At 44.3% G+C, this 268050-nt stretch overlaps 2 protein-coding genes, 1 non-coding gene and 2 pseudogenes across 6 annotated transcripts; 3 read left to right on the top strand and 2 right to left on the bottom strand.

Annotated features, from left to right (window-relative positions):
- Positions 1 to 1583: 1583 nt before the first annotated feature.
- Positions 1584 to 5708, top strand: CCL26 (C-C motif chemokine ligand 26). Its single transcript, XM_053556627.1, is given in 4 exon segments — positions 1584 to 1653; positions 1742 to 1804; positions 1807 to 1855; positions 5584 to 5708. Coding segments are annotated over 4 exon segments (279 nt in total). The 3' UTR covers positions 5681 to 5708.
- A 2899-nt stretch (positions 5709 to 8607) lies between these two features.
- On the top strand, positions 8608 to 10745 carry LOC128561743 (protein Dr1-like; annotated as a pseudogene).
- A 20903-nt stretch (positions 10746 to 31648) lies between these two features.
- On the bottom strand, positions 31649 to 32531 carry LOC128562460 (60S ribosomal protein L6-like; annotated as a pseudogene). The gene has a single exon (XR_008373427.1). The product of XR_008373427.1 is annotated as a 60S ribosomal protein L6-like (transcript).
- Positions 32532 to 44182: 11651 nt separating this feature from the next.
- On the top strand, positions 44183 to 219326 carry HIP1 (huntingtin interacting protein 1). 3 transcript variants are annotated; one of them, XM_053556196.1, is made up of 32 exons: positions 44183 to 44367; positions 158868 to 158931; positions 162772 to 162914; positions 163116 to 163172; positions 175723 to 175803; positions 182503 to 182579; positions 183072 to 183133; positions 188727 to 188867; positions 191608 to 191665; positions 195113 to 195188; positions 195292 to 195432; positions 195659 to 195756; positions 196105 to 196177; positions 197087 to 197270; positions 198333 to 198421; positions 198749 to 198865; positions 200231 to 200332; positions 200529 to 200672; positions 201100 to 201235; positions 203140 to 203226; positions 203398 to 203505; positions 203587 to 203723; positions 206090 to 206200; positions 207036 to 207094; positions 207510 to 207603; positions 208822 to 208922; positions 209203 to 209308; positions 210334 to 210457; positions 210881 to 210942; positions 214710 to 214818; positions 215552 to 215632; positions 216004 to 216141. In XM_053556196.1, the coding sequence occupies exons 1-31, from the start codon at positions 44248 to 44250 to the stop codon at positions 215602 to 215604; spliced, it is 3114 nt and encodes a 1037-aa protein (XP_053412171.1). In that variant the 5' UTR covers positions 44183 to 44247; the 3' UTR covers positions 215605 to 215632; positions 216004 to 216141. The 3 variants fall into 3 exon arrangements, with proteins under 3 accessions (XP_053412171.1, XP_053412170.1, XP_053412172.1); XM_053556195.1 differs by having other exon boundaries at positions 215552 to 219326; XM_053556197.1 differs by lacking the exon at positions 44183 to 44367 and adding an exon at positions 127096 to 127299 and having other exon boundaries at positions 215552 to 216187.
- On the bottom strand, positions 124265 to 124364 carry LOC128563042 (small nucleolar RNA U13). Its single transcript, XR_008373709.1, has one exon. It is a non-coding gene; the product is annotated as a small nucleolar RNA U13 (small nucleolar RNA).
- Positions 219327 to 268050: the final 48724 nt, after the last annotated feature.

Raw genomic sequence — 268050 nt, forward strand, 5'->3', positions numbered from 1 at the left:
GACATGGGGGTGAGAGAGAGTGACCCCCACTTCCTGACTCCCTGGTTGGGCCACCTCTGAGGCTTGTTCTGCACAGTCTCCCAGAACTTCCCAGTGGAGCTGAGCTGCCCACGGCAGTGACCTCTTGATAACTCACCTTGGGTTGGCGCCTTCCCTTCCCTGCCTCAATTTCCCCTCCTCTACTGGTATCTCTGGAATCACCTCCCACGTAAATGACTTGCACTAGAATCTCCGAGTTAGAACCTGCTTCTAGAGGAACTAAAACTAAAACAATAGTCTTCACACTTGCCTACCCCTCAGTTGCCTCGTTTTCAGAAGGAAAGAGAAATTGGGCATTTTTGTACTGACCTTGCTCAATAGATAGAAGCAACGGGAATATAGATTTCAGGCACATTTTTAAAAGAACTTCGTCACAGTCAGAGCTGGCTTGGGTTGGGTGAGGTTAGACGGTGTTTTTAAAGGGTTGGGCTAAATGATATTTAAGATCTCATCCCACCCTGAAAAATTCTATGGTTCTATATGGCCAGTGGCTTTTTTTTTTTTGTTCGTTTGTTTTGAGAGAGTCACTGCGTCACCCTCGGTAGAGTGCTATGGCGTCACGGCTCACAGCAACCTCTAACTCTTGGGCTTAAGCAATTCTCTTGCCTCAGCCTCCCAAATAGCTGGGGACTACAGGTGCCCACCACAACACCTGGCTATTTTTTTGTTGCAGTAGTGTATGTGGCTTGCACCCTAATCACTGAGCTGTAGGTGCTGAGCTGCCAGTGACTTTTAAAAAAAAAAAACCTTACACACAGATTTTTAAAGCCCTGGGGCACATCAAGGGAGTAGAAATAACCGAGCACAGGGTCAGGAACTGGGCTTGAAAGTTCTGGTTTGCCCCTCCCTCAGAGTCTCCTCTAGAGGGCAGACACACTGGTTTTCTAGAACTCTCTTTCTCCATTTGAGCCAAATATGGCTAACAGAGAGAATTTGGGTGACCCTGGTAAAAAGCCTGGCCCAGGAGGTCTAGGGCAAGCCAAGGAGTATGTACACACAGAGTTTAAATCTCCAGGGGATGATCTATCAGGCTCTAAACCAGATGAGATATGTCAAGTGCCTCCAGCCACCTCTGGCACGGTGGGTCGAGGCATCCCGGGGCCCCAGGAAGACAGGAATGGCACATGCCTGGGGCACTGTTGTCATGGCTAGGTTGCTTTATGGTCACGTCCTGGCTCTGTTCAGATGTCACCAATCAGTAAGCAAGAGCCAGGAACAACCAACTGTTTTACAAAGCAATGCAATTCGGTTCACTGGAATATTACTTCTTTTCCTCTGTTTTTGTTTTTCAAACAAGAAAGTTTTGACTCAGCCAAGAGAGCTGGGCCAGAGGCTCCTGGGGTGTGCCTTCCCAGGCCCCCTCCTTCCTGTCTAATCTCCCCGTGGGTGTCAGTTTGCTCTTCCACTGTTGGGTCAAAAGAGCGTGTTTCCTTCTCAACCACAAAATTCTTTGGAATTATCTTCAGGGACTTCTATGCCTCATAAAAGGGGGCCAGATCAGCGGAATTTGAGAGAAGTCCATGAAGAGCCTATTTTGTTGCACCATGAACTTCTCCGTGGCCCCTCCTATTCTCCTGGCCTTCATCCTGAGCATCCACCTGGGAGCTGCCACACGTACAAAGCCACCCATTCTCTTCCCTGGGCTGACTGAGAGTGAATGGAAAGGGATGACTCCAAGGTCCTGCCTCTCCTTGTTTTTTAGGTGGCAGCGATGTGTCCAAATTCTGCTGTTTCCAACATAGCCGCAAAATGCTTCCCTGGATCTGGTGCAAAAGTATGCATACACTGGTAACAGCTGTCCCCAGCGGGCTGTGATGTGAGTATATCCTGGATGTGCTTTCAGGCTCTCTACCAGCCATGGAATGGGATGGGTGCTGGGCAGTCCTCCATAGTGGCAGGGTGAGCTTCAGGAGGGGAACCTGGGAACCTGGGAAGCCCTGCCTCTGCTCTAGCAAGTAGGACTCTGGGCTTCACTTAGAACCTGACTTTAATACTACGTGCTGGGAGCTGAGCTACGACTGGGTACAAAAGAAAGAACTAGATAACCTGTATAGACTTTGAGGTACAGCATAAGAAAAGGGACATTATAAGACATTTGCACAAAGTAGTTCCTCATAATTGAGTTGAGTGATTGAAGGAGATGGCAGGAGAGAGAAAGAGCAGGAAGGAGCTTGTCAAGGTTGCAGGAGGGCCTAACTTGGCAACCAGAAACTCTCCCTGAGGAAGTGTTGTTTAGACTGAGACCCCCAAGGGTGGTGGGAGTGGCCCGGGTGAATGGGGTACAGAGGACAATGGGTAAGTGGGATAAACGGGACACACTTGTCCCTGACAAGGCAGGAAGTAGACAGCAGTCGGGTCAGGTAGGGTTCATCAGTAACAGGAGAGAGATGACACACAGCTGTCCTGGCAGGATGAAATGAGATCATACATGCAAATCATTTAGCCCTGTACCTCTACGGAGTTTGTGTTCAAAAAATTGGAAGCTGCTTTTAACTGCAAATACATACAAGGAGTCTGGCTCCCACAGATGTGGAGCTCCTGGACTACAGAGAAGGATGCAGAGGAGGAGAGAAGGGGCTCCAAAGACCAACCTGAATGCCATCATTTTGAGACAGATTTAAGGAGAAAAGAGAGCACTAAAGTACCAATATGAGAGGGGAGCTCCAGGGCTCAGATTGCCTTGGATCTTCTCTTTTGGGTCTTTGTAAAAAAAAAAAAGGTTTTTAATTTCAAAAAAATAACCGGGCATTGTGGTGGGCGCCTGTAGCCCCAGGTACTTGGGAGGCTGAGGCAAGAGAATCGCTTAAGCCCAGGAGTTGGAGGTTGCTGTGAGCTGTGTGAGTCCACGGCACTCTACCGAGGGCCATAAAGTGAGACTCCGTCTCTACAAAAAAAAAAAAAAAAAAGTTTTTATTTTCATAAGTTTTTTGGCCAAGGGTGGTGACTTGCTCCTGTAATCCTAGCACTCTGGGAGGCTGAGGCAGGAAGATGGCTTGAGGTCAGATGCTCGAGATAAGCCTGAGCAAAGTGAGAATCCATCTCCATTAAAAACAGAAAAAAATAGCTAGTGGTGGTGGTGGGCACCTGTAGTCCCAGGTACTGGGAGTCTAACGCAGGAAGATCACTTCAACTCAGGAGTTTGAGGTTGCTGTGAGCTAGGCTGATGCAATGGCACTCTACCCTGGACAACAGAGTGAGACTCTGACTCAAAAAAAGTTTACTTTCAATTAGATGAATCATTGATGCATTACTAGCTGGGTGTGCTATAATTATGCAATTGTTACAAAATATATAACTAAGTCTTTTTTAAAGAACAAAAATCTCTCATTTTAAGAAACTATGAAAATCAACATATTGATTGCATTTAGAAAAAACAGTTTAGTAAATTCTAAAGAAAATTTCTGATATTCTGAAATATCCACTTAAGGACGGGCACGGTGGCTCACACCTGTAATCCTACAACTTTGGGAGGCCAAGATAGGACTGCTTAAGGCCAGGAATTTGAGACCAGCCTGAACAAGAGCAGAGACCCTGCATCTACAAAAAAATAGAAAAATTAGCTGAGTGTAGTGGCTGTAGTCCCAGCTACTTGGGAGGCTGAGGCAGGAAGACTGCTTGAGCCCAGGAGTTTGTGGTTGCAGTGAGCTATGAAGATAATACCGCTCACTGTTCTCTAGCCCAGGCAACAGAGTGAGACCATGACTCAAAAACAAACAAACAACAAAAAAAAACACTTAAACAAAGAAAAAGATGGGAAAGTTTAGCACTATAAACATCTTAACACATCTGATGAGTCTCAGAAGTCACCATACATAGGGAAAATGAGAAATTGTAGCTAAATGTACCTTTATAAAATATTCATTATGAAATTTCACAAAATATTTTATAGGTATTGGCCACCTCTTTGTAAAATTCTGTAATGAATATTTTGTAAATAAAGGTACATTTAGCTATAATTTCCCATTTTTCCTATGTACGGCGACTTTTGGGAGACTCTGTCTACACTTTCTGCCTATTACTATTGGATTAGAGACCTTCTTTTGATCTAGATTGGCTTTTGCTTTCTAGAGCTTTAAAGGCATCAATGTTTAACCAACAAAGAGCCCTGAACCTGGGATCAAAGCAGAGGCTCTGTCGTTTATAAGCTGTATAACCTTGGGCAAGTGAAGTTTCTTCATTTGTAAAAGGAAGGTTAAAGGCCCACATTAGTTATCTATATATATTACAAACCACTTCAAAATATGATGGCTTGGTACAATGCAAATGATTTTCCTGTCTCTCATGATTTCTGTGAGTCAGGAATTCCAGTAGGCTTGGCTGGATGGTTCTGGTTTGGTGTCTCTCATGTGACTGAAGGAAGATGGTGCGAGGTGTTGCAGAGCTGTGGGCTGCTACGTCTTTGTCTGTTCAAGACCTCCTCCTTGTGTGGTCTCTCTGTTGGGTTTGTTGGGCTTCCTTATAGTGTGGCACGCTGGCAGTGGTAGGACTTCTTAGAAGGAGGTTTAGGGTTTCAATGTAAATGCTTTACTGTCTGTCTTCTATGACTTACCCTTGGAAATCTCATAGCTTCACTTCCACCAGTGGTATTGGTAGACCAGTCTCTAAGGTTGGTCTAAATTCAAGGAATGATGTCAAAGAACTTTGCAGTCATGCTTTGGAACTACCACACAGCTGTTCTCCTTCATTATTTCTCATGTTTTTGGCTTTTCTTTCTTGCACGTGCCAGGGCACGTCTGAGAGCCCTGTAGACACTAGTGGGCCCAAGTCCCAGGCTAGAGTGCCCCTGACCAAGGTTCTCATCACTTCTGAATGCTTTAATAAGCTCACAGCATGGTAAGGGATTGCTGGAATCACATAAGCAGCTATGGAAAACAACCCACAATAACTTGGTTAAGAATTAAGTGACATCATGACTATGGGGTTCCTTTCTGGGGTAATGTGAATGTTCTAAAATTGATGTGGTGGTGGTTGTATAATCTATGAATATACTAAAAACCTTTGAATTATATAATAATTCTACCCCAATGGATGAATTATAGTCATCCCCCATTATCCCTGGGGAAGTGGGCTCAGGAAACCTAATATATAATCCCCACATTCAGCCCTAAGAAATTCTTATACAAGAAAAGTTGGTCCTTTGTATATGCAAATTTTGCAGCCCTCGAATACTATATTTTTGATCTGTGTTTGGTCGGGGAAAAAAGCCACATATAAGTGGACCCATGCAGTTCAAACCTGTGTTGTTCAAGGGTCTACTGTACATGGCGTGTGAGTTATACCTTAATAAACCTGTTACATTAAATTGGAAGAGTTAACTGGCATGGTGCATGTTACATGCTTTGGGCTAGAGCTGGTGGAAAATGGTAAATGGTTTCCAGTGGAAATAAGGTAGCTCAAAGGAGGGAGGCAGGGCTCTGAAGAAGAGGTGGTAGGGGCAGAGGGATGTGGCGAGGTCACAGGACAGGTCAGGAAGCTGTCCCTCACTCCCCTTTGCCAGGAGCCAAAGGGTTTCAGTGTTCACTTATCAATGTCTCTTTTTCACAGATTCACTACCCAAAAAGGCAAGAAAGTGTGTGCCCAAGTACAGAAAAAATGGGTGCAAAGATACATTTCTTTACTGAGAACTCAGAAACAATTGTGACTTTGCTGAATTTTCAGCCCAAGGACACCTGGACGCTGCTCTTAGTTCTGCCTGGAGAATAGCTTAGGCTGGAGAATCTTCTCAGAAGGTCCTGTGGGCCAGGAGAGGTATTTTTGATCAGAGTTTAATAAAAACTAGGTTTTTCATGAAGATTTGACTTGCTTATAACATTCTTGGCCAATAAAACCTGAGTTTTCTTCAAGGAAAAGAAACTGAATCAATATGTGTGACTGGCTGCTTGGCTGGCCCCAACCCTGAGCTGACTCTAGTATTGAATGCTGCTTGGCTTTTTGTACAAAAAAAGCAAGGACAATCTTAATACATTTTGGCAGAATGCTAAATAAGTGTTTTAACATTATTTAGAGACAAGTTTAGGTTATTTGGAAAAATAAATTCTATGCAACATCTCATAGCCTGTTAGTGCTCATTAAATGAAACACCCCTATATTTGGCAATGTTTTCTTTTAAAAGAACAAGATACTAATTAATAAACATGAATAATAGCTACCTACCAATCTCAGGATGCCAATATCTATATTGCCTAAATAAGCTTTTTTCTTTTCTTTTCTTTTTTTTTTTTAAATCTTATAGGTCAGGCATGGTGGCTTAGGCCTATAATCCTAACACTCTGGGAGGCTGAAGTGGGAGGATACCTTGAGCTCAGGAGTTGGAGACGAGCTTGAGAAACAGTGACCCCATCTCTACTAAAAATAGAAAAATTAGCCAGGTTTTATAGTGGGACCTATATTTGGGAGGGTGAGGCAGGAGGATCACATGAGCCCAGGAATTTGAGGCTATTGTGAGCTATGATACTACCACTGCACTCTAATCCAGGCAAGAGAGAGAGACTGTCTTCATAAAAAAGATAAATAAATAATTATAGATTCATAGGATGTTATAAGAATAGGATGAAGAGGTCAAGTGTATGCTTCGCTCAGTTTCCCCCTGTAGTTACATCTTACATAATACAATGATCACACCTAGGAAATTGACTTTAGTGTAAAGTGTGTGTGTGGTTCTATCATTCTGTCATTTTTATCACATGTGTAGATTTGTGTAACCACCATGACAATCAATAGCCAGAACTATTCCAATATAGCAAAGATCTCCCTTCAGTTAGTCCCTCCTTCACCATCCTTAACTCCTGGCAACCAGCATTCTACTCTCTATTACTACTAGTTTGACTTTTGTAGATTCTACATGTAAAGTGAGACCATGCTGCATTTGTCTTTTTGTGCCTAACTTATTTCACTTAACCTAATAACCTCCGTGTTGCTGCAAATTACAGGATCTCATTCTTTTTTATGGCTGAATAGTATTCAGTGTATACCAAACATTTATGCCCAAGGGTTGAAGGTGCCAGTATTTCTTATAAGGTTATAGGTGTGGCAAAGAACTGTGTGAAACAGCCAACCAGAGTGTCCTTTAAAAGGGGCAGCCTGGGCAACATAGAAAGACCCTGTTTCTACAAAAAGTTTTTTAAAAAATTAGCTGGACATGGTGGCAAACTCTTGTAGTCCCAGCTACTCCAGATGCTGAGATAGGAGAATCACTTGAGCCCAGGATTTTGAGGTTACAGTGAGCTATGATGATGCCATTGCACTCCAGGTCGGGCAATAGGGCAAGACCCTGTCTTAAAACAAACAAACAAAAGGGGGGGGCGCATATTCCAATGTATTGGTATGTGGAATGTCTTGGCCTGGTTCCCTACAGGATCAATGGAGATAACTTTAGTTGGTTGGGAAATTCCTTACTCTCTGGCAAGAAAATCCTATTCAATGTGGGGGAAGTTGCCCGTTCATCCCCATTCAAATGTGCTGCCTCTGCCTCAAGGTCTTGGTGAGTCCTAAATAACATTTGCCATTGGCCTTTTACCAGCTCTGATACTGTGTCGGGTTGGAGTTTCTTTATAACTATGGTTAATGAACCCTCCTTTACGGTGGACCTGAGTAGCCGATATGTTGTCAACTCATTCTTTCAACCAAATTAAGATTTCTAATGGCTTGAAACAAAAACCTTTGTCCACCCACGAACAGTATTGGATGATGGAGAGCCTGAAGTTATACCTTTAAAATGCCATTTTTCCTTTCAATCAATCCTGATCTTTGAGGATTATATGCACATACAGTAAATGAAATTTCCAGTCTACATGTGCTCAGTCTTGGGCATCACGTCCAGTGAAATGCACGCCTTAGTCGCTACCAATGTGTCCAGGTTATCCACACATGACACTGACTTGCTCCAAGCCTTGATGGTGGCTGTTTGTACAAGGAATAGTCTGTAACAATCCCATGTTAGTGCACACTTCTGTCCCAAGCTTGGGATGCAGTGGAGGTGTAGATGGAAGCAAACTAAGCCGTCTGTTACTGGCACTACTAAATGTGCACCATAGAGGGGCAATCTTACACCCTTTTCTACCTGCCAGCCCACTTGCGCACTTTAGTGCCCACTGTATGTATGTATCCAAGCAGCTAGCTCAAAGGGCTGCAAGTGGGCCAGTGTTCTAATTTTTGCTGGGGTATCCACCTCCCTGTTACAGGGTGAGTCTAACACAGCTCATAGTGTATTCTTGCAGCCTCTCCCAAATGTCTTTTCACAAGGCAGCTCCCCATAAGGGTTCTTAAAGCATTTATCAATTATTTTAGGCCCACTAGGCAAGCCAAGTTGGAAGACCCTTAAACACTCCCCATGTCGAAATCTTCCTTGGCCTCTGGAGGGACCACCGTTGCCGCCGCTTCGACTTCAACGGTCTGCGTTCGGGCTCAACGGTCACGGCGACGGGCACGTCGACTCTCCCTGTGCCTAGTTCTATCCTTATTCGCTCCCAGGCGGCCACGGCCGTGCCAGCAGCGGCCGCGGCCTGTGACATGTTGTGAGGCGGCGGCGCGGGTGTCTGAGGATGGTTTGGCCGAGGCGGCGGCGGCGGCGGGGGTTCCGGCGCTGCAGAGCCGGCCCGCTGGTTGTCCGCCCTGTACCGCGGAGAGGCCAGTGCCCCTGTGCCTTGCCTGCGCTCCGACGCCTTTGGGGACCAGTTAGGCGACAGCATCCACCCTCTGAGGAGACAAGCAGGTGGTTTCCCAGCTGCTCAAATTTCCGGACCACCTTGTTCTCCCTTCCCCAAACTGGGCAGTGTTCTCCCCGGAATCCTCAGGCCCCTGCCTTTTCTCCCAACTCACCCTGAATCTCTCACACACTCGGATATTCCCCGCTCTCTCGAGCCCTCTCCCTCCCCCTTCCTCAATTTCTGCACCCTCTTCCCAGAGCACCCTTCACCCCCATCACTCTCCTAGGGCAGCCTTGTGAGAAATCTCTGTGGGCTAGTGGACCAGCGCCTGGGAGCTTTTAAAATTGGGCCACGAGAGGCAGGAAGGTACTATGGCTTCCTCGTCCGGCAACGATGATGATCTCACAACCCCCAGAGCTGCTATCAATAAAATGATTAAAGAGACTCTCCCCAATGTCCGAGTGGCCAACGATGCTCGAGAGCTGGTGGTGAACTGCTGCACTGAATTCATTCACCTTATGTCTTCTGAAGCCAATGAGATTTGCAACAAGTCGGAAAAGAAGACCATTTCACCACAGCATGTCATACAAGCACTAGAAAGTTTGGGCTTTGGTTCTTACATCACTGAAGTAAAAGAGGTCTTACAAGAATGCAAGACAGTAGCGTTAAAAAAAAGAAAGGCCAGTTCTTGTTTGGAAAACCTTGGCATTCCTGAAGAAGAATTGCTGAGACAGCAGCAAGAATTATTTGCAAAAGCTAGACAACAACAAGCAGAATTGGCCCAACAGGAATGACTTCAAGTGCAGCAAGCTGCCCAACAAGCCCAGCTTGCTGCTGCCTCAGCCAGTGCATCCAATCAGGCAGGATCTTCTCAGGATGAAGAAAATGATGATGATATCTGAAATTACCAGCTAGGTTTCTATTTCCTCTATAGATGTTTTTCTCTGTACAACAAACAGTGAAAGAAATGCTTATCTGAAATTTTGTATGTATCTTGGTGGACTTGCCACTGGTATTCTAGGAATGTCTGCTGTTAAATTTCATCTATTGTGTGCTGTACATGTAAAATCTGTCTCTTTGAACTGTTGAAAACTTAAGTTCAGTATAATATCAGTTTTGAATTTGTAATGGTGTTTATGAAATTTTAGATAGCAGTGAGTCCTTTATTTGATCAATAAACAGTGTTACAGAAAACTTCAAGTTTATAAAAATACAGCGAAATTTATACAGAAGCTCTAAATCTGTATTTGCATTTCCTCTTTAGTTTTTCTTTTAACTAAACTAAAAATTGGGAATTTAAATTATTTGGGGAGGGTGCTAGGTGACTCAGTAGACTTTGGATTAAGTTGGTGAAAAGAGTTTAATCCTAAAATATTTGACCCTTGTCTATATACAGGCAATAAATATATAGGCTCAGATAAATGCACTTGTTTAGAAAATTTCAGAACAAGACATTAAAAACTAGGAAGCAGTATGTTCAGTACTAGTTATATAAATTTGGTGGGCTTTTTTTTTTGTATAAAGGTAAAAACTAAATTTTTATGGCATAATTCATCTTGAGCTACACTATGGGCATTTCAGAGACTGCCCAGTTTTGAGGACTGTCAGGATTCTTATGGTTTCACTCCAGTTGAGTAATTGTTAATAGTATTACTTGCTTAGTCCATCCATGCTTATGTAGGTGGGACTTGTAAAACAATTGCTTGGGTTCTGTTGGTTTAACTGAAGTTCATGAATTAAACTGAAGTTCATGAAGTTACATCTTTGCTGGGGAAAAGAAATGAAAGTTAATGAGCATGCTTGCTATGAGAGAGGGATTTTTTTTTTTTAATTTAACTTGTGGTAATTGTTTGTTTATCACATTGCTTTTACATTTTCTTGACTAGATGGCCTTTTGAAATGGCAGCATTGTCTCTCCTTCGTCATAATTGAGTGATAGCTTTAAAAAAGATTGGTTTTGTTTAAGAAAGTGTCATAACTGATCAGCCCTGTATGAAACATAAATATTTTGAACCTGCTTTTTAAAAGAGAGAAGCTTTAATTTGGTTCCAGTAAATAAAAGTATAGTAGTGATTATAGGACTCCAGCGTGTTGAAGAAATGGCATAGTATTTATATTTTGGAAACAAAGGAAAAGGCATTTAAAATAGTATGAAGTTATGAAGTAAATACATTCTATGTCAATTACCAAATAATTTAAATTTCTATATTCGCCAGGCCCCAAAATAGATTGTGGTTGCCAGGATTCCAATTTTAATTGGAGAGCTAAATAAGTAAAGTTTTCTAAGTATTATATTTCTTATAGTCATATTTTGCAGTTTTAGAAAAAGTCAAATATATGTTTATTATTTCCATGTAACAGAAAGGTTAATTTTGCTGAATGTTTTAAGTTGAAGTTACTTCATGGATGTCATATTCCTGAAGTGCATTTAGACAAGATAGAAAGAATTGTTTCTTAAGAACTTTAAGTACCAAAGGTAGTCTAGTCTAGAAAAATAATAAGTTAATAAGTGTTGGCTTTTCTAATTTGTACTGTAACATCCTTATACTTTCAATTTTAAGTATATCTGTTTCTCAAGTAAACAACTTAGATATTTTTCCATACCTTTTTTTTCGATGCAGTGTTTAGGTTAATTAATATTTTACTGCATCTGATAATGTATTATATGTTTGAAGCCTAGTGACTTTTCATTTTGACATTCTATTTCACATGCTGTATTCTTCAAGCAATAAAATTCTGATGTGTTTTATTAAAAAAAAACAAAAACACTTCCCATGTCTTCATGGAGAGGTATAGGTCATGGCTCCTGAGTATAAACCAACCATGCACCCCAGAATTTTGTCTATTCACTGCTTTGTTGCAATACCGACTCAAACCAGATGGTATCTGTCTGCAGTTGAAGGGCCTTCGTTACCCATACTCATGACGATCGTGGCTTGACCCCTCTCAGCACCAAGCCTTGTCAGGAATGGGGGCGAGCCTTCATGCACTGTTGAAGGCATCTCTTGTGGGAGCTCCACAACAGGGGCACCCTGGGTCTCCTGGTGTACCAGCTCCAACGCAGCATGCGGCTCCTCTCTAAGGAACTCGTGGAGCGGGCACTATGTTGTCACAGGGGTCCATTCCACTTTTGTAAGATGGAGGCTTGAGCAATGGTTGATAGTTGATACAGGCCTGAAAAACCACTTTTCTCTCCAGACTTTAATAGGGAGAACTGGTCTCATGGCTACAGACAAAGCAGCAGTTACGCGTTCAACTTGCTTTAAGGCCTTGTACACCCTCAGGATGTGTAGTTCAATCAGGAAATTTCAGGTCTTAGCACCTGTTGATAGCTGTAACCAGAATTCTAGGAGAACTGCTTTCCCATGCTGGACATGCCAGAGGGCCCAACTAGCCCCCTCAGGGCTTACGGTCACACCTAAAGAGATGATACCCTGGGAAGGGGACAGCCTAAGGCTTGTTCCTGGGCCACTAGCATTTTAGCCTTTGCACATGCTTCCTCTTGTTCTTCATCCCAGCACTAACTAGACCCCATCTTCGCTAGTGAGTATAAAGGGCACAAACACTGAGCTAAATGCAGGATGAAAGCCTGTCGCTATCCCAAAAGACCAAGAAAACTCTGTAAATTTTTTTTTGCAATTAATTTTAATAATATATTTTATTTAATCTGAAGATATCCAAAACTATATCATTTTAATGTGTAACTATTATGAAACAATATCAGCTGTTTTACATTTTTTTCATAGGAAGTCTTTAATATCTGGTGTGTATTTTACACCCACAGTCCATATGGATAAATGAAACACCTATTATGATGCTGGGCGATTAGTGCACATAGCAATATTCAGTTTCCTCTGTCAAAACTCTGTAAACGTTAACTATTTAGGCCTGGAAAACTGTATTTTGTCAATAACAGTGCTTGGGATGAGATGCATCTTACCCAGACCAGTGACCCCCTAGGACGGACCTTCAGCCAGTCCTGGGCCTCGCATCTTTTGCAGATGGTTGGCCCATCTTCTGGATTGGAGAAGGGTGCCCAGGGAGTCTAGGTTTTGCTGTCACGTTGACAACTCTTCAGAAGTCAGCACAATGTAGTCAATGTAATAAAAAACATTTGACAGCAGGCGGCAGTAGACATAAAGTTTAATCTCTAGCAATCATTCCATGACAAATCGTATGCTTGTGTAGCTAACACTAGGGCAATGCTTGGAATGTCCACTGTGGGTCACTCCAAGTAAAAGCAAATTGCTCCTGCAAGTCAGGGTGTAAAGATATACTAAGGAAGCCACCGGCTGAATGCAGCATGGAAAGTGCCTATAGTTTGTATTAGCTGTTCTATCACTTGCGTTACGTTGAGTACAGCTGCATATTATCTCAGGAACTACCTTATCTGACTCCTGGTAGTCTACTGTCATGAGCCAGACATCATATAGGACTGTCGAAGAGACTCTGGACTGGCTGAATAATATTAACTCTGGCTAGTCAGCAGAGTGGCTGTAATGTCTTCTATCCCACTAGGAAGATGGTATTGTTCCACATTAGCAATTTGATGTGGGAGAGGAAGGCATAAAGTTTCCCATTTTGCTTCCCCGCTTGAAATAGCTTTTACCACCTGAATCAGTAGGCAGAATTCTCCCACAGATGTTTGTGAAATGCATCCTCAAAGAACATCCAAACCCACAATGTTTTCTGGAATAGGCTAGATAACGACATTATAATAGGCTGGGTGCAGTGGCTCATGCTTGTAATCCTAGCACTCTGGGAGACCAAGGCAGGTGGATTGACTGAGCTCACAGGTTCTAGTCCATCCTGAGCAAGTGTGAGACTCTGTCTCTAAAAAATAGCCAGGCGTTGTGGCAGACACTTCTAGTCCCAGTTACTTGGGAGGCTGAGACAAGAGAATCCTTGAGCCCAAATATTTGAAGTTGCTGTGAGCTATGACACCATGACACTCTACCAAGGGTGGCAAAGTGAGACTCTGTCCCAAAAAAGAAAGTGTAATAAGCAGTGGGTTCTGCCCAAAAACAAGGAGAAGTCTGTTTCTGTCAGATTATTCCTCCCCCATAACCATCTATAGCTGCCCACCTACCAGTCTGTCTGTCTGGGTTTTCATGAATTAAGATGTGCTCATCTGTGTCCACTAAAGCTAAGGTCCTCTGCTTGTTTTTTGGACTCCAGTGGTTATAAGTTCTACATGGGTCACCTTCCATTGCTTGTACATGGAGGCAATTTTGACCCTACCCCTCTGGGTCCCTCTTCCCTTTTATTTATTGGTGTTCTTGTTGTATTTGCTTTTGAAATTTTAGTCATAAATTCTTTGCCTAGACCAATGTTCAGAAAAGTTTATCATAGGTCTTCTTCCAGAATTGTTATGGTGTCAAGCTTTACACGTAAGTATTTAATCCATCTCAAGTTAATTTTTGTATATGATGAAAGATAGGGATTCAACTTCATTCCTCTGCATGAGGCTGTCCAGTTTTCCCAGCACCATTTATTGAATAGGGCATCCTTTCTCCAGTGTATGTTTTTGTCTGCTTTGTCAAAGATCAGTTGCTTGTAGGGGCATAGTTTTATTTCTGGGTTCTCTATTCCATTCCCCTGACTATGTGTCCTCTTTTATATCAGTACCAAGATGTTCTGATTACTATAGGCTTAGAGTGTAATTTGAAGTCAGGTAATATGATGCAACCAGATTGGGATTTTTTACTTCAGATTGCTCTGATTATTCAGGCTTATTTTAAATTCCATGTAAAATTTAGGAATGTTTTTTCTAATTCTGTGAAGAATGATGTTGGTATTTTCATGGGAATTACATTGAATCTGTAAATCATATTAGGCAGAACAGACATTTTAACAATATTGATTCTTCCAATCCATGAGTATGGGATGCTTCTCCATTTGTTTGTATCATTAACAATTCAATTCACGAGTGTTTTGTAGTTCTCCTTGTAGAGATCTTTCACCTCCTGGTTAAGTATATTCTCAGGTGTTTTGTTTTGTTTTGTTTTTGCAGCTATTACAAATGGAATTGAATTCTTGATTTGATCAGTATATAGAAATGCTACTGATTTGTAGCATTAATTTGTAACCTGAGACTTCACTGAATTTGTTTATTTATTTTAGTAGTCCTTTGGAGGAGTCTTTAGGGTTTTCCAGATATAAGATCACATCACTGGCAAACAGGTATAGTTTGATGCCCTCTCTTCCAACTTGGATGCCATTTATTTCTTTCTCTTGCCTGATTGCTCTGGCTAAAACTTTCAATACTGTGTTGAATACAAGTGGTGATAGTGGGCATCATTGTCCTGTTCCAATTCTTAGGGAGAATGCTTTGAACTTTATCCCATTCAGTATGATGTTGGCTTGGGGGAGTGTCCTACGTGGCTTTTATTATTTTAAGGTAAATTACTTCTATGCCAAATTTGTTAAGGGTTTTTATCATGAGGGGTGCTGGATTTTATCAATGCTTTTGCAACATCTATTGAGATGATTGTATGGTTTTTGTTTTTAATTCTGTTTGTGCAGTGAATCATATTTATCGATTTGCATATATTGAAGCATCTTTGCATCCCTGGGGTGAAACCCACTTGATCATGTTGAATTATTTTTTTTGACGTGCTGTGGATTCTATTTGCTAGTATTTTGTTGAAGATTTTTGCATCTATGTTCGTGAAAGATATTGGTGTGCCATTTTCTTTTATTGTTGGATTCTGTCCTGGCTTTGGTATCAGAGTGATACTGGTTTTATCGCATGATTAGGGAGGATTCACTCCTTCTCAATGCTATGCAACAGTTTCAGCAGGCTGGGTACATGTTCTTTGTAGGTCTGGTAAAATTCAGCTGCAAATCCGTCTGGTCCTGAGGTTTTTGGAAGGAGAGATTTTTTATTATTGATTCAATCTCACTAATCATTATTGGTCTGTTCAAGATTTCTATTTCTTCCTGATTCAAGCTTGGGCGGTTGTGTCTTTCCAAAAATTTGTCCATTAGATTTTCTAGTTTGTGTGCATGGATGTCTCAGATGGTCTTTTGTATTTCTGTGGTATCAATTGTAATATCTCCTTTTTAATTTTTGATTGAACTTATTTTGAATCCTCTCTCTTCTTTTTTTTGGTTAGCCTAGCTAGTGTTGTCAATTATTTTATCTTTTCAAATAACCCACTTTTCATTCTGCTTATCTTTTGCATTGTCTTTTTGGTTTCAATTTTATCTAGTTCCACTCTGACTTTTGTTAGTTCTTGTCTTCCCGGAGCTTGGGGTTTGTTTTGTTCTTGTTTTTCTAGCTCCCTGAGTTGTGATATTAGATTGTTAATAGGTCATCTTTCTGTCTTTTTGATATAAGCATTTCGTGCTAGAAAATCCCCTCTTTTCACTGCTTTTGCCACATCCCAGAGATTTTGGTAGCTTGTATCACCATTGTCATTCAATTAAAAAAAATTTTAAATTTCCACCTTGATTTTGTTTTTGACACAAAGATTATTTAGCAGTAGGTTTTTCTTTTCTTTTTTTTTTTTGGAGACAGAGTCTCACTGTTGCCCTCGGTAGAGTGCCATGGCGTCACAGCTCACAGCAATGTCAAACTCTTGGGCTTAAGCAATTCTCTTGCCTCAGCCTCCCAAGTAGCTGGGACTACAGGTGCCCGCCACAATGCCCGGCTGTTTTTTAGTTGCAGCCATCATTGTTTGGCGGGCCGGGGCTGGATTCGAACCCGCCAGCTCAGGTGTATGTGGCTGGCGCCTTAGCCGCTTGAGCCACAGGCACCAAGCCTTCATGTTTAATGATGGGGTGCATGGGAGCTTATTTGGAGTTCTTTGGGCTTTAAGGATCTAGATGTTTGTTTCCCTCTCCAAATACAGGAAGTTTTCTGTTATTACTCTTTAAAATAAGCATTTTGTCCCCTTTTCTCTGTTCCTTCTGAGATTCACACAATTAGTTTGTTTGATGGTGTTCCATTAGTCCTGTACACTTTCTTCATTTAAATTTTATTTTTTTTACTTTCTTCATTTTAAAATTATTTTGTGTTCCTCTGATAGTATGGTTTCAAATGACCTGTCTTTTAAGTGCTCTGATTCCTTCTTCTATTTGTTTAGGTCCACTATTGAAGCTCTCTATGGAATTTTTTAGTTCAATCATTGTCCTCATCAGCTCCCTTACTCTCTTTTTTGTGTATAATTGTCCTCTTTTCACTTAGTTGTCTATCTGTATACCCTTATAGTTTATTGACTTTAAGACATTTATTTTGAAATCTTTGTTAGGCTGTTTGTTTCCATTTCTTTAGGGTCAATTAGTGGTGGTTTTTTTTGTTCCTTTCATGGTGATACTGATTGTTCATGATTTTTGTGATCTTGGGTGGTGCCTGTGCACTTGAAGAAATAGGCATCTCTTCTAGTTTTGAAGACTGGATTCAGCAGGAAAAGCCCTTCAACAGTCAGTCCATCCAGAGATTCTAGCAGAGTTTTGGGGCTAGAATCCTCATCAGGCTTATCTGGTGTCCATGTCACCAAATAAGCAAGAAAGCAGGCCTAGTGCATAATTCCACTGAAGAGGGTCTGGAGGTTGGGTCAATGTGGATAGGCCTTGTATCTGGATCTACAGTAGTGAGCCTGGAGTGTAGGTCCACAAGTGCCAAGCTGATAGTGGGGTCCTTGGGAGTTGCCCAGGTGACTGAGTCCATGGGCCCGGAGTCTTGATTCACAGGGTCCAGCCTGGCACTGGGGTGGATCTTGAGCCCAAATCTGCAGAGGCTACCCTGTGCTGAGTCTATGGGGTTGCCATGGCACTGAGGTTCACTGGGACATGTATGGTGCCTGGAATCATGTGGGCAAGCCTTTAGCCTGAGTCTGAGGGAGCAGAGATATAGCTTGGGGCTGCAGGATCCAGCCTGGCACTGGAGGAAGACTGGAGCCTGAGTCTGTGAAGGCAAGCCTATATCCTTCATCCACAGGGACACACCTGGTATCCAGCATCATTATTGAAAAGACTATTCTTCCTCCATTGAATTGCTTTTGCACCTCTGTTAGCCATACGTTTTTGAGACTATTTCTGGGCCCTATATTCTGTGTTGTCTTTTCTATAAATACAATTAATTAAAAAAAATTTATGTTTTATTGATATATAATTCACATTCCACATCCAAACCTGCAAAACTGAGATCGACTTTTATCTGTAGTTCTAGATACTTACCAACAGATGGCAACAGTCCCCTGACATCTTTTAAGCGTTTTCCTACTCTGCTAACTAACTAGCAAATTTACATTCTCTGAGTCTTTACTGAGGATCAATCTGAGATCGAGGGTCATGTGCAACCACTAGGGGAGGAGAGCAAGGGAACCATGTGAAGAAAGGAAAACTGAGCTCAATCTTCAGAGGGCACAATTCCCTGGATAACAAAGAAATACACACAAAGATCCCCTAAAGATAACACACCTGTGTGAGTTTAACTGGGACACTATCTCCTTGGTTCCTTCATTTGTAAAACAAGGAGGCTGAAATTAAATGTTCAGAGTTCCCTAGAGTTCCTAAATTCTCTTAGTATGCCAAAGCATGCACATGAGCCATTCAACAGTGAGATCAGCTTGAGCATATAGGGCCATGAAAGGCATCAGGAGGGAGATGGGGGCTGAGCACAGAAAGAAAAGCAGACTTTGGTAAGGGAAAGGCAATTGCAGTAACAGAGATTTTGTCCAGACTAAGCCTGGTTCTTCCCATTCATTCTTTTCTTCTTTTCATCCATTGAACAACCATTCATTTTCACACCCTCTCTGCTAGACACTCTGCAAGGTCGTGGAAGGAACAAATGGCAAATACTCCCTGATTCCTAGCAAGTCATGGTCCAAGGCAGCAGTCCCCAATCCCCAGGATGTGAACTAGTACTGATCTGTGGCCTATTAGGAATCAAGCCACACAGCAGGAGGTGAGTGGCAAGTAAGTGAAGCTTCATCTGTATTTACAGCCACTCCACATCACTGGCATCACTGCCTGAGCTCCACCTCCTGTCACGTCAGCAGTGGCATTAGATTCTAATAGGAGTGAAAACCCTACTATAAACTGTGCATGTGAGGGATCTAGGTTGCATGCTCCTTATGAGAATCTAATGCCCTTCCCCAACCTCCCAATCTATGGAAAAATTATCTTCTGTGTAAGTGGTCCCTGGTGCTAAAAAGATCGGGGGCTGCTGGTCTAAGGGGAAAGCAAGTAATTAAAGTATAATGTGTACAATAAAAGAGAATAAAGTTTATTAAAATAATTAACATTTAAGGTGGCACCTGTAGCTCAGTGGGTAGGGTGCCAGTCACATGTACCAGGGCTGGTGGGTTTGAACCCAGCCCAGGCCTGCTAAAAAAAAAAAAAATACCTGGGCATTGTGGCAGGCTCCTGTAGTCCCAGCTACTCAGGAGGCTGAGGGAAGAGTACCGCTTGAGCCCAGGAGTTTGAGGTTGCTGTGAACTGCAACGACCTGGCACTCTACCAAGGGCAACATAGTGAGACTCAGTCTCAATTAAAAAAAAAAGAACACAAGAAAACCTAACGTTTGGCTCAGTGCCTGTAGCACAGTGGTTACGGCACCAGCCATATACATTTGAACCCAGCCTGGGCCAGCTAAACAATAATGACAACTGCAACCAAAAATAGCCAGGTGCTGTGGTGAGCGTCTTTAGTCCCAGCTACTTGGGAGGCTGAGGCAAAAGAATTGCTTAAGCCCAAGAGTTGGAGGTTGCTGTGCGCTGTGACACCATGGCACTCTACCAAGGGCGAAATAGTGAGCCTCTGTCTCAAAAACAAACAAACCAAAAAAACCCTAACATTTATATATTGTCTTACCACTTACACAACACATTTATCTTGTGAGGTAAGACAAGAATTATTCCTATTTTCAAGGAAACAGAGTGCATGGGCTGAGGTCACTCATGTGTGAGCAGTAGAATGCAGGGTCTAACAAACTTCTATCCACATCCTGTGTTTTGTCCACTTCCTTATAACAACATGACCCCAATGGTCAGTTACAAAATTGAAAATCCTCGCTTTCAAACCAGAGTACCAGAAAAATCCTCCTTCACTCATTGCTAGTTATGAAAGAAACAGATTTTTTAGTCTCCTAGAGGGAAATCCTGAGCTAATTGGGTAGTATATGCCTCATGAGGTGAGAGCCAGGGCTAGTGTCCTTGTTCTGTCTCAGAGAGACTCTCCAGACCTCTCAGATGCATCCCAGGCTGTTGGGAATCTCAAGAGACACTTATGTACACCTGCTGAATCACTGAACATCAACTATGAGTCACTCACTCCCAGATCTCATCAGAGGTTTGCCTAACAAAGGAGCTATACACAGATGTAGGACCCTGGAGATACACATAGTTGGTGCCCCAAGGAGACTTCCCGAAGGGTCTATCAGGTCTCCTTTAACTCTCAAAACCTCCAAGTTTTAGTCTGGTTTAAGCTCAGTCACTCCAATTGGTGGTGGGGTGTCCGTGGTTTTCTTTGTTTCTTACATGTGTACACAATTTTAAAATTAATTAAGTATTTCTATGTTGTCTTGGCCTATTTGTGCTTCTATAACAGAATATCACAGACTGGGTGATTTATAAAAAACAGAAACTTATCTCTGGGGTCTGGGCAGTCCAAGGCCAAGGTGCTTGCATGTGGTGTGGGTCTTCTTCTTGTATCCTTACACGACAGAAGGCAGGAGAGCAGAGAGCATACCCGCTTCTGCCCCTTTAGAGCAGCATTAATCACTCATGAAGGTGGAGCCCTCATGGCCCAAAACTTCCCGAAAGGCTCCAATTCCCAACACTGTTGCATTAGGAATTAAGTTTCCAACACGTGAATTTTGGAAAACATATCCAGACCATGGCACACGTCTCTATGAATTTTTTTTCATTTCTTACAATTCCACAGGAATTTTTTTCCTTCAATGTATAGATAAAAAAAAAAAAAAATCTAAGGTTCCAAAAATGTAAAACTAGCTCAAATGATAGAATCCCATTTCTTTTTCTTTCTTTCTTTTTTTTTTGAGACAGAGCCTCAAGCTGTCGTCCTGGCATCATAGTGCCATGGCATCACAGCTCACAGCAACCTCCAACTCCTGGCTCAAGGGATTTTCCTGCCTTCGCCTCCCAAGTAGCTGGGACTACAGGCTCCCGCTGCAATGCCCGGCTATTTTTTGGTTGCAGCCGTCATTGTTGTTTGGCGGGCCTGGGCTGCACTCGAACCTGCCAGCTCAGGTGTATGTGGCTGGCGCCTTAGCCGCTTGAGCCACAGGCGCCGAGCCTAGAATCCCATTTCAATAAATACTTGATATATTTACGTAGTACACATTTAAGAACCACTAAAAGGTCAGATGCTACTTGAGAATACAAAGGTCCATGAATCATAGCCCCTAGTCTTGTGACACATTCTAGCAAGACGTGTAAACAGAGTAACATTATTGGATGCAATGTTAAAATGCCATATTAAAATGTAAGGGAAGGACGGGACAGCGATCAAGCAACTTCTACATTCCAGGTCCTGCATAAAGAACATTTGTCACAACATCCTTTGAGATCAGTCAGGATAAGGTAAGTTGTGCTACAGACCAAAAAACCCCCAAATCTCAATGTGTGTTCCACTCACATTGCATGTCCAACGTGGGTGGTCAGGAAGCTTTGTTGACATAGTCACTCAGGAACCCAAATGAATAGAGGTCCCATCTCAACCATGCTTTTATGATTGCAGTGACAATCATAAATTCTAAACCAACAAACACGTTAGGTCCATAAATAGCCCTTGCTAATTTCATGCACAAATTACACAGATTCAACTACAAGATCTCATTCAACCACAAGGGAGCCTGCAAGTGCAGTGTTCCTTGTTCCCAGAAAGAAAGAAAACAGGGATAAATATTGGTAAGAGGACTAGGGACAGGTAGAGAAATACCTATACTTCGATAAAGAGCCGTAAACTGTCTTTAGCACACTATTCCATCGTATCAGATTCTGGTTCAGTTGAGTCCACTCTTTTGCTTGTGGAAAAACCAATTTTGCCTCTATCTGCATACTCATTTCAAATATCCCTGACCTATAAAGACGTCTATTTTTCAGATTCTTTCTTGAACTGGGTGTAACCTCTTGCCTAGCTCCCTCATAATGAGCAAAATAAAATTTTTAACATGTGTTCATTTTTATGTCTGTATGAGAGCCATAATTTTGCCTTTTTCTAAAAATTATCTTTCAGCACACCGTAGAAATGAGAAAAGAGGTTCAGAAAGGATAAGAAACTTGCCCAAAGTCTACTGAGCGGCAGGGGTAGGAAATCCAATCCATTTCGGGTGAACTTGAGGTCCATGTTCATTTTCCTGCACAGCTTGCAAACACTCAGATGTGGCAGAGGGAAGGGTTCATTCACTGTCAGGGTCCTGGAAGGCTGGATACTTCAGATGCAGGGTCTTGCCAGAACAGCAGCACACTGCAAGCAAAGATGGTCCACACAGAGGCAAGAGCATGCTCCAGAAGCATCAGACACCTGGAAGAGCAGGGTGTGTTTGGAGAACCACAAGGAGTATAGCAGGAAAAAGACTGGAAGAAGCTGAAAGCAAGAACAAGAACTTTGGAAAGCCTTACACATTGTGCCAAGGTATCTGGACTCAACTGTTGTTGAGTGTGCAACAGGCAGCCCTTTGTGGATTTTTTTTTTTTTTGTAGAGACAGAGTTTCACTTTATTGCCCTCGGTAGAGTGCTGTGGCGTCATACGGCTCACAGCAACCTCCAACTCCTGGGCTTAGGCGATTCTCCTGCCTCAGTCTCCCGAGCAGCTGGGACTACAGGCGCCCGCCACAATGCCTGGCTATTTTTTTTTTTGTTGCAGTTTGGCCGGGGCTGGGTTTGAACCCGCCACCTCAGCATATGGGGCCGGCGCCCTACTCACTGAGCCACAGGCACCGCCCTGCCCTTTGTGGATTTTAAGCAATCCATGAAGACTAAACAATCAACTCTGTGTTTTAGGGAAACATGTCTGATACTTCTATGGAGGACAGGTTAGGGGCACCATCAAAAGCAGGGATACCCCAATGTTCACTGCAGTATTATTTACAACAGCCAGAGGTGGAAACAACCCAAACATCTATCAACTAATGAATGAATAACCAAAATGTGGTATAGACATCCAATGGAATATTAGTTGGCCTTAGAAAAGGACACATGCTGATACACACTACAGCACGGATGAAGCTTAAAGGCATTATGCTAAGTGAAACAAGCCAGACCCAAAAGAACAAATGTACGATAGCATTTACGTGAGTTATCTAGAATAGACAAATTCATAGAGACAGAAAGTAAAATAGAGATTACCAGGAGTCAGGGCGAGAGAGTGGGATAGGGATGTAGGGAGTTATTTGGTATTGGTGGTATTCATGGGTGAAGAGTTTCTGTTTGGGATGATGAAAAAGTTCCAGAAATGGATAGGGATAATGGCTGTACAATATTCTGAATGTACTTAATGCCACTTAAAAATGGTCAAAGTGATAAATGCTATGCATGTTTTAGCTTAATAAAAGTTTTTTTTTTTTTTAAGGACAAGGAGACCACTCTACAAATCCACATGAGAAATGGGGAGGGCCCCAAGCTGGCAAGGATGCTGCAGGGAACGGGATAGTCAGAGGTGTCAAAGAGAGATTTCCTGAGTCACCCAGGGCTCAAATCCAGAAGCTGCTCTTGCTACCACGCCTGTCTCTGGGACCCACACACTTTGGTTCTATTCTAACATTCTCTGCATCTATCATGCTACCCTATGAATTACCTGATAACATCTTTGATACAGTGCCTGGGCCAATGTCTGACCTAGTAAATTCTTAATACCAATGCATTAGATGAAGAAAGGAAAGAATTAAACAAACAAACAAACAAACAGAACTCCACATGAGACAGCAGCATCTGAGAAACACTGGGAAGCCTTTCCTGAATAAACTTGCTCCTGCTCTTCAACTAGCCTTCTCCATCCCCCATGCCAAAGTTCCAGGATGTTCTGAGGTAGGAGGGAAGTTGGAGGATGAGGAACCCAGCTGAGGTGGGCCCCTGGTAGGTGAGAAACCCAAGCACATGGAGGAACTTTGGCCTAAGTAGACCTGGGGCCACCTGCAGAACTTTTGGCCTAAGTAGACCTGGGGCCACCACCAGCAGAGAGGTGATATCAAGGACATGAGAGCTGGAAGGTGGCTGGCTCCTTAGAAACCACTTTTTTTTTTTTTCCGTCCTCTAACTCCCTGCTCTGTTTGGTAATGACCTTGTCTCTTCCATTAGGCATCCACTGTTTCAGCTGAGACCGTGACTCTGTGGTCCATTAAGGCTCTCCAGGGGCAGTCAGGCATCCACCGAGTGCATTAGAGCCCAGACGGAGCAGGCTGGGGGCACCAGGGGCTGGCTCAGCCTCCAGGAGGAGCTGGGCTGCTGCCTTGAAAACTCTCCCTTCTCACCATTAGCAACCCCAGCAAACCCATGGTGTGTGATTAAGGGTGTCTGCACTAAGCAGGTCACTGCCCCTTTTTAGGCCCCAGTGTCCTATGCAGTGATGATTCCTTCCACATACAAGCAGTTTTCTTTTCTTTTTCTTTTTTTTTCTTTTTACAGTAGCCTTTTATTTTTGATACCTATCATGCTATGAATTTATGGGAAATAGGTTCCAGCACCTTATGAACCAAGGTTCTCTTGGTTCTCCTGTGTATGCTATATGCTTATCACACCTTGAATTAATAGACAATAGATTCTAGCACTTCATGCTCTTGTTCCATTGGTTCTCTTGGTTATCCTGTGTGCTATGCTGTGTGCCTATTATGCCATGAATTCATAAGGAATGGGTTCCAGGAGCTCAGGCTCCTTTCCATTGGTCCTCACAAAGTGTACTTCTCTGGGTGGAGCAGGCTGGTGCTTCAGGTGAACCCAGGTACCTTTCTCTTTGGCTTCCTTCTTTTTCTGATCATTTTCCTTCACAAATTTCAGAAAGCTATCTCAGCTCATAAGAGTGCTGAATGTGCTCAACATGAACATGAATCCTCTTCGCAAGAATCTTGCTCTTAACTTGTTTATAATAATGTCAAAAGCATGCTGGATAACACTGTAAACCCCTCCAGTTTTGCCACGGTAACATTTGTGTGGCGTACCTTTTTGAATAGTACACATTCCCTTGATGTCTACAATAGCTCCTTTCTTTTTTTTTTTTTTTTTTGTGGTTTTTGGCTGGGGCTGGGTTTGAATCTGCCACCTCCAGCATATGGGACCGGCGTCCTACTCCTTGAGCCACAGGGGCCACCCAATATCTCCTTTCTGGTAGATTCGCATATATGTGGCCAAAAGAACAACTCCACGTTTTCTAAAAGGCCCAGAGAAGAAGAACATATGTCGGGTGCCCTTCCTCTTTCCCTTTGTGTTCATCATTTTGGTGAATTACTGGAAGATGTCGTCTGCGGCTGAAAGGTGAAATCAGAAGTATTTAAATGTCTCCCCAAAAATGTCAAGATCTGCTGGGTCCATGGTTTCCTTTCACTATCTGCAAGAGCAGAAGGCATGGTGTTTTGAGAAAGGTGAGAAAATGAAGTGGAAAGAGGAGGGCAGTACAGAGTGAGCAAAGGCCTCAGCTGTGGAGTTGAACTCAGACTCCATCACTTACTGGGTGGTCAAGTAACATCCGGAACTTAGTTTTCAGTCTGAAAAATGGGAGCTAAAGACACCAACTTTCACAGGGTTGGGGTGAGGAGTAAATGAAATAAAGTTATATGTGATATATAGGTGGTAGTAAATAAATCACGGGTGAAAATAAGAGCCAAGGAAATACAAGTAATAACTATCCATAAGCATGACACTTGGAAATTCAAGAAGGCCACCACGGAGACATTGCTGGTGGACTGGCAACAACAAAGGCTCCCTCGAATCCACACAGAAAAGCCCTGATACCTTGACTTGGCAGCTTCCACATTCCAGCCCAGTCTCATTCCTCACCTTCATGCTTACTTTGCTCCACTAACAACTCGAGCTGCTGACACGCCTTTATACTTGACCTGCTCTTGAACATCTTCCTCCCTTTGCTTTTCCTGCAGCCACAAGCAGTTTTCTTACAGAAGGCCGTCCACACATAAGATCCAAGTGTACACAGGCAATGCTGCTGGGGGCTGGGAGCGTGGCTTGGATCCACCCCTTATCAAATGTGTGATCTGAGATAAGTTCCTGAACCTGACCCCTCCATTAATCCCCATTTCCTTGCCAGTAGAATGGAGATTGTAATGATACTAAGCTCATCAGGTTGCTATGAAGGTGATGGGAGATAACCTCAGAGAAGCTCACAGCACTGTGACTGGTGTTCAGTGAGGGGTTAGGGAAAGCTGTGGCTGTTAATGCCAGGGTTGTTTTTATTATCATCACAATGCGAGGAGTCAAACAGGATGATCTCTAGAATCCCCTTAAGTCCTAATATTTGGTTTATTTATTAAGATAAATATGTTGGCTTGGTGCCTGTGGCTCAAGAAGCTAAGGCGCCAGCCACATACCCCTGAGCTGGCAGGTTCGAATCCAGCCTCGGCCCGCCAGACAACAATGATGGCTACAACCAAAAAATAGCCGGGCACTGTGGTGGGCTCCTGTAGTCCCAGCTACTTGGGAGGTGAAGGCAGGAGAATCGTTTGAGCCCAGGAGTTGGAGGTTGCTATGAGCTGTGATGCCACAGCACTCTACCCAGGGTGACAGCTTGAGGCTCTGTCTCAAGAAGAAGAAGAAAAAAAAAAGATAAAGATGTAATGAGCACTTATTATATGCAAAGCACTTTTCTAGATATTGAGGATGTAGATGTGAATTAAAAAAATCAGCCCAGGGCAGCGCCTGTGGTTCAGTGAGTAGGGCGCCGGCCCCATATACTGAGGGTGGTAGGTTCAAACCCAGCCCCGGCCAAACTGCAATCAAAAAGTAGCCGGGCGTAATCCCAGCTGCTCGGGAGGCTGAGGCAAGAGAATCGCGTAAGCCCAAGAGCTAGAGGTTACTGTGAGTCCTGTGACGTCATGGCACTCTACCAAGGGTGGTAAAGTGAGACTCTGTCTGTAAAAAAAAAAAAAATCAGGCCAGGTGCAGTGGCTCATGTCTGTAATCCCAGCACTTTGGGAGGCCGAAGTGGGAGGATTTCTTGAGGAAAGGAGTTTGAGAACAGCCTGATCAACAAGGCAAGGCCCCATCTCTGAAAAAATTTGAAAATTAGCCAGGCATGGCTAGGGGCACCTGTAGTCCCAGCTACTTGGGAGGCTAAGACAGGAGGTCTGATTGAATACAGGAGTTTGAGGTTGCTGTGAGCTATGATGACTCAACTGCACTCTACCTCAGGTAATAGCGTGAGACTCTGTCTCAAAAAATTAAATAAAAATTTTTAAAAAGGGAAAAATCTCTGTTTTGGCTAAGATCTCATGTGGGTGGGGAAGACAGATGTTAAGTAATAAACACAAGGAACAAGTAAATGATACAATGTGTCAGAAGGTGGTGAGAGCCATGAGACAAGGGCAGCAAGCCCAAGGCCTTGAGAGTGGTGGGGTGGTTTGCTGTCTGAATGGGTGGCCAGGAAAAGCCTTGCTGGAAAGGTGACATCTGAGGAAAGACTTAAAGGAGGTGACAGCATGAAATTCATGGGTATCTGGGGCAAAGGCACTAGCCAGAGCAAACGGCCTGGGGTGGGAGTGTGTGTGGCTCTGTTAGAGGAGGAGGGGAACCACAGGGGCCTGAGTGAGGTGAAGAGGAGCAGGTGACATCAGAGAGAGAACAGGGCCAAAGCCTGTGGGGCCCTGTGGCTTACTGTAAGGACTCAGAAATGAAGAGGTGATAGGATCAAAGGATCGCTGTCCTTGTTGGCCTAAAGTCAGGGTTCTAGAGAAGGAAGATGGAAACACAGGAGGTGAGAGTCAAAGAGAGAAAAGCAGGAAAATGAGTGACTGGTAACTATGAGGTCAAGGGTGTAAACTTGGGAATGCATGGATGAGACTGAGTGGAGGATGCAGAACCTAGAGGGCAGATGTGTGAAGATCACCTGTGTGCCCATGAAAATCACCAGCAATCAAGTTGGGAGTAATGTTGGCAAGAGTGGCTGTGAGCAAGTGCTTTAAAACATAGGCTTTATTGTTATTTAGATATTGCAAGGCCAACAGATCAGGAGGTGACTGGCATCAAAATATGGTCTGTTACACTCACAGATCCTAAAAGGAGGGGGCACACCATGACATGGGGAACCTCATAGGGCCCACCAGGGTCAGTCAGAGGACAGAGTAGGGGGAAGCTTGGGCAAGGTCTTTATTGTGGTTTTTCAAAAAGGAGTAAGTAAGGCAAGGTAAGCAGGTTTAGGGCTAAATAATAATCTTAGTGGGCTCCAGGACATAGGAGCTATCCCCATTTGTCCAATACCTAGCCCTGGGGTGATTAGGGCAAGTGGAAAGTGCTTGAGCTTAAAAGCCTAACAAAAGAGGTGGTTAGGGCTGTGGGCTCTAGACTGGTTGGTTTGCAGTGAAAGGCAGGGGGGCTGTCTGCTATCTCTAGGAATTCGCTTACTCCTGGAGCGGTAATCCCTCCAGGGTCAGCAAAACCCCAAGATGGCGAAGGTATTGTTCCCAGGAAATGAGGGAAGGTAATTCAGGTCAGTAAATGGCATCAGCGAGGATGCTGGACTGGCTGATGTGAGAAGGAAGGAGGCAGGAAGAATAGTATGGAGACAGCTCCAAGGACCTAGGACAGTGGTTCTCAACCTTCCTAATGCCCCCTGATGCGGCAACCCTTTAATATAGTTCCTCATGTTGTTGATCCCCAACCATAAAATTAGTTTTGTTGCAACTTCATAACTGTAATTTTACTACTGTTATGGATTATAAATATCTGATATGCTGGATGTATTTTCATTGTTACAAAGGGATTGACACCCACAGGTTGAGAACCGCTGACCTAGGAGGATACCTCCCCCGGGAAGTAGGAGAAAGGGACCACCCCTCCTGAGCACAGGGAGAGTCAGGTTTCCCTTAGCAAGAAGGTGAAGGGAGGGTTCGGAGGAAAAGGCTGAACATATGAAGATGTTTGCTGTTGATGGATAAGAGTGTATGCAGTGAAGGCTTTCTAGAATGGGGACAGGTAGGCTGTGGGGACAAGGCAGGCCTGGGAAGAGCCCTGTGGGGACAAGCGTGAGAGAGAAGGCGTGCAACCTTCGACTATGGGCTTCTTGGGTCTCCTGACAGGGGCCAGAAACCTAATGAGATGAATCCTGTTGTGCTCAGGCAGCAAGTGGTGGCAAAGTCTGTTGGGGGGAGGTGGGTGGTTGGTTTACGCAGAGACATAAGCTCTTCTGCTGTCCCCTGGATGGAGAGCAGGAGGCCCTGGGAGGTGTGGTCTTGGTCCCCATGTGCAGGTCTCACTCCCAATCTCTGCCAGGAAGAGTGGATCTGTTCCTGCTATGCAGGGTTCTGCTTCTTCTTCTTCTTCTTTTTTTTTTTTGCAGTTTTGGCCAGGGCTGGGTTTGAACCCGACACCTCCAGCATATGGGGCTGGCGCCCTACTCCTTTGAGCCACAGGCACTCCCCTATGCAGGGTTCTTTTTTGGACCCTTTTGATAAAGGCAGAGCAAGGCAGTGGGTTTCCCTTGGGTGGCAAGACCGACCCCTCTGACCCTGGAGGGGGTTGAGGTTGCCCAGAGAAGCCAAAACCTGCTCAGAGAAGATCAGTTCCCTGTTGGCCTCTATAGATGCAGAGTAACAGGCCTGGTGGTGGGGTGGGGCAGGAAGCCCTGGGATGAGAGGTCTTGGATTCTAGGATTTGGCTGGTGCAACTGAATTCCAACTGGGAAACAAGACTGGGATTGCACTAGGTCAGAGGTCCCCAGGGTCTGTGCCTTGCTTTTCAGGAAAGTGCTTTTGCTGCCTGCGGGGATGCCGCTTGCTTTTCTGTATGTCAGGAATATCCTCTTTCCATTGAGTAGCATATAAAGCAGTTTCAAAACCATTATCTCAGTGGTTTAAACTCTTTTTTTAATCAAGGAAATCATTTTTCAAAATAAAGTCTGATATGGTAACAAACAAAATAGAAATTTATATTATAATTTCAAATGTATGAGTGTATAAATTCAATCAATGATCTCGCTTATGCCAAATTTGGGTATATAACATATTTTGCTGAAAACCAGATACTTGCTCCCAAGCTTTTGGACATTGCTTTGTAAAGAGTTAAAAATATGTCAAAATTTCAAATAAAATGTTTCTGGAATTGCTGGGACTTCTCTGGGAAGAAGAGAGGGGACAGAGAGGATGAGGGAAAGAGAAAGAAGCCACTTTTATTTTGCTGTCATTAGACTTTGGGAACTATTTGATATTTTAAAACTCTACACAGTATAATTTTGATAAAATGAGAAAAGAGAAGAAAAGAAAAAAGAAAGACAATTATGACATTTTTCTTTGAATCCAACAGTTTAGTGAGGTAGGAATTAGTTAAATCCCCATTTTACAGATGAGGAAGTTGAGGGTCAGAGAGGTTAAGTAATTAGCACATAGTTAGCAAATGGGTCTGGCACTTGGCCCCAGGTTGGCTGATTCCAGAGTCTGTGCTTTCCTCAGCTGTATAGCCTCACTCATCAGAGGAGGAAATGGCCAGCAGTCTGGTGCACTTGGCTTTGGGAAAATTCCAAACCCAACAGCTCTTCCCTTGTTTCTGCTACTATTGCCTGAAATCTTTTAAGAGAGGACAGAACCCACGCAGAAGCCATATGGGAATGGGTTCTATAACTAGTGAAATATGCCCCCACTCCACATATAGTTTGGATCTGATGTAGCATTTAGTTTTGTGAGGACATATAAACTGATTACACTATTCCTACAGTTTCCTGGAGCCCAAATACACATGTTGCATAGTTTTATGAGAAATAACTGATTTGTAGTTGTACCCTCTTAACCAAGGGGCACATACACGTTCCAAGACTCCCCAGCGAATCCCTGAAAATGCAGATAGTACTGAACTCTATATACAGAGGGTGCCAAAAAAAAATACATGCACATTTTAAGAAAGGAAAAGACTGTATTAAATTTGTAATGCTCAAGTCACATTTGACTTTTGCAATTCTCAAAGTGATTTATATTTATCTTTTGGCATCAGTATATATATTATTACAAATTTAATACGCCATTCAAATACTGGTTAGGGCTGGCCCAAGTATAGTAGTGTTTACAAATAATTGATCACAGTTACAGATGCCTTTGTTCCTTCTCTGCTCCCACTGTTTCTCTTGACTAGCCTTAAAAAAAAAAAAAAATAGAAAAAAAATACAGTACCTATAGGCACGTCTTCCCCTCCCCTCCACCTGAATTTCATTGAGTTTCCTATGAGGACGTAGGTGTTGATCAACTTGTTCCAATTTATTTATTTTTATTTTTGTAGAGACAGAGTCTCACTTTATGGCCCTCGGTAGAGTGCCATGGCCTCACACAGCTCACAGCAACCTCCAACTCCTGGGCTTCAGCGATTCTCTTGCCTCAGCCTCCCGAGTAGCTGGGACTACAGGCGCCCGCCACAACGCCCGGCTATTTTTTGGTTGCAGTTTGGCCGGGGCTGGGTTCGAACCCGTCACCTGCGGTATATGGGGCTGGCGCCCTACCAACTGAGCCACAGGCGCCGCCCAACTTGTTCCAATTCAATATTGAGTAAATGTGGAGTTTCTTTTTCCATTTTTGCAATACTTCACTTAGGAGAATGGTCTCCAATTTCATCCAGGTTGTTATTAAAAAAGATTAGGTCGCCATCTTTTTTTATAGCTGAGTAGTATTTTTAGTATATATTATATATATATGTATAAAATACAGTGTGTGTGTGTGTGTGTATATACATATCACATCTTATTACTCCATTCATGTATTGATGGGCACTTGGGTTGGTTCCATGTCCTTGTGATTGTGAATTGTGCTGCTATGAACATTCCAGTGCATATGTCTTTTTTTTTTTTTAAATCTATTAGCCGTTTAATTAGGTTCTCTTTAAGAAATTTAAAACACCATTTTATGAGGGTAAGCTCCATTTGTCAGGGCAAACACGCATCGCAGGTAGCCCTGGAGCTGAGGAATAGCCTTGATCTTCGGTAAAATTTGCGAGTCCACAGCTTTTTGATCAACCTTGCGCTGTTCTGTTATCTCATATTTCTCTTTTTCCGTGGTGAAGATCTCACCTTCCTGGTGTCTGGGCTTCCGGAGCTGCTTCTTCTTGAAAAAAGCATCAGTAAGATGCTTTGGGATTTTAACATTACTGATGTCAATTTTTGTGGTGGTGGCGATGACAAATTTCTGGTGTGTCCTTCGTAGAGGAACTCTATTAAGGGACAGAGGTCCAGTCACAAGTAGCAAGCCACTGCCCTGTTGCTTTAGGAAAACCACTCTCTTGCCTCTGTGGCGTCCAGTGAGGATAATTAGAATGGTCCCGGGTGTGATGCTAGATCGCAGTTTTCTCACATGCTGACTGAATGGTTTTTTGCCCTGGCTCAATAGCTTTCGAGGCACATCTTCAGTGGGATAGTATCTAGGCATTTTGCGAAGTTTAACGACCTGAGTACCACCATTCTTGTCCCCACCAACTGGTTTTGTAACAGTGGCAAGGACCTTCGCCTTCTTTTTCTTTTCAATCTTGGATTTAGCTGCTGAGTATTTCCTCTTATACATAGCCTTTCTCGAATACATGGCAGATCGGGAATATCTGCCTATTCCTCTGACAAGAACAGGATTTCTGCTGCAGTGGGGCTTCCCCTTCTTGGCCTTAGGCCTCTTCTCTTTATTAACAGGTTTCTTCTCTTTAGAAACTGGCTTCTCAACTTTTTCACCCGCCATCTTGCAAGACGGGAAAGAGAACTAAAGTCGCATATGTCTTTTTTATAAAATATCTTTTTTTACTTTGGGTAAATCCCTAGCAGAGGGATTGCAGGATCAAATGGTAGTCTATTTTAAGTTCTTTGAGGAATCTCCATAGAGGTTGAACTAGTTTGCAGTCCCACCAACAGTACACGCATGTTCCTTTCTCTCTACATCCGTGCCAACATCTGTTGTTTTGGGACTTGATATGTGTCATTCTCACCGGAGTTAGGTAGTATCTCAATGTGGTTTTGGTTTGCTCTTCCCTGATGATTAGAGATTTTGAGCATTTTTTCATGTGTTTGTTGGCCATCAGTCTATCTTCTTTAGAAAAGTTCCTGTTTTTGTCTCTTGGCCAATTTTTTTTTTTTTTTTGAGACAGATCTCACTATGTTGCCCTCGGTATAGTGCTGTGGCATCACAGCTCACAGCAACCTCAAACTCTTCTCTTGCCTCAGCCTCCCAAGTAGCTGGGACTACAGGTGCCTGTCACAATGCCTGGCTATTTTTTGTTAGGTTGTTATCATTGTTGTTTAGTTTGGCCCGGGCCGGGTTCGAACCTATCAGCCTCAGTGTATGTGGCTGGCACCCTAACCACTGTGCTATGAGCGCTAAGCCTTTTTGTTTTTTTTTTTGAGATAGAGTCTCCCTATGTTGCCTTTGGGTGGAGTGCTGTGGCATCACAGCTCACAGCAACCTCAAACTCTTGGGCTTAAGCGATTCTCTCACCTCACCTTCCCAGGTAGCTGGGACTATACATGCGCTCACTACAACATCTGGCTATTTTTGTTGCAGTTGCCATTGTTGTTAGCTGGCCCCAGGTCAGGTTCAAACCCGCCATCCTCAGTGTATGTGGCTGGCACTGTAACTACTGTGCTGCTGTGGGGGCATAGCCTCTCTTGCCCAATTTTTAATGGGGTCATTTGATCTTTTCTTGTTGATTTGCTTGAGTTCTTTATAGATTCTGGTTATCAGTCCTCTACCAGATGTGTAGCATACAAATATCTTTTTTTTTTTTGCATACAAATATCTTTTCCCATTCTGTCTTGTTTGCTTGTGTCTTTGGTTGTGCTGAAGCTTTTTAACTTGATCAGGTCCCACTTTATTTATTTATTTATTTATTTATTTATTTATTTATTTATTGAGACAGAGTCTCAAGCTGTCACCCTAGGTACAGTGCCGTGGCATTGTAGCCACTTATTTATTTTTGATGTTGCTGTGAATGCCACTGGGGTCTTCATCATAATTCTTTCCCTAGGCGGATATCTATTTTCAGGCTATACTACAAGGCTATAGTAATCAAAACAGTATGGTGTTGGTATAAAAATAAAGACATAAATGTATGGATCAGAACAGAGACTACAGATATGAAACCATCCTCATATTGCCATCTGCTCTTTGACAAAGCAAACAAAAACATACAATGGGGGGAAGAATTCCTATTCAACAAATGGTGCTGAAAGAACTGGATAACCATATGTAGAAGAACAGAACAAGACCCACATTACTCACCACTCACAAAAATCAACCCATAATGATAAAAGACTTAAACCTAATTCATGAAACTATAAGAATTCTAGAAGAAGGCGTTCAAAGCCTTTCTTTCTCCTTTTCTGCTGTATCTCTGGGTAATAGACAAAGGAAAAAAGAATGGTAGGGGGACAGTGGAAAGAGTTGAAAAGGACCTCAGGGAAATATCTCAAAAGACTATCCTGCCATATTTGTATTCACAGATTTCTCTCTGTGGGGAACTTTGCCCTGGGAAATTTCACATCCAGTTTTGATGGCCCCATCAACACTCTGACCACAGAACTCCTTGCTTCTTCCTCTCAAGAAGTGACATCCCATCCCACTTCCAAACCTCACGGCCAGATGTTGAGCTCCACCTTCGCTCTCCCAAATCAACCCCACCCTGGATACACTACACATTCTTCTACCTCGTCTTCTCTCTTGTGGTCCTGGATTCTATGCTTGGTTTTCCCCACAACCTACATCCCTTTAGCCCTCTCTCATCGTTCCATTATCTGCCCCTCCATATTTGTCTATAGACCATTTTACTTCCTTTTTTCTCTTACATGTTTTGGAGAAGTGACATAGTGACACGGACAGTCATTCCTCTTCTGAGAGCTAATTCATGTCTCAACTCCTCACTGCAATATAGCATCTGTGTAGTAAAGAATTAATTTTACCCAAAGAGAGGTCTTGCCTTTGCCTTTGGGTCTTGGGAGGTGATTGCTAAACCCTTCGAATATCCTACTTGCTAAGAGTGACTTTGTTTAGCTGGGGCTTTGGACCATGCTGGACAGTCTAATGATATGATTTATGATGGAGGCTTTGGACCAGGCAGTATTAGCTCAACTTCAGTAGAGACTGGAAACTGAAAATCAGTCACTCAGGCAGCCACCATGCCCACATGATAGAACCCCAATAAAAACTCTGCACAACAAAGCTCAGGTGAGTTCACTGGTGGGCACTACTCCATGTATGTTGTTACATATTAATCCCATTAAAAAGCTAGCTCTGCCTACAGCTCCAAGCAGAGGACACCTGGAAGCTGCACGTGTGGACCCTCCTAGACTTTGCCTCTTGAGTCTCTTCTGTTGGCTGATTTTAATCTGTGCCCTTTTGCTGTAATAAACTATAACTGTGAGCACAACACCTTTCAGTGAATTTTGTCAGTGCTTCCAGTGAATTGTCAAGCCTGAAGATGGTCTTGGGGACCCCTAAACTTTGCAGCATCCACACATTTACGCAAACTGGTCTTTCAAAGGCACAGACTTCCACTTTATAAGTCCTCCCCTCAGCTGCACTTCCCTGACCTCTCTGTGGCCTTTCATACTGTTTAACTCACATTGTTCTCCTGGGTGCCCCAGTTTGAATATTTGTCCCCTCCAAAAATCATGTTGAAATTTAACCCCCAATTTGGCAGGACTGAGACATGGAGCCTTTAAGAGATGATTGGTTAAGGGGAACTCTTCCTTCATGAATTGATTAATCCATTTGTGGATTAATGAGTTATCAAGGGAGTGGGACTGGTGGCTTTATAAGAAAAGGAAGAGCGATGAACTTGTATAGCCCCCTCACCATGTGATGCACTTGCACAGCCGTGGGACTCTACAGAGTTCCCACCAGCAAGCAAGACAGCCCTCATCAGATGTACACCTTCAATTGTGAGACTTCTCAGCCTCCAGAACTATAAGAAATAAATTTCTTTTTTTTTTTTTTGAGACATAAGTTTCACTATGTCGCCCTCAGTAGAGTGCTGTGGCATCACAGCTCAAAGCAACCTCAAACTATTGGGCTTAAGTGATTCTCTCGTGTCAGCCTCCCAAGTAGCTGGGACTACAAGGGCCACAACGCCTGGCTATATTTTGTTGTAGTTGTCATTGTTGTTTTGGCAGGCCCAAAACAAACCAGTTTGGCAGGTGGTAGGGTTCGAACCCGCCACCTCTGGTGTATGTGGCTGGCACCCCAGATGCTGAGCCACAGGTACCAAGCCGAAATAAATTTGTTTCTTATAAATTACCTTGTTTCAGGTATTCTGTTATAAGCGATAGAAAACAAACTAAGACTCTACACTTTAACAGCATGGAAATCTACTGGCCTCCCTCTACTTCTCTGATTTCATTTTCTATGTCACCTTTAACTTCTCCATGACCACTTTTTGTATGTTTTTGATCACCACACACGTAAAACCTAAACACTATGGAGCTGAGCCTCAGACTCAGACTCCTGTCATTGTAAACCCCCAATGTGGTCCCCAATATCATGCTTCTGTGCTTTAGTCATCTTGGCCTGTATGCATAATTTAAAACCAGGTAGACTTTAAACACCTATACTTGGCAAATTCTAGACATACATCTTTTGTTGGATAAATGTCTTGCAAATCATTCTTCTTGGTCTGTGGCTTGCTCTAACACTCTGTCCTGGGTCTCTTCTCTAACCCAGGCCCACAATTCCACCTACCGTATCTATGAAGGTTACACTCAGCTGACATCTCTAGTTCTATCAGTCCATCTGAAGTTCTGACTGCCTGATGGACATCTCTGTGTGGCATTTGAAACTCAGCATGTCCACAAATGAACTCGTTATCTTTCCCTGAAAGTATTCCTCCTCCTAGGCAATGGCATTATTTTGTGAGTAGAGGATGAGATCAACTTGCTTTGCAGTCACTTGACCCAGATCCACAACCTGGGTCAATTTAGTCCTATCAGCCCCACCGGCTGAGGGGCTGCTCGTTTGGCTTTGGCTTGTGTTCCCATTTGGCTCAGTTCCTGCTGCTTTGGCTCCTGACTTGGTGTAGTGCCTGGATCCAGTTTCCGGTCCTGCCCTAGCTCCTGATTCAATCAGTATGAGTTCCATTACAATTTGCCCTTTTAAAGGTTTTAAAAATGGGCACCCCAGACAGTGGCAAGTCCCTGACAAGGCTTCGTTAGTCCCCTTGCTGGTCATCACCCTGCTCTCCAATTCTACTCCAACTCCATCTACACACACACACACACAAGAAATACACACGTGCATGCACACATATACAATTAACACTTGGAGTACTAACATGATCATTTCAAGATATGGCAAAGACTTTAGATAATACAGTTTTCTGTCCTCGAGCTCATTTTATGTACTAGCTAGTAATAAGCTAAAAGTACATTTTAACCAACATACAAAGCACTTCTTTAGGTATGTTTTTGCTATTTCTGTGGCTATCAGTTATGCTTACATTTTCTTACTTTTTTTTTTTTGAGACAGAGTCTCACTCAGTCACCCTGGGTTGAGTGCCATGGCATCATAACTCACAGCAACCTCAAACTCTTAGGCTCAAGTGGTCCTCTTGCCTCAGCCTCCTGAGTAGCTGGGACTACAGGCACTCAGTTTTTTTTAGAGACAGGCTGGTCTCAAACTCCTGAGCTTAGGCAATGCATCCACCTCAGCCTCCCAGAGTGCTAGGATTACAGGCCTGAGCCACCATGCCTAGCCTTTAACCTTATTTTTAAAATTAAAAGATAAAGAAAAACAATAGTCTCTTTAATTATAACCCTATCCTGTAATCAGTATTAGTATCCTGAATTATATCTTTTCATGCTTTTTTCTATGTTCATTCACATATAAAAGCATACACACAATTATATGAGATTTTTTTTTTTGCTTGTTTTTACCAAAGTAGAATCATTCTATACACAATACTTTACAACTTGCTTCTTTTCCACTTGACAATTTTTAAGGACATCACTACCAGTCAATAAATATACATCTAACTCTATCCTTTTTTTCTTACTTATTCATACACACAGAGATATAATTTTGCATAAATGGTATCCTATTCTTATTTATTCCCTCAAACATGTTGAAAAACATGATAGTCTCATTGCTCTATCCTAGCACTTTTCCTTGTGTAGAATATGCTTTTCTTTTCTTTTTGAGACAGAGTCCTACTATGTCGCCCTTAGTAGAGTGCCACAGCGTCACAGCTCACAGCAACCTCAAACTCTTGGGCTTAAGCGATTCCCTTGCCTCAGCCTCCCAAGTGCTGGGAATCACAGGCACCCACCACAACGCCCGGCTATTTTTTGTTACAGTTGACATTGTTGGTTTTCAGCTGGCCCGGGCTGGGTTGGAACCCACCAACTTTGGTGTATGTGGCTGGCGCTGTAACCACTGTGCTATGGGTGCTGAGCCAGGATCTGCTTTTCCTAAAACCATGTATACCATGCCCAACAAGTAAACTTACAACCTTATTAGTCCTGTGTCTTATCTAGAGTAAGAGCCCAAATACTATCTGCTGAAGGAATGAAAGTTTGTACTGTTCTTATGATTCTTACTTTGCAGTCAGAAAAGGGGCTCAGAGCATTAAGCAACTGTCCAACAATTCACAACTAAAATACTCATTAGTTCAATAAGAAGACCAATAATGCAATTAAAAAATGGGCAAAAAAAAAGTAAGGAGACAGAATATTTGCATAGTCTCAAAGTATCTCCCCCCAATTTTTCTATTAATTACAATGGGGAAAATAGTAATTTTATAGAGAAGAAAAATGATCTTGATGAGTTTGGGTACCTGTGGCCTTGGGAGCACATGTGGCCTTCTTCATCCTTGAGTGTGGCCTTTTGACTAAATCCAAACTTTATAGAAGGGATTTATTCTCCACCTCTTCCTAAACCAAGTGACTGAGGTTGACATCATCAGTGATAAAATGTGACAGTGTGTACCCACTGGTAGACTATGCTAAGAAGGACACATCACTTCTGTGGCATTTTATAAGAAAGATTGTAACATCATGAGAAAATACAGTATAAGCCCAAATGGAGGGACATGATATAAAATACTCAAAAGTGATAAGGTCACAAAAGAGAAGAAAAGACTGAGGAACTATCAATAGTTAAATACAATGTGGAGTCCTGGATTGGACCCTGATAGAACAAGGGCATAAGTACAAATAAAGTCTTTAGTTTAACTGATATGATTGTACCAGTGTTAATTCCTTAGGTTTAATAATTACACCATGGTTATGTAAGATGTTAACATTTGAAGAAACTAAGTAAAAATTATATAAGAATTCTTTGTACTATCTTGCAGCTCTTCTATAGGTATATATTATTTCAAGATGTAAAGATTATTTATTTATTTTTTGAGACAGAGTCTTATTATGTCGCCCTTGGTAGAGTGCCATGGCGTCACAGCTCACAGTAACCTCAAACTCTTGGGCTTAGTGATTCCCTTGCCTCAGCCTCCCAAGTAGTTGGGACTACAGGCGCCCACCACAAGGCCCGGCTATTTTTTGGTTGTAGTTGTCCTTGTTGTTTGGCAGGCATGGCCTGGGCTTGAACCTGCACCTTCAGTGTATGTGGTTGGCGCCCTAGCCACTGACCTACAGGCACCGAGCCCAAAATGTAAAGATTTTTTAAATAGGTAAAAGATTTAAATAAACACTTTCCCAAAGAGAATACACACATGTCAAATAAGCATATGAAAAAATACTCAACATCATTAATTACTGGGAAATTTAAACACAAATGAGATACTACTATGTACTTACTAGAATGGTTAAATTAAAAAGACTGACCACGCCAAGTGTTGATGAAGATGTGAAGCAATAGAACTCTCATACACGGGCAGTGGGAATATAAAATGGTACAACCATTTTGGTAAATAATTTGTCAATTTCTTGAAAAATTAAACATACATCTACCATATAACCCAGACTTTACAATTTTAGGTATTTACCCTAGAGAAGTGAAAGAATACGTTCATACAAAGACTTGTACATGACTATTCACAGCAGCTTTTTTTTTATTGGTAATAGTCATAAACTGAGAGCAACTCAAATCTCCATTAGCAGGTTAATGAATAAACAAATCGTGGAATATCCATGCATAAAATACTTCTCAGCAATAAAAAGGAATAAAGTATGGAATTCATATTAATAGATAAATTTCAAAATACTTATCCTTAGCAAAACAAGTCAGAAACAAATGATTATATAAATATGATTTCATTTATGTAAAATTTTAGAAAATGTAAACTAACCTATATTGGCATAAAACAGATCACTAGTTGCCTAGGCACTGGAACTGTAGGGAGGTTGGAATGAAATATGAAGAACCAAGAGGAAACCTTTCAGGATGATGAATATGTTCATTATCTTGACTGTGGTGATGGTTTCGTGGGTATATACAGTGAACCCTTGTTATATGCAGAGGATTGGTTCCAGGACTCCTGAGTATACCAAAATCTCATACTCAAGTCCCATGGAACCCACGTATAGGAAAAATTGACCCTTCATACTTGGCTTTCACATGCCAAGAATACGGACTACTTTTAATCTGAGTTTGTTTAAAAAAAAGATCCATGTAAAACTGAACCCACCCAATTCAAATTCATGTTATTCAAGGGTCAATTGTACATATGAATGTCAAAATTCATCAAAATGTCTACTTTAAATATATGCAGTTTAATGTACAGTAGTTCCCTCTTCTCAAAGGTTTCGCTTTCTGCAGTTACCAGCTGTCAACCTTGGTCCCAAAATAGGTGAGTACAGTAAGTACAGTAGTACAATAACATATTTCAAGAGACAGACCCCATTTACATAACTCATATTACAGTGTTATAACTGTTCTATTTTAGCATTAGCTACTGCTAACCTTATTATGCCTAATTTATACATTAAACTTTATTATAGGTGTTTATGTATACGAAAAAACAGAGGGTGCCATAAACAGAGGTGTTTATGTATAGTATACAGAGGGTGCCAAAAAATGTATTCACATTTTAAAAAAGTAAAAACTGTATTAAACTTGTAATACTCAATATATACTGACAGCAAAAGATAAATACAAATCACTTTGAGAATTGCAAAAGTCAAATGTGACTTGAGTATTACAAATTTAATACAGTTTTTTCCTTTCTTAAAATGTGCATGTATTTTTTTGGTATCCTCTGTATATAGGGTTCAATACAATCTGCATTTTCAGGCATCCACTGGGGAATCTTGGAAGGTGTGCCCCTTGGTTAAGAGGGTACAACTACAAATCAGTTATATCTCATTAAAACTATGCAACATGTGTATTTGGGCTCCAGGAACCTGTAGGAACAGTGTGATCAGTTTATATGTCCTCACAGAACTAAATGGTAAATCAGATCCAAACTATATGTGGAGTGCGGGCATATTTCACTAGTTATAGAGAGGCAGGTGATAGAACACTTACCATTCCCCTATGGGTTTCCCAAAGATTAGGACTTTATGTCTGGAAATTCACATCCCCCAAAAGTATGAGAGAAGTGAATCCCAAACAGCTTGGGGAGAAGAACGGAAGAGCTAACTGTACCTAGCAGAGTCCTGTAGTTTATACCCTGGGGGAGGGTTCCCCCAAACTCTTGACAAAGGGTTTTGCTGCAAACAAGATCCTTATTTTTGATTTGCTCTGAGTTTCACAGAGGAAGGTAACTCATTTGAGTCTTTTCCCACAGGGTGCCTCCAAACCACAAATTTCTGATTCCTACTCAGGTTTATTCTAATAAGAACTAAGCTGATCCCTTAATCCCCATTTAAAGGGTCCATATTTATTGAAGCCATAAACTCTGGGCAAAGGGTCATAAATCACTCTTTAGCTGGATCCAGAGCATGAGGTGGTTGCAAGCCTAGGAATGGGTACATAGAGGTAATGTCATTAGGACTCTTGTCTATTTCTCTGGTGTTTTTCCATCCCTGTGGGTCAACCCTTGTCTTGGGAATCTCCCAATGCCCCTCCAAACCCCTGCCCTCCACTTTCCACCAGGCTCCATGCCCAGAAGGAGGGGTGGAGGCAGCACTGATGGCTTCTGGCTAGGTTTGCACAATGGGCAGCACTAGCAGGAAATCAGAGGAGCAGAAAGATATAGAGAGATTGGAGTATTCATCTCCCTGCTCCCTCCCTGTTAGGTGACTGTGGTTTTCTACCTGAGACCACAATTCTGGGCAGCCTCCTCCCCTGGTCCCTTCAGGTCTAGAGATGGTAACAACTTCCCAATAATCCCTGCTGCTTTACCTTCCCTGGACCATTCCCTTCATCCTGATCACACCTTTGCACTAGTTTAGTTCCTCTCCTGCTGCAATTCTGACCCTACACCTTTACAGCCCCCAACAACCACCCTCATCCATAGTCTTTATCTCCCAGCAGTGCACAGGTTACCAAATGTACATCCCACAGGTCCCCAGCTCTGCCCTCTTCTCCAGGCCTTGGTGCTCCTTTTGCTTCTCTTATTCTGCCTCCCCAGCTCCTGTTTCCATCCACCCACCTGTCCATCCCCCACGTCTATGTTGATAATGTTCTATCTAAATTTCAGGTCATTTCCACTTTCTTTTTCTTTTGTTTTTGAGACAGAGTCTCACTATGTTGCCCTGGGTAGAGGGCCATGGCATTACAGCTCACAGCAACCTCAAACTCAATGGGCTTGAGTGATTCTCTTGCCTCAGTCTCCCAAGTAGCTGGGACTACAGGTGCCCGCCACAATGCTCTGCTATTTTTTTTTTGTTGCAGTTATCATTACTGTTTAACAGGTCAGGCCAGGTTCGAACCTGCCTGCGTTGGTGTATGTGGCTGGCACCCTACTCACTGAGTTACAGGGCACCCTCCGTTTCTACTTTCTTAATCAGCACTCCTACAGTGCTCCTGTTCTCATTTAATGTCATCTCCCTTTTCCCAGACATAAAAGCTAGGAAATTAGGTTACATCTAATCTCTCCCAGAGGAACCCAAGGGAGGGGCACTCCCAAAGCCTCCCACATAAATACAATTCAAGTAAGGTTGAAACCAGTCCCCTTCCTTGCTGTACATACATAGGCTCAAGGCAATTTTTCCCTCTGATCACACTGCCACCCCTTAGATCCTCCCTCTACAGAAATTCTGGCACTGCCATTCCCTTTGTCCAACCCTTATTCATATAACCTCCCAAGGGAAGCACTTACTCCTTTCCCTCTTCTTCTAGGCCCTCACTGTCTCTCACCTACTGCTGGAGTCTCCCCAGCAGTTCCCTCCTTCCATCTCGCCCCCATAGTCTGTGCCCACAGTGCCAGCTCAGTGAAGCACATGTTTCAGCAAAAGCCGTCGGTGGTTCCCTAGAGCTTGCGGTGCCCGCCCCCTCTTTCACTTCTCTATTGAACGTGTGAGTTTTTGCCAAAAGATCTAATTTTAAAAAATAAGAATACATTTGAATTACCAAATTGTTTAATGCTTAAAGGTGCCATTCATTACTTTTGAGTTTCAAAGAATTTTTTTTTAAGAAACACCTGAATTGAAGTTTAACAGGAAAGTAACTTTCTTCAGCGTCTCCGCTAAAGATCCCACCTCCCTCTGCCTACGAGTACCTTGGCTGACGTCTAGCAGGACCGGAGGCTCAGCCCAAAGCGGTGGATGAACAGAAGGGTCTACAGGGCTTTCTACCAACACATAAGCCCTGGCCGGGTGCAGACCTTCAGGGGTGTGGGAAGCAAGTCCAGGTGACCCAGCCCAGCGCTCCGAGCCCTCGGTTCTGCGGTCATCCCGGTGGGCACCGGATGGCAGGAAGCCTGAAAGAGCGGTCTAGGAGCGGCGTGGGGGAGCTGGGCCCGCAAGACCCAGACGCTAGGTCTTCCCGGGCGGCGGGGCCGCCGGGCCTCGGGCAGCCCGTTTGGTCCCTCCACGCTCTCCCATCCCAGGCCCGAAAGAAGTTAAAAGACTACCCCCGGGCAGGCCAGGACTCCCCGGGGAAGGCCGACGCCCCCGGTCGCAAGCCGTCGCACACTACCCGGAGACCTAGCAGTTCAAGTCCACCAGGGAGTGGGAAGTGGGGTGACGAAACTCAACCACGCAAGGACAACCGCTGGGAAAGAGGAGGGTGGTGCGCCGGGAGTGGGGGCGGGGCGAGCGAGGGCAGGTCGGGGCAGCCCGCCCAGGCTCCGCCCCCTCCCCGCCCCCGTTGCCAGACGGCGGGATCGTGGTGACTGACAGCCCTTCGGGCCAGTCACAGTGCGCCTCGCGACCTTGAGGGGCCTGCCGGGCCAAGCGAGCTGAGGGGGCGGAGGCGGGCGGGGAAGCCTTCTGGGGAGGGGCGGGGCATCTGGGAGACTGGCAGCGCTCCCAGCCAGTGGGAGGCGGGAGCCGTCCCGTTAGCGCCGGATCCCCGCGGGTAGGGCTGGGCTGCCTGGCGGCGCGGTGGGTATCCCGGGGCCGACTAGGGCCCCTGACTCGGTTTCGCGCGGCGACATGGACCGGATGGCCAGTTCCATGAAGCAGGTACCCAACCCGCTGCCCAAGGTGCTGAGCCGGCGCGGGGTCGGCACGGGATTGGAGGCAGCTGAGCGCGAGAGCTTCGAGCGGACTCAGGTGAGAACGCGGGACCCTCGGGCATCGCTGGGGCACTCTGAGAGACGCAGTGTCTGGGAGGGGCTCAGAAAGGAGTAGGGTCTTGCAGACCCAGGAGAGGATGGGCAAGGTGGCTGTGAGCAGGGGCATCTGGTGTGCAGAGCTAGGTGATCCCCGAAAGGTTGGGAACCCCGGGCCAGCGGGGCAGGAGGGGCAGAGGAGGGCTCCAAGGAGCGGTCGGGATCCGGGCGGCGCGGCCGGTAGCAGCCAGAGCGGGCGGGACTAGGCAGGGGTCACAAGGGAAGGCGAATGCAAGGAACCGAAAAGGGGCCGAATGGAAGAGGTGTTTCTAAGCAGCGGGAGCGCGCTGGGCGCCACTTAGAGACGCGAGTGTGGGAGCAGAAATTGGGGGCGTTGGGCTAGGAATTTGAAGGGTAGGGGGAGTTTCCTTCACCTCCTGACCTCTTCTTGATTGCTCTCATCACTCTATCCGCCTCCCCTTAGCATCCTTCGGTGCCTCTCGCTTGACTCTCACCAGCCCAAGCCCTCTGCTGAGGCCGCGGTGTAGGGGTCGTAGAGGAGAGGCAGAATGTAGAAAATGCGAAGTATGGCCGAGTTTGGAAAATGACTCAGGCAGCTGGATGGGGTGCCAGTCAGGGGCAGGATTGGGGATGCTTGGCCTGACTGCTAGCTGCTGGTCAGGATGAGCTCCTTAGTGGTGCCCAGAGCCCTGACTGGGGGTGGGGGTGAGGAAGTCTTGATTTCATCCACCAAGATGTGCCTGACAGCTCATAGGCAGGCTGTCCTATTTGTCCAGCATGACCAGGGCTTGGGGCCAAAATTCCTCAGTGTCATCAACAAAAAGCCACAATCCATTTTTACCTCAGAGTTTTTGATGTTTGGTGTATTGATTGGACTGAATAAAGCTGACGTGTTTATGGTGTTCCTGGGTTCATTTGTATGTAAAATCCATTTCAAAGAGTGCAACATTTTATAAAATCTCACTGCCAAAGTTGTATAGGCAGATTTGTTCTCCACTCTAGCTCTCAGAGTGGAACCTTTAAGATCATGTTGGGTCTCTGCTGCTAGAGGTTGGTCCTCTGTTGTGTTTGTCCTGCAAGTATGTGTCACCATTTCTTTCTCCCAAACACAGTATACTTTGAGGGAAGGGGCTTTGGGGATCAAGGTAGAAAAGTTTGTAGGGATCTGAGGGTTCTATATATGGAATCATGCAAAGAATAAAGCTTTCCACCCCAGAAGATTTCATGTGTTTTTTATTTCAAAAATCTCTGGCTCCATGAAGGTCTCTGGATGGTTTGAAATAGGGAATCTACTTTCCCCAGGTCATCCTACCCCGGGAGGAAAGGGATAGATTTCCATTCACTTCTATCTATCTTTATGGACTAGACCCCTGAAAGAAAGGACGTTTTCTGTCAGTTTCAGGTGTTACTGCCTCTGCTTGTTGGCTAGTCATGTGAAACTTCTTGTTCCATGAAATAACGTGCATATTCTTTTTTTTTATGGAAGAAAAAAATAGATGGACGTTATTTTATAACAACCCATTGTAGAGTCTCAGATAAGTAAAAACTGGGGCAACAGAGAAATACACATAAGACTTTGACCCATTATTGTGATAGAAATTAGGTTTGTGAAAGTTTCCACCCATGACTGGCATGTCCACTAACTATCCAGGTACGGCCCAATAAGGAGAGTCAATGTTTTCTAGTGTCATACGTTCTATGGAACACTTGTGATGGGCCACATTAGACCTGATGGGAAGGAGAGTGAGCAGGTAAAGTGGAGCTGGAAAAGAGAATTTTTCTCTTATTGAAACTCTTTAGGGGAAACGGAGAGTAAAGAAAAAGAAAAGGGAATAGTCTTGGGCAGTGCCTGTGGCTCAGTGAGTAGGGCCCAGGCTCCATATACCAAGGGTGGCGGGTTCGAACCTAGCCCTGGCCAAACTGCAACAAAAAAATAGCCGGGCATTGTGGCGAGCGCCTGTAGTCCCAGCTACTTGGGAGGCTGAGGCAAGACAATTAGCCCAGGAGTTGGAGGTTGCTGTGAGCTGTGACAGCACAGCACTCTACCGAGGGCAATAAAGTGAGACTCTGTCTCTTAAAAAAAAAAAAAAAAAAGGGAATAGTCCTAAAACCCAGCATTAGTCAATTTGCAAAAGTTTACTTTGTTTAATGCCTACCTATCAAATATATTATGAAATATAAAATTGAGTTATAAGAAAATGTTAGTGTGTTTAGAGATTGTGACAATAAGCCAAGGTATAATAATTATAACAAATTCTCATGTTCTGTACCATTCTAAGTACTTTATTATATTACTTTTTAAATCTAGACAAGAACTGATGAGGTAGGTATCAGCCACATTTTACTTTGAGGAAATTTGGGCACAGAAAGATTAAGTTACTATCAGAAGTCACATAGCTAGAAGTGGCCCCGACTTTTAATCACTGCCATGTGCTGCCTCTGAGTACTGAGCAAATCCCCTTGGAGCTAGAAGATGCTGGAGTTTCCTGGGTGGTATACATATGGGCTGTGTGGCCTCAGGCAAGTAGTCTAACCTTTCTAAGCCTCTGTTTCCTTATTGTAAAATAAACATAATGCTTACCTCACAGGTTTATTGTGGGATTAAATTAAATAATATACATGAAGGCATTTTGTAAACTACAGAGCGCGATTTCAGTGATTACTATTATAATATGACTGGGAAGACGAGACATAAGAAAACAGAAGTGTAAGCAGTTGTGCAGGCTGTGATTAACCCTTCCTCAGAGGGGCTGAAGTGTTACCAGGGAATAGGATAATTACCAGGAGTGCATGGATAAAGTAAAGGTTATGAGGGTGGGGAAAGATGAGGAGCCCTCCTGGAGGACTGAACACACTTTTTAGCATGAGTTAGCATTTGCTTGGTGGAAGAGGGGATGGGGCATTCCAGTAATGGGGGATGGCAGTAAAGAGGAACATCTAGGTGGGTACAGAGGAGACTATAACTGGCTGAGAAGAAGAGAGGGGCAGAAGTGGCCACTCCCTCCTCTGAACACCTATAGAAGAATTTGTAAAGCTCTCCTAGTTCCCATTACCTTGTACTGTTGTCATTTCTGTCTGTGTGGCCCTCAGTAAACTGGGAGCTTCTTGAGGGCAAGACTGTGTCTTGCTCTTGCCTGTATCCTTAAGTGCCTGAAGCTCATGATAAGTGGTGAATGGGGCATAGTCCAGGGTAGAAGATGACTGATCAGCATTAGCAGGGAAGCCCTGGCCTGGGTAGACATTACAGCCCTGGTCCATGGGAGATTATCTGTAATTACTTGATTTTTTTTTTCTGGTGCTCCCAAGTTTCCTCCTTGTCTCCCCACACATCTGACAAGGAACTCTGATTACTTTGTCTGCCTTTCTGTGTCCTAGTGCCTATATCCTGAGAACATCCTTGTCTCCTCATTCCTGCCAGCCTCTTCCAAGAAGCCTTGCCTCCTCAACTCTCCTGACACCATCCTTGCACTTCACCTGGCCACCATCCCTGCCAGAGTGGGCACCACAGACCCCGAGGGCCCAGCCAGTGCCAGAGCCCCATCTGTAGCCAGACCCTGATGTGTTTCCCACCCAGTGGACTGCAAACAACCTTCAGGCTTTAGGGAAATGAAAAGTACTTCTTGCCCTCAAAAAAATTGCTGGATTAATGGTACCTTATCTGGAGTACTTTACAGTTTATAAAGCATGTCTTTAGCCATCATTGGGGCCGTGTGATGGTTAGGTATTATAATCTTTATTTTATGGATGAGGACATCATGACTCAGAGCTTGGTAACTTGCCCAGGGTCATCCCATTGGTGAATGAAAAGTTCAGGATTCAAAGCCAGGATTCCAGGATTCCAGGATTCTAAGTCTCAGACCCATTCTACCATACTGTCCTCATGTCAGCCAAGAGGATGATTCTGGAAGGAACCAGGAGGGCTGCTAATCACAGACAAGCCAAATGCTCTGTTTTTAGTTAGCCAGAAAATGGTTTTCTCTATGGTTTGTTTATTCTTGCAACATCCATTTAGTGAGCACATACCATGGAGGGGCACAGAGATGAGCAAGATAAAGAGACCAGCCCTAGGGGAGCTCATGAATCAGTGGGGAAGTGGACTGGCCACTGCGAGGCTTCTCGACAAGCATCGCTGCTTCTGTGTGGTCAGAGGCTTGGCAACACCAGACCGTTAGGATCTCAGGCTCCACCCTGGATCTAATGAATCAGAGACTGCATTTTAACCGGAACCTTGGTAGTCTGTACACACCGAAGTTTGAGCTTTGTAGTAGGCACATTCTGGGATTAGAGGAAAGGATGAGTCTATAGGAATAGACTCTTAGAGAGTGACTCTCAAACTCTCAGAGAGTCACTCTCTCTTTTGGAGGAGCTTATCACAGAGTAAAGGATCTTAACAAATCATGCCTTAGATTCTAGAGAGAAAGGGATAGAAACAAATATTTAGTGAGGGCCTGCTAGGTACTAGAAACATGTTAGGTGATTTATATCTATTATGCCATTTAACAGCTCAGGCTCAGAGAAGCTAAGTGACTTGTCCAAGATCACACAGCTAGTAAATAAGCCAGGGCTTCAAAAAATCATAATCCAAAGTCCCTTTATCCATTTTAAGTTAGGAGTGTTTCTACCATCTTGCTCACAATCTTCTGCTGATGCTTAGCTTTCAATTCACTAGCAGAAAAAATGGTGGCTCATGCCTGTAATACTAGCACTTTGGGAGGCTGAGGTGGGAAGATCACTTGAGACCAAGTGTTCAAGACCAGCCTGAGCAAGAGTAAGACCCCATCTCTATAAAACATAGAAAAATTAGTTGGGCATGATGATGTATGCCTATACGCCCAGCTACTTGGGAGGCTGAGGCAGGAGGATTGCTGGAGCCCAGGCATTTGATGTTGCAGTGAGCTATGATGATGCCACAGAGCAAGACCCTGTTTCCAAAAAACAAAGCAAAACAAAACAAACAAAAAAACCCCAAAGCACTTAGAATTGGACTAGAAGGATCAGTAGTTCTCAATCTTGCTTACATGTTAGAATCATCTGCAGAGCTCCTTTTTAAAAATACTGTTTTCCTGGGCTCCACTGAGGAAGGACTCTGTCCTGCACAGTAGGGCCCTGGCACCCTGTGGGCTCTGGGATGTCTCGGCCAGTTCACGTTATACCCAGAAAACCCAAGATGGTCCAGGGTCTGCTTCCGGCAGGCAAGGCTGTATCTTAGGTTTGTTCTTTGTAAATGCAAATGCCCAGAACCAGGTTGGGTGTTACCCTGAGCCTCGTACCTGGCACTCCTTCCTCTATTGCTCACTGACCAAGCACACATGTTGCCTGAGGTATGAGCAGGTACCTATTGCAGGGAGAGCTATAAGTGCACCCCATTTCCCCATTTACTCCACAGTCAGGGATGGCTTCTTCTTTTTTTTTTTTGTAGAGACAGAGTCTTACTTTATGGCCCTCGGTAGAGTGCCGTGGCCTCACACAGCTCACAGCAACCTCCAACTCCTGGGTTTAAGCGATTCTCTTGCCTCAGCCTCCCAAATAGCTGGGACTACAGGTGCCCGCCACAACGCCTGGCTATTTTTTTGGTTGCAGTTTGGCCAGGGCCGGGTTTGAACCCGCCACCCTCGGTATATGGGGCCGGCGCCTTACTGACTGAGCCACAGGCACCGTCCAGGGATGGCTTCTTATATAAAAGGTTCCATGCTCTTCTGTGTCTTCCTTACTCCCTTAGTGGGTAATGAAAATGTAGGAAGGAAGTTGAGAGCTTTCTTTGGGTCCTTGGTTTTCACCCTTCCGGGTTTCCTCCCACTGATGGTAATAATAGTAGCCAACATCCCTGCCTGCTCACTCTGCACCAGAGGGAAAGGCCTTACCCAAGCCAGTCTTTTTTGATTCTAGTAACAAATTGATGAATTATAATCCCTGTTTCACAAAGGAGGAAATTGAGGCTTACAGGGCTTAATAGCTAGTTCATGGCTCTGAAGTAGGTAAGTGACAGAGCAAAAACTCAAATTCTGGAGAACCAGCCCCTGAGCCTGGCTTTCTAGACAGGTTGCTGTCTGTCTGTCCTTCTGTCACAGCCTGGTCTCCACGGGGTCCTCCACGGCACTGTCCTCACCCTACTTCTCTTTTACCTCCTGTCCACTTCCTCTGCCCTTACCTCCATTTGATGGTTTCTTATTTTATTTATATTTATTTATTTAGGAGACAGAGTCTCACTTTGTCACTCTTAGTAGAGTGCCATGGCTTCATAGCTCATAGCAACCTTAAACTCCTGGGTTTACATGATTCTTTTGCCTCAGCCTCCCAAGTAGCTAGGACTACAGGTGCCCACCACAATGCCCAGCTATTTTTAGAGACGAGGTCTCGCTCTGGCTCAGGCTGGTCTGCAACCTGTGAGCTCAGGCAATCCACCCGCCTCGGCCTCCCAAGTGCTCGGATTACAGGCGTGAGCCACCATGCCTAGCCCTCATCTGATGGTTTCTGTTCTAGCCTCTGTGATGCTGACTCTCCCTCCTGACTTCCCAGCCTATGTGATCACTTCCCACTGGACATCGCCATTGCCTAGAATCCCTGTACCTGGGTATCACGCCTCTTTTCTCTTGTGTTAGTTCTGAGTTCCTCCCACCCACTTTCTCCAACAGTCAGGTTCTGTTGACTCTGTCTTTGGGAGGTTTCTCTTGTCTGTCTGTCCTTTGTTTTTTGCTGTTTCTGCCCTATTACCTCTTGCCTGGATTGTTGTCTTCCTATTCTCCCTGCCCCTAAGTAGCTTGTACCAGACAGAGGGTCCCTGAAGTCCAGCATTTTTGTGTGATTCCTTTTTTTAAGAATCTTTGCTGGCTCCTCCGAGACCCTGCATGATGTGCCACCATCAGGGTCCCTGGTTCCTGTCTTTTTCCAGCCTTAACTTACCCTGCATCCTTCCACTAGACAGCCCCTACATCTGGCTATAGCCCAATCATGTATTCAAGTGAGCTGAGGCCCTTAACTTCATGTACTCTCACATGCATCCAAGCCCACATCTTGGCTTCCCTTCCAGGCTGTAACATAAGCTCTCAGGGGCAGGATCATGGTCCCAGTGTCCAGCATAGGCCCTGCATGAGGCAGGCACCAGTGCGTGTTTGCTGAATATGTGCACATAAAACAGTTGGAGGATTTCAGTGCTGTGGGCAGGCCTCTGCTTGCAGAGTACTTTTCCTTTATGTATTTTGGAGATTCTCCCTCTGTCTCCTTTGATTTTTCCAATGAGTAATACTTACTAACTCCTGCTTTGTGCACCAAGCCTGTGCACCCAGGATTGTGGAAGCCCCCTCCTAGCTCCAGGAGAGTTAGGCTGTAGAGCCTGCTCAGTAGAGTCCCTAGAGCCCTGAAACTGAATTAGGGCTCAAGGTTGACTATCTTGAGTTTCTACCAAGTTGAGAACACTTTATAAACATTCCTAAAACATGGTCTTGGCCTTCTCAGGGCTTCTTTTTGATTAAGATAGGATCTTTCTGAGCTAGAACATATCCTCAAGAAGGGAGAGGGACTGTTTTTTTTTTTTTTTTTTTTTTTTGAGACAGAGCCTCAAGCTGTCACCCTGGGTAGAGTGCCATAGCCTCACAGCTCACAGCATCCTCCAACTCCTGGTCTCAAGGGAGTCTCCTATCTCCACCTTCCAAGTAGCTGGGACCACAGGCGCCCGCCACAATGCCTGGCTATTTTTTGGTTGCAGCCGTCATTGTTGTTAGGAGGGCCGGGGCTGGATTCGAACCTGCCAGCTCAGGTGTATGCAGCTGGCGCCTTAGCTGCTTGAGCCACAGGTGCTGAGCTGAGGGACTGGTCTTGTGCCTCAGGCACCTTAATGTGGTTGACCATGACAGCAGTGGCCTGTGTGCAGGTGCTAGAGTTTGCAGCTGTGGGGATATGGGATGTTAGGGTGAGTACAAAGTAATATGGAGAGTACTCCCCGGAGAGTGAGAAAATCTGGTTCTGCTATACAATTGCTTGTTTCAAAATGAGGTTGGAAAAAATTTCGGAGGCTTTTTCCAACTTTCAGATATTTTAGCTTATAAAATATCTGTAAGCCACTTTCACACTGTGAAGTAAGGACATGCATTTCTACTGTGCTTTCAACCGCTCTCTTGAAAAGAGTTTCCGTTGTTCCTATATGTGGAATGAGGACTGGGTACCAGGGTCAAGGCCCTCTTGAAAGGCTGTACCTTAAGAAAGGATGGGGAGTGTCTCCGTGGCCCAGGTATGCAGATTCCTTGGCCTGCTTAGGTGCTGAAAAGGGTCCCTGTCTGGCACATCTGGAAGGTCCAATGAGGAGCATATTTTGTACTCACCATCCCTTGGCCCAATTATTTACACTTCTAGGACCAAGGGTGCAGGAGATCTGGGTGTGGCGGCAGGTACAGTGGCATAGTAGCCAGCCTTTCTGCTGCATCTAGGAGGGCTGGCTGGAGAGATGCCCACCTGGGAAAGGGAACGTGTCAGCCCCACCTCCCATTAGGGTGGAGACTGCTTCCTGTTTTCCTGCCTGGGCAGGCAGGGAGGAGCCCTACTTTCAGCTTGTGGGCAGGAGAGTCTGACACTTGTGAGGGGAGAAGAACTGTGATTGAAGGTGTTCTCTGGCTCAGACAGAAGAGAAAACAGCGTATTTTCTTGGATGGGAAAGGTTGCTGACGCTGCCTTTGCTGATAGCATGAGACAGCCCAGGAAGCCTGTCTGCACTGTTTAGAAAGCCAGTGTGGCCTATGGCTTCTGTTTAAGAACAGTTCACACTGCTTATAGTTTAAAAGTATTTATACATAATCTCTTCTGAGCCACAGAACAACCATGCAATAGGTGATTATGGTCAGTTTTCAAATATGGACACTGAGGCTCAGAGAGATGAAGTGACTCACCTGAGCGTGAATGGCAGAACCAAGGTTTGAACGTGGCATGTCTGTCCCAAATTTTATACTTTCTTTCTGTATCTCTCTTTAAAGGTGAAGTCTGGTCTGTGGCTGGTAACTTAGAAAAGGTACAAAGATTTCTTTTTCCTAAGTCTTTTCCAGTTGACTTATTAGGACATTGAAAATTCCTACCAGGAAAAAATTTTTGCAACACACATAACCATCAAAGGACCTGTATACAGGATATGTGAAAAAACTTAAGAGAAATAACCCTTTAAAAAAAAAGGCAACCTACTAGAAAAACAGGAGGTACTTCATGAAAGGATAAATACGTGGCCAGTAGATCTATGAAAAGGTGTGCAACTTTATTAGTAATCAGCTAGTTAACATTACAGTGAAGCCAGGCCATGGCAGCTCACGCCTGTAATCCCAGCAACTCAAGAGGGTAAGGCAGGAGGATTGCTTGAGGCCAAGAGTTTGAGACCAGCTTGGGCAACATAGAGAGGCCTTGTCTCTACAAAAAATGAAAAAAAAAAAAAAAAAATCAGCCAGGCTGATTTTGTGTGTGTTTGTAGTCCCAGCTACCTGGGAGGTTAAGGTAGAAGGGTCATTACAGCCCAAATTCTTAGGCTGTAATGAGCTATGATTATACCACTACACTCAAGCCTGGACAACAGAGCAAGACCTCATCTCTTAATAGTGAGATACCACTACGTGCCCAGCATACTAGCATTTCAGAATGGCTAAAATAAAAATGAAAAAATAAAAACAATGAAAATGCTTATGTACTGAAGGCAGAACTGAAAACACAGAGGAGGTTGTAGCCTCAGTGGCTAGGGTGCTGGCCACATACACGAGAGCTGGCAGGTTCGAGCCCAGCCAAGGGCCTGCCAAACAACAATGACAGCTATGACAACGACAAAAAATAGCCGGGTGTTGTGGCAGGCACCTGTAGTCTCAGCTATTCGGGAGGCTGAGGCAAGAGAATCGCTGAAGCCCAAGAGTTAGAGCTTGCTGTGAGCTGTGATGCCACAGCACTCTACTGAGTGCGATATAATGAGACTCTGTCTCAAAAAACAAAAGAAAAAAAAAAGAAAGAAAAAAAACACAGTGGAAAACAGTCTGGTATTACCCTAAAATTGCAGATATGCATACTCCATAACTCAGCAGTTCCACTGCTAATTATATACCTAAGAGAAATGCACATATATGCATGAAAAGACATTTAGAAGAATATTTATAATCATATTTTATAATAGTATCAACCTGGAAACAACCCAAAAGTCCATCAGCAGAAGATGGTTATATAAATTGTTAAAATCTTTTACTGGAATACTACACATCCATGAAAATGAGTAAACTCTAGTTATGTTCATCAACATAGATCAATCTTACAAATATAATGTTGAGAGTGAAGAAAAAGCAGACACAAAAGGAAACTTTCTGTATGCTTCCATTTATATTAGTTTCAAAAAACTGGTGAAACAAAGCCAGGATGTAGGGGTTAGATACCGTCTTGCTTAGATGGTAAATTTGTAAAGAAAAAAGGAAGTAATTGCTATAAAAGTCCAATAAAAGTTATCCTTGGGTGCAGGGGAGGTTAGTGATTTGGAAGGTGTGCAAGGAAACTTTCTGAGGTCCTACTAGCAATCTTTTAGTCTGAGTAGTGGTTTATGATAATTCTTAAAGGAGTATGGTTTTGTTTTGTGTACATTTCTGCGTTTGTACTTAAAAATATGAACTTTAAAAAAAAAAAAAAAACTCCTACCAGGAGATAGGAAATGGTGTCCATACTTCATTTGACATCTCTCTCAAATACCAACCCCCCAAAGCATTCCTAATGCTGATATAGAACTGGGGAGCTTTTGGCTTATGAACCATGCATACGAAGCAGTATCTCCCCAGCACTGCTGCAGCTTGTAGTGGGGAAACAGAGACGGTTCATCAGCCCACACCTGGTGTGTTGCCAGAGCATGCTCAAGTCGCAGCTTCCATTTATTAGTGTCTTATGTCTACCTTGCTTAGTGGCAGGCAAGCCCTAAATTTCTCTTCCATTAGCATGTTACCTCAGTACCCAGCAGAGGGATTTTCCCCCAGCTGAGGCTCAGTTTGTCTATTAAATACAAAATAGATTAGGTGGTGAAAAGTTTTCACAGGGGAGTATGAGAGAAAAAAGTGTATCTTCAGGCTTAAAAGAAGCATGTTTTGGGCGGCGCCTGTGGCTCAACGTGTAGGGCGCCAGTCCCATATGCCGGAGGTGGCGGGTTCAAGCCCAGCCCCGGCCAAAAAAAAAAAAAAAAAGAAGCATGTTTTAAATAAAATCCAAGACCTGGATGGTAGACTTCTGGAGCATGTAACCTCAGGCTTGGTTTGTATTCCAAAGATTTAGATCAAGTGGGGAACATTGGAGCCACGATGAGTCCCTTTGAAGATCTGGGAGCTTAAGGAATGTCATCCAAGATCCTGGGAGAAATGCTGACCTTCCAGCAGTGGTTTTATGAGATCTCTGGTTGGTTGCATGGTCCCTGGGGCCAGCTCACAATGGAAAGTTCTTAGACTTGGAGGTTGCTGTATGTGAGTTACTGTGTCTCACTCACCTGCCATATGTCTCTTCTCCCATGTTGGGCTGAAAGCACATGTCTTCTCTATTTGATTTTCCTTGAGTATGTCTTGACAGATGCTATATTCTTCCTTTCTATTTTCCATAATTCCTCAGAATGAGAGACCCAGTCATGAGCTATATGGTCCTTTCTCTGAGCCACATCCAGAGAAACTTCCCTTGGAATAACAGGTCAGCCCAGGGACTGGCCACCTCTCTGGGCTTGACATTTAAAAAAATACATGTTAAATGCCTTATTCATCTTTGTAACTTCAGTTTCCTGCCTTAGAGTCTGGCTCTAAGAAGTGCTTGATAAGGATTTCTGGAATGGAGGATAAAGTGTTTTGAATAAAGAACTGAATGAACATCAGCCATTTTTTGTCCCAGTTCTGAACTGTGAACCCTGAAACAGGAAGTGAATTTATACAATTGGAGCCACCAAGGAAGCCCCTGTCTTAAGAGACCAACTCTTTAACCTAACTATGGGTGATTCTCAGGGGACTTCCTGTTGGATGGCAGCTCCCTGACTCCAGCTCCCTGGAGATCACTGTTTCCTTTGACAACCCTTTTCTAGGATGAGACCTCCGTGTGCTGTCTAGTGTAGGCCTGCTGCTGCTGGTAAGAAAAACCCAACACACCAGTACCTGAGTTCTATCTCTTTCTCCTCTGTTCTTGGTTTTGGGGAGTCTCACTTTATAAACCATTCCTGATTATTAAAGCAGAAATTCTCTCAGTTGCCTCTGACACCTTCTATTTTGTACCCTTCCAGTTAGTCCCTGAGTGCTAGTGTTTTCAGTGTCCCCGCTCTCCACATAACTTCTTCATTCCTCTGCCTTGGCCTCAGGCGGGCCTTCTTCTCTAGCCTGAACTGTTAACTGTCTGTCCCAGCCCCTCCTGCCTGCCAGGCCCTACCCTCATGAGAGTCACTCTCTTTCTAGCTGTCAGAGTTTTCTCTTTTAAAAGGTCAACTCTTTTAAAAGGTCAACTGCTGGTATCACCCTGCATTAAAAAAAAAAAAACCCTCTGTTTGTTCTGTACCTTTACCGAATCCAAACTTTACAGAACAAATCCCTTTATTAAAAGGATTTATGCTGTGAAATTTGGATTCTGTGAAAAGGCTGCACTCAAGCATCCAGAAAGCCACATATGGCCCTGAGGCCCAGGTTCTCCATCCCAAAGTTCTCTGGCCAGGCACAGAGCCCCACCTCACTAGACCAGACCTCCCACTTCCTTGCCCAGTGGCCCAGCCCTACTGAGCCCTCAGGGCCCGGCCCACGCAGGCTGCTGTTCTCTGCTGTGTGGTTTTACAGGTGGCACTATTTTTTTCTCCTGCCTAGAACACCTGTCCCACTTCGTCCACTTGCCAAACTCTTCTTCGTATTTTAAGTCCCATCCCAGATTCCTCTCCTCTTCAGAAGTTTCCCCTATTCTTCCAGGGAGGTTTATTTGACTGATTCATTTGTTTCTGTGTATTGGGACAGTATCTTAAGTCAGGCCATGTCACTGTGTCTATCTGGATCTCTGTCCTACACTGAACTGGGAGTTTTTCCATGGCCTAGTCTTCTCCCACTGCGCACCCACCCCCACTCCAACACTTGGCACACAGTGGGACCTCAGTAAACATTTGTTGAATGAACTAATGATGCCTGTGAAGGACCTGATTGCGTTTAATTGTTGCTATAACAGATAATGGAATAGGCTCAGTTCCCACTCCAAGGTAGGTGGTGTCCAGTAACTACGTGAACGTATTCAATCCATTTCACATTGGACTGAAACAAAAGTTTTAGCAGCACTAGTAGCATAAAGGTGAGTGCATCAAAAGAATGGAGAATTCTCTGGGAGGGGCAGAGTGGGAGGATTTTGTGTCTAGAGCCGATGGACTGGGAGCAAGTATTCCTGATTTATATTCCACAGGGCTCATGGTGTCCTTCAGTACTTTAAAGTGTGAAACAAGATGTGCTAGGCAGAACAGTGCCCACCCCACAACATGTCCATGCCCTAAGGCGAGCACCTGTGAATGTGTTATGTTACATGGCAGAAGGGACTTTGAAGTTGTAAGTAAGGACTTTAAGACAGGGAGAGTAGCTTGGATTATCCAGATGATCCCAACATAACCACATAGGCCCTTAAAAGTAGGGAACCTTCGCCAGCTATCAGCACAAGAAAGATTCCAAGCATGAGATGGATTTGATGTACCTCTGCTGACTCTGAGATATGGTAGGGCCAGTGGGTGGCCTGTAAGAGTTAAAGGGGGGCCGCTGGCTGAGAGCCAGCCAGGAGATGGGGACCTTGGGCCTGGAGCTGCAAGGAACTGGATTCTACCAACAACCTGAATCATCTTAGAAGCAGATTCTTCCTGGGGCCTCCAGTACGGGAGACAGTCTTTCTGACACCTTGGTTTTAGCTGAGGGAGACCCCTTTTGGCCTTATAATCTCACAGAACTGTGAGATAACATATGTCTTTTTATTTTTTTTTATTTTTTGGGAGATAACATATGTTTTAAGCAGCTGAATTTGTGGTAATTTGTGACAAGAGTGATAGAAAACTAATACAGAAGAATAGGTAACTCATGCTTTAGGTGGCAGGCCTAAGGGATGCTGCCTTGCTGCACAGACAGACTCCCTTTTAGACCTAAAAGAATATTTGTTGTTTCTTTGGTGCTTGTCGTAGCTACAGATCAAACATTGGATTTCCATACTTGGCGCTCATTCATAGAAGTTTTATCCTGGAAAAACAATTCAGCAGCCTGTCCAAAACATTTTTCCTGCTGGGCTCTGGAATTCTTTGGTGCAGTTCCAAGTTTGAGGATCACACATGTAATTTACTTAACCTTAAAAAATTTTTTTCATCAAGTGCTGTGCTGTCTGTTAAACAAGGCGAGTGGGAAATCCCAGTGTAGCCATAGGATCATGATGGCATCTCTGCTGGAAAGAGCACTGACTTACAGGCAGGAAGCAGAGGGAATAAATAAGTGCCTTCCCCCAGGGTGGGCCTGCCTGTCTGGATACTTACTCAGGCTCATGGTGGTGGTCTGAAATGTGCCAGCATCCCAGGGCTTAGCCGCAGAGCAGCTGGGAGCTCCTAGAACACTGAGTTAGGAATTGGGAAGCCTTGCTTCTCCAAGCTGTGGCCCTCTCTGTTCTGCCCTGATTTTTACCCTGTGTGTCTTCAGTCTGGGTCTGGGAAATGAGGGCTATTGGATGAGGTTCCCCAAGAGGCTTAGAGAATTTGTGGATCTGTGAAAGCACAGTTATTGAAGCAGTAACACTACTGTGGTGGCAGCCTTGTCAGAACCCACTACCTACTGAGAACACCTGGGCCTTTTTTTTTTAATTTTTTTTTTTTTTTTTTTTTTTTTTTGTAGAGACAGAGTCTCACTTTATGGCCCTCTGTAGAGTGCCGTGGCCTCATACAGCTCACAGCAACCTCCAACTCCTGGGCTTAAGCGATTCTCCTGCCTCAGCCTCCCAAGCAGCTGGGACTACAGGCGCCCGCCACAACGCCCGGCTAAACACCTGGGCCTTTTGACACCAGCATTGCTGTGCTGATGTTCAGCTTGGAAATTCTATCTGGGTCTCTCCTCTCTCTGAGTTTCTTCCTCCTGGGTAACCTTAGCAGCACATGGGTAACTTCTGCATTGGTTATATGGGCCTTTGTCCCACAAAAAACCAGCCCCCCCAAAGTTTCTCACTCAGAGAACTTACTAAGTGAAGAAGCCTTTTGCAATCCCAGTTACCTGGGACCTTTATTCACATTTATCTCTGCTTGGGACTGCCAGGTACAGTTGTGCAGGCTGAGCCCTGTCTTGAGGGTGTCTTTGGATCCTGACCTTCCCAGTGTTCACCTGTTAGGCCTAGCTTGTAGCATATAACAATAAAACCTTTTGACACCAAATCACAGGTCACATGGAATGTCTGAATATAATGCCATTGCAATAAACCTGTGGCCCAAACTACTAAACCTGTTTAACCTAGAGAATGTTAGAGCTAGAAGGGATAAGAGGGAGTCTTTAGTAAGTAATTGTTTGCTGGCAGCCACAGACATGTTTCTTCAAATTTTTAAAAATAAACTTGAAACCCGTCGCCAGAGCATAAATACTTTGGGTCCCCAGAGTCTCTACCACTGCATTTTGTCTTCCATCACTTCATGCATTGACCTTACCTCCCCAGTTGTCAGTATTATCTGAAATGAGGCCTTTGATTGAATCTGGTTTCATAGAGGAAACTGAGGATTAAAAAAGAAAAATAACTTGCCTAGGGTGTATTAGTCAGTGCCCAGATCTGAGGGAGTCCCAGCCTTATGTCTGTATCTAAGTGTCCCAAGACTGTGTAGAGCAGTGGTTCTCAACTTCCTAATGACATGGCCCTTTAATACAGTTCCTGTGGGTCGTGACCCACAGGTTGAGAACCGCTGGTGTAGAGGTTCTGAGCCTAGATTTGGAGGCAGACAGTTCACCTGCTGTGAGTACCAGGCAGACGTACAGAGAGGGTGGCAGGTGAATTCAAGTCCATTAAGTAGAGATCTCCTGTTGAAAGAACATCAACAATAATAAAAGTACCTATCTTGTAGAGTTATTGAAAGGATTAAATGAAGTGAATGCATGAAAAGTGCTCAACACAATACCTTATGAGTATTCAGAAATATCAGCTCTTATTCTCTGACTAGTACTCAGTAACACCTAAGTTTTGGGGGCTAGTATACTCTTTGGCAGAGAGTAGGTGTACAGGTGTTGGGCTAATAAATGAATAGGTCCCAGTTTCCTAGTTTTTTTGCTTCCTAGTTAGGCCTGAGTTGAGGGATATCTAGTGAGGACATGCACTGTGAAGTCCCTGATTTGCAGGTGCAGTGATTCAGAGGGTGGCGAACAAAACCACGGGGAAATCACAGGATGTGTTTACCTCGCATGACCTGAACACTTGCCCACCTTTGTACAGGGCCTTGGGAGAACTACATGCTTGGAGGAATCTGTGCATTTCTGGTTCTACAAGCCTCAGGAAAGACATTGTGACACAGAGTTGGCTGGGATGTAGCAACTGTCACGATGGAGGGATGCAGAAAGAATTACCTACTATAGAAAGACTAAGGCAAGGATGCAGATGGCTGGGAGGAACATTGGCTCCAAGTCAGAAGACTGGGTTTTGAGTCATAACTCTGCATGTTACTAATTGTTTCATCTTTATTTTCTGTTTTGCATTTTATTTTCATTAAAGTTATACACTTACATAGTTACAAGAGTCAGGTAGTTAGTTACACAGGCTTGGTACCAAAACAACTGCATCCTCCCAACCTCACTCTTCTCTTTTCTTCAACTATTTCCTGATTCCCAGAAGCAACCAGCTAATTCTTTAAACTGTTTTAGTTTGTAGCCATTATAAAGGCCCAGCATTCATTTACAAATGTTCCTCTACTTTTCTTAACAAACACTTTCCCTCCCTTGTTCCCTAAGAGTCTGAACTCTATATTCAGTGTCAACTTCATCATGACCCTATAAATGCTCTAGGAAGCTGAGCTCCTTTCTTTCCTGCAGGAAAGAAAAAAGATATATTTTCCTTTCCTGCATAAATTTCTGTAATTCCTGGAGTAATTGATTGTCTTTGTTGGTTTGCTTGGGTTTCTGTGTATTTATCACTAATTGACCCACAACTCTTTCTCCAATGTCTAAATTCCCACTTAATACAATAGCTACTCCATCAATTTCATCATCGTAGGGTCATGTGAAAATGCATATGGACAGGGGCTTTGTAAGAAGTTGAATTGTGACCAGAGCACAGATTGGTAATGTTTCTTGGTTTCTGGAACTTTCTGCTCCAAATCTCCAAACTGGAAGGTAATTGCAGGACAAATGAAAGGATGCTTCACCTCCCACAGTGGGGAGTAAGACACATCCAGCCTAAAAGACAGAGCAGGAGAAGAATGTTTATAGGGCCGTAGGAATTTGATCAGTTCATAGATGATTTAGCTATGATATATTATGAAGGGAAGTCTGAGCTGTTGAGGGTGTCCTATGTCATGGAAGAGGCCTAGTTAGAGGCAGAACTTGGGGCTGGAACAGACTGATCCTGATGGCATTAATGACATTTATGCAGGAGAAAAAATATTCTCTAATTCCTAGAAACACAGTGATCACATCATAGGGATAATGGTGAGGGTGTGGCCGTCTCTTTTGTGCCCTGTAGCAAAGGCATCTTAGGGCTTGGGAGTTTTGAAAATTTCTTTCTTTCTTTCTTTTTATTTTGAGACAGAGCCTCAAGCTGTTGCCCTGGGTAGAGTGCTATGGTGTCATAGCTCACAGTAACCTCCAACTCTTGGGCTCAAATGATCCTCTTGCCTCAGTTTTTCTATTTTTAGTAGAGATGGGGTCTTGCTTTTGCTCAGCCTGGTTTTGAACTCGTGGACTCAAGCAATCCACCCGCCTTGGCCTCCCAGAGTGCTAGGATTGTAGGCATGAGCCACCGCACCAGGCCATAAATTTATTTATTTCTATTTATTCCTAGTACCAGCTGAATATATTTAGAATGTCTTTTGTCATGGGAAATGGGAAATAAAAACAAATGCCAAGAGAGAGTCTTAAATGCCTGGGGTAGATTACCAAACACTGTTCTGCTTGGGGCAGGCCTTATTCTATAGTGGGCTGTGAGACCCTCTGAGCCTTGTTTCCTCTTCTGAAAATGACAATACATACCAGTACAGGACCACGATCTTTCATCTGCAATTCTGAAATCCCTGAATCTCTGGAATCCAAAAGTTTTCTTCAATGTTTGGGACCAGACTTGCACTTGTCTGGTTCTTATTTATAATCTTTAGCACGTGACTGTTCTAATATGCATATTCTTAGACTCTGCACAAAAATATTACTGTGCTTGAGTAGGGAGTGTTGCCCAGATCCCCAGATTCTAAATTCTCAAACAATCCTTGGCCAAGAATTTGGAAGAAGGAATTGAGCCCCTGTGCTATCTACTCTGTTGAATTGTTAGAAGAGTTTGAATGAGATACCTTATATATCATGAGATGAAGCACTGTGACAAGCAAATAGCATTTGCTCCACAAATGTTAGCTGTTACCCTTATTATACATTGATTTTAAAATCTCACTCGTAGAACTAGGAATGATTAAAGCAGTTAACCATCTATATCCAACTCCATGTTCAGTCAAGGTCATGGTGAAATTACTTTAAACTAGAAAGAACCGAAGTAGTAGCTTGCTGTATAATATAGATCCATGGACAAAACTCTATTCAGATTCTGTCTCTGCCACTTACCACCACTGTAACATTGGGCAAATGCCTTAACTTCTTTGCCTCAGTATCCCCATCTGTATGATGGAGATAACAGTACTTGTCTCATGGGATTGCCTTGAGAATCCAGTGAAACTCAAGAAGGCAGTGTGTTAAAAGAAATGGTCCGGTATTATGGACTGAATTAGGCATGTCACCTCTTTAGTTTTCTTGCCCAAAGTATGTAACCTTAATTTTATCATGACAAAACATCAGACAAACCCATATTGAGGTATGTTCTACAAAGTACCTGACCAGTACTCTTCAAAATTATCAAGGTCATGAAAGACCAGGAAAGGCTAAGAAACTGTCCCAGATGGGAGAAGTCCAAGGAAACATGACTGTTAATGCAATACGGAATCTTGCGTTGAATCCTGGGACAAGAGGAGAACAGTAATGGGGAAACTGATGAAATCCAAGTTAGTTCTGTAGTATAGCTAATAGTATTGTATCACAGTGAATTTCTTAGTTTTGAGGACTCTTCTGTGGTTTTATATAAGATGTTAGTTAATATAACGGGAAGCTGGGCAAAGGGTGTATGGGAACTATTTTTTGCGACTCTTCTTAAGATCTAAAATTATCTCAAACTAAAATGTTAAAGAAAAAAAGGCATATCATTTGGCAAACCTTTAGTCAGGACTAAATGTGAATGTTGAATTGTTAGGAGAGTTTGAATGAGATACCTTATATATCATGAGATGAAGATTTGGAATCCCTTGTCCCCATGGGGCTTTTCATCTTTGGGGACACCAGAGACTCATAATGCAGAGGGACAGCATAGGATGGTTTCTGAGGAGGGAAATGAGGGTAGTCCAGGCTGTATCAGAGGATAGAGAAGGTCCAGGGTATGCTCCAAAAAGGAACTGCTCTGTGTGCCCTAGGTCTTGGAGGCAGAAATGGAGTAGAACCTTTATGCAGTCTAGAATAAACTTTTCTGGCAGCCTCTGCTAGTTGTGGTGGGCCCAGCACAGGGTCGCAGTAAGACTTTGCAGTCAGACCATCTTAGTTCTGGCTTCAGGTTTGTTTCTTATTATCGTGTGACATGGGATGTTATGCTGACATCTGGGCTTGCTGAGTACCTTGTATGAGAGGGTTTAGAGCAGCAGCCAGTGCTGACTGTTGTTTCTCCTTCCTGAAGCCTTCCCTGATACCTCCAGCAGAAGTGCCACCACCCTCCAGGCTCCTTATGGCATTCACTTTGTGGGCCTCCTCCCGTGCGAGGGCCCTTCCTAGGAGTGATCTTCTAGTCCTGTGGTGTGTGCATCTTGCCTGCCCTAGCACCTAGAGCTCCTACAGACCAGGGCTTTGCACACAGGGACCACCGAGGAAATGTGTTGAATGAGTGAGTGAGTGAATGAATGAGTGAGTGACAGAATGAGTGAGTGACTGAATGAGTGAATGCATGAATGAGTGAATGTAAGTGAATTAATGATTGAATTAGTAAGTGAGTGATTGAGAAAGCAAGTTAATGACTGAAGGAGTGAATGAGGGAGTGATTATATAGATGCCCCTTTCACCAGTCTGAAAGAGGGTTGGCTGTCTACATACCATATATGATTATGTCCCAAATAGTCGCCCGATGTCAAGCTGTCCTCCAGGTGACTTTTGGAAATGTTCGACCAAACACACCCTTTTGTTATTTTCCACCCACTATCTTGGATGCTAGTCACCTATCCAGAAAAAACAATTAGCTCCTTTTTTAAAAACACTGTTTGAACATCTCAAGCTTTAAAGCTGTTTGTCAGTGCCTTGGAATTCTCCTGGCCTCTCTCCTTGTTGCTGAGAACTTTTTGCCACAGGAAATCAGGCTTATTTTGAGGGCCAAATAGTGGCTAAATATAGCCTTCCAGCACAGATATTTAAAGAGCTATGTTAATGATGTTATGTCTGAACAGAGAAGTAGGGGAACAAAATAACTTATTTTTTCTGAAAAGAAGAGCAAAGTTGGGCGGCGCCTGTGGCTCAGTGAGTAGGGCGCCGGCCCCATATGCCGAGGGTGGCGGGTTCAAACCCAGCCCCGGCCAAACTGCAACAAAAAAAAATAGCCGGGCGTTGTGGCGGGCGCCTGTAGTCCCAGCTGCTCTGGAGGCTGAGGCAAGAGAATCGCGTAAGCCCAGGAGCTGGAGGTTGCTGTGAGCTGTGTGACGCCACGGCACTCTACCGAGGGCGGTACAGTGAGACTCTGTCTCTACAAAAAAAAAAAAAAAAAAAAAAAAGAAGAGCAAAGTTACACCAGGTTTTCTGTGGGGCTACAGGGAGTGAAGTGGTAGTGTGCTGTTGATGTTCTAATTATGAAATTACCAGGTATTCATCCTAGGACTGTCATCAGCCTGAGGCTTGGGGTTTAGATTTCTGTTACCAGGCAGTTATCTCTTGATAATTCCTTCTTGTCTCCATTTAAAAATACCTCCTCCTTGGAAAGTGACCAAGTATGACCTCCCTCCTTGCCAACCAGGAGAGCTGCACATAGGGGAGGCACTAATGAGAGCTACTCTGTCCCCTCACCCCAGGACCTGCAGGGGGCTGGGTGGAGGAGCCCACCCTGTGAGAGATTCCCCCATTCTGCTCTTTCATAGCATCATTCTCTCTCCCAAGTGCTGGTTGATAAGCAGCAAGTGACAAGGGATAGGCACTGTGATCTTTACTGGTGAGAACCAGCTGCGGTACAGAAGTCAGGAAACAGTTTATGTCTCAAAGAGAGGTCTGGACTGAAATTTTGCTCATGCTGATCCTGATGGCATGCTGGGGTCTTCTGTGGGAACACACAGCTTTCCACCTACTCTCTTTCTGGTCTTCCTCTTGGACTCATTGGGTGGTTAGGATAACGTCAAGAGAGTATAATCCTTTGGGATGACGTTGTTTTGGATCTCAAATGTTCCCTTCCAGACTATAAATAGGACTATTCTAGGAGTTTTTATGAACATTCTTTGGGACTGAACTTATATTTGTTTTGGGAGAGAAACTAGATAGTTTCTTAAAGAAGCCCCATGCAGGGCGGCACCTGTGGCTCAGTGAGTAGGGCGCCGGCCCCATATGCCGAGGGTGGCGGGTTCAAACCCAGCCCCGGACAAACTGCAACAAAAAAATAGCTGGGTGTTGTGGCGGGCACCTGTAGTCCCAGCTGCTCGGGAGGCTGAGGCAAGAGAATCGCGTAAGCCCAAGAGTTAGAGGTTGCTGTGAGCCGTGTGATGCCACGGCACTCTACCCGAGGGCGGTACAGTGAGACTCTGTCTCTACAAAAAAAAAAAAAAAAGAAGCTCCATGCAACTAACTCTCTTAGTCTTTATATGCCCGTAGCTGTCTACGTTTCACCATCTTTTTTCTCTCCTCTGTTATAACCAAGATTTTATTGGTACCTGTTTGTCGATTAAAACAAAAGCATCATGAATTATTACTACTAATATTTAAAAGTCTAAACATCCTGATGTGGTAGTATGCATCTGTTATCCTACCTACTTGGGAGTCTGAGGTGGGAGGATCACTTGAGCTGAGGAGTTTAATACCAGCCTGGGCAACATAGCAAGACCCCATCTGTACAATTTTTAAAAAGCCTAAGCAATGAAACTGTAATACTTTGCCAAAGAGTTACTCAAGTGATGTTCCAACTTAAAATTTGGAGACTATTTATCCACAAAAGGAAGACATTAGAACTCAGAATCTTAAAGTTTTGCTAACTTGCCAATCTTTTGTGAGGCATGTCCTGTAACATAGGATGTACTATATTACACATTATACCCTCAGCACAACAGTTGTGGGGAAATTCTGGACCTTCTCAAGCATAGTGTTTCCACAGATAATGTCCAATTCTAATAGACAAAAGACCATATATTACATAGAAGACACAGACAACAATAGGGGAAAACCACAAATATGAATATTGGATAATTTAAAGTGTTTGATGAGTGAGTGAGTGGGGTTATGTGTCATTTCAGAGGATTTTTAAAAATAATGCCCTTTACAGTTTATGAAATGTTAATTTTACATTGAACACAGCCTCCTTTAATCAAGCCTTTCACTAATCTGGTCTTACTGAAATTAACTAGCTCATGATTTCACCTCTTAAAAAGGCATTTAGAGGCTAGATGTGGTGGTTCCCACCTATAATACTAGCACTTAGTAAGGCTAAAGCAGGAGGATTGTTTGAGGTCAGGAGTTTGAGACTAGTACCAAAAATAGAAAAATCAGCCAGGCATCATGGCAGGTGCTTATAGTCCCAGCTACTCAGGAGGCTGAGGCAGGAGGATTGCTTGAACCCAGGAGTCTGAGGTTGATGTGAACTAGGCTGATGCCACTGCAGTGTAGTCCACGTGATAGAGAAAGACTCTGACTCAGAAGAAAACAAAGAAAGGCATTTAGAACTTAATCTTTCTTAAACTTTTCCAAAAAATGGAAGGAGGGAATATTTTTCTTTTCTTTTCTTTTTTTTTTTGAGACAGAATCTCACTATGTCACCCTTGGTAGAGTGCCATGGCGTCATAGCTCACAGCAACCTCCAACTCTTGGGCTTAAGCGATTCTCTTGCCTCGGCCTCCCAAGTAGCTGGGACTACAGGCGCCTGCCAGAATGCCCAGCTATTTTTGTTGTTGTTGTTGCAATTATCATTGTTGTTTAGCAGTCCTGGGCCGGGCTCAAACCCGCCAGCCTCAGTGTATGTGGCTAGCGCCATCACCATTGTGCTACGAGCCAAGGGAACATATCTTAACTCATCCTATGAGTCTAGCATTACTCTGATACCAAAACCAGACAAAGACCCTGTGAGAACTATAGACCAATATTCCTCTAGAACATTGGTACAAAAATCCTCGACAAATTCAGCAACATATTAAAAGCATTATACACCACAACCAAGTAGGATTTATTACTAGAATGGAAGGATGGTAATATACCATGTTAACAGAATGAAGAAAAACTCACGTCATCATCTCAATTGATGCAAAATTTTACATTGAACACAGCCATGTGTTCATGGATTTTTAACAAAATCCATACCTTTTCATGATAAAAGCACTCAACAAACCAGGAATAGAAGGAAACTGTCTCAACATAATAAAAGTTACATGCAAAAAACCCACTGCAGACATCATAGTCAATGGTAAAAGACTGCTTTTCCTCTAAGGTCAGGAAACAAGACAAGGAGGCCCAATTTTTCCACTTCTTTTGAACATATTCCTGGAAGTCCTAGCCAGAGCAATTAGGTAAGAATGAGAAATAAAAAGTATCAAAATTGGAAAAGAAGAGGTAAATTATCTGCTGATGAGGTCTTCTTAATCTAAATGCTGTGATCCTAAGGGTTCCACAAAATGTCTTTTAAAACACAGAAATTCAGCAAACTAACAAGATACAAAGTTAACACATAAAAATTAGTTGTGTTGGCTTGGTGCCTGTAGCTCAGGCAGCTTGGGCACCAGCCACATACACCAGAGCTGGCGGGTTCGAATCCAGCCTGGGCCTGCCAAACAACAATGACAACTACAACCAAAAAATAGCTGGGCACTATGGCGGGCGCCTGTAGTCCCAGCTCCTTGGGAGGCCGAGGCAAAAGAATCGCTTAAGCCCAGGAGCTGGAGGTTGCTGTGAGCTGTGATGCCACAGCACTCTACCCAGGGCAACAGCTTGAGGCTCTGTCTTGAAAAAAAAATTAGTTGTGTTTTTATATATTAACAATGACCAATCTAACAAAAAAATTAAGAAAACAATTCCATGTGCAATAGCATCAAAAAGAATAAAATATTGGCTCGGCTCCTGTGGCTCAAGCAGCTAAGGTACCAGCCACATGCACCTGAGCTGGCAGATTTGAATCCAGCCCAGGCCCACCAAAACAACAATGATGGCTGCAACCAAAAAATAGCCAAGCGTTGTGGCAGGCGCCTGTAATCCCAGCTACTTGGGAGGCAGAGGCAGGAGAATCGCTTGAGCCCAGGAGTTGGAGCTGTGATGCCACGATACTCTACCCAGGGTGACAGCTTGAGGCTCTGTCTCAAAAAAAAAAAAAAAAGAATAAAATATTTAGGAATTAACCAAGGAGGTGCAAGACTTGTACAGTGAAAACTACAAAAATTTCTGAAAGAAATTAAAGAAGAGATTAAAAATGGAAACAGGTCCCATGTTCATGGATTTAAAGATTTAATACTAAGATGACAACATTACCCAAAGTGATCTACAGATTTAATGCAATCCCTATCAAAAACCCCCATTTTTTTTTTTTTTTTTTGCTGAAATAGAAAACAACCCATCTTAAAATTCATATGGATTCTTGTGCGGTGCCTGTAGCTCAGTGAGTAGGGTGCCGGCCCCATATATTGAGGGTGGCTGGTTCTAACCCTCTCCTGGCCAAACTGCAACAAAAAATAGCTGGGCGTTGTGGTGGGCGCCTATAGGCCCAGCTACCCAGGATGCTGAGGCAAGAGAATTGCCTAAGTCCAGGAGTTGAAGGTTGCTGTGAGCTGTAATGTCACAGCACTCTACTGAGGGCAACAAAGTGAAACTCTGTCTCTAAAAAAAAACAAATTCATATGGATTCTCAAGGGACCCTAAATAGCCAAAATAATCCTCATAAAGAAGAACAAAGCTTTAGGACTCACATTTCGTAATTTCAAAACTTACTACTACAAAGCCATAGCATCAAAAAGAATAGGTGGTATTGGTATAAAGACAGAAAGTCCACAAATAAACCCTCACATATATGATCAAATTATTTTTATAGGGTGTCAAGACCATCCAATGAGGAAATGATCTTTTTACCAAATAATGTGGGTAAACTGGATATCCATATGAAAAACAATAAAGTTTGACACTTGTCAAACACCATATACAAAAATTAACTTAATATCAATCCATGACATAGGGCAAAAGCTTCATGACACTTGATTTGGCATTGATTTCCTAGATATGGCATAAGAAACAACCAAAAAATTAGATAAAGTTGACTTCATGAAAATTAACAAATGTGCATCAAGAGACTATCAACAGACTGGGCCTGGTGACTCACACCTATAATCTCAGCACTTTGGAAGGCCAAGGCAAGAGTATCACTTGAAGCCAGGAGTTTGAGACCAACCAGGGCAATATAGTGAGTCCCTGCTTCTACAAAAAAAGGAAAAAGAAAGAGACTATCAATAGACTAAAAAGGCAATCCACAGAATTGGAGAAAATATTTACAAATTATATATCTGATAAAGGATTAAATTCAGAATATATAAATAACTTCTAAAGCTCACAACAACAACAAAAATAACCCGATTAAGAAATGAATAAAGGGGCGGCGCCTGTGGCTCAAGGGACTAGGGCACCGGCCCCATATGCCGAAGCTGGTGGGTTCAGGCCCAGCCCTGGCCAAAAACTGCAAAAAAAAAAAAAAAAAAAAAAAATGAAATGAATAAAGGAGTTGAATTAACATTTCTCAATAGGATATAGACATGTATACAAATGGTTGGTCAATAAGCACATAGAAAAGTGCTCAAAATCACTGATCGTTAGGAAAATGCACATCAAAACTATAGTGAGATACAACCTCATACCCTTTAGGACAGCTACTATAAAAAAAAAAAAAGGAAATAACAAGTATTGGCAAAGATGTGGAGAAATTAGAATTCTTGTGCCATGTTGGTGGGAATGTAAAATGGTACAGCTACTATGGAAAACAGGAAGGTGCTTCCTCAAAATATAAAAATAGAATTACCATATGATCCAGCAATTCTACTTCTGGATATATACTCAAAAGAATTGAAGACAAGTTCTTAAAGTGAAATTTATATTCCCATATTCATAGCAGCATTATTCACATTAACTTAAGTGCAGAAGCAACCTCAAGTTTCTATCCATGGAAGAATAGATAAGCAAAATGTGGTATATTTGTACAACAATATTTTTCAGTCTTAAAAAGGAAGATTACCCTGTCACATGGCACAACATGGCTGAATCTTGAGGATATTTTGCTAAAAATAGTAAGTCAGTCACAAAAAGGTAAATACTACATGAATTCACTTATAGAAGGTCCTTAGAGTAGTCAATAATCAAAGACAGAAAGTAGACTGGTGATTGCTAGGGGCTGGGGGCAAAGGAGATAGGGAGTTTTTGTTTAATAGGATAGAATTTCAGTTTTGTAAAATGAGTTCTGGAGATAGATAGTGATGATAGCTGTGCAACAATACATAATGTACTTAATACCACTGCACTGTACATTTAAAGATGGTTAAGATGATAAATTTTAATGTTATATGCATTTTGCCACAACTTCAATATTGGAAAAGAAAGAAATGAAAAGTCTTCTGTACTATTTAAAGATGTATTAAGATGTATTAAAACACCGGATAAGGTAGAATTCGATGCTTCTAAAAAATCTGTTTCTGGAACTCCAGAACTTTTGCATTACCAAAATAGTTGATTAAGCTGTTTCGTAGAAAGAACTACCACTAGGAATGGTGTAAGACTTTTGTTTTCTGCTGCTTTCAAGCTTGAAATAATCTCTTTTTAGGTTTTGTTTCTGTGGTTAAGTGTTTCTGCTTGGTGATCTTCTGCTCATTTTCATTTGCTTCTTGTTCTCCTTTTGTTGAGACATTTTTCATCAGAAGATTTTATCCTTTCCCATTTCCTTTTTTGGCTAAGATTTTATTTTTTCAAGGCCAAGTTAGATGACTATTGACTGATCTTTTGCGGGGTGGGTCTTAATGCCTATTTGGCACAATTCACTTTTCTCCTTGTCATCCTGGCTGCAAGAAGTGACCATGAAGACAGCAGGGGATGGTGCCAGGTGCTTGTGTGTTAGTTACCATGGTGAGAGCTCGCGCCACAGCCAGGACACTCGCCCTCCTACTGCCTGAACTGCTGGCTTGCAAGCTGGAGGTGGGATAGCAGATGGAACAGGATTTGGATCCTGTGCCTTCTCACCACACACTAAGCTCTTTTTCTTCAGCAGTTTGGAGTTATTATTCTGTTGTTTTCAGGTACTTAATTTGTCTAATTGATGATCCCTGTGGAATTTTGACTTTTTCTCTTTGATAGATCTCAAGATTCTTTCTTTTTGTTTAGTATGGTATATTGTGTGTCCTGAGTTTTAAGAATTTTCACTCTTAGAACTTGTTCTAGCTTTTACTTTAATTATGGAAAATTATTACCCACTAGCTCTTTATTAGTGCCTCTGATTTTTTCTTTATTCTCCCTTTCACAACTCCTATAATAATGTTTTATAGTATTTTATGTAACTTCTCATTCTACTCTCCATTTTATTTAAAATTTCTTTTATATTTCCTGTCTATTTTTCTTTCTCTGTTTTCATTCTAGGTGATTTCTTTAGAATCATCTTCCTATTCACTAATTTTCTCTTTGGTTGTGTCTAAAACCAATTTGCTCTTTTTCTATGGTATCTTATTTTTGCTTTATGGTTTCTATTCCTTCCTCTATCTCCAGTAAACATTCTTAACGTTAATGTCTCTTTCAGAATACAATTATTTACAGTTCATAGAGTATGATTTCCCTCTCTGTTAAATCCGCTCTTGCATGATGTTTGATTTTTCCCAGTATCTTTTGTCTTTTTTATCTGATAAAGATTATTCGTCTATAGAGTCCTGCATGTGTTTTGTATTATGTGGGTATCTCTTGAGATATTTTTATGCATGTTTTTGCTAGATCCTATTGGGCTCACTCGTTCCAGGTTAATTTTTTTTAATTTTTTTTTTTTTATTTATTTTTGATTTCAGCTTGCTTGTTCATTCTTCTTTGTTTGAAGTACTCTTTTTTATTGTTCATTTTCTTTTTGTTGTTGTTGTTTTTTGTGGTTTTTGGCCGGGGCTGGGTTTGAACCCGCCACCTCCGGCATATGGGACCAGCGCCCTACTCCTTGAGCCACAGGTGCTGCCCTGTTGTTCATTTTCTTTCTTCTTTTTTTAACTGTTCTTCCTCTGGCGATCTCTGTCCCGTTGCCTCCCCAGTAGCTGGGATTACAGACACCCACCGCAACGTCTGGCTGTTTTTGATGTTAGTAGAGATGGGGTCTTACTCTGGCTCACTGCTGCTCATACTGGTCTTGAACCTCTGAGCTCAGGCAATCCACCCGCCTCGGCCTCCCTCAGCACTGGGATTACAGGCGTGAGCCACCATGCCCGGCCTCCAGGTCAATTTTTATTGGTTTTCCAAGACAAACTTCCATGCTGTGTGAATAGTGGGGAACCTTGGCACACCTATGTAGCCCCGGCCAGCGGCTCAGGATTCTCCCTAAACTACTAGCAGCTTTGACCAGGAATTCAGTTCCAGAACCCTGACATACACATATTAATGGTAGCCTTAACTTTAGTCTCTTATATCTTATATCTGGTTTATTCCATGGCATGTGGTTTTGAATCTCATTTGCTGCAATGGCTTTCTAGGGTTTGGAGATGCTTCTAAGCTCATGTGCATGTTGATGTTTTAAATGTTTTCTTTTCCTCTACCAGAAGTCTTAGTCCCTGCTGTAGTTTGGTTGTTTTACCCCTACAGACCCTATTGTGAAATTTGATCCAAATATGGGAATGGGGCCTGATGGGAGGTGTTCAGATTATGGGGGCAGATTGCTTATGAGTAATGCCCCCACCACCCAAGGATAGGGAGTGAGGGAGTTCTTGCTTTATTAGTTCCTTGAAAGCTAGTTGTTAAAAAGAGCCTGACTGGCTCAGTGCCTGTAGCTCAGTGGCTAGGGCGCCAACCACATACACTGGGGCTGAAGGGTTTGAACCTGGCCCGGGCCTGCCAAACAACAATGGCAACTACAACAAAAAATAGCTGGGCATTGTGGCAGGCACCTGTAGTCCCAACTACTTGAGAGGCTGAGGCAAGAGAATCGCTTGAGCCCAAGAGTTGGAGGTTGCTGTGAGCTTGTGATGCCATGGCACTCTGCCGAGGACAACATAGTAAGATTGTCTCAAAAAAAAAAAAAAAAACCTGACAACTCCCACTGCTCTTGCTTCGTTTCTCACCATGTGATCTCTGCACACTCCAGCTCTGCATTGCCTTCCACCATGAGTGAAGCAGCCTGAGGCCCACATCAGATGCAGCTGCCCAATCTTGAATTTTCTAGCCATCAGAACTATGAGGCGAACAAGCGTTTTTTTCTTTAGAAATCACCCAGGCTCAGGTGTTCCTTTAGTGCAGAGTTTCTCAACCTGTGGGTTGCGACTCCTTTGTAACAATGAAAATACATCCTGCATATCAAATATTTATATTACGATTCATAACAGTAGCAAAATTACAGTTATGAAGTAGCAACAAAAATAATTTTATGGTTGGGGGTCACCACAACATGAGGAACTATATTAAAGGGTCCCGGCATTAGGAGGCGTTAGGAAGGTTGAGAACCACTGCCTTAGAGCAACACAAAACAGACTAAGGCAATCCCCTGCTATTCATCACAAAGTAAAGGGAGAGATCTTTAAAAAACAAAAACATCACTTAGATTAGTTCGTTACTCTGCTTAAAACCTTCCAGTGGCTTTCTAATTGCTAGAATAAGATCCACCTATACTAAGTGAAATAGGAGTTCCTCTCCAAGTTGCCCCTGCCACCCTTGCCAGCCTCATTCTGCCCACTCTGAGTTTCAGCCTCCCCTGCCTTTCTGCTTTTCTTGCCCCCGTCCTAGAACCTTTGCATCCTGCTGTTTGCTCACAGCCTCTTTAAAGGAGTTTCCTCCAACTCCCCCAAAAGGCTACTCATCCATTCTCTCTCTCTCTCTTCACAGCTCATGATATTTACTTCATTCCACTTGCCACTGGGTAGGACTACTTGCCATTTATTTGTTTTCTGGTTTCATCATCTGTCTCTCTCCCACCACCAATGCCAGGACAGGGGCTCCATGAATGCCGTAAAAATCTGTCTTATTTTCCCTTTTGTCCTCAGCCTCAGCCACAGTATAATGGGACAGAAATTAACCCTTGGGCTTCTGTGTAGGTTAGATCATTCAATTCCTTGCCTCCTCTCTTCAGCATTCCTACTCATCATCTCAGGAAAAAACACTGGACTTAGAATCAAAGATCAATGTCTCACTTCTGGCTGCAAAGCATAGTCCCTGTGTGATCTTGAGCAAGTTATTTACCATCTCCCAAGTTCCATTTTATCATCTCTAAAATGAGGACAAGCATACGTGGTGGAACTTTTATGACAATAAATGTAAATATTCTCATTCCATTAGGAGAGGCTAGAGCAATTACTCTTATTTAAGGGCAAAAGCATTCTTGTCTTCAGTGAGAGGTGAGGAGTTCTCCTTACTGGGGTTGCTATAGCCCCAGGAGACTTTCTTCTATCCCTTCTTGTTGGTTTTCCTCTTGTGTTACCTTTCATCTTTGCTGTGGCTGTGTTTGGGGTGACTGGATAGTAAGTTCCATGTTCGTCAACCAACAAGTATGTTTTTGAGGGCTTGTTATAAATTTCATGTGTGACAAACAGATTCTGCCCTAGTGGAGACTCTGCCTAGTCTCTCTCTTTTTTATTTTTGAAATGTGAGAATTTATTTATTTTTATTTTTTTTTTTTTTGCAGTTTTTAGCCGGGGCTGGGTTTGAACCCACCACCTCTGGCATATGGGGCCGGCGCCCTACTCCTTTGAGCCACAGGCACCACTCTCTGCCTAGTCTCTTGAGGACAGGTGACCTGTCACCTTCTTTAGCTTGTTCTGCAAAGGCTTATCAGGGTTCTGGGTAAGTGGGTTAGTTGGAAGGTTCATCTGTACTCAACAGTGTTCATCACTCAGCAGATAAGGTTTCCCACATGCCTGCAGTGTTAGGCGCTATGAGTCAGAGATGAATCAGACTTAATTGCTGAGTTTAAGTTGCTCCTAGACTCCAGGAAGACCAGATGGGCTAAATGGTCACTGTAGTCCACTCTGCTAACCACAGTAGTAGAGAAAGCCAAAAAGGGTGGTGAGAGCCACCACAGGCAGAATGAACCATCTCAGTTGCTTATTAAAGAACTCAGTGCTGGGCAGCACCTGTGGCTCAGTGAGTAGGGCGCCGGCCCCATATAACGAGAGTGGCAGGTTCAAACCCGGCCCCGGCCAAACTGCAACCAAAAAATAGCCGGGTGTTGTGGCGGGCACCTGTAGTTCCAGCTACTTGGGAGGCTGAGACAAGAGAATTGTGTGGGCCCAGGAGTTTGAGGTTGCTGTGAGCTGTGATGCCATGGCACTTTACCAAGGGTGACATAGTGAGACTCTGTCTCAAAAAAAAAAAAAATAAGGGCAGTGCCTGTGGCTCAAAGGAGTAGGGCACCGGCCCCATATGCTGGAGGTGGTGGGTTCAAACCCAGCCCCAGCAAAAAACTGCAAAAAAAAAAGGGTGGTGCCCGTAGCTCAGTGGGTAATGCGCTGGTCACATACACCAAGGCTGGTGGGTTCAAACCTGGCCCAGGCCCAACTAAAAAACAGCAATGACAACAGTGTAACAACAACAACAACAACAAAAATAGCCAGGTGTTGTGGCGGGCGCCTGTAGTCCCAGCTACTTAGGAGGCTGAGGTAAGAGAATCACCTGAACCCCAGAGCTGGAAGTTGCTGTGAGGTGTGACACCACGGCACTCTACGGAGGGCTGCGAAGTGAGACTCTGTCTAGGCTCAGCACCAGCCACATACACCTGAGCTGGCGGATTCAGATCCAGCCCAGGCCTGCCAAACAACAATGACAGCTGCAAAAAATAGTCGGGCGTTGTGGCGGGTGCCTGTAGTCCCAGCTACTTGGGAGGCGGAGGCAGGAGAATCGCTTGAGCCCAAGATTTGGAGGTTGCTGTGAACTATGATGCCACAGCACTCTACCCAGGGTGAAAGCTTGAGGCTCTGTCTCAAAAAAGAAAAAAAAGAACTCAGTGCTACACCGTGTCTCATGGTCATCTAATCCTGGAGAAGAGAAGCTCAGAGGGGCCAGAGAAAGAGGAGCAAGTGGGCCTGAAGGAAGGCCTTGGAGGCCTGGGGGTGTAGCCAAAGGGAAGAGAGGGGTCAGTGTGAGTAAGCAGAGACCACTTCATAGCAGAGGTCACAGACTGGAGTCCTGAGGGCTGTGGTGTCCCAAGGGCTGGATTCTTTTGTGGGCTTGTTTATGTTTGGCCCATGCCAACTTTAACTTTAATGTCTTTATATGGAGAACTCACTCTTTCCTTCCCTATAATCCTCACCATCCCCATATTCAGCCCCAACCTCTGAAACACATTTATGGTCTAGCTTAGACTCCTGCTTTATCCACTGAAAATCCAGGAGAATCAATGGAAAAAAAAAGTCTTAGAATTAAGAAGCAAGTTCAGGGCTAAGCACCTGTGGCTCAAGCGGCTAAGGTGCCAGCTACATACGCCTGAGCTGGAGGGTTCGAATCTAGCCTGGGCCCACCAAACAACAATGAGGCTGCAGCAAAAAAATAGCTGGGCGTTGTGGCGGGCACCTGTAGTCCCAGCTACTTGGGAGGCGGAGGCGGGAGAATCGCTTGAACCCAGGAGTTGGAGGTTGCTGTGAGCTGTGATGCCACAGCACTCTACCCAGGGCAACAGTTTGAGGCTCTGTCTCAAAAAAAAAGAAAAAGAAGAAGCAAGTTCAGTATAAGGAATAAGAGTGCTGGGAGTGAGATATATAAAAATCAGGGTATATTTTCTTATATATTAACAGCCAGCTTGACAGTATAATAGAAAACAGACCCTTTTCACCAAAGCAGAAGAGATCATAAAATGCCTTTATAAGAATCTGTGAAATCTCTAATCATTCATTCAAATCTAAGTCACTGACTATCTACTATGTAGTTTCTTTTAATTTTTAAAAAATTGTAATGTCTTTAGTTTTTTAAGTAGGTAATATAGTCATTTGGTCCTGGGGGGTGGGTGATAAAAAGGCTTCCTTCTACTCCTTAATCATTACTGCCTGGTTTCTACTCAGTCAGAAGGGACAGAACCACTAATTCACTAATTTTTTGTTGTGTCCATCCAAGTATGTTATTTTTATACACAGGCAAATACAAATATATTGGAATAGTACCCACTCTACTGCTTTTTTAATATAATCATAATTGGACATCTTGCTTTTTCACTTAATCAAATATCTTGGCCTCAAGTTTCTTCACCTGTAAGTAGATATAATGTTATAAGAATTTGGTGAGATGATGCTTATAAAATGGCATAGAATAGTGCCTGGCATCTAATAAGCCCTCTAAATATTAACTGCTTTCTGATTCTCTATATAATGATGAGTACTATAAATATAAAATAGGATAAAAGGATAAAGAGCAACTTGAGGGGATATTTTAAATAGAATGGATCTGATGAAAATTATAAAACTTTACTAAGAAATATAAAGTAGATGAATTAATAGAGAGACATACTTTGTTTCTGGATAGAAACTACAGAATTTAGAAAGATGTCACCACTTTCTGGTATAATTTATACTTATACTATTTGTGACCAAAACTCCAATAGGGTTTCTTTTCGATCTTCTAAGTTGTAAAATGTGTCTGGAAGAATAAATGAAAATAATGTTAAAACGTTGAAAAAGATTGCAGCAAGAAGAAATGTCCTCTATTAAATAGCAAAACACATTTTTATTTATATATTTATTTTTTTAAGATAGAGTCTCACTATGTGGTCCTCGGTAGAGTGCTATAGCGTCATAGCTCACAGCAACCTCAAACTCTTGGGCTTAAGCAATTCTCTTGCCTCAGCCTCCCCAGTAGCTGGGACTACAATCGCCCACCACAATGCCAGGCTATTTTTTTTTTTGTTGCAGTTGTCATTGTTGTTTAGTTGGCCCAGACCAGATTCGAACCACCAGCCTCTGTGCATGTGGCTGGTGCTGTAACCCCTGTGCTACGGACGCCCAGGCAAAAAGCACATTTTTTTTTTGCAGTTTTTGGCTGGGGCTAGATTTGAACCCGCCACCTCCGGCATATGCGGCCGGCACCCTACCCCTTTGAGCCATAGATGCCGCCCCTAAAAAACACATTTTTAATAATTAAAACAGTGACTTATTTAATGGCTTAAACACAAACAGATCGATAGAATGAATAGCCCAGAAATGTACCTTTATGGACATGCAAATTAATTATACAATGAAAATGACCTTGCAAGTCAAGAGGAATAGAGAGATCATTTGATAAATTAGGCAAGGATAATTTGGTCAGCTGTTTGTGAGAAGAGAGTGTTTTAATTCTCACTTCAGGTTGCAGGCCTACATAAATTCCAGATAGATTAAAAAGTTAAATTCCAGAGGGTAGGAGGTGGAATCAAATCATTTTTTTTTAATCTCGAAGGTCAGGCATAGTGGCTCACAACTGTAATCCCAGCAACTTGAGGAGTTTAGGCAGGAGGATCTCTTAAAGCCAGGAGTTCAAGACCAGCCTGGGTAAGATACAGAGAACCCATCACTAAAAAAATAAGAAAAATTTGCTGGACATTAGTGGCATGTGCCTGTAGACACAGCTACTTAGGAGGCTGGGGCAGGAGGATCTCTGGACTGTAAGAGTTTGAGGCTACAGTGAGCTATGACTGCTCCAGTGTACTCCAGCTTGGGTAAGAGAGTGATTCCTCTGTCTCAAAAAAGGAAGCATTTTGAGGTCAGAGAGGATCTCTGAGTTTTAAAGCAGTCAAAAATATCAAAGTGAAAGAAACAATGATTTATGTGATCACAAAAAGTTAAGGGCTCTGTATGAATTTCCTGGCTGCTATAACAAGGTACCAGAAACTGTGTGTCTTAAAACTATTCCACAGTTCTGGAGGCTACAAGTTCAGAAACCTGTAGAGGAGAATTCTCCCTTGTAGCTTCTAGCTGGTGTTTGCTTGCATTCCACCACGCCTGTCCCCTCTTTTTTTCTATAAAGACATCAGTCTACTCTAGCATGACCTCATCTAAACTCATTTCATCTGTACCAACCTATTTCCAAATAAAATCATGCTGTAAGATACTGGGGACTAGGGCTTCAGCATATCCTTTTGTGGGGACACAATATGTCAGCATGTACAAAGGAGCTTCAGCTAAAGTAGCAGAAAGGCCACACACCTTCACTTCCAGTATTAAGCTAGACAGATAATAATAAAGAAATAAGAATGATAAAGGCCAGGCATGGCTCATGCCTGTAATCTTAGCACTTTGTGGGGAGGCTGAGGTGGGATAGGTGGGAGGATTGCTTGAGATCAGAAGGTTGAGACCATCCTGAGCAAGAGTGAGACCCCGTCTGTACCAAAAATAGAAAAAATTCTCTGGGCATTGTAGTAAATGCTCTGTAGTCCCAGCTGTTCAGGAGGTTGAGGCAGGAGGATTTCTTGAGCCCAGGAGTTTGAGGTTACTGTGAACTAGGCAACAGAGTGAGACTTTGTTTAAAAAAAAAAAAAGGGCTCTTACAAGGGTATATGTGAGGCTTGGTAAATGTGGAATGTAAATGTCTTAGCAAAGTAACTAAGAAAATGCCAGGAGGGCTATGTCAACTAATGTGATGAAAATGTGTCAAATGGTCTATGAACCAAGTGTATGGTGCCCCATGATCATATTGATGTACACAGCTATGATTTAATAAAAAAGAAAGAAAAAGGCGGGGGTGGTGGCACCTGTGGCTCAGTGAGCAGGGCGCCGGCCCCATATACCGAGGGTGGAGGGTTCAAACCTGGCCCCGGCCAAACAGCAACAACTACAACAACAAAAAAACCAAATAGCCAGGCATTGTGGCGGGTGCCTCTAGTCCCAGCTACTCGGGAGGCTGAGGCAAGAGAATTGCCTAAGTCCAAAGGCTGGAGGTTGCTGTGAGCTGTGACTTCACGGTACTCTACTGAGGGTGACAAAATGAGACCTCTGTCTCTAAAAAAATAAAAAAGGCTCGGTGCCCGTAGCTCAGTGGCTAGGGTGTTGGCCACATACACTGGAGGTTTCTTGCCGGTTTGAACCTGACCTGGGCCTGCTAAACAATGACAGCTTCAACAAAAAAATAGCCACACATTGTGGTGGGTGCCTGCAGTCCTAGCTATTTGGGAGGCTGAGGCAAGAGAATCGCTTAAGCCAGTGGTTCTCAACCTTCCTAATGCTGCAATATATTTTCATTGTTAAAAAGGGGTCGTGACCCACAGGTTGAAAGCTGCTGGCTTAAGCCCAAGAGTTTGAGGTTGCTGTGAGCTGTGATGCCATAGCACTCTGCCAAGGGCGACATAGTAAGACTCTATCGCAAAAAAAAAAAGAGAGAGAAAGAAAAAAAGAATAAGAATGAAAGGGCCTACAAGGACAAAGAGATAGAGAGGGATCATTGTCAATAAGATACCTCACATTTTGGACAAAAGGAGACTAATGGCCCAAGATGCTTGACCTGGGAGGCATCACGTTGTTGGGGTCAGGACTGAGGTCAGGTGGACAGGATGTCTATAAGAACTGGTGCAATCCCAGCCTCTACTGAATTTCAGCAGTCGAGTATTTATCCTGTAGCTGGAGCAGTGAACTAGGCTGGAGACACTGACTCAGAGGAGCTCCTAATTTAGAGAGACTTGTGTGACAGAGGGTCAGGCATAGCTGGTGTTCAGAATAAGGAGATTAAATGTAAATCTGGGACCTTCTTCCCATCCAGATGAGCTAAGTGCAGGTGACCTAGCATCCATCACCCATGCAAGTGATCAGAGGTTTCTTTTATGGAGAAACCCAAAGTTCTAGGGAAAAACCCTGCATCACCTGACATTCAGGAGCCCCCACTAGTGAGGCTGGCTCTCTGCCCACTCTCAAATTTGGCAGTTGATGAGCCACACCGTGCTCACAGAATTTCCAATTAACTTTTTAGAGCCTCACTGCTCACATAAACCAGCTGATCAGGGATTAGCTGATGTATAAGGAAAGTCTAAAATCCATATGAACAGGGCGGTGCCTGTGGCTCAGTCGGTAGGGTGCCGGCCCCATATACCGAGGGTGGCGGGTTCAAACCCGGCCCCGGCCAAACTGCAACCAAAAAATAGCTGGGCGTTGTGGTGGGCGCCTGTAGTCCCAGCTACTCGGGAGGCTGAGGCAAGAGAATCGCTTACGCCCAGGAGTTGGAGGTTGCTGTGAGCTGTGTGAGGCCACGGCACTCTACCGAGGGCCATAAAGTGAGACTCTGTCTCTAGAAAAAAAAAAAAAAAAATCCATATGAACAAAAGAACTAAAATGATGAGGAGAAAGCAATCTGTAAGAAACAAAAACAATGCAAGTTCAGAATAAAATTTCATAACTTTTAAATAGTATTCTCAGAGTTCAAGAGGACTGGGCATCATAACTCAAAAATAGAATGCCAGGGAAAGAACTCAGAATTTTCATCAGAATGTGGAAGAAGCCAAGGAATCACTTATAAAGTAACAAAAAAGGAGAAGAATTGGAAAGTGGCAGAGAATAGACAAGAGAGATGGAGAATCAATCCAGAAAGCTCAAAATGAAAATATTGAGTTCCAGAAAGAGAAAATAGAACCGAGAACAGAGACAACAGAGGTGAGGAAATGAAGATGAAGATTTCCAGGAAACACATCTGCAGATCACAAATGCCAACCACAATAAATGATAAAAGACATACTATGATGCAATATTGTGAAATTCAAGGACACCAGGGTTAACGAGGGAATTCTTCAAGCTTCCAGCGAGGAAAAACAGGTGAAGGAATGAGAATTGGATGGTTCTGAACTTTTTTTTTTTTTTTTTTGAGACAGTCTCATTATGTCACCCTCAGTAGAGTGCTGTGATGTCACAGCTCACCGCAACCTCAAACTCTTGGGGTTAAGCAGTTCCCTTGCCTCAGCATCCTGAGTAGCTGGGATTACAGGTGCCTCCCACAACACCTGGCTGTTTTTTTGTTGTAGTTGTCGTTATTTAGCAGGCCCTCACTGGTTTTGAACCCACCAGCCTCAGTGTACGTGGCTGGTGCCGTAATCACTGTGCTATGGGCACCAAGCCCTTTTTTTTTGAGACAGAGTCTCATTATGTTGCCCTGGGTGGAGTGCCATGGTGTCACAGCTCACAGCAACCTCAAACTCTTGGGCTTAAGCAATTCTCTTGCCCTCAGCCTCCCAAGTAGCTGGGACTACAGGCGCTGACCCCAACACCCAGCTATTTTGTTTGTTGTAGTTGTCATTGTTTTTTTTTTTTTTTTTTTTTTGTAGAGACAGAGTCTCACTGTACCGCCCTCGGTAGAGTGCCGTGGAGTCACACGGCTCACAGCAACCTCTAACTCTTGGGCTTACGCAATTCTCTTGCCTCAGCCTCCCGAGCAGCTGGGACTACAGGCGCCCGCCACAACGCCCGGCTATTTTTTGGTTGCAGTTCGTCCGGGGCCGGGTTTGAACCCGCCACCCTCGGCATATGGGGCTGGCGCCCTACTCACTGAGCCACAGGCGCCGTCGTAGTTGTCATTGTTTTTAGTAGGCCTGGGCTGGGTATGAACCCGCTAGCCCCAGTGTATGTGGCTGGCGCCCTAGCCACTGAGCTACAGGCATGAGCCTGGTTCTGAACTTTTTGAGAGCAACGCTGGACACTGGGTATTGCATGCCTGGAGCCTTCTTGGGTAAAATGACTTTCAGTCAATACCTCAGACTCAGGCAACTAGTAAACAGACACAAAGGTATTTTCAGAGAATCTAGGTTGCAAAATAATACATCTCCATGAACCCTTTTCACTGAAGTATGCACTTGAGCAAGACAAGAGGATGGGGAGAGCATGAGATCCAGGGAAAAGTGGATCTAGAACCGGCAAGGGGCCAAGGGTGCTGATGTCGGGGGTGCCTTCTGGAAACAAGGCACTTCACAGAATAGTTGATACAATAGAATATTTGGAAGAAGGATGTGTGTCACACAAAGAAAATTGTGCAAATAAAAACAACAAAGGAGTTATTCACGCTAAGAAAAACAAAATGATTGAAAAAGAATGGAAATGTAATCAGAGTTTGCCACTTGACTCTGTGCTGAATGATGATTATATAGTCATAATTTAAACACTGATTTCTTACTAAAATATTTGTGTAACTCTGTTGAGAAGATGGGAAAGGAGAGATGGTAAGATAGCTAAGACAATTCTATCTTGTCTGTCATGATAGGAAGTCATAATGTAGTGTTTAACTTTAGTAAAGAAATAGTTGTGCAAGTATATTAATTGGAAATAATGAGTTTATTATTACTGGCTAGAAGTGAAAAGAGGTTAAAAAGCAAGACTGCCTTTGGGGAGTGGAATCGGGAGGATGGAAAGGCAGCACATAGAATTGCTGGTTGCTGTTAGTAGATGTCCTTGGCCAGGTGTGGCAGCTAACGCCTGTAATCCCAGCACTTTGGGAGGCTGAGGTGGGAGGATCACTTGATGTTGGTTTGAGGCCAGCCTAGGCAAAGTAGCGAGACCCTGTCTTTAAAAAAAAATTTAGTTGAGCATGGTAGCACACACCTTACACCTGTAGTTCCAGTTACTCAGCAGGCTAAGCCAGGAGGATCACGTGAGCCCAGGAATACCAGGTAATGTACTCTAGCCTAGGCAACAGACTGAGATCCTATCTTTAAAAAATAAAAGAAGCTGCTCTTACCACTTTTTATTTTGCAGTTTTTGGCCGGGGCTGGGTTTGAATCCGCCACTTCCAATATATAGGGCTGGCGCCCTACTCCTTTGAGCCACAGGCACCGCCCACCACTTATATTTTTTGAAGGAAAATTTGTACATTTGTAACCATTAACCATTTAAAAGGTACAGTCCAGTAGCATTTAGTACCTTCACGTTGTTACACAGCTACCACCTCTATCTAGTTCCTAGACATTTTCACATCCCCAGAGGAAACCACCTAGCCAACAGGCAGTCACTCTCCATCCTCCTGTGTCCCCCAAACCAGTCCCTCGCAACCACTAGTCTGCTGTCTCTATGGATTTGCCTATTCTGAAACTTCTATGTAAATGGAGTCATACACTATGTGGCCTGTTTGTGTCACTTAGCATTTTTCAAGATACGTCCACATTGTAGTATGTATTGGAACTTCCTTCCTTTTGATGGCTGAATGGCATTCCATTGCATGGATTATTCCATCTTTGTTCATTAATTCCAGTTTATGGCCAGGGCCGGGTTTGAACCCGCCACCTCTGGCATATGGGGCTGGCGCCCTAGTCTTTGAGCCACAGGTGCCGCCCCTTTGTTCATTAATTAATGGACGTTTTGTTATGTGTATTTCTACTTTTGGTTATTGTCAAAAGTGCCACTGTGAACATTCCTCTACACATATTTGTTTGAACACCTGTTTTTAGTTCTGTTGGGAACCTAAGAGCGAAATTTTTGGGTCATATGGTAATTCTGTTTAACTTTTTAAGAAATTACCAAACTCCTTTCCACTGTGGCTGTGCCCTTTTACATTCCTACCAACAATGTACAAGGGTTTCAATTTCTCTGCATCATTGCCAATACCTATTGTTTTCTTTTTTTTTTTTTAATTATAGCCATTCTATCCCTAATCATCAGAGAAATGCAAATCAAAACCACCCTGAGATAAATATATCACCTAACCACAGTGAGAATAGCCCATATCACAAAGTCCCAAAGCTGCAGGTGCTGGGGCAGATATGGAGATAAGGGAACACTTTTACATGGTTGGTGGGATTACAAACTAATACAGCCTCTTTAGAAAGAAGTATAGAGAATCCTCGAAGACCTCAAAATAGACCTTCCATTTGATCCCACAACCCCATTACTAGGTATTTACCCAGAAGGAAAAAAATCATTTTATTGGCTCGGCGCCCGTAGCACAATGGTTATGGTGCCGGCCACATGCACCAAGGCTGGTAGGTTTGAGCCCGGCCTGGGCCAGCTGAACAACAGTGACAACTACAACAAAAAATAGCTGGGTGTTGTGGTGGGTTCCTGTAGTCCCAGCTACTTGGGAGGCTGAAGCAAGAGAATCGCTTGAGCCCAAGAGTTTAAGGTTGCTGTGAGCTGTGTTGCCATGGCACTGTACTGAGGGCGACATAGTGAGACTCTGTCTCAAAAAAAAAAAAAAGTTTCAAAAATAAAGTTCAAATCTTATCTGGAACGTGGTCTGATCACCTTTCTTTAAAGGTTTTATTAATGATAAAAATAAAGAAAACAAGAAAAAGAGGGAAATAAATTAAAATGTTATAATTACGTCTGGGTGGTAGAATATTAAATAATCAAACATATCCTGTCTCCTTTGCTGTTGCACATTTACTGCTTCAGCTAGGACAGTTTTCCCATGTCTTTATCAGCTGGGAGAGGACAGTCAGCAAGTGGAGGCCACAGCTTCTGCTGCCCTGGTTTTTTCCCTGCCGGATTATTTAAGTCAAGGCCTCTAGCTTCATTATGGCCAGGGGCATCTGTCTCTCTTTGGGGAGCATGCTGGGAAATGAAAAATATATGAAATTTATTTTCAAGCTTTTACTTCTTAGCACCTATTTTGCTCCAGGGACCAAGGACAAAAAGTTCAAGGAACGTTTCTGTGGCCCTAGAGCTTCCCTCTAGGAGTCCAGAGCATCTCCCCTGAAGCAAGAGGCCATGCTATGGCTGCCTGCATCCCCTTGTCCACCCTAGTACCATTCTCCTCTCTAGACTTTTTACAATAACTTCCCAGCTAGTCTCCTTGCCTATGTTTCCTGCCATTTTCTCCATGTAATGCCTTTAAAGCCTCTGATGATAAACACACAGCTGGGCCCAAGCTTCCCTCCCAGCTTCATATCCCTTGGTTCTTACTCTCTCACCAGCCTTATCCCCAAACCCTCCTTGTTCCCAGAACCCAGTTCTCTTCATGCTTCTGGGCCTTTCCACGTGAAGTTTTGCCCCTTTTATTAGCTTATCCTCTCCACCTAGACAGAGTCCTCCCATCCCCTACACACTACAGGCAGGACACAGTCTCTAGCTGTTCACGAGTCTCTCTCTTCTGCTAAACTGTGGGCAAAGACCGGGGTCTTTCCCACATCCTGGACCCAATATAGTACTTGCCCACGTCACTTATGTCCTGCTGTGTGGCATAATCTGGGAGGTGAGCCACCTCTGTGAAGCCACCATAGTCTCTTTCGGGAGATGACAACCAAAGCTGTGCAGCCCCAGGGCATGTGGAGTCTAGGGGCCAAAGGGGAGCCCACCACACGGTGTCTGAAGGGGTGAGGGGACAGGCTCCATGTGGAGCTCCTCCAGGCTGCAGCACTGGAAGGCAGCCAGTGTGGCCCGGATAAGAGGGAACCGCCCCTCCGGCTGAGGGCCCCCAGGACACAAAACCCCACCTGTCAGGCCCTCCATGCAAAGTTTCTGCCCGTTGTCCCGGTTCTGGCCCTGTGCCTGTTACCAGCAGCTGCCTCCCCTCTTTCCCTCTGTGGCCTTTGGTCCTCTCCCAGGACAGCTGTACCAAACCAGCAGGTGGGAGATGGTTCATCACAGACTTCCCAGCTCTGGCTCCCAACAGCAACCTCCATATCACCAGAGTCTCCCTGGAAGCCAGCAGCAGAGAGTGGCCCCATGGCACCTGGGTGTCCCTGACTTGGGTGACAAGCAGAGAACCAGTGCTTCCTGCTAACCAGCTGACCAAGGCTCTCTTCCAGGACCTCTTTGTCCTCTGAGCCCTGGCTCAGCTCCACACTGTGGCCATGCCTAGGACCCCTGCTCTCTGCAGAGCCTTCTGAGCAGCCGGCAGTCAGCAAGACATGAAAGCAAACAAGCAGAGCAAATGCCTAAAGAGAAACACAGGGAGACTTCTATTTTTGCCTTATTATAAAGGTAATACTAACTCACTGCAAAAAATTATTTATATATATATACATGCATGCATACATGCACACATATATAAATATGTCTAAATATAAATACAAATTTTGTCTGTGCCTTGGCAGTCAAGGGCAGTCAGTTTCCTTGGAGTATAATTGATGATTGTGGCTGTGTTTTAGCAAGGAAGCCATGAGAACAGAGGGTGAGGGCTGTCACTAAAATAAGCACTTGGAGGGGGGAGGTGGCTTATGCCTGTCATACCAGCGCTTTGGGAGGCTGAGGTGGGAGGATCACTTGAGGCCAGGAGTTCAAGATCAGCCCAAGCATCATAGCTAGACCTTGTCTCTATAAAAAAGAAAAAGTGAGCATCGTGGTGCATGCCTGTTGCAGCTACTTGGGATGCTGAGGTGGGCTGAGCACTTGAGCCCGGGCATTAGAGGCTGCAGTGAGCTATGCTGAAAGAATTTGTCTCAAAAACAAAAACAATAATAAAAATAAAAACAACACCCAGGTATGCTAGGACTGGCTGTCAGTTGAAGGAACCTGGTGGGTTGTGGTGGGTGTACTGAGGGCACTGTCAGAAAACTCATAAATAGTGTCATCCTTTGCCAAAAACACAGGGATCTGCTTGGTCCAGGTCTGGAGCCCTGATAAATTTTTTCTGATCCTGTATGTGAACTCACTGGGGTGAGAGAGTCCTGGGACAGCCCCACAACCACCCAGACAACCTGAAAACCCTGTTGTCACAAACAGAAATGAGAGAGAAAGATAACAAATATCCCTTCAGATGCACAGACACGCTCATCAGATAAAAGACAAATCCCTATCTTACCTTCCAGAGCCCCTTTCAGGGTTTCCCCAGACCCCTCCCAAATCCCCTGTGGGACCAAGCTAGGAGAAATTCTTCAGTAGATGAAGCTAAAGTGTGACTGGTTCTCACTAGGAAAAATTAAATTAAATTAGAATGTTTCTTTATGCCTTAACTAAAAATTAAGTTTTGAGTGTATTAAAGGCCTAACTGTGAAAACCCAAACTTTAAATTTTTAGAAAAAAATATAAATGTTTTTATGATCTTAGAGTAGGGAAACAATTCTTAAGACACCAAAAGCACAAAAATAAAGGAAAATATTGATGAAATTGTCAACTTTGTCAACAAAAGATGCCATTGTAAATAAAAAGATGGGGCACAGGCAGAAGTTATTCGTGGTATAGAAAGCTGGAAAAAAATGGTAATGGAAATAGGAGTTGGGCATAGTGGCTCATAACTGTAATTCCAATGCCTTGGGAAGCTAAGGTGGGAGGGTGGCCTGAGGCTAGGAGTTTAAGACCAGCCTAAACAACATAGCAAGATCCTGTTTTTTTTCTTTATTTTATTTTTTTAGATTGTGGTTTTTTTTTTTTTTAAGCATGAAAAAATTAGCTGGACCAGGTAATGTGTGCCTGTAGTCCCAGATACTCAAGGCTGAGCTGATGACTTGAGCTAAAGATATGGAGGCTGTGGTAAATTGTGAGACCAGTCTTTTAACTCTGAGAGGATGGGTTAGAGGGAGTGAGGGTAAGGATGGAGGAAGACTTACAGAACTAGCACAAATCTATAAGAAGAAGATAGGCAAGCCAGTATAAAAGTGGACAAAGTCATTAATAGGCATTTTACAGAATAGAAAATGCCAGTGGCCAACCAACATGAAATATCATTTCACACCAATTGGTGAAAATTTAAAAGTCTGACAGAACAAACGTGTGTCATGTAGCTGGAGCACTGGGGTTCCTGTTCCTTGGTGCTGGGAGTGTACATTGTCATTACTACTATGGAGATCAGTTTGGAAATAGAGTTTAAAATGTGTGTACCCCAAGTTCCGGTTATTTCATTTCTAGGCACCTGTATGTGAAGACATGTAAACAGGATTATTCACTGAAGCACTGAGTAATTTGTTTTGATCAGTTTATATCATACCAAACAAATTGCTGTGATATAAGCTGATCGGTGGTTTATATTTCATTAATGTGAAAAACTCTGAAAAAAACTCTACATGCTGGGCACAAGAAAAGCAAATGGGAGTTCAGCTTCTACTCAGGATGTCAGAAAAAACAAGAAGAGCAAGTAGCAGAAATGGCCCTACCACTTATATACCATTTGTGTGTAGTTTGGAAACATGAAAACAACTGCATGTTGCTTTGGATACACACATACTAGTAAAACTAGTAAATGTTATGAAAATGTTCAGGAGACTGATCAGCACCAAATTCAGGATCATGGTTGCGTTTGGGGAGTGATGGAACAGGACAGAGTCAGAGAAGGACACTCAGGGAGCTGAGCTCCACCAAATGTGAATATTGAGAAAATTAAGATTTGACAGTGCCAAGCACTAGGTACACTGGTGTCATTGGCATTTTTCTTTACTTTTCTATATGGTTGAAATTAAAGGGAAGAAAGATAAGCTCTGAGCAAGGAGAAGTAATGGTGAGTGTGAAGAATTAGGGGAGTGACCAGCATACAAGCCAAGAGCAGATTCCTGGGGAGCACCCACATGTAAGTGGGCGGTCAGTGAGGAAAGGCTTAGGAAAGGGCTGGGAGGAAAGAGAGAGGCTGAGGCAGGCGGATATGAAGCAGAGGCTTCAGGGAGGTGTGAGTGAGCAGCTTGGCAGTGGAAAGGGAGCAGGCAGAGGCAGTGCATGTTGGTGGTGGGAGCTTGGAGAAACCATACTGAAAGAACAAGATGGGGAACAGTGGCCGTAGGTGGGGCAGGTCTGGGGGCAGCTGGGGTTTGCAAGTCCAGAAGTGCAGACCCAAGAGAGCATAGAGCCAGCCAACTCCGATCTCCTTCTTCCATGCTCAAGTCAGAACCCCATCTGTGTGTGTCGCCCATCACAGCCTACCCAGAGGCAAGGCCTGGCTCAAGGGACCAGGCCACCCATAGTCATCTGTCTTGTCCACACTTTGCCCAGGCTGGGGAGGCTAGTGGGTCAGCACCATCACTCCACAGGGCAGCCCTGTTAGGAAGGCAGCCTTGAGTCTGAAGTCAGGCTCCAGACTGATGGCCCCTGGAAACAGCTTGCCTGTGGGCTTCCACCCTTTAACTCTGACCTGCACCAGCTAATAGGAAATCTCTGAAGCTCTCACAGCTGTAACATCACTGGGGTACTCTACAAAGATGACTGAGCTACATCATGGCATCGAGCTGTGACACTCCCGGTCACCTAACCTCTCGTGCCTTTGTTTCCTCAGTAGAATATGAGAGAATACCTTTTGGCCAAGTTGTTATGAGGACTAAATAACAATTAGCAAGTGTAGAGTGCCTCTGGGAACCAGACACTGTGCAATGCTTTTCTGCATTTAATCAGCATTCCACGAGCTAATGAGAGGTATCCCTAACCCTGACTTAGAGATGAGGAATTAAATTCAGATTATTACATAGTTTGCTAAAGTTCACAAAGCTGGTTGGCTGCAGAGGTAGGGACCCTGTCTCTATAAAAAGTAGCCAGGTGCTGTGGCAGGAGCCTGTAGTCCCAGCTACTCGGGAGATTGAGGCAAGAGGATTGCTTGAGCTGAAGAGTTTAAGGTTTCTGTGAGCTATGATGCCACAGCACTCTACTGCGGGCAACCAAATAAGACTGTGTCTAAAAAACAATAACCACCACAAAAAAGCCCCCCCCCCACCTTCCTCACTCTGTTGCCCAGCCCAGTCCCTGCCCAGGAACCCCCATAGGAGAGTCCTCTGGGGTTAGAAGGGACCATACAGCTCATTTGGTCAAATAGCTCCATCTGAGGCAGCTTGGGCTCTCTTTCCCTATAGTGCACTATTCAGCATCTCAAAGACCCTTTGTAAATCTCAAATGAATGATGAACACTGAGCGGTTCTCAACCTGTGGGTCGCAACCCCTTGGGGGGGGGGTCAAACGACCCTTTCACAGGGGTCACGTAACATCAGATATTTACATTACGATTCATAACAGTAACAAAAATTACAGTTATGAAGTAGCAATGAAAATAATCTTATGGTTGGGGGTCACCACAACATGAGGAACTGTATTGAAGGGTCACGGCATTAGGAAGGTTGAGAACTACTGCTCTAGATGTTTGCCTCTCACAGATGATTTAAATCCTCCAGCTTCACTCCAAAAGTCCTTAAATAGAATACCCCATCCCAGAGCACCATGTCCTTGCCTGACCAGCAGAGCGGGAACAGATTAGCAGCAAAATGCCTCCAGGGCAGCAATGTGGGGACACATTAGCAAAGAGGAGGCCGTGACATGGTCAGAATAGTTTGTTCTTATTCCTGAGTTTTGTAGCAGGTGTGCCTTGGAGAGTGTGTATGTGTGTGCGTGTCTCTGTCTATCTGTCAATGCTGCCGTAAGCTTTCCAAGGGCAAAGACCTACATGTACAAGTAAAACTCATCTCCTGGGAAATAACAATGTTAATTCCCCCTGGGCTACAGTGTTTTGTTTTTGATTTTTGTCTGTATAGAGAGAATGTTGGTTTACATAAACATCTTTCAAACCTTTTAAATTTATTTATTTAAAAGGCATTAGTGAACCTCCTTTTCCTGAGCACTACGCCAGCCCTGGGGAGATGGTAGGTGGACAGGATCAGGATCTGGTGGGTGGATAGATGTTGGACATGTGATGACAAGCATGATGTGTCCATAAAGAGTGAGTGCTGTTGGGCGGCGCCCGTAGCTCAGCGGGTAGGGCGCCAGCCCCATATGCTGAGGATGGCAGGTTTGAACCTGGCCCGAGCCAAACTGCAACAACAAAATGGCTGGAACTAAGAAAATGCCATGAAGGCTACGTTGAACAGTTTGATGAGAATATTTCAGATTGTATATGAAACCAGCACATTGTACCCCTTGATTGCACTAATGTACACAGCTATGATTTAACAATAATAAATAAATAAATAAATAACAAAATAGCTGGGTGTGCTGGGGGGTGCCTGTAGTTCCAGCTACTGGGGAGGCTGAGCCAAGAGAATCACCTAAGCCCAGGAGTTGGAGGTTGCTGTGAGCTGTGACGCCACTGCACTCTACCGAGGGTGATAAAGTGAGACTGTCTCAAGGAAAGAAAAAAAAAGAATAAAAGAGTAAGTGCTATGAGGTGAATAATGGGAGAACAATGCTAGTCTGGGGACAGCAGGAAAGAAAGTTCAGGCTGTGGCCCAAAGGGAAAGTAGGAATTACCTACTTTCCCTAAGAGTAGGGCAGGAAGGCCAGAATGTGGGGAAGATGATGCTCATTCCAGAATGGAGCACAGCACTTGCAGGGTGGTCAAGGAGGAGATTAGGGGCTTAAGGTAGGGCTAAGGGGACCACAGGGCAGATTGCAAAAGGCCTTGAGACCTTGCAGAGAATGATATATGTGTTTGTGTGTGTGTGTGTGTACATGTATACAGAGGATGCCAAAAAGGTATATGAATTTTAAGAAAGGAAAAAAACTGTATTGAAATTGTAATGCTCAATATATACCAGTAACGAAAGATGAATACAAGTCATGTTAGTACCTCCTGTAATTGGAGAAGTCAAATGTGACTTGAGTATTTTGTATATATTTTTTAGATAGGGTCTGGCTCTGTCACCCTATCTGAAGTGCACTGACACTATCATAGCTCACTGCATGAATGATCATCCTGCCTCAGCTTCCCTAACTGCTGGGATTATAAATGTGAGCCACCACACCTGGCTGAGAATGTTATGTTTGTACTAAGGACAGTGGAAAATCTTCAAAGGATTTGAAGCAGAGGAATGTCATGATTGCATCCGCAGTTTTAAAAAATCCTTCCAGTATATGGTGGCAACTCCAGAAATATTTGATAATATTGATGGATGAGAGGGAGGCTTAAGTGTGAAGAGTGGCTTGGAGGGGGATGAGGATGGAGAGCAAAGAGGCAGGGTGAAGTGGATGGAGTTATTTAAAAGATGGACTTGTGAAGACTTGGCCTTTGATTAGATGTGAGAGGGAAGATAATAACGGATTCTGGCTTTGGCCACAACAAAAACCAGGGTGATAGCATCAGATTTGCAGGGTTAGTCAGGGCTCTATTTGGGGCATCTTAAGTCTGAGGTCACTGTGAGACCTTGCTAAGCAGATCTGGAGGTCAGAGAGATAGAAGGTACACTGGGCCATGAGTGGTGATTGGAGGTATGGGCTGGAGGAGACCACTGAAGGAGAATGTAGAGGTCAGAGGGAATCTACATCAAGAGAGTGCATGGGCTGGGCAAGGTGGCTCATGCTTGTATTTTTTTTTTTTTTTGCAACAGAGTCTCCAGTTGTTGTCCTGGTTAGAGTGCCATGACGTCAGAGCTCACAGCAATCTCAAACTCCTGGGCTTAAGTGATTCTCTTGCTTCAGCCTCCCAAGTAGCTGGGACTACAGGCGCCTGCCACAGTGTCCTGCTATTTTTGTTGTTGTTGCAGTTGTCGTCATTGTTGTTGCAGTTTTCATTGTTGTTTTAGCTGGCCCTGGCTGGGTTCGAACCGCCAGCCTCGGTGTATGTGGCCGATGCCCTACTCACTGAGCTACAGGCGCCGCCTCATGCTTGTATTCTTAGCACTCTGGGAGGCCAAGGCAGGTGGATTGCCTGAGCTCAGGAGTTCAGGCAATCCACCTGCCTCTCACTCACAAGAGCAAGACTCCGGCTCGAAAAATAGCTGGACATTGTGGCAGTTCCTGTAGTCCCAGCTACTTGGGAGGCTGAGGCAAGAGAATTGCTTGTGCCCAAGAGTTTGAGGTTGCTGTAAGCTGTGAGCCACAGCACTCTACTGAGGGTAACAAAGTGAGACTCTGTTTCAAAAAAAAAAGAGAGAGAGAGCATGCAGAGGGGTCTGGCTGTGGTGGCTGACGTTTGTATTCCAAGCACTTTGGGAGGCTGAGGCAGGAGGATCACTTGAGGCCAGGAGTTGGAGACCAGCCAGCAATATATTGAAACCTGATCTCTACAAAAAATAGAAACATTAGCTAGATGTGGTGGTACATGCCTATATCCCAACTACTCAGGAAGCTGAGGCAGAAGGATGGCTTAAGCCTGAGAATTCCAGGCTGCAGTGAACTGTGATTGTGCCGCTGCACTCTAGTCTGGGCAATAGAGCACAACCCCATACAGAGGGCAGGGCCAAGACAGGGTCTGTATCTTCCCTGAGGACCCCAACATTTAGCACACAGGTTGAAGAGAAGCTAGCCAAAGAAATGAAAATGAAGAAGGAAAGAAAGGAAACCAGGAAAGCCTGATCCATGGAGGTCATGGGAAAGGAGCAGTTTCCAACTGCTGCAAACACAAGCACTCATTAGATCTAGGGAACTAGAAAAATAATTGTTCTTTGGATTTTGCAAATGGAGATTTATTGTTGACCTAGCAAGAGCAGAAACCATGAAATGAAGGCAGTAAAGACAAGCATTTCAGGAAGTTTAGGGGGAAAGGGGGCTGTAGCCAGAAGAGTATGTGAGGTCATGGAGGTATTCTTCTGGCTAAGTTTGATACCCCTATTTAAAAGCAGGTGGGAAAAGGCCAGGCACAGTGGCTCACACCTGTAATCCTAGCACTCTGGGAGGTCAAGGCAGGTGGATTGCTTGAGCTCAGGAGTTTGAGACCCCATCTCTAAAAAATAGCCAGGCATTGTCGCGAATGCCTATAGTCCCAACTACTTGGAAAGCTGAGGCAAGAGGATCGCTTGAGCCTAAGAGTTAGAGGTTGCTGTGAACTATGACTCCACAGCACTCTACCCCGGGTGACAAAGTTAGACTCTGTCTTCAAAAAAAAAAAGTAGATGGGGATAAACTAATGGAGAATGACAGTAGAAGGGAGGGAGTATATCAGGTTACATTAGAGAAGGTAGTTGGAAAATGCCTTTGATGAAGTACCATTTAATCAGAGACAGTGATGAAGCGTCTAAGCAGAGATCTTGGGAAAGAGTTTCTCAGGCGGAGGACAGTTTGTGCAAAGGCTCTGAGGCAGGAGTAAGCTTGAGCTTATTCAAGAAACTATAAGAATACCAGAGAAGCTGGAGCAGTGAGAGGCCGAGAAGGGTAGGAGAGGACTCTGGAGAATTAGGCAGCAGCAGAGAACAGTCTAGTGATTCACTTAAAGACCTTACTTGAACATCTTGTCGTTTTTGACCTTACTCAATCTCTCCCAGTGCTAAAATACTCTCCCCAGGGACATTTGTTGAATATCTTAACATCACAGCTGCCTGAGTCAGTGGATAGCAGTTGGGGTAAACAATAGACTTAACTAAAGCTTAAAAGGAAAGGTTAAGGAATGAGATGTCCATAGGGGGCTTTTAAAAGCTCCGCCCTATTCCTGGAATCAGAAGGCCATGTACATGTGTCAGCTGTATGCATGCTCAGGAAAGACTGGGGAAGACAAAAATTTCTCACCTCTGACTAACCTTGAGGCTCGTGCAAGCAGGATGTGAAAGCTGAGGCAGAGTTATAAACGGCCTGGCTAAGTGTTGAAAATATATCCCAACATGTGTACAGAGCCTCCCAGCAAAGTGTGGTAGATTTATTGGTTTAGGACATTAAGGCAATCTCTATCTAATCATTAGCTGACAACCAAGTTAACTGAGCAAAGACTTCAGTGGCCATACATGACATAGAATACAAACTTTCAAAAATTATCTAGAAATCACTAAACAAAGAGCAACTGTGATCAGCAGCAACAACAAACCCTACAGATCCATATGTAGAATCTGATTTCCAGAGTTTCGAAGAGAGATGATCAATAAGGAGATAGAAATTATAAAAAGGAACCAAAAAGAAAATTGTGGAAGTGAAGAGTGTAATAACTGAAATAAAAATTCACTGGAGTGGCTCATCAGCAGATTTAAGGAGGCAAAAGAAGGTTGGTCAATTGAGATTATCCAGTTTGAGGAACAGAAAGAGAAAGAATGAAGATACCTGAGTAGAGTGTCAGAGACCTTGGGACACCGGCAAGCATAGCAACGTATGGGAAGAAGAAAGAAAAACCATTTCAAGAAATAATGACTGAAAACATGCAAAATTTAAAGAAAAAGCATTAGTCTACACATCCAAGAAGCTCAATGAACTCCAAGTAGGATAACTTCAAAGAGATCCACACCAAGACACATCATAATCACACTGTAAAAAGACAAAGACCATATACAGAGAAGTGACTCTCATATACAAGAGAGTTTAATAAGATTAACAACTGAGTTCTCCTAAATAACCATGGAGGTCAAAAAGCAGTAGGTAACATATTTAAAGTAATGAAGAAAGAAAACAAATTGCCAGCCAAGAATTTTTTATTTGGCAAAACCATCCTTCAGAAATGAGTGAGAAAGTAAGACTTTCCTTAGACAAATAAAGGACATCTACAAAACCCCCACAGCTCACATCATACTTAAGTGGAAGACTGAAAGTTTTCCCCCTAAGATTAGGAAGAAAATAAGATGTCTTCTCTCACAACCTCTGTTCAAGACTGTACTAGAGGTTCTAATAAGGGCAGTTAGGTAAGAAAAAGGAATAAGAGCCATCCGTATTGGAAAGGAAGAGGTGAAGCTATTTCTATTTTTGATGACATTATCTTAAATACAGTAGAACCTCCATAGTTAACCACTTCCCTACATTGACCACTTCTTTAAGTTGACCTGATTTGTATAGACTGGACGTGTACCACATGTACTGTCAGTACAATAGACCTAGTTCCTTATAGTGACCACCTCTGTATGTTGACAATTTGTTACAGTCTCTTGGGTGGTAAACTTACAAAGGTCCTAATGTGTATAGAAAATCCTAAAAAGTCCAACAACAAACTATTAGAACTAATGAATCAAGCAAGGCTATAGGATATAATATCAATATTTTAAAAATTAGTTTCATTTCTATACATTAGCTATGAAAAACCCCAAAAATGAAATTAAGATAACAGATTAAAAAAAAGAATAAGATACATAGGAATAAATTTAACCAAAAATGAGCAATGTTGAAAACTAGAAAATATTGTTGGAAGAAATTAAAGAAGATCTAAATAAATGGAAAGACATTCCATGTTGTAGGTCAGAAGACATATTGTTAGCATGACAATTACCTTTGCTTTCTTAATTGAGCTATAGATTCAATGCAATCTATCAACATTTCAAATGCCTTTTTGCAGAAATAGATAAATTGATACCGAAATTCCTATGGAAATTCATGGTACCCCAAATAGCCAAAACAATCTATAAAAAGAAGGACAAAGTAGGAGGATTGATATTTTCCAATTTAAAACTTACTACAAAGATACAGTAGCCAAAATAGTGTTGTACTGGCATAAAGATAGAAATATAGATCAGTGGAATAGAACTGAATGTCCAGAAATAAACTCATTTGTCTTTGGTCAATTGATACTCAATAAGAATGCCAAGACCATTGAATGGGAAAATAATAGTCTTTTTAACAAATGGTGCTGGAACAACTGGATATCCATATGCAAAAGAATGAATTTAGACCCCTGTCTCATACTGTATATAAAAATTAATTACAAATGTATCAAATACCTAAATGTAAGAGCCAAATCTGTAAAACTCCTCAAGGAGAACATTTGTGTAAATCTTCATGACCTTGAATTAGCAATGGCTTCTTCTTTTTTTTTTTGAGACAGATGTCACCCTGGGTAGAGTGCCGTGGCATCACAGCTCATAGCAACCAACTACTGGGATCCAGTGATTCTCCTGCCTCCGCCTCCCAAGTAGCTGGGACTACAGGCACCCACCACAATGCCCGGCCATTTTTTGGTTGCAGCCATCATTGTTCAGTTTGACTGGCCCAGGCTGGATTCCTCCAACTCAGGTGTATGTGGCTGGCGCCTTAGCTGCTTGAGCCACAGGCACCGAGCCAGCAATGGCTTCTTAAATGTGACATCAAAAGCATTAATAATCACAGGAAAATAGATGCACTGTGATTCATCAAAATTAAAAATGTTTGTGCTTCAACGGACATTCTCAAGAATATAAAAAGACATCTTACAGAATGGGAGAAATATTTCCAAATCATGTTATCTGACAAGGAATTGATATCCAGAATATATAGTGAACTCCTAAAATTCCGTACCAAAAGAATCCCCAATTAAAAAATGAGCAAATGATTTAAATAGATATTTCTTCAAAGGAGATATATAGATGGCCAAGAAGCACATGAAAAGATCCTTAACATCATTAATCATTAGGAAAATGTAAACCAGACCTACAGTGAGATACCACCTTATACCTATTAGGGTGGCTACCATAAAAAAAAAAGAAAGAAGAAGTGTTAGGTGGGCGGTGCCTGTGGCTCAGTGAGTAGAGTGCCGGCCCCATATACTGAGGGTGGTGGGTTCAAACCCGGCCCCGGCCAAACTGCAACAAAAAAATAGCCAGGTGTTGTGGCAGGCACCTATAGTCCCAGCTACTAAGGCGGCTGAGGCAAGAGAATTGCCTAAGCCCAGGAGTTGGAGGTTGCTGTGAGCTGTGTGACCATAGCACTCTACTGAGGGCGATAAAGTGAGACTCTGTCTCTACAAAAAAAAAAAAAAAAAAAGAAGAAGTGTTAGGATGTGGAGAAATTTAAATCCTTGTACATTATTGATGGGAGTGTAAAATGCTATGGCCATTATGGAAAACAGTATAGCAATTCCACAAAAAAATTAAAACTAGAATTACCATGTGAGGCAGCAATTCCATTTCTGGTTATATACTCAAAAGAACTGAAAGGAGATGTCCAAGTGATGTTTTTACACCCATGTTCATAGAAGCATTATTCACATTAGCTAAAACATGGAAGCGACCTAAATGTTTGTTGATAGATGAATGGGTAATCAAAATGTGGTATATGCATGCAATGCAATATTATTCAACTTTAAAAAGGAAGGAAATTCAGATGTATGCTGCAATATAGATGAACCATGAAAATGCTATGCTAAGTGAAATAAATCAGTCACAAAAAGAGATATAAAATATTGCATGATTCCACTTATATGAAGTATTTAGAGTAGTCACAATCACAGAGACAGAATGTAGACTGGTAATCACCAGTCTGGGGAGAGGTGCGGTTGGGGAGCTGTTGTTTAATTAATGGGTTTTAGTTTTACAAGTTACTGTTTAACAGAGTTTCAGTTTTGCAAGAGGAAAAGAATTCTGGAGATGGATGGTGGTCATGGTTGTACAAATCATGAATATATTTGACACCACTATATTTTATCAAAATAAAAAATAGCATTAGTAGGTATTCACCCAGAAGAAAAAAAAATCATTTTACCATAAGGACATATGTCCAAGAATGTTTATCACAGCTCAATTCACAATCTCCAAGATGTGAAATCAACCCAGATGCCTATCAACCCATAAATGGATTAATAAACTATAGTATATTTATACCATGGAGTACTATTCAGCCATAAAAAGATGGAGACTTTACATCTTTTGCATTAACCTTGGATGGAGTTGGAGAATGTTCTACTTAGTGAAGTATCACAAAAATGGAAAAGCAAGAATCCATTATACTCAATACTAATATGAAACCAGTAGATGAACAAACACACACCCACATAAGAGAAAAACACAAACCCCAAAGGTGGTGCCTATGGCTCAGTGGGTAAGGCGCTGGCCCCATATACTGAGGGTGTCGGGTTTGAACCCAGCCCCCACCAGCTAAAACAACAATAACAACTGCAACAACAACAATAAAAAGCCAGGTGTTGTGGTGGATGCCTATAGTCCCATCTACTCTGGAGGCTGAGGGAAGAGAATCACTTAAGCCCAAGAGTTGGAGGTTGCTGTGAGCTGTGCTGCCACGCCACTCTACCGAGGACAACAAAGTGAGACTCTGTCTTAAAAAAAAAAACAAACTCAAATAGGGGGAAGAGGGAGGGTGCTCTCCTAACAGGCACACTGTAAGGGTATATGGCACACCTCCCGGGTGAGGGGCACAACTACAACTTGCACTGTACCTAACAAATGCAAACATTGTAACCTAATCATTTCTATCCCCATATTAATCTGAAATTAAAAAATAACAAACTATTAAAAGGAATGGTGTACTCATACATACTACAACATGGATGAACATTGTTAACATTATACTAAGTGAAAGAAGCCAGACACAAATGGTCACATACTGTGTGATTCCAACACATGAAGTGTCTAGCTAGAATAGCCAAAAAGTAGATGAACAGTTGTCAGGGGATAGAGGAAGGATGAATATAGAGTGACTACTAACAGATACAGGTTTTCTTTCTGGAATTAGTGTGGTGTTGGTTATACAAACTGGTGAATAAGCCACTGAAGTGTACCCTTTAAAATGAATACAATGGAGAGGCCAACCTCAGAAGGAAGAGGGGCACCTCCCAACATGGAGGCAAGATAGAGTTTGGGTACAGGGGTAGGCATTGTAGAAAACTGGCCTGACGTTTCGCTTGGCACTCAAAGGGTTATGAGCCATTATGGGCAGAGGCTGAAAGCTTCACATAGCTGGGGGTAAGCAGAGATCATGGCCTTTGCTTCTGGGAAGATCCTGGAATCCTGGAACAGGTATGCAGGGAAGCAGTCATCTGGAAGTGTACCTGACAGTGATTTTTGAGTTGAAGTATGGGAAGATTTAAGATATTTGTCACAGTTATCACAGCTCAGTAATATAATCCATAGCTTGATTTTGGATTTGGAAATGTCTGACTTATGAAATAAAAGTGCCTGATTAATCAACAACTGGAATTGTATTTTATAGTCACAGTTTAATTTTGAATTGTGTAATATGCCAATGTATCCGTAAAGCAGTAGAATAGAGAACTAATAATACTAAACTATAATAACACAGTTTATTTATAGAATTTTTTCATTTGCAGTGTCTTACTTGGTCTCTACAACAACAACCCTGTGAAGCAAATTTTACTATTTTTGTTCCTATATTTATATAAGGAAATGAAGGCTTAGGGAGTTAACACTTTTCTAAGTAGCCTGAATCCAGGTCTTCTAAATCTTGTGCTCCTTCCACAGTTGCTTCATGAATCAAATAAAATGCTTTCGTTTATTCAAATTCTTAGGGTATGTTGCCAAGGTGCCTTTTTCCAGAAAATCTATTTTTACAGAACATCTTTGATACTTGCCTATTCCAGTGACTATTTTAAATAACATTTTTTCCTGTTAATTATGTTAATGCTAATTTTAGAAAGTCTAGAAAAACAGTTTTAAAAATCACCAATTATAACCACTGTTAACGTTTCAGTGTATCTTTCCAATGTCTGCCTATAAATATACTCCCTATAAATATATATATATACACTATATATATGGTGATAATATTTTTATGAAATTGTGCTCATACTATAGACATGGTTTTGTATCCTGCTTTTCACTTAGTGTGATTTTGAGACACAGCATAGCACAGCAGTGAAGGTTAATTAGGCCCTGGAGACTGAGCACAACACCCTGTTAGCTGCGTGCCCTTGTGAATTACTTAACCTTTTAGAACCTGAGTTTCTCTCCTCTGGTCCCAGGTGAACTCTGTTCTTGAGGTCAGGAACTGCACTGTGTCTGCTGTTTCTCCCACTGGCCAGAAGGGTCCTTGCCTTAAATCCATCTTGCTTGTATCCCCCAGGTCCTTGTCCTGCGGCTTCAATAACATCCACTCTAACCCTGGGGTCCACCAAGCCCAGGTTCCTGAATGCTCCAGGAACAGAATATTGACACGTGGCTTTCTTGTCTTTTATTTCTTTCTTTGTTAGATTATATTTATTTTCTAAAATATGTGTTATCCATGAGAATAATTTTTTAAAAACCTTCCACACATACAAGAGGATAACCAGTGCATCCCACATCCCCCACCTCTGGCCCCCACCACGGAGGCAGCCCCCTCGACCACCTGTGCATCTGCCAGCATGTGGACATGAGCTGAACAGTATGCATCTTGGATGGTGTTTAGATCAGCATATATGGGCCTGCCTGGTGGTATTGCTTTGTTTGTTTTAAACTGCCGTATGGGGCCATCCTAGAGCACGCCATGACACCTAGGAGCTATAAAAGAAAAGTTGATAAATTTGACTATGGAAAAATGAAAAGAAATCATTAGCAAAGTCAAAAGACAAAATGGCCTTTATGTTGCACTGGGCCTTCACCACTGCTTGGTGATCCTTTTATGTGCCCCCTACACCCACACCTTGCTTCATGGTGAATGTTTCAGACCTTCTCCCTTCTCCAAGCTCCAACTCCACCCTCCTTCCATTGCACAAGAAAACAAAGTCTTCAGATGGAAATGCCCTCTGTTTCCTGCCACCAGACCTTTAAATGTATCTGAACTCAAACTCATCAGTTCCTTCTCCCACCTGTTAAAATGGAAAATATCTCCCTTCCAGGGCGGCACCTGTAGCTCAACGGAGTAGGGCTCTGGCCCCATGTGCCAGAAGTGGCGGGTTCAAACCCAGCCCTAGCCAAAAACTGCAACAAAAAAAAAGAAAGAAAATATCTCCCTTCCATCAAAGCTTACGCCTCTCCCATTCTCTGATCCCATCCTATCTTGCCTGAATAGGACCATTGCTCTACTGATTACCTTAGTCAGAAAGCTGGAAGTCACGTACCCCTCGTGCTACCTTCCCTACTCGTATGCACTCACACCCCTCCATTACCAAGTCCCTCTGGAGTTTACCTCCTAAATATTCCCCAGTTCTGTTCTCCCCTCCCTTTCCTACATCCTCTGCTCAGGGTTGGGCCTGGACCCCCCCAAGGAGCCTTCTCCCTGATCCCTGTTCTTCTACCTGTGCATCCTCAGAGCTGTCCCCTACACAGTGGCCTGTGATGTATCAAAAACTCAGATCTGCTCATTTTCCCTGCCAGACACCTTGAACCAGCCTTCTGCCTCATGCATTGGCCTGTCTCATTGGTAGGAGCAGTGTGTAAGGAATCTTCTGGTTGGGGAGGAAGCAGCTAGAAGTTGTAAAAGCTTCTCCACCCCATCTAAGACAGACCTTTAGGATGATCCTATCAACTAAGGCTGTCTCTTCCATGACTCTAGATTTTCTTGCCCTTCAGACTCACCTGCCAGCCTTCCTTGCCTTGGACTTTATATCCTAGTGATGCCAACCTGCTGCACACCTACCCCACTTCTTCCAAGAACATGCTTGTTGTTTACACAGTGGCTGCTGTTTATCTTTCAAAACTCAGCTCAGGTATCACTGCCACTGAGCCCTCTGCAGAGTATGGCTTTTCTCCTCCTCTGGGCAATCCTAGCATTCTGCCCATACCCAAGTGGTTGCCTGAGCAGACTGGTGGTCTGGCTGCCTCCTAGGAAGCAGACTGGAAGCTGACTAACTTTCTTTATAATGTGGAACACATATCACCAATCAGTCCCTGGCTTGGGTCCCAGCAGCCAATTCTGGGACAATAGAAAAAGTCTTGCATCCTCCTTTCTAGCACTTGCTATGATATTGAAACTGTATTGAAAGGATTTGTCTTTGAGGTTGCTTCCCCCACTACACTGTAGACATCTTGAGAGCACCTTCAAGTGCTTCAGTACCTTCTTACACAGTCTGGCACATACCTGGTACGCAGCTGAACTGAAAAGGAAATTGGCAAACCCCTACCTACTGAGCTTAGTGCTTTCTTGGTCATTGTACCAGAACAGATGATCATAAAGACAGTTTATGAAATGTAATCAGGATAAGTGTAAATCCTTGTAGTTACATTCAGAAATCACAGGCATGCAAATACCAGATAGTAACTGTGGCATGCAGCAAGTTCATGTGGAAAAATGTGGGGATTTTCATAGAGGAAGTCTGGGTGTGGTGAGTCTGCAGACACTGCTGGGATCTTAGTACTACTGATGTTCTCTGAGACCTTGCTCTGTCACCGTCCTTATTCTGTCTTGTATCTTCAGTAGTCATCCCTTCTCTCAGCCTATAAACATGCCCCTGGGTCCTCTAACCTTTCTTTCCTACTCTGCCTTTTCCTAGGGCACTTCTGTCCATCCTTCCCTTTTATATGGCTTCCACCTTCTCACCATCCACTCCTTATGCTCCAAAAACCTTTTCCCACTTTAGTTTTCAGGACACTACTTTCTCCTGGTTCTTCCTTCCTCCTTCTTTCTACCTCCTTCTTAGCAGGTAACTTAGTCATATTTTTTTGTTTGATTTTGGGGGTTTTCTTGTGGGGGGGGGAACAGTCTCTGTCACCCAGGCTAGAGTACAGTGGTGTAATCATAGCTCACTGCAGCCTCAAACTGCTGGGCTCAAGCGATCCTCCTGTCTCAGCGTCCCAAGTAGCTGGGACTATAGGCAAACACCCCATGCCTAGCTAATTTTTAAAAAATATTTTTGTAGGATAGGGATCTTGCTATGTTGTCCAAGATGGTCACAAACTCCTGGCCTCAAGCTATCCTCGCATCTTGGCCTCCCAAAGTGTTTGGATTACAGGTATTAGTCATCATGCCTGATTCACTTAGTCATATTAAAAAGTGAAGGCTCACCAGTGTGATCTTCCTCTCCATCTCTGATTTCATCCACCATGACCTCATCATTAGCTACATAGCTCCACTTCCCCTTCTCCCCTCCCTGGCTCACCCACCCACTGATTCTCTGAGCCCATCCCCTGCTCGGAGACCTTGTTCAGTCACCTTCTTCTAATTGCAGCTCCTTACTCATTCCATGCCTCCCGCCTGCCATCATGTGCCAATCTTCCCCATCTGTAAAAACCCTGCTGCCTCCTCTGGATTTTTCCATGCCCTCAGACCTTCCTGTGATTCTCTGCCCTCCAACACCATGCTTTTTCAAAGAGAAGTCTGCCTCACGACCTCCCCCAGTCATTCCATGTCACACATTCAGACTCTGCTGTGGCTGCTCCCTCACATGGCATGGATACCCACTGGCATTCTTCGGACTTTTCCTCCCTCTTTCCCTTACCTCTCACCCTTGGGATCTCTGCGGTACTGACCCAGCTCCTCCTTCTTTTAGGGCCTGCCACGGTCCTTATCTCTCCTACTGGTGTCTTTGGTTCTTTATTCAGCTCCTGCAGTGGCTGTTTCCCCAGTCCCTATGCTCTGTCCTTGGTCTTTTTTCCTCTGTACACTTTCCCCATTGTCTATAATAATAAACAAAGAGATGGAGAGAGGGTGCTGAGAAGACTTTGAGGATAAAATGGAGTTTTTTGTGTTAGTTTGCTGGGGTTGTTGGTTTTCAGTATTGTTTGTTTTTCTTTTTTCTTTCTTTCTTTTTTAATGGCATAAGGGATTCCTTAGGGCACATGGAAAGAGCTGGCAGAAGACCAACAAACCACATGCTTTTACTATTTTCTGGACATGCCCCAAACATGATTGGACTTTATGGTCTTTCACTGATCCTCTCTCCTTGTCACATCCTCTCCCTTCTCTGAACCTCTGCAACATTCTGGTAATGCTTCTCTCACCAAGTAGGATGCTGTTCTTTGTTTTACCATGTGCTATGTCCTAAATACTTTGCCATAGACTCTGGCTGTCCTAAGATCAGGATTTGGCTTATTTTACATCCCTGGAGTGCTTAACAGAGATCCTAGCATATAGTGGATGCTCAATAAATGCTTTCCCAGCAGCACCAGCTAATGTGAAGATCTTGAATTTTTTGTCTGATCCTCTTGGCCTTAATCCTCATTAGTTGTCACATAGTTTACCTTGGTCACATAGCTTACCTTTCTAATGACAGGAATTGACACAAAGCATTGTGAAGATTAAAGATGATGATAGATGTTGAGAGATAGGGGTCTCCTCCCCTTACTGCTCTGGGAAGGTGTTAGAAGTAAAGTGTGGTGGCACCCATATGGGGGACACTAGACACCCAGTGAGGCCAAAGCCAAACACTTTTGCAGGTTTCAGAAATCCGCAGGATTGACCTGGTTCACCATAACACAGGATCCTCTGAGGGGTCTAGTTTCAGCCCAGGGACTGGCCAGAAGTAGAATGAGACAAAATGACCCAAAGCAGTATCGGAGGACATGTTGACATCACCTGATGCCTCTCCACCTAGTAAATGACTGGCCATTTCTCACTGTACTTGGTAGGGCCCCTCAGGCCTTAGCAGAGCCTTGCCTTAGCTTGCTTTCCTGCTGTTTTTAGTGGTTTCCCTTGCCTCCTTCCCTCCCTCAGCCCCCATTTCATGCAAACCAGTACCCAAACCCAGCTGTATCTATGTTTCCTTTCCTGCCCCCAAAATGTAGCTGCTAGTAGGACATTCCAAACCCTTGTCTCCATCTGGCAGCTCTTCAAATGGCATCATGCAAACCTATTGTGGAAGTACATGGGCAGATGTGTTCTCCATCCTCCAGAATTATTTGAAAAATGAGAGAGTACCTGGCAAAGCCAGCCAATAGATCCTTTAGAACTATCCTAGGGTGTAGAGGGGGTTTTTGTTCATTTGTTTGTTTTTGAGATTTTTCTCTGTCAGCATTTTTAGATCAACCACATTATTTTTCATTACCACATAGTATTTCTAATATGAACATGCCCTAGTTTGTTTCAACTTTCTGTAACATTCAAGTTGTTTTGCTTTTTCCTTGGGTACAGTGCTTCAGAGAATGCTCATTGTGCACCTGTTGGGGCATTTCTCTTAGACAGATTCCAAGGGTCAGGCTCTACAGGAATCTGAAATTTTATTAGAGCCTGCCAGATTGTCCCATTCAAAAACTGCACCACCACAGGGTAAATGTTTTCCTTTATGCTTTCATTATTTACTATCTTAAGATGATGTTCTCAGTTATAGTTGTAAACAGATTTTCTACATTTTCTTCTGAGGTTTATAGTTTTGCTTTTTAGATTTGGCTCCTTAAGTTAGCTAGAATATTTTTTCCTTCAGGGTGAGAACCTTTCCTCTCTATATTGGTACCACTTGAATAGTCTGAAATGCCACCTTTATCATAAACTAAATTCCCATAAACACATAGATTTATTCCATTCATTAACTCACATGTCTGCTTCAACTGCTGTCATGTTGTGTGTTTGTGTGCTTGTGTTTGTGCTTTAAAAAAATTGTGGGCCAAGTGTGTTGGCTCACACCTAATCTTAGCACTTTGGGAGGCCAAGCAGGAGTATCACTTGAGCCCAGGAATTCAAGACCAGCCTGGGCAATATAGTGAGACCGCAACTCTTTAAAATATTTTTTAAAAATTAGCTGAGTACAGTAGTATGCACCCGTAGTCTCAGGTACTTTGGAGGCTGAGGCAGGGGAGTCTCCTGAAACCAGAATTTTGAGGCTACAGTGGGCTATGATCCCACTAATGCATTCTAGCCTGGGCTGCAGAGTGAGACCCTGTCTAAAAACAAACAAACAAACAAAAAAAAAAACTGGGGTAAAATGCATACTATATGACATAAAATTTTCCATTGTAACCATTTGTAAGCCTACAATTCAGTGGCTTTAATTACATTTACAATGTTGTACGACAATCACCACTCTTTCCCAAATTCCTCATTACCTCGAACAGAAAGCCTATACTCATTAAACAATAACCCCCACCTCTCCACTACTCCCATCCCCGAGTAACATCTAATCCATTTTGTGTCGCTGTAACTTCGCCTATTCTAGATCCTCAGGTAAGTGGACTCAGACAATATTTATCCCTTTGTGTGTGAGTTATTTTACTTAGCATGTTTTCAAGATTTATTCATATGTTATCATGTATCAGAACTTCATTCCTTTTTATGTCTGAATAATTGTTCATTGTATGGATAGACCATGTTTTGGTTATCCATTCTTCTGTTGATGGATGCTTAGGTTATTTCCACCTTTTAGCTATTGTGAATAATGCTGCTATGAACATGAGAGTAAAGGGGAAAGTTCCCTTTAGCCCTCTGAAGTTTTGCTGAAAAAATCAACTCACTGGGAGACACCTGTGGCTCAAAGGAGTAGGGCGCCGGCCCCATATGCTGGAGGTGGTGGGTTCAAACCCAGCCTTGGCCAAAAACTGCAAAAAAAAAAAAAAATCAACTCACAAAAGGCAGATTAATTGGAGAAAGGGCATATAAATTTATTTAATGTGTATACACAGGATCCTTCAGAACAAAGACCCAACTCCTCAGTCGGGTTTGAAAGCTCATATGCCTTCTTGAGGTTACAGAAGGAACAGGGGTTTGGATGCTGGCAAAGAAGGTTGTGAGAAGCAGGGCGCGGTGGCTCACTCCTGTAATCCCAGCACTGTGGGAGGCTGAGGAGGGAGAATTGCTCGAGCTCAGGAGTTTGAGACTCGTCTGAGTGAGAGTGAGACCCCGACTCCTAAAAAAAAAAAAAATGGAAAACCCCAGCTGGGCACGCGGCGAGCGCCTGTAATCCCAGCGGCTTCTGGAGGCTGAGGCAGCGGGGTGCCCGCAGCCCGAGTCTGAGGTTGCGGTGAGCTACCACGCCCACTGCACTCTGCTCAGGGGCATAGGGTGGGACCCTGTCTCAACCAAAAAAAAAAGCAAAGAAATAAAAATAAAAAATAAGCAAGAAAATAAAAAAAAGAAGGTTGTGAGAAGAAGAGAAATTCTGTTGAGGGGTAATACTGATTCCTGGGGAGAATTCAATGGGCTTCAAGAACATATAGTGGTCTGGAGCAAAATTGTTGGGCCTGCAGAGCAGACAACGGTTTGTGACAAAAGTCTGCCCAAATTTGTTGACAGACTTTAGTGTCTGTATGGGTTCAGTTATTGAAAACTCAGAGAATGGACCAAAGGTAATTGTTTTTCTTCTTTGGGCAGATAAGGAACTTCAGAGAACAACTTTATTTTATGCTGTGGAAGAGACCATGGTGGTGGCTGGGTGGTAGTAGGGGAGGGACCTTGAAGCTTCTTCAGTTCAGCATCTCAAATGCCATGATTGGGGGTATTGGTTTCTGAGCCCCAACAGTATGTAGGAATGGCATTGCTGGGTCACATGGTAATTCTGTTTAACTTGCTGAGGAACTCCCAAACTGTTTTCCACAGTGGAGATGTTTTAAGGAGGAAAGAGCCAAGCCTGTTCATAGCCCAGTTTTGCATTCACCTCCCCACATTCCTCTCAGCCTGGCACCAAGCACAGAAACTGACATCTGGTGGTACTGAGGGAGGGTTGGCTTGGTTGGGTGGGTGGATGGACCGATGAACTCTGGACCACTAGACTGTATAACAGAACAGCAAGAAGCAACATAGAGCTATGGAAAGAGCCTACAGCCATAATATTTGATGAGTATATCAGACAAGTGATATGAGTTTTGTTTCTTAGATGAGCCTTTACCTTCCCTATGTCTCCTTTGGCTTATCTATAAATGCTGTTGCACTTCTGCTGCAAAAGGTAGTGAGACATGTGACCTGGCTGTAAAAGCCCTTTGCTAACGCCAGAGTCTGAGGGCTAGGACACACAGGGGATGGCAGGGTCCCTGTGTGGCCTAGCTGCCAGCATAAGGCCTGGAACAGTGAAATGATTTCTTGCATGAATTCATTCATACATTCAGCAAGTATTAACTGAGTACACTGCTCTGTGCCAGCCGCCGTCCTGGAGGCTGGGGTTCAGCCACGAAGGAAGGCAATAAAGTCCTGCCTCATTGATCACTACATGGTCTAAGAACAGGTCCCGAGAGTTCTAACTCCCTTCCCATTCTTTTGACACCATACTCTAGACTTTTCATCCTGACTTGTAAAACACAGCAAGAAATGCTGGTGGAGAGTTTGCATTTTAAGGAGGCATCTCTCACTTTAAGGAGGTGAATGGATTGTAAAATGAACAAAAAATAGGCCAGCAGTTTGAAACCCCATGCCCGGATGGGGTGTCATGCAGGGATGACACCATCGCTCCACTCTTTGCTTACTGGGAAACAGAGGTCTGTGAAGCAGTGGTGGCCTGCTTATCTGATTTGTTTGCTGAGCACTGCCCCCCGCGGACCCTCAGAGGTGGCCCAGGAGCTCATGACCACTGAGCACATGACCTATGCCAGTGGCTAGGTGGAGCACTGGGTATTAATCATCTCTCTGAATCCTCTACACAGCCCTGGATCACCTCTGGAAAACAGGCGCAGGAAGGGTGGGACCTCAGTCTAGGCAATGCAGCCATGCCTGGTAGAGCCAGCATCTAACAAGACACTAGTGGAGCCAGATCCTAGGATCTGTGAGGGGGAGGATCAGGTAGGTTGATAGGCCAAGAACTGGCAAGAGACTCCATGTAATAAAACCTGGTATTCCTACAAGGCAGGTTTTAGTATTTACTAAGAGCAATAAAGGGATTTTTGTGCAGGTCAGAAAAATATATGGGCATTAATAGTTTCCTACGTATATTCCATGTTATTTTTCATTTGATCCTTATAACAACCTCTTTCAAGAGCAGTGTCTTTTATACCCATTTTATGAATAGGCTCAGAGTAAGATGCCTCAGATTACACAAATTGTGTGTGTGTGTGTGTGTGAAGTGTGACACGGGTAGCGTCTGACAGTTGTGGACAACAGCCCTATTAGGTACTTCATTGCAGTGGCGTTCCCAGGGCAGAGGTGACCCCCAGCCTGGGGAAGGAACAGGAATTCCTCAGCTTAGTGAGAGCAAAGTCGATTTTACCCTAACATTTATTACCCAAGTCATATATTCTAGTGAATGCAGCTGATGTATCTGTGTCATTTACCATTGTTTTCTCTAGACTATGACAAAAGCTTTGCCTCCATACCTTCACCATCATTAAAGGCAATGTCATCTCTAGTGCTGTCAGTATATTTGCTAGATATGCTTTTCCCTGTGCTTAAGTTTCAGGGGCCTCAGTTGAATTTTAGAAGAGCCACTTGCCCCAAGCTGGGGTTGGTATCAGATAGTTCCTGCCCTGAAAGTATCAGTGGCCATAGTAATCCCACCAGAGATTGAGATGTGCAAAAAAGCACTGTCAGGGGCCCAGCACAGCTTGGGAAGACTTCACAGAAGAGGTGATGTGTGTGCATGTGTGTCTGTATGTGTGTGTATGTGTGTCTGTATGTGTGTGTGTTTCTCTCCTAGGGAGAGACAGAAAGGGACCTTGTAGTGAGGTGCACCTCAGGTACAGGCCCTGAGCCAGTGGCTGGGCCAGCAGGCAGGAGTGCTGGGCTAGCAGACAGGCTGGAAGGCAGCAAGCCAGAGGAAGGCCCTTGGGATTCCCCCTTGGGTGTGGTGGATGGGGGAGCTTTTGGGGGTTTTTAGGGGAGCTGGCCTGCTGATGTTGCTGAACCATCTCGTGCTGGTGGGGAGGGAGTCAGAGCTGGGGAGACACTTTGACCAGCATCTCACTACCCGAGACCAGGGTAGACCCCAGCCCTAGCATCTCTGCTAATGCCTGCCGGGTGCTCAGCCCTGGGAGGATTTCTGCAGGGAAGGAGCAGTCCTGAGGCGAGTGAACAGGCACAAAAAGAGCCAGCTCCAGACCAGTTTGACGAGTGACTGCACAAGGCAGGCAGAGAGGGCTGTGGGATTCTGATTCCTCTCCTGGTGCCTCCCCTGCATGGCCCCAGCTAAACCCCTTTCGGTGGGTGCTCATTCTTGCTTAGAATACCTCCAGGAAGATGTCCCTGGCTTCCTTCACCTTCCAGTATCCACTCCAGCCCCTCTTCTGTGCTCCCTGATCCCCTAACCATATTCTTGTGCAGGTGACCTTCACATTATCTTGAAATGACCTAAGGGCTGGGACCCTGCCTTTATGTGTCTTCTTAGTCACACACTTACCCCAGTGCTGGCATGCAGTAGATACTCAATAAAGGTTTACTGGATTGAATTAGAAGGCAGAGGTCAGTGGTACTGGGTTAATACATAGGGGCCTTGAGAGCACAGGGGCAATAGAGAGGCAGAGGGTAGGGGTAGGCAGAGGGCAGCCAGAATCTAGAGGAGTCTGTGATCACAGGTGCATTTGTCTGGGTTCTCCAGAGAAACAGAACAGACAGATGGAGAGACAGAGAGAAAGAGAGATTATAAAGAATTGGCTTACATGATTACAGCAACTGCCATCTAGCACGGGCAAGCTGGAGACCCAGGAAAGCCAAAGGTAAATTTCATGTGAGTCTGAAGGCCTGAGAGCCAGGGAAGCCAGTGGTGTAAACTCTTGTCCAAAGGCAAGAGATGAGATGTCCCAGCTCAAGCAGTCAACCAGAAAAGGGGCCAAACTCTCCCTTCCTCTACCTTTTGTTCCATTCAGGACCTCAGTTCCATTCAGGGGCTTGGATGAGCCCCTCCTCCACCACCATGCTGGAGACGGCCACCTGGTTTACTGATTCAAATGCTGACCTCATCTAGAAATACCCACACAAGCATATTCAGATAGAATGTTTAGCCAAATATCTGGGCACCCTGTGACCCAGTCAAGTTGACATAGAATTAACCGTCACATTTGGAAAGGTGATTCGAGTCATTGGATGTCAGGAGTACCTTTGTGAGCTTTACTGGGAACTTCCATTTCCATTAATCTTTTATACCCCTCAAGAGTATTACCCTGTTTGTAGGAGGAGAAACTGAGTTCTGGCATTCACACCTAACACATGCAATGCTTCTACCACACCCATCCTTGGCAGATCATCACCTGTGAATATAACTTTCTGTAATTTCACCTCTTTGCCACCTTAGGCTTTCTGTGGCTTTTATCTTCTCCCTCTATCCTACCAACAGTAATAATTATGTATGTATGGTGCTTTCATAAAAATGATACCCTGTTTCCCCGAAAATAAGACAGTGTCTTATTTTAAGGTGTGCTCCCAAAGATGCTCTAGGTCTTATTTTTAGGGGATGTCTTATCTTTCCTGTAAGTAGGTCTTATTTTTGGAGGATGTCTTATTTTCGGGGAAACAGGGTAGCTAACTCTTATATAACATTAGGTTATACCGGGCAGCTTTCTAAGTGCTTTATATATATTAGCTCATTCAGACTCAAAACAACCCTAAAAAGTAGCCATTATTAGCTTTGTTTGTAGATGGGGAAACTGAGGCATGGAGTTGGAGGTGTTGAGTGACTTGTTCAAGGCCATATGTAGGGCTCCAGCCCAGAATCTCCTCTGATATCCACAGCACCAGAAGCCATACAGTAAGGAATTGATGGAGGTAGGACTTGAACTTAGACTTCTGATTTAAAAACCTCTCATTCAACATCCCTCCTCTGCCTTCAGAATCCTGGGGTATTTTCAATGAGTGAAGGGTCCTTGACTGACCCTCTCACCCTGCTTCCTCTTCCTGGAGGCCAAGTCCTCTCAGGTGCACCCTCCCTATTCACCTGTGTGAGCAGCTGCCTCCTTGCTGAATGGTTTTTGTGCAAAGTCCATGTTGTAGCTCTTAAAAAGAGGTATGTGGGATGAATACACACCTAAAAATAACTCAGGATCAATTTTTGGTGGGGGGAGGGACTGTGTTTTCCTTTCTCTTCCCTCTTCTCCCTCCCCCTGCCCCCAAGGGCCATAAATTGCTGCTGGATGACAGCTGGGCCAGGCTGGCTTCCTGTAAGCCATAATAACATGGAATTAGCCTGGCTGTTGCCTGCTTGGGGGCGGGGATGCCAGTGCTCAGTCACTGCAGGAGTCTCTGAGCTGGTGCTTCTTGCCCTCAGCCTGGTCCACACATCTGAGACACATCTTTGCTTCAGAGATAACTAGGCAGAGACAGATTCTTGGACTTGTCCTCTTAAGGAGAAGCAGTGGAAAAACTTCTCTGAGTGTAAGGCTGGCAGCTTCCAGGGTGGCCCATTTGAGGGCTTCCAAAATTGCTGCCTACATGGTGGCGAGGTGGGCAGGGTCAGAGAGCTCTGGCAGCCTAGGACCCCAGAGGTGAGGTTTCCAGGCTGTCTGCTGACTCAGGCACTTGGTTGAGTGGCTTCCATCTGTCCTGGTGCCTCTAATATGCGCCCACCCTTGTGGCCACTCGCAGCCTGCCCAGAGAGGCGGTAGGAATCTAATATATCTTTGCTGCCCAGAACCCACCAGCTAGATGTGGCATCCTAAGACCTACCTATTTTCTTCCTCAGGGGGCCCATCTTGCAGAGTGGATGTAGATTCCAGAGATGTGTGGGTCACTAAGAAAGTTTTGAGACAGACTTTCATGATCCGTTATTTCACTTCCAAGAAACATAGTTGACAGCATCCTTTCTGATTCACCTGTCCAAGTTTCAACTTGCTTAGCTTATCACTGTTGGCTGGGAGGGCTCCATTTGTTTCTATCTGCTCAGATGTTATGTTTCTTAATTTTTGTGCATCTCAAAACTTTCGTCGCTCAGCCATGCTTGAAGTTACCCTTTCCCCTGTGATGTCAAATGTGTGGAAAGGGCCCATGGACACTCTTCTTTAAAATGGAAGAATGGTGGTATCAAAAGGGAAAAGAAATCCATTAGGGACAAAGGTTCAGAAGTCTCCACTTATGCTGAGCCTGTGGAGGAGGTAAGGAATGGAAAATTCCAGGTGGAAGCTTGCAAATTCTCAGTATAGAAGCAGCGGTAAGGGAAATGCCACACTTCCTCATCCCCTGAACCCCTTGGCTTCAGCCAGGACAGGGTGGGGGTTCTTGAATTCAGTTGTTCTCAGGTCTTGGCTGCATGTCACAATCTCCAGGGGAGCTTTAACTTTCTGATGCCAAGGCTGTTCCCAGACTGATTACATCAGATTCCCTGGGGTGAGACCCAGGCTTCCCAAGAGATTGCAGCATGCTGCTGGGGTAGAGAACTCAGCTGGCAATAACAACCTCTGCTTTCCTCTATCCTGTTTTGTTCCTTAATTTCTGATGTCTCAAATTCACAGGTAGGCATTCTGTGCATAGTAGGTGCTTAGTAAATAATGTGCAAGTAGCAGCTACTGCTGATAATAATGATTTAGGCCACACTCCAAGGGCCAGAAGCATTTGCAAAGTGCTTTTCTATAATAAATGTTCCTTAAAAATCCTGAAGGGAAAGCTGTACTTAAGGTCCAAAAGGGGTTAAAAACAAAAGTTCTCTGTAGCCCAAAGCTAAGAGAATGGTTGATCTTCTACAAGCCTTCCTGCGTTCACCTGGGTCTTGCCTGATTTGGGTTCTTGTCCTGGTGACTAAGCAAGCCTCCTCAATGGACATAGGTAACTCCCAAATCTGGTCCTTGGATCTGACCTTCCCAAGCCGCAGTGTCCATGGTCCCTCCTTCAGCAGATGGTGAGCTGGTAAGGTGGATTGTCTAGATAAGAGCACATGTCTCCCCTCACTGTCCTGGCAGATGGGACCCTTGTCCTCATTCCTTCCAATTCCTTTGAATGGCTCCTCTTCTTCCCAGGTCCAGGGTGACTCTGCCACTCCTTTCTTCCTACAACACATCTCATCTCTCCCCTTGTTTCCTTCTTGAAGCCATGGCACTGACTTAGGCTGCTGTCTTCCTGGCTCCCTCTTCAACCCCTGGCTGCCTGCAGCTCCCAGACCTGCTCCTCTCTGGAGCCTCCCATATACCAGGTTTCCAACACTGCTGTGCCTGAGACAGTCTCCAGGCTGGCGGCCTGCAGAAGCCACCCTCTGAGGCTGGGTTCACAAGACGACCCTCCCCACCTGTTGAACCAGCCTGGACTGGAACTCCAAAAGCCAACAGGCACTCAGGCCCGCTTTACCCTTGAGCCTGTCTTTGGCTGGCTTGCTGGTTACCTCTTCCTGCACCATGGCCTGGGCTGGCTTTCTGTTGCCTACAGGGGAGGACTTAGGTGTTCTAGCTAGAACTCCTCTCTAAACTGGAACCCCCTCATCCTTCCCATGTTTCTGCTCAGTGAGATGGTTCCGCCGTGCCTTGTACCTGGTCACACTGCCACTCATGCTCAGCCCTGCTGCACAGCCTCTCTGAGCCTTGTTCTGTGCTTTGATATGCCCTATCCCTGGCCTCCCCTTCCCAGCTCCATCCATATGTGCCAGTGCACCGTGCCTCCCTAAATGGGGGCCTGGGGCAATCCATGTCCTAGCAGATGCGCCCCCTGCTGACAGGACCAGCAGGCCTCGGAGCAGCCCTGCACACCTGGCCCAGCTCATCCTTGTGAATTACCTTGGTGTGTGCCACACCTTCTGGGGGCAAGACATGATTGCAAGAGGGACTTTACCTAACAAATGCAATCAGTGTAACCTGGCTTATTGTACCCTCAATGAATCCCCAACAATAAAAAAAATAAGAACTCTGGGAGCACTTCTGGTTTCTCTTGATTTGAAACTGTTGTCTGTTCACTCATTCGCCCTCCTATGTATCCCTCCCTCTGAAAGGAAGCACATTTCTGAGATGGCTGAGCAGCTCCAGCAGCTGAAATCCCAAAGGCAATCATTGGCAGGCAGGTCTAGAAACAGAATCCTAGATTTCCAGGTTCACAGATGATAGGGCTGAGGCTTAGTCACATGGGCTTATGCACACTTGTGTCCATGCCATAGTGACAAGGGTGCCGGGGACCTCCCAGCCCTTCCTTCTAGGAGACCCTCAGTCCTTTCCCTGACTAGGAGGGTGTACTTCCAGGCACCTATGTAGTGAGCAGCACTCCTGGGCCCCTGGCTACGCTCCCTGGATTGATCTTGATCATGGAGTGAGCCTGATGATTGCAAAGCACTTGTCTTTCCCCGGCTCTAAGTGGCACTTCAAGCCTCATCACATTACTTGTGTATGCTGCAGCTCTTAGGGTTCCCAGGGGGCAAGCTCTGATAACCCCAGCTGGTGCCTAGAGAGTGCCCTGGGGCAGACCTGTCCTAGCTGATGGCCTTGCTCTTAAAAGGGCTGACAGACTTATTGCTGAAAGTGATTTGAGCCCTTCCTGTGCTGAGTTGACCCCTGGGAAAGGTGGACAGCAGCTATGGGAGGGGGCAGGGAGGAACAGGTAGGCAGGTGACTGGTAGTCGTTACTTCCTGTGAGATCGGGGCAGGTCACTAACTTCTCTGTAACTCAGTGTGCACATGTATGAGTGATGCTGGGAAGATCAGACAGGACAGCATGGGCTGAGCATCTGGCTTGGTCCCTGGCAAGTTGTAGGTGAGTGCCTTGCTCCTGTGGACCCTGTTCAGCAGAGTACGGATATTTACTGGGTTTAATGCAGGCTCAACCATATAATCATTGTGTTCATACTTTATTTATTTATTTATTTATGTATTTATTTGAGACAGAGCCTCAAGCTATCACCCTGGGTAGAGTGCTGTAGCTTCACAGCTCACAGCAACCTCCAACTCCTGGGCTTAAGCGATTCCCCTGCCTCCGCCTCCCAAGTAGCTGGGACTATAGGTGCCCGCCACAACGCCCGGCTATTTTTTGGTTTCAGCTGTCATCGTTTGCAGGCCTGGGCTGGATTTGAACCTGCCAGCTCAGGTGTATGTGGCTGGCACCTTAGCCACTTGAGCCACAGGCGCCGAGCCATTGTGTTCATACTTTAGTGACTGGTTCTTTACTGAGTGGCCTTTGCTGGGCTTTACTGAGTGGGATTTGGGTGGTACTGTGCTTGGTGCTCATAATGGAGATTTATAGAGATTGCCACCCACACTTCTGTTGGGTCTCTCATGGGAACATCAACACATGAGTGGCTGGCCTAGATAAGGAGGGACTCCCGGCCAGTCAACAGGGGAACCAAGGGCTCCTGTAAGCTCAGCAGCTGCCTTTGGTGTCAGCTCAGGACTCTGATCAGATGAGTCAAGCTGCTGACAACCTGATCCTTTCAGACTGCAAAGGGGGAGACTTCTGGGGCAACCGTGACAACCCAGACAGCTGAGTCTGTGTTTTACAATGTGTGTCCACAGAGATCCAGGATGCAGCAGAAACATCTAAGTGGGAAACTGCGTGCCACCAAATGCCTTGGCCAGCCTGGGCTTCCCCAAGACCATTGCTGAGCTTCACATTTCATTGTCACCATGTCACCAGCACATTTCTGAGCAGTTCCTATGGAATCAGTTTTGCTTATTGAAAACAAATAACCTGGATTCCATATAAAATTGAAGATATCCTTGAAAAGGTCAAGAGGAAGATCCCAGTGGTCAGATCAGAAAGGTTTTGGCTAAAAAAATGCTGAAGTGGACGCTGAGCCCACGTGTAACCTATGGGCATCACAGCAGGAAGGAATTTTGGTCCCTACCTACCCTGTTTCCCCGAAAAAAAGAGAGTGTCTTATTTTAAGGTGTGCTCCCAAAGACGCGCTAGGTCTTATTTTCAGGAGACGTCTTATCTTTCCTGTAAGTAGGTCTTATTTTCGGAGGATGTCTTATTTTCGGGGAAACAGGGTAGCAGTTCACTTTCCTCTCTAGCACTTTCTTTTTTTTTTTTTATTGTTGGGGATTCATTGAGGGTACAATAAGCCAGGTTACACTGATTCTAGCACTTTCTTAACTCTGGGGCTTCCCACCTTCATTCCCTGCCGGTTTTTATGTCATTTCCCTTTGGCCTGGGAATTTCTCAGACATGCCTGAGTCTTTGTTGCTGCAGTTTCCTGCCTAAGCTGCAGTCATTTATTTTTTTCTATTTGGTGTTTAATAGTCAATATTTATTTTAAATTCAGTTTCAGAATTGAGTTTGAGATCCCTGGGATAATGCTAGGTATCTCTAAAATACAGGTTTGTTTAATGTTATGATGAAAACTATGTTTAGGGGAAATGTTTAAACTATGTAAGGGGGTGGTTTCTTAGGACCCATCTTTGCATACCACAAAGCCTATGAGTTAGCAGGCCCTGCATGGGCATTGCAGGTCCCTAGTACCTGACTCTAGGAAGTTCTGTATACCACTTAGGGAAGCTCAATTCAATGTACTCACAATTACAGAGTACATATTAGCTAACAAGTTTTTAGAGTGAGGAAAACAATCCTATAAATGAAAATGCACATTAAATAACAGTTTAAACTGCCTACTACCCCTGGAGAGGGCAGGTTTCCCACAGGCAACTTGAAACCAGAGTGGGTTTCAGCTTGAAACCTGTGGATGAGAACTCTGGAATAAACTGCCTGTGTGCAACCCTGGCTCCCCTGATTATTAGCTGTGGGATCCCCACCCCCACCCCCAACAAGTCACTTAACCTCTCTGGGCCTCCATTTCTTTATCTGTAAAATAAGAATAATATTAACACTGTAGAGGGTGGTTGTGGGGACTAAAAGAAACAATTCTTATAAAGTTCTTGTCATGGTGCCAGGTGCCAGGTCAATCAACATCAGTAGTTATTTCTCACAGCATGACACAAGTGTCCCTTCCCCACAGCAGAGCCACCTTCCCAGTGCTGCCTCTCAGGTTCTAGGAACTCTTGTGTTTCCTGAGGCTTTTTTCTTTTCAATAATAGGGTGTAGTGATGCCCCTAGAAAGAGAGGCAGCAGAAGATTTTTCACATTGGAGTCAAAGTGAAGGTTCTTGGACTTGTTGAAAAAGGTCACCTTCTGCCCAAGGCCAGAATACTCTGTGCTAGAGCCATGAGATGACAGATCCTCACCGTGGTCAAGGCTCTGTTAGAAATCACTCAGCTAGTAACTTTAATAAAGGCATTTATTCTGTGAAGTTTGGATTTGTTTGAGGGGCTACACTTGAGAATCTGGAGGACCTCATGTTCCTTCAGACCACAAGTTCCACACCCCATGTATCCTCTACAACTCAGCGGGACATAAGGAGTGACTTTGGTTCTTTTTTTCCCCTCTATAAAACCTGTTTACTTGCTGTCATCTTAATCACAATGATTACTGTTATCTTGGTTTTTTAATCCTTTTTTCTTATGTTTAAGTTTTGAAAAATTACTTAGAACTTTTCTAGAACTAGCTACCAAGTAAATGAAGAGATATGTCGAGGCTGAGAGCCAGCCTTGGCACTTTATATACATTAGTTTGCTTAATTGTTACATCACCTCTGAGAGGTGTAATGTGTATTAACCTATTTTTCAGATAAGAAAACTGAAGTTCAGACTGCATGCCTATAATCCCAGAACTTTGGAGGTCAAAGTGAGAGGATTGCCTGAGTCCAGGAGTTTGAGGTTGCAGTGAGCTACAATCATGCCACTGCACTCCAGCCTGGGTGACAAAACAAAACCTTAGAGAGAGAGAGAAGAAGGGAAGGAAGGGCTGGGCATCCGTAGCTCAATGGTTAGGGCGCCAGCCACATGCTCTGCAGCTGGTGGGTTTGAATCAGACCCAGGCCTGCTAAACAAACTAAAAAAAAAAAAAGCTGGGCATTGTGGTGGGCGCCTGTAGTCCCAGCTATTCAGGAGGTTGAGGCAAGAGAGTCCCTTGAGCCCAAGAGTTGGAGGTTGCTGTGAGTTATGACACCACAGTACTCTACCATGACAAAGTGAGACTCTGCCTCAATAAACAAAAAACGGAGAGGGAGGGGGAGAGATACAAGAAAGGAAGGGAGGGATAAGAAAAGAAAAAAGTAAGAAAGGAAAAGAAAAGAAAGAAAAGAGAAAACTGAAATTTAGAGAAGTTAAGAAGCTTGCTCATACCTAGACAAAAATGGAGCCAGAATTCAACTTGAGATCTGTCTGGTGCCAGGGCCTAACTACACTTTCTTCTTTTAATAGCCATCATTATTATGCAAATAATAACATTCCATTACATTCTCCTTATAAAAATGAAAATACTACAAAGTTAAAGAATCTTTGGACTCTCCCTCTCCAGTCCATTATCTTTCCCAGGTCTCAGTCCTTCACTCTTTCACAATACCTGCAACGTAGCTAGTGTAGTATTAATACCTGTCTATCTGCCTTACCTGAACGGATGAAGGCCTTTTGTAAACATTATAGCCCTCTGCATGTGCTTATTAATAGCATGGTAACATACGTCAAGTGAAGCCCTTTTTTAGGGAATATTGTTTGACCTAAACATCATTACTGGGGAATTAATGGGCTTTTACCCTTCTAAAGGACTCTAGAAGTGAGCCTGTCAGTGATAATTATCAGTGTGGTGTTTGTAGGGCTGGGCTGCAGAATGCTGACACCCCAGTAGGTGTCAGCTTCTGCTAAGATGCATCCATTACACTCTGCAAGGATTAATTAGGTCAGGGAGGTTTCTGGAGCTGTTCTGTACTTCTTAGCTGATGTTAAAGGTGAAGCAGTGACATAGGTGTGGAATGCAGGCTTAAGAGAGCCCGAGGGCAGAGAAGTACTGGGCAGGGCACTATGGATGCAAAGGCCGGTGAGGCTAAGCCTTGGCCTGAGCTTGCTCACAGGTGAGCAGGGGAGCCCAGGGCATAGATCTTCCCATCCCTAAATGCTGTCCATCATGAGAAAGGACTCTTGAACTATGTCTAGATGGGTCCGGGATGGTTTCATAGGGGTGTAGGGAAGGGTGACATTTGAAGTGAATCTTGAAGAATGAAAAAGAGGCTGGGTAGGGTGGCTCACACCTGTAATCTCAGCACTTGGGAGGCAGAGGTGGGTGGATTGCCTGAGTTCACATGTTTGAGACCAGCCTAAGCCAGAGCAAGACCCTGTCTCTAAAAAATAGCTGAGCATTGTGGCGGGTGCCTATAATACCAGCTACTTGGGAAGCTGAGGCAAGAGGATCACTTGAACCTAAAAGTTGGGGTTCCTGTGAGCTAAGACGACATGGTACTCTACCAAGGGTGACCAAGTAAGACTCTGTCTCAAAAAAAAAAAAAAAAAAAGAAAAGAATGAGAAAGAATCTTCTAAGCTGAGGAGGTGGGAAGGGCCTACCAGGACTATCCTGAGTACAGGTGAGCGGTCCAGTGGGTAGGAGGGGCGGATGATGAGAGAAGGTAGACTAGAGTGGAGGGAAATAAGGTCCTTGAGTACCACCAAATGAACTAGGGAAGGTTTTTTTTTGTTTTTTTAATTTGGAGTTGGTGGTGGGGCATCACAATTAGACATGTGCATCATCAGTTGGACAGGAAGAGACTGGAGGCAGGGTGCCTAGTAGGAGGCTGTTGCTGAAAGTCTTGGCCAGGGCAGGAGGAGAGAAGACATAGGTTGGAAGCTATTTGCAAGGAGGAATTGCTGGGACATGGGGCCTGGTTAAATGGGATGGGGTGGGGTGGCAATGGAGGAAATAGGCTGACTTTGAAGTTTCTGGCTTGAGTAGCTAAGTGGAGGTGGAACTATTCATTAGTGGAGATAGAAAACATAAGAGAAAGAATAGATGGTAAAATTAGGAAAAGAAAAGTTTATTTTTGAGCGTGTTGAGTGTGAGATGCCTGTGAGACCAAGAGCCCCCAGGTGGAGATGTCCAGTAGGTGGTTGGGTAGAATGACCTGGAGCTGATAAACAGAGGATACAGTAGCAGCCTGAGGTCCATAGTGTTCTTCTTTCTGGAACTACAGTTCCTCTTTCTATCCAATTTATTCCAAAGAGACTCCCCCAAACTGAGCCCAGATGGCCCAAAGCCTCACGGTGATCATGCTTATTTTAAATTGCATCTCACTGTAGCTGCACACAGCTAGAAATGTCTTTCCTCAATGGCCTGATGCCACTGGCTGCATCACAGCAGAACCATGCCAGAACGAGGAATGACCAACAGGCCTCTCCTTTTCATTCCTTGTCAAAGTCAGACCCCATCTACCTGAGAAGTATGGTAACAAAGCCCAGACACCCAAAGATGTTTGTGTACTGGGTGGGCCTAGCAGGTGTGGGGTTATCCAAGGCAGAGAAGCCCAGACTTTTTGAAGAAGCTGTTTGCTCATTCTGGGTGTGTGTATGTTTGTGCATGTGCACGCAATGCACATAGGTGCTTATGTGCAAGCATGTACTTAATTTTCATGGGCTGCTGGCAGGACAGCCCCCTAAATGGAGCAGGAAAGTGGCCTGTTCCTGGCTGGCCTCTCCTTCTACTGTCACATGGGCAGCTCCTAGGCAAGGAAGTCCTACAGAGGCCTACAGACAGCCCTGAGGCCACTGTCTGGACTATGAGGCCAGCATTCACTGACCTTTGGGCAGAGTATTTATTTCCTGTGGCAACTGTAACAAAGTTAAAAGAAAAACCAAACTAAATTGAATAGAGTTTAATTGAGTAACAAATTGCCACAGACTTGGATGGCTAAAAGAACAAAGTGTGCTCTCTCACACTTCTTTTTTTTTTTTTTTTTTGTAGAGACAGAGTCTCACTTTATGGCCCTCAGTAGAGTGCCGTGGCCTCACACAGCTCACAGCAACCTCCAACTCCTGGGCCCAAGTGATTCTCTTGCCTCAGCCTCACACTTCTAAAAGCTATAAGTCCAAACTCAGTGTCACTGGGCCAAAATCAAAGGTGTTGACAGAGCTGCTCCCATTCCTAAAATCCTAGGAGAGAATCCAGTCCTTGCTTTTAGGAGCTCCTGATGGCTTCCAGCATTCTTTGGTTTGTGGCCCCATCGTCCCAATCTCTGTGCCACCTCTGTGTGTATCAGCTCTACCTGTTATAAGGGCACATGTGATTTCATTGAGGGCCAGCATTACCTTCCCATCTCAGGGTCCTTACAGGTTCCAGGGATACCTTTGGGGGCCATTATTCAGCCTACTACAGGTAGGGTTTGGGAAGGTACTTTCTTTTGAGTTCCATTTACCTGGATGGTGGGTGTCACTATAGGTGAGATAATGTGCTTTGCCAAGTAAGGTGCCAAGTTCTGTTGAGAGACCTTGATCTATAGAACCCAGACCTAAGGGTTCCTAACATTTAAAATATATATATATAAAATCTATCCCCCTTTTTTAAAATTTTATTTTATTTTTCTCATGTCAGATGGGTAATGTGCCGACGTTGTAACAAGATTTGTGGCACATCTCACGCACATGCATGAAAACCCAATCATCACACTTATGAACTGCAAAAGGATCCCCCCTTTTCTTAAAAGAAAAAAATATAGCAAGTCCATGTGATCAAGCAAACAGTTAATCCAAAACTCACTTTTGCTTTGGATGACTCCTGCTGGTCCCTGTTGCCCTGATCTCCCTGGGATGTTAGTGTTGGAAGATGAGGAATCACGGTGGCATGCTCCTCTCATGCCTCCTGCTGTACTGGGGTTCACTCTAGTGCAGCGGTTCTCAACCTGTGGGTCACGACCCCTTTGGGGGGTCGAATGACCCTTTCACAGGAGTTACCTAAATATATCCTGCATATCAGATATTTACATTACGATTCATAACTAGCAAAATTACAGTTATGAAGTACCAATGAAAATAATGTTATGGTTGGGGGTCACCACAACATGAGGAACTGTATTAAAGGGTCGCGGCATCAGGAAGGTTGAGGACCACTGCTCTAGTGCGTGTAGGTTGGTGGAGGGAAGCAGGGGAGACCGGCACACTAGAACAGACTCAAATGTGTAAAATGCTGTGTCCCTCACCTCCCTGGCTGGGACACAGCAAAGAAAGAGCTGGGCTTGCTAGGGGCAGCACTGGGATGGGAGTGGGGATAGTCAGTCCAACAAATTTGTCTGCAGTCCAGATTTGGGATTAGACAGAGAGACTCGGGACCAATGATCCCTTACTGAAGCTGAGGGGCCCTTGACCATGCTCCAGACTGTGCCATGAAATGCAAATTCCCAAACTATGCGAACCCCTTACTTTGCCCTTTTTTTTTTTTTTTAGATAGTCTTATTATGTTACCCTCAGTAGAGTGCTGTAATATCACAGCTCACAGCAACCTCAAACTCTTGGGCTTAAGCGATTCTTTTGCCTCAGCCTCCCAAGTAGCTGGGACTACAGGCATAATGCCTGGCTATTTTGTTGTTGTTGTCATTGTTGTTTAGCAGGCCTGCAGGCCTGGGCTGGGTTCAAACCCACCAGCCCCAGTGCATGTGGCCAGTGTCCTAAGCACTGAGCTAGGTCACCAAACCCCTTATTTTGCTTTTATTTCATGGTATACATATTCTCGCATTCCTCCTGAAGGCAGGCAAAGAAATATCCCAATCTTAAAGATAAAGACTCAGATTTAGAGGGGCTGGGCAGTCCTCATCAGCCCAGCAGGCCTGGGGCCAGTATGGGAGACTTGCCCCACCCTGCCTTCTCTATCCCTTCAGTTGGGTACTTAGGTTGACCTTGTGGCTGTGGGTGGGTCCCATCACCTGTTCATTTGAAGGATTTTTAAACAGTACTGCGGGGCTGCCCTGGCAGCTTGGGAAACTCCTTTGAGTTTGAATTATTGTCCTTACTGAGGTCTCCCTCATTCCCAGTCCCTGCCAGGTGTGTGAACTGGGACAAAGCACTGTTCTTCTCAGGGCCTGTTTCCTCTATGTAAAGTGGAATTGGTCAGAGGACTGTCAGGCTGTGGCTCAGTGAATTGGGCGCCAGCACCATATACCAAAGGTGGTGGGTTCAAACCCACCCTGGCTGAACTGTGACAAAGAATAGCCAGCGGTTGTGGCAGGCGCCTGTAGTCCCAGCTACTCAGGAAGTTGAGGCAAGAGAATCGCCCAAGCCCAGGAATTGGAGGTTGCTGTGAACTGTGACGCCACAGCACTATACCAAGGGCCATAAAGTGAGACTGTCTCTTAAAAAAAAAAAAAAAAAAAATAATAATAATAATAATAAAATGAAGTAGAGTTGGTCTCAGAGGACTGTCAGGTCCCTGCTGACTCTGCTGCACCCAAACCTTACTGCTCACCTAATTTAGGGAGGCAGCCTGTATTGAAACTCTAGGCTTGGAAGGCCAGGCTTTTTCTGGAGACCTTGCCCCAGAGAACCATTTGCCAGGAGCCCCTTCCTGGCCACCAGCTGTGTCTCCTGCAGGGAGTAATGTTTGCCTGGCATTTCTCTGAGGGCCATCTGTACTTCCAATAAGGAATGGGAGACTGGGGATTCCAATTTGAGACAGAGGAGCTCCAGGCTCCGGGGAGACTTCGCTTAGAAGCCATTGAGCTAATTTCTCTCACTCCAGGAAGGGCCGGCTGTAGCTCACTTGGGGACGACTGGCTGGGAGCGGGAGGGGGAGTCAGAACCTTCCTGGAGAAACCTGTTCCACTTCCTTCTAATTGCCCATCAGTTTGGAGACCCCAGACTCATTTCGGAGGCCCCTTCGTTTTAGCCGCGAGAGGTGAACTGGCTTTGAATTCCCCTTGTCCAGTGTAGCCAAGTGCGGAGAAGCCAAGTGGACCCCCTGCCCCCATTGGAATGTGCGCTCCAAACGCACCCACCTCCTCCTCCTTTATAGCCGCCTCCCCCCTCACTTCCTGAGTCCCACTGATCCCACCACCAAAACGCGCGCGCGCGCACACACACACATATATACAGGCGCGCGCACCTACATAGAGGGGGACACACATACACACACACACATACACTTCCAGGCAGGCCCGGCGGCCTCGTGCTCCTGGCTCGGGGCTCCCAGCTGCTCGGGCTCCGGGAGAAGCGACCTTTTGTTATTCAAATCACACCCTCGCCGCGCGCCGGGGGCCGCAGGCTGGCCCGGGAACACGCCCCCCGCGCTCCTAGCCAGCTGACTGCGGGGGTTCCCGGCCCCCAAGCTCTGGAGCGCCGGTCTGCCCACGGGGCCGCGCCTTCCCCGCCCCCGGCGCGCGTTGCGGTTCCGCGCCCGGCCCCCTCCCCTCCCCCTTACCGCCTCCCCTCCCCCTCCCCTTCCTTTCTCCGGTCCAGCCTCCGTGCCGCCGTCGCCGCTGCCGCTTGCCCGGGTCCACGGGGGCCCCTGCTGGCCGCCCTCCCCGCAGCATGGCACCCTCTGGGCGGAATTAGCTAGGAGCAGCTTTAGGGGAAGCGGGATCTCGGGGGTGGGGGGGGTGCCCTACAGCCTCGGTCATGGATGTGAGCAAGATGGTAAGTGAGAAAAGGGGCTCTGCCCAGAGCCTGCCCCCACCTCTCCCCACACCCGTCTCTCTTCCCTTTACCCGTCCTAGTCGGCGTGATCCATTGAAAGTTTCTGGATTGTTGATCCTGCCTGTTGGCCCCAACTCCAGACTTGCTGGAGAAGGGAGCCGGGCCAGGATTCTGGAGGCAGCTGGCCGGCCGGCCGGCCGGGATCGGCTCTCGGTTTCCCGCCGCGCTGCCGCCAGGGCTGCTCGGGAGATCTTGCTAGACTCCAGGGAGAGGGATGTCGCGCTCACCTCCCAATTTGGGAAACCTACCTGGTGGAGGAGGGATGAGACTGTGGGAAGGGCTTGTCCTATTCCCTCCAGAGCCCCCCACTCGCACACCTACTTGAAATCTATGGGAAGATTTATAGGGCAGAGCCAGCGGGCAGGGAGGCACAGGTGGGTGGCCCTGGGAGGACAGTGAAAAGCTCCTGTTCTAACCATCCTAGAAAGTGAGGGGGCAGCTATAGAATCCTTGGCATGGGGGGGGGGGCGGAGGGGATGTTCTGGATTGACCATTTGTGAACTCAGCTTCAGTGGGCCTGAGGAGCAAACAACCTTGGCCTTAATCTGACTCCTCATTTCATTTAGAGCAGGGCTTCCCTGAAGGGGGTCTATGCCCTCCCCTAGGGTGGCTCTCCGCCCCAACACCATAGGAGCTGAAGAAATTATTGTTCGTTTTTTTTTTTTTTTTTTGGTAGAGACAGGGTCTCACTTTATGGCCCTCGTAGAGTGCCGTGGCCTCACACAGCTCACAGCAACCTCCAACTCCTGGGCTTAAGTGATTCTCTTGCCTCAGTCTCCCGAGTAGCTGGGACTACAGGTGCTCGCCACAGCGCCCGGCTAGAAATTATTGTTCATTGAGATCTAGGAACAGTCTTCTCAGCTCTGCAGGTAGTAGGATGTGATTTGGGGGATTCTGAAGGGAGGGGGTCTCAGGGAGAGCTGGGAGACCTGGAAACTGCAGGTTTTCCCAAGAATCTATATTGACTCCCACTCAGAAAGGAGATTTAAAGGTGCTTTTGAGATCACAATCACCCTGACTCTGATTCTAGACCAGGATACCATCTGCACTCCCCAGCCTTGTAGACCTCCAGGGCCTGTATAACAAGCTTGGTCTTTACTGATGGGGCTAAGTAGGGTGTGTGCGTGCGTGTGTGTGTGTGTGTGTGTGTGTGTGTGTGTGTGTGTGTGTGTGGTCAGAGGGGCACCAGGGCTTCTGAGGAAAGGGCTTGTGTGGGCTGCGTGTGTGGGTGGGGGCAGAGGGTCTGGGTCTGCCTGTATTTAGAGTTGAGATGTACCGGGAAGAAGGCAGAAAGAACCCACTCAACTCAAGATGAATGTGAGTTCCTCTTGTAGAGTATTTGGCTAGTTTTCCCCAGAAGGTGCTTTTTAAAGCAATCATCCCCATAGAGAAGGCAGGTACATTTTTTTGCCAACCTGCCTTTGGTACTCTGTCTTGGCTAGGAGACAATGGAGTGGGAGCAGATGACAGGTGAGAGCTCTCTTTATATGGCTTGAACCAGTCTCAGACTGAACACTACCCATGGGGTTCAGAGCTGTGCCAGGGGCCTTATGGGCTCCTACCTGTCGATGCTTGGACCATGCTCAGAGAGTGGACCACCACTCCCTATCTGTATACCATGAAAGCTCACTTTCTTTGGGCAACTACTAGAACTGCTTCTCAAATCATTTGTAGCTTTGGGGGTGGAGATGTGGAAAACTGAAAATAGCTAGCCCCTTCCTACAGGTGTCTGAGCAAGACCAAAGGGTCACCAGTGTGGGCTGTGGGAGAAACCTGAAGCTCTGAAAGAGCTCCAAAGAGATGTCTCACTCAACTCAACAATCAGCCTGACCAGTGCAGGCCTGGATCAGAGATCTCAGCTCTGAGGGCCATGGGGGTCTGAGAAGAGACTTGACCACGAAGTTTAGATGGAGGGCGAGACCTATATTGGCTCTTGAAGGCTGGGTGGAGTTAGCATTGACTGTTGGAGAATGGCAGGAAGAGGAGTGGATGAACCCATTGGGTGAGGCTGAGGACATTTGGCTGGTACACAGGTTTGGGATCAGGAAATATCGAGATGGTTGGGGCCAGACCGGGAAAGCCTTGAATGCCAGCCAAGATATTCTGATCCTGGCCTATAGACCTTGGATGACTTCTAGAGAATTTTGAGCAATGGAGAGGTGTATTTATTGCCTATTTTGTCTTTTAGCTTGGGGTCTAGATAAAAGTGATATTAGATTCTCAATTGTCCTCAGTTCTTTGTAAAGAGCACAGACCCTGGACTGTGTGTCAAGAACCTTACCCACTCTGGGGAATTGGCAACTGCTTCCCATTCCGGTAGAAGACCAAGAAGGCTGAAGTTGTTTTCTTTTCTGACCTTTAAATCCCCATCTCTGGTTTGAAGTGCCCATTCTTGGGGCCTTTGGTTCCAGGGTTGACTTCAAACCCAGCACCAGCCACATCTATGACAGGGTTCATTATCAGCCTTAGGAATTTCTCTTATCAGAATGAGAAAAAGCAGATTGGGCGGCACCTGTGGCTCAGTGGGTAGGGTGCTGGCCCCAAATGCCAAGGTTGGCGAGTTTGAACCCGGCCTCGGCCAAACTGCAACAAAAAATAGCCAGGCGTTGTGGCAGGCACCTGTAGTCCTAGCTACTTGGGAGACTGAGGCAAAAGAATCGCCTAAGCCCAGGAGTTGGAGGTTGCTGTGAGCTGTGGCGCCACAACACTCTACCGAGGGTGATAAAGTGAGATTCTTATCTCTTTAAAAAAAAAAAAAAAGGAAAGCAGATAGTTGACCTGACCATCTGCATGATTTTGAGCAAGTTTTTTACTTACCCTCTTAGCCTTATCTGTGTGACATGAGCATAATAATCGAGAAGTGTGGAAATAAATTTTTTTTAATCAAATTCTCACTGTCGTTGGGGCTAAAAATGTAGTGGTGTCATCATAGCTTACTGCAACTTCAGACTCCTGGGCTAAAGGGATCCTCTGCCTCAGCCTCCAGAGTAGCTAGGACTATGGGTACATGCTACCATGCCCAGCTAATTGTTTTTTTTTTTGTTTGTTTGTTTGTTTTTTGTAGATGGGGGTTTCACTATTGCCCAGGATGGTCTCAAACTCCTGGCACTCATAGAAAATATTTCTTTAAAGGCGTAGGACTTGGACTAGTAAGTTCATACATGGTGGCTATTCTGATAATGATCTCTAGTCTCATCTGGTCCTAGGGTGACTCTGATTCCTTCCACATCCTTTAATTTCTTGATTGGCTTGAGGAGCTCAGCATTGGCTATATTTCAGTTGACTGCTCTTGGGACCAATTCTCCCAGGCCTAGTTATCTTTCTGAATGAGGGTACAAATGACTGGAGACAGTGGATTCACCAGCTGCTGCAACAATGAATTTTTGATGACCTCAGATATCTGCCCAAGGGAGCGGTGGTTTAACCCTGCACTCAGGGATAAAATGCAGATAGATGCCTTTTAGGGGTGGATGGTGGCCCCTTTGTCTTCACTGAACACAGAAAATGCCTGGTACTATAACTTGTCAACAGTATCAATTCTTACAAAAGAACATGTAGTTTATGTAACATGTATATTTGCATGTTGCTTTATGATGTACAAAGCATTTTGTACCTGTTCTTGCCACAATCCTGGGGAAGAAAGCAGAAATAATCAACCACATTTTATAGATGAGAATACTGGAGTTCAGAAAAGTGATGCCCAAGATCTTATGCAAAGGGTGAAACCTGTGCTTTGTTCTCCTGATGTACACTATGGTGACAAAATGAATCAAAGGTAAGGAAAAAGATTCAGTGACTAGGTTCTAGAATGGACACCAGCTCATCTCTCTTTCTGGGTCCCCTAGGGAGAAGATCCAGGGGGTAGGGATTTGTGTCCATATATGTATGGACCATGTATCTCATAATCATCTATAGAGCTGTTTTTAAAACTGGAGGGTTTCCTCATGAATCTTTTTTGTTTTTTTGAGACAAAGACTCATTCTGCTACCCCAGGCTAGAGTGCTGTGGTGTTAGCCTAGTTCACAAGCAATCTCAAACTGGGGCTCAAGTGAACCACTTATTTCAGCCTCCTGAGTAGCTGGGACTATAGGTACCCACCACAATTCCCAACTAATGTTTCTATTTTTAGTGGAGATGGGGTCTTGCTCTTGCTCAGGCTGGTCTTAAAAGTCCTGAGCTCAAGCAGTGCTCCTGCCTCAGCCTCCCAGAGTGCTAAGATTATAAGCATGAGCTACCACTCCCTGCCTCAGATTTTTTTTAGAGATGAAGTATTGCTGTATTGCCTAGGCTGGTCTCAAGCCTCAAACGATCCTCTTTCCTGAGCCTCCAGAGTAGTTGGGGTAAGTGCACCTCTCTGGCAAGATTTCTTTCCTTTTTTTTTTTTTTCTTGTTCTGGCAAGATTTCTTGAGGTACATATCTGGGGGCTGTTTCCTCTCAACCTATCTCTTTTCTTGCCCAGAGAGGTCCTAGTCCAAAGCCAGACAGGCATGTGGTCTGACAGCTGCCTCTGAGCCGAAGGATTCCAGCAGCCAGACAAAATTTATGCTTCCCTGGAGCCCCGGTGGGTGTATAAAAAAAAAAAAAAATGGCAAAGTCTTTAGATTCTCTAGTATCCTAATGCATCCTTGATTTGGAGGTGATTCCTATGGGCAGATAGGAAAGGTTGGGGGTGGGAGGTGTATTTGTAAATAGAAATGGTAGAACAGTAGCTGGCTGGACTCCATGGCATGTCTCCTGTGCACCGGGGACTGGGAAGCCTCTTCTGTGTCCTGAGACTATTCTGGGTGCTAAGCCTGGGCTTTGTGGAGTCACAGAGGCCATGTGCTGATTCCACCACTTGCTAGGATGATAGGCAAGAGACCTCACTCTGCCCAGCATTCTTATCTCAGATGGGTTGAAGTCTGCAGATTGGCACATAGGAGGGGCCTAGGTAAGCCATGGCTGTGATCATTGCTATTTTTGCTCCTTCATTTAGGCAACAAATAAAATAAATTTTTAGGAGAAAGACTAGAATGTTGCTTCCTTCTTCAGAAGGATTACTCTGCTGAGTGAGTTCAGTCTAGTGGGCAGTTAGACATACAAGGTATGTGTAAGGTGTGTGCCAGCACAAAAGAGGTGGGGTTCATGAGCCAGCAACTTGAAGAGGGATGTCATTGAGAAAGCTGGGGATGGCTCTGTGCCTGTAGCTCAGTGGCTAGGGCACTGGCCACATACACCAGAGCTGGCGGGTTCGAACCTGGCCCAGGTCTGCCAAACAACAATGACATCTACAACAACAACAACAAAAATAGCTGGACGTTGTGGCAGGCACCTCCCACTTGGGAGGCTGAAGCAAGAGAATCACTTAAGCCCAAGAGTTTGAGGTTGCTGTGAGCTGTGAGCTGTGCCACAGCACTTGATTGAGGGCGACATAATAAGACTGTCTCAAGAAAGAAAGCTGGGGACAGAACAGAAGGGGTTCCCCCCAGAAGTAAGGGAGGTAGGAGCCGCCCAGGCACGTTAGAAGCACAAGATCATGAAGCGCCAGAGTTTGTTCAGGATGTACCTGCTGTTTATGCTGGAAGGGTAGGCACAGTCCTAGTCTCTGTGAGGCTAACAAAGTTCTGGACATGGGATCCAAATCTTTTTATACTCAGTGGTTCCTTGAAGAGCTGTGCTTTAAGAAGGGGCACAGCAATTGATGGAAACATACAACACACAGTAGATGCTGAATGAATGAATGATTGAACTATGAAAGAAGACATTGCCTTTCAGAGGGAGGCTCTGTACTCAGGCCTGAAGAGACAGCCCAGGGGAATGAATGCTGAGTAGGTTTGTTAGGAGCAGGGCCAGAACCACGGAGGGGAGGCGTAGGCACAGGTATGAGGGCTTGCGTTAAAAATACTCTGCAAGTCTCTAGGGGAGCCAGTAAATGATGCTGTTTCCATTTGACAGTTGGATGTGGACGTGCCTGCCATGCTGGCCTCAGTGCTTGGAGATGGCCTTCACTGTGGGGTGGGGCAAAATGGTTTTTTTGTTTGTTTGTTTTTGTTTTTGAGACAGTTTCACTTTGTAGCCCTCAGTAGAGTGCTGTGGCATCACAGCTCACAGCAACCTCCAGCTCTTGAGCTTGGGCTTAGCCGATTCTCTTACCTTAGCCTCCCCAGTAGCTGGGACTACAGGCGCCCGCCACACGCCTGGCTATTTTTTGGTTGCAGTTTGGCCAGGGCTATATAAGGGGCTGGTGCCCTACTCGCTGAGCCACAGGCACTGCCCAAGGGGAAAAATGTTTTTGAAATGAATGTTTCATTAACTTTCTATCATAACCTCTCTTTGGAGCACTTCTTTCAGCCTTGTTTTCTGGTACCTAAAAATAGCTTTTTCTTGTTGGATTCCTCTCAGGCTGGAAAGAAGCCTTAGGAAATCACTGCCTCCCTACTCATGCTAGCTCAAAGATCCTATCAACAGCCTGGTGCTGGGCGGGGATGTTCCCAGTGGTTACATCCAGATTCCTGGCCGTTATCCTTTTTGTCCTATAGATTTATGAAGATTGTCCCTTGAGTAAACAGACTGAGAACTCACTAAGGCTCTATGCTAGACTTGAGTATGAAAGAGAATATGATAGTTCTATGGCCTCTGCCTTCAAAGAGGTAGAGAAGAAGGTAAATAATTATAACGTAGTATCAGCTGGGTGCAGTGGCACACACCTGTAATGCTAGCACTCTGGGAGGCCAAGCCAGAAGGAACACTTGAGCTCAGAACTTTAAAACCATCCTGAGCAAGAGTGAGACCCCATTTCTACCAAAAATAGAAAAAAAAAATAGCTGGATATGGTGATGGAATACTGTAGTCCCAGCTACTCAGAAAGCTGAGGCAGGAAGATCAGTTGAGCCTGGGAGTTTGAGGTTGCAATGAGCAATGGTGACATTACCCCTACTCTACCTGGAGCACCAGAGCAAGACTTTGTCTCAAAAACAAACAACCCCCTCAATAATTATAATATGAAGTGATTAGCACAATATTAGAGCTATAAGGAAAGTCTTGTAGGAATGGTTAATTCTGACAAATGGTACAGGAGATGGACTGGGAAGGTGACATTCATTCATTCATTTGGTAAAGATTTATAGGGTGCTTTCCATATGTCAGTTGCTGCCCTAAGCACTTGGGATTGGGATCCATTCTGGAACAAAACAAAGATCCCTGCTTTGTGGAGCTGGGCTCCTTGGGGTGGGGGTAGGGATAGATAATAACAATAAATGTAAATGATTAAATTGCGTAGACTGTTGGAAGGTAGAGAGTGCAGAAATGGCTGCATTGCCCTGGGGATGCTTGGATGAGAATTGTGACAGAGGGGCAGGTCAGTCATTCTCAACAGGGGAATTTCCTTGGCTGCCAACAGGCTCTGGGGCCTCCTGTGTTGTCTGTTCTTGGCTTACAGTCTGGCTGAAATTGTGAACCTCACCTTCAGCCTCTGGCTCAGTACTGAGAGTCCCTGGGCTCCAGCTCCTCTTCCCATCTTCCTGCAGTCTGCCCAACTATGGATCCAAGAGGTAGCTGGATGATCTAGAGAGCTCTGAAACTTTATCCATTTCTGCCAGATTTCCTAGAAGATGCAGGGAAGGTGCTGCCTGTTCTTTCTAACAAATCTCCGCTAAAGGAGCCAAGTGTCAAATGAGTGGTTCTCTGGGCAAGGCCCTGGGTATGGACTGGTGCCATCAGCATTAAAGGAGGCCCTCTTAGCCTACTCAAGTGTCATCAGCTCAGATGAGGGTGGGTGACAGAGCACTTTGGTTCATATCCTGTCCAATTCTCAGAAAGTGTGAGTCCTATTCTCACGTTTGGAGGGACTGAGGCTTAGAGAAATCAAATCACACAGGACTCTTTATTTTGGGTTCTGGGCTTTCCCTATAGAAGCCTTTTGCCCACACTTTGGCTTCTAAGCTCCAGAGGAGAGTCAGCTGTGAGTCCATTGGCCCAATGCTGTCATTGAGAGGTGCTGGGGTTCCTGCATTCAGTACATTTTGATGTGAAATAGCTGTGATCATTGGCCCCAGCAATGAGGAAACAGGTAATACACAGGAAATGTTAAACTTCTGCTACTTTTCAGAAAATATAAAAAGGCATAAATAAAATGAAGGTCAAGCATTCTCTCCCCATCTCAAACTACAGCTATAATTTGCTGTAGACCCTTACAGACTGTCCTCTGTATGTGTGTGAGACAGAGTTGTGTGTGTCCTGCCCACCTGCTTGTGTGCTAGATTGAGCCACATGAAAGTGCTGTTTTTAATAAACCATAAACAGCCAGATATTCATGGGTTCAATCAAATATAAGCATACATACCTTGACAAATATATATATGTATAGTATTTAAACAAAATGGGGCCATAGCATTATAGTTTTGTAGACCTTTATTTTAGTTTTCACTGTGCTATAGACTACAAACAGTATATCAAAATTGTCAAGGTTATGGGTCCTATGGTTCAAAAATCTGCCTCTTTACTGACATGTGCAGGAAGATGTTCATAAAATGCTCGGATCAATGCCTGCCCCATAGCAAGCATTCTGTAAATATTAGCACATACTATTGTACTTCCAGATAAGCAGAGGCTATATATTGTTGCATTGTAATCATTTTTCTATTAATACATTTTCTGTTGAGGTAAGATCCTTGTACATACATTAAAGAGTATTTATCGGTTCACTTCTTTATACTTTAAGGGCTTAGGTATTAAGGTTTTAGCTCTTAAGAATTCTTTGTATTGATAAATTTTGAGCCAGGTAGTGAGTACAGGGAAAGATTCTTGGAACTGTTGCCCTATAACCCTATAAACTGGGCTCTCTAAGTCCTGCCCCCATCTTAGTTTCTGCTGCTATAACAAAATACCTTAGACTGAGGCATTTATAAATAGTAGACATTATTGGTTCTAGTAGACATTATGGTTCTAGAGACCAGAAAGTCTAAGACCCCAGTGCCAGCAGCTCTGGTGAAGGTCTGTTCCATAGATGGCATTTTTAACAGCATTCTTCCATTACAGAGAAAAACAAAGAGATGAGTGCTGTGTCCTCACATGGCAAAAGACATGGAAGGGCCGGGCAGCTATCTGGACCCTCTTTTTTCTTTTCTTTTCTTTTTTTTTTTTTAAAACAGATCCTCACTCTGTTGCTGTGGATAGAGTGCTATGGCATTGTAGCTCACAGCAACCTCAATCTCTTACAGTCAAGGGATCCTCTTATCTCAGCCTCCAGAGTAGCTGGTACTACAGATACCAGCCACAACACCTGGCTAGGGTTTTTTTTTTTTTTTTTCTATTTTTAGTAGAGATGGAGTCTGGCTCTTGCTCACTGATCTAGAACTACTGAGCACAAGCAATCCACCTGCTTCAGCCTCTCAAAGTGTTAGGATTACAGGCGTGAGCCACCGTGCCTGGCCTGGAGCCTGTTTTAATCGCATTTGTCCCACTAATGAGGGCAGAGCCCTCATGACTTAATCACTTCTCCAACTGCCCCACCTAAAACTACCACCACAAGGATTAATGCATTCATCATGCATTTTGGAGGGGACACAAATATTTAAATCATAATACCCCTTCTTTGCTTTTTCCACGCTCCAGGAACACTGAGAGCTCACCAGTCCCCCCACACTGGGAATGCCTTTGGGTTCACCTTTGTGCCTTTGTCATGCTGACCTCTCAACCCTGAATGCCCTTGCGGGTCTCTTTCCCAGGCTCACTTCTCATCTGGTTAGGTGGTTCTTCCTCCAGGTGACCATCATTGACCCTTCAGCCTTGGGTAGATATCCACCCCCAGGCCTTTATAACACTCCTTACCCACCATTATCTCCTCTGACATGCTGTGCACACACAGTGCCGTCATCTCTTTTCCCATCTAGACTGCTGTCTTGGAAACCAGGACTGTGTCTTACTCATCTGTGGCTTCACCTAAAGCGGCACTTGGCCACAGGTGCTCAGTACACATGTGTATGGATACGGAGTATATATGTTTGATGGATGAATTTAGTGAATGAATAAAATTGCGAATAACTAAATGAATGATAGGACTTAAATAAATGGAGATGGTTTGGGGAGGGTGGTGATGTGGGTTAGAGGGTACATGAAGCAAAGGCATGAGGGCCACTTTTTTGGGAAAGAGTATTGAGGACAGGAATGAGTTTGAAGGCTGGGAAGGCCAACAGGGGTCAGATACACAAGTCTTGAGCACCAGACCAGGGAGTGGAGTAGTTTCCCTATGTGTAGCCATGAGCCTTGGACATTTCTAACATGGTTGGAGCTGTGCTATAGAGAGAGGTGTCTGGTAATGTTGCAGCCACCAGGAGCTGAGAGACCAGTGGGCATGAGGCCTGGAGGTCCAGATGTGTTACCCTGTCTGGGGGCCCTGTGGGTGACTCCTGCACTTCTCCTGAAATCTCACGACTTTTCTTCACCCCTTGAGACAGAAGTGAGAATTGCTGGTGGCTTTGCTTTTTGAGGAAATAACATCACATCCTTATAGCTGATGATGAAATCCATCTCCGGAATTAGCAACAGCCCTTCCACTTCAGAGAACTATTTAGCAAATCCTCCCCAGCTTGTTCTCACTCCTTGAGTTCAGAGCAGGGAGTGTCCCTGAGGGCCCTGCCTGCCTGCTGGTACATTCCACTGCCTCCATGGGGTGACCAGAGCATGCACTGCTCACTTACTCTCTTCTCTGGCTCTAACCTGAGATCAGTGAGGCCTGGACTTTGGTAGTATCTTAACAAGGATGTCAGTTCTTGAAACCAAATGCTTGGTATTGATGTGTGTATTCTGCTCAGTGGAAATGAGTTTGAATTATTCTTCCCAGCCCAGGAGGGGTATACCTAGGGATTTTGGACATGGAGTGAGATCTTGGTTCAACTTCCTGCTAGCCAGGCGTCATGACTAGCTAAGCAAGTCAGGTAACTGTCCTGAGTCTCAGTTTCCCCATCTGGAGTTACTAGTCCCATTGTTGCTGTGATGGTTAAATGAAGTAATGTATGGGAATGAATTACAACCCGACAGAGCTTAACTGGATTGGAGCCTGAACCTCAGGGAAGTGGAGGCTGTTCAATCTGTGTTTTAGATAAAGGACGGGGTGGGGAAAGTGTTGAGAGAACCGAGGAAAGAACCTGAATGTTTTGCTGTTGTATTTTCTCCACTTCCCCCAGACTCCTCAACCCCTTAACACAGGTGGACATGCACGTGCGCCCGTGGACATACACCCTACTGCCAAGGCTCTGATGACAGTTTTCCCTAAGCAAGTACCAGTCAGTTCCATCTCTCTTCTCCCTAAAAGGTCTTGAACAACAAGGTCTCAAAAGTGCCCAGTTATATTTGAATATTGATTCAATCATGGGGATCCAAGCACTTTAAAAGCCAGAAAGTCACTGGGGAAGAGGACAGCTAATTTAAGGACGAGGGAAGGGCCCAGGAACCTGGACTGGGGAAGAGGTGCAGAAGCTGGCTGGACACCATTGCCCAAGTAGCACTTGCGTGGGCCTCAGCTGAGTGCAGCTGCTGGCCCTGTGTATTCCCTCCCCTCATTTGCTCCTGGCCCAGGCCATTGCTTTCTATTTCACCATGAAGAGACGCAATCCCGGGAAAATGGGCCCCCTTACCCTCATATACACCCACACCTGTCCACCCTATGTGAGGTCCAGCACTAGACAGCACATCCAGGTGACACTGTCTCTCTCCCCTCACATATATGCCAACACATAATCATGTCTCTCATTTGAAAGAAGAAAGCCTTGGCCTTGCCTCCCTCCAGCTCTGCCCTCTTTCTCTGGCCCTCTTAACAGCAGATATACCTCGAAGCACTTATCTTCAACTCCTGTCTGCCATTTCTTTCTTGGATCTTCCATCAGAGAGGGGGCTTCACTCCTTCCACCTAATCGCAGCAGCCCTGGTGAAGGTCATAAACATGATGTTCAATCCATGGCCGGTTTTCTACTTTCATCTTACCTACCTGAACTGCTGCAGCCTTCAATACAACTGAGCACTCCCCATTGAAACACATTTCTTCGAGTGGCTTCCAGGGGACACCACACTCCCCTGTCTTTCTCCTACCTCAAGGCTGCCTCCCTTCCTTTCCTATCACTAGTTCCTTCCTATCTTTCTTTAATGTTCCAGTGTCCCCAGACTTCCCATCTCCACTCAGTCTCTGGTGCTCTTATTTGTTCTTAAATCCCATCTGCATGCTGGTGACTACTACATTTATAAGTCTAGCTTAGACCTCTTCTGCATCCCACACTTGCACATCCACTGATCCTTTGTAGCTTCATTGACATGTTAGGCACCTCATGTTTACCATGTCCCGAAACATAACTCCTGTCTCCCCCACTCCAAACCTCCTCCCATGGCTTTCTCCATCTTGTAAATGGCAGCTCGATTCTTCTAGTTGCTCTGGCACATAAGTGTGGTGTCATCGTGGATTCCTTCCTTCCGTCCTCACACCCCACATCTCAAACATCAGCAAATCCTGTTAGTTCTACCTTCAGAATAAATCCTGAGTCCAGTCACATCTCAGCACCTCCTCTACTCCCCTCTTCGTCTCTGGCCTGAATTAATGGAGCAGTGTCTTTATTGTGGTCCCTGCATCCACACTTGTCCCAGCAATTGTTTCTCAGCACAGCAGCAGAGGGATCCTTTGAAACACTGAGTCAGATCATATCATCCCTTTGCTTAAAACTTGAAGTGTCCCCTGTCTTGATCTGCACAAAGACCTTACTGTGGCCCACTGGGATTTGGCCTTTCCCAACCCTGACTTCTGGCTCCAGCCATACTTAGCCCCCGGCTATTCCTAGTACCTGCCAGGTGGGTTCCTGCTCAGGATCAGCACTTCGGCTCCTCTGCCTGGCTCTCTTCTTCCAGGTGTGCGAGGTTTGCCTCATCAGTCTTAAAGCCCAGGTTTCTCTTGTCACCTCAGTAAAGCCCTTCCTGGTGGCCCTTTGTAAGGTTATGATGCTGCTTAGAATACCCAGCCCCATTCTCAGCCTTATTTTTCTTCCATAGCACCTCTCACCATCTGACTATCATATATTTTATTTTATTTATTTGTTTACTGTCTCTCTCCCCTGCTAAAATGTAACACCCATGAGGGCAGAGACTTGTTGTTTCTGTTCACTGTTGAATTCTTTTTTTTTATTAAATCATAGCTGTGTACATTAATGCAATCATGGGGTACAATGTGCTGGTTTTATATACAATTTGAAATATTTTCATCAAACTGGTTAACATTGCCTTCATGGCATTTTCTTAGTTATTGTGTTAAGACATTTGTATTCTACATTTAGTTAAGTTTCACATGTACCCTTGTAAGATGTACCGTAGGTGTGGTCCCACCAATCAATCACTATCCCTCCACCCATCCTCCCTCTCTCCTCCCTTTCCCTCTTCTCCATATTCTTGGGCTATAGTTGGGTTATAGCTTTCATATGAAAGCTATAAATTAGTTTCATAGTAGGGCTGAGTACATTGGATATACTTTTTCTTCCATTCTTGAGATACTTTGCTGCTAAGAAACCGTTGAATTCTTAAAGCAGCACCAGCACAGGATGGGCCTTCCAGAAATATGTACATGTTGAATGAATGAATGACTATGAAAAGAATTCAGAGAGGTTGTTCCCTTAGTTTAGGGAAGAACAGCAGGAATGTGGGTGGCCCCTGAGAATCTCTTAGTCATGATCAGGGTAAAAACAAAAATAGGTGAGAGAGCAGGGCTGGATATCTTTTGGAAGAAAATAGGTGACCATCTGTACTGGTCCAGTTCTATAGTTAGCAAGACATGGGAGGAGAGCTTTTTTCCTGAGCTTTATGTAACAGATGTGGTTTTGTATAAATCACACTTCTGTAAACTGAATCCTATTTTAAATGTACTAGCAGAGATTGCTATTTAAAGGAATCTGATGCCAATTTCTTCTGTAAAATGAATAATAATTTCCTAATTTGCCCTTAGTCAATTCATATTTTCCACACACAAAAAACCTGCATAAATCAAGACATGTTTATCTGAACTGAGGACTCTTCATTTTCCATGTTTCTGCCATCTTTATTATTCCTTCTCTTTTCCCTCGTTCTTCCTTTCCCTCTTTGTTCTTGCTTTTCCTTTGGCTGAGTTTTTTTTTTCTTAGACTCTGACATAGAATGTTCTCCTGTAACATGCCCAGAAGGAAGAGTGCCAAGAGCAATGGCCCCTTCCCAGACCAGATGAGTCCGGTCTAATGGTGGAGCAAAGGGGCTTGTCCACGATGAATATGTATGAGGGGCTTGTCCAGGATTGAGTCTTCAGGTGAGATCACTGACCATAAGTGCCCTCTAGGCAGGGCATTTGCTGTGGAAATAGAACAAAAGATGGGCATAAAAGGATGTTTGGGAGGGAGAAGCAGCAGGCCTGGCAGTGCAAGGGTTTGGCAAGGGCTTCATTTACAGGAATTGGGCTCTGGGACACGAACAAAGCTGAATAATGGGAGGTTCCTGTCTCAGCACCACCTGCCTTGTATCTTGAGATCTTCAGAGAAAAGTTGCTGTATATTACTAAAAGGAAAAAGACAAAACTAAACTCAAGATTAGAAAGCTGGGTGGAGGAGAGAGGGGAAGTTGGGCAATGCTGGTGGCTTGGGGGAGAGCATAACCCAGGGTTTCCACCTCTTGAGGACCAGCTGTCCATCTGGAAGGCTTTCCCGGGAAGTTCTGACAAAGTACATTGCTAAAAGTCACACCAGCCTGGCCTGGTGAATATCAAAGGATCAGGATGTGTCTAGTCAGAGTGACTTGTCTAAGGAGCAATTGTGATGAATGAGCCCTGTGGTGTGATACCCATGAACATGACACTGCAATTCGGGGTGCTAGGGAAGTGGAACCAAGGCTTCCTCCAAGACTGGGAGAAACAGCATTGTAAGGGAGGAGTCCTTTTTGAAGCTGGGCTTCCTGTGGGTGGGGTAATGGGATGGGCAGCTTCTCCTTTTCCCTAAGACCTATTGTCCTACCTTGCCCCGTACTTTATCTTCTGGGGCCCTCTGAAGGCCTAAGTGGTCACCTCACAGATTGTCACAGAAGTTCTGTTGTGGGGAGAATCAACTGGCATACAGGGAAAAGAAGACCCTCACAAGAAACCAATCTGCTCAAGTCAGTGGGCAGCATGGGCATTAGAGTTAAGGTGGGAAATAAAACTACGTGTGACATGGCAGTCTTCGCTGAAGGATGTGACAAGATGACCTGGCTGGAGGGGCCCAGGAAGAAGTGATGGTAAATGGGGCAGTAGTACTGGAGCCGTCGAGATGGCAGACAGACTTGCTGGCTGTCTCTCCAAGCAGATGGGACTAGTGGTCAGCAGGGAGGGATGCAGTCCCCTTTATTGCCATGAGTCGACCTTGTGCGGAGTGGTCTGATTCAGAGGCTGTAGGGAAAGTGTGAGAGGCTTTGGGGGACACAGCATGGGATCTCCCTGTGTTAGCAGCAGAGGAAGCAAGAGTACAAGGGATTTTAATGGACAGTGCAGCTGACGGTAACCCGAGAAGGTCCCAGAGCAGACATTGCTGTGTAGCATTTGGGAGTAGAGGAACACCCAGGAGCCCCACCCCTTGTACACTCTTTTTGTTCCTTCCAGAAATCATAACCCGTTGTTGAAGGAGAGACTTGGGGCTGGGAATGAGGGGAGAGGGATCTTGTGTTGAAAGGGAGATGGCTTGTCTATGGGTTTAATGAGCGTTCTCAAAGAAACATCCATCATCTTTGACAGAAGAGATGGTCTTTGCAGCCTTTCATCCTCAATCTGAAAATGTGCCATTCTTGCCCTCATCGTGCTGACCCTGTGGGGAAGGAGCATCCTTCTCCCTCCCCCCACCCCCCCAGATGTGGGAGGGCATAAAAGGAGAGGGATGAGGAGCTGTCAGGTGTCCAGGAGCCCCATCCCTGGGCCTGGATGGGAAGGAAAGCCATGTCATCCAGACCATCTCCTCAGTCCTCTCCAGCCATTCTTTCCTAACCCTCCCCCTCTGTCGCTCTCCTACACCACTTTTTACCCAGGTCACCAGTGACACTTTGTTCTGGGCTGTGGCTGACCCTCAGTTCTCATCTTCTTGTCCTGCAGCAGCATTTGACACTCCAGCCTGAAGCCTATTCTCACCAAGTCCCCTCCAGCCTCACTGGCAGCTTTTCCACAGGAAAGATCTTGGTTCCCCCTCATCTCCCTGACTTAAGGTTGGGCATTCATAAGCCCCATCTGGGATTCTTCTTTTTAATGACACACCCTGGGTGATATTCAGCTTATAGCTGAATGCCATCTCCAGATGGATAACTCCTAACCTCTAGTCCTTCCAGCTGCCTATCTAATGAGATGCTGTCTCAGTCTACTCAGACTTCCATAACAAAGTACCTGAGCCTGGGTAATTTATAAGCAGCAGAAATTTATTGCTCCTTCTGAAGTCTAAGATCAAGGCTCTGGCAGATTTTGTGTCTGGTGAGGGCTTGTGCTCGGCTCCTTAGATGGAGCCTTTTTGCTGTGTCCTCACGTGGTGGAAGGGTCAGACAAAAACCCTAAGGCCTCTATTATAAGGGCACTAATTCTGTGAAAGCCCTCGTGACCCAAAGACTGCACCTCTTAATACTATTGTTTCGGGGATTAGGTTTCAACATGGGATCTGGGGAAATATGCAAGCATTGAGACCCTAGCAGATGCCCAATAAATATCTCAAACTTAGTCACACGCAAAACTGATTTCTGGTCCTCCCGGCAAACCTGCTTCCTCACCAGTTTTCCCTACTCCATAAATAGCATTCTCATCCTTCAGTTGCTAAGCCAAAAACCTTGATCCCTGATCACATCCTTGATTCTTTTTCTCACACCCTACATCTAAACCATCAGTAGGTCCTGACATACTGCTCCAGGGTATATCCAGATACCCTCCTTCCCCCCTTCTTCCCCTTCCTTCCCCCCTTCTCCCCCCTAGCCCAAGCCACTACACATTCCGCCTGGATTACTGTAGTAGTCTGCAAGTTCTTGCCTGTGCATCCTGTGACTGTCTATTCTCAGTAAGGCAGCTGGAGTAAAGTCAGCTCAGGCCATGCGCTGTGGCTCATGCCTGTAATCCCAGCACTCTGGGAGGCTGAGGTGAGCGGATTACTTGAGCTCAGGAGTTCAGGACCAGCCTGAGCAAGAGCAAGACCCCATCTCTAAAGAATAGCTGAGCATTGTGGCAGGCGCCTATAGTCCCAGCTACTCGGGAGGCTGAGACAAGATAATCACTTGAGCCCAAGAGTTTGAGGTTGCTGTGAGCTATGACACCATGGCACTTAACCCCCGGGTGACTGAGATTCTGTCTCCAAAAAAAAAAAGTCAGCTCATTCCTTTGCTTTAAGTTCTGCCATAGCCCATGAGGCCCTGCATGATCTGTCTACCTTCCTGCCCTCGTCTCACTCTGTTTCAACCCTGCTGGTTTCTTGCTGTTCCCTTTGACATAAATGCTGTTCCCCAGTATCCTCACGGCTCCCTCCTCACTTCCTTCAGGGCTTTGCTCAAATGTGACCTGATCTGATCAAATGTCTTCCCTGATTGTCCTACAGAAAATTGCAGCCATCCAGCCCCACACTCCAGTGAGTTCTCTTTGTTATCATGTTTTTCTCTGTGTCACCCGTCACCCTCTGCCATGCAGTGCTTACTTGCTCTGTCAGTGGCATGCCTCCCCCCACTAAAATGTATGTCCGTGAGAGCTTGTGTGCATTTTGTTCACTGCTGTGTCTCCAGGACTTGAAATAGCATCTGGCACATAGTAGGTCTTCATAAAACATTGTTTGAATGAAATTTAAGAGAAAAGAGGAAATTGTGAGGGCCTTAAGAACCACCTTTTATAAACACTCTTCAGTGGCACCTCCAGCCCAGGTCAAGCAGCAAGGCCCTCTTTCTAAAGTGTCCTTGCCCACTTCTCACTAAAACTGGCTTCTTTGTTTTGAAAGCAAGGTTCATCGTAGTATAGTTTATATGTGGTAAAATTAACAATTTTCTCAGTATCTAGTTCTATGAGTTTTGACAGTAGTTAGGTAACCTTCACGCAGTCAAGGTTTAGGATCCTTCCATCAACCCCCAAATTCCTTCATGCTCTTTTGTAGTCAGCCACTTCCCCTACCCTCGGCCCTGCTGATCTGTTTTCTGTTCCTATAGTTCTGATTCCTTCTGAATGTCATATAAATGGAATCATGTGGTGTGTGACCTTTTGAGTGTGGCTTCTTTCCTTTGACATAATGCTTTTGAGATTCACCCATGTTGTTACCTGGATCAATAGTTTGTTTCTTTTTATTGCTGAGTAGTATCCCCTGGTGTGTCTGTACTACAGTTGATCTGTTCAGTAGGTGAAGGACACTGGAGTCCTTTCTAGTTTTGGGAGATGATGAACACAAACTTGGCTTTTTAAAATTCTCACTCAAGGGTCCCCATTCTAGCCCTCGAGGTTTTCCACCTTACAGGCATTGGGAAATGAGACACTTGAAGCCCTTCGTACCCCTCTTTTTCCACCTCCCCCCACTTCAGTTCTCTTGTCTGACCTTCACCTTCTTAAGTGATTTCCTTTGCACATACCCACCTTATTCATGGGTCTGTGCAAATTTGGTGGCCAGAGCTGAACATATAATTCAGTGCCCAGCAGAATCTCTGGTACATGGTAGGATGGATCAGTACTCTTAAGTGAGCTGGAAGGCTGTAAAACCAAAGTTTGACTTTTGCTCTACATGATATAATTCAGTTGATGTAGCCCTAAATGAAATTAGTGTCTTAAATTTTATCTTACTGTAGTGCCCTTATCACACTGTTAATCAACAAACTTATTTGGAACCATAAGCTCTGCCCTTGGCCCTTCTTATTTGTTCTGTTCTACCACACGCAGTTAGGCCCTTTCTGTCCTTCTGGTCTCCACCCATGGCATTCTCTATCAGTCTCATCCACGTGCAGATGCTGTTTCTATCAGTCACTGTGCACTATATATACTCTCCCTGCTAAACATAGTGGTAAGGCACCAGCATGCCTTACCCACAAAGTGATGGTGGCCAGGAACCAGCACCTGTAAGTGTGGACAACTCTGACTCTCACAGACCTCCCTGTCTAATCCAGGGGCCTGCCAACTTTTTTTTTGCAAAGGGCAAGAGCAACCTCAAACTCCTGGGTTCAAGCAATCCTCCTGCCTCAGGCTCCTGAGTAGCTGGGATGACAGGCACCTGCCACAACACCCAGCTAATTTTCTATTTTTAGTAGAGACAGGATCTCACTCTTGCTCAGATTGGTCTCAAACTCCTGAGCTCAAGGGATCCTCTGGCCTTGGCCTTCCAGAGTGTTAGGATTACAGGTGCGAGCCATCTGCACAGCTTAGACAGCATTAATGTTTTTGGCTTGTGGCCTCCTGCTGCTGCCATTTCTCCATCTTCCTCCTCCTCTTTCTCCTTTTAAATTTTAAAAATTTAAACACCAATCCTAGGTCACAGGCCATACACAAACAGGCTGAGGCCGGGTTTGGCCGGCAGTCATTGATTTGCAACCCCTGGTTAAATTGTCATTTCTCATTCTTATCTATGAGGGTGTTATGAGAGACTTTGTTTAATGTCTTGATGATGGAAATTCGGACACACACCATGTCTGTGTTGTTTTCTGGAACATTAGTCTAGGATCTCATAAGGAAACAAGGCCAGTCTCACTGACTGTTGTCAGTGAGCACATGCTGACTCCTGGTGACATTGAGTTGCCTCTTTTTCTTTCTAGAATTTCGTGGGGTAACGTGTAGAGTTTTACCTTCTGTCTGGCAAATCTCAGTTGTCCTCACTCACATCTAGTCTTTGGGAAGCCCTCTCTCTTCACAATCCCTCATGGTCCCTGAAAGTGCTTTGCTCATCACCTTTGTGCTCCCTTAATCCCTTGTACCGTGTGTTTCTTACCTGAGTCACTTAGCACCGGGGACACTTCTGCTGTCTCAGCACTCACCTGGGCTTTGGGTTTTTTTTAAGTGCTCTTTTTGCCTTTTTCATTTCAAAGATCATTCTGGACAGAAAAGACAGAAGCAAACAAAATCAGAGTGTGTCATCACCATTGGCTAAAAGCAGCATGCCCATCCCTTCCTTGTTCCTCTTGCTTTTCATGTAACAAGGTAGCCTTCTTGGGTATCCTACACATGTTCTGGAAGCTTCATCTCATTGGGGGTTTAGCTTTCTGACACTATTTATTATTCTGTGCTACTCCCAGATTCACAGGCATAAGTAACGTGTATACCCATACTGGTTTCTCTTCTTCCTAAAGTACTTTTTTTTCTTTTTTTTTTTTAATTTTATCTATTTCATTTATTTATTTATATTTTAGAGACAGAGTCTCATTTTGTCACCCTTGGTAGAGAGCCGTGGCATCACAGCTCACAGCAAGCTCCAACTCCTGGGCTTAGGTGATTCTCTTGCCTCTGCCTTCCAAGTAGCTGGGACTATAGGTGCCCACCACACGCCTGACTATTTTTTTGTTGCAGTTTGCTGGGGCCAGGTTCAAACCCACCACTCTTGGTATATGGGGCTGGTGCCCTACCCACTGAGCCACAGGGGCCGCCCATTCCTAAAGTACTTTTAAAAGTGCATAGTCAGAGGAGAAGGAAGGAAAGAGCAGGAAGGAGGAGTGTCTTTGTTTCACTGTCAGCAGTTAACCCCTTGAGGATAAGTCCATCTTCCATCTCTGCTCTCCAGCAGCCTCTGTTATGGAGCCCTGTGTCTGGATGGTTATGTCCAGGTGCAGGGCCACCCACCACAGCCTGTGAAAGCCCGCCTGGGTGGCTGCCTGTATGGAGGCCCTGCCCTGTGTAGATATTCAATGAATTTCTCAGCATTTTCCATCTTTCTTATTATGATGAAATACACACACCATGAAATTCATTGTCATAACCAATTTGAAGTGTATAATTCAGTAGCATTGGTATAGTCACTATATTGTACAACCATCAAACAACTATTTGGTTTCAGAACATTTTCACTACCCAAAAGGAAACCTTATACCCATTACGTCCTTACTCCCCAGGCCCCTTCCTGCCAGAGCCCAGGGGCAACCCATCAGCTTTCTGTCCCCATTTCATAGAAATAGAATTGTTACCCATTGTCACATTTTATGTCTGGCTTCTTTCACTTACCATGTTTTTGAGGTTCATCTACTTTGTCGCATGTACTGAGACAAGGTAGTACTTTTGTGTTTGTATGTTTTTATTGTGGCAAAATGTACGTACCATGAAATTTACCATTTTAAACTTTTTTTTTTTTTTTTTTTTGGAGAAACAGTCTCAAACTGTCACCCTGGGTAGAGTGCCATGGCGTCACAGCTCACAGCAACCTCAAACTCTTGGGCTCAAGCAATTCTCTTGCCTCAGCCTCCCGAGTAGCTGGGACTACAGGCACCTGCCACAACACCCAGCTGGTTTTTTTTGTTGTTGCAATTGTCATTGTTGTTTTAGCTGGCCCAGGCCAGTTTCAAACCCTCCAGCCTCAGTGTATGTGGCCAGCACCCTACCCACTGAGCTATGGGCGCTGCCCATTTTAAACATTTTTAAGAGTACAGTTCAGTGACCTTAGGTACATTCACATTGCTAATTGTCACATTATGCATTTTCATAACTTTTTCATCTTCCCAAACTGAAACTCTATCCTCATTAAACACTAACTCTCCACCCTTAGCCCCGACACCCACCATCCATGCTGTCTCTGTGAGTTTAACTCCTCTGGGGACCTCACATAAGTGGAATCACATAGTCTTTGTCCTTTTGTGACTGGCTTATTTCACTTAGTGTCATGTCCTCAAAGTTATCTGTGTTGTAGCATGTGTCTGGATCTCCTTCCTTTTTAAGACCAAGTTAACATTCCATTGTATGTCTGGACCACACCGTGTGTGTCCATCTCTGGGTAGACGTTGGGGTGCTTCCTCCTAGGTTTTTCCGCATTGAATACTCTTGTTCCTTCAGCTCCCACAGGTGCTTGCCAGCCCTGCTTCTCCTCCAAACGCAGGTTTATACACCCACTCCATTGCAGGAATGATTTGCATTTTTGAATCTTCTCAACTTTTTTTTTGAGATAGAGCCCTGGGTAGAGTGCTGTGTCGTCACAGCTTACGGCAACCTCAAACTCTTGGGCTTACGTGATTCTCTTGCCTCAGTCTCCCAAGTAGCTGGGACTATAGGCGCCCGCCACAATGCCCGGCTATTTTTTTTTTTTTTTTGGTTGCAGTTGTCATTGTTGCTTAACAGGCCCAGGCCGGGTTCAAACCCTCCACCCTAGGTGTATGTGGCCAGTGCCCTTGCCTGTTGAGCCACAGGCACTGCCCTTCTCAACTTTCTTAATGCATCTTATCTTCTTTTTGCTAAACCTTTTGAAATATTCCTGACCCAGATCAGTTACTCACCACATATTCAGAAACCAGAGGATGTTTGGGGCTTTAGAGAGGACAGAAAAGAAGAGAGAAGGTCCTAATTTCAGTAGTCTCCAGTTTATGAAGCAGATAGGGTAAACAAAATACCAAAAGGTTATTTAAAACATAATTTGTTAGCTCAGGCTGAGGTAGCGAAATAGACTGGGTGGCTTAAACAACAGCCACTTCTCATGGTTCTACAGGTTGGGAAGTCCTAGACAAGGTATCAGCCAGTTTGGTTTCCCAGTGAGGACCCTCTTCCTGGCCTGTAGACAGCTGTCTCCTTCCAGGCCTCCTAGTAAATACCTTTTGCAGAAGATATAGTCAAAGTATTTAGCTGTCTGGAGGCTTGCTAAATACTAAAGGAGCATGAGAAAAGACAGCTGGATGTTGTTAGAGCAGCTTGCACTTAAATATCAGCAAAATTTTGAATTGAAGAGAGAAAAAGAAATGGGACTTGGGGAAGGTGAGGATGTCCAGGGTCATGATCATGCAAGGCAGACAAGGTGACAGGAGCTGATGAGGATGACTCTTTGGAGAGCACCAGGCAGAGCTGTCTTTCGTCCACAGTGCCCATGCGAACACCAGGGAGCAAGGTCCCGGACCTCTTGGAGCTTATGCTTTTGTGAGGACAGACTAACAAGCAAATGAAAGGAAATTTCAGACTGTGATGAGGGCCTCTACAGATAGAACCCGAGTGGTTGTGAGTTGTGATAAAGAGATACTGCCAGGCAAGGGGTGGAGAGGTGCTCTAGGTTAGGTGTCCCAGAGAGGCTGCCCAAGAGCCATTTAAACAGCTTGAAGAAGGAGGTAAATCCAGCCTTGCAGAGGCTGGGAGGAAGACCATTCCAGGTATAAGGGACATCAGGGAGAGAAGGAATGAATTAAAAATGTTTGAGGAACAAAAGGGCAGCCAGTGCGGCTGGGGTGTTAGGAGGGCACAGGAGGTGGGGCAGACATTGCTGCTTCTGTGAGGCCTTACAGGTTCACGGAGTGTAGTTTGCCTTTCACATGTGCAGAGGGCTCTGAGCAGGGAGGTGTGATCTCGAGCATGTTTTATTACAAGGATCCTCTGGCTGCTGGATGGAGAGTGGCTCCGGAAAGGCTGACAATTTGGGTGGCTGTCTCAGTGGCCCAGGGGCACCGTGCAGGGTGGTGAGAAACAGAAGGACTTGGGAGGCAGAATGGACAGCACTGCAGAAGGACTGGATGGGGATATGGAAGCAAAGACTGGCTTTGAGGTGTTTGGGGCTGAACAACTAGTGGTTGGTGTAGTGAGTTTAGGGAGCCTGGGAGGGCAGTAGGTGGGTCAGTGGGTAGCTGTGGCCTAGGTGAGATCACTAAGCAGTGACTATAGGCAGGTGGAGACCTGGGGACCAGCCACCAGAAACACTAAGGTAGCCAGCTGGGGTGGGGAAGAAGGAGGGAGCTACTGAAGCTGGCACAGTGTGGGGAGGGGAGTGCTCTCAGGTGCACTTGGCTTTGAATTCTGGGTCCATTTCTTGCTTCCAGTGCGACTTTGGGCACTGGAAGCAAGAAACAGACCTAGAATTCCAGCTTGACTTGGAAAATAGGGGGTCAGATTACCTGCCCTCCAGGGCCCAAGGGAGGGTGAGAGCAAATTATAAGTGCAGTGCCTGGGTGGAAGCAGAGGCTTACACGAGGGTCTGGTGACAACTGCTCTATTATTACTTATTCTGATCAGAGAAGATTTTTAAAGAGTCTGATGTCAGTCACCAAGTTCCAGTACCACAGGTAGGACCACAGCAGGGTACTGTTTGGCCTTCTTCACCTTACCTGTTCCTTCAATGTCCCAGGCTGGACACTGGTCTCCACTTGGTTCTGAACGTTCTATGTTGTCCTTTCTCAGGCACAAGTTTCCCCCCATTACCCTAAGCTGCTGCCCCCTGTTCTGTGACTTGCCACAGCAGGCTTTTGCATTCAGTGTCACCCCATCCTCCTGGGTTACTAGCCTTGCCACTCCTCAGATTGAGCTCCCCAGAAAGGTCCCCTTTCTGACTCGTGTGTGTCTCAGGAACAGGCACTTGAGGAAGATTATTTCCACTGAGTGGGATGGGTTTGGTTGGTGGACACTGGCAGCTGTGGCAGGAATGTAGGCTGGGATGGGAGAAGGATGAGGGCCCAGGCCAAATCCCAGGTGTTAACTAGCCCCCCCCGCTGGTCTTTTATTGCACACTCCCAACATGTGATGAGATGAGCTACTGCTGTAAAGCACTCGGCTTCCCAGGCCCTGGGATGGGCCTTCCTCTGGCCTCTAGCTTTGGAACCCACCACTCCGACCTGGGACACATACTCTGTGCCTGCCCCTGCCTTGGGCCTTTGCAAGCCAGTCTGACCTTGGCTGCTCAAGGCCTGGGCTCTGGCCAAGAGCTCTGTGTGTGACTGGACAGTGCCCAGCTGGCCTTCCACAGGCCAGGCCCAGGCCCTGCACAAGCACTGCCTGGAGGTTTCCTATTGGCCACGACTGGGCTGGGCTGTCCCAGGGAGCAGAGGATGGGGAGGGCTGGGCAGGGAGGAAGAGAGGCTGGGAGAAAGCCGCCCTTCCTACAGCGCCTGCTGATAATTGGCTCTCTGGAACCACTTGGGACACAAGGGCCAGCTGGGTCAGGAAGTAGTATACAATGCTGCTCTTTCAGGGGAGACACTGCTTAGTCTTAGGTCCTGTGTGACTCCAGAGGAATCTGGAGAACAGCCTGTTCTCAGAGGATGTTCTATAACCCAGACTCCTCTCCAGAGGTGAGACATTGAGCCCCCCAAACTTCCCACCCTTCGCTGCAGAAGGAGTCCCCAGGCATCGGCCTGTAGATGGGCCTGGAACACTTCAGAACAGAATGGCTCCCTCAGAGAGGGGAGGGGTGGGAAAGGGAAGGGAGTGGATTTTCTAAAGAGACCTTGAGGCATGTACCTGCTGGCCCACAGGGAAGGAAATGGCAGGGTCTCTGCCCTCGGGATTCTAATCTGAGTGGCGAGGGATGGGAATGTACTCGGCGTCAAACACGTTGAGAGAAATAGGAATTTTTAAAAAAGAAAGAAAGAAAACTACACTGTCAGCCTGAGTAGCTTGGTAAATCTAAAAAAAAGTTAAGTTTTGTCTGTGTTGCAGGAAGGGGCAGAATTTGGAATGCAGAGAGATGGGGAGACATACGTGGCATCAGATGGGGCATCCCAGGCACGAAGTATTATGAAAGCACTAGGAAACTAGTCCCAGCAGGAGCTTCTGCCTGGGCACCCTTTGGGTGTCTGACATTCCAAGGCCCCTGGGGGACCCACACCTGGCCTTAAACAGTCCAGAATGCTAAGGGTCAGCCCTGCCTCTGTGCCCCTAGCCCTGAGAAGCTGGCCCACGGAACGGGCCAGTGGGTCCAAAACCATGAGATGGCCTCTGTCTCTTAGGTACATCTACCAAAGTGAAGTGTTGCTTGGAGGACTTTGGGCACACTGATTGCGTTGGTGAGAGTTCTTGTGAGCCTGTCACAGCTGCAGGAGAAAGGTCCAGGGCAGTCTTGGCAAGGGCAGGCAGAGCTTGCAGATGCCTGGTAGCTGTTGATTTAGGAAGAAACCTCTTTCTATAACCCAGTGCTAGGTGAGGTCCTTGTTGATTGTACTAGGAGGCAGTGACTCCCAGGGTGTTCCACACTTTCCCTAGTCAGAACCCCGAAGAAGTAACTTCTCATTCAGGAAGATGGAGGGTCCTTTGTGTCAGACGCCTTTCCTACTCAAGAATCTTCTGTGGATCCCCCGTATCCTTCAGATCATAGCTCCTTGGCCTGATAATTCAGGATCCTCCATCATCTGATGAGTCTTTTCATAGTCTGAAAATGGGAAGAAACCTAGAAGTTGTCTAATCCAGCCTGAGCCTAGCAATCTTTTTCATAATAACCCAGAGTGAATGTTACCTCCGCTCTGACAGTATATTGCTAATAATGAGGAATTCTCTCTTTCACAAGACAGGCTTAGGTTTTTCCAGATAATTGCCTTCTTGTACCTCTACCCATTGGTCTAGGTTTGATCCTCTGGAGTTATTCCTCTGTCCATATGATCATTCTTCAGAATATTGATATTTCTGTAAGTTTTCTCAGGTCTATTCCAATCCAGGTAACTCTCTTTTGAACATGGTTCAGCCTGTTAATTTCCTTCGTAATGTGTAAATCCTAAAACTTAATAGCGTTTTACATGCAACCTGCTCTATATAAAAAATTAGAACCATACCCTCCCTCATTCCTAACACTGTACTCCTTTTAATGCATCCAGAGAGATCAGACTTGCATTTTCATTAACTGCATCAGAATGTTAGCAGCCAAATAAAACACCTAAATTATTTTCACAAGTGCTGCTTTGAGTTACAGCCTGCCTGTGTCAGTGAGTTTAGGCCTAAATATAGAACATTTTCTTTATACCTACTGGATTCTGTCTTATGAAGTTTAACCCATTTTCCCCTTCCATGGAAGTAGTTTGGATTTTGATTGTATCTATCTGGTACATAGGGCCATGAGCTGCACAGCCACACTGCCCCACATTTGCTAAGGGAGTGCCCGAGGGCAGTTGACTTAGCTTTCTAAGCCTTGATTTCCTCACCTGTAGAATGGAGATGATTAATATTAATACCTGCCTGCACATACGTTGTAAAGTCATAAGATTTCAATGAGATAATTCACACACCAGCATTAGCATAGGGCCTGGTAGTAACCACTTGTTAGTTTCTGTCTTGATAATTATAAACACTGCTACTGCTAGTTCACATCTTCATTCTTTTAAAAATGGCCATTTCTTACCCCAACCCTCTTGGCCTCATTGTTCTTTGTCCATTCAGGTCCTTTGCTTACGGTGTCCCCCCAGCCTTAGGTTCAGAACTCCAGTGTAGGTTCAGAGTCTCTGTACCATCCTTGATGCGTTGTCAATGCTTCCCTCTGCCCTGTCCCGTAGCTGGGAGCTCCTATCCACCAGTTCTGTTGAAGTTCATTTTGTAGTCTGCCCAGTGTAAGTTCTACCCATTCTCACCTCCATCACTTTGGTTCCTTCATTCCTGTCCTTTGGGGCTGCTAAAGACCTTCGCCCATTTTCCCCAGCTGCTGTCATCCCTTCCTGCTGCGCAGAAGGCTGCTGGTCTCCCATACTCTCCTCACTCCCTTTCTAGCCCCCCTATATACACTCAGCCTCCCCCGCAAGCCAATATGCCCGATGTCTTTCCACATTGGTACCTGTCTGCCTAGAAGGTCCCCTGTGCCTGCTACCTGGACTCAGCCCCCTGTGAGCCCCTCCACAATACAGAGCTCTCACCATAGGTCCAGGCTTAGAACCAAATAATGACCTTGGGAAAGTTTCTCAGCCCTTCTGAGCAGCAGTCCTAAGTGCCTCCAGAGTTTGCATGAAGTGCAAATGAGAGAAGTAGGTAAATTGCAGGGGACAATACCTGGGAGAGGTCACCCTTTCTTTTCTCTAAGAAGTCTTCCTTAAGCAGCATCTCAGTCTAAAGGGATTTTTTTTTCTCCATTCAACATGTATAGCACAGAACTTTTCCAGTTTTCAGCTACATATGCAGAATCTATAGTTACAAATGCATGGTATATTAGCTTAATGTTGCTTAAGGGAATTCTCAGGGTTTTTGTTTTTGTGAGTAAAGCTGATAATGCCCACAGGCTTGGGCAGATGGTCAGATAGCATATATAAGCAAATATTTATGGGGCAAACCTAAATTCTGTCCATCACAGGCCCTGAAGCAGTTTCTAGCATTTCCAGTTATATGGTTCTCTCTTCATGTTCACAGACCAAATTCTTGACTGGCTCCACTAACCCCCTAGAACTGAGCACATCCACTGCAATTGCTGGGTGTGAATCTCTTGTTCTTTTACATTTTTATGTTCTTTATAATCCCTTTCAGATTATAGGTGACCCTTAAGGACTCAGTAATTGTGACTTTGCCTAGCAGTGTCTGCAGCTGGAATCTCATCATTGTCCTGGTGTCAGGGGAAGAATGGGGTTTAAACGTGGCTGCAGACGTGGCTGTAATTCACCTGAAGAAATCTGTAGGAAAAGAAATGGAGACACTGTGTGCCCCATGTCAATTTTGTCATTGGGGAGGACTCAGTCTGATGGGGAAAGGACCCTGTATTAGCTTCCTGGGGCTGCTACCACAAACCAGGTGGCTTAAAACAATAGATGCATTGTCACATTCTGCAGACTAGAAGTGTGTCATCAGGGCCATGCTTGCTCTCTTTGAAGGCTGTAGGAAGAATCCTTTGTCTCTTGTTAGCTCCTGGTGATTGCTGTCAGTCCTTGGCTTGTAGACACATCACTTGTCTCTGCCTGTCTTCCTATGGCATCCTTCCTATGTGTTTCTGTGTCTGTCTTTTTTTTTTTCGAGACAGAGTCTCACTATGTCACCCTGGGTAGAGTGCCGTGGAGTCACAGCTCACAGCAACCTCAAACTCTTGGGCCTTAAGCGATTCTCTTGCCTCAGCCTCCCAAGTAGCTGGGACTAACACGTGCCTGCCACAACACCTGGCTATTTTTCTGTTGTAGTTGTCATTGTTGTTTAGCTGGCCTAGGCTGGGTTTGAACCTGCCAACCTCAGTGTATGTGGCCAACCCATAACCACTGTGCTACGGGCACAGAGCCGTCTTTGTGTCTTCTTTAGGGAACCAGTTGTGATATGTTAGGGGCCCACCCCACTCCATTATAACCTCCTCTTAACTAATTACATCTGCAGATGCCCCATTTCCAAATAAGATCACATTCATAGATACTGGCGGGTTTGGATTTGAACATATCTTTTGGGAGGGACACAGTTCAACCTGCAGTAAACCTTGTACTATTTAGATCAAGTCTGAGAGAAAAAAAAATACGTGGAAAAGGGAACTTGGGATCCATCCCTAAAGTTACATAAACCACACATATATATGTACATACGAATACATATTCCAGATAAAGATGCAAATATAAAAAATAATAATAAAACAGAAGAAAATGTAAGAGTCTACCAGCAAGATCCAGAAGCATAAGAAACTTTATGTAAACCTGGAAGCCATAAAATATAAGATGGGCATTCTTAACTCCAAAGAACTCACCAACTACAAGAACATAGAAAATACACAGACTCATTAGCAGTTAGGGAAATACGAATTAATGATGAAATGTCACTATACCCGGAAGATCAGCATATATTCAAAGAAGCCATAACCCTTGTTGTCAGTGAGGATACATTTGTACGTTATCAGTGGGAGTGGGAAAATGTTAGTGCCTTTTAGAAACTAAGATGGATTAATGTATACATGATCTATGTGATAATAGTATTGTGATTAATTTTTAAAGTCTTTTTTAAAAAAGGTTCATATTGAAATATTTACTGGTCAGATGTTAATGTCTGGGATTTACTTCACCTAATCCAGGGAGTACAGGGTTGGTGGCTGATGGTATAGAATTGGAGAATCAGCAAACTAGAACAACAGGGCAAAACCAGACCCGCCACCCACTGCCATCTCCACATCGTTTTGAAAATAAAGCTTAGTGGAATTCAGCCCTCTCATTCATTTATGTGTTCATTTAGCATCAGCTGAAGTAGCTTTTGAAGCCATAAGGCAGAATTGAAAAGCTGGGATAGAGACCATGTGGCCTGCAAAGCCTAAAATATTTACTAACTGGCAAATATTTACTTTATAGCAAATATTTGCTCACCCCTCTTTCATAGGAAACACGTTTGGCCACAAGTTCATAATGGTTTGTGCTGGAGGCTACCTGAGGGTTTATTAGACTAGTCTTCATATTTATATATGTTTGGGCTTTTCCATAATGAAAAATTTAAAAAAAAAAAAAAAAACAACTTTGACTCCACAGATCTCACTCCTAAGAATCTATTCCTTGGAAATAAAAGCATCAGTTAATAAAGATCTATATATAAGAGTGTTTACTAAAATGGTTTTGGTGGAGACAAAAAAACCCTGGAAATAAATCGATTGCCTACCAGTGTAGGAATGCTTGTATAAATCACATCCAGCCACATAATGGGATAGTATGTTATCTTTTTAAAGAATGAACTGGAGTTTTTACAGTCCACTTGGAGAATTTTCCATGAGATCTTTTCAAGTGAGAAAAGCAAGATATAGAAAAGTCTATACAGCAAGAGGGACTTTACCTAACAATTGCAATCAGTGTAACCTGGCTTATTGTACCCACAATGAATCCCCAACAATAAAAAAAAAAAGAAAAGAAAAGTCTATACATGGCAATCCCATTTTTAGAGAACAAAGGCAAAATTAATCCCTTTGGTATATAGGTATTTGTGTGCATCTGTGCACAGTGTGTGTGTGTGTGTGTGTGTGTGTGTGTGTTACATAACAGGCTGTTAACATGAGTTAGGGGTAGAATGACATTTGTAGAAAGGAAGTGAACAAAACAGAAAAAGGAAAAAACCTGCACTTAAGAAAACAGCCTGCATGGTATGGTCCTGTTTCTGTGTTTGTGTAAATGATATTCATATGCATATGTGCTTTGCTAAATGGAAAGGGAGTTATGATTTTTAAAACATCTGGAAAGGAGGGAGTACTTTTAATGTCCTTTGATGTAATGAAGGAAGTAAAAGGAAATTTGCTTAGAAGTTAGAAAATGCCCAAGAGACTCAGTGGTCACTGCTGGCCCTGGCCAGCCAGGGAAGGCTCAGTGGAAGGGATAGAGAGGAGACAGGGGCAGCTGGATGGTCTCAGGCCATAGTTGCTCCCTGATCTCTGTGCTTTTTCCTACTGCTCCAGGAGAAATAATGTTTCCCTGGGGGATGAAAAGCGTCTCTGTGCGGGCTTTAATTGCCATGTTGTTGTGCCAAGGGAGTGAGTGGCAGGCGGGTGCAGCAGCTGGGCACAGCCAATGCCAGGCAGTGAAGCCTGCTCCCTTAGAACAGCCCAGCCAGCTGGCCTGGGAGCGCTGCCCACCTCTGCCTCCAGCTGGGTGCCCACAGAGGGACTGGCCATCCAAGGGGCAGGGGGCTCAATCAGAGGATCATTGGAGGAGGAGAAGGGGGTGGGTGTCTGGGAGGGTCTCAGCTACCGTCAGAAACTTATTCATCTCCCACTCCTGTCCCTTCCCCCTCCCTCTTGTTTTTCAGACTGTCAGCATCAATAAGGCCATTAATACGCAGGAAGTGGCTGTGAAGGAAAAACATGCCAGAAATATCCTTTTGGATGTTGCTTGGAAGACTGGCCCTGAAGCGGGGTCGGATTGTGGAGACTGAGGTCAGGGCAAGGCTCCCTTGCTCAGCTAGAGGAAGGGGCACCCTCACACAAGCCAGGACCCGCAGGTTTGAGCAGCTTCCATGGATAGCAGCAGGCTCTCGGGGAGCACTGGCTGTAGAAAACACAGACTGTCACGGTAGCAGGGACCAAAGAGGCCATCGACCCCATTTCTTTCAACCTGCCAAAGATCCTGCTCCTCTCCTGGAGGATTTAAGCTTTTCAGCATCTTGAAGTCATTTGAAAGTCACTTTCACCTGTGTTATATCAAAGCCCTCTAGTTCTCTACTTTGCCTACAGGGCCACAGTGACCACTCTCCTGAGGACACAATCCTTTCCTTTTCTGAGCTTGAATTGTGGCAAAAAAAAAAAAATCTCAGCTTTAGTGATTGATTGGCCTTAAGCCAGGATGGAGGCAGGGGCTCTTGGTGTAAAGTCCCAGAGCAGAAAAGCTTATTCCCCAAAGGCTGAAGAAGAGAGGCTGGGGAGAGGGGGTCGCCTTTATCTCTGTGTGCTAGGAAGAACAAGGTGGAGTTCCAGGCACATGGAGGTTAGGCCTCTATCCGAGATGAGAAGCTTCTCTTTGCCCAGGCTGTTGGGTGCTATGTCACAGTGGTTCATATCAGAACAATGTGTCCTGAAAGCTACCCAGCCTCAGTCCCTGGAGGAGACTCCTCAAGGAGATGGTCAGGGAATCCCAGCATCACCTAGCAGGTGTATAAACTGCTTTTTGCTGGCCTGAAAACAGCTTGCCTTTAGTTATAGGATGCTTTGGCAGGAATTAGGGATCTACTATAGGATGAGGGCTATCAGGTCTCCCTCGGGTAACCCTGAATCCTGGCCTGACATTGGGCCTAGCTGGGTCTCACTCTTTTTGCTCCAGAAAGGCACACTCCCCTTGCTTTACTGCATCACGTTTGCTATCTTTGCCATGATTAAAACCAAACCAGGAAAGACTTTAAGTGGCCCAATTGATTTTCTCGGAAACTCAGTTCTAAACTCTGCCTGCTGAGAATTTGTTGTCAGTCTGATGTGATATATGAAGATAGACAGTTGTGCAGGGGCAGAACCATGTCGTGTGCTGCGAAGGAGCCTACCTAGGGGTAAGGAAAGGGACTCTGGAAGGAGTTTCTAAAATCCCACCTCTGGAGCTCCTGGACTCAGTCTGGAGACTTTGAGTGGGGCCTTCCTGAGCCTTAGGTCACTATTCTGTTAAACGGAAGCCTTGGCCAAAGAAGATTTCAAAAATTGAACATTCCAACTCAGACGTTCTTTTTTTTTGAGACAGCCTCACGCTGTCAGCCTGGGTAGAGTGTGGTGGCATCACAGCTCACAGCAACCTCCACCTCCTGGGCTCAAGCAATTGCAATTCTCCTGCCTCCACCTCCCAAGTAGCTGGGACTACAGGCGCCCGCCACAATGCCCGGCTATTTTTTGGTTGCAGCCGTCATTGTTGTTTGGCAGGCCCGAGCTGGATTCAAACCTGCCTGCTCAGGTGTATATGGCTGGCGCCTTAGCCGCTTGAGCCACAGGCGCCAAGCCTCATCTCTGACATTCTTTGAGTCCTCTGATTCACGATTTCTAAATGGTAGATAAATATTGAAAAGATCAACTCCATACGGTAGAGTTTTAAATACCTAAAAATAGCACAAAACATTTATTCTTCATCAGTTCTTTTATCAGCTCTCCTAGATACCAACTGAATAAGTACAGTAGAACTTCTATACGTTGACACCCAAGGGACTGTAAAAAACTGTAACAAACGTAAGGTTGTCAACATAAGGAACTTACATCGAGTACATGTGTTGCCTATCCAGTCTATGAAAATTAGGTCAACTTAAGGAGATGGTCAGTGCAGGGAGGTGGTCAACTCTGAAGGTTCTACTATTTAGTAAGTACGACTTCGGAAATGTTCAGACACTCATTTGTTACAGATGCCTAATTAATGAACACATTAGTCCCTTCCTTGTTATCTGCTCCTGGAGAGCCAGGGACTAAGTCTTATTTTTATTTCTTATTTTCTCATTTTTTCCTCTCTAAGTGCCTTTTACAATGCTTGACGTACATTGGTGGCATAAAAATCCTTATAAAGTCAAAGAGACAGAAAGACCTCCTTTTCTCTTTGAAAGTCAAGGTGACTTTCTGGCTCTGCCCATGATCTGGCTGCTGTTTAACAAGCTGCTCTCTCAGCACTCTCAGCTGTGAGAAGTCGGTACATGGAGGCTGGGCCTGCCCTGCTCTCACTGCTTTCTATGAGTCTGAGGGGTCTGTGCTTTAGGTGGACCCACAAGTTATTTTAGAAATCCTCCCAGCTTGAAAGCTGACTTCAGCTTCCAGATCCAAAAGTCCATGCATGCCTACCTAAAATGAAAATTTCCTCTAATGAAGCAATTTTATGGTACCATTCACATCCAAGCATGTGCTCTGGATGAGTCATTAGTTTCTGACCAGAAGCAAGTCTTTCTGCCCTAAATGACACTATCCCTGAGCAATAATAAAGAAGCCTAAAGTTCCGTGAAGGCTGTTTAAGCACACAATTGCACAAGACACGTGGAAACCCTCTACTCAACCAGAAAGAGCTCACTAGCAACAGAGGTCTGGAATGCTACACTCGGAATCATGCAAGGCCAGATGGACATTTATCACTTGCAATCCATGGCAGGCAGTCTGTGGGTAGTAGGTATGTTTGGAATTGAGTCTGGAGAGAAGCAGCCCTAGAATTCCACATACATGGAGCTCAAGATGTTAGAAGATGAAGGCGCTGCCCAGCAAAGTCAGGAAGGCTTATAGCAGAGGTGGGGTATTTGAGTCATCTCATGTTTGCGGAAAGGGCATTTTAGACAAGAACTGCTGCCATCAAGGCACACACGTGGTTGGCCAAATAGCAGAATCTGAGGTGCTGCCTGAAAGACGGATAACGGGGGCAGGAGGTCAGGATATAGGATCCCCACAGGGGTCAGGGCAGATGGATAAGAAAGAACTTGGAGGCCAGGAGAGGTGGTTCATGCCTGTAATCCTAGCACTTTAGGAGGCCAAGGCAGGTGGATTGCTTAAGCTCGGGAATTTGAGACCAGCGTAAGCAAGAGTGAGACCCTGTCTCTAATAGAAATAGAAAAACTAGCTAGGCATTGTGGTCAACACCTGTAGTTCCAGGTACGCGCGAGGCTAAGGCAAGAGGATGGCTTGAACCCAGGAGTTTGAGATTGCTGTGAATGATGAGTGTGATTGAGTAAGACTGTCTCAAAAAAAAAAAAGAAAGAAAAAAGAACTTGTAGAAACCAGAATGTGCTATCCTGTTTCCCTGAAAATAAGACAGTGTCTTATTTTAAGGTGTGCTCCCAAAGATGCGCTAGGTCTTATTTTCAGGGGACGCCTTATCTTTCCTGTAAGTAGGTCTAATTTTCAGAATATGTCTTATTTTGGGGGAAACAGGTTATTAACTTTAGTTATGATTATTCCCCAGGGTCCTCGACCCAACTCAGCCCACACAAAGAAAGGACAAACTGGACTACCCGTGGCCCAGAGGTCGCTTAAAAAAGTTATTCCTCTTTCAAACACTCCATCTCTAGAGAAATTGTTTAATCATATGGATTTTATTAAAAGAAGACATTTTCTTACCATCTGCCAAAAATTGCCAGAATGGACATACAGATTAGTGTGTCCTTGCTCCAGTGGTGTTTCCCCCTGCTTGACCCTTCCTAGTGGCCAAGTGCAAGCTTGACCCCAAGACCTGGCTGCCTGAGGCATGGCCTGTCCTGTGTTTTCCATGACCTGCCTCACCATGCATACTGGGCACCCACCATGAGAAAGGGGCTCAGACCTTCTGGTCTGTGGTCAACCGGCTGCCACTCTCCAGTAATGCAGTGCTCTGCTGGAAGTTCTGCCACGTGTTTCACAAACTCCTTCGTGATGGACACCCCAACGTGAGTTCTTTGGATAGCAGGGAGGGAAAAGTGGCTGCCTGGCCACAGAGGCTACTGTCCGCTCCCCACTTTTCCTGGCCTTTGGTTTCCATTAGAGGTGGCTTGATTTGCTCAGGCTCCCCGCCATGCCCTTTGCCTGTCTTTGCCTATCCTCTGTCCTCCCCTCCTGTTTTCTCCTGGGCTGTTCTCTTCTCTTTCCAGGTCCTGAAGGACTCTCTGAGATACAGGAATGATTTGAGTGACATGAGCAGGATGTGGGTGAGTTTGGAGATGGCCCAGAAGCCATCTGCCCCTTCTCTTCCTCTCCCAGAGGTTACTTAACAAGGGCTGGGGGATGGAACATACTCATCTCTCAGCTTGTGTAGTGTTCTCCCATGAGCCCAGGGAGGGACTAAGGATGCCCCAATAGTACCACAATGTCTGCCATCTTACCTAGGGTCCCTGGAAGCTACAGAGAAGTCCCAGGGCCTGAGAAGTTTTTCCTACCAATAGAATCTCATATCACAAAGCTGTCTTGGCATTGAGATCCCCATATTGCCACAGTCCTTACTTGGGGGGTCACAGAGCATTGAGGATTAGCATTCCCAATTCTTTTTGAGATGGAGTCTCACTTTATCATCTTCAGTAGAGTTCTGTGGCGTCATAGCTCATAGCAACCTCAAACTCTTGAGCTTAAGCGATTCTCTTGCCTCAGCCTCCCAAGTAGCCGGGACTACAGGCGCCTACCCCAACACCTGGCTATTTTTTGTTACAGTTGTCGTTGTTTAGCTGGCCCGGGCCAGTTTTGAACCCGCCAGCCTCGGGGTACATGGCTGGCACCGTAACCACTGTGCTACGGACACCAAGCCAACATTCCCAATTCTTAATGCCAATACCTTTGTTTTCCTGTCTAGGGTCTCGGTGCCTCCTGAGGGAGGAGGTGGGTGGCAATATTGGAATCAATGTTTCTATACCCTGTATGTCCCTGTATGTCCAAGGAGGTATAGAGAGGGGTAATTTGCTTTTTTTTTTTTTTTTTTTTAAGACAAAGTCTATGTTACCCATGCTAGAGTGCCATGGCCTCAGCCCAGCTCCCAGCAACCTCAAACTGCTAGGCTCAAGCAACCCTCCTGCCTCAGCCTCCCAAGTAGCTGGGTCTATAGGCGCCTACCACTATGCTTGCCTAATTTTTCTATTTTTAGAAATGGGGTCTCACTCTTGTTCAGGCTGGTCTCGAACTCCTAAACTCAAGCAGTCCTCCTACTTCACCTCCCAGAGAGGGTAATCTGCATTTTGAAGACTCCTCCTGGTTTAACTTTTACCCCTACCAGTTGAGAGCTACTACTTAAAGGTCAGTGATTCTCAACATTCCTAATGCCGCGGCCCTTTAATACAGTTCCTATGGGTCACGACCCACAGGTTGAGAACTGCTGCTTTAGGCAGTAAAGGCTTTTTCCATTTTCCCTCAAAGTCCTACCTTTAGCTGCTGCACTCATAAAATGTTAGTAATTATGTAGTGCTATCTCCCTATCACAAGCAAGGAAATACGGGCCCAGAAAGAGAAGCAGAGAAGCAGCTTGTCCTAAAGTTATGAGGCTACTTACCTGAACAAAGCTGAGAGGTGTCCCCAACTCTTTCAAGTACACACCAGAAAGCTTTCACTATAACATGTGAAGCTTAGATCTTTTCCTTTTTATTAGAATTTGTCTGATATATCTTTCTCCATCTATTTACTTTCAACTTTCCTATATTCTTATGTTTTAGAAATATCCCTTGTAAATAGCATTTAATTGGATTTGGGGATTTTCTTCATTTTTTTATTGGAGATGACAGCCTTTGTCTTTTAACTGGGCATTGTTTACAATGTTTAACTGTTTACATTTTATTATAATACATGGTATGTTTATATTTATATTTTATTATGCAATCTCCAACTCCTGGGCTCAAGCGAGTCTCCTGCCTCTGCCTCCCAAGTAGCTGAGACTACAGGCACCTGCCACAACACCCAGCTATTTTTTTGTTGCAGTTTGGCCGGGGCCGAGTTTGAACCCACCACCCTCAGTATATGGGGCCGGCACCCTACCCAGTGAGCCAAAAGCGCCACCCCTTCACTGACTTCTCTCTTTCATTATTTTCATAAAGTCATAAGATTCACTATTGCTCCTTTGAAGCCAATCTGTGTTTTATCTCTAACAATTTTAAGATCTTAGAATGTGTCTAGGAATGAATTTATTTTGGATTCTTTGGGCTTCAAAAATCTATGGTTTTTATATCAGTTAAAAAGTTTTCATTGGCTCAGCACCTGTAGCTCAAGCAGCTAAGGTGCCAGCCACATACACCAGAGCTGGCGGGTTCAAATCCAGCCTGGGCCTGCCAAACAACAATGACAACTACAAGCAGAAAATAGCTGGGCATTGTAGGAGGCACCTTTAGTCCCAGCTACTTGGGAGTCTGAGGCAAGAGAATCGCTTAAGCCCAGGAGTTGGAGGTTGTTGTGAGCTGTGATGCCATGGCACTCTACCCAGGGTGACAGCTTGAGGCTCTGTCTCAAAAAAAAAAAAAAAAAAGGTTTTTTTTTTCATTGATTTAACTATTCCAGAGCAGTGTTGTGCTCTGAAAGGCTAGAGTAGAGATTGGATATGGCTTCCAATGGATCTCTAATTAAAGACAGTGATAAAGAAATAAGAATAGGGTGGCGCCTGTGGCTCAGTGAGTAGGGCGCCGGCCCCATATGCCGAAGGTGGTGGGTTCAAACCCAGCCCCGGCCAAACTGCAACAAAAAAATAGCCGGGCGTTGTGGCGGGCACCTGTAGTCCCAGCTGCTCCGGAGGCTGAGGCAAGAGAATCGTGTAAGCCCAAGAGTTAGAGGTTGCTGTGAGCCGTGTGACGCCACGGCACTCTACCCGAGGGCGGTACAGTGTGACTCTGTCTCTACGAAAAAAAAAAAAAAAAGAAAAGAAATAAGAATAAAAGGGAGTAGAGGAAAAATCAGACCACACATGAATTTACCAGATGACCTTCAAATACTTCAATAGTTGTTTGAACAGAATCCTTACCCTAATTTTTCAACAAGGGAAGAATTAGCCAATCAAATCCATTGTCTTGTGTGTGTAATTAACAACTGGTTTCAAAACAAAAGAGCCAAACTACCACTTAGAGAACGGCAGAGAATGTTTGCTACCTGGAAACAGAATGGGTTTTCTATCCAAAGTCATCCACTTAGAAGCCTCCAGGAATACCAGGTGGAAATCTCCCAACCACAGCACGGAGCAGGCCTCCTCCTGCACCCTCATGGTAGAACTGCATATTCTCTGGAAACACAGAGGGTTCCCAGTGACCTGGATGGCTGGAGTGATCCTGGCAGCTTCAGCAATGAAATCAAGCTATGCTTTTGAATATCAAAGTGAAAGAGGAAGGGAACCTTCTCCCAGCTGTGGATCAGAAACCTTTCTTCATGCTGCAACATCTACATAGTAATTTGAAAGGAGCAGGCCTTAGACAGGGAAAGCCAGCCTGCAAGTCCCCTCCTTCTGCACTGTTTGTAGTGTGCTGCAGGAGGAGACAAAGGCCCACTGTCATTATCACTATTTCAAAGACAACAACAGACTGGTTGGATATGTCATCTTCAGCCTCAGCAGCCTGAGGCTTATCAAGAGAAGCTGGTCTTCCAGGATCATGTTCTAATGTACCTGAGACCTAGACATTTACAAGACAGCACCGTTTGTGGAGCCAAAAACTGGAAATTAGCACCTGGAAGGGAGAATTAGGATTTACTTCTTAGCACTTGAGGTCAAAGTTTAGCCTCTGGAGATGACTGAACTTGTTTCTGGCAAGAGAGCTGGAACTCATTCCCTGGCAGGGGCATCTGGGACTTCGTGCAATTGGGAGTGCGAAGTAAAACTACAAATAAGACTCCAGTCTTTCCAGACGAGATGGACTTTCTGCAGCTGACAGAGAAAGACAAAATAATGAGAGCCAAACAGTCATGGAGGGTTATATGAAGCACCCTTGACATAAGACCCTCTATCTCACAAAAACACTCCATCTTACTTTTTTTTTTTTTTGGTACAGACAGAGTCTCACTTTATGGCCCTCGGTAGAGTGCTGTGGCCTCACACAGCTCACAGCAACTTCCAACTCCTGGGCTTAAGCGATTCTCTTGCCTCAGCCTCCCGAGTAGCTGGGACTACAGGCACCCGCCACAACGCCCGGCTATTTTTTAGATGCAGTTTGGCCGGGGCCGGGTTTGAACCCGCCACCCTCGGCATATGGGGCTGGCGCCTTACCGACTGAGCCACAGGCGCCGCCCTCCATCTTACATTTCAAAGACATCATGCCAACAGGGTAAGATGTTCAGAGATTACATCCAACCAAATTGGGGCATAACCCTGTACTATTAGCCCTCACCAAAGTTCTCAAGGGCCATAAAAAGAGCAGAACTTTACTAGCTAGATATACCTGTCTCAATAGATACCATTTTGCTGTTGCTTGTGATCAGCACCCAGCATCTGCCACTGAAAGCTCTGCCAAAATCAAGGACTTGCCTTAGTGACCATCTGGGTGTTCTTGTCCACATCTCATTCCTTGGACTAGTTTGTTAACCCTTTTCTCTCTCTCTCTCTTTTTTTTTTCTTTTTAAACAAAGTCTGACTATCACGCTGGGTAGAGTGCTGTGGCATCATAGCTCACAGCAACCTCAGACTTTTTTTTTTCTTGAGACAGAGTCTCAAGCTGTCGTCCTGGATAGAGTGCTGTGATGTCACAGCTCACAGCAATCTCCAATTCCTGGGCTCGAGTGATCCTTTGCCTTGGTTTTTCTATTTTATTAGAGATGAGGTTTCACTTATGCTCACACTGGTCTCGAACTCATGAGCTCAAGTAGTCTACTCACCTCAGCCTCCCAGAGTGCTAGAATTACACACATGAGCCACCATGCCCGGCCTCCCCTTTTCTCTTGATGTTAAATGTTACTTTGTGGAAATTTTAATCTACAACATATATTGATTAAATATAAAAAACGTTTTCATTGCTACTCGGGAGGCTGAGGCAAGAGAATCGCTTAAGCCCAGGAGTTGGAGATTGCTGTGAGCTGGGTGAGGCCACGGTACTCTACCGAGGGCCATAAAGTGAGACTCTGTCTCTACAAAAAAAAAAAAAAAGTTTTCATTGTGTTTTTTTTACCTGAAATATTAGTTTTATTTGTCAATTCTACCTCAATAAAGCTAGGGAGAAAAGTAAATAAATGAAAACTAAGCTCAAGAAGGGCTCTGAATGCTGTCTGATGACCCAGCTCTCCCATCCCCTTCCTCTGCTGCCTTTTGCTTCATTCTATCTTTTCCTTTTGAGACTTTAGTGAGACGTATGTTGGACTGCCTCACTCTGTCCCCCATGTCTCTAAACTGCTATTTTGTTTTTTTCTACATTTTTGTCTCTGCTGCATTCTGGATCTAGCTTTCAGTTCATTTGTTCCCTCTTCAGCTGAGTCTAATCTGTTGTTAAATCTCTCCGTAAGGTTTTCAATTTTAGTTACTAGGGTTTTCATTTCTTGAAGCTCTGTTTTTTTGTTTTCAAATCTGCTTGGTGTTCTTTACAATTTCTTATGTCCTCCATATACTCTGAAACAATCTCTTTATTTCTTCAGATACATTAAACATAGTCATTTCATATTGCTTTTTATAATTCCATTATCTAAAATCCTTAGAGATCTGTTTCTGTCAATTCTGTTGAATTTTGTTCATGCTATATAGTTTCTTTTTGTGCTTAGTTATTTTTTACTGTAAGCTGCTCATTTTCCTTGGAATTTTACTTATGGGAATTCTTTGAAGCCTAATGGAGGCAGGTTCCTCCAGAGAGAATTGGCATTTGCTTCCATTGAGATCACTCTAAATTAAATTCTCAGTTGAAGGTTTTGTGAATTCTGGGCAGATCCCCTTGGGGATTGGCTTATGGGTCCTATTCTCAGCAGCAGTTTTTCCCTCTCTAATCATAGCAGTAATTTGAAGCTGTGGACTTTATTCACAGTCCTCAGGGGAGACTTCCTCCATGCAAGAGTGCCAGTGTGTGTGTTATTTACCTTTACTTCTCTGCACCAGTGGGGCAGTCTTTTGGCTCTTCCATGAGACTCCTCAACTTCCGTGAGCCAGAATCCTGCCTCCATGTGGCTATTGAGGCCTAGAAAATCAAAGCACAATTCACCTGGTGTGGCACAGCTCACCCCATTATTCCAGATAAGTGGAGTATCTGTATTTATTCAGTTCATGACCTAAGGATTTTTAACTCTGTGGCTAACCTATTAAATGCCTTCAAAAAGAAGTTTTAATATTTTACTCAGTATTTTTAGTAGTTTTCAGTGGGAAGATCAATCCAGGTATCTAGCCTGCTTTGTTACCCAAAATGGAATTCCTTTAGGTCTTTCTTCCTGTGTAGTTCTGTCTCTTACCTTTGCGTAAGCATTTCTGGAAGTTAGGACCATCTTTTGCTTGTTGATCCCAGTGTATTTTTATTTTAAGTATAGTTAGTAATATTTTTTCTCCTTTTTTTCTGTACTTTCCAATTTTTCTATAATGAATTTTTCTATAAGTATTACAGAAAAATTAATAAAATAATTTTAAAATGTATTTTTCTGTAAGTATTATAGAAAAATTAATAAAATGTTCTTGTTCATAGAAAATTAAAGCCTTATGAATATACTGCCATGTCTGGCATTGATTCGTTACCTCCTTTTGGTGCCTTTTCAGGCATGTTCAATGTGGTTCCTTTATTCTACTCTGGAAAATACAGATGGCACTTAAAAGAAAATATGGAAGTCAAAACTCAATGGGAGCCACAGCTATTCAGTTTAAGGGTTCTTTATGCTCCCATTTCCCTCCTTTTTTGTGAATGGCTGGGAGTTGCCAATATCACTCTGCTAATTTTCCTTCTTTCCAGGCACCCAGGACAGCAGGGGACCTGGATGCATGAGCAGGCACCATGGGAAGGCATCTTCTGCCACCAGCTAGGATTGGTCCCATTTCAGATCCCTTACCTATCATAGTCTAGATGCCTTTAGTCTGTTGGAATCCATCTGGAGGTGGGTTCTCTATATTGTGCTCAGAGAAACGTAAGGAAACAGCCCATAGCCAGACTATGATTGCTAAGGGTAGGCAAGTTATAATTCTTTTATATATTTTTTTATTTTTATTGTTTGGGATTCATTGAGGGTACAAAGAATTAGGTTACCTGATTGCATTTGTTAGATAAAGTCCCTCTTATAATTGTGTCCTGCCCCCAAGAGGTCTGCTATACTCTGTAACTCCCATCCCCCTCTTCCTCCCCTCTCTCCACTTGCTCATTCCCCTACCCTACTCCTTGTATTAGCTCATCTACCTTCTTATTAGTGTTGAATACATTGGATTCTTGCTTCTCCGTTCTTGTGATGCTTTACTAAGAAGAATGTGTCCACCTACATCCAGGTTATAAAAGATGTAAAGTCTCCATCATTTTTAGTGGCTGAATAGTATTCCATGGTGTACATATACCATAGCTCGTTAATCCATTCCCAGGTTGGTGGGATTTAGTCTCTTTCCACATTTTGGCAATTGTAAATTGAGCTGTGATAAACAGTCTAGTGCAAATGTCCTTATAATAAAAGGATTTTCTTTTTCTTCTGGGTAGATGCCCAGTAAGGGGATTGCATGATCAAATGGGAGGTCTAATTTGAGTTCTTTGAGGATTCTGCATACTTACTTCCAAAAAGGTATTAGTTTGGAGTCCCACCAGCAGTGTAAAAGTGTTCCCTTCTCTCTATATCCACGCCAGCATCCTCAGCTTTGAGACTTTGTGATATGGGCTATTCTCACTGGGGTTATGCGATATCTCAGGATAGTTTTGATTTGCATTTCTGTGATGATTAGGGACAATAAGCATTTTTTCATATTTGTTAGCCATTCATCTGTCTTCTTTAGAGAAGGTTCTGTTCATGTCTCTTGCCCAATGACATATGGGATTGTTGGGTCTTTTTTTGTTGATTAATTTCAGTTCTCTATAGATCCTAATTATCAAGCTTTGTCCAATTCATAATATGCAAATATCCTTTCCCATTCTGAAGGTTGTCTATTTTCTTTGGTTGTTGTTCCCTTAGCTGTACAGAAGCTTTTCAATTTAATTAAGTTCCATTTGTTTATTTTTGTTGTTGTTGCAATTGCCACGGAAGTCTTCTTCATAAAATCTCTCCCTAGGACAATATCTTCAACTGTTTTCCCCACACTTTCTTTGAAGATTTTTATTGTTTCATGCCATAGATTTAAATCTTTTCTCCATCTTGAATCAATTTTTGTAAGTGGTGAGAGGTGCGGGTCAAGTTTCAGTCTTTTCCATGTGGTTTTCAGCTCTCCCAATACCATTTATTGAATAAGGATTCTTTCCCCCCACTGTATGTTCTTGTTTGGTTTATCAAAGATAAGGTAGCTATAAAATGTTAGTTTCTATTTGGTTACTATTTGGTTCCAAATGTCAGTGTCTCTATTTTTGTGCCAATACTATCCGTTTTGATCACTATAGCCTTATAATACAGCCGAAAGTCTGGTCGGGTGATACCCCAGCTTTGTTTTTATCTAAAAATTGCCTTGGCTAGGGCAGCACCTGTGGCTCAAAGGAGTAGGGCACCAGCCCCCTATACTGGCAGTGGCGGGTTCAAACCCAGCCCCGGCCAAAAAAAAAAAAAAAAGAATTGCCTTGGCTATATGGGGTTTCTTCTGGTTCCATACAAAGCGAAGAATTATTTTTTCCAATTCTTGGAAGTCTGATGATGGAAATTAATGGAGATTGCATTGAATCTGTATTGCTTTGGGTAGCATAGACATTTTCACAATTTGATTTTTCCCAGCCATGAACATGGTGTGTTATTCCATTTGTTAATATCTTCTGCTATTTCTTTTCTTAGGGTTTTGTAGTTTTATTTGTAGAGGTCCTTCACCTCTTTTGTTATGTATATTCCTAGGCATTTCGTTTTTTGTTTTGTTTTTTTTTTTGAAGCTATTGTGAAGGGAATTGTGTCCTTGATTAGCTTCTCATCTTGGCTGTTATTGGCATATAGAAAGGCTACTGATTTGTGGACATTGATTTTGTATCCTGAGACATTGCTATATTTTTTGATCACTTCCAGGAGTCTTGTGGTTGAATCTTTGGGGTTCTCTAAGTAAAAGATCATATCGTCAGCAAAGAGTGAGAGTTTGACCTCCTCTGCTCTCATTTGGATGCCCTTCATTTCCTTCTCTTGCCTGATGGTATTGGCTAGAAATTTCAGCACTATGTTGAATAGTAGTGGTGAAAGAGGACAACCTTGTCTGGTTCCAATTCTAAGTGGAAAAGCTTTCAGTTTTACTCCATTCAGTATAATATTAGCTATGGGTTTATTATAGATGGTTTCAATCAGATTAAGAAATGTGCCACCTATGCCTGTGTTCTTAAGTGTTCTGATTAGAAAAGGATGCGAGGCTTGGCACCCATAGCACAGTGGTTACTGTTCTGGCCACATATACTGAGGCTGGTGAGTTCAAACCCAGCTCAGGCCAGCTAAACAATGAGAACTACAACAAGAAAAATAGCTGGGCATTGTGGCAAGCGCCTATAGTCCCAGCTAGTTGGGAGGCTGAGGCAAGAGAATCCCTTAACAAAGATTTATGGCACTCTATCAAGGGCAACATAGTGAGACTCTGCCTCAAAAGAAAAAAAAGTAGAAAAGGATGCTGTATATTATCAAATGCTTTTTCTGCATCTATTGAGAGGATCGTATGTTCTTTGTTTTTGCTTCTGTTGATACGGTGAATTACGTTTATGGACTTGTGTATGTTGAACCCGCTTTGCATCTCTGGGCTAAAACCTACTTGATCATGATGAGTGATTTTTTTTAATGCGTATCTGTAATCTATGGCTAATATTTATTGAGAATTTTTGCATCTATATTCCTTAGTGAAATTGGTCTGAAATTCTCCTTGTTAGTTGGGTCTTTTCCTGGTTTTGTATCAGGGTGATGTTTGCTTCATAGAGCATGTTCGAGAAGATTCCTTCCTTCTCAATTTTTTGGAATAATTTTTGCAGTATGGGTATAAACTCTTCTTTGAAGTTTTGATAGAATTCTGGTGTGAAGCCATCTGGATCATAGCATTTATTTGTTGGGAAATGTTTTATTGTTTCTTCAATCTCAGTTCTTGAAATCAGTCTGTTCAAGAGATCTATTTCTTATTTATTAAGTCCAGGGAGAGGGTATGATTCCAGGTATTGATCTGTTTCCTCCACATTGTCAAATTTCTCATAGAGTTTCTTGTAGTACTCAGAGATGATCTCTTGTATCTCTATAGCATCTGTTGTTATTTCCCCTTTATCATTTCTGATTGAGTTTATTAGAGATTTTACTTTTCTGTTTCTAGTTAATCTGGCCAAAGGTTTATCAATTTTATTAGTTTTTTCAAAAAACAATTTTTTGTTTTGTTAATTTTCTGAATGATGATTTTGTTTTCAATTTCATTAATCTCTGATTTAATTTTGGTTATTTCTTTTCTTCTGCTGGGCTTGGGATTAAATTTTTCTTTTTCAAATTCCATAAGATGGTTCATGAGTTTGTTGATGTACTCTCTTTCTGTTTTTTGAATATAGGCATCTAATGTGATAAATTTCCCTCTTAAGCCTGCTTTTGCTGTATCCCACAGATTTTGATAACTTGCGTTTTCATTGTTGTCATGTTTGAGGAATTTAACAATTTCCTCTTTTATGTATTCCTGAACCCAGCTATCATTCAGCATAAGGTTGTTTAATTTCCAAATCTTTGTGTGGGGATCAATGTTTTTGTTGGAATATAGGTCTACCTTTATTGCCTTATGGTATTAGAAGATACAAGGTATAATTTCTATTCTTTTAATTTTGCTGAGGTTTGATTTGTATCCTAGGATGTGGTCAATTTTGGTGTATGGACCATGGGCTGATGAGAAAAATGTATATTCTTTAACTTTGGGATGGTGTGTTCTATATATGTCTATTCCATTTGTTCTAAGGTCATATTTAAGTTCTTTGTATCTTTGTTTAGTTTCTGTTTAGAGGATCTGTCCAGTTCTGTCAGAGGGGTTTAAAGTTCCCAACTGTTATGGTGTTATGGAATATCATATTGCTCAGACCCATCAAAGTCTGTTTCATAAATCTAGGAGCATTTAAGTTGGGTGCATAAATATTTAAAATTGAAATCTCTTTTTGTTGTATTGATCCTTTGACCAGTATAAAGTATCCATCTTTGTCTTTCTTAACTTTAGTTGCTTTGAATCCACTTGAATCTGAAAATAAGATTGTAACCCCTCCTTTCTTTTGATTTCTATTTGCTTGAAAAAGGCTGTTTTCCATCCCTTAACCCTGGGTCTTAATTTGTCCTTCAAGGCTAGGTGCATCTCCTGAAGACAGCATATCCATGGCTTGTACTTTTTTCTCCAATCAGCCATTTTGTGCCTCTTCAGTGGTGAATTCAATCCATTAACATTTATTGAGAGAATTGATAAGTGTGGTGACTTTAGAGTCTGTTGTGTAGTTTTATCCTTTGCGCCATTGTGGACGCTAAGTTTTAAACTTTAGCTTCTGGGTGTTTACTTTGTTGGTGGTCCATTATTATGGTCAATGTTGAGAATAGGAGACTTTCAATTCTTAAATAAGAAGGCTTGTTCAAAATTTATCCTTGAGCTCAGTGTTTGAGCTCATGCCTATAATCCTAATACTCTGGGAGTCCAAGGCAGGTGGATCACTTGAGTTCAGGAGTTTGAGACCCTGTCTGTACTAAAAACAGAAAATCCAGCTGAGCGTTGTTACAAGGCCTGTAGTCCTATGTACCGGAGAGGCTGAGGCAAGAAGATTGCTCAAGACCAAGAGTTCAAGATTGCTATGAGCTGTGATGCCACAGCACGCTACCCAGGGTGACAGAGTAAGACTCTTATCTCAAAAAAATTGTTTTATTTTTATCCTAATGGATTCCTTTTATACACAAAGAATTCCTTTTGTCCTTTTACAGCACATTTGTACACAAGAGTACTATAAAAATGTTCATGGAGCCATAGTTTATGAGAACAAAAATTTCCACTAATTTGAATTTATTTAGTCAGTTCAATAAATTATAATAATATTAATAGCTACATGGGACAGTCACTAAAAATTATGATGTAGAAGAAAGTTTAAGAAGATGGGAAAAGTTGTAATATATTAAATAAAATAAGGAGATTGATTCTGTTTTATATTTAAGAATAAAGGTAGAGCCTGAGGGATTTTGGGGGAGTGAAACTATTCTGAGTGCTACTGTAATGGTGGATGCATATCCTTATACATTTGCCAAAACCCACACAGACTGTCAACACCAAGAGTGAACCTACTATAACTTAGACTGTGTAATAATGACATGTCAATGTCAGTTCATTAATTATAACAAATGTACCACTCTGGGAAGTGGATATTGATAGTCAAGGAAGTTGTTTGTGTTTGGGGCAGGGCAGGTGGTAAATGGTACTCTCTCTACATTCTGCTCAGTTTTAGTATAAACCTATAATTGCTCTTAAAATAATTTATTTAAACTGAAAAAATTAAATTAAATGAAAGAAAGGGTAGGTTATACCCCTAAATTGTTAGCCATCAGTACATCTGGTGATTACGTTAAGGCTCATTTGTTTGTATGTATGCTTTTTTATATTTTCCAAATTTTTTTAAATGGACATTTGTTATCTTCATAATCAGAAAAAGATTCTTTACCGAAGAGGTCCCGGCTGTGGGTCTGTGAACCCACACATCCTTCATGTTGATGCTCTGCTTTCTTTCCTTTTCCTGAAAGGGGCACCTGAGTGAGGGGTATGGCCAGCTTTGCAGCATCTACCTCAAACTGCTGAGAACGAAGATGGAGTACCACACCAAAGTGAGTCTTGGTGGGCGATTCTGTTACCACCTCTGCTTCCACCCTAAACCTCACCTAAGCCATACCTCTCTGGACAGTCTTAGGGGTCTTTCAGGTAACAGACAGCCTGGATTCTCAGGGAGTATGTGAAGCACATTCCAGCTGTGTAGGGGGAAAACTGGTCAGGCCTCTGGGGTGTGGCATGGCCTGGGATTTTGGCCTGTGTCTCCTGTACCTTTTGGTCCCCCTTTTACATCTAGAAGAGGAATTATATCTACTAAATTGCCTTATAATGTTACGGAAGCACTGATTTTTACTATTAATATAAACAATTCCTGCAATTTCTATACATGAGTTTCCACACAGAACCTTCTTTTAATCAATATATAACTTTGGTCAGTAAGTATTTCTCATACACCTAATCTGTATAAAACTGTGTGATCAGTACTAACAGGGATATAAAAATGGGCTGGGCCTGGAGGTTCACATCTGTAATCCCAGTGCTTTGGGAGACTGAGGTGGCACGATCGCTTGAGATCAAGAGTTCAAAACCAGCTTGGGCAAAATAGTGAGACCCTGTCTCTATAAAAAATAAAATAGGGTGGTGCCTGTGGTTTCGTGGGTAGGGCACCGGCTCTATATACTGAGGATGGAGGATTCGGACCCGGCCCTGGTCAAACTGCAACAAAAAAATAGCCAGGCATTGTGGCGGGCGCCTATAGTCCCACCTACTCAGGAGGCTGAGGCAAGAGAATCATCTAAGCCCAGGAATTGGAGGTTGCTGTGAGCTGTGACACCACAGCACCCTACCAAGGGCAACAAAGTGAAACTCTGTCTCAAAAAAATAAATTAATTAATTAATTAAATTAAATAATCAGCTGGGAATGGGGTCAGGTGTAGTGGCTCATGCCTGTAATCCTAATCACTCTGAGAGGCTGAGGCAGGAGGATCACTTAAGCTTAGGAATTCCAGACCAACCTGGTCCCCATCTCTACTAAAAACAGAATGCTGGGGTGGTGCCTGTGGCTCAACGGAGTAGGGCGCCAGCCCCATATGCCGGAGGTGGCGGGTTCAAACCCAGCCCTAGCCCAAAACTGCAAAAAAAACAAAAACAAAACAGAATGCTTAGCCAGGCATTGTGGTGGGCACCTGTAGTCTCAGCTACTCCAGAGGCTAAAGCAGGAAAATACTGAACCCAGAAGTTTAAGGCTGCAGTGAGCTATGATCACACCGCTTTACTCCAGCCTAGGCAACACAGCAAGAAGTAAAAGTTGTCTGCATTGGAGAAGTTAACAGATTTGTAGGGGAGAGTGTGCATGTACACACTCTCAGTAGCCGTGTGCACAGCTGTTATCTGTGCCTATGGAGAGGTGCCCGGGATGTTCTGAAGTGATAGAGGGTCGTGAAGTCAGGAAGGGCAAAGTGAAAGTGGACTTTAAGGCATGGATATGGTATAGCTAGGAGGGTGGGGAGGAAGAAGGATGCTCTAGGAGGGAGAGGAAACAGCCTGGGTTACGAAGCTGCCAGTAGAAATGGGGCAGGGAAGAGACTGAAGAAGTGGCACAATGTAGTGTCTTTATCTCTGTTATCTTTCATGTACTTGAAGGGTAGCTTTGATTCATTGATACTTCTACTATTAAACCTTTTATGGATATAATTTGATATTCACAACAACCATGCAAAAAGGTATAATTATTCAGTATATCATAGGAAAATGAAATTTGGAGATTAGTTGGATCCCTTGCCTGAGTCTCATAGAAAGTGGAGGATTTGAACACAGGGCTGCTTGGTGCTGATGCTGTGCTATGTCCAGTGGCTGCTCTTACTTCCTCAGTGTGCCCTTGAGTGCTTGTCATGGGCCAGGCGGGGTTAGGTGCTGAAAACAGAAAGGTAAATCAACTTTGTCTCTGCCTTTGGGAGTTTTACAGTTTGGTTAGGAGAGAGGTAGCAGAAGAAGAGAAGATGAATGTGAGCAGGGCTACAATTAGGAGAAGCAGAGGTGGCACAGAGAATTTAAGGGCGTCTAATCCAGATTGGGGTCCAGATGGAGACCCTTGTGTTTGGCCACTACAGATGGCAGAGGCATGGAGTGACACGAGCTCAATCTGAGCGCATTCTGGTTGTCTCGGCTGTATAATCCATCCCTCGAAAATTGAGTGGCTTAACACAGCCACTTTTTTTTTTTCTTTTGAGACAGAGCCTCAGGCTGTTGCCCTGGGTAGAGTGCCATGGCATCACAGCTCATAGCAACCTCCAACTCCTGGGCTCAAGCAAGTCTCCTGCCTCCACCTCCCAAATAGCTGGAACTATAGGCGCCTGCCACAACGCCCGGCTATTTTTTGGTTGCAGCCATTGTTGTTTGGCGGGCCCACCCTGGATCCGAACCTGCCAGCTCAGGTGTATGTGGCTGGCGCCTTAGCCGCTTTAGCCACAGGCGCCAAGCCAACACAGCCACTTTTATTAGCTCTCACACTTCCTGCTGGTCAGGAGTTCTGCAAAGACCTGGGTCCAGTCTTCTGGCTGGAAGACTCTTGCCCTGTTGCAGTCAGATGCTGGCTAGATCCAAAACTGTGGGGACTGCAGCAGAGCAGCCGGGGCTGCCCTAATAGGCAGTGGGAAGAGAGGAAGTGGCCACATGATGAAGGCCAGGAGAGCAGCTCAGGCAGAGGCACACTTAAGGGGGTGAGGCCAGGAGAGTTTGTGATCTTGTGGAACTAGTGATAGATCCATGTTAGTGTAAGACTCAAGCTAAGTGAAGAGTAACAGACGTGAAACTATCCCAGTCACAGAGGCCTCAGCACCTATCTGGGCAGTACTTTGGACTCTTCTGAACTTGATAGGGATCAGACCATCGGGCAGTGATGGCCCACTCTGCATCTCAGGTTGCTCTTCCTGGGGACATGGAGGAAGGGGAGAAGAGAGATCCAGGCTGCCAGTATGGACAATGATGAGAGCCAGAATTAGGACAGTTATCCTCAGGACAGACAGAAGGCTGGGTACTGCCCAGAGATTGGCAGGAAGGGAGAGGGAGCAGTAACCAGAGGGGCCACAGAGTCCGTGAGAAAGACCTGGGTGACAAGAAGAAGGACATGAGCAGAGAGAAGAGGCTGACAGTCAAGATGCCTGGGGCTAGTGGGCTCCAAGAAGATGGAGAACAGGTGTCTTCCCAGCACCCAGCCCAGAACAGGTGCTCAATCAGGATTTGTCAAATGAATGTCATAGTGAACCAGAACCTGGATGGGCTCTAACTGCATAGGAAGGGCTGGTCCTGAGTGAAGAAAGAGGCTCCAGAGGAAAGGAAGCACATGGATCTGTGCAGAGCCGGGAGGGGTATGGGAGGCAGCATGCTGAGGCCACTGCCATGTGAAGATGGAAGGTCGTGTGCTGAGGGTGATTGGCATGGGAATTGGACAACATGTTTGAAAGTAAAAGTCACCCATGAAGGGCAGCTGGTCAGGGACAATGGCAGGGGTGTTAAAGGCACTATTATGGACTGAATGTACCCTCCACCAAATTTACATGTTGAAATCCTAACCCCCAATGTGATGGGATTGGAGCCATAGGTCATGAGGGTAGAGGCTCATAAATGAGATTAGTGCCCCAGTAAGAAGGGGTAAGAGAGAGCTTGCTGCTTCCCCCTTTCTGCCATGTGAGGGACATAACCAAGAACCGAATATGCCAGCACCGTGATCTTGGCCTTCCTGGCCTCCAAGACTATGAGACATCAGTGCCTGGATCTGTGGTATTTTGTTACAGCTGCCTGAGCTAACTGGGACAGACACTAAAGCCAAAGGGCATGAGCAGAGAGTGACATCAGCTGTGAGTCCTCTGGGGACGTTTAGCAGCTGACCCTGAATGCATACTATGTGACAAGGACCCAGGCTCTTCAGGTCTTCACAGCAGGGTGGTGGAAAGGAGGGCAGGAGTGGAGGGTGGGACTGAGCCAGAAGTCCAGACTCAGCCAAAAAGTCAATGTAGCCAGAGAGACTAGAGAGTGGACATAGGAAGGGACTGGCTGTCTCTAGGACAGTGGAGCATGAGGTCAGGAGAGGACTGGAACAGCAGAGGCCTGGAGGTTGTAGCCAGAGAGTGGATGCTGGAGTGAAGGACGCTGTGCAGGGCATTTCTAGGTGGTGGCAGGGTCCAGGGTAGGCACACATAGCCAGAGGTGGAATAGAGGCCAGGGTGCTGAAATTGAGCAGGTCAGAGGTTATAATCCCACAGTACAGGGCCTGTGGCTGGGGCAGAGGAAGACTGGTATAAGTGCCAGGGACTTGGGTGAATGCCAAGAAGTGACCAGGAGATGGCAGGTCCCAGGGATGAGGAGATAGAAAGGGGGAATAATTGAATCCCCCCAAACAAGAGCCATTTCATGTAGAGAAACAGCTGGACCTAAAAGTGCAGACCACACTTTCCAGCCTATGGTAAATGGGGTTGTGGAAAAACCCGAAGTGGAACGCCCATCACTGCATTGTCCTTTTGGGACAGGTGAGAGATTGAGTCTACAGGCTTCCCTGAAATTCTGAGGGAGCAGTGGGGTGGGAGATAGAGCTCATGAGACACCATGAGGACAGTAGTGAAAGGAAGGCGGTGACAAGTGTGTCAGTGGAGACCTGTGTTTGGCCACTACAGATGGCAGAGGTGTGGAGGGGTGCCATGTGGAACTCTGGAATCCTGGATCCAAGTCCACCAGCCTCAGAGGCCTTGGCACCTTGGAGCACAGGAGCCAAGTCTGCAGTGGGCATTTCCTAGCAGGGGGTGGCATGTTACCACAGCCCCAAGACCTGGGGGTATTGGGGGTCAGAATCATGAACCCTGAGCTCTAGATCTGCTCTTCCCTTTGACCCTGACCTTCCCTGCCCCTTGGCAGCCCCCAGCATGGAGCTGTAGGACACAAAGGTAAAAGGCATCCAAGTGTTGAAGGTGTGAGGAAAGGGGGGGCAGGGGAGGTGGGGGGGACACAGGCAAATCATCAAAAGAGGTCAAGGGTTTACGGTTAAGCAGTTTAGATGCCATCGTTATCTTTTGTGCGCCTGGCATAGGCAGGTGAGTCCACGGCTGAAATTGCTTGGATTAATTGTGAAAAGGTCACCATGCTAGACAGTGTCCAACCTATAGAAACTTTCAAGTCTTTGTAGGAACCTATGCTAAGCTCTCCTGAGGAAAATAATGCTCACAAGTCAGTTGCTGGCCTCGCTGAGAGAAGTGCCTGAGTGAGCTCTGCACTCTGCTCATCTCCACCTCCAAGCACCTGTCTGTGTAGCATCCAGTACTGTAGATGAGTTTCCTTCTGCACCTGGAAGCCGCATTTTTTCAAGTTCAACTTCAGCTTCTTAACTATATTACCTTTAACCAAATGCGGTTTCAATTCTAAAATGGAATTAATTATTCTACCTCATGGACTGCTGTGAGGATTAAATAAGACCATAAGGCCTCTTGCAGGGTGCTGGGCAGGTATCGCCTGCCTCTCACGCCTCCCCTGCTGTGGTCCCCAGGATGCTCAAAGGCTCCCTGCACTACCAACTTTATGATCCTAGCTCTCTACTTTCCCACCCATTTAGAGTCACCGGGATGGCACATTAAAACACAGCTCACTGGGCCCATATCCAGAGTTTTAGAATCAATAGGTATGGGGTGAGGCCCTTGAGTTTGCATTTCTACCAAGTAAGTCCCCAGGTGATGCCAATGCGGCTGGTCTCAGGCCTGTACCTGTAGAACCACTGCTGGAGATTTGAGGTGAGATAGAACAGAAATGGTGGACACCCACCCCCCAGCATTTTTACCTCAGGGTTTACATCTTCAGAACCTAAATCTCACTCTGGGATTTGAAAGCCCTCTGATGGAATGGCCACTCATCTTTCTGGGGTTACCACACAGATGTAGAGATAATGATGTAGATACTTGGCAATGGTTAATGATATCAAACAACTTCTCTTGACTTTGGAGTGTACTATGTAAATTGTTCCCACCAGCAGGTTTCTTCTGCTACTTACACTCTTCAAAAGCTAATATGAGAATGGGTTTGTCTCCACTGGACTCATAGCAGCAGCTTCAAGAAGTGGCAAAGATGCCACACCTTCTGGGGGCAAGACATGATCGCAAGAGGGACTTTACCTAACAAATGCAATCAGTGTAACCTGGCTTATTGTACCCTCAATGAATCCCCAACAATAAAAAAATAAAAAGAAAAAAAAAAGAAGTGGCAGAGGACAGTAGGAAGTCTGAGTAGGGTTCAGAATGCACCAGGGCTAAATCATTATCCCACTGCCTCACATATCATGGGTGACTAAGACAGTGGTTCTCAACCTGTGGGTCGCGACCCCTTTTTAACAATGAAAGTACATTGCAGCATTAGGAAGATAGAGAACCACTGGACTAAGAGGTGACCACTGTCACATGCTGAGCCTAGTGCACTGTGGGAAAGCATCTTTAGAAGAACGATGCAGATTCTAAGAGAGGAGCCCTCTCCTGGCTCTGAGGGGTGGGCTGGAGCCTTCACCTCTGATAACGGCTAGGGGGTATTCTTTGCTGTGACCCAATCGAGGGATGTGAGGAGTGTGAACTGACACTGTCTCCCCAGGAAGAGTATGGGGACCCACAGGAGAATAAGCCACACATGCACAGTCTGACCTGCAGCTACCCAAGCTCAATGTCCCAGGGGTGTGCTTGGTAGAGAGCTCGTAATGTGCCCTGTTGTAACTTCCTCTACCTCTCTTCCAGAATCCCAGGTTCCCAGGCAACCTACAGATGAGTGACCGACAGCTGGATGAGGCAGGAGAAAGTGATGTTAACAACTTGTAAGTGGCTGCCCTTATGCTCTGGGCCCAGTGGGAAAGAAAGCTTTTGTAGATGCCGTCACTTCTTACTAGGGTCATAGAGGGCCCAATGGCAGGGGTAGTGGTGAGGGTGGGGACCAAAGTCCCTGGGGCCACTTAGTGCTGGTGCCTCATGCCGAACCTCTGCTGGGCTGTCTTGTAGCCCAAGGTTTCCCTCTCTGCCTCGCTCTCCCCCACCCACCAGCCCAACAATGGTACCTGTCCTCTCCCTTTGCCACTGTCACCATTGACTCTTTGCCTTGCTGGATCTTCAGCTGTCCTTAATACCCACTTGGTGGGGTCTGAGAATTGGAGCTGGGGTGTGTGTGTACACATACTTGTGTGTATGTGTGTGTGCATGTGCATTCCTGCATGCACTGGGACTGGAAGTAGCAGTGCAGAACTTGGGGAAGGGGCAAGTAACAGACTGACCTCAGGCTGTGGAATGTAACCTATCTCTCCTCTTGGGTCCAGTTTCCAGTTAACAGTAGAGATGTTTGACTACCTGGAGTGTGAACTAAACCTCTTCCAAACTGGTGAGTTTCCTCCCTCTCATCTGACTCAGGCTCTCCGGGAGTTGCCTCCTTCCCAGCCTTGTGCCCTGTTGGGACCAGCAGGCCTTAACCTCCTTTCTCCACGAGTTGTGCAGTGCAAGAGCAGGAAAATAGAGATGTTCACACCTCATCTCTGCTCTCTCCATTCCTCATGCAAAGAGAGCCCAAAGCTTCTGGGTATTCTCCAAAGCGGTTGTTTCATATCTGAGTAGAAAGACCACATTACCCCTCCCTGCTGGCCTCCCTCCAGAAGCCGGCCTCTAAGAGCTCAAAGAAAAATCATACCTTTTTTTTTAAGGCAAGCATGAAACAGGTGACCTCTGAACTAGGAGATAGGCCTGATCCAAGTCATACTTCTTAGACAGCCATGGGACTGTGACCACAGTCCTGACCAACCATTTGGCCTAATCCTGCCTGTTATTCAGCACTGAGTAGCTTCAAGGGCATAATTTCTACTCAGAAGGAAGGACTTGTATCTGCTATCACACGGCAGCCATGGGAATGAGCTGGTGAAGTTGGGTTGTCACCAACCCATGTGAGAAGCCCATGGAGTTCCACTTTGCTAGCAGGGGGCGTTGGCCACACTTCCAGGGTCCCTTCTGCTGGGATTCCTGTCCTGGTGCCTCCAGACCATAATCCCTGGTGCTTCCCAGAAAAGTCTTAGCTAGTCCCTTCTCTCTAGTGTCTCTCCTACAAGCTCCCTGCCTTTCTCTGGGAGACACAAGAGCAATGAATGTTCTAAGACTTAAGGCGTCCCATAGTAAGCATCCAGCTCTGAGAAGGGGTGGTCCACACTGCAGGTATTTACACACAAGTTTGGCGGCAGGGACCACCCTTGGGGATAGGACTCCCTCACCCTGAATTGCAGCTTTCCCCATTGTGTTCATCAAATGCTTATTGCTGCTGGCCTATTCATTTCCAGAATGTTCTGTTCCAGGCTATACCAGGCCTATAACAAGGCAACAAATTTCTTAATACTTTTTTTCAGATTAATGTAAGGGTACATACTATTAGGTTACATACATTGTCATTACATTAATATTAGGTTGCATATGTTGTTTGTGTTTGTTAGGTAAAGTCCTAGTTGTAGTTGAGTCCTTCACCCAGGAAATGTGCCATATACTCCTACATTGTGCCTGTTAGGTGAGAGCTTACCAACTCCCCCTTTTCTCCCTTCTCCTCTTCATCCTGAATTTAATTGTGTATTTCTCTTGTGTGGGTTTGTAACCAAAATCTCACTCTGTTGCCCAGGCTGGAGTGCAGTGATATCATCATAGCTCACTCCAACCTCAGACTTTCAGGCTGAAGCAGTCTTTCTGTCTCAGCCTCTCAGGTAGCTGGGACTAGAGGCATGCACCACCGTACTCCGCTATTTTTTCAACTTTTTGTAGAGATGGGGGTCTTGCTTTATACCTAGGCTGGTCTTGAACTCCGGTATTCCCACCATGGTCTTCCAAAGTTCTGGGATTACAGGCATGAGCCACTGCATCCTTAATACTTTGACCAATCAGTTGAGTATAAGATGTGGTCAGAGAGACACAAGAAATAATAGGAAACTGTTGTTTGTGGGAGAAGGAATGTACTCAGCTGCCTAGTCACCTATTTGAGCAGGGCCTTTTACAAAACTCAGGAGAAATGTAGAAATAAAATACAACATAGTGTCTGCCCTTTCAGCCTAGCCAGGTTGAGGGAAGTGGTACTTTTTTTGCATTAGAAATATTGGCATGAAAGTGTATGAACATGTGCTTGATTGGGCTTGAGTGAAATGTAGACTTACTGCTATTTGCAGGTGTTGCACACAAAGCACTCCTTTATAAGAAAGATCATAAAAATACATAAGATAGAAAATATTTGGAGATTACTTATCTGAAAGCCTTGCTTTCTTAGACGCAGTTCTCATATTACACCTGTTAGTAACTTTCTAGTGTAATTACACTTCAGCACTTCAGAGAAGAGGAGGTGAGGCAGAGAATGCCGGCCAGCGGGTACAAATGCAGCAGGCGTTACACGTGCAGCGTTCCTTTTACAGTTGTCTGCTCCTCCTGATTACAGCAGGTCTGGTTTCCATGCTTATTTCCACAATGCTTATCGTAAGTTTTTGTGATTGAGAAGTTATCTGCCTCGTCAGACTTATTGAGGATCCGAGAGGGATGCATTTGTAAGGTGAACTGTGCAATCATCTAAATAGCAATAAACGGCATAGTAGGTTTGAAACAGACATGAATGGAGTTGTTCAGAGCTGATGCGTATGGAGAGCATTTTCACTATTGCTGAATGTGAATGATCAGAAAGAAGATATTTTTCTATCACTGTAACAGAATTCCGATATTTCTTACACAATTCAAATGATTACCTATAACCTATATCAGCTATGTTTTCTTGGTATCATATTGTAAAACATAGCTTTTCAAAATGTTTATCACAGAGTATATGTGACATTAATATGCCTAATGATTAAAATTTTAATGATAAAAAAAGAAAGTATATGAACAATCATTGTGGCTAACTTTCCATTATTTTCCTTTGGGTGGAAAGGACTTAGGTGGATAATTCAAACTTCATTTGTATTTAGCTTTGGAATGCAGGCATGAGTGATATTCTTGGAATTATGCTTACTGGGAAAATACAGCCTAGAAGTTGCAACTCAGCTGATCCCAGCTGTCACTCAACAGCTCTGGCCTTTTCTCAGAGCTGCTGCCTGCCTGGCAGGGGAGAGCAAGTCAAATGTTGGAAGCTTTGGGGCTGTCCTGCCAGCTCCTGACAGACAGGTAGACTGAGAGAGATGGTGACAACATCCAAAAGGATGTGAGAAGGCTGAGAGAATGAGTATGAGGTGCAGGTGCTCAGCTCAGTTGTCCTTTTGTCTTGCATCTCATGAGCCCTAGCCCTGGTTTTTATGCATTTTTGTTCTCTTACTATTATAACCTCAAGATGCCTGTCCCCAAATGAGAAGCCATGACCTGCTCATCTTTGAATTCCTTCTGTTCTAGCCCAGTGCCTGGTATATATAGCAAATGCTCAACAATGAAAGAATGATTCTGGCCAGGTGCATTGGCTCACACCTGGAATCTCAGCACTTTGAGGGGAAGCCAAGCCAGGAGGATCATTTGAGCCCAGGAGTTTGAGACCAGCCTGAGCAACATAGTGAGACCCTGAGCATCTCAACAAAAAATAGAAAAATTAGCCAGGTGTGGTGATGAGCACCTATAATCCCAGCTTCTTGGGAGCGTGAGCCAGGAGGATCTCTTGAGCTCAGGAGTCTGAGGTTGCAGTGAGCTGTGATGTATGATAATACCACTGTACTCCACCCTAGGTGATACAGTGAAACCCTATCTCTAAAAAAAGAAATGGAAGGGAAAGAAAAAGCGCTGCCTTTGGAAAAAAAAACAATGAAGAGATAAGGGAATAGAATTCATTGAATGTTGTCAGTTTCCAGCTTCAAGTCTGGGACTATTTGGGGTGAATTACTTTTAAAGTCTTCTGAAACAACGCTATCCCTGTTTAAACCCCAAGTCTTTGCATAAGTCCCTTTCATGGTCAAATGCATTGATTTGGAATCCAGAACCCTCTGTTCCATGTACACCCAACCATACAACATGCCCCAGGTGCCTACATTTGAGTACCACAAAAATCAAGAGAGCTGGTATGGAGTAAGTCCCTATCTGAGTCCTAGTCTGTGACCCTGTAGGGTTCTGACCAGTACCCTTGAAAAGGTGCCAACACTGTGGGAAACTTAGCAAATTACCCTTAGCATTTATTTTGAGGACTTGGTTTTCAAAGTGTCATCTCTAGACCAGCAGCAGCAGCAGCAGCAGCAGCAGCAGCATTACCCTGAGAACTTGTTAGAAAAGCAAATTCATGGGTCTCACGGCAGCAGACCTGCTGAATCAGAGTCTCTGGAGGTAGATGGAGCCTGGCACCCTATGTTTTAACAAGCACCCCAGGTATGCACTGCCCACAAGGTAGCCACTAGCCACAGGTAACTAGTTAAATTGATTACAATTAAATAACATTTAGAAGTCAGGTCCTCAGTTGCACTAGCCGTATTTCAGGAAGCCGCATGTCGTTAGCATACTAGACGGTCCATATGGAAAGTCATTTCCATCATTACAGAGTTCTTTTGGGTGATTCTTGTGCATGCTAAAGAAGAACATCTGGAGCACAGAGAGGTTAAGCTGCTTGTCCTCAGTCACACAGCTATAGGGTGACTGGGTGCCATGGGGCATTCCTGGAAGGCAGCAGGAGCCAGGCAGGCAGGGAGATGGAGTAGTCTATGGTTTCTTCCCAGAGCCAAGCACAAGGAATCCCTGTAGACTTGGGGACAGCTGCCTTGTGGTGACAGCTGCTTTTAATTTGTGTCAAGAAGAAAAGCTGCTTTTTAATTAGAACAGTTTGGGATTTTTTTTTTTTAGCTGCCAGACTAACTCACTTACGATTAATGCAGTCAGGGGAGGCAGGGCACACGCAGCCCTAGGCTTCCCTCTCGGCAGTTCCGCTCACAGAGAGACCTCAGGGAGAGTCATTTCATTGCCTATAGCACATGGAGTCTCCAGAAGCGGCAAGCAGCTGATACAAGAAGGAAAATCAGCCCTGGCAAGTGGTGTGAGCTCAGGGTCCATGGCCAGGCCTCCAGTTGTTTGACCTTGGAGGGAGGCAAGGGTTAATACAGAGGGGCCTCCAGAGCAAGAAACCAAGGGAGAGTGGAGGGCAATACTACTTCTTCTGTTGACCAGCTGCCCCAAGGACCACCCCCCTCAGCCTTCAGTCCTGACAGTGCATCCTGCTCCCTAACCTAGCCCCTTATTTTGCCCCTCATGGGCTTTCCTATTGTCCATCCTCCTCCTGGTGTCTCAGAACCCCTATAGCAAACCACGAGAAATCCACACATTTTCCGATCAATGTCTGATATTTTGAACAGGTTGGCTACTGCTACCACCAGATCAGTGCTTCCAAAGGCCAGGGATGACAGGGAAGTCTGGATCAGCTGTCTCTGCAGCCCCTTTTAATCCAGAAATTCTGATTCCCCGTAAAACAGAGGGCTCTCCTTTAATCAATAACCCAGCTCCTCATTCAATAAGAAAATCTAAAAGATGGTACGTTTATTCTATTTCTGCTCCAATTGGCTGCAAGTGATCTAGGAAGCCCCTCGAAGACTGGAAGGAAGAGATTCTTCTCTGTGTTCAGAGCTCCCCCAGGTTATGAGGAAAGCTCTATTTCTCTGGGCTGTTCCAGGGTCCCATATAAAGTAGAGCCTACCTAGTTCAAGGCTGGCAGAAGTGAAGGCACCTAATCGCTTGCCCTTCTTGGACATGTGGGCTCTCTAGTGGATTTTTTAACTCACCAGCAAAACCGCTTGTTGCCTTTGTTACCTTCAAGTTACTCATGTTTTGTTTCTTTACCTGTATAAGGGAAGCATCTTTACCTATCTCACAGGAGTGTTATAAGCGTTACGTGAATTAGATGTGATAATGTACACACAGAATAGGACCACATTCTACCCCTGCCTCTGCCCCTCTGAAGAGGTCACCTATAATTTCCTGGCCCCACGCTCTTTCTCCCCCTTTTCATTTCCTAGTGTTCAACTCCTTGGACATGTCACGCTCCGTGTCGGTGACAACAGCTGGGCAATGCCGCCTAGCACCACTGATCCAAGTCATATTGGACTGCAGCCACCTCTATGACTACACTGTCAAGCTTCTCTTCAAACTCCACTCCTGTGAGTATTCCAGCCCCAATCTTCTATGAGATTTGAGCAGAAGGACAATCCCAGCCTGAGGGTGTTCCTAGAGAAATACAGCCCCTCTCAGTGCCCTTGACGTCTTGCTTCTGCTCCGGAAGACCTTGGAGCTTCTGACCACTGTTCAAATAGAAGAACAGGGCCCTGGTGGTGCCTGTGGCTCAGTGGGTATGGTGCCAGCTCCATATACCGAGGGTGGTGGGTTCAAACCCAGCCCCTGCCAAACTGCAACAAAAAAATAGCCAGGCCTTGTGGCAGGTACCTGTAGTCTCAGTTACTCAGGGAGGCTGAGGCGAGAGAATCACCTAAGCCCAGGGGTTGGAGGTTGCTGTGAGCTATGTGACGCCACGGCACTCTACCAAGGGCGATAAAGTGAGACTTTGTCTCTATAAAAAAAAAAGAAGAAGAAGAACAGGGCCTAAGCTTCGGTGTGCCTGATAAAGCCTCTGGCTTGCAGTAGTTGTGTCCCAGGACGGTCCCCGCTATCTGCCTTTAGCTTGAGCACATCACCATTCATCAAATATGTCAAGTATTTTAGGAACTGCCAAATAGCAGACCTGGCCTAGGCCCACAGGAGCTAAGGCAGGTGGTTTCCAAACTAATCGTCAACATAAACCTTTTGTACAAATGGCATTTTACAGAGAGACATAAAATGTATAACAGCTGCTTCTTACCTAGCTCCAGATCCCAGGGTGCTCTTAGCAGAGTATTTTGGAAACTACTGGTTTTGCAGAAGTTCTTATATTTTCTTGTACTTCTTATTTAAAATGATGGGTGTGGGCCCTACTTCAGTAAATTAGGAGGTCTTCTAGAGTTCATTATCTTTGTATCCCCAGATAAATCTGATGTGAATGGTCCCTGGGCCATACTCCAGGGTGGTGGCCACCATGAAGGTTATACACATGCAGGACTTGTGGATGATGAGAAACCAAAGAAAATCAAGACCTGAGTGGATACTAGCAAGATTTTACAGCACAAAGGGGACAAGGATGCCCTACACTTTTACAAGCATAGGACAAGAGATACTCTATAATTGTGGTCATTGATAACTAATGAATGTGTTTATTTAGATAGGACAAGGGAAGTAGCATACTGATTAATCTAGGATGGTTTCATGGAAGGGAGATCGAAATTTGCTTTTCTGGGATTAGAAAGGCTTTGGAGCAAGTATGTGAGCCTGGAGGGAGCAGAAAGGTGGACTAAGTCCCGAGAGAAGGGCAGCAGCTGCCTAGAAGTGCTGAACACAGATGAACTCTGAATTGTTTCCACGATGCTATAGAACACAGATGCCCAGTAGAACATCACCACTATCTTCTTACAAGGTGGGAAGTTCAGAGAAGAGGCATGTAATTAAGTATTTGAGCTGACAGGTCTTTAAAGACAGGGCAATTCACAAGACCCACCTTGATTACCTCTGGACAGGGAAGCTGTGACCGGTAGGAGAGACATTCTATACAGTACATACTTTACTAAAAATAGACTTTTGTTTTAGAACTACAAGAAGTTACAAAGATAGTACAGAGAAAGGTGGACTAAGTCCCAAGAGAAGGGCAGCAGCTCTTCTCTTCTATTAATATATATATAACATACTATTATATATTAATTAATATATAATTAATTATTAATATATTAGCATAATATGTTTGTCACAACTAGTGAACCAGCACTGATACCTTATGATTAATAAAGTCCATAATTCTTGTGGATTTCCACAGTTTTAACCTAATATCCTTTTCTGTCCCCAGTCTCATTCAGGACACCTTATGACTTTCAGTTATCGTGTCATTCCTTAGGTTCCTCTTGACCACAAGCATTTCTCCGACATCCCTTGTTTTCGATGACCTTCATGGTTTTGACTGCTGGTCAGGTTTTTAGGTAGAATATCCCTTAATGTTTTTTTCCTGATGTTTTTCTCCTGATTTGACTGAGGCTAAGGGTTCTTGGGAGAAAGAACAAGGAGGTAAAGTACCATGTCCACCCACAGTCCACTTCTGCCATTTGGAATGATCGTGCTTTATATGTGTGCTCCCTGCTTTTACCAAATGAATGTTATCACCCATTTAAAAAATAACTAGAATTTAAATTTAAATAATAAAGCAAAAACTAAAAAGATTGCTGAGTTGTGATCTGTAGCTGAAATTTGTAGACTCACACTATCTTGGAGGTGAAAGGACCCCAGAGAACTGGCTGTGTGGGAGGAGGCTGGTCCTATGAGGTGGCTGCTTGAACAACATCATAGAGCTGGCTGGTGACCAAGATGGGACTGAATCTAAATCCCTTGAGTCTTAGTCCTGTGCTCTTTGCCTAACGACTGGCATCTTCTTGGGCAGGCTATGTGTATCTGTCCCAGGCTAACATCAGTCTGAGGAGCCTCAGCGTAAAACACAGCATTGCTGAGCATATAGCACCTGGGAGAGAACCACCACTCCAGGGCCTGCTGCCTGGTCAGGTCACCACTGTGTCTGTGGTCAGGGACACAACTTCTACCCTTCAGGAACAAACTGAAATGAAAGGATTTGGGGATGAGGGATGATCATCCTTACACCCCTGCTGGAACTGCTGGGCTACATTAGGTACCAACCAGTCCTCAGGGCCACTCTAGTCCAGGAGTGGCTACTGGCAGGCCTGGCCGCGTACTCCGGGATGGCTGGTCCCCTCCCTCTGGCTTACCTGCCCTCTGATCCTCCTCCCCACTCGCAGTCTTTACAATTTTTTCCAGGCCTCCCAGCTGACACCTTGCAAGGCCACCGGGACCGCTTCATGGAGCAGTTTACAAAGTAAGTGGTTTGCGTGGTAGAGATGAAGGCAGACCAAAGAGTGCCATAAAATCAGTGAAGCTGCGAAAGGACCCCTTGTTTTAAAATACTTAAGAGGTGAGGTTATCTGCATTTTAAGGCAATAAAGTGACAGGAAATAGCTCAGACAGGAACAATCCTACCTATGGCTGGGGAAGCTACTGGTTCTCTAATAAATTCCATAGAAATATATAGAAGAGGCTCGGCACCTGTGGCTCAAGCAGCTAAGGCGCCAGCCACATACATCTGAGCTGGCGGGTTCAAATCCAGCCTTGGCCCACCAAAACAACAATGACAGCTGCAACCAAAAATTAGCCAGGCATTGTGGCAGGTGCCTATAGTCCCAGCTACTTGGGAGGCTGAGGCAAGAGAATCGCTTGAGCCCAGGAGTTGGAGGTTGCTATGAGCTGTGATGCCAGGGCGACAGGCTGAGGCTCTGTCTCAAAAAAAAAAAAAGAAACATAGAAGAAACAGATTTCATCCATTCATTAATCATCCTACTTTGTTCCCAATACTTCTCTTTTTTTCTTTTTCCTCTCCCTAAGTTCTGGTCTTACAGGAGTTATATGCTGACAGCTCCTAAATATGTATCTGTAGCTGAAACTTCTAAATTCCAGTCTCACATACCTGATTTGACATCTGTACACCAGAGCTAAATCTCAAACTGAACTCTAGATTTCACCAAAACACCTTTCTCCCCCCAGCCTTTTCTATCTCAGTAAATACTGCTGCTATTCATTTAGGGCAGAGATCTAGCACTCCCCATTTTCCTCATCCCCCCAGGTCTAATCCATTAGTGGGTTTAGGTGACACCCTACAAATACATTGTGCTCATCCACATTTCCATCTCTTCCGCTACCTGCTAGGTAGCTGCCTGCCAGGACCCTTCAATACTGACCAGTCTCCTGGTCCTCTCTCTGCAATGCAGTCTTTACCCAGTGGATAGAACAACCTAAGAATGTAAATCCCTTGCTCAAAACCTTGTAATGGCTCCTGGTTCCACATACAATAAAATGGAAGGTCTTCTTTGTGAGCCGCAGGACCCTGTATAATAGCATGGCCCTGTGCCTTTCATCTCTGACCTTGTCTCTGTTGCTCACAGTGTGCCAGCCACTTGGGGGTCTTCTTTCCATTCCTGGAACATACCCCATTGGGGCCTCAGCACTTCCTATTCTCTCTTTGGGGTGCTTTTCCTTCAGCCTGGCCTGGTCCAGGTCATATTGGGTATTTTTGTTTTTTTGAGATAGTCTTAGTATGTCACCCTCTTGGGCTTAAGTGATTCTCTTGCCTCAGCCTCCCAACTAGCTGGGACTACAGGCGCCCGCCACAACGCCCAGCTATTTTTTTGGTTGTAGTTGCCATTGTTGTTTAACTGGCCCGGGCTGGGTTCGAACCCACCAGCCTCGGTGTATGTGGCGGCACCCTAACCACTGAGCTATGGGCACCGAGCCCCTGGTCGTGTTTTGTCACCTCGTCAGAAGGGCAGTCTCTGAGCCCCTTATGTAAGTCAGCTCATCTTCCCTTCCTTTTTCCTCCTCCCCAAGCCCACCCCAGAAGTCTCTACCACAGCACCCTACGTGTTTCTTTCATAGTTCCTAGCACGGTTATTTTTTTAATGTGGTATTTTTGACCATTATTATACCCCTAGCACCTGACAGATAGCAGTCCATTAAACACAACAGCACTCCATAAATATTTGAATGAATTAATGAGCTAATTAGCCAGCAATCTAGTCTAGGCAAAAAAGAGCTTGTCTGACTGAGGAGTAGGTTATTGTGGCACATTTTGGGAGACAAGGAGGTGAGTAAACGAGTATAGCTCCTCCTTAAAGTAAGCATGTCCAGGAAGGGGGCAGGAGGGAACCGAGGGAGCTGAGCCCTTTGAAGCCCTTCAGGCTTGTCTCTGTACACTTTTTGACCCTCTTGTTTTTCTTGTTTATTTCCTCTTCCTTGACTATAGCACCTAAATCCCAAGTTTAGGCTTCCTTTGGTGGTTGCCCAGGAGTAATCATAGGACAAGTGCAGAGCTCTACTAACCTTCTGGTTTTCCCTGTTCCCTTTGGAAAGCCTAGTACATATTCTTTGATAAATGACTTATTAAATCCTAGGAGACAAGTCCCCAGGGCTGATTTCCTGGAATGTTAAATTCCGGTAGCTTGTGAAAGCAGTTGAGCCTATTACTGTTGGCTCCAGCCCAGAAAGACAGGGATGTGTGGTTAGGTGATTTGATTTCCTTTCATTTTTCTCTGGCTTATGAAAACAACCTCCTGGAGCAGCCGCCTCACTTTCTCTTCCACACAGATTCAGCCCTTTTCTGAGGCCTCATGGTCCTTGAATTCAGAGAAGGCAGCAATGACATCACCGGGATAAATCTAACTCTCTTGGTATCTGACAGGCTGTAATGAGATCCTATGGGTTTAGTTTTTGAGGCTGAGCAAGAGAAAATTCTGTGTTGCAGGTAGAAGGTGCTGAGGTCCATGATCCTTATATATCCTCAGAAGATATAGAAATGGATGATCTTGGGTTTTTTGGTCTTCAGTGATTAGATTCAAAATAGAGCCGGGAGTGGTAGCTCATGCCTATAATCCTGGCACTTTGGGAGGCTGAAGCAGAAGGATCACTTGAGGCTAGGCGGTCAAGACCAGCCTGGGCAACATAGTGACACCGTCTCTACCCACCTAAAAAATTAGCCAGGTGCGATAGCATGCATCTGTAGTCCCAGCTACTTAGGAGGCTGAGGGGAGGATTGCTTGAGCCCAGGAGTTGGAGGCTGCAGTGAGCTATGATTGTGCCACTGCCCTCCAGCCTGGTCAACAGAGTAAGACCCTATCTCTAACAACAAAATAGAGATTTGGGAATGAGAAAAAATATGATGATTTCTTCATGGCTGTATTCATCTGAGATTAGGATATATATTGTTGTTCTGCCTGGTACTATGTTAAACCTAGTCCCCACTCCCTAGGAAATCATGATTTAATTGAGGTAACAAATAGCTGAATAACAAGGAAAAGCAATTAAAAAAGAGGTCTACCTTAGTAATTAAGTACCTTTCCCTTTCCTATGGTTAGTTGGTTTATTCTCAGAGAAAGGAAACTTACTTTGATGCTATTCTAAAACCAAATATTCCTAGGAAGATTAGTCTGCAAAAACAATATATATTCTACAGTAATGAAGAAATTTGTTTTGGGGTTATCTACACTTCCAAAGGATTTGTGGCATGAATTACTCTTTCCTCGCCACCTGACAACTGAGGACTGGCTATGCATAATCCTCTGTAGCATCATAATTGAATCCTAGCGCCATGGAGTTCATCTCCTTGACAGCCTGTGCCTTTGGGCTGGATAGGGGTCAGGAAGGGCAGTGGCTGCTTTGCCCCTGCCTGGGGCTGATGAAGACACCCAGCACCCCTCAGGCCCTTTTCCATCCCTAGGCTGAAAGATCTGTTCTACCGCTCCAGCAACCTACAGTACTTCAAGCGGCTCATTCAGATCCCCCAGCTGCCTGAGGTAAGTGTGTCCGGCCACACCCTGGCCACTGCAAAGTCCAAGGTGCTCTCTTAGAGTCTGGCAAGGCCTGGCACCCATTTGAGGATGTGTCTCCCCTCTTCAGAACCCACCCAACTTCCTGCGAGCCTCAGCCCTGTCAGAGCACATTAGCCCTGTGGTGGTCATCCCAGTGGAAGCCTCATCACCTGACAGCGAGCCAGTCTTAGAGAAGGATGACCTCATGGATATGGATGCCTCCCAGCAGGTGGGGGCCACATGGAAGAGAAACGCGGCCCTTCCCATACCCCCAAGTGCAGGAGAAAGGCTGGGAGAGGCCCTGACCAAGGCTCAGTGGCTCTGAGCACTCTTCTCTGTGGTTCCTGGAGGGGTCATAATGGGTCTGACCTGGATTAAGAAAGAGGACCTTCTTTGACGTACATGTGGAATTCTCTGGCTCTCTAACTTGTTCTTGCTCCCTTTGGTCACCACAGAATTTATTTGACAACAAGTTTGATGACATCTTTGGCAGCTCGTTCAGCAGTGACCCCTTCAATTTCAACAGTCAGAATGGTGTCAACAGAGATGAGAAGTGAGTCCTGGCTGGGTTCTATTAGGTGGTGCAGGAGCTCAGGGAATCCGTGATCTGCCTCACACCACTGACCCAGAGAGGGACTTTAATGATACTTGGGGCTCCTTAGATAAAGGATGTCTTGATCCTCGCATATTGGCCCCTTTAATTCCAGAAGAAAATCAATTAACTGTGGGCCTATGGGTATTAAATTAGCAATGGGTAACACTTAAAGTAGCACATAATTTATGGAGTTTCAAAGAATTGTCCCCCAAAAAATATAAGCTTTTAACTTCCTTCCCTGGGCTCCCAGCTAAGGAGAGATGTAAAAGCTCAGCAGAAGCAAACTCATCCTCCTTCTCTTCCCAGGGACCACTTAATTGAGCAGCTGTACAGAGAGATCAGTATGCTGAAAGCGCAGCTGGAAAACATGAAGACTGAGGTATGCGATGGGATCCAGTCTGCTTTGTGCTTCAACGGGACAGATTTTAATGTTTAAATTTATATCACATAGAAACTTTTGAACCACATCCCAAGGTAAAGTTAATTAGTAGAAATGGTGAAGCCAGGAAGACCCCAGTCTTCCTGTGACTCCACTCAGCAGTTAGGCCAGGTACAGCATCTCCTTGATGCCCAGAGATGACCTTGGTCACCACCTGTCTAGGAGGCTGTGGCAGGCGAGACAGGTCCTTCTCATATGTAATAAAAAGATTTGGTTTAGGCCAGTCCAGTGGCTCACACCTGTAATCCTAGCACTCTGGGAGGTCAAGGCAGGAGGATTACTTGAGATCAGGAGTTCAAGAACAACCTGAGCAAAAGTGAGACCCTATCTCTACTAAAAATAGAAAAATTAGCTGGACATTGTGGCAGGCATCTATAGTCCCAGCTACTTGGGAAGCTGAGGCAGGAGGATCTCTTGAACCCAGGAGTTAGAGATTGCTATGAGCTAGACTGATGCCACGGCACTCCAGCCTCAAGTAAAAAAAAAAAGTTTGTAGCTCTTATTGCTGTGTATGGTGTCAATGCTGTCTAGGTGACTGCCCCTAGGAGCTGTGGCTGGTCACATGACTGCTTACAGGGACAGCCATCGTATCCTTATCTCCCTCCCAGTTTGTCTTCTGACTGCTCCTGGCCACTCTTACTAAGACCAGGGTTCCCTGGCCATCATCCCCTATTGTTGGTTGGTTCATAATGACCAGAAGCCCCAACTTTCCTGAGACCTTAGGAGTTGGCCTGCTAGGGGACTAGGTATTTGGTGAGTCCAGGAAGCGAGTAGGCCCCACTTCTCTTGCCCAGCACCCCACCCTCATGGCAGCAGATGACTGACCTTGTGACCTGAGTCCTCCCACAGGGCCAGCGGGCTGTGTTGCAGCTGAAGGGCCGCATCAGCGAACTGGATGCCGAGCTGGCAGAGCAGCGGCACCTACGGCAGCAAGCAGCCGACGACTGCGAGTTCCTCCGGGCAGAGCTGGACGAGCTGCGCAGGCAGCGGGAGGACACCGAAAAAGCTCAGCGGAGCCTGACAGAGATAGAGAGTGAGAGGCCACTGGGCAGGCCTGTGGGTGGGCTTGGGGAGCAGCGTCTTGCTATATAAGGATTAAAGGTAGAGGTAGGCAGCAGAGCCCAGGCCCCACATCTTTCTAGAAACACCGTCAGAAAGGCCAACTCTCCTCCTCAGTCTGAAGGGCAGCTCTGAGTCCAGCAGGTGCCACTGAGCATAGAGGTGGGGACTGTGGAAGGTGATGCTAAGCTCCTGCCCTAGAGTGTACACCCGGAGGAGAGGGAGACAGACTGGAGAGCCTGAGGAAGAAATTGTCAGAAAAGCCAAAAGCCCTGATAAAAAAAGTGCCGTATGGCTCAGTGCCTATAGCTCAGCAGCTAGGGCACCAGCCACATACACCAGAGCTGGCAGATTCGAACCTAGCCTGGGCCTGCCAAACAACAATGACAATTACAACAAAAAAATAGCCAGGCATTGTGGCAGGTGCCTGTAGTCCAAGCTGCTTGGGAGGCTGAGGCAAGAAAATCACTTAAACCCAAGAGTTTAAGGTTTCTGTGAGCTAGGTGCCATGACACTCTACTAAGGGCAACATAGTGAGACTCTGTCTCAAAAAAAAAAAAAAAAGTGCCATGTATGTAAATGTTGAGGAGGCATGACTTCCTGGTGTGGGTTTAATCTGATGAATTCCTGTTTTTAAAAACAACTTCCCAGAGAAGTTTATTTAAGTAGGATTCTTGAGGCTTGATGCCTGTAGCACAATGAGTAGGGCGCAGGCCACATACACCAAGGCTGGCGGGCTCAAGCCTAGGCCGGGCCTGCTAAATGACAATGACAACTACAACCAAAAAATATCTGGGCATTGTGGCCAGTGCCTGTAGTACCAGCTACTTGGGAGGCTGAGGCAAGAGAATCCCTTAAGCCCAAGAGTTTGAGGTTGCTGTGAGCTGTGATGCCACAGCACTCTACCAAGGACAACATAGTGACACTCTGTCTCAAAAAAAAAAAAAAGGATTCTTGAGAAAGGAGGAGATATATGCATTTGTGGAGTGTACCCGACCAGGGTACACTCTGCTCACATTGGTCCTTGACAATACAGGGAAGGCCCAGGCCAATGAACAGCGGTACAGCAAGCTAAAGGAGAAGTACAGTGAGCTCGTTCAGAACCACGCTGACCTGCTGCGGAAGGTAGGACCCTTGGCCCCACCTCTTACCAGCCTACAGACCCCACACCTGGGGGAGACAATAGCTCATGCCTCGTAGCTTCTCAAGATTCAGCAGCCCCACATTTATAGGGGGTTGCCACCATCTCTTGGGCTCCCCCTAACTCACCGTCTTAGTTATTTTATAAATTCTTGAGAGTCAAGTATCTTGAAAGTGACAGCTTCATTCTGCTCCCCTCTAGACAAGAAGGTGATTCCCTTGTCCAACTCCAGGGCACTCGCACTATGCATGTGCTCATTTGTCCTCTAAGCCTGAAATTAGCTGGTTCAAGACACTGTTTTTTCCTTCCAGAATGCAGAGGTGACCAGACAGGTGTCTGTGGCCAGACAAACCCAGATAGATTTGGAACGAGAGAAGAAAGAGCTTGAGGACACCTTGGAGCGTATCAGTGAGCAGGGCCAGCGGAAGGTGAGTGGCAGAAGTACTTGGGAATCAAGGGAGCGTGGTCTGTCAAGTTGGTGGTGGGGACTTTGTGGTCTTTTCCAAGAGAGGTCACACAGAACAGCAGGACAGTCACCAATGTACATATAGGTTAGGGACACAAAGCAATGGAAAGACTCAGGCTGAGTGGGGTAATCCACAAAGGCTTTCCAAGTGTGAAACTCAAAGACAATTTCAGGAAGGGGAAACAGGGACAACAGAGAGGGGCGAGCGTTGACAAAGACCTGCAGGTGGAAGGACACTGTTATAGGGAGGTGGGGCTGGCTGGCAGGTCAGACAGAGGCTGAGAGGCCCAGCAGAAGATGTGGGCTGGAGGAAACTGGATGTCTTGAATTTAGAGGAGTGGCTTACACATTTTTCTTTTTTTTTTGTAGAGACAGAGTCTCACTTTATGGCCCTTGGTAGAGTGCCGTGGCCTCACACAGCTCACAGCAACCTCCAACTCCTGGGCTTAAGCGATTCTCTTGCCTCAGCCTCCCGAGTAGCTGGGACTACATACTTACACGTTTTTCTACAACTCCACATTAAAAAGAAAAATCTCATGGAAATGAAAGTTTCTCCAAGCAATATTTACCTTAACATGTGAATTCATTTGAATATTTTCTGTTCTGTTTAAGCCATCGTTTTAAAATGCTAGCTGTGAATTCTTACTAATGGTTCCCAGCCCGCTTTTTGAAAAACATCAGTTAGAAAAGAAAGAAAAGAAAAGGAGTCATCTCGGTTGGTGCCTATAGATCAAGTGGCTAAGGCGCCAGCCATATACACCAGAGCTGGTGGGTTCGAATCCCGCCGGGCCTGCCAAACAATGACAACTACAACCAAAATAAATAGCCGGGTCTTGTGGTGGGCGCCTGTAGTCCCAGCTACTCGGGAGGCTGAGGCAAGAGAATTGGTTAAGCCCAGGAGTTTGAGGTTGCTGTGAGCTATGACACCATGGCACTCTACCCAGGGCTATAGCTTGATGCTCTGTCTCAAAAGAAAAGAAAAAGAAAAGGAGTCTGAAAATGGTGAGATGCTATAGTTCCATAATACACCAGGTGTTGTAATGCCTAAATGAAAGAGCCAGTTTGACCAGAGGATTATGGACTCAAGCATGACATTGGGAAATGTCCCTAAAATTCCTCCCTTGACATTCCTCTTAGCCAGAAGTTAACACACAGTGAGGTCTCACCTCCTCCCCACTATCCCCCAACCCTAGTCACTTTTTGTTGGGGGTATAACTTACAAACAGCGGAATTCACAAATCCCTCATTGATATCTTGGGCAGTTTTTACCTTTGAATATTTCTTATAATACCACCCAGGTTAGAGTCTTCTTGTTCTTCTCTTTCAGACTCAAGAACAGCTGGAAGTTCTAGAGAGTTTGAAGCAAGAACTTAACACCAGTAAAGTAGAGCTCCAGGTCCTCCAAAGCAGCCTAGAAACTTCAGCCCAGGTGAGCAGCCCCTTTTCCTGCTTCCTTTTGACTTTAGTGTGTTGCAGTCACCCTGCATCCTGCATGTGGCCAAGCTGGCCCCAGCTGCAGTTTCCCCGGGGGGATGAGAATGGCAGGTTAAAGAGATCCCCTTCTGTTCCTTGTGGCCATGTGATGGATTGAGCCTCTCCCTCTTCCCATTGGGTCCATGTTGTAGTCAGAAGTAAAATGGGCAACCCAGATCGCTGACCTGGAGAAGGAGCGGGCCAACCTGGTGAGTGCTGCAGCTTCTCGCGAGAAGGAATTATCTGCCCTCCAGGAACAGCTAAAGCACACCCAACTCAAACTGGCCAGCTCACAGGCAAGTGGCAGATGCCCGTGGGTGGTGACCACCTACGAACACACGCCAGTGGGCTTTAGTGTATGTACAGAGGCAGGAGGGCACAGAGAGAGGGTGCTGTGAAGGTGTTGGAGGTCTTGGCCTGATGGTGAAGGCCTTCTATAGGCCTAGCTCCTGCTGCCAGCGTGCCCTATACCACCCAAAGGGAAGCAAACTTCTCAGGAAGTTTCGCAGGAGTTATAGTGGGTTACCGTGGTCCTTCCCTGGAGCCAGTAATAGCATACACCTATGGACCAAGTAAAAGTGTTTTTGTCAAGCTAACTGGCTCAGACCTCATTAGCAGCAACTTGAGCTAAGGTGCCAGGAGCCCCTACCAGGTCACAGGTAGATGCTGTTGAGCTCATTTTGGGATCTAGGGCAGGCTCTTACCACCCTGAACCACTTCTAGGAGTCAGTATGCCAGCTCAAGAAAGACCAACGAAAAATGCTTCTGGTGGAAACTAGGAAGGCTGCGGAGCAGGTGATACAAGAGGCCCTGAACCAGCTTGAAGAGCCCGCTCTCATCAGCTGCGCTGGGTCTGCAGGTACTCTTCCACCTGCCCAGCTTGCAGGTGCCAGGTCCTTATAGCCTGATGCTACCTGTCAGCATTGAATCACATGTGAAATTTAGTTCAGGGGTCCTCAGCCCAGCCACATGTCACAATCACTTGGATTAGTTATTGGCAGCACAGGGCCTGAGCAATAGCATCTTCTAAAGCCCCTAGATGTGATAACTGCTGCTTAAGTCAGTGGGTCACACTGATGAAACGTCCCTTAGGAGCAGAACCCCGAAACAGTTGTCAAAACAAATAGAAGAGCAGATAGTCCTGTGTGTGTGCAGAAAAAAAACTGGTCTGAGTCAAGACATAGTTACTCATAAACTTCAAGTCTGGGCAGGGAAGCATCAGAAAACTTGGGAATGGCAGAAACAATAAAAATCCCAGCATAAGCTGGGTACAGTAACTTATGCCTGTAATCCTAGCATTTTGGGAGGCCAAAGCAGAAGGTTTTCTTAAGGCCTGGAGTTTGAGACCAGCCTGGGCAATATTGTGAGACCTTGTCTCTGTAAAACAATTTTTAAATGATTAGCCAGAGTGGTGGTATGCTCAGGTAGCCCCAGCTACTTGGGAGGCTGAAGCATTAGGATCACTGGGATTAAGTCTAAGAATTTGATGTCGCAGTGAGCTCTGATTTGTGCCACTGCACTCTAGTCTAGGCAACAGAGCAAGACCCTGTCTCTAGAAACAAAAACAAATTAACAAAAAACACGCAGCACGACCATAGGGGGAAATGGTCCACTATGTTTTATGCATGTAGGCAAGTCCCAAGGAAAGGGGAGGACTTTGTACACAATAGAGGGGGAGCGTCCAGGCACAGGGGGGTTGTGAGTCTGTGGACATGGCCATGAGCATATCTCATTACAGTTCACTTTCAAGAGAAGGACCCACATCGGAAAAGTAATGAGAGGTCCCATCGAAAGACGAAACAGAAGACAGGAAACAGCTGACACTTGATTTTTATCATCAAATTGAAAGTTCCTGATTTGATGAAGTATACAGCAAGGACTATTATAGCTTATTCAGCAGGGAACCCGTCTGTAAAGAAACAGCAGTTACAAATGAAAGACCACACAGGGTACCTAACTTCCTGAGGGAATGCCAGAAACTGCAACACTCGTGGGTGGATTCTGAGATGTTATGAGCTGAGTTTTGAAAGAAGACAATTGTGAACCAGTGAAAAGGAAAGGTGGGGAGTGAAAATAATAAAAACAGCTGACATTTATTGAGCACTTCCTGTGTGCTTTACTAAGGGCACTATCCTAAGCGCCTCACATGCCTGGGCCTGGCCAGTCCTCCCAGAGACACCATGATGTGGTCCTGCTGTTCCCCTATTTGCAGATGAGGAAACAACCTGAGGTCACACAGCCAGGAATGGTAGAGTGGGGAGCCACGCCTGGGCAGTGGGACTTGAGAGCCCATATTTCCAACTTCTGTGCTGTATGTTCTCTGTGGACCTGTGGATGGAGAGGCATGGCAACGGGAATGATTGTTGTGTGCAGAGTGTGATCATAGACTAGCCTAAGAGAGCCAAGGGTCTGGGTGCAAGAGCAGTGAGACTGAAAGGGCCTTGGGAGACATCACAGCAAAGCCCAGATTTCATGAGACAGGCAGTATTGAGAAAGGCCCACTATGCAGTTGCCCTGATTTCTGGCTGAGGGACCAGACAGGCTCAGAAGTCTAGCTTTTGAAGCTCCAGTAAGAGAATCACATATATCACATCAGTCCCAGCACGGGCAACAATCTCCCTTCTCTTATCTTAGAGCAACTCCTATGGGGGTGGGGCCACTCACTCAGCAAGATCCTACACCCACCCTGCAACTTGACTATTAACAAGGATGAGGCGAGTTAGGAGAACTTGCTCTGAATTTGCCTTGTCTTCTCTTTCACAGATCACCTTCTCTCCACGGTCAAGTCTGTTTTCAGCTGCATTGAGCAACTGGAAAAAAGCCGGAGCCAGTATCTGGCCTGCCCAGAAGGTAAAAAGGGTGCAGGACAGGCCAAATGAGGTTCAGAAGTACTCGAATGTGGGAAGTGACAGGTTCCTGTGCACTAAGGAAGACAGTGTATCTAACTCTTATGGCCAGGGGAGAAAGAGGTATGAGAGCGACACCCTCAACCAGGCCTGAGAAACTTTCCTCCTTACACAGATATCAGTGGGCTTCTCCATTCAGTAACCCTGCTTGCCCATTTGACCAGTGACACCATCGCTTATGGTAGCACCACCAGTCTTAGAGCCCCACCAGAGCCTGCTGACTGTGAGTACCAGGGTATGAGGGGCTGTTCAGGAAAGTAGGGAGCAGAGGGGCTTTAAAATCCCTGTCACTTTGCATCTCTAGCACTGACAGAGGCCTGTAAACAGTACGGCAGGGAAATTCTTGTCTACCTGGCCTCCCTGGATGAAGAGGCCTCCCTGGAGAATGCAGACAGCACAGCCATGAGGAACTGCCTCAGCAAGATCAAGGCCATTGGCGAGGTACTTTCAGTGTTCTTACTGAAGAAGGTTCTTGAGTGTGAATACTGGTGCATTGCCAGGGAGTCAGTGAGGTTCTAAGCCAGTTCTTCCTGTACTTACGATTTGATTCTATTTATTTTATTTTACATTTTTCTTTTATCTTTTAGAGACAGAGTTTTACTCTGTCAACCAGGCTGGAGTGCAGCAATCATAGTTCACTGCAGCCTTGAATTCCTGGGCTCAAGCTATACTCCTGCCTCACCCTCCCAAGTAGCTGGGAATACAGGTCTGCACAACCACGCCTAGTTTTAATTGACTGTAGAGATGGAATTTTGTTTTATTGCCCAGGCTGGTCTCAAACTCCTGGCCTCAAATGATCTTCCCACCTCATCCTCCCAAAGTGTTGGGATTATAGGCATGAGCCAGCAGGCCTAGCCACAGCTAGATTCTGGAAAGAGAGAATTAGAGATGGAAAAATCAAACCTCCTGATGGACTTTCCAGCTATATTTAATTTACCATTAACTGAGAATCTACTGCATCATTATCACTATGCAAGGTAATATCAAAAAAGTATCAGCAGTTTCACTGTCTCTAAGGATTTTTATCTGGTTGGGCAGGTAGCACCTAAAATAGAGATAACCATGTATTTATTCATTTTAGATGTAGTGAATGTGTCCTATATACCAGAAATTGGGTTTTTAGATGTAGTGAATGTGTCCTATATACCAGAAATTGGGTTAGATGTAGTTATATAGGGACAAAGGAGACAGGGACTCTGTGGGAAATTAAAATAAGAGAATCAATCATTTCTATACAGTGTGATAAGAAGTGTAATAGAGGGTAGCGCCTGTGGCTCAGTCAGTAGGGCGCCGGCCCCATATACCGAGGGTGGCGGGTTCAAACTCGGCCCCGGCTGAACTGCAACCAAAAAATAGCCGGGTGTTGTGGCGGGCGCCTGTAGTCCCAGCTACTCGGGAGGCTGAGGCAAGAGAATCGCTTACGCCCAGGAGTTGGAGGTTGCTGTGAGCTGTGTGATGCCATGGTACTCTTCCGAGGGCCATAAAGTGAGACTCTGTCTCTACAAAAAAAAAAAAAAAAAAGAGTATAGTACAAGTGCTGGGCATGGTGGCTCAGGCCTTTATTCCTAGCACTTTGGAAGGCTGAGGTAGAAGGATTGCTTAAGGCTAGGAGTTCAAGACTAATCTAGGCAACAGAGTAATACCCCATCCTTCCAAAAAAAAAAAAATTAGCTGGGCATGGTGGTGCACACCTGCAGTTCCAGTTACTTAGAAAGCTGAGGCAGGAGGATCGTGTGAGCCTAGGCGTTTGAGGCTGCAGTGAGCTGTGATCACTTCACTGCATTTCAGCGTGGGTGACGGGGAGAACCTATGTCTAAAAAGAAGTACAGCTCAAAGTAGCATTTAATTAATTCCTAAAATATATGATAATAAGTTCAGGGAAGGAAGAACCAGGGCCAGAGTTCAGATCATTTTCATCTCTCAGACTCTTAAAATGGCTTCTGATTAGTTTCTCTGCCTCTGTCCTCTTTCCTCTGATCTCTTCCCAAAACAGAGTTGTGATTATATCTTTTGCTTAATAACACAAATCAAATTAAAACACATGATGTTTTTAAAAATCATGGGCTTCGGCCAGGTGCGGTGGCTCATGCCTGTTATCCTAGCACTCTGAAAGGCCAAGGTGGATGGATTGCCTAAATTCAGGAGTTCAAGACCAGCTCTGAATCAGAGCAAGACCACATCTCTAAAAAAAAAGCTTGGCAGGTGACTGTAGTCCCAGCTACTTGGGAGGCTGAGGCAAAATAATTGCTTAAGCCCAAGAGTTGGAGGTTGCTGTGATGCCATGGCACTTGACCAAGGGCAACAAAGCAAGACTCTGTCTCAAAAAATAAAATTAAAAATCACAGGTTTCGCTATCAGTCAGAACTGCATTACAACAGGAATAGTAACTGCCTCCTATGATTGCTGTGGAAGCAAAGTTAAATTAGAGTCCAACTGGTTGGAAGATATCATCTGTATTTGGAAAAGTTTTAAAAATACCTACCATATAGCAAATATAATTTACACTATGCAAATAGAGGCTAGGTTCCAAGTAGCGTTGGGCAGATGGCCTCATAGAGTTAGGCAGCGACTTTCTGGACTTTCTGGAAGGAGGTGGGTTCTGAGTGAGGAAGAGCATGAGGTTCTAGAGCTCACATCGTAGGGAGAACCATTTGAGGTCTGAAAGAACCCCCCCATGTGGCCTGCAGAAAGTGTTTGGGGGTGGGGTTCTCCTACCTTTGCCATCTTTTAAGGGTTACTGGTTTACCAGAGGAGAAGAGAGAGAGGAGGCTCAGGGGTCATTTCAGCCTTTGTGATTCTCTTCATAGGAGCTCTTGCCCAGGGGCCTGGACATCAAACAGGAAGAGCTGGGAGACTTGGTAGACAAGGAGATGGCTGCCACTTCAGCTGCCATTGAAATTGCCACAGCCAGAATTGAGGTATGGCGATTTCCCCGGGATCTCCTGAAGCGACGCTCTGGTGGCTGCACTTTGGCTACATTGCCCATTAGACATGCCTTAGTCATTCATTATGGCTACAGAGGCCCCCCTATAAAAGAAATCAAAACCTGAACCCACTGGCTCCTCTAAGGGATAGAAAATGAGAAAGCCCTCTGGAAGAAAGGTGAGCAGTTACCTCAAGGATCATACTTTGGTGTCAGACCATCCTGCGTTCAAGTTCTAGAATGACCACTTATAAGCTGTATAACTCCTGTTAAGTTTCAATCACATGGCCACAATTCAGATTCCATTTCTATGTGATGGTAGTAATAATAATGCATCCCCTGGAGGGCTATTGTAAGAGTTAAGTAAGATTATCTTACTTAACTTATCTCCACGCCAGGCACTCAGTAAATCAATGGCATCACTAATCAGTGGTAACAATGCTCTCAGCAAAAGCTAAGTAGGCACCATAGGAAAGGTCACTTTGGTGGAAGACTTGAACCACCTGCCATGATGTGAGCCCCTGGCATAGGACCTGGTAGTAGCTACCCCTTTGATGTGGTGCTGTGGCTCTCAGAGTTCTGTGCATGTCGGCCTAGGTGCAGAACGCCAGCACACTCAAGGGATTACAGCACCAGGCTGCTCTAGCTCATTCCACCTGAGCAGATTGGAGTCTGGATTCTTTTCCTGACTTTTGCAAGGATGTGGATGATAGGGACTTCTAGATTCAGGTTTCCTAGCTGCCACAGTATGTTGGACTCAAAATATGGTAAGACGCCAGTAAATTCTCAGCACTTGTGACATATTTAGAAACCATGCTTCTTGTTAACAGGAGATACTCAGCAAATCCCGAGCAGGAGACACAGGAGTCAAATTGGAAGTGAATGAAAGGTCAGTGAGAGCGGCACAGTAGCACCCAGGGGGGTAGGAGCCATCTTCATTGGTTTGCATTATACTCTGCTTACCCAGTAGGGAATTAGCACAGAACATTAGAAGCCATGGGAAGGGCACAGTCTGTGTAATTGTTGAGGACAGAATTGATGGTGGTAGCAGTGTTGCTGTTGCGTTATAGCAGTAAAGAAATCCCAGGAATCATGACTTAATTATTCCTTATGAAGAAAATCCACTGTCACATCTTCTCACTCACCTGCTCTTTCTTCAAGGCTTCACCCCAGAGCATCCTAGCAAGCTCAGCGCCTTCCCTGCCTCTCTTTCCCATTCCAAGGTTGCCTTTGATTGGGAGTAAAAAAGAACTGTTGGCTTCATTGTTCTTGGTCTCTGTGTGTCCCTGACTCTTTTTGTGCAGGATCCTTGGTTCCTGTACCAGCCTAATGCAAGCTATTCAAGTGCTGATTGTGGCCTCAAAGGACCTCCAGAGAGAGATTGTGGAGAGCGGCAGGGTGAGTGTGGGCATGGGCCCCAGGCAGGGAGAGCAGGCGTGGGTGACAGATTCCCACTTCACTGCACTCTAGTGATAACTGCCATCTCATCCTGTTTGTCCACTTGAGGGTGCAGATACCACTCCTGTGGATGTCAGCAGACACCATGTGGAGAAACCAGGGCCCTGGCAGCTCCCCAGGGGGTGGGCAGTCACAGATCCCAGATCCGGATCCCCAAGTCATTGGAACTTGCTGTGGAAGCTCCACTTACATCTCTAAGTCTGGGCCTTCTGAGGAGGAAGGGAGGACTTTTGGAAACTGGGCACATCCCACGCACAAACTTGATCCTGACTCTTCACAGGAGGCTCCGCCATGTCTGGTTTCTACAGCTGGGCCAACTCACTGTAATTTATAGACTCTGTTTCTAGCCTCTGGTTGACAGGTCACTTCACGTTCTCACACCTTTGTTGGCATCATTGTCATCTTGTTTTTCCCTCACATCCTGTGATGCAGCCACAGCTTTGGATGTATAGGCCCAGGGAGGGAGTGATGAGCCTGAAAGTGATCCTATAAAGAGAGCAGCCATGTCTGCTTTGATGGTACTTTTTATCAGATGAATACGTGAGGTTCCCATCCCTAAAATAGGTGGACTGAATAAAGAGTGTCTGCAGACTTTCAGACTACCAGACACTTCCAAGGCATAAAAACAGTTTTTAAAATCCAAATATAAGTAATTTTTGAGGCCAAGCATGATGGCTCACACCTATAATCTTAACACTTTGGGAGGCCAAGGTGGGAGGATGGCTTGAGGCCAGGAGTTCCAGACCAGCCAGACAACATAGCAAGATGCCATTTCTACGTAAATTAATTAATTAATAAGTAATTTTTAAAAATTATTCACTGCATACTCTTCTTTTGATAAATCAGGGAGAACAGTTAAACACTCTCAAATTATAACTTATTCATGTATGAACATGTATGTTTTCTTATATATGCAATATAGAAATATTATGCTATAACAGAAACACTATATATAGTTTTAGAGTCAGAAAAGACTAGGATTTCCATTTATTTACTGCATCCCACTGAATGTTAGTTTTCTTATTTGTAAAATGGGGATAAAATAATGCTTCTGAGAGTTCTTGTGAAGATATGAGATAATACATATAAAAAGCACTTGTCACATAGTAGGTGACATAAAAGGTAGCTATTATTATTGTTGTTGTTTTTGCTCTCTAGGGTACAGCATCCCCTAAAGAGTTTTATGCCAAGAACTCTCGGTGGACAGAAGGACTCATCTCAGCCTCCAAAGCTGTGGGCTGGGGAGCCACTGTCATGGTGTAAGTTGCTTCTTGGTCCCAGGGCTCTTCCCCTCATCCTCTCATTCATTGATCCACCTCAAACAAACCTTTTTTCTAAGGAAAAAAAAATCTGTCCCCTAGAAATGAACTGCTGGTAGGAAATCAAAAGTTTGCAAGGGAGCCTGGGTTTCCCAGGTGACACAACGCACAGCAGGCAGGTCCTTCCTGTCTAGCAGGGCGATTTGGGTGGTCTGGATGTGGGGTTGTGAAGGTTGCAGTTTATCTGCGGTGATCTAGTCCATCTTGTCCTTTCCTGCAGGGATGCAGCTGATCTGGTGGTCCAGGGCAGAGGGAAATTTGAGGAGTTAATGGTGTGTTCACATGAAATTGCTGCTAGCACAGCCCAGCTTGTGGCTGCATCCAAGGTACCATCTGTGTAGGGCCTAGTTAAAGAGTACTTGGACAGTGGAACTGGCCCTAAGAACAGATCATTTATCTAGGATCCAGGTGGGTTGGGTCCCAAATAACAATTCTGCTTCTTAACTGGTCCCACACCACCCACTCCAGAAGCCTATCAACAAGGAGCCCCTCTCCTCAGCTTGCTGCATACCTCCCTCCTGGCTCTGTTTGCTTCTGTTACAAGTGGCCTTGGAAGGTCCCAGCCATGCCAACATCTGATTAGCAATACCAACATTCAAGAAATTCTCAAATAAGTAATAGGTTGGTTCAATAAACAAGTCTACTTGGCTTGGCTCTGAGATTCCACAACTTCTCATTAGTCTCCTAATTTGAATCACTGCCTCAACTAATTCTGGTGCAAGGTTTATAACCAAATCCCTTTTAAAAGTTTGAAAGCACCCCAGTGAGTGTTCTTTATTTGTTCTTATTTCTTGTCATCCCAAATTGCTTTCCACAACTGGGACACTCTATCCAAAGAAATGATAAAGCTAGAGCTTGGGGGCCACCATGCAAAAAGCCAGGAATAATTTTTAATTAATAGGGTGGTGCCTGTGGCTCAGTGAGTAGGGCGCCGGCCCCATGTGCCGAGGGTGGCGGGTTCAAACCCAGCCCCAGCCAAACTGCAACAACAAAAAAAAAAAATAGCCAGGCGTTGTGGCAGGTGCCTGTAGTCCCAGCTGCTTGGGAGGCTGAGGCAAGAGAATCACGTAAGCCCAAGAGTTAGAGGTTGCTGTGAGCAATGTGACGTCATGGCACTCTACCCGAGGGCGGTACAGTGAGACTCTGTCTCTACAAAAAAAAAAAAAAATTTTTTTTTAATTAATAGTATAGATGTGCTAGGAGCTGACCCTCTAGGCAGCAATTTTTTGAAAAGGTAATTGACAGCTATTGTGGATCACAGGTATTTGTCAAGAACCATCAGACCAACTCTTTGATATAGTCCTTACAGCTCTAGGTGTTGTAGAAACCTAAATCTGCTTTGTTCTGGCAGGTAAAAGCTGATAAGGACAGCCCCAACCTGGCCCAGCTGCAGCAGGCCTCTCGGGGAGTGAACCAGGCCACTGCTGGGGTTGTGGCCTCAACCATTTCTGGCAAATCACAGATTGAGGAGACAGGTAGCCTTCCAGAATGATTTCTGTTCTTATTCACTCTATTTACCCCATTCTGTGCATTCTTACCCCATGATCCCAATTTCCCACAGTTCTGTTTCTAAATTCTTTCTATTTTTCACCTTTTTACATTCATACTTTCTATAAGGTAGGATACCATATAGATATGCTGTTTGTATCACTGAGTAATAGGCCCTTAAGTAGATTCTCTATTTAGCTATTTCTCTGGATTTAGAGAAATAACTCAAGAAGCCTGGTTGCCCCTGGGGAAAATGGATACTGTTTACACCTTAGCTACTTCATCCTTCCTTCCTTTTCCTTCCTCAGTTCGTAAGCCAGGCATTTCAGCAGAGCATTGGCACTGACCACCTCTCAGGTAAGTGTCAGCCAGGGGTAATATTTGACAATATTTTATTTCCATCCTTGCAGACAATATGGACTTCTCAAGCATGACACTGACCCAGATCAAACGCCAAGAGATGGATTCCCAGGTAAGAACTCTGGTTCTACGTCTAGGAACTCTGTTGCCTGGACATTGACCCTGTGGAAAGAAGCCAGAGAGAGAGAAAGAGTTAGGGGGAAATGAACACAGCTACACCTACTAGCCCAAGATCCATTGTAAATGTTGGACAGAGAATGGAGGTGGAGAGAGGTGGCTTAGTAAAGATCAAAAACTTAAACTCTGCCTGCTACTGTTGACCTAAGGCAATGGTTCTCAACTTATGGGTCGCGACCCACAGGAACTGTATTAAAGGGCATTAGGAAGGTTGAGAACCACTGCTCTAAGGGTATTCAGGGCCTTCTAGCAGTCCACAAACTATTACTTAATAGTCTTACTATAGACAGTTTTTTTAAAACTTCTGGTGTGACTTATTTTTGTATGACCTTTAATTTTTAAAAAAATATCAATGCCCTGATATTGAAACTCATCGAAAGCAATGTCATTTCTCTGTTGCTCAGTAAAGTTGTGTCATTCAAATTAGGAATTAGTGAGATCCTAAAAAACACCTGACAACTTTGTGCTAGCTGTATTGGCCATTAGTCTTGAGGTAAAAACAGATTGGGACTGTTAAATGTCACTCAGGATCTTTAGAAAGAGTTATGTGGTCAAGCTTCTATCTCCAGAATGGAAGGGCTATCTCGTGTAGTGGCCTTACTAGTCCCTCTTGACCTTAAATACCATCTATAATGCTGATAACATCCCTTCCTGTCTGCAGTGAAGATCTTCTCCTCGAGCCCTGTTCATATCTCCTGCTGCCTGCTTCGTATCTCCACTTGCTGCCCAATAAGTCTAGTGCAGTATGTCCAAAGAGGCCTCTTGGTGTCCCATTCACCCCACTCTGTCCCTTTCCTCGTTTTTTCCATCTCAGTAAATTGCACACCTACCACCCACCTGGGCACAGAGCCCTAGACCTAGGACTTATCCTTAGTTCCTCTTTTTCTCTCACCCTCCACCTACTTCTCTCTTCCCTACCCTCGTCTAAGCCACACTGTCTCCTGAACTACTGCAAAAGTAACTTCTGCAATGTGTGCAGCTACTTGTGTCAAAATGATCCCATGGCAGAATTAGGTGCTGGGGAGAATATCAAAGATTAATTGCTGAAACAGATCTGGCTGTGAGAGGGTGGATGGAGAGGCTGGGGTAGAGGGGTCGCTGCACTTACTCGCCATCCTTCTGTAGATGGTTTACATTTTCCTTAATGAAAAAGTTAAAAAAAAGTAGCCGGGCGTTGTGGCGGGCGCCTGTAGTCCCAGCTGCTTGGGAGGCTGAGGCAAGAGAATCGCTTAAGCCCATGAGTTGGAGGTTGCTGTGAGCTGTGTGAGGCCACGGCACTCTACCGAGGGCCATAAAGTGAGACTCTGTCTCTACAAAAATAAATAAATAAATAAATAAAAGTTAAAAAAAAGAACCACTCCACTAGGTCTAGTTGCTTCCACTCTTGACCCTCGAAAGTCCATTCATTCTCCACATAATTATTTTTTCCTTTTTTTGTTTTTGTGAGACAGAGTCTCACTTTGTTGCCCTTGGTAGAGTGCCGTAGCGTCGCAGCTCACAGCAACCTCAAACTCTTGGGTTAAGCCATTCTCTTGCCTCCGCCTCCCAAGTAGCTGGGACTGCAGGCACCCACCACAGTGCCCAGCTATTTTTTGCTGCAGTTGTCATTGTTTAGCTGGCCTGGGACGAGTTCGAACCCACCAGCCTCAGCATATGTGGCTGGCGCCATAACCGCTGTGCTATGGGTGCTGAGCCTCCACATAATATTTTTAAAACATAACTCATAACATGCTGCCTCTCTGCTTGAATCCTCCCAGCTCATCTCACGACCGTCTCCTCAGAGGCATATCTCGCACAGGACTTCCTTCCTTCTCCCAGTACCTCAGCTTATTCCTGCCTTGGAGCCTTTGCTCTGGTGGTTTCCTCCGGAATGTTCTTTCCCATTAAGTTTCAACTCAAAAAGCCTTTGCTGACATCTTTAGTCCATGTCGTTTTCTTTACGATCTGAACTTTATTTGTTCATCTATTTGTCTCTTTTCTTTCTTTTTTTTTGAGACACAGTCTCTCGCTATGTCACCCTTGGTAGAGTGCTGTAGTGTTACAGCTCACAGCAACCTCAAACTCCTGGGCTTAAGTAATTTCTCTTGCCTCAGCCTCCCAAGTAGCTGAGACTACAGGTGCCCACCACAACACCCAGCTAATTTTTTGCTGTAGTTGTCATTGTTTGGCAGGCCTAGGCCAGGTTCAAACCCACCAGCCCCAGTGTATGTGGCTGGCGCCCTAGCTGCTGAGCTACAGGCACCGAGCCTCCTTTGTTTTTGTTTTTTTAAACAGACACCCAGACTAGAGTATCCTGGAGTCACAGCTCACAGCAACCTCAAATTCTTGGGCTCAGGCGATCCTCTTGCCTCAGCCTCCCCAGTAGCTGAGACTATAGGCACCTGCCATGATGCCTAGCTAGTTTTTTTTTTTTTTTTTTTTAGTAGAGTCAGGGTCTCGCTCTTACTCAGGCTGGTCTTGAGTGCTCCCAGAGTGCTGGGATTACAGGCGTGAGCTACCTCGCCCGGCCTATTTGTCTCTTTTCCCTACAAGGTAATCAGGGATCTCATCTATCTGTTCACTATATCTCCAGCATCTATAATAGAGCCTGGGGTACATAATGGATGCTCAGCAAATATTTCTTGAATTAACAAAATAAAATTGGCTGTGCACAGTGGCTCATGCCTGTAATCCTAGCACTCTTGAGGCCAAGATAGGTAGATTGCTTGAGCTAAAGAGTTGGAGACCAGCCTGAGAGAGAGTGAGACCCCATCTCTACTTAAAAAAAATAGAGAAAAAAAATAGCCAGGCATTGTGGTAGCGCCTATGGTCCCACCTACTCACAAGGCTGAGGTCAAAGAGGATCACTTGAGCCCAGGAGCTGTGAGCTGTGATGACATCAAGGTAATGTACCCAAGGCAACAGAGTAAGACTCTGCCTCTAATTAATTAATTAATTAAAATAAAATTGACAAGGAGTAGAGCTAGCCAAGGTCACTCCTTCTTTAGTAAGATTGTTCATGTCTTTCCCTATAGCAGTAATAACCCTAAGTTGCACCAACACCTCTGAGATACCAGAACCGTCATACTTGGTTTAAGACCTAGACTTGCAAGGAACTCGAATTAAAGAAGGGAACAATAGGGCAGCGCCTGTGGCTCAGTGAGTAGGGCGCCAGCCCCATATACCGAGGGTGGCGGGTTCAAACCCGGCCCCAGCTGAACTGCAACCAAAAAATAGCTGGGTGTTGTGGCGGGCGCCTGTAGTCCCAGCTATGCGGGAGGCTGAGGCAAGAGAATCGCTTAAGCCTAGGAGTTGGAGGTTGCTGTGAGCTGTGTGAGGCCTCGGAACTCTACCAAGGGCCATAAAGTGAGACTCTGTCTCTACAAAAAAAAAAAAAAAAAGAAGGGAACAATAGAGTTTTTAGATAGCAACTTATCAGAGGATCAGAAGATAAGCCCACTTCCCACTTAGCATTTAGTTTGTAAGGCATCATTCATTTCCTGTAGGGGGTCACAGTGAGAAAAACATGAAAGCCACTAAGACAGACAGATGAATGGAGAAATGAGATTAGAGAGTTGAAATTGAGGGCTGGGTAAGCTCTGGAAATAGGGAATAATATAGGGGACTAATTCCTCTGTAATGCAGAGGAAAGGGGTTATGTCAAAAGAAGACAGGTCTCAGAGAGCTGATCAAAAGAAAATTTTACTTACTTTCCCCTTACAGGTTAGGGTGCTGGAGTTAGAAAATGAATTGCAGAAGGAGCGACAAAAACTGGGAGAACTTCGGAAAAAGCACTATGAGCTTGCTGGTGTTGCTGAGGGCTGGGAAGAAGGTAAGCTGCCACTGAGGGCCACCCCACAGCAGGGATGGGAGGCCCAGGGCTGGAGCCTTTCCTCCAATACATTAGAACATAGAACCCACTGAGTGGATCTCTACCTCCTTTTCTCTTCTTTTCACAAACCTATTTTCTTTTCAATTATAAACAACCTTTAAGACTAGCACTGGGGTAAATTGTGGTAAATTGAAAGCTTATGTCTTTACCCATCAAGGCTTAAATATTGCCCAGCGGACTCATCACTCACTGAACTGCCATTCCCACTCAGGCCCAGTCAGCCTGGTTGACTCCCCAGGAGTTGAATTTCTGGCCAGGGTAGGGTTGAACAATAAATGAATAGTGGTCAGTGGAGATCCAGCAGACAGGGACAGTAAATTGCCAGGTACTATATAGAGCCAAAAGACAGAAAGGATCAGGAACTGAGAAACAGTGGAGTGCAGTCATATTCAGCCTGCCAGCCCAGAGGCCTGCCATCCCCTGTGTCTGTGCGTGCTACTTTTCTTTGTGTCCAAAGTGGTTAATTTGATCCAAGACTGCTGGCTTGACTGAACTCTGGGCACCAACTGTGGACACATCCCAGTCATACCTAGACACAGAACTTGGGAAATAGGTGATCATACCATGGTTATGACTATAACATATTTTAAAGCCCAATATGGTGGCAGTTTTCCTCGGTTAAATGCATGCATGCATGAAGTGCTATGTGACATAAATTGTCATTGTCTTTTAGGAACAGAAGTGTCTCCACCTGCACTGCAAGAAGCGGTAACCGAAAAAGAATAGAGCCAAACTGACACCCATGCGTCAGAGTGTAAATCATTGTTACCCATCTATGTGTTTGTTATTTCCCCAGCCACAGACCAAATCTGTGAAGTCCCCATGGCAGCCCTGCCACTCCCACTGCCCAGCTGAGGACCTGCATGATCCTTCTAAAGACTCCCTCTACAGTGACACCCTTTCTGTTTAAACCCACGGTCTCTGTTCTTCCCCTGCCTCCCTAGTATCCAGGCCACTCCTGAGCAATCTCAGGTCCAAAGAGGAGAGGGACAGACCATGTACCAGGGAGGTCTACCTACTTTTGACCTCCACACGATTGGTGTCCTTATTAGAGGGGCTTCTTGGTGTCGTCAAGAGCTTGGAGAAGGACGGTCTTAAGCATTTTCTTTTCTGTTTTCTTCTCAGTCTTTTCAGTTTCATCATTTGCACAAACTTGTGAGCATCAGAGGGCTGGTGGCTTCCAAACCAGGACACTAGCCTGCATCTGCAGTCAGAAGAACAGCAGGAGTGTCCTGTCCGAGACTGCCAAGGCAATGCTACCCCTCTTTTGGCAGTTCCTGGATTCCCACTGCTTCTTATGGTGGTCAGTTGGGTTTTAGGTTTTTTTTTTTTTAATCTCACTCACATAGCCAACTCTCCCAAAGGGCACATCCCTGGAGCTCTGTGTTACCTGGGGCCCAGCCCCACAGCAGTTCTAGCAACGGTGCTGCTCCGGTTTCACCTTGGTGCTCCTCCTCCACCTCCTGCTGATCGAGGCCTGGTGAGCCCAGGCTGGGCTCTGGGGCCAGCAGAGCTGCCCAGTAACAGCTTTTCCTCAGAAGGCAGCAGCAGAGCGAGTGCCTTTCCTCCCTAACGCTGGGCTCCCGCTGAAAGCCTCTGTCTACCTTCACAAGTGAGAGGACTGCAGAAAGAGGGAAAGGAGGACTACACACAGCGCATAGGGGACACCTTTCTTAGGAATTTCTGTGACCAGGCTCAAAAACCTTAACTTATGCTCAAACCAAGCTGGTGAGAGTAACAACACTACTTCCCCTGGAATGAAGTGTCCATGTCATGTCAAGTGGGCCACCTCTCTTCCTTCCCAGATGGGGCCCTGAGAGGAGGGAGTAGGGAAGGGATCCCCAGCTCCTTTCCCCACATGTCTGCCTGGGCATCCTCTTGAATCTGAAGAAGATCGTTCCATGTTCTACCCAGCTGACAGACCCAGAAGGTCAGACATCCTTGCTCCCATCAGGAAAGAACCCTGTGTTTGGTTTGGTACCCTTAGTATTTATTACTAACCTCCTTTAAGCAGCAGCAGCCTGCAAAAAGATGCTTGGAGCAGTCAGGACTTCCTGTGCGACTGTGACTGTATTGCTGCCCCGCTGCATCAGCCTTCAAGAAGTGGAAGCGAGGCCAAGGGTGCCATCCCTGGGTTGTTACTGGCTTGGATCCCAAAGCAAGGAGGTCCCTCAGAACTTGTGGGTCAGGGAAAATGAGAAAGGGGACTCCTTCCTGATAGACCTTCCAGGCTTTTGCTGCCTGGCAGACAGGATGAGGACAGAGGGCACAGGAACAGCCTTCTAGATATAGGCAGCTTGCCAGCACTTTTCCACTTCCGGATGGACCCCCAGCATCTAAGTGACCTTCTGATCTCTGAAAAACGTCTTCCTTCTTTATCTCTAGCAACTCATTAGTAGTAGCCAATAAGCACTTCCCAGGACTGGTCCCAAAGGAACATTGCTAAGTTTTGCTACATGACGGGTTGTGAGACTTCTGTTTGATCACTGTGAATCAACCACCCTCTTCCTACCCCATCCCTGACTCCCTTTCTCTGCATTTTCTAAGTGAGGAACTCAAAAAACAATCTCCCAGGAACCCAGATGGCCATACTCAGTCAGACATATGACCTCCATACTAGATTAAGGAGATGTCAGCAGTAAAAACCAGGCAGTCTTAGGTTTAGTGCCACTTTGTGCTTAGCTTTCTTCCATCCCATGGCTCAGAAGGAGTGGTGTGTGGCATCTCTGTCCCATTTGTGCCAATTAAACCAATCAGTGTGTTCTCAGTGTGGGTCAGCACTTTCAAAAGTGGCTGGTCTTCACTTCTAGAGTCAAGTGTAGCGCATTGGACCAGATTAAGATTTCTGAATAACACTCCTCTTAAAAGGAAGCCACCATAACTTTAAAAACCTTCCTGGACTTAGCCTAAGTAATAAAACAGTTAAGAAAGCACTTAAATAGGAACACAGGCTAATTCAGTGTCACATGAGGAAATACCTGTCAGATGTGGTATAATTACTTTTATAATAGCTCAAATTAGAAATTATTCCATTCTCCAACCAAAGTCAAATTGTCCTAAATTGTCTTTGGCTCTTCTAAAAATGAGTGTGTTATACTTATGATTAAAACAGAAATCACATCTTAAAGCTAAAAATGCACCTCACAGCTTTTTAAATGAGTCACTGAGCATCATTAGTGACCCATGTCTTGAGTAATGGGTCATGACAAGACATGATGGCAGCAAATGGCTTAGGGTTACAATGAGGCTGAAATTCAGTTGCATCTGTTAGAGTGCTCTAATACCTCTGGAATAAGAATATTTGTATACATAATGAGGAAAAAAAGACCTTCCTTTGTGGGGGAGATTTCCTATCTGAGCAAGGAGTTTAAATTAGACTATAATTTAGATTTTTTGCCAATTTTTCTGCCTACAGCAGTATCCTAGGAGCGCACCTGAGTGTGAGTCCTTAACCCAGTGACTGGAAGAACCATATGCTGTCCAGAGCATCATTTCTTGGGGTTGTTTTCAGGTACCAGGTCAGACACCAAGGTTTATACCAAGTAACACAAGGTCACAAGCACATGTCACTTCAGTTAGGTTAATTTTCTTTGGCCTCTCACCCCTGAGAAAAAGCTGGTTCTCAGCTAGCACCAGGGAACTTCTCACTTCTTTATTGGCGCTTTAGAAGGGTCTACTGGCTTCACTTCACCCTGGTCTTTAATAACAAGTAAATGTCTTGCTATCTTCTACCACCTTTCCAAATCTCTGGAAATCCTTCCTGCCAATGAAAGCCTTCAGTCCCAACTTTGGCCTTCCGAGCAGACTGGCTTTGCCCTCTTTCTGCCATCCTTGGTTCTCTAGACTGCACTGCCTGCAGCATAGAAAACCACCCTCATGGGCCTGCCAGCCATCAATGCAGCAAACCAGGCTAGCTATTTGCTGCTCAATTCCTTCTCCCAGGTCCATACCAAATACAGGATCAGCAACACAGTGGTCACACCACACCTAGGAGCCAAAGCAAGGAAAATAATTGGTTAGATGCTGTTGGGCCCAATTCTGAGAGCAGATTTTTCCAGACATGTCTTTCAGGTGACCCTCAACTACCTCAGGTTTGAAAGCCCTAAATTAAGCTGATTACCACTCATAGGGACAAACCGAGGGGGTTCAGTTAAAATCTTGGTGATAATGCAATTGTCTCAAACTTAGAACAAATTCTTTCACATTGAGATTTGCAGGGATAGGGTTAGGTTTATTTTGTCTTTGTTTTTAACCTGTCCCCTAATTTTTCATTAGGATAGTTCCTATAAGTGAATTTCATTTTTCACTGAGTGCCTACCTTCCCAGTGCAGGTAGCCACTGGCTTTGGTTTCCTTCCAACAAAACTTCTATTATGGTATTAAGACTTTTCTTTGTATAATATATTGCATCTGTTTTCAGTTTTTCAAATAAATATTTCAGCCTGGCAATGGAGAGTCTCATAATAACTAACCCACTAATGTGGCTCTGCTGTCCACATTCCAGTGAAAAGACTACATGAGTGTCCTGAGGTTTATGGAATGCACTTAACTCTGCACCTTAGGGATATATCTTAGAAACATTAGTTTGTACTTACTTAAATGTGTCCTGTCCTCCTTGTACACTATCTTGTCTGTGGGAATGATCAAACATAAAGTGCCAAAGTGGTTGATACTGTGCTTTATCTAGAAGTCCAGGTCTTTGCATAAAATCTTAGGGCTTAGGCAAATACAACCTGTCACTTAAAAATTGGATGTGATTAATTCTGCTCAGAGACAGAAGTTGCTAGTCATAAAGGAATACAGAGCAGGCTAGTTGCAGCTACCAGAGGGAGCTGACATAATGGAGCTGAGTTCCATGGTGACCTTTCTACAGCAGGAGAGGCTGCAACTTAATGCTGCCAGTGTGTTAAGCCACAAGGACCTATGGGGATGAGACACCAGTGGAGAAGGGCTGGGGTTGGTGAGCAGGAGAATTGGCCCAAATGATTCATCAAGTAAGAGAATGAGGCCAGTAATCTGAAGTTAGTGTTAGTAGCTAAGGAGGTCAAACAACCAGGAAAACAAGAAAGGAAAATATTGTTGGAACTCCCCAGTGGGAAGATATGGATAAATGGGGGCCAGGCACAGTGGCTCACGCCTATAAATCCAGCACTCTGGGAAGCTGAGGTGGATAGTTTGCCTAAACTCAGGAGTTGAAGACCAGCCTGAACAAGAGTGAGACACCTCCCTCACCCTCCATCTCTACTAAAAATAGAAAAACTAGCTAGTTGTCAAGTCCTACTGGGGAGGCCGAGGCAAGAGGATTGATTGAGCCCAAGAGTTTTGAGGTTGCTGTGAGCTATGATGAACTGTGGCACTCTACCCAGGGCAAAGAAGTGAGACTCTCAAAAGAAAAAATACATATGGAAAATGGGGATACGGGACTGCAGCTGGGCTTTTCTGCTTCCTATGCAAAAAAACAAGGTGAGTTAGCTCCATTTGAAGTGCCACTGTTAGAATGGGCAGTGCTTGGTCATAAGTCTCCTGCAGGTCACTCCCAGACCTCAAATGTGAAAATGAGGGGTCCCTAAAGGCAGGTAGCAGGACTTCCTTGGGGGATCTTTGCTCTGAAATACCTTCACTGAAATTTACTAAGTCACTTCCTGGTGTGAGGGTCTGGCCTGGGTCAGCAGTGCCATCTAGACAGTGCCTTTCTCCCCTTCCAGGTACATTGCACCCTCCACATTCCACCCATTTGTGACCTTGCCCAGGTAGTTCCAGAGGTTCTGGTTCTGGTTCTCAGACCTGAGGGATCTTCCTGGGGTCCTGTGGTCAGGTCTCAGTTCTAGGAAGGCAGCCTGGCTAATGTTACTCTAGAGGAATTGGGAAGTCATGGCACCAGAATGATGCCTTCATGCCATTAAAAGGGAGGGTGGGGGGAGGAGAATTGGGGGGCTGCCAAGATAGAAAGGAACAAAAAGTCAAAATGGGCAAGCGAGGTCTGAACCAGAGCATGTCACTGGGGCACACTTTGTACAGCTGAGACTTAAAGCTGGCGAGCTTTGATCTTGTTCACCCTGGTTACCCTCTGCTTTTTGCACATTACCTAATATACAGTAAACCTTTGACCATGACTTGAGAGTAAATGAATGAGTTTGCATTTGCACAGCATTCTTAGTCGTACACACATTTTATACATCCATTCTTTGTACAGACACTGAAATTGCCAATGATAAAGCCTTTATGTTCCCTGCCCTTAAAAATTGCATTCACATATTATTTGTTATCAAATATCTATCCTATCAGACACTGGGGATACAGTATAGCAAAAATAGACATGGTGCCATCCAACTGGAGCTCACAGGCTATTGAGAGAAACAAATAGCATGGTCCAGTCATCATGATAACATGAGTATAGTTACCACTGGAGCAAGGCAGAGGACAAAGTGCTAGAGGGTTCTCAGAGCACATAAAAAGGGCTCATGGGGAAAGCTGCCTTGACTAAATGATAGCTGAGCTAAGATTCAGAGGATAAGATATAGTTAACTAGGAAATGAGTGAAAGCTCACTGCCATCAGGATTGGCATGTGCAAAGGTCCTGTGGTGGGATGCTAAAGAGGACACGGAAGGCCAGTACAGCTAGAGCCCAGGCAGAGAATGGCAGGAGATGAGTCTGCAGGGACTGACCACACAGACAATGGAAAGCAGTTGATCGGCTTTAGGAAAAGGGGTGACATGATGAGATTTACATTCAGAAAAAAAAGATTCTGATTACAGTGTAGAGGGAAGACAGGTCAGGGTAGATGGGAAAAGCCAGTAAGGAAACCATTGTCAATCTTGGCAATGGGTGTGATGGGAGGGGAGGCAGGGTAGTGGCAAGAAAAGTGGGAAGGAGTCCAGGCTCCATGGCTCACGCCCATAATCCTAGCTCTCTAGAAAGCTGAGGTAGGAGGAGCACTTGAAGCTGGAAGCTGGAGAAGAGCCTGAGCAACAGTGAGACCCGTTTTTTCTACAAAAACCAGAAAAATGAGCCAGGCGTAGTGGTGGGTGCCTGTAGTCCTGTCTGCTTGGGAGGCTGAGAGAGGGGGATAACTTGAGCCCAGGATTTGGAAATTACAATAAGCTATGATGATGACACTGCACTCCAGCCTACGGGACAGAATGCGACCCTTTCTCAAAAAAAAAAAAAAAAAAAAGACAGGCTTTGGATTGGATAGAAGAGGGTGCCAGGGAAGGAACTTTCCAAGAGGCTCCCTAGTTTCTGGCTTGTGGTACTGGTGGTACCCTCCACCCATCCCCAGAGAGGGGGCGCAGGGAAAGGGCCAGGCTTAGCATAGATGATATACTCTCAGTTGAGTTGCCTTTGACATATCTACGTACAGATGCTATGTGGGCCCATGGAACTCAGAGAAGTCACAGGTCATGGGAATTTGATAGCTACTGAAACCATAGCTGAAGGAAAGAGTGTGAGAAAAGTCCATTATGGAGCCTTGAGGAATTTTTGCATTTAAAATAGCCCAAGTACAAAAGGCTAAACTTATCAAGGACCTTAGAAAGAACAGCTGGGGAGGCAGGAAGAAAATTAGGAGACTGTGGTTTTTGAAAACCAAGGGGAGATGATGTGTAAAGCAGTGAAATGTGAGATAGTGTCAAGTACTGCTGTTCTGAATGCTTGGTATAAGCAATGCAAGACAAGCCATTGAGGTCATTCCCAATGAAGGATCAGGAAAGGCTGCATTTGATCAAACTGTCATTGATCCCAAAAAGATCTGTTTTCAAAAGGTAGAAAGAAGAGAAGAGGATTTGCCAAGTGCCCAGGGCAATGCCACAAGAGATGTAAATATAAGGCAGCAAGTTCAGGAAAAGGTCTATGCTCTGGTCTGGTTGAATAATAAATATATGGGCAGAGAAACAGGAGACAGAGTTGAAAAGGTAAGTTGTGGCCATGCTAAAGAAATTTCAAATACCAAGTTGTCTTAGTTCAAGCTACTATAACAAATATACCATAGTCTGGATAGCATAAATAGCAAATATTTATTTTGCACAGTTCAGGAGGCTGGGGAGTCCAAGATCAAGGTGTTAGCCAATTTGGGTCCTGGTGAGGACTCTCTTCCTGACTTGAAAACGGACACCTTCTTGTGGTTCCTGTTGGCAAAAAGAGATTATCTCTCTTGTGCTTTTTTTTTTTTTAACACAGAATTTCACTCTGTCACTTTGGGTAGCGTGCCATAATATCTTAGCTCACAGCAACCTCAAACTCTTGGTCTCAAGCTATTTTTTTTTCTTTTTTTTTTGAGACAGAGCCTCAAGCTTTCGCCCTGGGTAGAGTGCCGTGGCATCACAGCTCACAGCAACCTCCAACTCCTGGGCTCAAGTGATTCTTCTGCCTCCACCTCCCAAGTAGCTGGGATTACAGGTGTCCGCCACAACGCCTGGCTATTTTTTTTGGTTGCAGCTGTCATTGTTGTTTGGTGGGCTGGGCTGGATTCGAACCCACCAGCTCAGGTGTATGTGGCTAGCGCCTTAACTGCTTGAGATATAAATAAGTTACAGGTGCCAAGCCCCAGCTAGTTTTTTTCATTTGTAGTAGAGATAGGGTCTTGCTCTTGTTTAGGCTGGTCTCAAATTCCTGAGCTCAAGCAATCCATCAATCTCTGTCTCCCAGAGTGCTTGGATTACAGTCATGAGCCACAGTGCCCGGCTTCTCTTTTGTTTCTTTTTCTTTCTTTCTTTTTTTTTTTTTTGAGACAGAGTCTCACTCTGTCACCCTCGGAAAAGTGCCGTGGCATCATAGCTCACAGCAACCTCAAACTCTTGGGCTTAAGAGATTCTCTTGCCTCTGCCTCCCAAGTCGCTGGGACTGTAGGTGCCAGCCACAACATCCAGCTTTTTTCTTGTTACAGTTGTCATTGTTTAGCTGCCCAAGGCTGGGCTCGAACCTGCCATGTATGGTGCATGTGGCTGGCACCTTAACCACTGTGCTACAGGCACCAAGCCTTCTCTTGTGTTTCTTAAGGGCACTAATCCTATTCATGAGGGCTCCACCTTTGTGATCTAAACACATCCCAAAGGCCCCACTTCTGAATACTGTCCCATTGAGGACTAGGGCCTCAACATACAATTTTTTCGAGGAATAAACATTCAGTCCATAACCCAGGCTAGGAAGGTTTTGTTTAGTTGCATAGGGGGTCTTAGGTAGGAGGATGGGGCTGCCTCTCATGCTCATCTATGTTCACTAATCACGCCCACCCAACTGAAAGCACTTTCTGAAGGCTGGAACTTCTCTGTCCCCACAAAGATCATCCATGTCCCTTTTCTATTCCCCCTTTTGCTCTGCCTTTTGCCATTTACAATTCAGTTAAGTCTGCATCAGACAGCCTCGCTGTGCACTCAGGCTCTGAAACCCTTTTTTAATCCTGTGCACTCTGCTTCTACTCTGGGCCCAAACTGAGCCTAATTACAACTGAAAGCACAGCAGTACTACTTCCAGAGTGTAAATCTGAGTTAAATACCAAAGTTCTTCCTGAACTGTCCTTTAAAACCATTACTAAATTTTCCATGTCTCCTCTAATTAAATGTATTTTTTCATATGGAACCAACATTCAAAATAAATTTTGAAAACTAAATTTTATTCAATTCCTATATTATTTAACATGTCCATTATCTCAATAGTTATGTTTTCTCTGTTCATGTCTGTTTAGTATATATTGCTGAGTTCATAATGTACACAAGAGACTGTAGGAAATAGAAAAAGAAACAAGATACAGTCTCTCTTTTTTAGGACTTTCCAAACTTGGAAGGAAGACATATATGTCCACTAGAAACCAAAGTATCAACATGAAAAAGATGAGACAATTTTTCAAGAAATATAAGGCCAGGCATGGTGGCTCATGCTTGTAATCACAGTACTCTGGGAGGCTGAGGTGGGTGGATTGCTTGAGCTCAGGAGTTAGACACCAGCCTGAGCAAGAGTGAGACCTTGTCTCTACCAAAAATACAAAAACTAGCCAGGCATTTTGGTGGCTCACAACTACTTGGGAAGCTGAAGCAAAGAGGATCACTTGAGCCCGGGAGTTTGAGGTTGCTGTTAGCTATGATGATGGCATGACAGTCTAGCCTGGGTGACAGAGTGAAATTCTGTCTTAAAAAAAAAGGAAAAAAGAAAAAAAAAACAAATTTAGCAGTATTCAAAGGAAAGCGAAAGGAGGCAATAAAAATACATGAAAGGATGTTTTCTTTTTCTTTCTTTTTTTTTTTTTTTGCAGTTTTTTTGGCTGGGGCTGGGTTTGAACCCCCACCTCCGGCATATGAGGTCGGCATGCTACCCCTTTGAGCCACAGGCACCGCCCATGAAGGGAGGTTTTCAAGGAGAAATAAGACAGCATGTTTAAAGGCTAAAAGAAATCAGAGGAGGTATAGATGGGAGAATGACAGGAATAAGAGGAATGCTGAACGCTTGAGATGTGGATTCTTTCCTGCCTTCCAGAGTATCTATAGTGCTTAAGACACAGGGGTACAGTGCTAGGGACACATGCCACCCTCCTGGACCTTGCAGTCTGGTGGGACAGCTGACACTGAACAAGGGGAGTGCATGTCCCAAAGGACATGAGAAAAAATGGATATGACCAAATACATTCTTATCTATGAGATCAGAGAAAATCTTCATGAAAAAATGACATTTAAGCTGAAACTTGAAGAAAAAGTTACCAAGAGGAAGAGTGGGGCAAAGAACATTCCAGGCTAACAGCAATGAAAATGGGGCAGGACACACCAAAAAATGAGAACAGCTCATGCCAGCTGAGAGCAAACAAATAAGGCCCAAACTGTAAAAGGTCCCGAATACCATTTGAAGGATCTGGGACTTTATTCTTTGGATTTTCGGGAATCATTTGATATGATACTAGCTAGCAGCTCTCAGCCTTGGGACCTACCCCTCATTCCTTTAGAGCCTGTGTTACCCTAAAAAAAAGAAAATGTTAAAAATAAGCATATAGCTTCAGTAACTTCCTAAAATCCTCTATTGATGTAAGCTCTATCCTTGCCACGGCATTCTTGTGCTGCAACTATTAATAGAACAATCATCATTTCCCAAATTAAATCTGATCTTGTCATTTACCCTTCCTCCCTTCCTTAAAACTTTCCAGCAGGTTCCCATTGCTTTTTTAAAAATTAAGATGAAAGTCACATAAGATTAACCATTTTAAAGCATATAATTCAGGGACATTTAGTACAACATTCCTGTTGTTGTACAATCACTACCTCTATTTAATTCCAATACATTTTTATCACCCCAAAAGAAAACTCCAGACCCATTAAACAGTTACTTTCTATTCACCCCTAGGCTCAGCCCTTGGCAGCCACCAATCTCTTTTCTGTCTCTATGGAACAATGAATAACAGATGGCTTTATAGGCCAGCAAGGAAATTAGGAATATCTAAATACACAAACCTTTAAATTTTTATGGAGGCCAGGTGCCATAGTTCATGCCTATAATCCCAGCACTCTAAGGAGGCCGAGGCGGACCAAAGCAAGGTGGATCACTTGAACTCAGGAGTAGAAGACAAACCTGAGCGAGAGTGAGACCCCATCTCTACTGAAAATAGAAAAACTAGCTGGGTATTAAGGCAGGCAGTTGTGGTCCCAGCTACTCAGGAGGCTGAGGTGAGAGGATTGCTTGAGCCCAAGAGTTTAAGGTTGCTGTGAGCCATGACACCATAGCACTCTACCTAGGGTGACAAAATGAGACTGTGTAAATAAATCAATTTTATGGATACATCTATATTTAGGTGTATACAAACAACAGAAAATTTATGATAGTGGTTGCGTCTAGGGAAGGGGGATGGCATTGGGGTAGGGTACACATCTCCAAGGAAATTTCATTTTTATTGGGACTTTTTTTTTTCTTTTAAAAAGATTTTGGAAAAAAGGGTTTGAAAATGATAGGAGAGGGCAGCACCTGTGGCTCAGTGAGTAGGGCGCGGGCCCCATATACGGAGGGTGGCGGGTTCAAAACCAGCCCCGGCTGAACTGCAACAAAAAATAGCCAGGTGTTGTGGTGGGCGCCTGTAGTCCCAGCTACTGGGGAGGCTGTGGCAGGAGAATCGCATAAGCCCAAGAGCTGGAGGTTGCTGTGAGTCCTGTGACGTCATGGCACTCTACTGAGGGCGGTAAAGTGAGACTCTGTCTCCACAAAAAAAAAGAAAATGATAGGAGAAAATAGCAATATTTGTTTATTCTAAGTGGTAGATTATATGTGTTTTCTTTTCTACATTTTCCTTTTTTTTCTCAAAAAGACACATACCCAAAAAATATAGATGTAAAGAAGATATAGGGGAGATCATTTACTAAAAGTAGAGTGAGGTGAGTTAAAAGTATGTGGTATACTATAGGAAGTTTGGGGGAAATGTAGGTGACAGCAAGTCCACAAGGAATAATACAAGAATTTCCAATCCACACTAGAAACACACCATTAGTAAGCATGCCTTTGTCAAGCAGTAATAACACAGGGCCAGAGGCAGTGGTTCACACCCATAATCAGAGCACTCCCAGAGTCCAAGGCAGGAGGATCACTTGAGCTCAGGAGTTTGAGACCAATCTGAACAATAGCAAAACCCTGTCTCTTACTAAACATAGAAAAACTAGCCAGGCATTGTGGCACATGCTTGTAGTGGCACAGCTACTCAGGAGACTGAGGCAGCAGGATCATTTGAGCCCAGGAATCTGAGGTTGCTGTGAGCAACAATGACACTACTGCACTCTACCCAGGGCAACAACAACAAAAAGAAGTGATAGCATGGTTCTTTGTTTTCTACTAGCAAAGTCTGGAATATCTGCTGCCAAATTGAAGAAAACACATGGTCTGGTTTAGCAAAGGATGGTGATTGGCAAAAAGGATAGTGTGAGAAACCACTAGAGTGAGTGTTGAAATGATTGGCCATAAGATCCAAACTTTTTTGAGACAGAGAACCCCAGAGAGCTTCTGATTACAGCAAAAAGGCGTTATATAGGCTAGAATGAAGATGACAAGTATATCTGAAATGTTAAAGAAAAAAATTATTCAATGACACTTACCGTGTTTCCCCGAAAATAAAACATCCTCCGAAAATAAGACCTACTTAAAGGTTTCCTTCTGGGTGAAATATAAGGCATCCCCCCGAAAATAAGGCCCCCCAGCCTCTGTCTCGAAATGAAAATTAATTTACTGTAAACTGGTTGCTAGGGCTGCCCCGACTGGTGTCTAGCAACCAGTGACCTTACGGGGTGTCCTGACGTCACTGCTGTGTGGAGGCAGAGTGGAGGTCGGAGTGAGCCGTAGCGCGGGGGCCGGAGAGAGGAGGAGACTTTCGCAGATGCGTGTAGAAGAACAGGAGGATCAGAGCGGACCGGTCGCGGCCAACAATAAATGTGTACCGTATTCTTCTTCATGGAAAAATAAGACATCCCCTAGAAAATAAGACCTAGCGCATCTTTGGGAGCAAAAATTAATGTAAGACACTGTCTTATTTTCTGGAAAACAGGGTATTAAAAGTGGTAAGGAAGGGTGAGTACAATGGCTTGTGCCCATAATCCTAGCACTTGGGGAGGCTGGAGGATAACTTCAGGCAAGGATTTCAGGATCAGCCTGGGCAATATAATGAGACACGCCCCTATATCTACAAAAAAATAATAATAACAAATATTATCTAAGTGTGGTGGTGCATACCTGTAGTCCCAGCAACTGAGGAGGATGAGGCAGGAGGACTGCTTGAGCCCAAAAGTTTGAAGTGGCAATGAGCTACGATCATGCCACAGCACTCCAGCTTGGGTGACAGAGAAAAACTTTGTTTCAAAAAAATAACCCAATATGGTAAGGAAGACTATTTAAAGGGGGATAATCAAGAAAGGCATAGGGACCACTGCAATGAGGTCTTGCTGTGGGGGAAAGATTGGGCTCAACTCCAAATACAGCATGGGCAAGGGAGAATTTATAGCCAAGGAATAGGGTGGGGGCCAGTGGATGGGAAATTACTAAGAGAATAAGGGGGATTCTAGCTAAACCCACCTAGCACGATTCTAGCTGAAGGCTCACCAGAATGATCAGCCAGCACCTGGGCAGTGGTAAAGGATGAGGAATACCATCAGATATGACGTGATCAGATATTGAGGAAGTCTAAACTGACTTAATTTTGCTAAAATTAATTTGTACAAGGGGTCAGAGGAGCCTAAGCAAACTTTAGTCAAGACAAGAATCTTTGTTCAGGCTCAGAGCCTATAGCTCAAGTGGCTAAGGCACCAGCCACATACACCAGAGCTGGTGGGTTTGAATCCAGCCCAGACCTGCCAAACAATAACAACTACAACCAAAAAAATAGCTGGGCCTTGTGGCGGGGGCCTGTGGTCCCAGCTACTTGGGAGGCTGAGGCAAGAGAATCGCTTGAGCCTAGGAGTTTGAGGTTGCTGTGAGCTGTGATGCGACAGCACTCTACCCAGGGCGACAGCTTGAGGCTCTGTCTCAAAAAAAAAAAAAAATCTTTGTTCAGAAGTAGAGCTGGAGGGTTGTGAACTATTTCCTACAAAATGTAGGCGCTAGAGAGGTGACAGAGTCAGTTTGTAGTAGGAGAGGGAAATTTCAGAGTTTGAAAAGATGCACCAAAAAGGGCTCTTCTCTAATGCTTACTCTAGTAGAACAAGTTTTAGCTGTTCAGTCTTGGCCAGATCTGAGATAGAACTATTGTGAGGGGGAAGCCTTTTAGGAAATATTAAAACACACACACTACACACACACTGCCCTTTGGGTTTGACTTCATTCTAAATGTGCAGTCCTGAGGCCGGGCACAGTAGCTCACGCATGTAATCCTAACATCTGCGAGGCCGAGGAGGGTGGATTGCCTGAGCTCATTGATTCAAGACCAGCCTGAGGGGCGGTGCCTGTGGCTCAGTGAGTAGGGCCCCGGCCCCACATGCCGAGGGTGGCGGGTTCAAACCCAGCCCAGCCAAACTGCAACAACAAAAAAAAATAGCCTGGCGTTGTGGCGGGCGCCTGTAGTCCCAGCTGCTTGGGAGGCTGAGGCAAGAGAATCGCGTAAGCCCAAGAGTTAGAGGTTGCTGTGAGCCATGTCACGTCATGGCACTCTACCCAAGGGCGGTACAGTGAGACTCTGTCTCTACCAAAAAAAAAAAAAAAAAAAAAAGACCAGCCTGAGCAAGAGTGACACCCCACACACACCCCGTCTCTAAAAATAGCCGGGCATTGTGGTGAGTCCCAGCTATTCGGGAGGCTGAGGCAAGAGAATCATTTGAGCCCAAGAGTTTGAGGTTGCTGTGAGCTATGACGTCACAGGACTCTACGAAGGCGACAAAGTGAGACTCTGTCCCAAATAAATGTGCAGTTTTCTTTACAAGGATCTGAGTTAAGTTTCAAATAATAAAACAAAACCAAATCCACCAACCAACGGTGGAAAATCACCAGTTCTGTGTGTAGGGGGGCGGGGCAGTTCCTGGAGGTCCCAGAAAAACCTAACACCCGCAAGGGTCAGATCTGAGCAGCGAGCGGGTCCCTCAAAGAGCCACAACCTTGGAGGTACGACCTGGGGGCTGAAGAGGGAGACTGGGACCGAGTTACAGCCCTCTTTCCGGTAGAAAAGGGTGATTGGATTGGATTCCCCCAGTCTGCCAGGTGAAAGAGGAGAGCAAGACCCCAACAACTCACTCTTTGCGCCGGAGTAGCAGCCGACTAGGGGCAGGGAGCCTCCCAGCCTAGTTGCCTGGCAGCGGGAAGCCTCTGGCGGCTCTGTGGAGTCCCCGCAGTGACGCAAGACGCGCAGTGCACGTCGGGACCACGAGGTTTCCGCCTGCCTGGGGCCCTCGCACGCGGCCTAACCTGGGAGCTGGGCCAGGCAAAAAGGCTGGGGCCCAGCGCAGCCGCGGCGGGCGCAATCGGGGCCTCGCAGGCCTCAGCCGCTTTGGCCAGACGGTACCTGCGGCCGCGGTTGGGCCGCCACCTTCCCCAGGCCCTGCTTGGATGTGGGGCGGTCGGGTAAGTCCCTTCCACACCCTGGAGCCGGTTAGTCCAAGCGTGTCCCCCACGTTCGATTATGAGCAGGTCACAGCGGCTTTCAACACAGATGAGTTGCTGGACACCGAGCGTCGTGTGCCTTGGTTTTGTCAGCCTGTGGTAGTTGCCAAGTGTGCCTTCCTTAGCAGTCGCAGCAGCAGTTAGGTCTTCGCCTTGGTGGCCCCTGGTTCCTGTGCTCCGGCTCCCTTAGGTGCTAGGATGCCACTCCTTCCATGATACTCGTCTTTCATCCCTGCCTGGTGCTCTTTCCCTTGTTTCTGCTCCTCAGCTTTTAAGCGTCTGAGTTCTCCAAAGTTCTGTTTTCTGTCCTTGGCAGACTTTGGACAGATGGTCTTCACACCATCTCCTCAATTCCCAGGGTCGGTTAGATAGCTCCTAAATGTTCTTATGTAACAGAATGTGTTTTCTAAGTCCAGGGACTGCGTATCATCTTTTGTAGGGTAGTTTTATGTACCTTTTTCATACCTCGGACTCTGTCTAAATCTGAAGTGGTGGTGGCTGCCTCCATTTTCAGCCTAAATCCACCAGTCCCTGAGGCATGAAACTGATGGACTTAATTCTTAAACCCCTCTTCAGCCCCATCATTCTGTGAGGTGCCAGGTGCCGGATAGCTGTCTCCATTATTCAGCTCTTTATATTCTCTCTCCCCGACCCACACCCTGCCCCTCCGTCTATATTTTAAGGATTAACTTCCCTACTGCAGTGGTTTTTCTCTTTGGTCTTCCTATTTGCCACTTCTCTTTGCTATCATTTAGTCTACCCATTCTTTTTTTTTTTTTTCCTAATTATATCACTTTTTTATTTTTATCGTTAAGGATTAATTGAGGATACAGAGAACCAGGTTACACTGATTGCATTTGTTAGGTGAAGTCCCTCTTATAATTGTGTCCTGCCTCCAAGGGGTGTGTCACACACCATGACCACCTTCCCTCTCTCCACTCCCCCTTCCCTGATCCCCCACCACGTACTAGGTCATCAATTGTCCTCATATTAGAATTGAGTACATTGGATTCTTGCTTCCCCATTCTTTTTTTTTTTTTCTTCCTTTTTTTTTTTTTTATTGTTGGGGATTCATTGAGGGTACAACAAGCCAGGTTACACTCATTGCAATTGTTAGGTAAAGTCCCTCTTGCAATCATGTCTTGCCCCCATGAAGTGTGACACACATCAAGGCCCAACCCTCCTCCCTCCTTCCCTCTTTCTGTTCCCCCCCCCATAACCATAATTGTCATTAATTGTCCTCATATCAAAATTGAGTACATAGGATTCATGCTTCTCCATTCTTGTGATGCTTTACTAAGAATAATGTCTTCCACGTCCATCCAGGTTAATACGAAGGATGTAAAGTCTCCATTTTTTTTTAATGGCTGAATAGTATTCCATGGTATACATATACCACAGCTTGTTAATCCATTCCTGGGTTGGTGGACATTTAGGCTGTTTCCACATTTTGGCGATTGTAAATTGAGCTGCAATAAACAGTCTAGTACAAGTGTCCTTATGATAAAAGGATTTTTTTCCTTCTGGGTAGATGCCCAGTAATGGGATTGCAGGATCAAATGGGAGGTCTAGCTTGAGTGCTTTGAGGTTTCTCCATACTTCCTTCCAGAAAGGTTGTACTAGTTTGCAGTCCCACCAGCAGTGTAAAAGTGTTCCCTTCTCTCCACATCCACGCCGGCATCTGCAGTTTTGAGATTTTGTGATGTGGGTCATTCTCACTGGGGTTAGATGATATCTCAGGGTTGTTTTGATTTGCATTTCTCTAATATATAGAGATGATGAACATTTTTTCATGTGTTTGTTAGCCATTTGTCTGTCACCTTTAGAGAAAGTTCTATTCATGTCTCTTGCCCATTGATATATGGGATTGTTGGCTTTTTTCATGTGGATTAATTTGAGTTCTCTATAGATCCTAGTTATCAAGCTTTTGTCTGATTGAAAATATGCAAATATCCTTTCCCATTGTGTAGGTTGTCTCTTTGCTTTGGTTATTGTCTCCTTAGCTGTACAGAAGCTTTTCAGTGTAATGAAGTCCCATTTGTTTATTTTTGTTGTTGTTGCAATTGCCGTGGCAGTCTTCTTCATGAAGTCTTTCCCCAGGCCAGTATCTTCCAGTATTTTTCCTATGCTTTCTTTGAGGATTTTTATTGTTTCATACCTTAAATTTAAGTCCTTTATCCATCTTGAATCAATTTTTGTGAGTGGGGAAAGGTGTGGGTCCAGTTTCAGTCTTTTACATGTAGACATCCAGTTCTCCCAACACCATTTATTGAATAGGGAGTCTTTGCCCCAAGGTATGTTCTTGTTTGGTTTATCAAAGATTAGATGGTTGTAAGATGTTAGTTTCATTCCTTGGTTTTCAATTCGATTCCAAGCGTCTATGTCTCTGTTTTTATGCCAGTACCATGCTGTCTTGACCACTATGACTTTGTAGTACAGACTAAAATCTAGTATGCTGATGCCCCTAGCTTTATTTTTATTACTAAGAACTGCCTTAGCTATACGGGTTTTTTTCCGTTTCCATACAAAATGCAGAATCATTTTTTCCAAATCTTGAAAGTACGATGTTGGTATTTTGATAGGAATGGCATTGAATAGGTAGATTGCTTTGGGAAGTATAGACATTTTAACAGTGTTGATTCTTCCCATCCATGAGCATGGCATGTTCTTCCATTTGTTGATATCCTCTGCTATTTCCTTTCTGAGGATTTCATAGTTTTCTTTATAGAGGTCCTTCACCTCCTTCGTTAGGTATATTCCTAGGTATTTCATTTTCTTTGAAACTATGGTGAAGGGAGTTGTGTCCTTAATTAGCTTCTCATCTTGACTATTATTGGTGTATACAAAGGCTACTGACTTGTGGACATTGATTTTATATCCTGAAACATTACTGTATTTTTTGATGACTTCTAGGAGTCTTGTGGTTGAGTCTCTAAGTATAAGATTCATTGTCGTGTGGTGGGGTTCTCTAAGTATAAGATCATGTCGTCAGCAAAGAGGGAGAGTTTGACCTCCTCTAAGGAGGAGGTGGGGTTCTCTAAGTATAAGATCATGTCGTCAGCAAAGAGGGAGAGTTTGTCCTCCTCTGCTCCCATTTGGATTCCCTTTATTTCCTTGTCTTGCGTAATTGTATTGGCTAGAACTTCCAGCACTACGTTGAATAGTAAAGGTGACAGAGGACAACCTTGTCTGGTTCCAGTTCTAAGAGGAAAAGCTTTCAGTTTTACTCCATTCAGTAAAATATTGGCTGTGGGTTTGTCATAGATAGCTTCAATCAGTTTTAGAAATGTGCCACCTATGCCTATACTCTTCAGTGTTCTAATTAGAAAAGGATGCTGGATTTTATCAAATGCTTTTTCTGCATCTATTGAGAGGATCATGTGATCTTTATTTTTGCCTCTGTTAATATGGTGGATAACGTTTATGGACTTGCGTATGTTAAACCAGCCTTGCATCCCTGGGATGAAGCCTACTTGATCATGATGAATGACTTTTTTGATGATAAGCTGTAATCTATTGGCTAGGATTTTGTTGAGGATTTTTGCGTCTATGTTCATGAGTGAGATTGGTCTGAAATTCTCCTTTTTGTTTGGGTCTTTTCCTGGTTTTGGTATCAGGCTGATGTTTGCTTCATAGAATGTGTTGGGGAAGATTTCTTCTTCCTCAATTTTTTGAAATAATTTCTGCAGTACAGGAATAAGCTCTTCCTTGAAGGTTTGATAGAATTCTGGAGTGAAGCCATCTAGACCAGGGCATTTTTTGGTTGGAAGATTTTTTATTGTTTCTTTGATCTCAGTGCTTGAAATTGGTCTGTTCAGGAGCTCTATTTCTTCCTGGCTGAGTCTAGGGAGAGGGTGTGATTCCAAATATTGATCCATTTCTCTCACATTGTCAAATTTCTGGGCATAGAGTTTGTGGTAGTATTCAGAGATGATCTCTTGTATCTCTGTGGGATCAGTTGTTATTTCCCCTTTATCATTTCTGATTGAGGTTACTAGAGATTATACTTTTCTGTTCCTCATTAGTCTGGCCAATGGTTTATCTATTTTATTTATTTTTTCAAAAAACCAACTCCTTGTTTCATTAATTTTCTGAATGATTCTTTTGTTTTCAGTTTCATTGATCTCTGATTTGATTTTGGATATTTCTTTTCTTCTACTGAGTTTAGGCTTAGATTGTTCTTCTTTTTCCAATTCCATAAGATCTCTTGTGAGATTGTTGATGTGCTCTCTTTCTGTTTTTCGAATTTAGGCATCTAAAGGGATGAATTTTCCTCTCAAAACTGCTTTTGCAGTATCCCACAGGTTTTGGTAGCTTGTGTCTTCATTGTTGTTATGCTCAAGGAAGTTAATGATTTCCTGTTTTATTTCTTCCTGCACCCATCCTTTATTCAACAGAAGATTGTTTAATTTCCATGCCTTTGGGTGGGGTCGAGCATTTTTGTTAGAGTTGAGTTCCACCTTTAGTGCCTTATGGTCTGAGAAGATACAAGGTAAAATTTCAATTCTTTTGATTCTGTTGATATTTGTTTTGTGTCCCAGGATATGATCAATTTTGGAGAATGTTCCATGGGGTGATGAGAAGAATGTATATTCTTTATCTTTGGGATGGAGTGTTCTGTATGCGTCTATCAAGCACAGTTGTTCTACAGTCTCATTTAAATCTCTTATATCTTTGTTTAACTTCTGTTTAGAGGATCTGTCCAGCTCTGTAAGAGGAGTGTTAAAGTCCCCTGTTATCATGGTATTATCAGATATCATATTGCTCAGACTGAGTAAGGTCTGTTTCAAGAATCTGGGAGCCTTTAAATTGGGTGCATAAATATTTAGAATTGAAATGTCTTCTTGTTGTATTTTTCCCTTGACCAACATGAAGTGACCATCTTTGTCTTTTTTGACTTTAGTTGCTTTAAATCCACATGTATCTGAAAATAAGATTGCAACTCCTCTTTTCTTGTGAATTCCATTTGCCTGAAAAATTGTCTTCCAACCCTTGACTTGGAGCTTTAATTTGTCTTTTGAAGCCAGGTGTGTTTCTTACAGATAGCAGATGGATGGCTTGTGTTTTTTAATCCAGTCAGCCAATCTGTGTCTCTTCAGTGGGGAATTCAAGCCATTAACATTTATTGAGATAATTGATGAGTGTGGTAGTATTCTATTCGTCTTATTTGGTGAGAGTCCATTGCTTAGTTTTATCTTTTGCATCAGTGTGGAGGTTTGGTTCTGACCTTTAATTTCTGAGTTCTTACTTTGCTGCTGATCCATTGTGGTGGTCAGTGTGCAGAACAGGTTGAAGTATTTCCTGTAGAGCTGGTCTTGTTGTGGCGAATTTCCTCAATGTTTGTATATCCGTAAATGATTTGATTTCTCCATCAATTTTTAAGCTTAGCTTAGAAGGGTACAGAATTCTGGGCTGGAAATTGTTCTGTTTAAGTAGATTAAAGGTAGATGACCATTGTCTTCTTGCTTGGAAAGTTTCATTAGAGAAGTCTGCGGTCAATCTGATGGATTTGCCCCTGTAGGTCAACTGGCGCTTACTCCTGGCAGCTTGCAGAATCTTTTCTTTTGTCTTGACTTTGGACAGGTTCATCACAATGTGTCTTGGAGAAGCTCGGTTAGAGTTGAGGCAACCTGGGGTCTGATAGCCCTCTGAAAGCAGTGTGTCAGAATCTTTGGTGATATTTGGGAAATTTTCTTTTATAATATTCTCTAGTATGGCTTCCATTCCTCTGGGGCATTCCTCTTCCCCTTCTGGAATTCCTGTAACTCGTATGTTGGAACGCTCTGACAGTGAACGTTCTGCTTTCTCTCTCTTCTTTTCTGCCTCTTTTACTATCTGAGTTATCTCAAAAACTTTGTCTTCTACCTCTGAAATTCTTTCTTCTGCATGGTCTAACCTGTTGCTGATACTTTCCATTGCATCTTTAAGTTCCCTAATTGACTGTTTCAGTTCCTTCAGCTCTGCTATATCCTTTTTATATTCTTCATATCGTTCATCTCTGATTTGATTCTGTTTTTGGATTTCCTTTTGATTATTTTCCACTTTATTAGCAGTTTCCTTCATTGTTTCCATCATTTCTTTATTGTTTTCAACATGTGTATTCTAAATTCCCTTTCTGTCATTCCTAACATTTCTTTATAGGTGGAATCATCTGCAGTAGCTACCTCATGGTCCCTTGGTGGGATTGTTCTGGACCGGTTCTTCATGTTGCCTGGAGTTTTCTGCTGATTCTTCCTCATGGGTGATTTCTTTTATCTGTTTCCTTGCCCTAATTTTCCTTTCACTTACTCTTGCTCTTTAAGTTCTTGTGCCTGTGAACTAAGGGTTACAGGACCAGAAGGGTGAGAAGGTTGAAGAGCAAAAAAGGGATGAAAGAAAGGAGGAACGAGTGATAAGAAAAAAAAAATGGAGAAAGGAGAGGGGGTGGGTAAAAGGAATATTGATAAAAAGAAGAAAGGCACAGAAAGAGGGAGACAGAGCAATATAGGTGTACAGTAGGGTACTTTGACACAACCTTAAAAAAAACCCCACCTTCTGGGGGTGCCCAGTTGGGTGGTTCCCTTGAGGTCAGCAGCTCTTTGCTAACCTGATCAGACACAGTACCCCACCTCCACCAAGTAGAGAGGAAAGGCAAAAATGCTATAAATCAAACCAAAACAAGCAAACACAAAATTTTATGGGATAAAATTGGGTGAAAAACCAAATAATAGCAGTAGAAACACTAGCAAAAATGAAGTTCTAGTTATTGAAAAAGGCAGCAATGGAGGGAGGTGGAGCAAGATGGCAGCGGAGTAACAGCTTCCCTGCATTTGGGCACCGTGAGTCTGGGGAGATAGGACTCCAGGCATCTCTGGCTGGTGGGATCTGCCTATCATCACCCCTGAGAGGATACAGGGAGTCAGCGAGAGACTTCTGGACCCCAAGAGGAGGACTAAAACAGTGGAAAACCGGCAAGTGGTCGTGTGTGTTCAATCCTAAACCCGCCCGCAACTCTAAGTTCAGTAGCAGCGAGACTGCAAACCAGAAAGGCCTTACCTGTGAACTGTTTTGGTGTCTTTGGACTTGGCACTCAGCTGAACTGCCTTGGGGAGAGCCTGAGCGGGAGTGCAGAGAACTTTGGCCTTTGTCTAGGGCCCCAGTCTGAGCCGCTGAGCCAGACGGAGCTATTAGTGTTTGGCTCTGGGTCACAGGCAGACATTGTGAGCGATCTGCCCCGGCAAGCTCCGCCCTCAGGGTCGCAGAGCTGGAATTGGGTGGGAGCTGGTAACCCAGCGACCAAGTAGCCTAAGGGCGGGATCTGAGCCGCCTTGCAGCCCTAACCCTCGGGGGCAGAGGGAGACCAGTTTTGACACACAGGGTAAGTGGATAGCCACTTCAGCAGTGATTCCAGTGACAAGCACTTCCCTGAGAAAGCTTCTGCTCAGTAAGTGAACAAGTTCAAAGTGCCTTTTAAGTGGGCTGAAGAGAGATTTAGGGTGTCTACCTGCTGGGATTTGAGAAACTAGCAGCCTCCAGTCGTATCAGAACTGTGATTAACATCTCATACCCCAGAAGACCACGTGTTGCCCAGACAATATTCAATAACATATACATACTGCTTTGTTTTTGGTTGTGTTTTTTTTTTGTTTGTTTGGTTGGGTTTTTTTTGTTTATTTTGATGCTGTTGATTGTTGTTTTGTTTTTTAAGTTCAACCTTTCCATACAGATCCTTTTTCTTTCTCAATTTTTCTAGTTTAATTATAATTTCCCATTGCTGCCTATTTCAATAATTAGAACTTCATTTTTGTTAGTGTTTCTACCGCTATTATTTGGTTTTTCCAGCCAATTTTATCCCGTCAAGTTTTCTGTTTGTTTGTTTTGGTTTGATTTATAGCATTTTTGTCTTTCCTCTCTACTTGGTGGAGGTGGGGTACTGTGTCTGATCAGGTTAGCAAAGAGCTGCTGACCTCAAGGGAACCACCCAACTGGGCACCCCCAGAAGGTGGTTTTTTTTTTTTAAGGTTGTATCAAAGTACCCTACTGTACACCTATATTGCTCTGTCTCCCTCTTTCTGTGCCTCTCTTCTTTTTTTCCTTCTACCCACTCCCTCTCCTTTCTCTATTTTTCTCTTTTTTTTCTTATCACTCGTTCCTCCTTTCTTTCATCCCTTTTTTGCTCTTCAACCTTCTCACCCTTCTGGTCCTGTAACCCTTAGTTCACAGGCACGAGAACTTAAAGAGCAAGAGTAAGTGAAAGGAAAATTAGGGCAAGGAAACAGATAAAAGAAATCACCCATGAGGAAGAATCAGCAGAAAACTCCAGGCAACATGAAGAACCAGTCCAGAACAACCCCGCCAAGGGACCATGAGGTAGCTACTGCAGAGGATTCCACCTATACAGAAATGTTAGGAATGACAGAAAGGGAATTTAGAATACACATGTTGAAAACAATGAAAGAAATGATGGAAACAATGAAGGAAACTGCTAATAAAGTGGAAAATAACCAAAAGGAAATCCAAAAACAGAATCAAATCAGAGATGAACGATATGAAGAATATAAAAAGGATATAGCAGAGCTGAAGGAAATGAAACAATCAGGGAACTTAAAGATGCAATGGAAAGTATCAGCAACAGGTTAGACCATGCAGAAGAAAGAATTTCAGAGGTAGAAGACAAAGTTTTTGAGATAACTTAGATAGTAAAAGAGGCAGAAAAGAAGAGAGAGAAAGCAGAACGTTCACTGTCAGAATTATGGGACTTTAGGAAGCGTTCCAACATACGAGTTACAGGAATTCCAGAAGGGGAAGAGGAATGCCCCAGAGGAATGGAAGCCATACTAGAGAATATTATAAAAGAAAATTTCCCAAATATCACCAAAGATTCTGACACACTGCTTTCAGAGGGCTATCAGACCCCAGGTTGCCTCAACTCTAACCGAGCTTCTCCAAGACACATTGTGATGAACCTGTCCAAAGACAAGACAAAAGAAAGATTCTGCAAGCTGCCAGGAGTAAGCGCCAGTTGACCTACAGGGGCAAATCCATCAGATTGACCGCAGACTTCTCTAATGAAACTTTCCAAGCAAGAAGACAATGGTCATCTACCTTTAATCTACTTAAACAGAACAATTTCCAGCCCAGAATTCTGTACCCTTCTAAGCTAAGCTTAAAAATTGACAGAGAAATCAAATCATTTACGGATATACAAACATTGAGGAAATTCGCCACAACAAGACCAGCTCTACAGGAAATACTTCAACCTGTTCTGCACACTGACCACCACAATGGATCAGCAGCAAAGTAAGAACTCAGAAATTAAAGGTCAGAACCAAACCTCCACACTGATGCAAAAGATAAAACTAAGCAATGGACTCTCACCAAATAAGACGAATAGAATACTACCACACTTATCAATTATCTCAATAAATGTTAATGGCTTGAATTCCCCACTGAAGAGACATAGATTGGTTGACTGGATTAAAAAACACAAGCCATCCATCTGCTGTCTGCAAGAAACACACCTGGCTTCAAAAGACAAATTAAAGCTCCAAGTCATGGGTTGGAAGACAATTTTTCAGGCAAATGGAATTCAGAAGAAAAGAGGAGTTGCAATCTTATTTCAGATACATGTGGATTTAAAGCAACTAAAGTCAAAAAAGACAAAGATGGTCACTTTATGTTGGTCAAGGGAAAAATACAACAAGAAGACATTTCAATTCTAAATATTTATGCACCCAATTTAAAGGCTCCCAGATTCTTGAAACAGACCTTACTCAGTCTGAGCAATATGATATCTGATAATACCATGATAACAGGGGACCTTAACACTCCTCTTACAGAGCTGGACAGATCCTCTAAAGAGAAATTAAACAAGGATATAAGAGACTTAAATGAGACCCTAGAACAACTGTGCTTGATAGACGCATATAGAACACTCCATCCCAAAGATAAAGAATATACATTCTTCTCATCACCCCATGGAACATTCTCCAAAATTGATCATATCCTGGGACACAAAACAAATATCAACAGAATCAAAAGAATTGAAATTTTACCTTGTATCTTCTCAGACCATAAGGCACTAAAGGTGGAAATCAACTCTAACAAAAATGCTCGACCCCACCCAAAGGCATGGAAACTAAACAATCTTCTGTTGAATAACAGATGGGTGCAGGAAGAAATAAAACAGGAAATCATTAACTTCCTTGAGCATAACAACAATGAAGACACAAGCTACCAAAACCTGTGGGATACTGCAAAAGCAGTTTTGAGAGGAAAATTCATCGCTTTAGATGCCTACATTCGAAAAACAGAAAGAGAGCACATCAACAATCTCACAAGAGATCTTATGGAATTGGAAAAAGAAGAACAATCTAAGCCTAAACTCAGTAGAAGAAAAGAAATATCCAAAATCAAATCAGAGATCAATGAAATTGAAAACAAAAGAATCATTCAGAAAATTAATGAAACAAGGAGTTGGTTTTTTGAAAAAATAAATAAAATAGATAAACCATTGGCCAGACTAACGAGGAATAGAAAAGTAAAATCTCTAGTAACCTCAATCAGAAATGATAAAGGGGAAATAACAACTGATCCCACAGAGATACAAGAGATCATCTCTGAATACTACCAGAAACGCTATGCCCAGAAATTTGACAATGTGAAAGAAATGGATCAATATTTGGAATCACACCCTCTCCCTAGACTCAGCCAGGAAGAAATAGAGCTCCTGAACAGACCAATTTCAAGCACTGAGATCAAAGAAACAATAAAAAATCTTCCAACCAAAAAATGCCCTGGTCCAGATGGCTTCACTCCAGAATTCTATCAAACCTTGAAGGAAGAGCTTATTCCTGTACTGCAGAAATTATTCCAAAAAATTGAGGAATAAGGATTCTTCCCCAACACATTCTATGAAGCAAACATCAGCCTGATACCAAAACCAGGAAAAGACCCAAACAAAAAGGAGAATTTCAGACCAATCTCACTCATGAACATAGATGCAAAAATTCTCAACAAAATCCTAGCCAGTAGATTACAGCTTATCATCAAAAAAGTCATTCATCATGATCAAGTAGGCTTCATCCCAGGGATGCAAGGCTGGTTTAACATACGCAAGTCTATAAACGTTATGCACCATATTAACAGAGGCAAAAATAAAGATCACATGATCCTCTCAATAGATGCAGAAAAAGCATTTGATAAAATCCAGCATCCTTTTCTAATTAGAACACTGAAGAGTATAGGCATAGGTGGCACATTTCTAAAACTGATTGAAGCTATCTATGACAAACCCACAGCCAATATTTTACTGAATGGAGTAAGACTGAAAGCTTTTCCTCTTAGAACTGGAACCAGACAAGGTTGTCCTCTGTCACCTTTACTATTCAACGTAGTGCTGGAAGTTCTAGCCAATACAATTACGCAAGACAAGGAAATAAAGGGAATCCAAATGGGAGCAGAGGAGGTCAAACTCTCCCTCTTTGCTGACGACATGATCTTATACTTAGAGAACCCCAAAGACTCAACCACAAGACTCCTAGAAGTCATCAAAAAATACAGTAATGTTTCAGGATATAAAATCAATGTCCACAAGTCAGTAGCCTTTGTGTACACCAATAACAGTCAAGATGAGAAGCTAATTAAGGACAGAACTCCCTTCACCATAGTTTCAAAGAAAATGAAATACCTAGGAATATACCTAACGAAGGAGGTGAAGGACCTCTATAAAGAAAACTATGAAATCCTCAGAAAGGACATAGCAGAGGATATTAACAAATGGAAGAACATACCATGCTCATGGATGGGAAGAATCAACTTGGTTAAAATGTCTATACTTCCCAAAGCAATCTACCTGTTCAATGCCATTCTTATCAAAATACCAACATCGTACTTTCAAGATTTGAAAAAAATGATTCTGCGTTTTGTATGGAACCAGAAAAAAACCCATATAGCTAAGGCAGTTCTCTGTAACAAAAATAAAGCTGGGGTATCAGCATACCAGATTTTAGTCTGTACTACAAAGCCATGGTGCTCAAGACAGCATGGTACTGGCACAAAAACAGAGACATAGACACTTGGAATCAAATTGAAAACCAAGAAATGAAACTCACATCTTACAGCCACCTAATCTTTGATAAACCAAACAAGAACATACCTTGGGGGAAAGACTCCCTATTCAATAAATGGTGTTGGGAGAACTGGATGTCTACATGTAAAAGACGGAAACTGGACCCACACCTTTCCCCACTCACAAAAATTGATTCAAGATGGATAAAGGACTTATCTTTAAGGCATGAAACAATAAAAATCCTCCAAGAAAGCATAGGAAAAACACTGGAAGATATTGGCCTGGGGAAAGACTTCATGAAGGAGACTGCCATGGCAATTGCAACAACAACAAAAATAAACAAATGGGACTTCATTAAACTGAAAAGCTTCTGTACAGCTAAGGAGACAATAACCAAAGCAAAGAGACAACCTACACAATGGGAAAGGATATTTGCATATTTTCAATCAGACAAAAGCTTGATAACTAGGATCTATAGCGAACTCAAATTAATCTACATGAAAAAAGCCAACAATCGGGCGGCACCTGTGGCTCAGTGAGTAGGGTGCCGGCCCCATATACCGAGGGTGGCGGGTTCAAACCCGGCCCCGGCCAAATTGCAACCAAAAAATAGCCGGGCGTTGTGGCAGGCGCCTGTAGTCCCAGCTACTCGGGAGGCTGAGGCAAGAGAATCGCTTAAGCCCAGGAGCTGGAGGTTGCTGTGAGCTGTGTGAGGCCACGGCACTCTACTGAGGGCCATAAAGTGAGACTCTGTCTCTACAAAAAAAAAAAAAGCCAACAATCCCTTATATCAATGGGCAAGGGACATGAATAGAACTTTCTCTAAAGACCACAGACGAATGGCTAACAAACACATGAAAAAATGTTCATCATCTCTATATATTAGAGAAATGCAAATCAAAACAACCCTGAGATATCATCTAACCCCAGTGAGAATGACCCACATCACAAAATCTCAAAACTGCAGATGCTGGCGTGGATGTGGAGAGAAGGGAACACTTTTACACTGCTGGTGGGACTGCAAACTAGTACAACCTTTCTGGAAGGAAGTATGGAGAAACCTCAAAGCACTCAAGCTAGACCTCCCATTTGATCCTGCAATCCCATTACTGGGCATCTACCCAGAAGGAAAAAAATCCTTTTATCATAAGGACACTTGTACTAGACTGTTTATTGCAGCTCAATTTACAATCGCCAAAATGTGGAAACAGCCTAAATGCCCACCAACCCAGGAATGGATTAACAAGCTGTGGTATATGTATACCATGGAATACTATTCAGCCATTAAAAAAAATGGAGACTTTACATCCTTCGTATTAACCTGGATGGACGTGGAAGACATTATTCTTAGTAAAGCATCACAAGAATGGAGAAGCATGAATCCTATGTACTCAATTTTGATATGAGGACAATTAATGATTGGTTATGGGGGGGAAACAGAAAGAGGGAATGAGGGAGGTGGGTGGGGCCTTGGTGTGTGTCACACTTTATGGGAGCAAGACATGATTGCAAGAGGGACTTTACCTAACAATTGCAATGAGTGTAACCTGGCTTATTGTACCCTCAATGAATCCCCAACAATTAAAAAAAAATAAAATAAAATAAAAAAATAAAAAGTTAAAAAAAAAAAGAAAAAGGCAGCAATGGGAAATTATAATTAAACTAGAAAAATTGAGAAAGAAAAAGGATCTGTACGGAAAAGGTTGAAATTAAAAAACAGAACAACAGCAACAACATCAAGATAAACAAAAAAAACAACCAAACCAAAAAAAAAAAAAAAACACAACCAAAAACAAAGCAGTATGTATATGTTATTGAATATTGTCTGAGCAACACGTGGTCTTCTGGGGTATGAGATGTTAATCACAGTTCTGATACGACTGGAGGCTGCTGATTTCTCAAACCCCACCAGGTAGACACCCTAAATCTCTCTTCAGCCCACTTAAAAGGCACTTTGAACTTGTAGACTTGCCGAGCAGAAGCTTTCCCAGGAAAGTGCTTGTCGCTGGAATCACTGCTGAAGTGGCTATCCACTTACCCAGTGTGCCAAAACGGTCTCACTCTGCCCCTGAGGGTTAGGGCTGCAAGGCGGCTCAGACTCCACCCTTAGGCTACTCCATCACTGGGTTACCAGCTCCCACCCGTTTCTAGCTCTTCGACCCTGAGGGCGGAGCTTGCCGGGGCAGATCACTCACAATGGCTCCCTGTGACAAACACTATTAGCCAAACACTATTAGCTCCGTGTGGCTCAGCGGCTCAGACTGGGGCCCTAGACAACGGCCAAAGTTCTCCGCACTCCCGCTCAGGCTCTCCCCAAGGCAGTTCAACTGAGTGCCAAGTCCAAAGACACCAAAACAGTTCACAGGTAAGGCCTTTCTGGTTTGCAGTCTCGCTGCTACTGAACTTACAGTTGCGGGCAGGTTTAGATGGATTGAACACACGCTACCACTTGCCGTTTTTCCACTGTTTTAGTCCTCCTCTTGGGGTCCAGAAGTCTCTCGCTGACTCCCTGTATCCTCACGGGGTGATGATAGACAGATCCCACCAGCCAGAGATGCCTGGAGTCCTATCTCCCCAGACTCACAGTGCCCAGATGCAAGGAAGCTGTTACTCAGCCGCCATCTTCTAGTCTACCCATTCTTAAGAGACTAATTTTCCTAAAGCATAGATCTAAATATATCATTTACCTGCTTAGAAACTTTTCCTGGCTCCCAATTATTGTCAAAATAGTGGCCTTAGTCATGTAAATACCATTCAAGCTCTATATCTGTCTCTTTCAAGCTGGACTTTGAGATGCCTCATGAGTTCAAATGGGAGAGTAGGGGGAAAGAAACTGAATTGAAGATTTTTGTCTTTCCAGCACAGCTCTGTGTCAATCTTTGTTTTTATTTCTTTTTCAAATTGTACTTGTATTTGAAAAAAAAAAAATGAGTTTCTCTTTTAAAAATAAAAAAGTTTGAAAAATCCACTGCAGTAAATGATTCAACCTGAACTACTTTGGGCCATAACTCCCACAAAGTTGTAATTTCATACTTCTCTTAGAGCATATCAACTTCATTAAAAAATGTTCACTTATTATCGGCTATGTGTCTGGCATTAAATGCTGGGAATAAAACAATGAACTAAAGACCTTACCCTTATGGAGTTTACAGTTTATTGTAGGAAGAGACAGACAGTAAGATATATGCACGTATGGATCAAATGGTGACAATTAATATGGGTGAAAAATATTAATAAAAGGCTCAGCGCCCGTAGCACAGTGGTTATAGTGCCAACCACATACACTGAAGCTGGTGGGTTCAAACCTTGCCTGGGCCAGCTAAAGCAACAATGACAAGTGCAACAAAAACAAAAAAAATAATAGGTGGACATTGTGGCAGACCCTATAGTCCTAGCTATTTGGGAGGCTGAGACAAGAGAATCGATTAAGCCCAAGAGTTTGAGGTTGCTGTGAGCTATGATGTCATGGCACTCTACCGAGGGTGACATAATGAGACTCTGTCTCAAAAAAAAAAATTAATAAAAGAGAGTGTCATGAAAGAAGTTATTATTAATATTTTTTTCTCTGAGACAGAGTCTCATTCCATTGCCCAGGCTAGTGTGCTGGGGCATCAGCCTAGCTCACAGGAACCTCAAACTCCTGGGTTTAAGTAATCCTATCCCTCAGCCTTCTGGTAGCTGTGACTACAGGCACCCACAACAATGCCCAGCTAATTTTTCTGTTTTTAGCAGAGATGGAGTCTTGCTCTTGCTCAAGCTGGTCTTGAACTCCTGAACTCAAGGAATCCTCCCACCCTGGCCTCCCACTTAGCTAGGATTACAAGTGTGAGCCACCACACCTGACCACTATTGATATTTTTACCAGGTGATCAGGAAGACCTCACTGATAAGATACTTAAAGCTAAGGCCTGAAGGAGGTAAAAGTGACTCTTGCTTACTTCCAAATGCATGGTGTATTTAAAATAACAAGAAAGAATAAACATGGTCTCCTTTTGTTGCCCAGGCTGGCATGCAGTGGCATCATAATAGCTCACTGTAGCCTTGAACTCCTGGGCTCAAGTGATTCTCCCACCTTAGCCTCCTGAATAGCTTGTACTACAGGCTTGCACCACAATGCTAATCTCATTTTTTTTGTTTGTAGAGATGGTGTCTCACTATATCTGGTCAGGCTGATCTTGTAGTCATAGCCCCAAGCCTCCCAAATTCTCCTGCCTCAACCTCCCAAAACACTGGGATTACAGATGTGAACTACCACACCCAGCCAGACTTAATGTTTTTAAAAAGATATCACTGGCTGCTATGTAGAGAATAGTCCATAGGAGAACTATGGCAAAAACAAGGTTTCTAGTTATAAGGCAGTACTAGAGTATTCCAGACAATAGAGTTCAGAGCTTTGGATGAGCAGATTGAAGGAGTCACATGCAAAATGTATTTTGAAATTAGCCCTGAGATATTTGCAAGTGGTTTGTATGTAGTATGTAAATAAAAGAGAGGAGTCAGTAATAACTCCAACATTTTTGATAGATCAGCTGTAAGAATGGAGTTATTGAGATGGGGAGACTGTAGGAGGAACCAGTTTGGTAGGGGAGTGGGAAATTGGGAATTTGTTTCTGGACATGTCAAGTTTGAGATGTTTGATAGATATCCAAATGGAAACATCAGGTAGACAGTTAGATATGTGAGTCTAAGTTTAGATAAGTGGGTGACTTTGGGACAGAAGATCAAAATTCTGGAGTCTTCAATGTGAATATAGTATTTGGAGATACAAAACTGGATGGTTGCGAGTGATTGTAAACTTTGTGAGTACAGTTTGTCTCCCTCCCACTGTAGAGTGTAAGTTCTTTGAGACGCGAGATTCTGCTTTATTTTGTGTTTCTGTTAGCCCCTAGCACAGTTCCTCACACATAAATAAGTATGTACTCAATGAATGTTTATTAATCTACACAGGAGGCAGGGTGCTACACTGGGAATGTGGCCTTCCATCTTTAAGACAATTACCAAGCCATGGAAAGGGGTTTAGGCAAGGGTAAGTAACAACAACAACACAACACAAAACAAAACAAAACCAAAAAACCCCCCAGAGTTTTCCTACCATTTTTAAGTTGCCCTTTTCTTTCTCGATTCAGTATTTATTTGGTTATTATAAATCTTTGACTGTTTTCCACAATTCTGACAAAGTTGATTCAGACAGTTTTCCTTGGTTTATCAGTGTTTGTGTGGAGAGATGGGGCCTTGGAGCTACCTACTCTGCCGTTTTTCTAATGTTGATTAATATGTTATATTTTCTTTTTTTATTTTATTTTTTTTTAGAGACAGAGTCTCACTTTGTCGCCCTCAGTAGAGTGCTGTGGCATCACAGGTCACAGCAACCTCCAGCTCCTGGGCTTAGGCGATTCTCTTGCCTCAGCCTCCCGAGTAGCTGGGACCATAGGTGCCCACCACAATGCCCAGCTATTTTTTGTTGCAGTTTGGCCAGAGCCTGGTTCAAACCCACCACCCTCAGTATATGGGGCCAGCGCCCTACTCAGTGAGCCACAGGCACCGCCCAATATGTTATATTTTCATTTTCATGAAGTTCAATATTTTTTTCAAATTTTCCTTGATACTCTCTGACCCATAAATTACTTAGAAATGTATTTAATTTCCATGTATGTGGAGATTTTTTGGTTTCTTTTTAAAATTGATTTAGTTTAACTCAATTGTGGACACAGAATGCTCTTGTTATTTCAGTTGTTGTACATTTATTTCTTTTTTTTTTCTTTGAGACAGAGTCTCGAGCTGTCGCCCTGGTAGAGCACTGTGGCGTCATAGCTCACAGTAACCTCAAATTCTTGGGCTTAAGTGATTCTCTTGCCTCAGCCTCCCAAGTAGCTGGGACTACAGGTGCCCGCCACAACATCCGGCTATGTTTTGTTGTTGTTGTTGTTGTCGTTACAGTTGTCATTGTTGTTTTAGCTGGGTTTGAACCCACCAGCTTCAGTATATGTGGCCAGCGCCCTACCCACTGAGCTATGGGTACCGCCTGTTTTACATTTCTTTCTTTTTTTTGTTGAGACAGAGTCTCACTGTGTCACCCTCGGTAGAGTGATCTGCCGTCATGGCTCACAGCAACCTCTAACCGTTGGGCTTAAGCAATTTTTTTGCCTCAGCCTCCCAAGTAGCTGGGACTACAGGTGCCTGCCACAACGCCCAGCTATTTTCTTGTTGCAGTTGTCATTGTCGTTTAGCTGGCCCAGGCCAGGATGGAACCCACCAGCCTCGGTGCATGTGGCTAGTGCTGTAACCAGTGCTTGCTGTAACCACTGTGCTATCAAATGTCATTTGTAATCAAATAAAAATATTTCCCAGCAAACTAAGAAAAGAAGGGAACTTCCTAAAACTAATAAAGGGTGTATTTGAAAATCTAAGGCTAACATCATACTTAACGAGAAAAGGCTAATTGTGACAGGCAAGAATGTCCACTGTCAATAGGTTTATTCAATATTACCAGGGCAACGAAGGCAAGAAAAATCATTAAATGACATACAGATTAGAAAGGAAGATGTAAATACCGAACTACCTAAGAGTTGTATTTATTCTCTCAAGACTTGCTAACAAGTCCTTATGTATGATTTTGTTCATGGAAAATGCAACCTACAAAAAAACATTATTAGAAGTAATGAGTGATTTTAGCAAGATTACCAGAAAAAAAAAAAAGTCAGTGTATAGGCTCGGCGCCTGTAGCACAGTGGTTACGGTTAGTTCTCAAAAACAGTGCATGTTGGTTAGTTTGGTCAATAAATATTACCTGTGCTCTTAATGAATGCCAGGTAATATGGTAGGCACTCACTATATACAGTCAACAACACAAAGCTGGTCCCTACCATAGAATTTCTTTGTTCCTGGGACCCAGTTTGCCTCAGGTTGTATTTAATAATGCAGTAGGACTTTATTGTGCAGTCTCCACTAGAGGGCAGCCTGAAGCCCGTCTATAATGGTACAGTGACAGCTGTTTGCCCCAACAACCTAATACACTACCAGGAAAAAATACCAAACTACCTAAGAGTTGTATTTATTCTCTCAAGACTTGCTAACAAAATTATAAAATGAGTCCAGTTTATGTTCGGAACTCCTAGCCTCCTATTTTTTCACCCTTTCTACCCCTTCCCTACAAAAATGAAGCCAGCCACCATCTGCAAGTAAAAAAGGGTGACAGAAACAATCAATTGCATCTCTCACCAATAGACTGGTCAGGGTGTGGAGGGAGAAAAGGTTCCTGGAGAGGGGTGGATCAAGCTAGTAAGCACAGAATCTCAGGCCAGAAACAACTCTGGAAGCAGAAATAGGTGTGTGCTCTCTTCCTTGCAGATACCAACTGAGTGTCACGCACATTAACGAGAACAAAAACACATCTTCATGGCTCGGTGCCCGTAGCTCAGTGAGCAGGGCACCAGCCACATTCACCCAAGCTGGTGGGTTTGAGCCCAGTCCGGGCCTGCTAAACAACAATGACAACTGCAACCAAAAAATAGCTATATATTGTGGAGGGTGCCTGTAGGCCCAGCTACTTAGGAGGCTGAGGCAAGAGAATCACTTAAGCTCAAGAGTTTAAGGCTGCTGTGAGCTGTGTCACTACGGCACTCTATTGAGGGTGACATAGTAACACTGTCTCAAAAAAAAGAAAAAATAAAAACACATCTTCATTAATTCATTATTTACTGTGCTTCTATGGCCTTCTTTGTGCCATATAGCATATAGCAATAAACACTAAAGGCACAGTCTCAGTCCTTAAGTAGCATACGATCAATAGGAAACACATTCAAACAGAACTGTGCTGAATGTTCCAAAGAAGTAAAGACTGCTTCCGTCAATAACTGTACAAGTAACCCATCCAAATACAGTGGCATAAAACTATTATTTTAGGCCAAGCGCAGTGACTTACCCCTGTAATCCTAGCACTCTGGGAGGCTGAGGCAGGAGGATTGCTTGAGCTCAGGAGTTCAAAACCAGCAAGAGTGAGACCCCAGTGGGGGGGTCACGGTGTGTGACACACATTTTGGGGACTAGGACACAATTTTAAGAGGGACTTTACCTAACAAATGGAATCAATGTAACCTGGTTCTTTGTACCCTCAATGAATCTCCAACAACAAAAAAAAGAATGAGACCCCATCTTTACTGAAAATAGAAAAATTAGCTGGGCATCATGGCATGTACCTGTAGTCCCAGCTACGTGGATCGGTTGAGCCCAGAAGTTTGAGGTTGCTGTGAACTACAATGACATCCCTGCACTCTACCCAGGGTGACAGAATGAGACAGTATCTCTCCCCACAAAAAATATTGTTTTATTATCCTTAAGGATTCTGTGATTCCAATGGGACTGACTTGTCTCTGTCCACGACATCTGGGGCCTCATCCAGGGAGACTGCAAAGGCTAGATGTGATTGATGGTAGAAGGCTGGAATAATATAGAGGTGTCTTCATTCACTTAAGTAGTAGCTGATGCTGGCTGTCAGCCAGGACCTCAGCTGAACTGTAAGCTGGAACATGTATACACAGCCTCTCCATGAAGTCTCTCCACATGGGCTAGTTGGGACTTCCTCACAGCATGCATCATTAAACACTGGAGTATGCATTCCAAGAGAAAATGTCCACTACATAATGAGTGCTTATGCACTAATTACACAAGTATCTGTGCCTGAGGCTCTGCTATATGCCTGACATGTATTAGTCCATTCAATCCTCTGATAACCCAAATGCAAGTCTGCGAAGAGTGAAAAGTTTTGTCATGTGGAGAAGCGAGCCCAAGTGAACAGAAAAAATGAGGATGAAGAGGACTTACAAGCCAGAGTACAAAGGCTCAGAGTGGCTAAAGAGGAGGGTTCTTTAGGAAGATGGTTTGAGCTGTCAACTGTGGTTAGGTTTTTACTGCCTGTTGTAGGATGGGACTACGAGACAATCTGCACACAAATGTGTAGCATTTTTGATCATATAGGAGCAATATATTGCTACTAAAATGAGAAGTAACACCCTGAAACTTATCAAGACAATTTCTAATGCCATCTGCTGTCTTAGTTTCACAGAAGATGGAGTAAGCACATTCATCATATTCCTCTTGCTAAATACAACTAAAACTCCTAATCAAAGCACATGAAGTAACTATACTAAAAAAAACTCTTGAAAGATAGAGAAAAGAAGGGCTGACTCAAAGGGGAGCTCCCTGGGTGGTTTGGTGGTTTTCCCCCTATATATTCTGCCTTATGTGCAATCTATAATCCGGAAATGCTAGTGGGAGAAAAACAACCTATTCTTTCTAGTCAAATACATGGGAAGGGGTGAGCCCTGCAGGATGGTACCCTTTTGACTGTACCCATCCTACTCTGGGCAAACATCATGAAAGAAGCATTACCTTTTCCCTTCTTCCCAAGCACTGCAAAAGAAGAACAAAACCCTACTGACCCCTCCCTCCCCACCTTATACCCACACAAGGAGAAGTGGCACCTCTCCCCTCCCTAGCAAGCACTGAACAGACTGTGTGAAAGAGCCCTGTTGACTATCCACAACCTGTACCAGTTGAATAATAGTAAAAAGATGGCACCACGTCCCCTTTCAAATAGACAATGGGAAGCTAGATAGAGGGACTACAAATGTAAGTATGAAGTTCTAGCTATGCCCTTCAAGTGGATCAGGTGTGAAAACAACCAGAATCAACACAGCAAAAGCTTCAAAAATGGAATTACAATGTGGAATACTCTGAGCTTTCATATTGACCGCTGGGTAGCACACAAATGGGGCAAGCCAGAATAGCTCTGCAAAAACTTTGAAAACTAAATTGATCTCCAAACCAGAAATTCTGGACTTAAAAGTACATTAACAGAAACAAAAACTTCACTAGAGGTCAGTGTAAATATAATGATCTATGAAAGTTAAATGAAGAAGACCACTTTATTTCATTATTTATTTATTTATTTTGAAACAGAGTTTTACTTTGTCACCCTTTGTAGAGTGCCATGGCGTTATTACTCACAGCAACCTCAAATTCTTAGGCTCAAGCAATCCTTTTACCTCAGCCTCCTGAGTAACTGGGACTCTAGGTACCTGCCTAATTGTTAGAGATGGGGTCTCACTCTTGCTCAGGCTGGTCTCAAACTCATGAGCTCAAGCAATCCACCCGCTTCGGCCTTCAGAGTGCTAGGGTTACAGGCAGAAGCCACTGCGCCCAGCCAAGAAGAGCACTTTAAATATAATGATCTATGTGGGTTAGAAGAAAAAAAGATAGAAAAAGACATGCCATGCAAGTACTAATTAAAAGGAAGGTGAGATGGTCCTATTAACTATCAGACAAAGTAGACCTCAGAACAAAGAAGGACCAAGGACAATTCATTAAGAAGACATAGCAGGATTAGGCGGAGCCTGTGTCTCAGTGGGTAGGGTGCCAGCCCCTTATACCGAGGGTGGCAGGTTCAAACCCGACCCTGGCTAAACTGCAACAAAAAATGGTGGTGTTGTGGCAGATGCCTGTAGTCCCAGCTACTCAGGAGGCTGAGGCAAAAGAATTGCTTAAGCCCAAGGGTTAGAGGTTGCTGGGAGCCATGACCCCATGTCACTCTATCAAGGGTGACATAGTGAGACTCTGTCTCAATAAAAAAAGAAAGAAAGAAATGTAAAACAGGCAGCTCCCATAGCTCAGTGAGTAGGGCACCAGCCACATATACCAAGGCTGGTGGGTTCGAACCCAGTCTGGGCCAGGTAAAACAACAACTGCAACAACAACAACATAAAAAAAAAAATAGCCAGGCATTGTGGCAGGTGCCTGTAGTCCCAGCTACTCAGGAGGCTGAGGCAAGAGAATCGCTTAAGCCCAAGAGTTTGAGGTTGCTGTGAGCTATGACACTACAGCACTCTACCAGGGCGACAACTTGAGACTCTGTCTCAAAAAAAAAAAAGAACGAAAGAAAGAAATGTACAACAACTGAAATAGCAAGAGCATTCTTTGTCCATAATTGAATTAAACTAAATCAATTTTTAAAAGACACCAAAAAATCTCCACACACATGGAAATTAAATGCATTTCTAAGTAATTCATGGGTCAAAGAGTATCAAGGAAAATTTGAAAAAAATATTGAACTTCATGAAAATGAAAATATAACATATTGGGTGGTGCCTGTGGCTCAATGGGTAAGGCGCCGGCCCCATATACTGAGGGTGGTGGGTTCAAACCTGGCTCCGGCAAAAAATAGCCAGGCGTTTTGGCGGGCACCTCAGGAGGCTGAGGCAAGAGAATCATAATGTATTGTGGGGTTTATATCACACGTAAAAGTAAGATACATAACAATAATAGCCTAAGGGTCACAAGGGCAGAAATGGAAGGATAACAAATTTATACTATACATGATGTCCTGGTAAGTTAAAAATGTATACTATAAAGTGGGCGGCACCTGTGGCTCAAAGGAGTAGGGCGCCAGCCCCATATACTGGAGGTGGCGGGTTCAAACCTGGCCCCGGCCAAAAACAGAAAAAAAAAAAAATGTATACTATAAAGTAGCCACTAAAATTACAAAACAAAGAATTATAGCTAATAAATCAACAAAGGAAATGATGCAGTAATAAAAAGTACTTGATTAATCCCAAAGAATGTAGGAAAGGGGGTAATTGGAACAAAGAATATATAGGACAAATATGAGATAAACAGCAAGATAATAGAATCAAACCTAACAATACCAATAATCCCATTAAAAGTGAATGTTCTAAACACCCAATTAAAAGGCAGAGGATATAGTAAAAAGCATTTGACAAAATTCAACACTTTTTTTTCCTTTTTTTTGACACTCATTGTGTCACCCTCAGTAGAGTGCTGTGGTGTCACAGCTCACAGCAACCACAAACTCTTGGGCTTAAGCGTTTCTCTTGCCTCAGCCTCCCAAGTAGCTGGGACTACAGGGGCCCACCACGACGCCCTGCTATTTTTTGGTTGTAGTTGTCATTGTTGTTCGGCAGGCCCGGGCCAGGTTCGAACCTGTCAGCTCTGGTGTATGTGTCTGGCACCCTTGTCGCCAAGCCAGTTAACCCTAAATTTTACTTAGGATCCTTTATATTTGACCAATTGTTTCTCTTGCTGCTTTTAGGATTCTCTCTTTGAATGTTTCTTTTTTTTTTTTTTTTTTTTCATTTTTTTTTTTTTTTTATTGTTGGGGATTCATTGAGGGTACAATAAGCCAGTTTCTTTGAATGTTTCTAATGCAAAGAAATGATAAATGCCTGGGGTAAGGTGATGGATACCCCAATTACCCAGATTCAATTAATTCACATTTTATGCCTGTATCAAAACATCATATGTACCCTATAAAGATATAAAACTATTGTGTATCCATAATAATTTTTTTTAAAAAAAGGATTCTCACTTTGGCTTTTGACAGTTTAATTATAATGTATCTCAGCCTGCATCTCTTAAAAAAATTTTTTTTTTTATTTTTTAGAGGTGGGATTTTGCTAGATCACCCAAACTGGTTGGGAGGGAACTCTTGAGCTCAAGCAGTCCTCCCATCATAACCTCCTGAATAGCTGGGACTTCAGGCATAAGTCCCTGTGCCCAGCCTCAATGTTTATCTCTGAGTTTATTTTACTTGTAGTTGGTTAAGGATGGATATGTAGAGTCATGTCTTTCAACCAATTTGGAATGCTTTGGCCATTATTTCTTGAGATATTCTTTCTGCTTCTTTTTCTCTATTGTCTCTTTTTGAAATTCTCATAGTGCATATGTTGGTCCACCTAATGGTTTCCCACAGGTCTCTTAGATTCTTTTTATTTTTTCTCATTCTTCTTTTCTTTCTGCTCCGCAGACTGGATAATTTCAGAGCCCTATCGTCAGGTTCACTGATTCTTTTTCCTACTCAGGTCTACTTTTGAAATACTCTAGCAAATGTTTGATGTCAGTTAATGTACTTTTCAGTTCAAGAATTTCTCTTTGCATGCCGGAGGTGGCAGGTTCAAACCCAGCCCTGGCCAAAAAAACAAACAAACAAAAAAACCTGCAAAGAATTTTCCTTTGCTTCCTTTTCATAATTTATCTCATTATTGATGATCTCATTTTGTTCATACATCATTTTCTTGATTGTCTTCAATTCTTTGTTCATCATTTCATTTAGCTCATGAGCACATTTATGATAGTTTTGTTTTTTTTTTTTTCAGTCTTTGGTAAGTTCAGTGTCTGGGCTTCGTCAGAGATGATTTCTGTCGATTTATTTTGTTACTTTAAATGAGCCATACTTTCCTTGTTCTCTGCATGACGTGATTGTCATTGAAACCTGGCTATTTGAATATTATAATATAGTGACTCTGGAATTTAGGTTCTGCTTCTCATGTTTGCTATGTTATGTGTTTGTTTGTTTGTTTTTTTCTGGAGAGAGAGCCTCAACTGTCACCCTGGGTAGTGCTGTGGCATCACAGCTCATAGCAACCTCCAACTCCTGGGCTCAAGCAATTCTTCTGCTTCTGCCTCCCAATAAGCTGAGACTACAGGTGCCCGCCACAACGCCCAGCTATTTTGGGGTTGCAGCTGTTATTGTTGTTTGGTGGGCCGGGCTGGATTCAAACCCGCCAGCTCAGTGTATGTGGCTAGCGCTTTAGCCGCTTGAGCCACAGGCACCAAGCCTGTGTGTGTGTTTTTAATCATTGAAGGCTGTAGAAGTCTAGTGATTTTTCCAAATGGTTTTTTCAAAGACTTATCATTTTCATATGTGGTAACTTAAGTCTCTTGATTCTTTTAGCTTTTTTTTTTTTTGTAGAGACAGAGTCTCACTTTATGGCCCTCGGTAGAGTGCCGTGGCCTCACACAGCTCACAGCAACCTCCAACTCCTGGGCTTAAGCGATTCTCTTGCCTCAGCCTCCCGAGTAGCTGGACTACAGGCGCCCGCCACAACGCCCAGCTATTGATACTTTTAGCTTTTATTCAGCTACTTTTTTTGACGAGATTTCCTTGAATATAAGGAGCTAAAAATAGAAGAAAAAATATCTCTCCCATTCTTTGAGGATTGCCTCCATGCTGCAGCTTTTCTTCAACACTTACCTAGGCTTGCACTGATCCTAGTGATCTGGTTAAGGTGAAAGCTTGGGGTCTTGTTGAGGTATTTTCTTTTCTTTTTTTTTTTTTTTTGTAGAGACAGAGTCTCACTTTATGGCCCTCGGTAGAGTGCCGTGGCATCACACAGCTCACAGCAACCTCCAACTCCTGGGCTTAAGCGATTCTCTTGCCTCAGCCTCCCGAGTAGCTGGGACTACAGGCGCCCGCCGCAATGCCCGGCTATTTTTTGTTACAGTTTGGCTGGGGCTGGGTTTGAACCTGCCACCCTCGGTGTATGGGGCCGTCGCCTTACCGACTGAGCCACAGGCGCCGCCCTTGTTCAGGTATTTTCTAAGCATACATCTTGCCCTGAGTATGCATATGGTCTTCTAAATTCTCTCTAATACATGATTGGTTATGAATGCCCTGGTTTCCCAGAGAAATTCTCCCATATTATCTTTTTTTTTTTTTTTACAGTTTTGGCCAGGGCCGGGTTCGAGCCCGCCACCCTCAGTATTATGGGGCCGGCGCCCTACTCCTTTGGGCCACAGGTGCCACCCATTCCATATTTTCTTTTCAGACTTTAGGAGGTCTATGTTAATTTTCTAGAGCTACTGTTAACAAAATACAACAGGCTCAGCACCTGTAGCACAGTGGTTATGGCGCCAGCTACATGCACCAAACTTGGCGGGTCCCAGCCCTGCCCAGGCCCGCTAAATAACAATGACAATTGCAACAAGAAAATAGCCAGGCATTGTGGAGGGCACCTGTAGTCCCAGCTACTTGGGAGACTGAGGCAAGAGAATCGCTTAAGCCCAAAAGTTGGAAGTTGCTGTGAGCTGTGATGTCATTGCACTCTACTGAAGGCATCATAATGAGACTCTATCTCAATAAAAACAAAATACAACAGACTGCGTGGCTTAACCACCTGAAATTAATTTTCATATAGTTCTAGAGGCCAGAAGTCTAAGATCAAAGTGCTAGCAGGGCTTCTCCTAAATTTTCTTTCATTGGCTTGCAGATAGCTGTCTTATTGCTGTTTCCTCAGGTGACCTTTTCTCTGTGTGCACATATTCCTTGTACTTTTTTCCTTTTCTATAAGGACACCAGTCATATTGGGTTAGGGTCCTACACTTATGACCTCATTAAACTTTAATTGCCTCTTTAAGGGACCTGTCTTCAGCTACTATCACACTAGGTTAGGATTCAACTTGTGAATTTTGGGAAACATAATCTCATCTATAACAGATAGACTATTATTATGTCTCAACTGTAATCTTTGCCCCCAGCACATGTGGGTTATGTGTCTTGTAGTGTTTTTTGAGCAAAGCCCACCAGTTTTCCATCCTCAGTGAGTTCCAACCTCAGGGAAATTTAGAAACATATCTATGCCATTCCTTCAGGTAATTATCAGACATATTAGAGCAGACATACACAATAATTTCCAAATAAGGTCTATCTTGCCTCGCACCCCCGAACTCTCAGGGGTCCCACACTGGGAATGTAGGCTTCTGCCTTGAAGATTGCTAACAAGTTGAGGAGTAGGTGGGTTAAAGGCAAATAAAAATAGCACAAAGTGGGTGGTGCCTGTGGCTCAGAGGGTAGGGCGCCAGCCCCATATGCCAGAGGTTGAGGGTTCAAACCCAGCCCTGGCCAAAAAAAAAAAAAAAAAAAAAATACCACAAAGCTTTCTTTCTATTTTAAGTTGTATTTTTCTTGATTTGGCATTCTTTTGGTTGTTGTAAACCTTTGACTGTTTTCCAGAGTTCTGGCTAAGTTGGTTCTAACAGTTACTACATGTTTTTTTTGATGTTTCTGTGGGGGTATGAGAACTTGGAGTTGCCTTACAGTGCCCTTTGGCTGATGACACTCCTCAATTATATTTTAAAGAGATTTAAGTAATAAGTAAAAAAAAAAAACTTACATATGTTGTTAACCCATGTAGTTACCATTTCCAACGCTCTTCATTTCTTTGTGTACATCCAGATTCCCGTCTGGTACTGTTTTTCTTCTACTTGGAGGACATCCTTTAACGTTTCAGTACTGTTAATTTGGTGCTAATGAATTTTTTCAGCTTTTATATGTCTAAAAATGTCTTTACTTCATCTTGTTACATTTTCACCAGCTGTATAATTTTAGGTTTGCAGCTTTTTTTTCCTTTCAGTACTTTAAAGATGTTGCTGGACTGTCTTCTCACTTGCGTTATTTTTTTTCTTATCTGCAGGGTCACTTGTGTTATTTTTGATAAGAAATTTGATATCATCCTTTTCTTTGTTTCTCTGAAATATGCCTTTTTTTTTCCTCTAGCTACCTTTGGGGTTTGATTTGTGTCACTGTTTTTGAGCAATATGATTATGTGACCTATTTTGTTTTCTTTGTTTCTTATACTTGGGGTTGAGCTTCAAATTTGTGGGTTTATATTTTTCATTATTTTGGAAAGTTTGAGTTTGGAATATTTCTTCTAATATTTCAACTTTGTAAACATATGAAATACAGTTAAAAGTAATTTTAACGTATTTCTCTGCTTATTTGAACATCTGTGTCAGTTCTTGGTTAGTTTTGATTGATTGGTTATTCCTCTAAGTACGGGTCATGTTAGGATGACATTGTAAATTTTTCCTTGTTGAATGATGGTCATTTTTAATTTCTGTGCATTTTCTTGAGCTTTGTTTTGGGATGTATTTTAAGATACTTAGAAACGATTTTTCTGAGGTCCCAATCTGGCTGATCTCAAACCTGTGAGCTTAGACAATCCACCTACCTTGGCCTCCCAGAGTGCTAGGATTACAGGTGTGAGCCACTGTGCTGGGCCTATTTTACCCTCATTTTTATTTTATTTATTTTTTTAGAGACAGAGTTTCATGTTGTCATCCTTGGTAGAGTGCTGTGGCATCACAGCTCACAGCAACCTCCAGTGTTTGGGCTTAGGCGATTCTCTTGCCTCAGCCTCCCAAGTAGCTACAGGCACCCGCCACAATGTCCAGCTATTTTTTTGTTGCAGTTTGGCTGGGGCCGGGTTCAAACCCACCACCCTCTGTATGTGGGGCCGGTGCCCTACTCACTGAGCCACAGGCACCACCCATCCCTCATTTTTAAAGGATTTTTTTTGCTGAATATATAATTCTGGGATAACAGTGTTTTTCCCCCTAGCATTTAAAAGAAACCATTAAAAAAAAAGAAGAAGAAACTGTCTTCTAGCCTGCCTTGTTTCTGATGAGAAACAGCAATTGTATTTTTATGTGTTTGTGGTTTACTCAGCTTTATGGGTCTTTTAGTCAGTATTTTTTATAATATTTGGGAAATGTGGACATTACTTAACAATTTTTTTTTCTGGCCTGGGTGTGGTGGCTCATGCCTGTAATCCCAGCACTCTCGGAGGCAGAGGTGGGTGGATCGCTCCAGCTCCAGAGTGAGACCCTGTCTTTGAAACTACCCAAGCCTTGTGGCGGGCACCCGTAGTCCCAGCTATTTGGAAGGCTGAGGCAAGAAGATCACTTGATTCCATGAGTTTGAGGTTGCTGTGAGTTATGAGGCTGTGGTACTTTACTGAGGGTGGACAAAGTGAGGCTCAGTGTCACAAAAATAAAAAAGAAAGGGAAGGAAGGAAGGGAGGGAGGGCAGGAGGAAGGAAGGAAGGAAGGAGAGAGAAAGGGAAGAGGAAGGGAAAAGGAAGGAAAGAAAGAAAAAGAAAGAAAGAGGCTCCATGCCTGTAGCACAGTGGTTACAGCACCAGCCACATACACGGACAATGGCGGGTTCGAACCCGGCCCGGGCCAGCTAAAACAACAATGACAACTGCAACAAAAAATAGCTGGGTGTTGTGGTGGGGGCCTGTAGTCCCAGCTACATGGGAGGCTGAGGCAAGAGAATCACTTAAGCCCAAGAGTTTGAGGTTGCTGTGCGCTGTGACTCCACGACACTGTACTGAGGGCAACATAGTGAGACTCTGTCTCAAAAAAAAAAAAAAAGAAAAGAAAAGAAAAGAAAGGAAAGGAAAGAGAGAGAGAGAAAAATAAAGAAAAATTAGTAAAAATAGCAAAAATTAGCCAGGTGTGTGGCAGGCACCTGTAATCCCAGCTACTTGAGTGGCTGAGGCAAGAGGATTGCTTGAGCCCAAGAGATTGAAGTTGCTTTGAGGTATGATGACAGAATGAGACACTATCTCAAAAATAAACAAACTAACTAAAAAAAGAGCCCAAGTTCATGTTGTAGTTGAGCCCTTTACCCAGGGGGTTGAGAGCAGGGGGCCGTTGTGCTATATACCCTTCCATTGTGCCTTTAATCATTTTTACCCTCATATTAATTTGAAATTAAAAGAAAGAAAATCCCAAGCCACATACACAAAAGGAAAAGGACAGCCATTTCTCTAGTTAAAATGGATTAGATATCTAAGTTAATTATAAATTTTAAAAATGCATAGCACTCATTTTATTGGCCAAGTGGGGTGGGTCAGGCCTGTAACCCTACCACTCTAGGAGGCCAAGGCAGGTAGATTACTGGAGCTTAGGAGTTAGAGACCAGCCTGAGCAAGAGCAAGACCCCATCTCTACTAAAAATAGAGAAAACCAGCAAGATGTTGTGGTTGGCTGCTGTAGTTCCAGCTACTCAAGACCCTGAGGCAAGAAAGATCACTTGAACCCAGGAGTTTGAGGTTGCTGTGAGCTATGACACCATGGCCTCTCTACCCAGGGCCACAGAGTGAGCATCTGTCTCAAAAAAAAAAAAAAAAAATTGCTAAAGAGAAAAAAATTTGTTGTTATTGTTGCAGTTTGGCTGGGTCCAGGTTCGAACCAGCCACCTTCAGTATATGGGGCCAGCACCCTGCTCACTGAGCCACAGGCTTTACCCCTAAAGAGAAAATATTTTTTCTGCCCCAGTCTCAGTCTCTTCTCCTTATAAGAATCCAGTTACACGTATGGCAGACTATTTGATTTTGCCTCATAGGTCCCAAAGGGTCTATTTGTTATGAAATAATTTCTACTAATCTTTCCTCTTTATTCTTTTGTCTTTAGTGTACTGTTAAGCCTATCCAGAGAATTTTTTTGTTTCCATTTTTTTCTTAGTTTTAGCATTTCTGTTTTGATGGTTGTTGTTGTTTGTTTGTAGAGACAGAGTTCTACCCTATGCCCTGAGCACAGTGCAATGGCATCATAGCTCAGACTCAGGCTGTGGGCATCTTGCTGCCTCACCCTTCAAATCCACTGGGATTACAGGTGCTCACCACAGCACCAGGCTGGGTTTTTCCATTTTTTTTTCCACTCAGACAAGCCTCGAACTCCTGGGCTCAAGCAATCCTTCCGTCTCAGCCTCCCATGGTGCTGAGATTACAGGCATGAACCACTGCACCTGGCCACATTTCTGTTTTGTTTTTTTTTCCTTATAATTTTCCTTTCTTTGCAGAGATTCCCTATCTATTTACTCTTTAGAACCAAGCTTTCCTTTAATTCTTTCCCAAACACTACTGACTTGGTGATACTCACCCCAAAACTTCCTATGGATTTTGTCATGGCTTGATTTTAGATGTCATTAGGGCAGACCTAGAGTAGGTCCTTTTTTTTAAGTCGAGAGTCTGATTATGTCACCCTCGGTAGAGTGCTGTGGCATCACAGCTCACAGCAACCTCGAACTCTTGGGCTTAAGCGATTCTCTTGCCTCAGCCTCCCAAGGTGCCTGGGACTACAGGCCCCCACCACAACACCCGGCAATTTTTCATTGCAGTTGTTGTTGTTGTTTAGCTGACCCAGACAAGATTTGAACCACCAGCCTCAGTGCACGTGGTGGGTCTATAACCACTGTGCTACAGGCTCTGAGCCAGCCCAGAGTGGGTCTTACTCTCGGCCATGATCCTTATCCCAAGTGTAACCTTTCTTTTTTTTTTGAGACAGAGTCTCACTTTGTTACCCTCAGTAGAGTGCCATGGTGTCACAACCAAGTTATAACCTTTCTGCTGTCTCAATAGGATGCCAAGGATGCTAAAGATGTATTTTTTTTTATTTTTAAAAAGTATTTAAAAGGGGCGGCGCCTGAGGCTCAGTGAGTAGGGTGCCGGCTCCATATACTGAGGGTGGCCGGTTCAAACTGGCCCTGGCCAAACTGCAACAAAAAAATAGCCAGGCATTGTGGTGGGCACCTGTAGTCCCAACTACTTGGGAGGCTGAGGCAAAAGAATCATCTAAGCCCAGGAGTTGGAGGTTGTTGTGAGCTGCGACACCATGGCACTCTACCAAGGGTGAGAAAGTAAAACTCTATCTCTTAAAAAAAAAATATATATATATATATATATATTTATTTATTTAAAAGGTTCAAATGATCCTCATGCCTCAGATTCTGGAGTAGCTGGGACTACAGGCAACCATCATAATCCCTAGCTAATTTTTTGTGTTTTTATTTTTATTTTATTTATTTATTTATTTTGAGACAGAATCTCACTGTGTTGCGCTTGGTAGAGTGTTGTGGAGTCAAAGCTCAGAGCAACCTCCAACTCTTGGGCTTAAGCGATTCTCTTGCCTCAGCCTCCCAAGCAGCTGGGACTACAGGCGCCCACCACAACACCCAGCTATTTTTTTGTTTCAGTTGTCATTGTTGTTTAGCAGGCGTGGCCGGGTTGGAACCTGCCAGCCTGGGTGTATGTTGCCAGCGCCGTAATCACTGAGCTACAGGCGCTGAGCCATTTTTTGTATTTTTAGTAGAGATGGAGTCTTGCTTTTGCTAGGCTAATTTCAAATACCTTAGCTCAAGCAATCTACCCATCTGGCCTCCCAGAGTGCTAGGATTTTAGATATGAGCCACTGTGTTCAACGGCTAAAAATATATTTGTGAGCTCTCTCCTCTTGGCCAGGGCCAAAACTCCCATGGCAATGCTCTTATCCCAGGATTGTTCTAACTCTAGAATCTTCTGTTCTAATCTTAACCCTTAGTACTTGCTTTCTGGTAACTCTCAGATGGCTTACTTTGTGCATATACAGCTCAGCTGTATATATTAGAGTTCTCCAAAGAAACAAAGCGAATGGGCAGGGAGAGATATTATTGTAAGGAATTGGCTCATGTGATTATGGAGGCCCAAAAATCCACAGTTGGCAAGCTCGAGACTCAGGAGAGCCAATGATGTTAGTTCTGGTTCAAGTGTAAATGTGAAGATCAGCATCCCAACTAAAGAACATTCAGGCTGGGAGAGACAATTTTTTTTTTTTGAGACAGAGTCTCACTTTGTCACACTTGGTAGAGTGCTGTGCTGTCATAGCTCACAGCAACCTCAGACTCTAGGGCTCAAGTAATTCTCTTGCCTCAGCCTCCCAAGGAGCTGGGACAGTAGGTGCCCGCCACAACACCTGGCTATTTTTTAGAGACGGGGATTTCACACTTGCTCAGGTTGGTCTTGAACCTATGAGCTCAGGCAATCCACCCACCTCGGCCTCCCAGATGCTAGGATTACAGGTGTGAGCCACAGTGCCCAGCAGGAGAGACAATTCTTAATCAGTCTATTTGTTCTATTTAGGCTTTCAATATATTGGACAAGGCTCACCTATTTTGGGGAAGGCAAACTGTTTTACTTTGTCTACTGATTCAAAGCCAGAAAACCTAATCTAGAAATACCTTTATAGATATACCCAGAAATAAATGTTTAACCAATGTCTGGACACCCACACTTGACTTGATTGGATCATGCCATGTGGCCTTCAGCCACAGATTTGTGTCACACAAAGATTTATGGAACTTCCTCTTTGAATGGTGCCCTTCTTTCCTTTGCTCTGCCATTTCAGCTGTCTCTAAATCTGATCTCTGTGTCATCAGCCCACTGGGATCTCCCTACTCTACTCAGACTCCAGCTATCTCCATTATAGTTGGGAAATTATCCCCAGGTAGAGGATGTTTCCTTTCTCTCTGGTTCACCGTCTTGTGCTTCCTGTTGTCCTCAACCTTCCAGTAGTCGCCTCATAATTTTGTCCATTTCTATAATGGTTTATGGTGAGAAAACTAATCTGGTAACACTTAATGATAGCTGGAAAGGTTACTAATTTTCAGCTGTATTGTTATCTTACTATATGAATTATAACACTACTAATTCATTCTTGTATTGATAGACATTAGACAGTTAGGTGTGTTCAAATGGTTAATGTAAATGAAGTTTCAATGACTTGTCTTTTTACCTAGAAATGGAATTGCAGGTTTATAGGATATATATTTCTTCAACCTTACTAAATATTGCCTAGTGGTTCTCCAAATTAAACTGTTTTATATATCCTGAATCAGCATATGAATTCCACTTGTTCCATGTCCTTGCCAAAATTTGATCTTGTTGAATTATTAAAATTGTATCTTGTTACCTTAATAAGTCTTTCCTAGATTACTAGTGAAGTTAAACATATATATATACACACATGCACATATACGTGTGTATATATGTACACATGTATGTATTTATTATTGAATATTTGGATTTCCCATTTAGTAAATTTTTTTTTAATCCCAATTGTCTAAGAAATTGGGCTTTTTGTTATTGGCTCTTTGGAGTTTCTTATAAATTCTAGTTACTAATCCTCTTTGGTTTTATGTGTTAGAATTTTTTTTTGCAGTTTGACTTCTTTCAGCGGTTTTCAACCTGTGAGTCACAACCCCTTTGGGGGGTCAAACGAGACCTTTCACAGGGTCATCCTGCACATCAGATATTTACATTACGATTCATAATAGTAGCAAAATTACAGTTATGAAGTAGCAATGAAAATAATTTTATAGTTGAGGGTCACCACAACATGAGGAACTGTATTAAAGAGTCACAGCATTAGGAAGGTTGAGAACCGCTGCTTAGATGCCTATGTTGTCTTTTCCTATTCAGAAGTGTTAAATTTTAATGTAGTCATGTTCATCCGTATTTTACTAAATGATTTGTGCTTTTTGTGTGTCTATCTCTTAGTTCTCTAAACACAGAGGTACCCCAGGACTTGGGATATAGCCGTCTCATTTTACATTAATTCTTAATAATCTTACTTTGTCTTATGGCATTTGTACTCGGTAGCTCCTCCACCAAACTCCAGTCATATATGATATTTAAAGGACCCTTGTTAAGCTAGATACTATATTTCTTTTTCCTTTATTATACAAGTTTCTTGGGAGTCTGCAGTCACTTCTTCCATTTCCAGGCAATGAATGTGCCCCCTTGTTGTGGCAAAAGGGCTTTGGTTATGGTTTTAGGTCCAATTTTGTACCATCTGGGTGGGTTCCAATGGGTTCAGACATTACCAAGGAACCACTTTAATAGTTAATGACATGGTAATTCGTCTTAAGTTACTCTAAGTTATTTTCCAGATCCTATTGTGCCTGAGATGCCTGGACTGAAGGCTGGCTTGCATTTTTTTTTTTGCAGATTAGCAGGGGTTCCTCCTTCTTTGGTTGTGGCAGTTTCTCAGAAGTAGGATTAAGGTAGGGCATCTCTAAGATCGGCATCCTGGTCCTTCTTCCTAAATCTAACTTTTCCTGTAAGAGGGGAAGTGTATGGCTAGTTTTTAATAGGCCTTGTGCCATCTCTGCAGCCAAAGACTGGTGGAGGCCTAGGGTTGCACCCCCTGTGGCTGCTATTCCCAGAAAGACAAAAATGGGAATTAAGGGAAGTGCCCCCATGAGCAACTGCATAATGGGAAAGGCACAATTAATAGGGCTGTGCAACCATCACTGCAATCTAATTTTAAAACGCTTCCCTCCCCCCACAATAAATTCCCATGATCTTTAGCAGTTGCTCTCTATTCTCCACTCGCTAACCCACTCTCCAGCCCTTGGCAACCACCCATCTACTTTCTCAGACAGCAAAATTTAACACAGGTACATTGATCACAAATCCTCAAAATCTACCCCAATATTTGGACCATGATGTGAAATTTGGAAGGTAATTGTCCCATATTATCAATTTGTACTTCAAAACAAAGTTTGGGACCTGGGTTGGGAATGGTGGCTCATGCCTGTTGGTTGATCCCTGTGATCCTAACCTTTGGGAGGCTGAGGTGGAAGGATCTCTTGAGGCCAGGAATTTCAGACCTATCTAGGCAATATAATGAGACACCATCTCTACAAAAAAATAAGAAAAATCAGCCAAGTATGTTGGTGCATGCCTGTGTCCCAGCTACTTGGAAGGCTGAGGCAGGAGGAACACCTGAGTCCAGAAGTTCAGGCTGCAGTTAGCTTGCATTGCACTCCAGCCTGGGCAACAGCGCAAGACCCTGTCTCCTAAAAAACAAAACAACAATTGGAGGCCTGAAACTCAAGCAGGTTTAATTCGCAGTGTATTAGAACTAGATGTACATTTAACAAGGGTGGTTAGTTTAATCTTGCTTTTCACTATTGCTGTTGAAGTTAGCCTGTCTTTAGCTGTTTATACTGGGGCAGAAAACAGTAACTGAAAAAACTAAGGACCACTGATGTCATTTGTGAAGAGTGCCTGATAGGCTGTGCTAGAGGGAAGTTTAGCCCCTGTAAAATGTCACGGATTAAGAATTACATGAGTAAAGAAAAAAAAAAAACTTGGCTCAGTGGCTAAGGCGTCAGCCACATACACCTGGTGGGTTCAAATCCAGCCTAGGCCCGCCAAACAATGACGGCTGCAACCAAAAAATAGCCGGGCGCTGAGGAAGAGAAAAGGAGACTCGCTTGAGCCCAGGAGTTAGAGGTTGCTGTGAGCTGTGATGGCACAGTACTCTACCCAGGGCGACAGCTCGAGGTTCTGGTGCTTTTACTTTTTTTTTTTTTTGTAGAGACAGAGTCTCACTTTATGGCCCTCGGTACAGTGCTGTGGCCTCACACAGCTCACAGCAACCTCCAACTCCTGGGCCTAAGCGATTCTCTTGCCTCAGCCTCCCGAGTAGCTGGGACTACAGGCGCCCGCCACAACGCCCGGCTATTTTTTGGTTGCAGTTCAGCCGGGGCCGGGCTTGAACCCGTCACCCTCGGCATATGGGTCCAGCGCCTTACCAACTGAGCCACAGGCGCCGCCCGGTGCTTTTACTTATAACGTGATTCTTTCGCACCATTGCCTCCGGATGGGTGCCACAAGTGTGGCTACGCGGGA

Source organism: Nycticebus coucang, chromosome 12 (genome assembly GCF_027406575.1).
Source record: "Nycticebus coucang isolate mNycCou1 chromosome 12, mNycCou1.pri, whole genome shotgun sequence".
Classification (NCBI taxonomy): domain Eukaryota; kingdom Metazoa; phylum Chordata; class Mammalia; order Primates; family Lorisidae; genus Nycticebus; species Nycticebus coucang.

What these genes read in the sequence shown, in the direction of transcription:
- HIP1 (XM_053556195.1), top strand. Translation starts at nt 44,248, where the DNA reads ATGGACCGGATGGCCAGTTCCATGAAGCAGGTACCCAACCCGCTGCCC. An exon ending in TTCGTGATGGACACCCCAAC is followed by an intron (nt 162,915 to 163,115) that starts GTGAGTTCTTTG and finishes TTCTCTTTCCAG; the next exon opens with GTCCTGAAGGACTCTCTGAG. An exon ending in GAAAGTGATGTTAACAACTT is followed by an intron (nt 182,580 to 183,071) that starts GTAAGTGGCTGC and finishes TCTTGGGTCCAG; the next exon opens with TTTCCAGTTAACAGTAGAGA.